General features: G+C 40.9%; 3 protein-coding genes across 6 annotated transcripts; 2 read left to right on the forward strand and 1 right to left on the reverse strand.

Moving 5' to 3' along the window:
• Nucleotides 1–18151: 18151 nt before the first annotated feature.
• WIF1 (WNT inhibitory factor 1) lies at nt 18152–55622 on the reverse strand. Its single transcript, XM_030238612.2, has 10 exons — nt 55464–55622; nt 55213–55352; nt 38156–38264; nt 32210–32350; nt 29018–29113; nt 27319–27414; nt 25894–25989; nt 21985–22080; nt 21275–21370; nt 18152–18987 (listed from the first exon to the last, which is right to left on the reverse strand). The coding sequence occupies exons 1-10, from the start codon at nt 55597–55599 to the stop codon at nt 18866–18868; spliced, it is 1128 nt and encodes a 375-aa protein (XP_030094472.2). The 5' UTR covers nt 55600–55622; the 3' UTR covers nt 18152–18865.
• A 17713-nt stretch (nt 55623–73335) lies between these two features.
• Nucleotides 73336–115053, forward strand: LEMD3 (LEM domain containing 3). Its single transcript, XM_018919589.3, has 13 exons — nt 73336–74904; nt 88805–88842; nt 91316–91382; nt 98496–98563; nt 100425–100504; nt 100585–100733; nt 101371–101472; nt 102487–102589; nt 102828–103006; nt 109611–109692; nt 112367–112472; nt 112559–112637; nt 112866–115053. The coding sequence occupies exons 1-13, from the start codon at nt 73392–73394 to the stop codon at nt 113027–113029; spliced, it is 2730 nt and encodes a 909-aa protein (XP_018775134.3). The 5' UTR covers nt 73336–73391; the 3' UTR covers nt 113030–115053.
• Nucleotides 115054–116008: 955 nt separating this feature from the next.
• Nucleotides 116009–197996, forward strand: MSRB3 (methionine sulfoxide reductase B3). 4 transcript variants are annotated; one of them, XM_030238535.2, is made up of 9 exons: nt 116194–116222; nt 133232–133306; nt 138634–138760; nt 142791–142862; nt 152106–152214; nt 154018–154095; nt 163304–163332; nt 190486–190583; nt 195557–197995. In XM_030238535.2, the coding sequence occupies exons 3-9, from the start codon at nt 138685–138687 to the stop codon at nt 195719–195721; spliced, it is 627 nt and encodes a 208-aa protein (XP_030094395.1). In that variant the 5' UTR covers nt 116194–116222; nt 133232–133306; nt 138634–138684; the 3' UTR covers nt 195722–197995. The 4 variants fall into 4 exon arrangements, with proteins under 4 accessions (XP_030094392.1, XP_030094394.1, XP_050825724.1 ...); XM_030238534.2 differs by lacking the exon at nt 133232–133306 and having other exon boundaries at nt 116133–116222; XM_030238532.2 differs by lacking the exons at nt 133232–133306; nt 142791–142862 and having other exon boundaries at nt 116009–116209; nt 195557–197996.
• Nucleotides 197997–288358: the final 90362 nt, after the last annotated feature.

Below are 288358 nucleotides of genomic sequence, written 5' to 3' on the forward strand. Positions count from 1 at the left end.
TTTCCATCCACACATTGATCTGGTGGCTGGACAGCCCAGAAGTGATCAGCAGGACCTGCTCAGCCCTTGGCCTTCTCACCATACAGCCAGTGCAGAAATCTAAGAGAGTGGAGACTAGCAGTGGACAATGGTGGCCTGAATGAAGTCACACTGTGGTGAGTGCTGCTGAACCAGACAAAATGTAAATCTGAAATGAGCAGGAGCTAAAGGCTGCCAAATGACACGCAACCATTTCTATTGCCAGTGAGCTCTTCTTATCCCTCTGGCAGCAGAGTGCAGTTTGCTTTCAGCTGTAGAGGTATAGAGTACACCTGGAATCGACAGCCCCAGGGTGGAAACACAGCCCTACCATTTGTAACTGGGTCTGTTCCAGGGTAAAGCAGCCACAAACAATTTGCATCAAGCTGCAGGAGCTCCTTTTGTTGGTTATTAGCTGTGCATTAGCCACAGCTGGGCCAGGTGGCCCTTTGCAAGGCAATGGTCAGGAAACAGCTGGCAGGGCCCATATTGAGCAGGAGTCAGGGACAATCAAGTAAAAGTTTTAGTATTTTCTGTGGCTGAATAATTTGTATAGATTGGAGGACGTAGGGGAGATATGGAATAAAAATAAAGCTTTCTTCACAGAGACAATCTTTTCACCCAGTTTTTTAGCAAAGCTGCATTTTGCATGATTTTCTACTGGATTTAAAAAGTTTAAAAAGGAGAGATAAAAATATTTTACTTTATGTTCTGTGACAAGATCACTGAAAAAGTGATTTAAGAGGGTATGATAAACATATGTTTATCATATGTACTTATGAGCAGAGGCGACTTCTCACCCTAGAGGAAGAACTAAATTACAGGAGAAATTCCCAGGGACCTGGAGGAAATTTGGAGCTCCAGCTCTTTTTTAAGCATTATTCTCAGGAGTCTCCAGACAGACAAAAAAAAGGGGTGGTAAAAGATGAATTATGTGCTGGAAAAATAGCTGGGTTTTAAAAGGAGTTTATGTGTGGCTCAGCAGGACTTTGGGTTAGATCATTCCCTGAGAACCTGCTGGGTGTTACAGTCTGGCACCAAGCAGTTCTGGTGTATGACTACAGCCATGAACAAAGCTTTGATCTAAACATCTAAGATGTCCAACACTCTCAGAAGAAGAGCTACAGTAGTTAGCATGCTGGCTAGCAAACATGAGACTCCTCACTACTTAGGGTTTGGAGATGTCATTTCATTTTATAGGGTAAAAAGCCATTTCTTTCAGATGAGATGCCAGATCTGCTTAACCCTGTGGTTTCCAAATAAATGCTTGCTGCTGTCTTTCCTCATTATTATAAAATGTGATGGTTAGAGATCTGCAAAGAGAGGTAATTTCAGTAATACCAGTAATTTCATGAAACAGTGCTATAGCAAAAATGTGTGTGGGCCTCACTGGGAGGAGACAGTCCCGGGGCTTGCTTACCTTTCCTAATCCAAGTTCTGTATTTTATGTGAAACATTCTTTGGATAGGAGTCCTCAGAAAAGACACAGGAAAAGGCATTCACAGGTGTCTGTGCTCAGCATTGAGCTGGAGATCAGCTGCCCCCCAGGAAGCATGAACACCCAGTGCTGCCTGCTGAACTCTGCAGCTGGGGTGGCTGCAAGCCTCAGAGCTCACTGCATGAAGGCAAAGTCCATTAAAACAATCCAATCATTTACCTGGGGTCCAGTAAAGCATCTCCCTTCATCTTTCTGATGTTCTGAGGTAATCAGTTTTAGGCTCAGGAGGGAATACATAAAGTTTCATGCATCACCTGAGTAAGGAATAGGCCAAGCACCTTGTCATTCTTGAGTGCCAAGCATCATTTTCACATCACAGATGATGTTATAATTCTGTCATTCATTTAACTTTTAGTGCCAAATTCAGGTGCTTGGTGAACTCCCTCCTAAGCAGCTGAAATGGAGAGTCTAGTCCCATAATCTCTGGTTTCAGGACTGTTTGTATGGCACTGAACAGCCATCAGCACCTGCTGCATGTGCTGCAGCACCCCTGCACTGCCTGGGCTCCCACCACCCTCCTCTGCCCCTTCTGGACTTTTTGTGCTTTGGCTGGACCTGACTGCTCTGTGCAGCTGCAAAGCTGCAGCTGCTGACAAGAGCTTGAGTGCTTTGCCAGTGCTGATGAGAGGGAATCTGCATGCTCCAGGAGGCTTACAGGCATAGGAATGAAGTGGCACACCAATCTGAGGCTGACAATGACTGTGTTTGTGCAGGCACTTAAAAAGACTACCCAAATAATTTGAGAGCTAAAAATGAATGTTTCTAAGCACTTTCATAGCCACAGAACAATTTTAGCATCTTGTTGATTGCATATTTTGCAGAAACATTTGCTTTTGGCTCAGGGAAATGCAACCACAGAATGCAGTGCTCATTATTGACATTACAGTCCTGCTGTCTTGGGTGCCTTATTTCAGGAGAGAGATGTTTCTCAAAACAGTTTTCAGGCAAACCCTGACCTTCCAGCTACCTAGTGTCTTCATGACTGTCTGCACACAGGATGTCACAGTCTTTGAAGATTTGCTCTTTCAAGAACTGAAAGGACAAATCTAAATAAATAGTTACATTTTACAAATGGAGATTTATTTCCTTGCCCAACCTCACCACCCCAGTTTTCATGACAGCAGAAAGCTCAGCCCAATGCTCTTCAGTTCAGTGCCATGATCACAGACATTCTGTTCTTATAAAAATTTCAGTGTGTGGCAAAGTCAATATGTTTATGATAATATTGCTTGATTTTGCTCTAATGGACTCAGTTCAGTGCATTATTATGGTGAATATTCCCTCATTTCAGGGAAAATTGAAGAAAGGGAAGGGGAGGGAGTTTAAGTTATATAGGTTAGACCCATCTGGCAAAGTTTGGTATACACACCTGTCTGTGAAGGATGCCTTGAAACTAGTTAATAAAAGCACAAATTGTGCTTATAAGGTGTCTTATAAGATTATTGCTTAAAGGTAGAAATTTCTTTGATCTTGGAAATTCTACATAAGTTTATGTAAGAACACTTTGACTGCAGAAATTCTGTCATTAAGATATTCCTAATATTTCCTGTTTGTTATTTTGGTTTGTTTGTGGGGTGGTTTTTTTACCAGTTATAGGAAAAGGATGTTTTGAGTGAGGACTGAAATAGGCACAAATCTTCCTTACTCCTCCAAAGCACTCAAAGGAGACAAATTATTGTATAGTCAGACCTGCTCTGTGAGCTTGACTTGACTGATTTAACTTGAAAACAATAATGCACACAAACAAGAATCTGAACTCCTTCCCTTAGGGTTTCCTGCCCTGATCTCTTGCTTGAAGAGACAATTCACATTTTTCATCTCTCTTAAAACAAATTAGACCCACATGCCAGCATGACTTAATGATTATGTAGTAATTATCATGGATATTTATGCAAGTATTCAATAGGTAGGCTTGGGATGAGTCATCAGAAGGATTTTATGCTCCTGTGAAGTTCTGTCCTCCTTCCTGCTTAAAAAAAATCATTTAGTTGCTACTGAAATGGTTTCTGCTCAGCTTGAATTTAATCAAGATTTTTGTGCTATCTGCAATTTTTTTCTTACTGCAAATGAGAATTTTAGGTGCCTTTTAATTAGTGTTTGACTAACTTATCTATTTGCATGGGTTAAAGCTGCATTTGGTTTGAAAGTTGCAGACTTTATCTTTGTGTGTCTAGATGTGGGTGTTAAGTCATAGAAATGATATTTGAATTAAAACAGAGAGTAAGTTAAAGCTTAATAGGAAGGTGCTGCTGCTGCAGCACTCTCCATTCTAAGATAAAAAGAATTTATCTACCTGTTTTGTTCATTTCAGTCTTTGTGACATAGTCAGTGTTTATTTTGCTGGTTTTGTTTGTTCATTTTTCTCTTTTTAAGAAGCAAGACCACTTTTTCATCTTCTAAATCCAGTTCTGGTGTCTCTTCAAATGAGCAAACTTTTTAAAAGGCTTCAGATCACTTTAGTTTTTTGGGGGTTTTTTTGCAATTAAATATCAGTTCTTGTTATCCAGCTCAGCTCTGCTTTGATATATCAACCAAAGTTCTGGGATTACCTATTTTCCTCACTGACAATAAAAACGAACTTTTTGTTTTGGCTTGGGATTCCCTTGTAACTTTGTAGTCTGTAGAAAAGCTTATCTCTGGTTTTGTGCAGTGGAGAAGTTCCTTTGGTATTTTTTACCTTTAACAGACTTTATCTGCTACATACCTGTTAATCACATGTGTATGTCTGTCTTGCTCTTTAGTGTTGTCACAGGGTACTGCTACATTACTGGCCTGCATTTCTTTTTTTCTCAAAGTGCCTTTTTTCAGTCAGGTTTTCATGACAGAGCTTACACACAAAGCATCCAGGACTAGGTGCCATGTGGCGAGCACTTTTTCTCCTAGCTCTGCTGGGGAGAACTCTGCATTGAATCCATGCCTGTAGCCATTTATTATGAGAAATGAAGATTTCACCTGCTTGATTGCAGCACAAGAAGCCTAAACTGACTCCTTCCAAAGGCTGAAAGCATGGGGTCCAGCTCTTGCCCTACTGAACTAGTCTGTGGCAAGTTTTCAAGAGAACTATCTTTGGTTAGTCCTTGTATCTTTTTTACTCATCTACCCTGCTTTCTTTCTCATTTTCCTTCATTTTCTCACATCTGTTTTTTACTTTTCCATGCTTGCTTTTTGTGTCCTCATATTCCTTTAACCTCTCTTATTTTCTCCTTTTCCTTTGTCCCATTCAATTATATTCTCTCTCCTCTATTTCATTCTTTCCTTCCTTGCTCCTTGCCACTCCCCCATATTATTCTGGTTTTCATACCCCCACACCTACTCCCTTCAGCCTGCTCTGATGCCATAGTTGGCAGTTGATCTCTGTCAGGCAGCCCAGCCAAAATTGAAGTTAAAATGGATTTTTTTTACTTGTGGGTTTTTTGTTTGTTTGTTTCTTCTTAATTTTTTTTCTTTTAAACCAGCTGGACTAGTAATAATTGCAGCTTGTCACACACTCTCAGTGGGAAATGTTTTGTGAGCAAATCTCGGTCAATCATAATCTGGCACTGTAATAAGGACCTTTTCTAGTCTAGGGGCACTAAATAAATTGGCCTTACATCTTTGCTTTCAAGCTGTATTTGAGCTGTGTTTTGCAATTGCCATTTACATGCCAGAGGCATTGCGTAGGGGTGCTACTCAGATCAAAGTTTCATTCATCTGGGCTTGGTGTATTAGCTGCAATTAGTAATGTAATTTTAGGAGACAATGCCACATTTGTGGGATGAAGTGAAACTAGAGAGGCACTTCAGCAAAAAACCCAATGTTGATGCAGTCTGTTTCTCTACCAGTAGCAGAGACTAATTGCAGTGGGAGGTAGTTATATTAGACACACAAAATCCCCTGACATATTTCCAAACTAGCATGAAATACTAACTGAAACTTCAGGTACTTCAGAGCTGTGCCTCTCACCAGATGGGAAGGAAGCACAGCAAGGAGAGGGCTTTTGCTTTGTGTGTTACTTGGGGGCATAAGAGATAAGTGGCCATGAGTCAGAGAGAGAGGCAGGAGGGTTTGGGTTGTATTTCAGGTTCCTGTCTGTTTTCTCATTAATTAGTTGCTGCTTTTCCCCTTCCAAGGACAATCCTGCTTGGACATTGTTTTTGATTCTGAGGAGAAAAAAACGACAAAACAGCAACCTTTCGTCTCACCTACTCTTTTAAAAAAATTAAATGTTATACATTTTGGTAGGTAATTGTTTTGGCTCTACTCTGTTATCTTTGTCTTGTCTCTATCCACTGTAATTCTTTCCTGCTCTGACCCTGTGTACAGCAGGGAAGCTGGTAACAGACTGTCGTGGTTTGAGAGGAAGTGAGTTTTTTGGGATACTGTGGTCAAACCAATAGGTGCTCAGATTTGAATATTGGCACCTGGTATGGCCACTGAGGACATGGATACCCCTCTGAGAACACAGGGGAGTTAAAAGCTGAGAACTTCCAGAGAGAAAGTCTCTTTTTTGCGTTCCATGTGTGAAGGACGAGCTGGGCGGGGGAGGGGAGCCACGACGCCTGACTGAGGTAGGCCGGGGCTGGGACAGAGAAGGGAGGTGGAGAAACCCTGAGAGGCTTCGGGCAGCCCCTCCCAGGAGAGAGAGAGAGGGAGACAGAGAGAAAGAGAGAGAGAGCGCTGGTGTCTGTGCTTATGCCACCTTGAAATTCGATAGCATGGCCAGCGTGAAGGAGAGGGGGGAGTTGTGGTGAGGTGCCTGGCTGGGCAGCCATGGGAGTTCCGGACAGGCAGAGCCTGGGACTTTTAACCCTTTTCTTAGATGCTGAAAACCTTGCAAATGCTCATTCCTCCTGGAGTTGAATGAGAAGAGAGACAGAGATGAGATAAGAGGAAATGGGCCACAAGAGAAGCTGAAAAGAATCTTAGGTGGGAGGAGGTGATGGAGTGGCCTTTGGCTGGACTTTTCTTGTATAGCCATGGACAGAGCCATTTTTTCTGTGACACGAAGACTGCATTTAGGGAGGAGGCAATGGCTTAGAGCCAAGAGAGTGCAGTGATGTGATGTGAAGGAGTGCGTGAGCAGACACGACGAGTGAGGAGGGTGGTGGTGGTGCCCTTTGTCATCAGGGAAGAAGAAGAAGATGATCTCTGTTCTCGAGACCCCTCAGCCCCAGGAGGTGAAATCTGGGGGGAACAGGTGTCCCAAAAGTGAGAGACTGTGCTCTTTTTGAAACTGGGCAAAGCACCCTTTAAAAAGGAAAACCCTAGAAGCAGCTCTGGTCCATGTGCAGTGGTGAGAGCACTGGGCGTAGAAGGAAGATGTCACGATGGCAAAATGATCTCCGGGCAGTGCCACGTGTGACATGGAAACACAAGAGGTTTAACTGTGTTTCCTGGGGAAGCCTATAGTACAAGAGGGGCTCCTCTCTCCTTGATGAACTGAGAATTGATAATCTGAAAGGTAGTGCTGGACTGAGAGTGGGTGATCTGAGAAGTGAGTATATTAGAAATTTAGTGGGGGGAGGAGAAATATTTTTAGAAGTTTTTCATCCTGAGTTCTGTGTGTTTTCTTTTATAGTTGTAAGTTAATAAAGTTTTTTCCCCTTTATTCCTCAGCTGGAGCCTGCTTTGCTCCATTTCTGATCACATCTCACAGCAGACACCAGGGAGAAAGCATTTTCAAGGAGGCACTGGCATTGCACCAGGCTCAAACCATGACACAGACCCTGAGGAAACTACAGATCTGATGGTTACAGCCTTTACAAAGCATGACTCTGGGTGAGGAAGGTCACTAATGAGGTTGCTAAAGGTGGGATTATGAGTATTACACAATGTGGCAATTGCAGTCAAATTGTGCCTTAAACTTGCAATACTCTTTATCAATGCAAAGGCATCCAATAAAGCTTAACTTTTGAATATGCACATTCAAGGGCCTACATTGTTTCAAATTCTAGACACCCTCATACTCTGCTATGGAAAAAAGCATTTTGGGCTGAGCACTGCAGGTTATACTTGTTCATCCCAAGAATTGAGATCAAGTGAGATTTATCTTTAAAAAACCAAAATGGATCCAAGGGAATTGTTCTTGTTGGACTTGTCTGGCACAGATGTTTTTTTCAGTTGTCCCAAACTCATCTCCATGTGGTATGTGGAACTAGCACATGGACATTAGATACCTATCTGTGGTCTTGTTACAGATCCCAGACATATGTATCTGTATGTGGCCTTCAAAGAAGGCCATTTCAGAATTATAATGCAGGCTGGGAGTCACCTCAGATTACCTGGTCCAAACCCCTGCTCAGAGCAGGGCCAGCTGGGAATTGCATCAGGCTACAGATGTTGTGCCTGGGCAAGTGTGAACACCTGCCAGGATCAAGACTCCATACCCTCGTTCAGCACTTGATACACTGTTCCACCACACCCATGATAAATCCCTTTTTCCTCTTCTTACTTTATTGGAATATCTCTTGTTGTGGTTTATGTCTGCTGCTTCTTTTGGTATTGCTGTGCACCTGATGGAAGAGTATGGTCCCTTCTTCTCTATACCTTCCATTTAGGTGCACCCATTGTAATGGTAGCAAAGAAGGACAAATAAAAGCAAGTAAGGAAGGGAAAAATCTGGGTGTTACCTAAACCTGGTAATAGACACACTGCTAAAGAAGGGACAGTACCAATGACAGACCAATGGATGGCTCCTCTCCTTCTAAAAGACCAGCATTAGAAGGCAATGGAAATTCCCAGTTTAAAGAGATATAACTGGGGTTAGAGAGGAAGAGGGAAAGGAAATCTTCACTGCAAACTACTTAAAACGGGTGGATTTGGTTAGTGTAAATATAAATAGTGCTTGTGGACTGGACTTCTGCTCACCTTTGAATGCACAAAACATAATGTAAAAGTGAAAATATATTGAACTGGTGCTCTTCCCTGCATCTGGAATAAAATATGGAAAGAAGAGGAACTAAGGAAAATGATTGTTACCAAAAAACAGGTTCCCTGAGCAGAAAAAGGTAGAATTTGTTATGTTTTGTACACAGAGGCATTACTCCTACAGTGTTAATTACAGTACTGTTTTAATCTACTATTGTTTTGGGATTTATATTTCCAGTTACAGGTTTTTAATTCAGAGATCTGACATTTCGCTTTTGAAAAATGTCTCTCATGACTGTCAATTACTACTCAATTATGAACTTTTCCTTCTGTGAAGGTCCATTGGTGGTAGAGGTATTTATGTAAGCCAGGCAATTTGGAACTAGCTCAGGGTCTGCAGTAAAATGCTCAGCCAAATGGTGTTGATTTGTAAATGGAATCTTCCTTTTTTTTTTTTTAATATATTTTTAAATGGGTAGATCACAATGGTGGCTGAGAAATCTTTGTTGTTCCCTTTTCTCCCATCAGCAGCACTCATATCCAGGCTGAATAAATCCTTTAATGGCATTCTTTGCTCGGGGTTGTTTGATGTGCTTCCAACAGCTTCAAACATAGGAGGCATCCAAACTGCTGGAAGTTGAAAAGGCTGAAACTCCACCATCGTGGGAGTCCAGAGTGGCAGTGGGGCAGCTTGGCAGTGCCTTGTAGTACCAAAGATGCACACACATACAGAGTCCTTCTGCTCTCCTTCTCTCCAACACTCTTGGAGCACCTTCCCTAAGGGTCTGGGCTGCTGGTGGCAGGGTGCAGTGAGCATTGGGAGCTCAATGGCACAGGGTACTACTGATTGTTGGGGGGCAGCTGCTGGGAGGAATGGCAGTGACACGTGTGCCCTGCTGTGCTGAAATGAGCGTTTCTGCGGCGCTGCAGTCCCTGCTCGCTCTGCTGCACTAACGAGCCCATCTGTGAGAAGGTGGAGAAGGAGAAGGTGACAGCCAAGGCTCAGGGAGCAGGGTCACATTGTCACTGTTGTGTTCACGAGATTCTTTCCTTAAGCGGTGTCTTGGGGATGTATGTTTCCTGTGGGTTTTGTTCTTTGAAGTTGGTTCCTAATGTCGCTAACCCCAGTGGTTTGGTAGCCTGCTGGCTGTGAATGGGCTTTGCCCCTTCAGAAGCTGCAGCCAAGGAATGGATGGACAATTGGAGCAGGAAAGGCTGGAGGAAAGGCAACCTGGTGATCATGAGCACCTTTCCTGGAGATAAAGTGATGTCTCTGCGTAGCACAGGTCATTTGTGAGTGCAGCATCTCCCCCTGCAGCAGGAGGTCCTGGGAAGTGCAGCTTGAGGGGCAAACAGGAGGCTGCATGCTCCAGCCTCAATCCATCACCTTTTTCCAAGACCTAGGCTGGCTGCAGCACACCGATATTTCCTCAAACCAAGGCTTTCTCTCTGATGGATGTACAAATGAAAAAGTTCATTTTAACAACACAATTCCCAAGTAAGAAACCTCAAATAATTAGAGGAAACCACCCCAGGGGTATACAATATCTGGTTAAAGACCTTGCTGAAAACTGAACAGATTATGCTCGTTACATGTGGTTAAACTGGGCCACTAATATTAAGACTGTTCAAAACACAAAATAAATTTTCTTCCGTCAGAGCTTGTGGTTCAGTGTTCACACATTCTAGGCTCTAGTTAAATGATTTACTGTACTGCTTAATGCCTTTCAGCTGTCACTTGCCCAAAACCATCCCTTGAATGATCTGCCAGCAAATAAAGGCAACGCTTGTCCAAGGTGGACTTGGGCCAGGACTACAAAACCCAATGTGCCAAGATAGACAGGAGCAATCACATTCGCCCCTGCGACCCACACTTGGTACTCAGAAAAGTGAAGGCATCACAGCTGTGGCTGTATCTGTGAAAACATCATTTGAAATGCACTGAGACCTTCGTTCTGCTGTTGGGCTTTCTTGAGTAGTTGCCTTTATGAAAGTTTTTATCACAAGCATACTGTAGTTCTGTGCCCTCATGAGCTCTTCGCTGTTCCTGTTCTTTAAATGGTGTGAATTTTTGAAGTGTTTCTCAAAACCCCTCCACAATAGCTTTTTAAATTTCTAATTCTCACATAGCAACAGGCTGAGGAGAAACAGTTGCCATGGGACAGTGAAAAATACACTTCAGGAGCAAGGAAGGAAATAAAGCCACTAGTCTTCTCTAATTATACATTTTAGGGTTTGACATGACCTTGGGTTCCTTGCTGTGTCCTTGACAAGCTGAAGTCATGGCACGTGACCAAATATCAGTGTTTGAACAGCACCTTGCTGTGACTTCAGTTATTACTCAGCTTCCTCCACCTCTGGAGTGAAACTGTAGATGCACTCAGAAATTAAATACCTGCACAAGGATTTGGCTTCAGCTTTGGGGCTATTCACCACTTTACGTGTTTAAGACCAGACCAAGCTATTAGACCAAATCTAGGGTGACCACAGTGTGGAAGGAACCAAAACCTTGTCTTGTGATTTCTACAGGAAGACTATAACTTATTTTTTAGCTGCTAATGTGTCTCTTAGAAGGTCCTGCTTTTAAGACCAGATGATGAAGAATCTGCTGCAGTCCCAGGTAAAACCTAACACTTACTTAATCACACTGTTAATAACAGTGGTGGGCCCTGGTTCCAGTCTGAACATTCCCTACATAGAATTTTTTCTGGCCCAGGAGACATTTTTATGAAAGGAAGTTGGTTTTGCAAGTAGCTGAAATACTGGGATACCTTTTCAAGATCTCATCCCTTTTGCTGATCTACCAGAGAGCTGGTCAAGCTCACTTATTCAGCAGAAAACTGCTTGTTTTTTCTGCTGAGGATAGTGTATGGGATGAAGGAAAAAAGCAGCAGGGAGTGTTTTGGGCAGCCCAACCACTCCTCCTGAAACGTCTGAAGTTTCTCATTGTGTCGCACACTATTCTATGATTCTGAATAGCTCTTGCAACTTTCTTCTGAATTCTCATTAATTTTCTGTGATCTCTTGAAATATGGATACTGCAGAAGCAGTATGAAGCAGACTGTTTTTTTCTGGAAACTAGCCCTACACACCTTTATTAAAAAGATCTTTTATTTTGTTACAGAAAATGACATAATCATCTCTTCCTCTTCTGCCTTTTCCTCTGAGCTATGATCCAGTACTGCTTGAAGAGAGCCACTGTCAGCTTTTGATTATTGCTCCCCTCTGTACTTTGATGGGTAACTCAGCTGGGAGAGCTCTGCTAAACTGGGAAAAGCTGGCAGGATCAAACTGCCTGAGATGGCTCTGAGTCTGGGACAGTCTCCAGAGCTTAGCTAACACCACTGGCCCAGAACATCCTGAAAGTCAAATAAACCTCCACATATTCAGCAGAAGTTACTTCTGGGCTCCAAATACATCCTGTAAGAGAGCCAAGCTACATTAGTGCCATGTAGCTGTGTTTTCAGATCCAAAGCAGTGGGGCAGCAACTTTATAGCTGCACTCCAGTTTCACAGCAATATCATTTGTCTCTAGTACCTTCACAGATATGAAACAGCAGTGCTGTATCACTGGCTGTTTATAAGATGAGGAAACCTGAGTGGAGTGTTACACAACAGGTAGAAAGGAGGCAGTAATAGTGAAGTTATATTAATTACTGTTAATTGCTTGCCAGTTTTGAAAAGAGTATACCCCTACACCCCTGCCAATTTCAAAGGGACATTCACTGTCTTGGCTTTTTAAGACCTTAATTGTTGTGCTGGGCATGACAGAAAAAACATAGCTCCCAGTTAGCCACTTTTTCCATGTATTTATTCCCTCTCTATTTTCCCGAATGCAGAAGGGAACACATACAAAAGGAATGTGTTTTGCTAGGAGAGGAAGCAGAATTAGAAAGAAACACAGGATTCGGCATTCCTCTTTTATCAAGATGTGTTCAACAGATCTTTTATTTTATCTTAAACTCTTCCAGAACAACCTTTGCTATGGACAATAGAGGTTTGCAGCACACTCAGAGCTGTTGCATGATGATATGTTGCATAATAAACTTAAAAAATGGACAGGAACTTAAATACCTAAATAACCTCATGGCACTTTTTGGGTACTTTCTTCACTTGACAGCTCACTTTTTTACCTAAGTGTTCATGTCACTCATCTGATTCAGAGAAGACTGCTGTGTCTCAAGCAGAATAGATTCATCCGAGTGACCCAAACTTATTTCAGTCAAATACTAACCATCAAGCTATTTTCTGATTGTCCTCTAAAAACCCAAGGAAATATCACATCCACGTCTTTCTGCGGGCCTCATTGTTGCAGCTCCTCTCCCTTGTGGATGGCCCACAAGGTGCTCAAAAACATTGTAGCACTATCATACTTCCAGGGACAAGTGCAGAGTTAAACGTGGTGTTACTGCAATATCAAATTGTTCTTCTAAAAACATCAGAAGAGGTGTATCCTAAACAAATTAAATTCTTGGGGATTTCAGCTACTTGGGATCTATTTAATTATTTGTTTGTTCATTTGTTTATTTGATGATATATCATCATCATTTGTTTATTTGTGTGTTTTAAGACAAACCAAAAAAGGAAGCATAGTAGAAAGGGAAAACCGAAATAAAATATTTGATTAAAGGCTGGAAAAGTTGGGGTTACTCAGCTTGGAGAAGACTCCAAGAAGACCTTATTGCAGCCTTTCCATATATAAAGGAGGCTTATAAGAAAGACAGAAATACTTTTTAACAAGTCCTGAAGTGACAGGGGTAATGCTTTTTAAATTAAAGAGGGTAAGTTTAGAGTGCACATAAGGAAGAAATTCTTGACTGTGTGGGTGGTGAGACACTGGAACAGGTTGCCCAGAGAAGTTGTAGATGCCCCATCCCTGGAAGTGCTTCAGGTCAGGTTGGATGGGGCTCTGAACAACCTGGTCTAGTGAAAGGGAGGAGTTGGAATTAGATGACATTTAAGGTCCTTTCCAACCCAAACCATTCTGTGGTTCTACACTTCTACTACTAAATCATGTATTGCAAAGATGTTCAGAAAAAAACTACCAAAACCCTCAGTGATCCCTCTTTCAGCTCCCTGGTGGCAATGAAGATGCACCTCCAGGGGGCCACTATGCATGCTTCACCTGCTGTTGCTGTCCTTTTTCAGACACCAGCTAGAGGGCTCCTCTGGTGTTGGGGGAGTTCCTATTCTCACTGATCACAAGGAATAGAAACTCCAAACTTACTTCTCCCTAGAAATCCTTTACATCTCGTTTTTAAATGGATTGCTGTAGTTGTAACATGTAAACCACTAGTTTGACCCCCTCAACTGTCAAACTAGCTTAATATTTTGGCTGCATTTCAAATACAGTTGGTTCCTTTTAGGAATAAGCCTTGGAGGTAGAACTATCACTGCTGAGTCAGTCTTACAAGGGATAAATACAGTGAAGCAGTACAGTCAATTCCTTTATTGTAGCTGTAGCTGTAAAGGGGGAGAAATCTTTATGCCTTTACACAAAAAGAGTGGTTTTAAAAGCACTGAGTGGATTGTGCTGAACATTGATTTAACTTTTTTAACAGTGGCACCATCTGGGAGATGTGTATACATTTGGCAGTCACTCTCCAGATAGACCAAGGGAGAGGTGATACCCACAGTGGCCACTGAAGGGTGGAATTGTGCATGCTGAGAACAACCATGACCTTAATTAAATGCTCAGACTTTCAGCTGGGTTACCCTAATTTAAAGAAAGCCAGAGTCCAGCACACAAGCAGCTCCCATAGCAGCCAAATTTGTCCAACAAATTCTGGCAATTTGTAGTAGGAGGACTGGGGAAAATTCCAGCCCAGGGTCATGACAGGCTCCATTTGGGCAAGGCTCCTGCAAGCTAGAGATGATGGATAGCACGGACGCTTGATGCACAAGGTATAAACACTGTGGGCCATCCTTTCCAAATACTGCCTGCTGGAGAATTTGGGGAATCTCACTGGTCCTTGCCTTGAGTGAGGCTCACTAGGATGTCTGGGCAGGAAGGATGCAGTACAAGTGCAGCATGCTGATTAGGAGATATATATATATGTATAATTAAGGGTCGTAAAGTCAAACACTCAGAGCAGCCAGAGCCAGTTAGCTCTATAAACCCTGTGCAGTGCCCCAGTGCCAGCTCCTCAGCTGTAAAATCCCCCAAGCATATGCCAGGAAACAAAGTGTTTGAAAGTGTTTGTGGGGATGTCCCTCATAAGCGTCTGAACTACTTTTGAGCTGTGGTTTGGCCAGACAGGGTATGTGTGTTAAATCCTCTGAAAAAAATCATATTTCCATGGAAAGATTCCTGCAATGAGGCTGCTCTGATGGGCTGTGTGGAAAGGGATTAAAATGCAATCTCTGTAACTAATATGGATAATAGAATATGGTGTTCTAAGAAAAAAAATATATAGAGTGGGGCTTTTTTTAACCTAAAATTGTGAGGGTTCATTTAAATTGAACTTCCTAAAGCCACAAAGATAAAGAAATACATCTTCTCAGATCTGCATGCATGCCTTTTCCAAACGTTGCTGTTCTCCTAACCCATTTGTCCTGTGCTCTGTTCAGCTTTGCACAGTTGCTGGGTGTGGGTGAGCTTGCATGGCTGCACTGGGCTGCTGCGCCCAGGCAGCACCCAGGAGTGAGCAGCCAGCCGTGCTCCAGCAGAAGCTGGGTGCTGGGAGCCACTCAGGGACTGGTCTGTGGCTCAGCAGCCCCCCTGCCAGAGAGGTGTAAGAAAAAATAGACAGCAACTGGGACACATTTCACTTGAGACTTTTTTTAACTCATTGCTTTTCTGTTTAAAGCGTCACGTGAGCAAATCTTTCTGGCACATTTTAGAGCTGGAGGGGCTGTCACTGCTTTAGTCGGAGTTTTAAGGTTTGGCTGTGCCCTGGTTAATTGTAGCAGCTCGTTCTCTCACTGAACACAAAGTCATATTCACACTGCAGGATTTGTGGGATTTAGTAGGATTTAATCCCTGTAATGGATGACAGCACTTTTGACTGATGCAGTTCCTCTAGGATAGAGTTGAAATGACTGCAAGACCTGGAGCTGCCATGAAGCCACGCCTCTGAGTGATGCCTCAACACCCACTCACACGTTCCTCCTGCCCCAGTGCCATGCTGTGGGCTGTGCAGGCACCAGGGGAATCCTGGCTCAACTCCAGGCTGTTTCAGGCAGCTCCCTCTCTGCTGCTGCCAGATCTCCCATCAGCATCTGCAAGTAGGAATTTTTTCCACAGTAGGCAATCCCAGTAGAACAGGTGATGTAGAGGAGTGAGAGGAAAGGAAAGGTAACAAATCTGTCCAGCAGAAACAAAGCTGACATTTTTGAATGAATACCAGAAAGTCTGGCCAATGCTTTAAGTCTGGCTTTTGGAGTTTGAATCTTACAGGCAGCAAGTCATCTGGAACAATTCTGATTTTTTTTCTTTATAACTTTTTTCCCTTAATATTTCTTGAAATGCAGCTGAAGCTGAAGAAGAACAGCTGGAGCATTCAGTCCCACCACATGGAGAAAGCGTGCTGGGTCCCAGCAGGGAGTGCTGCCTCCTGGCCAGAAAGACCCCGTGAGGAGCACCCGCTGTGTGCAGTGGTGCTGAGCCCTGCTGCTCCCTGGCACCTCTGCTCTGCAGGTGGTACCAACACAGGCTGCCAGGTCAAGCATAGCATGAACAAGGCCACAATTCTCTCCAGCTCCCCAACAGTCCGGGGAAGATGTGAAGAGGCACAGGTAGAGATATGTTTGAAATCCAGCAGCACAGACAGAGCCAACCTGAAATGCAAATTCCAAAAAAAAACCCAAAACCACCCAAACCAACCCCCAAAAGCATGTGCATCAGTTCAGCAATGGCAGCAGTACAAAAAAGGCTGTTTGCCCTTACGATGTCTGCTTCTGCTTTCTTGTGTATTTGTCCTTTGAAATGTTGTGCACACCTGGACAGAGCAGGATGCTAATACTAGATACCCAAATTAACAAGTACCATTAGAAGCCCTTTGTAAAGCTATCATTTTGTCAGTTGCTCAAATTGAGATTTCTTTGGTAGAGTTATAGTGATTTTAACATTTTATGTTGTTTTATTAATTTTCATCACCTCACAGCTGCTGCTCACAAGTGCAGTGTTTGGCATCTTGCTCTGGCTGACTACAACCTTTCCAAATGTCATTGAAAAGGCAGTTTCTGTCTGACCTATTGTAGTGGATTGGTATTTTGAATTTTTTATTGCTATTTTTAAATAATTTTCATCTCTGGCCCATCTTTTCTTCCTCATATATTTGTCCTGTCCAGTGACAGAATGTGATAAATTCTGTAGTTTATTTTCAAACGGCAAAATTGCTTCCAACTTCCAACTGGACTTTTTCTGGAAAATTCATGTCTTCTTTTAACATTACCAGTTATTGTAGACTTTTAACTCAAAATTTTGACATCAAGGACTGTCTCTTACACAGGAAACTTTACACTCAGACTGCAAAGCCATGGAGATTTTGTGTAGACAATTGATGTTATTCAAGAAACAGAGTTGTGGTACAGTGTGCACTTTGAGGACTATTTTTTTCTTTTGTAACCTTTCTGATGATATTCTTCTCATGATTAATGATATTTCCAAAAATCAGTGGTGAAACTCTGAAAACAAAACAGCAGCATAAGTGTCTTTAGGGCAAGTAGCAAAAAAATTTACTCTGTACAAAAGAATACACTTGCTATTTTTAAGGAAGCACTTTTTAAGAAATTGACAGGAGCAGAAAAAGTTCAGCCAAAATATCTGAGGAATTTTAAGTAAGAATTTTCTGTGCTTTTTACTGTATTGTGTGATTAACCACATAATTTTTGCTACAGAAAGAACAAAAAGCATGCAAATGTGACAATCATTCGTACACAGCTCCTGAGGCATCCCTGGACATACAAAGCAGCTGCACATTTAATCTCAACCTAATATTATCTCCTCCTTCCAACACTTTTAAGAAAAATATCAAAAAATGTTTGCTTCATGAACAGCTCCCCCCAGGTTTTCATCACCAAAGTGTTTGCTCCTCTACCTCAGGTTGCCTCTTTTCCATCTTTTTTTAATCTGAATAGGGGGCTTTTGGGACAGCATTGACTGTGGGCACAGGCTGAGCACCTTTTCTGCCCACATCTCCTCTTTCTGGCCTTGGTGGAGGGAAAAGCCCAGTTCTACTGCTTTCAACTTCATGTTATTTATTTTTTAATTTTTCTCCCAAATAATAAGGTTGCCAGAAATACACTACAGCAAGGGTCAGTAATAATTCATTGGATATTTACTGTTCTTCAGTGCAGACAGAAATCAAGTTTCCTGCTTCCAAGCCACATCAAATTACAAATCACACAGCCCTTGACTGTTGCAAGAAGCAGCACCCAAGCCTTCTACAGAGTGATCACAACACGACACGGGACCATCACCCTTGAGCAGGGAATGTGGCCAAGGCTGGACTATCACCTGCTGGGGCAGAAGCTGTAAGAGGAATATTCTGAGCACCTTAGGTGCCACAAACTGGGCACACCAACGTGGCTGGCTGGCAGTGCTGGGGGAAAGGAGGATGTGGTACAAGGAGGACAAGTACAGGGAGTGAAACATTGCAGGCTTCCATGTTCTCCCCTCCTTGGCCAAGGCACAAGAAGTTGTTCTGAAATATTTTGAAGAGCTGTGGGGCTAAAAGCAGACAGAGGGAGACCAACCCCACAGTGCCACTGTTTTATGAGGGTGCCCTAGAAAAGCCATGGTCCCAACCCAGCAGTGATGAGACCGCAGGAGGCCACACAGAGCAGTACTCAAAAAACTAAAGCAGCGTCTTTATTTTATACATAACAATAGTATAAAAAGTTTATTACATAAGAGCTGTTCTGTTTACAATATATTATATTGCTTCAAGCTGATGCAGAAACTTCATACATTATAGCTCTACTTTGTTTACAATATATTATGTCAGTTAAATGGTACCACTGCAGTTTCTTTTTAATACACAAAACTGTAAAGCCAAAAATAACATTGAATCGAGTTATTCAGTTTTTAAATTAGGCAACTTATTTATTTATGTATCTGTTTTTCATAGGGAAAAGTCTAAATACAAAATTTGTAAAAATTTGCAAAATGCACCTTTCTTTTGTCTAAGACAAATTGCATCTGTAGTCATTGAAATAATTCAGGGTTAGCATCTACAGGGTTTTCTGCTTGAATACTGTTACCTAATTTTTGGATAACATTTGCTATATAACCAAAAAAAGGGAAGTTTAGCTGTAACTGAAGTGTAGTACAAAACACCATCCAAAGCACTGAGAGAAGAAGCCTATATAATCATGCTACAGAAGTATTTATAAAACTTAAAAGGAGTAGTAAGTGTCAGCTCAGTGGTTTATAATGAAGCTAATAAAATTCCAGCCGGTAATCTTAACTGTAATGAACAGCATTTTAACATTCAATCCATGAGAGGTTAATGAAGGCTGTGAACTTTGTGTAACACGAACCATTTCAGATGTTGGAGCTCACCAGATATAATTGGATTCGGGTTGGACATGCTTCTCCTCGGCCCTTTTTGGAGAAGGCGTGTGCTGCCTGTGCTTGCTGCCTGCTGGCCTCAGGGCGCTCAGACCGCTGGCTCCATACCCTGCAAAATTATCCACTTCAATAAAAAAGAATCCACAGAAGTGGGCTCACAATCCACAGCTAATATTTCAAGTGGAAACTGTCTTACCCATTTGAACAAAGGATTTTGCTTTGCCTTACAAAAGTGCTCATGCATCTGTTACCCCTCAGGACGAACCAAGTCCTGCCGGACAGACAGATGCTTGGCCTGGCCAGGGAGCCCAGGGACCTCAGCACAACCAGGCTATCACTCAGCTTGGGGTTCACATCTGTAAACCCCACACCAGGTGGGTTACAATCATGGTGATCTGCCAGCTCTAGAATGGGGTGTAAGCAACCCCCTGGGGAGAATCTGCACCAGCTACCTGAGCTGGGCTTTGCTTTATAGCTGAATGCAAAGAAAAAGAACACCAGCGACCATAAATGCCTCGGGGGGGGGGGGGGGGGCGGGGCGGTGGGGAAGCCATCTGAAACAGGCCTGCTAGAGCTGCTTTGTTGTGGAAAATGAAAGTGAACAATAAAAATGGAATCCAAAGTATTATGTTGTAATTTTTTACAGGTTCATTTACTCATCTCATTACTTAAAGCTCATGGAAACGACTTGGAAAAACTGAGTCCTCTGTTTAATTTTTTAGCCACTTATTTTTTAAGAAAACAGCTGTACCAAAGAGCCTTTCATTTGATGGAATATGAAGCAAGTCTCTCAAGTTAACTATAAATCTCCTCTCAAGACCCAGTGACGTTTGGTTTCAGTTGAAAAGAGGGAACTGCAGTGCATGCACATTAATGGGGGTGAATTTTGCCCAAATGTCCATTTCACAGTTTCTTTGCTGAATACAGAGCGAGGTTTGCAGTACTAAACACAGCAGGACTGTACCCAAACTCCAGATAATGAAGGATGCAAAACCTTGGAGTTTACAATAATGTGAGACTATTGACTTCTTATCACAAGGCAGGTGTGAGCTTTGGTTTGGTTGTGCAGATAATTACTTCTTTGGTGATGGTCACCTAAAGTAGGTATTTGTTTTCATTTGCTATCTGAGTCCTTTATAGGAAGAGTATGACAGGAAGAAAAAGTTCATACCAAACATAAGAACTGTACTTTGTAGTGGTTCATTTCCTCATATCTTTTTTCTAACCATACCTTATACTAATGGTATTTCTCCTTCAGAGAGTAGCATGAATACTTAAACACAAATCCACTAGGTGACAACAGAAAAGAGGACTCCCAATTTTCACAGCAAACCTAATTTTCACAGCAAAATCCATCTTAGTTGGAAAATACTCAGTTTTTAATGAAAATACTGTATTAATTCTAATACATTTTGATGTGACAAAAACCACATGCATCGACAGGTTTTAATAAAAGTGAACATTCATTGCAGTTGATGTTGCAACATAAGGTTCACATTCCTTATGGCTGATTGGTTTTGTAGCTGCAAAATTTTTCAACTTTTTTTATTATTGACACATAAAACATGACACGTGAATTGGTAGCCAACAGTGATACACATAAGTATCTTTTGGGAGTATATAAAGATCACATATTGAAGATCTGCTGTTTCAGTATTGTTGCACATGAAACATAAAATTAAATATGAAGTTCTTACTGGATATATCCTATTGTATTTAAAGTAATTATATAGTACCATTTTAAGCCCAGTGAAATGATCAGTTGCTGCAATAGATAGTAAATGGACCAAAAAGCACAACAGAAATTTATTTCAAGAACTTTGCTTTGGGGCAATGTATTTTGTATGCTGTGGAACATGGGTGGGAAGAGGAAAATTAAAATGTGAAGTTGCTAAGAACAGATCTTGCATAATTCTTCAAGTTTTCCCCAAAATTTCTAAAGGACATTACATTTTTTCTAAGTTTCAATCAGTTTTAAAACCTGACAGAGTTTTACTTTTAAAAATACCTACCCAGCATTTCAAAGCTAGCTGATATTACTGAGGAGTATTGAAAGAATACCCTTCCATACTATGGTTGGAAGACATGCAAGGTCCTCCTCTGATTGATACCAGATTCTGGAATTTCTAATACAAAAATGGTCATGATAAAACACTTTCAAATTTTTATGAATTTTTTTTTAAGTAGGTAAAATTACAGAGTATTCAAAACCTTTGTTTATTGATTGGATTAAAGATTAGAGAAAAAGGAGTGTGGTATCATTAATGATGCTGGAAATGAGCATCATTAGTGGAAATGAGCAGCATTAATGATGCTGCTCTTGAGGCAGTCATTTCTGTATAGCACTGGGTGTGTAACACCTCAGATACAGCTCTCAGGGTTTGTTTCTCACTTACTTTTATTGCAGTGTCTCCCGTGCCAGCCTTCTTTGCACTGGCATTTGTTGGGCTCCACACAGGTGCCGTACAGGCCACAGCTGGGTTCACAGACAGCTGTAAAAAGTGAACACATACACCTGGGCTCTTGACATTTCATCCAGAGACAGTCACACATTTGCTCTCCCTGCTGTTTCACATGATGAGCTGGTCCTGGCACAGGCTGTGGCTCTCAAAGTAAACCTATGCCTTTGCACTCAGTGCAGTCAGAGCCCTGAAACAGTCCACGCTCATCTCTTTACCTGCAAGGTCTGGCTCAGCCCCTGGCAAGACAGTCAGGTTGTACAGCAGGGCTGAGCATCCATCAGAACAAGCCAGAGAAGGAGAGTAGTCCCCAGCACCCCACTCAGAAGTGTTCTCATTGTATTTCAACATGGCAAAGCACTGACATTTTATTAAGTATTTCTCTAGTACTAAACTGCTATTGCTGAGCTGACACATTGCTGTTTTATAGAACCCAAGAGTACAGAAGAGACTGTGAGGACACTTCTGTCAAAAAAAGTTTCTGGTTTCCTAATTTCCTTTATTCTGGTGTATGATGTATGTCCAGAAAGTAAAATAACTCGAATTACTTTGACAACAAACAACTAGCAGTGATGTTATGTAAAAAAGGTCCTGCACAGTGAGCTTGATGTTCCCACAAGGACTGATGGAGCAGCTTTGGTACTCACGCTTTGAACACAGGTCTCCCTGGTAGCCTTTGGAGCACTTGCATTTATTCCTACCAGTGCATTTGCCTCCATTTCGACAGGGTTGATGGCATTTACCTAGAAATTGAAAATGTGGAAACAGTGGTCTTAGTCCCCTGTGCCTACGGGAGACAAGTGTCGGACAAGCTTGCCTTGTACCTGAAAAACTCATCAGATGTTAGAGTGTGCATGAAAGACTCTCTTTCAAGTCTGTGCTTCCAACTTATAAGTGTTCTTGTCTTTTGAGAATATGACAATAATTTGGCATGGCCAAAGCCTGTGTGACCTTGCAGCTTTTGCCCAGGTCTGTGCCACTCTGCCTCTGTATCCCCCTCATGACTGCTCAGTACTGACTCCTGCTTTCCTCACCCTTTACAGGGGGGCAGCCCTGCCCAGACCATGCAGTTCCAAAGAGCAGAATCCAAACCTGAGGGGCCTCAGCAGAAAAAAATCTAGAGCCATCTGAGAGCAGTAAGATGCCCAGGAAATGACAGGTATGGCTGCTACTTGCAGACTGTAAATAGATAGGCTGGGCCCTTCAGCTTGTAGCACAGGCTGGGAACACCGTGGTGCTGTGAATGGTGCAGTGAGGGATGTTCCACATGGCAGCTCAGAAACTAAGGGCACATTAAAAATACATGCTCTTCTTTCCTGTTTGCAAAGAACAGAGCAACTTTGCTAACAGTAATCACAACTGGCAGACATTTTTCCAGGCTCTTGGTCTGGAAATTACTTTCCTTCACACACAGCCTTTGCCAAAGGCATAGGCTGGGTCAGGTGGTGTTGTTGTAGGAAGTCTTGTTTGGCCCTGATTGCCTGGGGCTGAGGAGACCGCCCTGGTGAGAACCACACTCAGTTTCTTTCTTTAATGCTGGGCTTGACCACCAGGGACCTTCCTCAAAGTTAAGGTCCAGTGTCCACCATCAGACTGCCTATACCTTGTTAGAATTCGTCTGCATTTCTGAACTAATTAAATCTTCACTCCTCTCTAGGAAGGAAGCACAGTGCCCATGAACTCAGTCACTCCCAGGCTGAGGGAGGCTCACTGTCACTTCCTGGGTGCTTGAGCCACCAGGAACTGCACCCTCATTTTCCTGCCACCTTGGTGCCCATATGTACCAGTGCAGCTTTTCTCATTGTGGTCCAAAAACATTTTTTATTTTTTCTAATGCCACTAGATTTCCTAGATTCTTCAGAAAAGAGAAAACAAAGGCACCCTTCCTAGATTTAACACTAATATTTACCTGTATCTGTGAGCAAATAAAACCTGGAACCTGGGGCAGCAAACTGATTCCCTTCCTTTCCTTTTCCCTTTCCCCCTTTTGCTTTCCCTTTCTCTCTTTTTTTTACTTTTTTTTTTTTTTTTTTAAGAAAGGTATTAACTGAGACCTGCACATCATAATTTCAGCATCAACACTAACTTGCTGTGCTGAAAACCTCATTTCATGATCACAGACTGTCCTCTTGGGAGCTCAACATCACAGGCAGCACCTGCTTAGCCCTCGACCCCTGCAGACCTCTGTGATATACATGTGTATTGCCAATATAGAGGAAATACTCATTCCTATTCTACCTAATTATTTTAATAACCCTGAAATAAGTTTCATGAGCAGCTGGTGGAACAAACTGTGCTGAGGAGAGTTTCTGTAAATGCATAATTCTTCTGCAGGAGCCTTTGGGGAGGGAAACTTTTGGCATTCTAATTTAGAAACATTTGCATCCCAAGTAATTTACAATTGGAAAGAGCAATGCTAAAGAAATCAATGAACTTCCCTATTTCTTTAAGTAAATCTGAAGAATATGGATTAAGAGACATGACACCAACTTCCAGCAAGTTGCAACAAGCAAGCATTTGGCTCAGCACAGCTCAATTAACTTTGGACTTAGATATTGTCACAGAATGAAGGCAAGAGTAAAAACTCTCTCTGTTATGGACTAAGAAATGGAAAAAGCAACAAGAGCTGGTGACAAGTAGGAGAGGAATCCAAAGCAAAATAAAACTCTGGATACAAAGTGAAACACTAATTTAAAAAAAAACCTGGAAGACTTTGAATGTTTGTTAGTTTCGTAGGCTGGGTCCAGTACACTTCCCAGGAGTCTTACAGAGGGATTCCATTATTAAACAAGCACTGAAAACCTATGCCCAATTCTAAAAAAAAACCCAAACAAACAACAAAACCTTGCAATTTTCAGAAGATGGCTTTCTGCCTACTGAAAAGTTTTTCCCCCTCATTATTTTAAGAAGCCCATGATTGCATGTAGCTGGCCCTGGATCTAAGAAAATGGACTGAGTTGTGTTTCTGCTCTGGTGTTTCTAAGCCTTGTCTAGATATCTTGCAATCTTCCACTGTTGTGCTGGTGCAGTGCCCAGGGGTGATGACAGCTGTCAATCTCAGTCCTGGCTTTACAAGAGCCAGAGGATGTGAATAGGTTTCCTTGCTCTCATTGACATTGTCCCAGTTTAGATCTCAGCATACCACAATCTGAATCTGCTCTTTTTTCTTTTGTACAGAAGCTAGTTTGCTGCCTGTATTTTAATTAATTTAATTTGAGTTTCACAAGTAAGCCTTTCCAGGAAGTCAAAACAGTTGCACTTATTCCAAGCAGCAGTAGACAAATACAAGCTCCAACTCCTCAGACAGATCAATTAAATGGACTGCCCTTAATTACACATGCTGCAAAGGGAGTTCTAAGAATTCTCCTTAAAAAAACACCACCAAACAAAAAATACATGCTTCTCTCTGAATCAAACTTTAATTTTCATCTGAAAAATGTCAACAAGGTTGACTTTTTGGGGACTGAGGAAAGAAATGGAGTTCTGCCAAATAGTCAAATTTGAGCTTGATGTAAGCAAAGGTAAATCCAGTGAAAACCCACACTGTTCTTGTTGTATATGATCTGAATTTATATCAATGGGCAGTCTTTATTTACTTAAAAACAATAAAGCTTTGGTGCTTCTTTTCCCTGAATTTTTAATGCTGTAAAAAGGAGTTGCAAAATGCCTTGTAATGCACAGAGACATGGTGAAACATTTACATACACCTATTGTTAATCTACACATAAAGACTGAGCAAAGTGTAGGTCTCACTGTATCTGTGTACTTTCTTTGCATAGTAATTCACTTGTTGTTGTATACTGGCTGATAGCAAGTTAAGAGTATATTTCCATGTGTTTTCAAAGTGATAAAAATTCCCTAATTGTGAGGAGAGCTTGTTTCTACTGATGTATATTAAAAAAATCATCATTTACATATCCTAGGCGAAACACTGCTGTCCATGCTCCTGTGAAGGTGCTGGGGAATATTGGTGGGATTATTTACAGCAGGGAAAGCTTTCCTGCACAGTGTCCTGTTGGAAGTTGTAAGTCCAGGAAGAATGAGGTCTGGTTGTACATCCTCAAGTCACCTTGTGAATGTCACTTTACACGTTACATGAAAGCTCTCAGCTCTTACAGTTTAGTTCTCCTGTTGCCCCAAATCTTTTCATTCCCAAATTATAGTAGCCCTTGCAGAGGTGACAGCTTAAACTCAATCTGCTGTGCCCAGGTGTGATTTGCCACAATGTTTGAAAATAGATGCACCCCACAGGCTTGGCATGGTAGAACATCTGTCTGCCACAGGGCATTGCTTGCATACTTATGGCTTGAGGATTCTTACCAAGCCTGGTTACTAGTGAAAACAGAACAGGGCAGGGGGTAAGATGGTCCAGCAATGAATCAAACTTCAGAGGAGGAAACTCATTTGGAAGCATGTGGCATCTGACTCCGAGAGTCCCAAACTGCTGTGTGAGACCCTTGCTTTGCACCCAGCAGAGGCAGCTCACATGTTACCATTCAGGCATTGACAATAGAAGGAGCTGTAAATGAAAGCAAGAACACAGAGATGCTACTCACTAATTTCACACTGGTCTCCCTCATAGCCTGAAGGACAAATGCATTTTCCCAGATAGAAACACGTCCCTCCATTGAAACAGGTTGTTGTACAGTTTGCTGAAACAAATAAAAGAGGAATGAACTAAGTCATTAATATGAACTAGGACCAATTTGTACTTAATATTCTCTGCTGTTCACCCTAAATAAACATTGAGTAGGTTGTAAAAGCAGGATTAACCTCTTTTCATCTGGTTTACAAAGACTGAAATGCAGTTATTCCTACATAATGCCTTACATGGGCACACACACAAAGCAATATAGAATGAGACAAGTGAACAATACAGCAGTGACCTCTCTGAGGACAGACTGTGTTACATCTTTATCAACCCTCACACATAAAGCTCATTGAAGGATTAAGGCACTATTGCTATTGAAACTGCCAGTGTCTGATAAAAGGAGCACAGCCTAGGACTGGAAGCTACTTCTACAAGAGGATACTTCACTACAGCTCTTAAGTAATCCTTTGACTGAAAAGAAACCTCTGTGAGTTTTTCTGTGTGGTGATATTGATGCAAATGCTCTGACTTTCAGCTGCCAAATAACTTTCATTGTGTTAGATGTGACTTTTCACCCAACAGCTGGGATTCACATTAATCCTTCAAGACATCAGGAGCATTTAATTAAAGTGCACATTTGAAGCATTTTCTAAATGTGAAAGTCTGTTCAAAGACTAGAGAGAAGACATGAGGGCATTGATACTAACAGTTTGTGTAAAGCAATAGGAAGGTTCCCACTGTTTTGCTGAAAAGGCCTCTAGGACCTTTTGCATTCAGTCTTTACTTCGTATAGACCTGCAATGACAAATGGAGCTCAACATTCTGCCATGAGCAGCTCAGTTACATTTCTGCAGGAAATTACTTGGTTCTTTCTACATGGTAGCTTAGACTGTTTCCAATTACTGCTCTGAACAACTGATTGTTGGTTTTCACCCTTCACAAGTCCCACTGCAGCAACAAAAAATGAATAGCTTGCATATTTTTTCATGTGTCCAGATGCAGCACATTAATGTACTAAATAATTAGTAAAATTAATTTTACTACAGGAAACTAGAGCTCAAATTGAGGGGGGTTTTTTTGTAATTTTTTTTTCTCTCCCCAGAAACAGAAGTGATTTTTGTGGTAAGATCCACAGTTTTCAGTGGATCAACTGAAGTGATTATCAACAACCCTTCACAGAGCTGGGGTGTATGGATACCTGCAATTTCCTATATTCTTCCAGCAGCTGCCAGGCTGTGCTACAGCATCTATTTTAAGAACCACAATATTTTACAAACTTATTTACTTATGGCTTGCCTGACTTTCCAAAATGCACTCCTAGAGGGAAGCTGCCAGAGGAGAGTAAGGAGAGGCTGCAGCGGGCAGAGCCGGGGCTGTGGTGGGCGTTTACCTTTGTCGCAGTTAATGCCGTAGAACCCCGGGGGGCAGATGCAGAGGCCGGGTGTGATGCAGAGCCCGCCGTTCATGCAGCGAGGAACACACAGTGCTGAGGAGTGGGGAAAGCACAAAAAGCATTGCTGTGGCAATGTCCAAATGTCAATACCGTCCTGGTATTTAAATACATGGCACATTGACTCCTTAAGCTACTTTTCCTTCTGCTTATTGTTCCAAGTCATCTTTGCAAAGTGCCTCTGGTAAGGGGTTAAATCCATTTTTTCAAATCCATTATATCTTTGGTTTGTATCTGGCAATTTCTGTATAGTGTTACTAAAAATTGTAGGCTAATTGAAGTTCAAATCTGACTCCATATGTAAGCAGAAATTGCCTCTTGTACAGTTTAATACCAAACAGGGGAGAGCAACGCACCTACACACTCTGGATATTTAAAATCCCCCCAGACAAGTGCTCTCTACAACTGTGTTCTGGTTCCTCAGCTGTGCAGGCAGGACTATCCCAGAGGGGTCAGTAACTCAGTGGGGTTCCCATGCAGGCTTTACAATGAACCTTCCCTATTCCTGCATAACTGAGCATAAGCATGGCTACCTAATTTTGGCTAGGAAAGGCTTGTGCACAGCCAAATGGTCCTGCATGCTCCCAGTGAATCTCCTCTGGAGCCCCTGTGCTCTTCCAAGACCTCTCTGCCTTGTGACTAACACAAAAGGCTCTTCAGGGAGGCATGTTAGGGGGCAATGCTTCACTTTGTGGTTACCCACAATTGGTACCAGCAGTGAGGTTGGGTCCATGCTGGTGAGTTAAACAGCACCCAGGCATGGGGCCAAATGGCCTGTGAAATCATTGTGTGAAATTGCTGGCGGCTCAGCTTTGTCCCAGCTGACCAGCAAATCCTCCTGGCCGTGGTCCTGGGATGAGTAGTGACCACAGGCTCCTCCCAGGAGTGAGTTTGTAATGGGTTTGTTGGGAGGTAAGAGTTTATTAAACATATGAATGTAAGCTGTGCCAGTTGCTCTCCAGGCCAGAGAATAGTCCTTGACCCTTTGTATTTAATATATTTGATGTAGCCAGTGTATCTGGGAGTGAATGATTGTATTAGAGTAGGATGCCCATGGGGATGGGTGTCTCCAGTCGCCCTGGGGAGGGACTGCCACTGGGAAAAGGAAGGGAGGGGTAGGAAGAAGATCCAGTTTCCCTGCCAAGTCACACCGATTTCCTGGCTCTTCACTCCTGGAAATGTTGTTTTGAGCTATTATCCACTCATGGAAGAGAAAGAGAATCTTCCCTTCATCTTCCCATCTTTGTTTTCAGCCTGCTTACAAATCTGATCTTATCTGCAAATAAACAAATGCAGAGCAACTAAAGCACTGTGCTTTGTTTCACAGCTAGTCCTCATTAGCCGAAGAAATTTATTTCATCTTCTTGCCAGAGAGATTCCCTGTGATTAGGGATCACTTAACTATTGTATCAGTCTTTGTTAAAAGTAATTTGTGAAAGAGAAAATATTTTTCATGTAAGAAATTCATATTTCCACTAGACTATGGATAATAATAACAATTCTCTTACATATTTGAACTCAAAATATACAAAATCTTCAGAATAGGCCATTCTTAATTTAGGAGAGCCTACAATGCAGGAGATACAGTTTTCTTGAGATTGTGGTAAAGAAGACAGTTGAGATTTTTTTATTAAATTACCTTTCTCACAATGAGGCCCGTAAAATCCATCAGGACATTCACAGACATGTCTTTCGTTGCAAACCCCTCCATTTCTGCATCCTCCTGGACATTCCACTTCAGAAAATATAACAACAATCTTAATTAAAATGTTATATACTTCAGCTGCCAGCCAGATCTCAGTGGGATTAATATATTTCTTTGACACAAGAGTTAAAATATTTGCTGGCAGACAAACACTGAAGAAATGGAAATTCAGCTAAGATTTCTTCAACATAAATTGGTTTCTCTTTTCGTAGTCTACAAACAGACGTTCCATCACATGTTCACATGGCTGATGCACTTGTTGTTGGACTCTGCATTGTTATTTCTCTGCTGCTCTATAAGTGCATGAGCTATGTGGATGCTCTGCTCTGCTCAATCCAGTACTTTATTTTCTGTGTGGAAATGAGCAGGCAACTTGGTGCAGAACTTGCATGGCTGGTTAGACCTACCCTTAGTGTGCAGGACCAGTTTGGATTTCTGCAGCCTGAAGTAGACTTCACTGCAACTTGCATTGCATTAATTACCACAGCTGTTACTACTGAGGTGACAATGATGAAATCTGTGTTCACATGAAAGAGTGAGCATCAAGGCTAAGTGGAAGAAGACCAGAAAGGAAGATGAAAGCACTCTTGCACAAGAGTTCTGCATCCTGGTCAGCTCTCATTCATATCTCAATTACTGATCAAATACGTAAAAGCATTTGGCAACACTGGCAGGATTATACAGGGATGAGAGATACTTCTGGATACCACCACTATCCTCAAAACAGAAGGCAAACTAAATCAAGCCCCATAGAACACCATCAAAAAGGGCTGCTGGGTAGAAAAACAGTTACTTAAAAATGCCTTCCCAGATCCCTCACAGAGAATAAGGCAGGCAGGAGAGACTGCCTATTCCCATTAGAAAAACTCAGCATCAGTAGGGATCAGTGGCAGGCACAACCTCCTCATCTTGATGCTCTGTTGTGTGACATTCCAAGTGAGAAGGTTCAAAACCTGTGAGGTAAAATGACATGCCTTAAAAGTTAAGCTGTTTGCAGCCATAGTAATTGTTGTAAAGGATTTTTGGTCCTCCTGTGTTCTAACACTGTATTCTAGGAGTTTTTCTGGAAATGCTTCTCTCTTTGTACTCAAATGCAGAGCTGCTATTCATTACCAAAAAAATGCACACTTAAATACATACAATTTCAAGCAGAAAAATAGGAAAACATATATTTTTTCTTTGTGACTACCTGTTAGCCACAACAAATCCTCTCTTGTCCACAAAATTGCTCCCTTGCTCCCCTCACTTCCTCTGATTTGGCCTTTTTGTATGGCCAAGAATAACTGGACACAGTGACTAGGGCCCTGACAGGAGCTCTTCACCATGTATGATACCTTTCAGAGGAAGGAAACTCACACATACTCTAACACCAGCCACTAAAGACATTCTTATCCTTCTCAGCATCTGTCCTAAAACGCTGCTGTTTCCACCTTACTAGACACAGGGCAGGAATGGAAGTTATTCCAGTATGGGCTGGAAGAGATGATGTGAGAAAACTCCTCCTTGGCATGTCTCTAAAGTTTGGGAAATCTTTCTTGTGTCTCTCAGCTGGCTCCATGAACAAAGAACTGGGACAATAATCAACCCCAGCTTTCCTGAGAGGTCATATGATGCAATACTGCTAAATTGTTGGATATTACAGCTCATAGAAAAATGGTAACAACAAATAATAACATAGAAATTATAACTTGGATGACTGCTATGACTACACTGAGTTTGGAGCCCTTCCTCTTTAAGCCACTATTTTCCAAAATACAGACCTGTAACTCTGCTCTCCCTATTAGAATACACCAATGTTATTTCCATTAGTTCAGTATCTTTGAGCTGAACTGAAAATAAAAAAAGCTAGGAAAAGTTTTATGCTGTATTTACACCAGACACACAACTTCATACATGAGATCTGATTGGTTTTGTGTATTTAAAGCCTCCATTTTTCTTCCTGTTTCTCTGCCCACTTCTTCTCCCCCTCCTCCACTTTCCCTGGGCTAATTGGCAGCAGCAAGGCTTCAAAGGGGACAAGCAGCCTTGCTATTTGTGCATAGTGAGGATTCAAAGAATAAACAGCTCTTGCTCCCACTGTTCACTCTTTGAAACCACACTACAGCCAATTATCTCAGAGAAAATAGTGCAGAGAAGAAAATGTGGGACTGTGAATGAAGATTTAATGGGGGAAGAAAAAAAATCTTGTTCTTTGTACATCAACCCTTCCACAGGTTAATTTGATACAATTGCACATGATATGGGATAATTATCTTATCTTGGACACTGATTTTTCAGTTTCCATAGCCTCATTTCCATAGCCTTAAAGTGATAATTATAGTTGGTGGTGTATCAAATTAATTCAGAAAGTCTTATTACATAGTGCATATGGTTTATAGATCAGTTGCTTGACCAAGTGCTCTCCTTTCCAAGCAAACACTGCAAAAACTTCGTGGCTTCTCTCCTAGCAGCGTGCCCTCTGTGCTTACTGCTTGATAACTGGAAGTACTGAACACAAACTTCCACCATTTTACCTGTATCAAAAGCCAAGAGGTTGCACCTGGGCTACAGAGAAGATAAAGCCAAGTTTTGCAAAAATTTCCTGAGTTAAGATTTTTGTATTCAGTTTGGATGCACAAGTTTGAGATTTAGAGAACTAACGACACCCAGCTGGAGCTGAGGCACTGCCAGCATTAACTGATACCAGTGTCCCCACTATAGTTCCCAGAAGGTCAGTTCCCCAGGTGTGCCATTTCTGGAAACCTTAACCTCAGCCTGCTTTCACAGAACTAGCCCTCCTCCAAGCACCTTGAATTGTTTGCTAATAGGGGCTTTTCATGTGATACATCTCTATCAATGTCCTTAATCGACATCCTACTGATGTTAATGTGATGAGCAGTGAACAGCAGGAGGAAGAAACATCACCAACCCAGTCTGCTAAAGGAGTTCCTTAAGAAAAGGCTCAGTAAACATGTAGCAAATGATCAGCAAATGCACACAGAACCAGAAAGCCTGGAATTCACCATGACTGCTTCACATTGTGTGACTGCTTTACTTCCATTCTCTCTAGCTCTTATCCTAAATGAAACATAAGACAGTCAGGTGACCTGGTCTAACAGCATTCCAGCATGTTTTCTTCAGTGTTACCTTGCTGACAGGTTTTAAAGAAGATGGCGTTCTGAGGGGTCTGGAGAATAATATTGCCTTCTGAATTCATTATGATCACGTTCACTTCAAATGCAGCAACCCCATCTTGTTTTCCAAGGCAAGGAAATCCAACCTGAACAACTAAAAGGATAATAATACCAATAACACTTATATTTACATACACATACATACAAAAGCATACATTGCAATACTGAAAAAAAAATTATAGATGTATCTAAGCTTTGGATGAATGCCATTGATGAAACAATGTAAGGCAGATCCCTTTATTCAGAGGTGGCTCTAGGGTTAGAAGTAAAGTAGGACAGGAGAGGAGCTTGTGCTCATTTGCTGAAACAACCCCAAGAGGCTATTGTGCAGACAGTGATCTTAACACAACCATGCTTTTCTTGCAGATGAGGCAATTACTAATGTGGAGGTATCTAAGGATATATCAAAACAAGCTGGAAGCCTACTTTTTATTTTCTGAGTTGAACTTCTCACTTCTGAGTCTAAATTTTCTAAATTTTCTATGCTGTCATATGACTTCTGTAAAAACATATATTTAGGGAAAAAGTTACTTTAGGTAAGTTTTTCTCATTTGGATATTGCCATTATTACCTAAATAAGATACTGATCTAACCAAAACTTACTCCATAAAGTGCTGACAAAATAGTACACTTGATAAGTATGATCATGGGTGCAGTTTTTAAAAAGAAGGTATAAACACCTCACTCTGACAGAGCTAGTTCAGAGTAGTGACATTTGCACATTGCCTTCCCAGGAAAAGTATTCAGACACTTTTGAAATACAAAGAGTTTAAGCAACTAATTAAGGCAAATAAATCTGGAGTATTTTAATGATGAAGTAAGCCCAATACCTCAGAACTATGGAATTCTCTGTTGTGATTGTCACAAGTGACTCAAATAATCTTCAGATGAAATTATTTTATCTCTTTTCTTCAAAATTGGCTCTTCTTAGCTGCCTGAAAAGTCAAATCCAACTAATAGAAATTGTTTATTCCCTTCTTCTGAAGCTGGTCTGAGATTTCCTAATAAAACACAGAGCTAAAAGCCCAACATTTGGGTTGGTTTAGATTGCTTGTTATAAAAATTTTGCAAGTCAGAATTTTGCCATTTTTGTTATTTGGTGCCTTGGTAAAATACAGAATAATTTATTGCTGAAACACATTCTGCCTCTGGTAAGTCCTACAAACAGAAATGTGCCTTGCAGTTGTCATTCTAAAGAATTACATAGTTGAAGGGCTTTTGCACCAACCTTTGCAAAACCCAAAACCATGTAACCAGGTGAGAAGAAGGAAACACAGTTGATTATTTAAAATATACATTTCAAATGCTGTAAACTTCTTAAACTGTAGTAACCTTCTTATAAGTGACCACTTACACTTCTTAGCATAAATGCAGGAAATCGGTGCTTGGATTAGGATGTGTTTTAGTTGAACAAATTGCAATGGGGAAGATGTGGCAGACTGTTAATGACTGTAATGTATCTAGATTTCATTGAATTGGTAGCAAGCCCTGAACTCCCCTGAGAACTGGCTGTGGTTTAAATGCCTAGGGAAAAACCCAGAAATGCATCCCTGGAGTCCAAAGCCACAGATCATAAACCTTTTATTCCAGCACTGCCCACTCTGGAATTTTTGGACTCCTCATGTGTGTGAACAGCTAGGCACACAGATATGCAGTAAAGGACCCTCCTGTGAGCAAAAACCACCTGGATCCTGGCTGAACTCTGTGGTGGTCCAGAGCTGGAGTAAAGCCCCTAAGCTCTTCCTGAATCTTTGCATTTTTTTGCCTGTTTGAAAAATGCTAAGCACCCACCAACAGCACCACAGTCAAACCAAAGCACAGAGGGAAGTCCCTTGCATCAAAAACCACGGCCATGAGCTCCTGTGGCCTATCACAGTGCTGAGCAGGGCCACAGTAGGGCAAACCTCAGCTCTGGTCCCTGCTTCCCTAATTCAGGATGCAGTCTACATATGTCCACCACTGCCTAGAAACAAGGAGAGGGAATCACAGATATGGACTTCTTTCTGTTAACCATTCTCCCACCACCAGGCCAGAAAACAGCCTCTCCTGCACATATATATTTCTGTATCCTCTGGAGCACTTCTATCCAGGGCTGCAGAGCATATGGCTCTAATAGGAACAAGGAAAGTTTAACAAATTTGAAAAGTAACCTGAGGAAACCTAGTGACTTAAACCAAATTTAATTTGAGGTAGTAATTAGAATGCTCTCCTAGGATGCAGAGGATGCAGGTTTAATACCTTTTGTCTGGGAGGTCACGCCTTTTGCCTTTTCCCTCTGCTTAGGAAACTAATGTTCTCTAAATTGTCTTCAGGAGAAGCAGGCTGAGAGTAACTCCTGGATGCCTGCAAGCCTTTCAAGTTTGCAAGCACTTGCCTTGCCCACAAAGCAAATGTGCCAAGGCCAACAACAAAAACCACCTTAAGGGACTCCTTCAGGGACATCTCTGAATGACCAATCTCAACAGGAGCAGGCATGAAAGGTCTGGAGAGGAGTGGGAGCCCATACACAGTCCTGCAGCCCACTGTCACTCTCTACCAGGATGGCAGAGAGAGCAGAGATGGTGTTCCACTCAGAGAAGACCCTGATTTCTGCTGCTGAGCTCAGAGAGATTTTCAGCATGTTTGGATGCTCAGCACCTATATTTTAATGTCTCAACACCAGCAGTGTTGAGGGAGAGAAGGTCTCCTGAGCCTGGCTGGTGGACTGTGGGGGCTGCAGGAAACGCTGTGCCAGCAGCCTGGTCACACCAGCCTGCACCAGCACTGCACTGCCTGGCTCAGGCAGGGACAGCAGGGCCAGCTCGGGCCACTCAGGGGGCCAGCTCTTTCACAGGCCACTCCCTTGCTCCTGGGGGCAAAGCTGTAGCTGTGTTTACCTCTCTGAGTGTGGTGTTCAAGATGTTAATCACTGCCACAAAAATGACTCACTTTGTTTTGAACTTGCTAGCCTCAGATTGAACCACTGGACCTTCATAGGCTTTTCCCCGCAGTCAGAAATGAACAGCCAGCTGCTTCTCACTGGGCAGGTATCCACACTCCTCCCAGATACCTTCTTTTGCACAAGCTGAGCCGTCTTAGCTCTTTAAGCTCCCATTGAAAAGCATCTCCAGCCTTCTTAACATCTTACCATGAGTTTAGGTGTAACAATATCATGTTGTGAGCACTGAGTCAGCTACCAATTCTTGGACTTGAGAATGGGTTTTCAGATAAGTCTAAGGAACATAGGTGATTTAAATCCCACTTAAATCCAAGGAGAATTTGGTACCTCATCTCAGGATATCCTGAATTAGAGAAAGCTAAGACAAGGACAAGGCTGCGTCCAATGAGAAGCTATTGAGTAGATTGTGACTCTTCAAAGTCTGGCAAAGAGAAAAAAAATCAGGGGATACATAATAGATTTGTACAAAATCATGGACAGGATGAACAGGATAGATTGACTATTGCCTCTACCAGTGCAAGGACAGTTGCCCATCAGATGAAGCTGTTGCAGCCAGACTTGAAACAACAGGAGGGGGATCTTCATGCAATGGATTGCAGTGAACTCCTTGCCAAGGTGATTGGAGATAACAGGAGATGATATGGACTCAAGGACAGCCTGGGGAAGTACTAGAAAGTGAGATCTATAACCCACGTGGGCTTACAAAGTAGACAAATCACTTAAGACATAGGAAATTAGGCTGAAGGTAGTAAAAGCTGAGAGGGTGAATGGAAGTATCACATGTGGTTGCCCTCCTTTTGCTCTTCCACAGGTTTTCTTATGGCCACCATTGGCCAAAGGACAAATACAGGCTATAGAGGCCCTACAGCAATAAAGCTGTTCATATGCCTTATTTGGAGACAAATATCCTCAAAGAAGTTTCAAGAGTCCACTGATTTTTATAAAACCACAGGGCTCAATTACCTCTGAAGGAGGTATCTGTTAACCCTCAGTCTTGTTTCCCACGCTCATGTTTACTATAGTTGTTTCTCCCCTTTTAGTTCTCCTTAACTGTCTGTAAGGGCAATTAATTTTCTTTGGAGTAAAACACTTTAAAAAAATACCATAATTGTTGATTTGGTACTAAATACCAGCTTGTGGTTGAATTTCTTATGGCATCTGTGTGTATAGAAAAATTCTTTGAGAACACAGTAGATCCAGGCAAACCAGACTAAATTTGTCAACTCTGTTTTGCCAACATTTTAATTACATCAATAATAAAAAGTAGTAAACTATCACTACTTTGGTAGCATGTATTAACTTAGGACTACTTAGTTAATTTTGGCCAGCTAACAGGGAATGTAAAAAACCCACCATCATAGTAGTGGCTCAAAATTAACAGTGTACATGCTTCAAATTCTGTGTGGGTACTGAGCACTGGAACACCAAACAGGACTTAAATACTGCTTATATATACACCCAGTGCAGTGGTGCCCTGCACATGATCCATATAAGGGAACACCATGGACAAGCCCCTATTAGTCCTGGAACTGAGGTACCAGTGCTGCCAACAGGATAAATCCTTTTTGACTTTAATAAGATCTCCCATCACGATGGTTAACAGACCTTCTGCTGCAGCTGTGAGCTCTCATCTCTGGCCTCCCTGCACTTTTAGATTAAGTTTTCCTAAACACAGTCAGAAATGAGTCATTTTGGTCTGTCCTTTCTGGACAGTTAAAAATTAAGGGAGAAACTAGGTTATATTAGAGAATGCTGAGTGCAGCAGAGAGTGCTTTTCACATATCTCACCTGCTTTATATGGAGATAGAAATAATGCTTAATGAGAACTTGGCCTCTATGACTTTTAGGTTGCTTTCAAGTATCTTTATTTGACTTCATTGGGCTTGGAACCAATTCAATTGCAGCAGCTGTGTACAAATATCATACCATCTTTCACTCAAATGTATTTTCAATACCACTCCTTCAATCTGCACTGAATGGAGAGACCAATCATTCGTGCTAAATTCCAGGTGTCATGGCAAAAAGCTGTATTGAAACATTACTTCAATGCCAATCTACCACAAGCTGAAAAAGGAGAATATTATACACAAACTTTCAGAAATTATCCACTGAAAAAGAGAGAAGGAATAAAGACTCATCAGAGATGAAAACTTGTATATCAGTGTTTCATTTGCAGTCCAATCCTCCTGTTTTATTACTCATCTCTTTCCCATATTTATCCCATAGGTTGGCTAAGGCAATTTAGGAAACGATGATTGCTAAGACACTGCTGTCGTCAAGAGACACATTTCTGCCTTCCTACCAGAGGCTACCACGTGTGAACCTGAAACAGATCACAAAACTGTTATTCATCCCCTCCAGAGCTAACTGGATTCAATAATCTTTCATGGAAAGCTTTTTTACTCAAATCAGCTCACGACACACCATGGTATTTCTAGAGCTTTTGCATTGGGGCGTGGGCTCAGCCTCTGCTGTGGGGCTGTAAATTCCAGTGAAGGATTAAGAATGCACAACCATGGGATAAGTGATAATTTATAATATCCTAAACTAGAACTTGTGTCTTTGAGCTGAATGCCTGATGACTCCAAATGAAAGCAGAATATCCACAAACTGCAAATTCTGAAAAACAGAATAATTTGTTAACTTTTCTGATAGTGATCAAAGAATTTGTTTTCTAAAAGTTGTACAACTAAGTAACAGCATTCGTGAATTTTATGCAACAATTTTGCACGAGTTTCTGCTGATTTATCCACACATAAAAGCTTCATGTGTCTTGACTCAGACAAAATATGCTGCCGTACTTAGGCAAGGCAATTGCAAACTGTTCAGTGCCAAGCACTGTGGCAAGCATTGCTTTAGGCAATAAACTTCAGAACTACAATTCATAATGACATATTTAGACTTTACTGGCTGTAGAATATATTTTAGAGAAACAAAACTTAGGCTATCAACAGTACAAACCTGATGGTTTATGAGGAACTGTTCCAAGCAGGGGGATATTTATAGTTGGATCAGCCATTATGCCTTTATCCAAAGAGTGCAAAGACAGGAATTCATAGTAGTACTCGGCCTACGACAAAATAAATGAAAAAATCTATATTTATTTTAATTGTATTCACAGAAGCAAACTATTGAGTACATAAACTATAGCAGAACTACTACACTTTTCATGATGCCATTCACTGGATTAGTTTCTATAATTTCCCTTCATCTAAACATCATTTTCAGACAATTTCCTCTTATTTCATAGATTGCGAGTGACCATACACAGTAATCAGCATGCAGCATATCAGCAATGAAAATGGCATGCATGTAATGGAGAAATGTTACACAGAGAAGATGTTTTATACAACCCACACTGTTCATCTGGCAGACAACAAAAATATCTGAACACTAAGCTCATTCTTAAAGCTGTTTTTTTGGGCAGAATCCTCCTGGAACTGACAGGTGAGCCTGGATAACCTGCCTGTGCCATGAGTGCAGTTTAAAGGGCAGAGGCACACACAAGTGAGGCAGGAGATCATCCGGGCTTGCTCTTGGCTGACCTGCACAGCGCATTGCCTTGGGCAAACAGGGCCAGGCAGTGAGTAGCCATGGTGCTGGGGCACCACAACAGGACACATACCTTGTTCACAACTCTGACACTGCCTTGTTCAACCCTGCTCCATTACATTTTTCCAAAGGTGGAGCTGAGAGCTCTCCTACCAAGCTGGCTTCATGTCACTCATTAACTGCAACACCAATGATTTGTTGTGGCGATCCCTAGAAAGTGTCAGCATGATTTAGAAACTGCTTTCCACTACCATAATCCTACCCCTGACAAGCACCTGCATTGTGGCACAGATTGCAGGTTCTGGTACTTTTGTCCACAGGAGCCTGGCCTCTCTGTTGGGTCATCTGTTCAAGATTTCTTCACATTTGATGCAAAGTGCCACCATGTGTCTGCAGCACACACACCTGAGATGTATGCACCTTAGCCAGTCACTAGAGGCTCCCACTTCTGTCAGTAGCACAACTGCTGGTGTGCAGAGCAAGCAGAAATGAAACTTTTACCTTAAATTGTGACATCTCATTTACCATGAAGCATACAAGGGATTACAGGTAATTCTATCTGCTGGTCTCAGGTAAGTGCTTGAGAGCTTAGCATGGGCACTGGCAAAAATGTGTTTCCATCTGCTCACTGACAGTAGATGGTACTGTTCTGTTTACCTTTTAGATAAAACAGTGCAGCAAAGAGATTAAAGCCAAAATTTGGGCTGATAAATGATAGCTTGTTTATGTCCATAAGATGTCTGTCCGTGTCCTTAACCAGAACAAGGTCCTTTTTCTCCTGTAATATCCTGGCTCCCCAGTACAAGAAGGACTGATGGCACCAGAAAAGCACTCATGACCTGGGTAGAATGGTTGTTATGAAATTCCTGATCAGCCCTGGCAGGACATTCACTTGATCTGTAGGGACAGTAAGAAGATCCTATAACAGAGAGGAAATGGCATGAGGGGCTACACTCCACATGGATAATCTTCAGAGGGTGTTGTGTAGGCACAGAGGACTTGCAAAACAATAGGGCAGGAAACAACGAAAGGTTTTAAGTAGGGGTTAAACACATGGAGTAAATGTGTGAGGGAGACAGGACATGGAGAGAAACAGTAAAACAAGAGATGAAAAATGAAGTCTGGGGTAATGTTCAAAATGCTGCTTTTGATTAAAACCTTTTTTTTTCCAATACAACATACCATGCCAAAATATGAAAAAAAGTCATAAAGTAAGATTGTGAACATTTTTGTTTTCAAATAAAACTTTAGTTCAGAAAAATAATTGTACGTCTCCACACATCTATAGAATAGTGCAGTGAGTGAGTCAAGGCTCCACTGTCTGTTTCTCATTGGTTAGCTTTGATGTTTAGTCGTATCTAAACCAGGTCATAATGAGTTATGACCTGGGATATTAAAACATTATGTTCTTACTATTCTAGTAAACAACAACTGGTAACTAGTCCAAATAGCTCCACTCCCCTATTTCCATTCCAGACACACTGTTGTAGAAGGTCAGCTTGTGAGCCAGATTCCCAATTTGTAGAAAAAGGACTGGAATCTCATTTTCTAGAGCCAATTTTCTAGTGCCTAAGGACAAAACAAAAAGAAAGCTCCCCATGGAAAAAGGGACCCATTGCTGCATGAGCCACAATACTCACTGCTGCTGAAGGAAGCAAGTCCACTAAGCAGGGCAGAGGCGTAGCAGTGGTTAGTGCCTGAGGCAGGAGTATGCTCTGATGGCACGTTCAAAAGATGGGAAGAGACATTGCACAAGCAACAGGCTGCTCAGAAGAAAAGCCACACATTGCACTGTGGAGAGATAACTGCTCTCACCATTTCTCTGCAAAAGTTTGTGCATCTGCTGAGTTGACAGGAACTGAACTTCTTGAAATGATAGTATCTAAGAGCTGAAACACCTCAGGTAGATCCAGCTAGCATAACTTCAAAGTCATGTGCTGCAGAGTGTGTTTGCAAATTGTGTGCTGAATTGAGTTGGTTAAACTTTGATATTAAAGTTATATACAAGAATCCCAGTCTACAGAGGCTGCACAGAGAAGCAGGGTAGTTTCACTTCTCAAATCTGTGAATCTAAAACATGATCTGACTGCCATAAATCCTATCTATTTGGAGAAAATCTGTCTTGACACTAACCCTACATCGTGTCTCCAATATTGTCCTGCTGTAATTGGAGTTGATTGCCAGCTCCAATTGCCAATTAACTTGCATTAATCATCATGACTGAAAAGCAAACAACATGCTTTCAGCAAATATTTACCATGCTCCAATCTACCATGACATTTAGTGATGATGGTTAATTGAAGATATAGGTTTGTGCAATTAAATATTGTCTAGTGACTACTGTAATTTATGCTGTAAGTGGTCATTGTGAGTGACCTGGCAGCGAGAACGAAGTTTGCTTGGATATTGTTGACGGTAAAGGGAAAAAATCATAATCTGTAATTCCCTTTTCCATTATAAAGGTACTCTTGTGGTTTTTTGCTGGGTTTTTTGTTGTTTTTTTTTAAAGCCAGCCTACAAACTCTCTGGTATGTGAAGATCTAAACTTGGTAGAGAAGCTGAATCTTAGACGAACAGTGCTGTCAAAGGTGGTGAAGAAAATGGGGTTTGCATTAAATTGCTGCTCACTGACAATTGCACACTTTGCATGGACAAAGGATTTTGGCTTGACTTCAGGAAGCACCCAAGGAGAAGTGTGCTTTACTTCTGTGGAAAATCTTTGTTTGAGATGCTCAGAACCTGAGGCAAGGACCCTTGCAGACCTTGTGTGGACAGTCTGGGGAGCTGGTGCTTTCAAGCAGCAGGTAGCCCCAAGCAGTTGCCCTTTAACAGTTCCCCATGTGGGTAAAGCAGAGAGAGGAAATTTCACTTTAGGCAAACAATTCCTTGGTCGGGATTAACTTTTATGGACTTTGAATGGCTGTTTTCTATAAATCAGAAGAATTTAAAAGGTTATAAAAATAATGAAGCCCTCTAACAAGTATTGTAGAGAACATGTGTTGGCAGTTTGGTTTTAAACGATACACAGTTAAAATTCCTACAGATCTCCCTCCCTTGGTTCAATATCTACTGCATTGAAGTTCTCTTATCATTCAGATGACATGTTGTTTCTTCCTGTTTTTTCTTTCATGTTTTATCAAAGAATTCACAATAATATGCTTTATGTTTTCTTCATTTTACATGACAGACATAGAATTGTAGTACCTAAAGCAAAGAAGAGTAGCTTGAACTGTTGTATGTTATGGTTCAATAACCTAATGAAATCTGCACCCTTTCTAATTGAGAAGCAAAAGTATGTTGGCTTTGCAAGTAGATGTAAGAAAATAACAATATTTTCTTCTCACTATTTTAAAGGGACCAGTGCTGAATGTTCTGTTATCAATTAAATGACATATATCTTAATGCCAATTTTCTATATTTAAAGGAAGAAACACATCAAAGAAGTTCCTTTTTATCCCAGATCCATGAATATTTCTGGCTATGCATACACTGGATGATTCTACCCTGCATTATCCATAGCAGCTGCTCCCAGCTGCATATGCCATAAATAAAGTCACGAAGTGAGACAATGTATGTGTTTGTTAGGTGTTTACAGCATGGACCATTGCTTCTCCAAGATATTAACTGCATTAGGTCAGAGAACTTGGTCAGTGTTCCAAGATGAAGCATGAAGCAAAGCGAGATGAATTCCAACAAAGATTATCTGCACCGTGCATGCCAGGCTATTGAAGGAGTCTGGCCAGAGCAGGAATATGTACATATGTGTGAGCATTTTGTTACTGTAGTGCAGTCTAGACACTGCTGTCATGAACAAAACAATGGGGCTTCCTTAGACAAGCAGATAATGAAGTGTCTGCCTACAGACTGCCCATTTCTGTGCTAGGGACAGAACCCATGAATTGGTCCTGTCACAGAGTGGGCAAACCATTTTTCACACCTCGGTGCAACACTCAGAAACTTGCTGTCAGCCTCAAGAGGTAGACCTAAAATGGGAGGCATGCCCAACACCATGAAGCAATACTGAGACTTGCTCTCAGAAAATCAGTGTACACAGAAGACAGGATAATCTGTCTGTTTCCCAGTATCAGCTGCCAAGGGTATGGGAATGGGCTGAAGCAGCAGGGTTAAAAAAACAGAGATGCACACAAAAGAAGGAATAGAGATATTTGCTGTTTCAAATAAATAAATAAAAAAGGACACAAATTAGAACTCAGAGAAATGGGCAACCTCAGAGAAAAATACATTATGGGACATTAGTAGTTAGACAATGCTGTGGTGAAATGCTCACAAATCTGTAGAGCCTCTTCTATGCCTGCTTTCTTCACATTAAGGAAATCATGGCAGATTGAAGAAAATCCATGCACAAGAGGGAAGACTTTTTTAACAATAGAGTGCATCCCTGCATGAAACTTTCAACAATAACTACTTGTGGTTTTCATGGTTTTAGAAGAATGGTATAAAACTCTGATTTTGCCAATGGAAGATGACTAACTGGTGCTTAATGTCTCCTGTGGCATTCAGTTGTGGATGGCAGATCAGGACCTCCAACAGAATGATTTATGAAATTGGGAAAGTGAAATTTATCATTTGCTTTTAAAAGAAGCCTCAGATTTTGAAAGGTGACATTACAGGCTTCCAACAATGCTTTGCACTGGTGAGATGGTCTGAAATCTTTGTAGAATGCATCAGCTTTCCCTCCAAATAATGAGAAAATAATTTCTATAAAGATAAGTAATATGAAAAAATCACTGTCAAAAAGCTTGGTGAGGTCACAACAGAATAGATTTAGATTATATTTGGTATTGTTTCTGGCAGTTGTCTGCTCTGTGGGAGACATGGGAAACAGAGATCCCACTCAGTCATTTTGAGCAAATATTTTCAGACCCTGAGCTCTGGAGGCACTCTAGCAGTTGAGGCAGTCATTTGAAAGCAATCTCAGACTGGAAGCTGAAGGGCTTGCTAGAAAGACTGGGGTTTGAGAGGAGCAGAGGTGAAAAAGAAAACTCCAAGTCTGTGAGCAGAGCATTAACTCTGAAAATCATCATCATGCCTAAAAAGCAGGCTCCTGAGACAGAGGTACAATAAAAGTCTCGTACGCCTTCCTGTCCATCATTAGCCTGCTAATGACAACACAGGTTTGGTTTAGATCAGAGGCAACCCCCTGATGCAGCAGGAACCTGCAGTGGGGCCAGTGGGGCTGTTCCACCAGGCTGGAGCCTTGGACAGCAGCATTGGTGCCAACAGATGCACAGCAGCCTCCAGTTGAGCACAAGCACGCGGAGACAAAGGCATGCAGCACGCATGGTTTTCTTAAAACAGTCACAAGTTCACATCCTCAGTGATGAAAGTCTGGGAGTTTCTCATTCCTCTCTCTTGCTTTATTTGGAAACAAAGAAAGCAAAATAGCCCAACTTCCCATATTTAGACCTTTTTTTGTTTAGCACATTTTCTGTAATGCATTTTAGTACAGCTTCACTAGAGTTACTTTTGAAAAAAAAATAAGCTGAAAGAAGACAAAATCACTAAGGTTTTGACAAATATACAGTTCATTATGTCTTGAAAATTTCTAGCAAGGAATGCTATTTCTCTGCATGAGCCAGGCCTGGTGCACAAGCTTCCTTTAAATTGTTTTCTCTTATAGCTTACATATGATAATTAGATAATTCTGCTTTGGGGAAGGGGAGAGAAGCAAACAGTACACCAGAAAGAGATATACCATTAAGAGTTTGGATTTAAAGTAAGTAAAACACACACAAGCCTTTGCTATCTTCAACAAAACATACTGCTCTGAAAATTAATAAAAGCTATTCTCCTGAAAAGTTCATTCTTGTTCCAGCACAGCATGGGCTAATTCATTCTTTGTTCACCCAGGAAAAGATTAGTGCTCTCTCTGGTGGACATTTAAGGATCACGGACATTCAAAACACCCGTCTCCAAAAGCAAATTAAAAAGGAGAAAATTATTATTGCTCTTAGAGAAAAAAATACAAAACACTGTCTCATCAGGTTACTTCCTAAGAAAACAAGTCTTTGCAGGCCTGCCACTGCCACCTGCAACACTTCTATGTGGCTCTATCTACACTGAGAAAAACCCACAGGGGTATTTTCTCCCCCTCACAGCTTGAAAAGTAAGTGAATAACTTGGTTGGCTGGTCCTGGGTGGGCATCTTTAGATTATAGTCTGTTTACAGTTTCAGGATTTGGATATATTTACTGATAATTAATATTTACACTGAAAATCCTTCACGGGGAATATAAAATAATTTGAATAAAACCTTACATTTAGGGAAATGATGGCACTAACAAGTATTTAGGTTAGTTATGATGGGGATCTGAACAGACACTATATTTAGCTAAGCAGAATAGTTCTAAGAGTGAAAATGTAAACCTTAGAGATGGTGGCTCATCTGATGTGATGAGGGAAAGCTCACAGACTAAGCTAATCCACCTCTTGAATGGTGGTAAACATGGATAATGCATACAGATTCATTTTGGCCACGCTTCAAACTTCCAACCCTTTGTTCTTAAGCCTCACAGAATAGCTTTGAAGTTGAGGATAAAGCTCCTCTAGCACACCATTACCAAAGAACAACCTTCTGATTATGATCTCATGAAAGTGTAATCAATTACTTACACAAGTTAAAAGCGTGGCAAACAGCAAAGGTCACATAATTGGCCTTTATTGAGTCCATGTGTTTCAATCTTGGCTTTAACTAGCACTTCTGTATAATAAATATAAATATCTCTCTTCAAAATGTAAGCAGTGAACTTTCTCAAAAGTTATGAAATCTCACAACAGCTTCTGTCAGACTGGAGTCCTGCAAGGGTTTCAGAGAGGGAGGCCTCCACTTTTGTGTACCCATGTGACAGAAAGTTTGCAGCACCTCTGACTGAGAGTTTATTTATTGCTCAGCAGATACTGGTCTTCAGCCTTATTTTACAGCAAGACTAGTGTTTAAAATTTGAAAAGATGCAAAAACTCAACTCTGTCCTGACTAGTCATTAGGATAGACTTTCTTAACACTGCTCTCTTTTAATGGATTTTCAAATACATTTTTTTTGTGAAATTAAGAGTAAATTTTTTCTTATTTCATAGGCTGTCATTGATCAAAGAAAATTCTAGATACTACTGTGAAAGAAGAACTAAATTCACTACTAAGAGCTTTCTAAGTGTATCTGAAAAGAAACTTGTGTGTTTGCTGTTGTACCTGAAATCACAGTGATTTTTCTACTGAATGAAGACTCTGCTAAGTGGATGTACATTGCTGTCAGATTTCCATGTACTATAGAGGCTGCCACCCAGCTCTGTCCTCCATAACTATACCCTGAATTGTTCAAAGCAAGGTGGACTCCTCTTCAGAGTAAGGTAAGGAAGAATAATCCTATCCCCAGTTTCTGATGGGAAACTGAACAGGTCCTACAAACAGCTTTTCTGCCCTTTGGACTGTTTCCAGAGGCAGGGTCAGCACAGCTCCATCCCTGGGTTACAGTGCCAGCCTCACAGGTCCAGCCTTCTGAGCTAAAGTCCAATGTATTTCCCAGCATCTAAATGAAGTATCTTGTTTGAAAGCAGCTCATCCTTGACTTCCTGTACACTCAAAGGACAAAGACCAGTACTTGCAGAAGAAAGTTCAGCCCAGCTAGAATTGATTTACCTGCTGTCTTGAACAACCTTTCTTTCCTCTCTGGGTACAGATGGACTCTATCTGCAGCACAGGCATCTTCACAAGGCCTGGACTCTGCTGCCTTGACAGAGGATCAAGCTGAGCTTCCAGGTAAATCTTTTAAACACACTTGCAGGAATAAGGCCCGTTAAGAAAGGCAGGAAGTTTATTTTGGGAAAGCTACATCCTTCTGTTGTGTTTTATTGAATTCTGGATAACGTGACCTATCCTGTGTCAGTCTAAATCCTGACAGGGAGGGCTGGCAGCTGAAAGTTCCCCAGAAGAATCTTTTGCAGAAACCCTAACCTCATTTTTATTTGAGAAAATGCAAGAGGAACAGCAGCCTCAGCAATGAGTGTGTGGACCTCCCCAAGGCCAAATGTACCTGTGATGAAAAACAAGCAGGAGTCTAATGACAGCAAAAGTCTGCACTGTGCTTTAAGACAACTGTCCCATTTGGGATTCAAGAGTTTTGCCAAGATCAGAGATGTAATTTATTCCTTGATGAATATCTGCAGTAAATCTGGTCTGCTGTTGCAGACTGGGACCAAATTGCTCTTTTTGCACTCAATACATTCCAGATATGTTGACAATCCCTAATTTCTGCTGGAGTCATAAGCTGCTGGAGATTCCCCAAATAGCCCAAATCAGCCTTTACTGATGAATGAAGTGAGTAGCACTGAGTTGCATGGGGTCCACAACACTTTAAGAAAGAAAAAAAATGCTGGAAGAGAACAATGTCCCACCCCTCAAACCTTGCTGAGCAGTCAGGTCTGCTCTCCACATCACTGCAGGGCACAGAAATGGCTGAAGAAGCTCAGTATGATCCATCACCTACTCTAAATCAGGACGGGAGAAAGACCTCACTGCCCTTACTTCAGTCTTTGCAATCAAGGACAGGAACACATACATAAACCTAGAGACAGAAGTTTCTGTTAGAGTTGCTGGGTTTGGGATGAGGTGGAAAAGCAAGAGATTCTACAAGAATTTGCAGAGATTGTGAGCTTCTTACCCCCAGGTCACTCTTCCTCCTGCCCAGAAACTCTCAGATACTTTGTCCTTTAAAGTATTTCCTAATTAACATAATTTAATAAATTTATACTGTTTGATTGTATTTTACAGGATGAGAAAGCCCTTACTTTTGGATGAATAATGGTATTATATAAATAGGATATGCCTGTCAAAATGTTTTACATCGAATTCTGATGTCAGGTGATTCATAGAATCACAGAATGAAAGTAACAGTGTCATCATGATACTATAAAAATTATGAAGTTTACTGTGAATATTTGGCAAGACACCTAAAAAGGGAATATTAACTAAGCAGGAAATTCACACAGATACAATTCAGATGTAAACGGTGTCAGTGGGCAGGATAAGGTGCAGACTTTGTCCCATCAAAGGAAAGTTACAGTTAGATCAAGCAAAAATGTGAAACCCATGGTTCTTGATGTGATGAAGACTTCTAATTTTTGCCCTTAAGGACCAGTACAAGCTGCTCCACCTTGAACCTAATACCAACATGTCACAGGTCTGATCAGAGGGAATCAACATGTTGGCTTACAAGCTTTCAGCTACCCTCCCTTGCCAATACAGAAATCAGATCAAGCCTATACAATAGAAATAGAGGTTCCTGTGCAAAACTGGAAGGAAGGAGATAAAAAAGCCAGCACAAAGCAATACAAAACAAAAATATCAATCAAGGTAACTTGATTCTCAGCTCTTAATATGTTATGCATTTCATCTGTTGCTCATGATTACAGACCCAGATAGCTGTATTTTGCCTCTTCTTCCTCTCTGAAGTGTGCTCTGCTGTGCAACCTGCCTGTTCTCCCTGACAGTGTCTGTGAGGAATATTGCAGCCACATAACTGCTTGCAGAGACTTTATGTATATGTGGCTTCACAACAGGAAAATAAATTTGTTTCAACCTGGTTACTCAAGTAGACTGTTTCAACAGCTCAATTTATTTCCCAAAACCTCTGCAAGAAAGAGAACTGGCTAAGGCTCAAACTTGGCAAAATGAGACCAGTGTTTGCTGCAGTTTAAAAGCAACAGGTTGAAGTTGGCACTTGTACTCCTGATTGAAGGTGTTCAGTGGACTTGATTATTTGCTTGTGAGGTTTTAAGTCTCAGATTCCCTTTGGCTGTATCGATATTCACACATTTGCAAGTTGAGGGCAAGAACAAAATATGGCAGGAAGAGCCTAACTTCTGCTCATCAACAAGTTGTGATTTGTCCATGTCTTCCACATGTTCTGAGAAAAATCAGGTTCATAATCACAGTACAGAAAGCTCTGTTCTCTGATGGTCAGGATGGCCCAAGAGCCTGCCCTCTGCTTCTCTGGACAGCTGTTATTGCAAAGGCTGGCTCTCTGGCTCTTGCTGCTGGTTTCTGTGCTTCAGTGTTCAGAGCTGGTGACAGATCTTCTCATTAGTGGGCTGCTGTTTGGGAGTTTATTTTGCCTGGTGATGGGCCAAAACCTGAGGCTGGGAGATTGCCAGGTTTGATGTCAGGCATATATATTTCCTTTAGGATCAGATGGGTTTAGCTAGCTTTTTATCCAGGCAAAGGGGCAATTTTAGAGGATTTGTGGGACCAGCTCTGAAAGCAGTGCTCGGTCTTCAAGTTATTCATTGCAGTATTTGGCACTGATGACAGCAAGTGCTGAAGCAGCTCAAAGGTATTTGCCCATTTTTCCTTGTATGGCCAAAAAAGATGGACTCCACCAGTTTGTTGGAAAACAAAGCAAACTTTTATTCTAGATGCAAAAAAAAAAAAAAAAAAAACCCACAAAAAAACCCAAAAAAACAGGGGTTTTCTTGTTGTATGGCTGGGGGAAAAAAAAAAATCCACCCCAAACCTTTGAAAGCCATTACTAAGGTGTTCTATGAACAGACTAAGGTTTCAGATACTGTGGTGGACTTCAGGTATCCCAGCTGGGTAAAGCCTCCTAGTGCCTCTGTACAAGAGCATCAGCGTCATTGCTTTCTTTATGTTACTTTTTTTGAGGCAGATTTTGGGTTGTTGCTTCACTGTGAGACCCAGGACTGACCTCTGAGACAGACCAGTAGCAACTGCTCTCCAGCTGGAGCAATGCACCTTGCTCATCTAAGTGCCACTTCTCACTTCTTCAGCTGGAGTGGGGTGGGAGGCAGAGCTGAAGGCTGGGCTGCATCAGGCACAGCCCTGCCAGCCAGTCAAGGTGGGTATTACATTTCCACCATGTCTGGGCTACAGTTCACTGATGCAGTGAAGAGCCTGGCCACAAACAAACTGTCAAAAAGCAAACAAAAACCTCCCAGCAGAATGAAAAAAATCCAACATGGTAAAAGAGACTAGAACAAGTAAAATAGAATCTTTCAAATGGTGGAATTTGTACAGAAAAAGGCAAATAAAAGTAAACTCTAACAAGCCAAATGTAAACTCAAAGGAAGGCAAAACAGAAGAGGTTTTGAGATGCATTTTCTTGAGAGATTTGAAAATAATAACCAGGAACTCGTTGTTCTAAGTTAAGGTATTCATCTCTTGAAATTCTGTTCAATCTGATGTAAATGTCTACTACATATCAGTTTTGAAAACTCTGGGGCATACCATATGCCTCACATATCTGCATGTCCTAGGAAGAGTGTGGTTCCTTACATTTGTTTTGTGTGTACATAAGCCATTCTTGGCTAGAATCCAGTCAGTAACAGCTGTAGCTACCCCAAAAAAACCTCTTTGGAAAGTGTGAAAGCAAGAGAAGACGTTAAATACCAGAAAAATTCTTTCAGTTAGTTCTCATTTTTGTTAGTTCTTTCTCTATAGCATTACTTGTTAATGGCATTGATTTTAGCCCACTAAGAACATACCTGTGAAACTGTCTGTAAAAAGAGGTGATGTTGCCAGAAAATATTTTTACTTCCACAGGAAAGCAAAACGGAGGAAGGCAACACAAGAGGAAAACTTGGATTTTCTATTACAGAAAAATTGTTAATAAGACAGGGAGTGAAATCTGTACAATTTCACAAAATATAGTCTTAAAGCTTGGGGTGTCCTTGTTAGTTCCAATACTTTTCAACAGTTAATTGCAGCTACTACTGCAAAAGTAGTGAAAATCATTTATGACTAGCTTTTTTTTTGTTAAAAATGGATTATTTATAGAAATAATAAACAATGAAAATCTTGAAGAACTGTTTACTTACCACAGGTTTACACTGCAGTGTAAAAAGAATAATTGTGTAGTTTACACACATGCCATGTAAATTACTATGGAAACCAGATGCAGCTTACACTACAAGGTGCCTTGTAACTCATCTCTGCTGAGCAATAAATCCCCCTTTTCTTCTTGGCAAAACGTTGAGAAACTTTACTGCTGTTTTCTATCAGCAGATAGAACAGATGGCTGGCACATGCCTGCTCTACTAAGAAAGTGGGATCTCTACAGTATTACTTTGATCCCTGGTGGCATGTCTACAACAAGAAGACGCAAAATACCACAGCTGAGTAGAATCTAAATATTAAAGGTTTTGAGCTGTGCTTTTGATTTGGGAACCCCCTGTCTAAAAATCATGCTCACGGTATGTAAACATCTTCACATTCCACATGGAAATTTTGGTACAGAGGTCAGAAAACAAAGTATTTCCCCGGTTTGGTGACATGAAAGTGCAGTGAAGGTACCACTCAAAAATCACAAGAGTGTGAGTTTACCCAATTACCTTGACCAAACTTCAAGAAGATCTTTACTTTTATTGGAAAATATCTCTTAAATTTTGCATATTAGACATTTTCTTAAGCTGAAAAGAATCACTGTAATGACTAGTTACAAATAAGATATTTACAAAAAAATTCAGCAGTTTCTTTGAAGAAAAGTTTCCTTTGAAGAATTAGGTTTTGAAATTGGATACTTTATATTTTCTTTTAGTTTATCAGGGAAATAGCCACGTTTGACTGGAGCACCTCATTGCATCACTAATGCTTTAAAATTGGTGGTCTATTAGCTTTCCTCTGAGCAAGGAAACGAATCTTCCCCTGGCATAGCTGGATATTCCATTTAATCTTTATGGCCAGGCTACATCTCAGCAAAATAGGACAATTCCAGACAACTCAGCTGAGCTATTCAGGGCTGATGGTCACATTGCTGAGATCAGAACCAGCCTCCAGGAGCTGTTAACTACACAGCATTCCTGACCTTCACTTTACAATATAGAAATGATGCTAGAAAATGCACTGAAGACTACATTCCCTCTTTCTCAGAGGTGGGCATCTTTTTGATTGACTCAAGGTTATCAATAACTCTTTGAGACTTATTTCAGATGCCATGTCATGCATTCAAGCATGCAACAGGAGAGGAGCTATGGGCTTCTCATAACAGTGGGGAGGGGAAGTGAGCTGCTGCAATAACTCATCTGACCACAAATACTTCTCCCATATCTGAAAGGAAGAAAACAGCCTGGGCAGGTTGTGGCCCAGATTGACTATATCTCTGGATCAGACCAGAGAATGCTACACAACAAAAATTCCAATTTGCCTTTCTTTTTTTTTTTTTTTTCACCTCCTGTCTATTAAATCAACCGAGCACTCTGTCACAGAGCACTTGCTGTCTGGGAAATAATCAACTTTTTAATATGGTTCTCTTCCACCAATATTCTCCAGGATGTGAATTTAATTTTACAGCTGTCAGAATTCCTAATGGAAGTTAAAAATACACGCTGGGTTTCATGGATTTGGAGATTAGATACTTGTCACAAATTCCTAAATGCTGTAGAGATTATGTTATCACTGAAATCTTTGGTAACTAGTGGACACAGTAAAACATGTTGCAGCATTAATCACTGTGATAGGGTCTCACTGGGAAGTTTTTTAGCTCAAACTTCCAAAGAGGATAAGACCCCTAAAAGAGCCATTGTATTTTTTTTTTGCAAAAACCATCCAGAATAAGAGCAAGAAGCACACCAGTGAGCTCTAGTGGTTACATGGATGCATACTATATACTACATGTTATCACTGATTTTTGCTTTTTTAAACCTTTCAATTCAAAGAGATTTGTAACTGTCAATTTATGCAGATTACATTTCTAAAGGGAACATAGTATCTGTAATGTTATGCTTTAGTTTATAGGTAGAAACATAAAGTGCATAAAAACATGACAATCCCATTTTGCAGTACTTTAACATTCTTGTCACCCCTGGCTCATCCTGATTTCACTAGCAAAAACCCTCAGCACGCTCAGACCCTTACATTTTGGGTTTCCCCTTATATTTCCTAACAACTAATTAGAAGTAATGGACTAGGAATTCAAAGAGACTAATGCTTTTCTTTCATTAATGCTTTCTAGTGAATATTATTTTGTTTGCTTATCAAACAGAATCTTTTTCACATAAAATGTATTCTGGACACACAGGCCACTGCACAGAAGTGTAACACCTAAATGTAGTGAGCTTCAAGCACTTCTGTTTATACAGAATACAAATGCAATCTAGTCCTTAAAATGTGCCTTTCAACAAGCCATTTTTGAGTTAGAATATTCAGCCATGCAGGACTGAGAAGCATTGCCACTCCCTGGGTTGAATTATTTACCTCAAACCTGGATCATAATTTATCCCAGGAGCAGGTAGATGGGATCTACCCACTGGATATTTATACATGCTAAGGTGCCCCACCGGGGATCCCAGGTGTGGTGGGTTGACTTTGGCTGCCAGACACCCACTCAGCTGCTCTCTCACTTCCCCATCTTGTTGATATCAGGACTAGGAACTGTGTAATGCCATAGACATCCTGCACTTACTCAGGAGAAGCCTTCTATCTGTAGACCCAAAAAGAGTCTAGCAATTCCTAGAGGTGGGGCTTGTACTACTGGGAGCCTCCAGACCTTGGGGTCCCAGAGAAACATCTTCAAATTTCAACTGGGATACAGGGTCAAGAGGTCCATAAGGCACAACACTCACAGAAGTATTATTTCAGTTTTACCAAGCAGGAGGCAACAGTATGCTAGTTAACAGCTATTTTGCAGAAAGCAGTCTAGCACTTCAGCATTTCAAATGCCTTTCTTCTTTCAAAAAGTACTATCTTCCATTTCTTTTCCTTCTTCCTTTCTTGCTTCTCTTTCCCCTTTCCCTTATTTTCTTTTCCTCTCCTCCTCCCTTTCACTTCTCCTTTTCCCTTCCCTGACTTAGGAAATTCCCAGGAAAGTACAGAATAAAGGTAGCAAGTTGTTAGCACTTCCCTGGATGTGTTAATGGAAACTTCTAAGAACATGTATACTTAAAACCAAAACAGAACACTGGAAAAAAAGTAAAAATGTACTCATTTCTTCCCCTCATAAAATACTGGAAATTTTGGAGAAACACTGAACTTTTTTAACCATTTAGGTATTTCACTTACTAATTATGCTTTGTCTAAGAGGAATTCTGTAATTCAGAAACTAGGAGGAGGACTAATGGGTTAAACATCTTTGCAGCTGCTTAGAAAAGATTTTGTCCTGCAAGTGGCATCAAGCAGAACATTTTCCTATACTGTCTTTAAGCCTGTGACTCTTCTCACTGAAATCAGTATTGGAACCACATTTTCCTAATGACCTACCTGGAGGCAGCAAAGGAGGGAGAGCTGAGCACAAGAAGGAAATCCAAGAGGACAGTGTTCAGTCTAACTTCTTGATCACCCATTCAAAAAAGAGCTAGCTTTATCATCAACAGCAACTGAAGCTGGCAGAGAAATGGAACAGAAAATACAGTCCCACTAATTATTTCTAGATACTTAAATGCCAGCCCTGAGCGTACAAAGTTGTTTTCTCTGTGAATCTTGATGGGAACGCCAAAGACCTAGAGCAAGTCAGCCTTTGTGAGTAAGTTTTGTCTCTCCACATTCACCTTCCTCTCTGGAGGAGAAGTGAAGCACTTCCTAAACCCAAAGGCTTTGTGAGGACAGCAAAAATTGCAAGGGCATCAGACAACACCTTGAAGCCAAACAAGTCCTGTAGATAGAGTACTTTCAAAACAACCAAAACCACAACAAAATTTGTGAGGCTGCAATTAGCTGGATTATACAATCAATGATCACAATTTAAATGGAAATATTTTTTCATCTCTACCAAGTTCTTTATTGCATAAAGTCAATGTCCAGCACTGTAAAAATGAAATAATTTTATCCAGGATTTTATGCCACCATGTTTTTTCTGTATCCATGATAATGTACACTAACAAGTTTCAGCTTTATGCAAATTCAACATATGTTGTCAGTGTGTCAAATCATACATATGTTTCTTCACAAAAATATGTCACAGATTCTTACATTTTCAACAAAAGAATCCAACAGGATTCAATAAACTGCAGATTTATGTGGTTTTGCAATTTAACTTGGTAAAATTAAGTCTACAGAAGAGAATTGTTATTTAGTGGAACTACAAATTAAGCCTGCACATTTAGTACATAGAGATCAATGAAGATGTCCATAAGCTAAAGAAAGTCGAAAGAAAACTGCATCCACGGGACTACCGTCTGCTACATAATGTTACGGCAAGTACAGGCGGCTGGGGTGTTCCTGGTGAGTTCTGTCTCACTCCTGACCAGCCTGCGGGTTCTCCGCCCGGCTGCCCGGCGCTCCCACGCACCTTCCAGCCCTTTCCCAGCGCGCTTTCCCAGCCGTCCCACCGCGCTGGCAGCAATCCCTGCTCCCCGAGCCCCCCGCCCGCCCATCGGACTCCCGCACCCAGGGCTGCCCCAGCACGCCTCGGAGAGGGTTTCCTCAACTGTTCCAAGGCCGAACCACCTGCCTGGGTTTACAGAGCCTCCCCCGCCCCTTGCCGCAGCCCCGTCTCGGCACCTACCCGTCCCGTTGCCTGCCAAGTGAAGTTCATGGCGTGGATGCCGACGGGGATGGCGGGCATCCTCTGCTGGGCTTTCCTAAAGTCGTGGGTGAACGGGGCCATCTTCCCCTCGGACACGATCAGAATATCCTCCTCGAAGCCTGCGGAGGGCAAAGGGGCGCAATGTGCGGCAGCCCCGCCGGGTAGGGTCGGGTCGAGCCGGGCTCGGCTCCGGGCTCCCGCCGGCCGCTCGGGTCAGCGGCCGCACTTACCGATGAGCACCCGCGCTTGCTGGGCGTCGATCCACAAGTAGAGGGTGTCGGGCTGGCGCGGCGCGGCCCGCAGGCTGCAGAGGCTGAGGGCACCGCAGAGCAGCGCGGCACAGCACAGCCGCGCCGCCGGGGCCATGCTCCCGCACCGCCCGCCCGGGGCTCTCCGGCTCCGCTGCCGCTCCTGCCGTGCCCGCCCGCCCTCCCTCCCTCTGCCGCGGGGCGGCCCCGGCGGGGCGGCGGCAGCGGCGGGGCGGGCACGGGGTGGGCGGCGGGCGGCGCCGCGGGCGGCCGGGAGCGCGGCGCTCGCACGGTCCTTCCCCCGCCGCGGAGGGCGGTCAGCGCTCCGCGCCCGGGGCTGCGGGTGGCCGCGCACTCCTGCAAGAGCAGAGCCGAGAGCCGGGACCGTGACCCACACCCGTTCTGTCAGAGGGGACCCGTGACACGGCAGGGTAGCGCCCTGCCGAGTGTCCCGCCCCCCTCCGTGCGTTCACCCTCCCCGCAGGGGCACCCTGGCACTCCGGCCGTCAAGGTGGCACCACCACGGTCGCAAATGAGTCGCTGGAGTCACTCGTGTCTGCGTGAAGAAACCAAGTTCGTGCGTAGCCGCCCCCCCGGCACACGTGGGGTTCGAGTCAGAGATGGGGGAGCATCACCCAAGGGGCAGGTGGGTGCGGTGCCGGGACTCGCGACACTGCACAGATCAGGCCCTAAAGCGAGCCATCGTCCGGGCAGTGGCACAGGGACACGCTTCCCAGCACCAGAGAACGACGAAGAAAATGAGGCGACTTGCTAAAGGAAGAAAAGGCTTTCACCTGGCTTTGTCCGAAGGTCTTGAGAACAGTGAAGACTGAAAAACAATCTTCACTGAAAAATATTGCCACTTACACAGAAACTGGAACTGCCTCAATGTAGAAACTTAGTAAAGCTTGAAAGAATTTTCTATTCAAAAAATTATTTAAACAGAATCACCCCTTCTAAAGGAATAAAAAAAATATTGTTTCTAAGTTTTCTGGATTTTTCCATTACAAAAAAAAAAAAAAAAAAAAAAAAAAAAAAAAAAAAAAAAAAAAAAAAACAAAAAAAAAACCCTTAAAAAAAAAAGACCCAAAATTCAAAACTTAGCAGGATAGATAAAGTTTGAGTAAAACCCCCAAGTTTCTGTCTGTAATGTTCTGGAATGAGTTGCAGGGTATTTTCTCTCTGTGATTACTGCTTTAGGTGCTGCTGGTGCTCCATCTCATGCTGTTAGTGTGACTGCTAAAGTTACCTCAGTACTACGGCCAGGACTGGAATTCTCTGTGTAATGGACAACAGCATTGAAGTTGGTCTTTCTTTTCCAGACAGATGTAAATGAGTGTAATTCCCTAGTAACTTGAGCAGGTGAAAAACCTTAGGTTCCAAAAACTGGAATCAGTGTATGTACTCTTACAGAAATGCCTCACCACTAAATGCTTGTTAGAAAGGGGTGATTATTTGCTATTTTATGGTTATTTAGTAGTGTGACAAGCAGGTCAAGGGAGGTGATTCTCCCTTTCTACTCTGCTCTTGTGAGACCCCACTTGGAGCACTGCATCCAGTTCTGAGGTCCCCAACAAAGGAAGGATGTAGACCTGCTGAATTGAGTCCAGGGCAGGACCATGAAGATGATGACATGTCTGGAGCACCTGTCTTATGAAGACAGGTTGAGAGAGTTGGAGTTGTTCATCCTGGTCAAGGCTCATGAGAAACCTTAGAGCATCTTTCCAGTACCTAGAGGCAGACTAGAAAAGAGCCAGAGAGGGAGTTGAACTAGAGAGGGAATTTCTACAGGGGCCTGTAGTGATATGACAAAGGGGAATGGCAAAGTGGGTAGAGAATGGCTTCAAAATGGAAGTGAGTAAGTTTAGATCAGAGAGGAATTCTTTACCGTGAGAGTGTTGAGGCCCTGGCACAGGTTACCCAGAGAAGTTGTGGATACCCCATTCCTGAAAGTGCTAGAGACCAGGATGGATGGGGCTTTGCACAACCTAGTCATAAGTGAGTTGAAACTTGAGATGATCATTAAAGTTTCCTTCCCGCCCAAACCATTCAGAGGTTCCGCGATTCTATGATTCTCATTTATTTTGTGTAAAATGCTGTTTTTATCTCGCCACTCCGCGGTCCGGCTGATGCGGTTGGACGGAGGGCTGTGGCTGCTGCGGCCCGGGCCGTGCCGCTCCCGCCGCTGGCAGCGCCCGGCCGCGGCTCGCCTGCGGAGCGGGGCCGCCCCCTGCCGGCCGCCGCCGCCGCTGCAGCCCCGGCCGCGGCTCCCGGCCCCGCCCGGCCCCGCCCGGCCCCGCCCGGCCCTGCCCAGCCCCGCCCGGCCCCGCCCGGCCCCGCCCGGCCCCGCCCTGCTCCCGCCGCGTCCCGCAGCATGCGCTGCCTGCGACCCACTCCCCCCCTTCCCCCCGAACAACCGCTTAAATATCTGATCCTAGAGATTCGCTTGCAAATGAGATTGAGTCTTCTCGGCTTGAAAATACACGAGAAATGTTAACTGTACTACAAAAGATAAATATAGTGGGGAAAAAATAATATCTGAAACGAAACTTGTAGGAACAGGTTAATACGGGACCTCAAGATAGGCAAGAATATTTAATATTCTAATGCAATGATTTACATTGTTGCTTATCATGTAAAGGGTCATTCTTAGGATCCAAGAAAGGAAGACAATGCAATTGCCAAGTAATGACACTGGATTTCCAAAACTGTGGTGGTACAATTTAAACACTCCTGAGTACAAAATGCAGTAGCAATCAGCTTACTTTCTGCAGAGATTAGCTGGTACCTGTGACTGAAGCACAGTTTGATGGGTAAGTGTTTGTACCAACAGACTACCCAAACCCAGAGACACGTCCGTAGTGTGTCCCTCCCCCAGCATCTGCCAAGGCTTAGGTGAATCCTGTGTTAGTGCTGAGACTGCCCTGTTGTGCTGCAGTGTATGTTCTCTCCAGTTTCTCTCAGCTGTAGTGTTGTAGCACAATGAGATTCACTGAGGTAGAGCTCTGCTAAACTTGTGCTCATACTGCCTGCTTGCATTTGATGCGGAGTTCTTTATTCCTTTTTTAAAGGGATCTCTCCTAAATTAAATGACATATTTCAGGGAAGAATAGTCTCTTCTTAAGTGAGTTGAGAGCATTATGGAGAGAGGATTGGTATATACTTGGGAAAACAAATATTTTGTGGTTCTTTCTTTAATGAAATGGAAAACATATATGAAAACAGAACTGTGCTGTGATTATGGCTTCAAGTTCCACTAATTTTCATAAGAATGCATATGTAGTGCATTTGTGGCCTGCTCTGACATTCATTGCAATTGACAGCATCCCCCTGATGACAGCCTTGGAATGAATAAATGAAAGGATGGTTTGAATGATGACATATCCAGGGAAGGATATGGAAGTCAGAGCCTGATGCCCTTTGATCATCAGCTATGAATAATATAAAAAGAGGGAGAAAAAGACATAAGTAATAACAGTACTGGGTGTAAGGATTGCCCAAGGCAATAATCTTCATTCCAAAGGTTATAGATGTTGCTTCACTGCAGACGCCAACGGGCCAACAGGGAAACAACAAGCAACCTTTCCCTGGAGGGGAAACCCCTCAAGTCATAACTACCGTTGTTAGGGTGAGGAAAAAGGCTTCTCCCAGCAAGCCTTGCTGTGTCATGCAGATTTAACATATCCCATTGGCCCTTCTCCCTCACTCCACCCCTCTGCCCTTATCCCATTGGGCCTGGTGTTCTGCCCCTGCCCCTTGAAATCCATCTATAAACCCCTGCTTTGCCTGCCTGAGTGGCTTTTTGTCTCTTGTCTTGAAATTGAAGGACAGAGTTGAACAAACAGTCCTGAAAAGAGACATGGGCAATTAAAAATGAAATTTAAAAATCAAAAAAATTTGAAATGGAGTGACTACAACCAGTTGTACCCAGATGAAATTGGGTGTAGGGAAAGAGACCAAAACTTGCTAAAATTATTCCCTTTGAAAACCCTAAAATTAGGGAAGAAAGGTAAACAAAGAGACTGAGCAGAAACGGAAGAATTGAAATTTCAAAAAGAAAAATAAAGAACCAGATAGGACTGTGGGAAATGGATTTGTAAAGAATTCTCAAAACCTAACTCAAAGCTCACACAGTCTTTTATGTCTGTATGCAAATGCTGAGATAAAGTGTACTGATTTAGGAAGGCCATGGAGTAGAGATGACATTGATGAGGGAGAGATTGAACTAGAAAAATGTTTCAACAAGTTTCAAAATACGGGCTTGCAAAACTACTAGATATTTTAGAGAATTAAAACTGAAAAATATACATTGTAGCAGGACCATGTAAGGAAAAAATATAGGTAATATATAGGTGATAATATAGGTTAGAAGTAATAGTAGCATTGTGTGGCCAAAGCTAATAGGCTGAAAACATTTATCAGGTGTTGTAGCCAAGAAATAGGTCACCTTCTGATGGAATAGTGTTGAGTTTTACATCTCTTGTGTCTCACTATTCATCAAGTCAGAATAAAATCTTTTACAATGCCTCTCAGTTACCCCATCTCTATAAAAACTAAGAAAACGAATGCTTACCTTCACACTCCCATCCCTTCCTCCCTTCCTCAACCCCTACTTACCTCCAGCCTCTTCTCTAAACCCTTTAGCCAAGCCTTCCACAGTCCCGCGGGACCCCAGCTGCTGAAGGGACAAGTCCAACAGATCCAAACAGAAAAAATCACGGACAGAATTAATAAATTCTTTGGACAGTGGGGACTCAAGGGTTGGGGGCTTGCTTTAGATAAAAATGTTTTGTAGATTTTTATTGTCATGTTTATTGTTTTGCTTATATTTTCATGTTTTTTACGTTGTCGTAAAAAAGCCATGGGAGAAGCCTTTTTAATAAATGAAGAATAAATAAATAAAGAAGCCTTAGTAAATGAAGAAGCCTTTCTAATAAATAAAGGGAGCACAGGCATGCCTGTGCCCCCAAGGTGTCTCTTTCAAGAAGCTTCTTTGGGAAGGTGGCCGCACTCTGAGCACTGCCCGCTGTGACACTTCACCTCAGGTGTACAGAAATAGCAAATACATATTTTATTGGTTGGTTTCTATGTGGTGAACACTGGTAGATAATAACTAATACCTGCACAATTCAAATAAACAAGGAGATGACAAGTTGCAGCAGGATTTTCAGAAGTTCTCAGCCTTCACTGCATGTATTCACTGAAGTGAATCACAGAATTCCTGCCAGTCTCTGCAGACACAAAGCTTATGCACTGGGAATTAGATCCTTTTCAATTCTTCCTGCTTAAGCCACAACAACTCTCATTAAGAGCTGTCAGGAGAAAATCCCATAGAACTAGTTTTATTAGAAAAATCATTTTCTATTAGAAAAAACATTTTTTCTGAAATTGAAATAAATTGAAGTTTCTGACATTCCAAATGGGAAATTAAAGACTCCAACTTCAATTATTCTGAATATAACATTCCAATTATTTATTTTTAATTATTAAAAATTATTTATTTTAAATTATTAATTATTTATTTTAATTATTAATTATTTTTTTAGAACATACTCTTTATTGAAGTTTAAAAAACTATGTCAAAGCAACACTGAAGGTTGTAACAACACACAATATTCTAGAGGCAGAAGTCTTCTATTTTATATCACTTATTATACAGTTCATTATCTCTTTCATTTCTTTCCTACAATAGTCCTGGGTCATCCACTGGAGAACATGAAGTTAGTCTGCTTTGAACCCAGTTGGGTACTGAAGAAGACAACTATTTTTACAGCCATTGTCCCATTCTTTACTGAAGCTGAAAAGTGTAGCAAATGAAAGCTTGCAGAAATAAAAATTATCAAATTGTTGGAGAAGTTAGAGAGAGATGTCCTTGCCCTTGCTTCTGTCATATTCTTGAGTGGCAATAAGCAAGTTATTTCATTCATTCATTCAATTGCCATGCAAGTATATTTTTAATTGTTTTTCTTGAATCTTGATTGTTGAATTTTTCATTGAAAAATATATTTGCAATGCAAATTGTGTCCTTAAAACACTGAAAACTATACTAAACAAAATACTTACATTAGTATTAACACAATTCATTGCATCTTCCCTATTTGTAAGATTTGCAATTGGATTTAAAATTTAATTTAGTCAAGTTTTCATGGAAGCATTTAGTTGTAAAACAGTCTCAGAAATAATTAAAATTAAATGTTTATACTGAAGTACGTATATACAACATTATTTCTACCATTTTTCTTCTTTTGTTTGCTTTCATGGAGCTTCTTTAGTGCTTTTTAGTGAATTAAGAGAATACTGCAGACTCACCAAGTTATTTTGTCCTGAGTTGTTTGAGTGAGGATGTAGCATTACACAGAAAAGGCAGCCTTAGGACCCTAAGACTGTGGGTCCAGCATCTCAGTGGGTTGAGAGAAAGAAGATTTTAGCAAAGTAAAAAATAAAATGGAAGGAGAGAAAAGTGGATGCAATTAGGTTTCTGCCTTAGAAATTACAGAGAACGTGAGTAACAGATCTGAGCAATTAATCCTTCACAATTTTTTTTAATATTGTACCAAATGAAGCAATCTCTTTTATCAGATTTATTTACCTGCAGAATCACTTCCAGTGGGTTTGATGTCGACATCTATTGGAGGAGATAATGGGCAGATTGTGTAAATGTTACTCACTGAAAAGGAATGAAATGTATGACAGCAGTATGATTTGTTGCTGAATGTGGCTGCCCACAAAGCCTTTGGTGCTTTTGTCATACAGTGGAGATTAAAAGCTCAAATTCTGCAACTATAGGATCATGCAAGTTTCTTTGATAACTGATCTAGTGGTCTCTGACTTGCCTAGCAAGAAAACCTCGGGCACTTCCAGAATCAAGGTAAAAATGAAAGATATCATTACAATTATCACACAAATAACAACAAAAAAGCACCTCAAAATCTCTTAGGAACATTCTTGGAAAACTATAGCCAGTGTCCAAAAAGACCATCAGAATGACAGTGTCTCAAAAGCAGAAAGACAAAATGTATATTGTCCTTTCTGTCCTAAGGAAAAATAGACATGGGAGAGATTATATATGCCATAGCATGAAATAATGCCTAACATATGGTAAAGAATATGGGAACTGCAAAGTGGAAAAGAATCACTTTGAGCCATATGTTCCTCTCTGGCATTAAACTCAAAGGAGAACAAAATAATCAAAAAATAATGTAATTTTTGAAGCACAGCCATTCAACTATGTTCTCCTTCTGCCTTTGTACACTAGCCTAGAGCAGGTATGAGAAGTTATAAAATACTTTGAACTGTGCGAAAGAAAGGGGTTCAAATATTCCCTGTGCTGGAATAGGCAAGGAGACAAAAGAGCAGGGATGGGCAGGGCACAGACCCTGATACTCAGTGCATGGTTTTGGTAGAACATGAGTCAGGCAAGCAGGATGCCATCCTAGCCTAAATAAAGGCAGAGACAAAATTGCCACTGACCTAATAGGGCCACAATTTCTGTCTCATTATGCATCCAAAAGTCCGCCATCCTCCTGGAACAACTGAGAAGCTGTTGCTGAAGTGCCACCCTGGGCTGGTAAAGGAATTGAGGAACTGAATGCCAAGGGCTGCAATCCCCAGCACTCAGGGAAGAAACCTAAGAGAAGAAATGCAGTAACAGCTGTAGAAAGATGGGGTGCTGGCAAAGTCAAAAACGATGAAAAGATCCAATCAGCAAAGGCATACAACATGTCTGGCATTAAACACAATCACTACAGGGCTTTGTAATTGCACTAAACATCTTTCATATTTATGTCATGACATGTTTAGAAATTAATATAGGATATTCTGAGAAAATAAGACTTCTGCATCTCTGCAGAAGGTTATTTCTGCTGTTTAACTGAAAGCAGTAGGCATTTCAGAGGGCTTGTGAGATTGTGTCTGTGGAAAATAGTGATGTACAAATGGACTATACTGCTTAGAGAGCTCACCACTGGGATTTCTCTTTGTCACATTAATTGCTGGAGATTAGGGTTTTCTCAATAGCCAGGTCCAGAAATATTTTCACACAAGTAATAGATTGGAGAGAACAAGGAAGAGCCTTTTTAGTTTCAAACTGCACAGGCAGCACCTGAAACAGAGTGAGAACAGCACCTCATTGCATAGTTATTAATAGGTTAAAGTACTCCTTCAAACACAGGATGTTCTTGAATTGAATAGTTCATGTAGAACTGAGTGCTCCACAATGAGTACCAACCAGGCAAAGCATGGTGGGTATGCTAATACAAACAAAATCGATAAAGAAACCCATGGAAGAAAGAGATTCACTGGAGGGAGTGATGGAGTAGCTGAATTTGTATGTATCCTCAGCAATTCATTATGTAAGTTACAGCACAACAGCATTACCAGTTGTCAAAAAGAGAAAAAATAATGTGAGATTATGGGAAAGCTGAAAGTAAAACATGAAATTTGAGAGCAACAGATGGATAATGAGAGTGCTAAAATGTATATATTATCTTAAAGATGTATTTAGAAAATTTTGCCTGGCATCAGTTCTTCAGAAAGTCCTAATGACAACTGCAGAGAGGTAGATTTTAAGAAGTCCTGACTTCCACAGTTCACAGAATGAATGAGGGAACTTGTACAGCCAACACAATGTCAAGATGAATGATGTAAAATATAAAAATTGCTGAACTGTGCATAGTAAAATGTTTCCTCAGGGAAGGAACAAGAAGTAATAGGTTCTAAAGCATGACTTCAGTAAATGATAATTGAAATAGGAAATGGTCCAAAGAGTTAGTAAAAAAGCCATGGAAAGCAAATAAATGTTATTAAAGAAAGCTGAAATTAAATTACAAGGCAGTGATACAAAATAAATGTCATAGCACCGTGCAAAATATACGGAAACAATTTGGGCAGTTAGTGTTTTTATAGAACAATTCAGCTTTGTACATGTCTTTATATCCTTTCATATGATAAAAATAGGTCCTGACACATCTAAGAATGGACATGTTGTTGTCCAAGAGCTGAGGATAAAGGAGCATGAAAAACTTGCCTGGGTAAGAGCATAAACAAAATTGTGTTTTAAGACCTACTGGACATTGGTTTTACTGAGATCAAACAATATTCTCCATGTCAAAGGGTTTAAAATATTTTATTAATAAAATCAAACCACAATTTCTATACTATGTACATTCAGTTGCATATGTAAAATGTAGATTAAAGCATTCATTTGAAGGTACCATCTTGGTCAATATAAGATACTACTGGTTTCTTCATATGGTTTATAACAAATGGCAGATGTACACAAGGTTGTAAATGTGCAAATGTATGATATTGAAAACTCTAATTCAAGTAAATAATAATAGCTATTAAAAATCTTAGCTGGCAATTTTTCCCTCCAATATTTTTCTAGATGGTTTTCCAATTAATTTCATTTAGATTTGTGAATAATTAACTTTACTAAAAGCTGGTCTTCTGTCCAACTCAATTTGGACACTTGGATGATAAGGAATACATTACAAAAGGCTCGTTTGAGGACTTTGGTTTACCTGTCTTTCCCATTTTACTTCTTGAAGCTTGTTGCAGGGTTAATTCAGTTTCCCTGGGTACCAACCACAAGGTAAGCCCTGTCCTTCTCTTGTGCCTTAACTGCTATGTGTTTTCCCTTTTTTGCTGTAAATAAGGTTGTTGACTTTAAAATTATAACCTTCCTTTTATGGTCTAACATATTTTCATTCATTTTTGTTATATCTGTGCCTCTTTCAGGACACATTGAAAGGTCTAATAATACATGGTCACCTTGTTTTTCTTATAGTTTGACAAATTTTAAAATTCCTTAGCCACGTACTGCTTTTTCCTCCAGACTGAGTACTGAACTGGCATTTCAGTTTTTGCTTGGCTGACTCTTCTACACAGATAACTTCCTTTTAGCACATCTTTTGTTTGTTATAGCACATAATAGAAGTCATCCAGCATTTAATTTTGCCTTTGCTATATAATTTTGCAGCTTTATTATCTCTAAAAAAATGCCATTCACAGTAACAAAGACATCACTCTTCAAAAAATCCAGCATTAGGACAAATGATAGCCTGGGGAGTGCACTGGAATGGAATTCCTACTTTGCTTTTCTATAACATTTTCCATCATCATTCCTGAAGTACTTCTACAAAGACGAATCATTATTTCAATTTGCCTATGGGAGAAACTGAGTCACCTGAAGAGGAAGTAATTTGCCATGCAGCAAGTTGGTGGCAGAGCCAAGGGCAAAGAACAAGGCTCCTCATTTCCTGCCTGGTGCCCTCATGACATTAACTCAGTTTACAGCTCTGCCACAGTCTTCTTTATGACCTTAGGTAAGACCTTTTGGGTCCTTTATTCTCCTAACACTGAAGTGCATGCTTAATTTTTTAATGATCACAACTGGATGACAACTCTCCACAAATACAGCAGATATACTACAGATACGGTTCATCCTTTCTCTCAAGTACTACGAAAGCGAGAATTTTTTGTTCAGCATACTGTTAAATTTCTTTTTCAAGCTGTATTATTATTTGCCCAGAAAGTTTTTACAAAGACTAATCCTACCCAGGGGAAACTTGTGTCTGTAGATGATAGAAAATGGTGAGTTAGACGAGCCTCTGTTCTGCTGATCAAAGGGTACAATACCTTTGTATTATGGGCCCCCAGTTCTTCAGATTTGCAAATACTATTTTCCTTTTTCGTAGACATCTGGAGAACAACTGTTTGCACTCCTGATGAACTCAGGGTGCAGATGAGAGGAGAATGCACTAGTGCTCCCTACACTGCGTGTATGAGTGAAAAATCCCACTTCTTCCCTTGCCCTACCCATTGCACATAGAGCTCCTCCAAACATTTCCTCTAGGTTTGCTTATAAAAGTACCTCTTTGCTGTCCTACAAAGTCTAATTGGGTACAAAGCAGGCATTTCAGTATCTGGCTTTTAATTTGTTCAGTATTACTACTTTCACTGTTCCCTCTTTCTTTTGTTCCCTTTAACTTTCTTACTTCTTCTTGATTCTCTTTCTGCTGTGTCTACTGTGTCTCTCTGTTTCATTTCTGTTTGTGTTTTTTCCCTTTTTATGCTTCTTTTCCATGAGAAAAGGGAGGTGTTCCACTCTAGGCCAACTCATCATAGAGGCATGGAGAGAACGGGCAGAAATCATTGCTCATGTCTGGCTATGCAGGGAGAGGACTAGGGTTTTGCTGCTGTGAGGATTTCTCAGAAGTGTTATTGGAGCTGTTCCAACAGTTTACAGTAAAAGGACTGCAGTTCTAATGCAAGTTCAGCAAGGTGAAGGCCATCTTTTTTCCAGGAACAACAACAAATGGTGTCAGATGTGTCTCTGGTCTGAGAAATTAAACCTTTGTACAGACTGCTACATGGCATGCTGGGGAGATAAAGGATCCAGCCTTCATAGAAAGTCTGATATTGAAGAGCAGAGAGAGATTTCTGGCCTGTAAGGACCATAAATAATTAAGTACAGAAGGAAACTGAATGCAATGATGACATTCACATGCGTTAAGAAAACCAGAGAGTGTGAGGTATGCTAGGGAAGATAGAAGATTCAGTTCAGACAGAACGAAGCTGCTTTCAGATTAAGATGTTTGTGTAGGCCAAAAATTGGTTGGTTTTAATGTTCCCTAAAAGTACTTGATTTTTACAAGAGAAAACGAAGTTCTAGAAATGCAGCATGTACTTTGAGAAGGAAATTGTTGTCTTAGGGCAAGTGGTACTTTTTTTCCCATTGTCTGTGAGTAGTTCTTATGGAAGTTCTTCCTTCCTCTTTGTGAGATATTTTCTATGTGAGTGAAGATATCAACAGTGGAAATAATGTAGCCTAAGGGAATCTTTAAAATGTGCCAGGATGACACCACTGCTTGCTAACAACAAAAGGATTGATTCAATACTCAATAAGAAGCTGAGAGTAGAAGAGATAGAGAGACTTGTGGCAGTCTGCACTGCTGAAATGTACAATTGCTTTCTCTAGAAACAGAGAATTTTCTAAGGGCTACTGGATTCCTGCTTATGTACTTTGCCTGGACTTCAAGTCAGAGGTAATGGAGGCAAGTGGGTATTCAAGGGGAAGGGAATATCTTTTCATGTGTTTGCACAGAGCAAGGTACAAAAGAGCGAGGAAAATGGGTCAGAGCTCCAAGTGCTAAAGAGGCATAGACAATACAAATAATTGCTTTGGAACATACTGAATTTAGTGCTTTGCAGCAGTCTAATGACATGGACAGAAAACAGAATGGTGGCCCTATTCTTACTTCTTGGATTTGGTTTTTTTTTCTCAGCTCTATGAATTTATATTTGCTTAGTTATTGAATGAACTGAAATTAGAAATTAGAAATTCTGTGGCACAGGACAATGCATCACACAATTACCCTAGTATAAAAATGTAAAACATCAACTTCATATTTTCTTTCTGCGCATGATGACTCTTCTTTTAAGCATTATTAAATGAATTAAATAATCCTAAGTTTTTAAGACATTAATTAGCCTTGGATCAAAGTCAAGGATGTAATTATAAACAGTGAGCTCTTTACAGCTCCATCTATGCTGCTCATCACTTTGGTGCCAAACACCTTTCAAGGTGTCAGGCTACAGTGCCACACTTATGGCCATGTTAAAGGTTGTTTAGGTCATGGCAAAAAAAATCTCATCAGGTGCAGTTAACATGTCTTCATCCTGTATGGTGTTAACAGGTATTTCCTTATGTGAGAAAGGTACAAGAATGTAGGGAATCAGGCATCTCCAGATTTTCAGGGTTCTGTTGATTTCAGAAAGACAGGATCCCTTCCCAGTATTCTTCTGTGGTTAAGCAAGCAACTCTAGTTCTTATGATTCCTTAGATCTTGGAAATACTGCAAGGGACCCCTAACCATAGGAAAGTAGATGCTCAAAAGCCAGAGTAGTATATTGCGGCAACTTTTGGCCACAACTGTGCTGGAAGGTCGTTATATATGTAGAAGTACTTCTGCCAATTCCACATGGCAAGAATGTGATTTACCCAGCCAGAGTTTCTGTATGTTAAGAGTAGTGAACCAATAATAAAGTACTCTGCCTGACCGCCAAGCTCAGCTTCACTTTTTCCTTTTCAAATTTAAACAAAAAAGCTCTGTTTGTAACTGCACAATGCTTTAGAGGACAAAACAGAACTGCTTTGCCACCTTGTTAGAAGTGTTGATTAAAACATGCAGTAGTCTTTAGTAACAATTCTCTGAGACATTAAACAGTAGGGCAAGAAGGTTTTAGGGACCAGCAGGTGGGTAAGCATTTTGATACTGTCCTACTAATGAGATTTTTCCATTCTCTCCGAGTAGCTTCAGGATGATCCCCTCAACCATTCATCTGCATTCATGATTTCATCCATCTGTCCCTCTGTAACAACATTTTTGCTTCCTGAAGAGGCTGGAAGGAGAAATTTGACTATCATAATAAACATCAGGTTTAGTCACTATTACTTCTTTGTTTTACTCCAAAAGCCCTTGTCTCTCTTGTTGGCATTTTCTTAAATTCTATCATTTCTTTGTCACAATTTGTTATGAAATCTCCCATTTTCTTATAGCTGACATTCTTCTTTAAGCTCAGTTCCAGAGGAATTGAATGCCTCAGATTCAGGTTTAAAATAAATATACCTACCTATTCCGGTCTCTGAGAAGAGAACTGAATACAGAAAGTGAATTTAAGTGAAAAGCTCATATGTAAATAAACTATCCTTTCAAAAATAAATACAGTTTTTCAAGCCAGTCTTTCAGATTTAGAGTTCTGCTTTGTGGATCATTTCTTCTCAACGTACAGAGTCAGCAGTAATGCCTCCAACAGTTTCATCAAAATGGCCAATGTCCAGGAAAACAGACATCATAAAGTGTGCAGAAATTCTATGACCTGATCAGGGATGACCACCCAATAGAGGATATGCTATGGATGAGTTTAAGTTATATAAATATTGACATATTAACTGCAGGAGGGCATTCTGTTACCTTTTTGAAGTCTCAGAGTCATGAACTAGGATTGTTCACTTTTAGCAGCAAGAACTGCACAGTCACAGCAGGTCATCACAAACTTTGTGGGAGTGGAACTAGAATGGGACACTTAGGAAAGAGCTGTAATCTGGCACCACATGGCCTCTTTGCAGGAGATGGGGGATCCAGCACACCTTGTTGATGCTGCTGCAATATGTGAGTGGTCCAGCACCATGTGGGAAGCTTGGGCAAGAGATGCTTTGCATGTGCCCTCACCTTGGCCACAAAAAAGTAGCAATGCAAAGGCAAGAGACAGCATAAGCCTTTTAAACATTAATAGGATGTCCATAGGAAAGAAAAATGCATACACAGGCACCCATGCTGAACAGCATGGTCAGTACATAAACAAATAGTATGTATTAGTACCATAACACCACTACTAACTTTAACAAAGATGGATTTGCTCTCATAAAAAAAAAAAAAAAACCTCATATGGGAGTTGTAAGGAGGAGAAATAAGAAATTAAAAGAAGGCAAGTGAGTCTGTTCACTTAGAAATATGGTAGCAACAGTAATATTTAAGATCAGTTTTCTTGGGCAAAAAGTCCATTCAGTTTTAAAAGGAAAAGGTTATTTCATGTTCTTCATGTAGTATTTGAAACAACTGGATAAACAAGAGTAAATAGACTTAAAAATAGGTTAGTACAGTTTGTTTTCAGAGTGGAGTGATTTCTTCCAAGGCATACTGTCATAATAATAAGAGTAATCCACTAGTTCCTGGAGGTCTCTGATTGTGTGACTATCTCCACTTTTATTAAAAAAGACAGGAAAGGCACATTCTTACTTTTTACTAATATTCATATTCATTACCATCACATTCCTAAGAGAATGTGATCTCAGCATACCTTAAGGCTCAAAAATCAAAAGGTAAATAGAAATACACAAGCATTTACAATATTGGGAGCTTAACAAGAGGATAATATTTCGCTTAGATGTGACTCATGATTTCTGCATGCTTCAGGTATGCAACAGTGATTTGCATAAGACTGTGTCAATTGAAGAGGAAGTTGCAGTGAGAGACTTGCTAACATTTGAAAGGCAGCTGTCATTCACACATTCTAAGAACTTTAATAAAGCATAAATATCACACAAATCTGGAATCAGGAAAGAAAAATAAGAGAGGTGTTAAAATACAACTTCAAGTACCAGTCTAATGAAGTCAACATAAGTTCGGTTGCTAACTTCCAGAACAGTTTTTCACCTAATGGAAGAACTGACAGTTTCTTTAGAACAGTCTTTTAAGGATGAGAGGGAAAATATAACCCAAAACATCTAATCCAAAAAACAACCATCATTTTTCTTCCTTATGAATAACAGTCTCCACACTGCACTCCTTGCACTCAAAAATTAGAAAAGTACTTTAGAAAAGTAACCACTTTCAGTATTGACTTAAAAATTGACTATGTGGAGATATTGATAAAAATAAGGGATTGATACTAATGTATTCTATGAAAGAAATGCAATTTTAGATTGGTAATGGAAGTATCCTAACTTCAGTACAACCAGAAGACATTTTTTTAAACATTTCAAAATATTTTGGCACACAGATTTTCTATCATGACTTGGAATGTGTACTTCTCAGTCCATGTATGTGTACTTCTCTGTTCCATGTATCTACATGCAGGAGATTATTCAATTTCTGAGATTATTCAAGTTTTGCAGGCAACTATTCAATTGTTATAGTATTTATAGTATTTACTGTACTCCTGCTGTTAAGTAAACAGTTTTATAAAATAACTCATGCCCTTGCTGTAATAAACAGAGAGAAGATAGGAATTGCGCTGGTAGGAGGACAGGATCCTCATTTTCTTGCAGGACCCTGTGCTAGTAGAAGGAAGGTGTCCAAGCTGGTGCTTTCCAGATTGGTGCCTGGGCTGGGACTGAGTGCTGTTCGTTTGGCCAGTGTCACAGGCAGCTGGAGAGAGGCACTGAATGTGGCCGGGCACGTTCGAACATGTATCCCGACTAGCTGCTGGAAAGTGTGGGTTGCTTCACTGATGAGAAGGAATGGAATGTCAGAAGCATCTCCCATGGCATTTATGATATCAGCTGGCTAGCATAGATTGGGAAATAGGACAGAACAGGTACATTTACATTACTGGTTTAACCTGTGATGGAGGTCATGTTGAGTGTAATCATCCTACAGCTGGAATTCCATGCATCCCTTCAATGCACTATAGTGCTGTATGTGAAACAGCTCCTGTCAGGGAAACGAGAGGCTGTGCACCGTGGTGCCACACAAAGCACAGCAGTCATAAAGACCCTTGGCCACTCCTCTGGCTCAGTAGACTTGGCTTGATCTTCTCACATAGCTGCCTTACAGCTACCTGAACTCTTTTTCTCTTTTTAACAAAACTAGCAACTTTGGTTTTGACACTAGCAGGGCACATCCACAATATTCTCACTGCAGCAGACTGTGAGGAAGAACACACAGTTGTTCATGAAGTTGTATCTTGCTCCTGGACCAATTTGCCAGTGGTGGTGGAAGGCCAGAGCTAGGTCAAAACTGGAGCTCAGCCTCCTGCTTTCAATGTGGTATGCAGAAACTGAGCCCATGGTTTTGTCAATCAGAGTGGATAGGTAGAGAGAGGCAGGCCAGGAGATTTTGAAGCCTCCATATGAGGTTCTGTGGCCAAAGCCCTATCCAGAAGGGTCAGCACACACAACACATGCTCTGAGAAATGCCAGGACAACATCTCTTAACATTGGCACAACCATTTGACATGTTTCTGTATACAGTTTGACAATTTAAACTGCAATACATATGAAGAAATATATTCTCCAAAAGAAAGAAGCAAAATACGTCAAAGTAATTCCAAAATTGATCACATGGAGAATCACACAGAATTTACTAAGTTGTAAAAGACCTCAGACCATCAAGTCCAACCTATGACTGAATAACACCGCGACAACTAGAACGCAGCACTAAGACTGGATGTGGCACTTTGTTTAAACATCTCCAGGCGTGTCTCTGCCACATCCACGGGCAGTCCATTACAATACCTAATCACCTTTTCTGCGAAGAAATTCTTCCTAAACCTCCCCTAACCCAGTTTAAGACTACGTCCTCTCGTATGTATGAGAAGTTGTATGTCTCCTCACAACCGAGGGGTCCTGATACTGGAGTTGCAACAGGGAAAGATTTGCTCCCACCAGGCACATTGGTGGAAAGGAGCCGCTGCCCGCCACCTCGGGAAGGGCCCGCCAAAAGGTGCACGCAGCCTCTTCGCATTTCTCCAGCCACCTTTAGGCTAAATTTGACACTCGGGAATGGCGTTAGCGGAGGTTCAGGGCTCGGTCTGACGCTGCTCACTGCAGCGCATTCCCGAGCCCTCCGACACTCCGCAGCAGCCGCGGTTTTGTCTGTTCACAAGCGTGCCTGATCCAGCGCGTTTCCAACCAGCGTGGCTGCTCCAGCTCCGATACCGCCGCTGTCTCCCGCCACCCCCGGAGTCGGCGCCCCCGGCCCCGCCACTTCCCCGCCGCCGCCGAAAGCGCCTCCCACAGGCCGCCCGCGCAGTTCGGCGGTGCCCTCCCTGCTCCCATCCGCCGCCCGCCACGGCGCGACTGCCGCCCGGGAACCCCTCTGCGAGCCCGGGGGCGGACGGGGCGATCTTCGGCCCCATCTCTCGCCGGGGCGGCGGGAGCGGCGCCAGCCCCGCGCGACAGCCGCGACCAAGCGGGGGTGGCCGGGAAGGGCCGCCGGCGCCGGGCGGCCACGCCCCGCTCATCCCCCCGCTCCCCCTCCCAGCCGGCCGCGTTCCCGGCGGGCGGCGCCGCGGGGTGACGGGCGGGTCTCGGCCACAGCCGAGTGCGGCGCGTCAGTTCCGGCGGGGAGCGCGGCGCGGCGCGTGGGTCGGAAGCGCCGCGGCGGCGGCGGCGGAGAGCGGAAAATGGCGACGGCCGCGCAGCTCACGGACGAGGAGCTCTTCTCGGAGCTGAGGCGCTTCGGCTTCTCCCCGGGGCCGGTCACCGAGAGCACCCGGCCCGTCTACCTGAAGAAGCTGAAGAAGCTGCGCGAGGATGAACGGGCCGGGGCCCGCGGCGGCGGCGCCAACAAGACCCGGAACAGCAACAACAATAACACGGGAGCCGGAGCGGCGCCGGGCGGAGGCGGCGGCCCCGGGCGGGCGGCCCCGGGAGCGCGGCTGGCCGGCGCCGAGCACCCCTTCCTCCCCGGGGCTGCCGCCGGAGGCGGCCGGAGCCGCGCCGCACCCCCCGCCGGGGGCGGCAAAGTGCTGCTGGGCTTCAGCTCGGACGAGTCGGACGTGGAGAGCAGCCCCCGGAGCCAGGCCGGCGGCAGGAGGGAGCGCGCTGCGCCCCTCTTCCGCGGCCTCAGGCCCGCCGCCCCCCACGGCGCCTGCGGCGTGAGCAGCAGCTCCCCCCCGGAGGAGGCGGCCCGGCGGAAGCCCAACGCCTGGTGGGGTGCGACGGCCAGGAGATCGACGGCGACTCAGGGTGTGAGGGAGCCCGGAGACGGCGAGGAGGACGAGGAGGAGGAGGAGGAGGAGGAGGAAAAGGAGAGCGAGAAGCAGCGGTGGAAGAACCGGACCGTGAACGGGAACCGGCTCCTCTCCTACGGAGGCAGCAGGGACAAGTACTCGGACTCGGAGGAGGAGGAGGAGGCGGCGGGGGCGAGGGCCAAACAGCAGGAGGAGTCTGCAGTTCGCCGGCCCAGACGGAGCCTCAGCAAGTCGCCTGCTCCATTCATAACAAGCAAATGCGCTGCAGCCGTCGCTGGCGTGATGGAGACGGGCCAAGAAAGGGCTGGCGGAGGCTGTGGTGCTGGTGTGCTTGTAACGAATGACAGGGCGGCGGGGGCGGCTGCTGCCGGCAGTCTAGACAGGGGCAGAAATGAGGAGGAGGAGGCGGCGGCGGTAGGGGGAAGAGGAGGAGGAGGATGTGAAAATCTGGACTCTAGTCCTCCTAGCCCCAGATACCGCATTGGCCTATCCAAGAAATCCCCATCAGTATTGTTGTTGCCACCACCGCTCACGGACGTGGACAGCGGCAAAATCACTGATCCTCCAGGCACCATTAGGAAAGCGACCAATAATCATGTTCTCAGTGGTGCTCCTGGTAGCTGTAATGTTGAATCCAGGATCTATTCATCTACTAATAGCCTTCCCCCGGGTGGAACCACCTCTTCCCTTAGACTCAACCACTCCAATCATACGGGTTCAAATCATACCTACCTGAAAAACACCTACAAGAAGAATCTCTCTGAGCCCGAGGAGGAGCTTCTCCAACAGTTCAAAAGAGAGGAGGTATCCACCACTGGAGGCTTCAGTGCACATTACCTGTCCATGTTCCTCTTAACTGCTGCATGCTTGTTCTTTCTGATACTGGGATTCACATACCTGAGAATGAGAGGTTCTGGAGTAGCTGAGGATGTGGGAGCCAACAGTAAGTATTAGGTGAAGGGTAAGAGCAGTTTCTGCAACTGGATGTAACAACTGTTAATACGCCTTTGCGTTCCCAGACATCCCTTACTAAACAGTTCTGGGTTCCTCTTTAGTGTAATCTCTCTTTAAAGGATGGTGCATAGAGAAATTGTCTTTCCTTATGTATGTGCTTTGAAAGCTGGTGTAATAAGCTTGCAAGATATTTGAGGATAAACTTAAATCCCAGCATTCCCTGCTGTAATCTGTTGATACCTTATTTTCTAGCAAGTTTTCTTCCCAAAGCAGTTCTGTGGGTTTTGTTCAATTTAGCAGGAGTATGGTTAATAGAGAATTGGTGAAGTAAGGCTTTATGTTAATCTCGCAGGAATAAGTGTGCACAGTTAGGTACCTGGCATTCCTGCAGGGCTAAGATTTGATTGTAGTTGTTTGGTAATAAAGCAGGTTGTTTTCATTCATGTGTGCTGAGGCTTGGAAAGGATCCTGGGTTGAGATGATGTTGCACACTGTGACAGACTTTATGCAGTGAATCCTTGATCTACTGTGTATTGTTTTCTAATAAATGATTCCTTCTAAATTTAGTTGGTAATAATGTTTATACATGAATTACTGCTGTGCTTTAGTCTGAAGCATTCTTTTTTTTTTTAATACTTAATTATTTGGGAACTTCTTTAACATGTGGAAGTAACTTGGAATGGATTTAAAACCTGCCATTTTCAAGTAATGAAGAATACAAAAATGGAAACATACCACCTGAGGGTGGTGATTCATGCTAATTCAGTTCTTGGCTGTTTTGAAATGGACAGTGGAGATTCTAACATCAGAAATCATGCTATTGCTGTCTTGATTTTTCATTGCTTCTGGTAAGAAATTATGCAAAAATCTGGTTTTGGGATGTAAGAGCATTAGAAGGTTCTTGGCAACTTGCACTTTTCTTGAAATGATTGAGGATGGTGTGTGGGGTGGATGCAAGTATGTACTTTTTTTTTTATAGAGAGTAGAGGAATTATGAACTCATTCGTGGACATGTATACAGTTCCTTGTAAGGAATGATCTGACTGTTACCTTGTGATCTGCTAGATGTCCCAGGGCAGCAGTGTGGGCTGGCTTTTCTTCTATTCCCTTTCGAACTTTCTTCATTACATTAGGGTGGCAGAATAATTTTTAATGTTGCTTTGTGCTCTTTGGGCGGGAGGGGGCGAGTAGAACATTTGGTGTTGAGGAAGGACAGACGCAGCAAGGACTTGGGGATTTGCAGCGGTTTCATTGCAATGGTCCACGTGGCTTTTAAGTCTTGTTCAGTCTTGTTTTTTGAGCTGGCTATGAACATACACACGTGAGCTATAATTAGACACAGTATATAGTGTGACTGTTGGGACTGCTCATACTCTGGTTAGCTTCTGGCCAGAACTGTTAGAGACATGCCTACATTTTCTTATGTACGGATAAGCTGTATTCTTGTACTAGCATGTATGATATGCTTCTTTTAGTCTGGAAATACGGTTTTAACCGGAGAAGATCTGTCAGCCTACTGGGGTAAACTGCCAAATTCAGTGGTTGAGTTAAAACTGGCTTGTTGTCCTGTTTGGTAAAAGCTGAGTGTTTCAGAAATGCAGATAGCAATAGTTCTTAAAATTCAGAGTGTGTTTTTTTTTTTTTAATTGAAAGAAAATTTGTTTTGGAACATTCCTATAGAGCATGTGGGATGACTATGTTGAGCATATTTTTCTTAAAAACTTAACCCAGCTGGAACTGTTCACACAGGAAAAATTGGGCTCTTCTTAGAGGAACTTGCTTAGGTTAGGCTGCCTAGTCAGTGCTCTGGTAGCCCAATGTTGCTTGGTAGTTCACGTATACCAGTTCTTGGCCTGTTCTTACTTGCTCTCTTTTCAGTGGAACTCTTGAAAGTGGATTTCCTGAAGAATTGTTCTGGCAATGGCACTTGTGTTTCATCTGTGCTGCTTCCTCACAGCCCCAGGCTTTACTGCAGCATAACAAATGGGAACGGGGAATAGTGTCCTTTGGCAGAAACAAACAGCAGGTTTTGTGGCTAGCTCCTTCGATAGGAAGAAGAGCAGACCACTTCTTTTAAGTAATGTGGGAATGAGCAGGGACTTACCTTGCCCATATGTTTAGCACGTGCTTACTAAATTCTTCTGAAATCAGCATATGGAACAAAAATATGGTGGGTCTGTAGAACAGAACAGACAAGACAGGCTAATAAAGACTGATGTTTACTGAAAAGGGGGAGAACCCTGTCTTCTGTTATATGCTTCCTAAGCTTAAACGTCATCTAAGAGAGTCCTTTGACTCTTATGTTTATATGGGTGTATTGTCTGTTTTTTTTAATAGAAGCAGAAATTATTCATACTTTAAAAATGGTAGTGTATCTCAAAACCAGCCTTATCATTTAGGTGATTGGATATTGAGATTTTTCTGTCTTTTAGGTGGTTGTAGGTTAGATTCTGTTGGGTGAGAGTGATTTGATAGTGGAAAAAAAATCAGCTATTTTAAGCTTCAGTCCGTGTCATAAAAACTTTTAGGGTTCAGCAGAGTTGCAATATATGCATCTAGTTATGCTTACTATTATAAAGCAGTATAGACAGTTATTTCTATATTTGGTGGCTTTTTATTTTGGATTTGCAGGGAATGATGCACAGTGAGCTTAATGTTGGTTTTCTTAATAGTTAATTGCCTAAAATTAAATGCAATCAAAGTAAGGTGATAGTATGTTTGTGGCGTTGAAAAATACTTATCACACTGAGTACACTCAATATCAGCCCTTAAATATTTGTCAATCTAAGAGGAGGTGTGTCTAATGAGAGGGAGGCTTAAAACCAGGTGTTGGAGTTGAATTTAGGCCAGGTAGAGTAGTATAAATGGGAAGGGGTGAGCAGAGTATTTCACAAGAGACTTGTCACACTGTGCATAGTGTTCAAATGATTTCTTATGCAGTGCTCTGAAATAGCTATGAAGTGCTTTAGTTTTTTCACATGTAGCATAAAATGTTCAAAGACAAATCAGAACTGGGCTAATTCTTCTGCATCTAAGCTATAAACATCACTTGAAGTAAGGTTTTTATGCATTTTGCTGTCTAAAAAACAGATGGGGTTTTTCTTAAACCTGCTAAAATGAACTGCTCTTCAAGCTCACATAAAAGACCCAACTAATGCTAGTGCCTGTTATGCTTGCTATCTCTGACAGTGCTACATTTGAAAAAGATCAGTTTGGGCTTGGTGGTGGTAACCTCATTAATTTTGCTCTGGCTGTAAACCATGTTTTGTTTGCACCTGCCTTCAAAATACCATGGGATTATATCAGCCTCTTACCAAGCCAGCATAGTATTTTGTCAGGAAGATAGTACATTTTTTTTTCTACTTCCTAGGTTCTTCAAACCCTTAAGAAGTGTGTGTGTATCTCTTTCAACTCCTGTGGTTTTGTGATGTTACTCTAAGCATCTCAAGTGGCTGTTCCTGGAAGTTAATTCTAAAGTTATTTTTAATGAAAAGTTGATAACTGTATCAGATGGATTGATGTTGCTTTCACTTTCTTTCTGGAAGATGTGGGCGCTAGTACAGATGCTGTTGTAGTCTGTAATCTGAAATAGGTTGTATGTAGGTTACTTCTACCATTTCTGCTCCAGTACTTTGTCTGGGAAGCAGTTGATGTGACAAAAGAAAAAAACAAAAGAGAACAAAACCATCACAACAAAAAAATGAATCTTGAAAGTTTCAGGTAGGTCTTGTTTAAAGTCTTATTTTCTTATAAGAAGCTTTTTAAAGTGGCATCTCTTGCTAGTAATTTTGGTCTTTCTATGATACTTGCTACAAAACAACTGCTAGGAGGATAATCCTTACTATATTTACTACAACTTGTGTTTTTGAAATGATAATTCAGGGAGACTTAGCAGTTGTGCATATTGCAAGTGTAAGCTTAGGCACATCACAATTTTAAGAGTTTCATTCAATTCCATTGATGTTTCTTTGTTCTTGACATCTAAATCTCTCAGGTGTTAAAACCTCTATGGAATTTTATGCGGGGAATTTAGTTGCTAAGAAGTTAGCTTGCTGTATAAAAGACAAGATGATGACTGTTAAGCTCACAGGCCTGCAAATTACTGTTGAAGTGTTGTGGTATTTCACAGGTAACTGTTACAAATTTACTTGCCTTTTGAGATCACACCTTCTCAGAAGAGTCAATGTATTCTGCACAGTGTTGGCTTTATTAGAAGAAAATTTACTGTGGATAGGAAGTATTTATGGAAGAGAACATAGTAAAGGGAGGGAGAAAAATAAAAATATTTGGAGCATTTCTGTGTTGTGTGCCTATTAATGTTGCTTGTGCTTTGCGAGGGATACCCTGACTTGTATTTGACAATGTAACAACTTCTGTTGGAATATTAGCATATTGCTGTTTGACTTTCTGTATATTGCTTTAAATCCTAGTTAGCAAGTATTTCTCAAATAGATGATATAAAAAAAAATCCTGCCATTTTTCTTAAAGACTAATCTCTGTTGTAGCAATCTCAGTTCTATGGTTTGATGAGTTTTGGATCAAGATTAGTAGATCAAACAAGAAAAATCCCTAGGCTGTCTTCATAAGGTAAAGCCAGGCAGAGTAGTTAGATTTCCTTAGGATTCTTGACAATTCTAAACTCTCATCTTCCTTATGCTATTATTATTCTTTAAAATGAGGAATAGTTTGGCCTTTTATCCAGGAAAGCTGAATAATTATTGTAGTGTCTTTCATCTAGGAAAGTCTAAGTAATTGCTATGTAGTACAAAATAGCTCAGGTGACAGCTTCAAGTCGTTCCTAAAGGATTATAAACATCTATTTACCTTTATAGATAGAGGTATAGATATAGAGTATAAAGTATATAGATATGGAGTATATGGATATGGAGTATAAAGTATAAATAAAAAAATTGCTCAGCAGTGTTTGAAACAAAAATGGTGGAAATTCAGAATTCCTATTTTTAGGGAGATAGTTGTAGTTGATACTTTGGTCAGAATATTTATGACTACTTTGCATTCATATGCTTAAGTGTGCTGCTGTTAGCAGATGTGCACAAAGCATTCCTTATGCCATTACTGTAGATTCTTATTATGACATTTTTTCAACGTTACTGTTGGAAGCCATGAGTTTTTCTGAAGTAAGTAATGGAAAGTCTGAACTGGAATCACTTGCCTGTGGAGCAGGGATGCAGAAGAGCTCTGACAGGAGTCAGTCTGTTTTCATTAGATATCAAAAGTAATCAAAGGTTTGCACTGCATTCTACAGTGCATAGTTTTCACAAAAAAAAATTCATTTCTGATGTGAGAAAGGTGATCCAGAATCTGAAAGCAGATCTGGTTGCAACTTTTACATTTTAAAAAGCACTAGAGACTAGAAAGGTGTGGGAAAGCAAAAAGCAGACTTTTTTCATTTGTTAAGAATCTCAGTCAGCTCTAATACTGTTCAAGTGCAATGTAGATCTTTTTGCTTAGAACAGATGCATAGAGTGATAATGGATGCAGTGGGAATATTTTAAAGAAGAGCCCATGATACCCAAGGACTTAAATTTTGTGTTGTATGAGCCCTACTTTGCACTGTTTTGTAGTCTATAATTATCCCAGTACAGGAGGGGAATCAGGCCTGCAGTCCTCCTATCTCTGGGATGCAATTGTGTTTCTAAAATTCATTTACATTTAAATCCTTTTGAGATCTGTGTTTCATCTGAGAGTAGTAGATTTCAAGCTTTAGCTTGACTGCTTACCCAGCTAAGCTGGCAGGAGTTTTAGAGTTGTACTGAACTGATCCCTGTCATGCTTCTAGACTTGTACTTCAGTAACAGTATGAACATTTGAACAGGCCAGAACTGCTGCTTGAGAAGGCTGCTTCTAAAAAGATTAGGCAAGTAAATTAAGCAAGTACAATGGTTTTTGGTTGATGAAGGTGCTACTCCAGTGTTGTGGAGAATCACGGAGTGTTGCTTCATGAGGCAATATATTCCTTTTGCCCATATAGCTCTTGTGAATGTATTCTCTGCTAAAATTAGTTGTCTGTTGTGGTTTGTGTTAGGTTGAGGGGAGTAAGTTTACTGGTCAGTGACTGTGAAATCAAGATATATTAAAAAGAAAAGGTTTTTTTTTTTAAGGAAGAATATTTTCATTAGTACTTTGTCTTGTCTGTCCTTGGCTCCTTCTGTTTTTCCTGGTAGATACAGATCTGTAGAAGAAGATAGCAGTGCCTTTGCTTTGATTATAATAAATAAGGACATGGTATAGCTCAGGTCTTCATCAAAAGTAACCTTGGTAGCTTCTGCCCACTGAGTCATTCTGATACAGAAAAACTTGTTGAAAGGGGCAGTGGTACTGATGGAAAGAAGCACACTTATCTGTGCAGGGATAGATTGAAGAACCTCTGCATATCTTAAAGTTGAGCTCATGTAGGTTCCTTCTTTGTTAGAAGGCTTCCTAGAGTTTATGATGTTCATTGTGGAGTCCTACTGTGCTGTACCTCCCACAATGTTATTTAGTGCTAGTTTTCTGTTCTGCTTGTGTTTACATTCTGCTGTGCAGTGTGAGAGTAGGTGTATGTTAACCGTGAAACAGGCAAATGTGGTGCCTTTTGGGCATAGCTTGCTGGAGGAGATGTGCTGTTATGGCTGGCATTTTGCAGAGGTGAATTCTTTTTGCAGAAGAAAAGATCAAGTTTTCTTATCTATAAGCGTGAGAAGTACTTATGCTTTTACATCTGCTTATGTAAAAGCAGGTGTGCATAAAAGTGTAAGGGACTATGGGAAATAGGGAATCTGAGCTGTGTTAAAGGATATGTTCATGTTTGTGTTTTGCATATGATAATAATGTATGTTCATTTTGATATAAACTCAGAAAAAAACTAAAAAGGGAGCATTGAGAACATCTAAGAGAGCTATACTGCTGTGCTGTTTGTACAGGGACCTTTGAACTAGGAGTAGAAATACCAGTCCTTTGAGTACTCCTGAGAGCTCCCTCATTCAGAATGGGCACGTACAAATGCACAGTTTGATTTGGTGATCCTGAGTGTGTTATGATCAATGCCTGTTAAGTTTTACTTCCACCAGGGAGGTGGTACTCCCTGCAGAAACACTGTAGACTATGTCATTTCACTTGTGTACATTGAGCATGGATGTGTCGGCATACTTTGGAATTGTGCAGTGTAGTGGCTTTTTATTTATAACTTTTAAACATTTTCTTTTCTTTTGACCTTCAGCTAAAGGTCCTGCTAATTGAACTAATAACAAAAATGTGCAGATTGAGTACAAATGCCCATGAAGTGGGAGAGAAGAAAAACCATGAGAAGTTAAATCCACTTGTTTTATTCTGCTGTGTAGGATGTGTTGCGTTAAAGTGATTCCTTTTGAGGGAGAGCAGACTGGAGGGAAATGACATGAAAGTAGTAGCCCTGGGAAGGAGCTGTCCTGGTAATTGAGGACCTAAGGTCAGATAGGGTCTGCCTATTCCTTCTGTAAGGAAATGAGTTAGCTTGTGATATCCTTTGTCATTCAGAAAATGGGAATGTACCAAGCTGCTTACACAAGCCTTGGGATCAGACTAGCTATATGGCCAGCTCCCTTAGGCACAAGATACATTTGAGGAAAGAGAGTTAGAATCATGTTCTGTAAACTTATTTTTCATAGTTCAAGCACTGAGTTTTATGCTACTACGTAGTGACCTACATACTACAGTGTTCTCGTATGCCAAAGGTGTGGTACAGTTTTATTGCCCCTAGTGTTTGAGATCTTGGTAAGACTCACTTGTATTTCCTTTCTGTCTTCTTTTTTTCCTGTTTCTGTATGGCAGGTGAGTTTCTTGCCAAGAAAGGTTTTGGTTTTTCTTGTTTTTTCCTCCTCTCTAGATCCACCAGGGTCAGAAGCGCGCACAGTACTGCTAGAAGGTTCATCACCTTAATCCACAAGCTGATGATGTAACCTTTTAACTAATAGGCATAACCTATTTAATTAATGAACAATGATGATAACATTAGTTCAAGTTCAGTCTTAGTTCAAGCAGACCCTTCATCTGAGTAAAGGATAATGATATGTTAGTCCAGTTGTTCCCTTTGGATAATTTTTATTTGAACCAGGTAGATTAATCAAACAAATCATCAAACAAAAGCAGTTGCTATGGTAGACAGCCTGTAAGGTTAGTCAGCTCTTCAGTCTTAGTCTGGTGGAGTAAAAATGGAAGTAACTAAATATTGCCTGGTGTCATGCATGTCCAGTCAAGTGTTGTGTATTACTGCTGAGCTCATCCTGATTTTGAGCCCTTCAAACTTCGACAGTATGTGGTGAGCAGTTTTCCTTCTTCTCTTAACTAGTATGGATACTTGACTGCTGCTTCCTGAGTGAATGCTCATCTTTGTCATGCCAAGAGACCTGCCAGCAACTACCTCTGTATGTCCTGCACAAAGCACCAGTTTTCAGTGTTCTGCTGTTGTGTTTAGGCTTTGTAAATGTATTGTTCAGCAGCTCTGTTGCTCTTAGTGCAGCAAGCACTGATATACCAATGTGTGCTGAATGATTAAAAGGACAGAGGTGCAACAGAACCCCAGTTTTAAAAATGAAAAATTCCTGTGATCTGTATCTTGATTTTGTGCTCATGATCAAATGTTACCTTTGGATGTTGTAAATTGTTCATACTATTACTAGTACTTTGTAACTGAAGCCTGTCTGGAAGAAGAGGTTATAACTGTGTTTTTATTTTGTAAACTGTTCAAGACAGAAATCCTTACTACTTGTACGAAATCACAGGATATCTGTATCAAGACTGGGCCCCTTGGCAGAGTGACAGTAGATTCAGTATTTAATTGCAGCTTCCCATTGACTCTTAAACCTTCTGTGTTTCAATAACACTTGCTTTATTAGTTTGCTTTCCACTTTGAAGTTTGGAGTCTGAGGAAAGCAGAATGCTTCCTAGTTTAACATAAAACATGTTGTGTTGCTATGCTTTCAAGATGGAGTTTCCCCTTTTTTTCTAAATTTGTGTTCATTTGCTGAAGTGGTGGGTATTTTTTTAACATTATAAACTGTAGGGAGCTAAAATTATTTGGGAGAGGTACTGAAGAACACAGAAGAGCTATTTCAGAAGCCTATTCTGATTCTCTACCCATAGTAAAATGCTGGTATGTGTCTGAAGTCTAACGTTTCTCCTGGTAATGTTTTGCAACTACTTGTAAGAGCAGTCTTAGTATGGTGGTTTTTTTTATTTCCTATGTATGCACACAAGTCTGTAGTTAATACTGTGTGTATGTGATTTTAATCTAATTTTTACAATGCCTGGCAAGTGCACTTTTGGGCCATTTTCCCTAATAGAACAGAGACAAATGTTTCTTCTGTGTTTTGTAATATGATGCAAAAGAGCATGTGTGCAAATACTGTTACTAAAAAATATTTCCTTAAATAGTCTTAAGAAATGACAGCTTTAATAATTTTTAGGTTTTTTGGTCACTAATATGAGTACTAGAATGAAACTAATATTATTATTCTAGTGAAATAGAATAATCTGATGAGAAGCTTTCCCAAAACACTTGTGTCTCTTCTTAAATATGAATTAGATTGGCATGACTCACAGGAGCATCTTTCAACATTCAGGTCTACTCTAACCAGCATTTAAATCTACCAGGAGTAGATTTGAACCTTTCTAGAAAGGGTGATACAGCTAAACAAAGGAGATGCTTATTTTTTGTAATTTGTTGGGGTTTTTATTTTTTTGTTTAAGTAGTGAAAACTCCAGAGAGAAATTCTGGTAGGTCATATTGTTTTACCTAAAATAATGATGACTCTTATTTTCAGAGCTGATAGAATATGTGTCTGAAGTATCTATCACAAATATGATTTTAAATTCTTTTGGAGGGGCCTTTGTTGGTAGAAGGGAACAACATGAAATTGTTGGTTCTGTTGTCAATCATTACATCACTTACAAAGAGAATTAATTAAAATTATATTGGCTGGAAAAATCATCACTAAAAAGCTTTAAATGGAGCCAGTTGAAAAAATGACTAGATAAGGAAAATGACTAGATAAGGAAAGGTTCAGTCATTTGTAAAGTTTGCTAATCCTTGTGGCACATTATGCTGCTCTTCAAAATTGACATGGCCAAGGGGTATTCAAACTGTAATGGGCTACTCATATAGAAATACAAAAACCATTTCCAGAGTGCACAAAGGTGATCTGTATAGAAGGAACTGCTGTATGATTTGATGTCTTAATATCAAAGCAGAGAGATTTAGCCTACTGGTTCAAAGTGGTTTCTACCTGAATTAGAGAAATATGGAGCTGGAAGGTAATGCAAAACTGCTTGTCTGTTTTGAGCGTTGAATAATTGCAGACAGGAAAATAAAGGCAGGATTATTTTATTTAAGAAGTTTGAAATATGGAGCTCTGGAATACATTTAATGCAATAACTTATTTGTTTGGTATTTTTCTGGCATTTTAAGGCTTAGGAATTCTGAGAGACAATGTTTTAGAATTATTCTTGATACATACACAGTATGTCACTGGATGAAGTCAGACCTTGATCCTAGACTTAAAAAAGAGTTACAGATCTGTTAGCTGACGTTGAAAATTCTTGAGTTGTAAAATTATTGAAAACTTGTTTCAAGATCATGTTTTCTGATAGCAGTGCTTCTACAATTGTTTCTTACTCTGGTAACAGTACATTATCCAGCTGATGTATTTGTTTTAAGAGGAGAAAAAAATCTGATGGAAAGCATTAGGTTATCCTCTTACAGAACACACCTGTGTAAAACAGATACTGGAAATGTTACTGCTTCTGTTTTGGGGTTAGTCTGCTTGTGGCTTGGTGAATGAAGAGGAGAAAAGTACTTTGCAGGGGTGAACTTTCTTGTTTCTGCAGAAGCTGCTAACTTGGAGGTATATGTCATAGTCCACAGCCTCTGAATCTTGTGGGTGAATGGTATTTGATGCTTTGTGTCATCACACTGAGAAACGAGCTGCTTACAGGTTAATTGGGATAATTCTTCGCTGCAGCTTTACAGCTCCTTAAAGTTGCATTGGAATTTTGCTATTTCATCTATAAAATCAAATTATCTGTACATTCAGGAATAGATTATGGCATTACAGTGGTTTTGTTAAAAATGTCACCTTAAAATGTTAGGAGGAACACAGAGCTGCAGAAGAGTTCAGAGGTGGCTTTTATAGCGAGGAGGAAGAGGACTCGCAAATGGGTATGAATGAAATGAAGGCATGAATGTTAGGGAAGGGCTGAATAGTATTTATTACTCTCTCACCTCTGGTACAATGATACATGGTTTAACTTTGTAGCATAAGTAGATGGTAAGTTGTTCTTTGAACTCCATTAGAATGTGAGCTTGATAGACTATTTTCAAGGCTGGCCAATTGTTGCATGGTAGAGGTTTCAAACCCGTTTTGAGGAGGAGCCTTGGGAAGTATATGTTCAGATAAAAAATCTTATGTTAATAATTAATTCTTAATTAATGTTTAGTTTTGTAGAATAAGAATTTGTCACTCTTACAAATATAGTTGCATATTCTAAGAACTGTCAAGAAAGCTTTCAAACCAAGAATGCTGATGTAATAAATTGAAATACCTTAGGCATGTTGGAGTATGTGAGAACTTTGCATCTGTGACTGAAGCATGTGGGAGGATTTGGTAAGAGATTAAGTTCTGGACAAAAGAAAGAAGGGTGTATTCAGAAGAGGAATTACTGAAGTTAAGGAGTGGCCTTATTAACTCAAGTGAATTGAGGTTATGTGGTAAATAAATGCAGATTGATTAACAGTTGTAATTGCATATGCACCTGATAAATTGCTGCAGTTGCATTTTGCATACTTGCCTCTTAAGGCACCAGTCATACTAAACTAAATACCGTTGTATATAAAATGTACTTCAGTTTATGGTTAACAATAACAATCACTAACTTGAGAGGGATTTCATGGAAATCCTATAGTATGAGTTAAAATAAGGAGTTTTAAAGAGTGCTAAATTTTTGTGACAAGTATTTTTGAAGAGATGGTTGATATTCTTGGTCATTGTAACCACTATGTGTTTGTGAAGGGGAGGCAAACATTGACATCTCATCTGGCTTGCTTAACAAATTCAAGGTGTAATTTATGTAAATATGAAGTTGCCCAAATGTGAGATTGATTTTACTGGGATTATGATGCTGGGAAAGTCTAACCACCACCATAGCCTCCACTTAATTGCTGGACTGCCCTAGCATGTCTAGAATTTCAGGTGACACTTTTCAGTTTGCATCTTTGCAGGCATGGAAATGTTGCATATGTGCCTGTTATGCCACTTTCATCAGTGCTAAAATATGTTAGTCATGTATACTGAAATCTACACACTTGTGTCTTGTGTTTGTACCCACCTTCCAATCTAAAACCACTACTCAATCAAGATTTCATGTATGCTGAATAGCATCGACCCTGGAGTCTGTAATTATCCTTGTCTGGATAACTAACAATCAAACTAGGCGTTTAATTCTATTTTAGACTGTTTAGATTAAATGTTTAGTGTGTTGGGCGTGTTTGTTTGAGTTAATGAATGAAATACATAAAACTTTTTAAAGTTGGTAGCTTGATAAACCAGTAAGAAATTGCTGTGAATTTGGACCTATAGAATGAAATAATGAAGTTCTGTAGGGCTTGGTATGCAAGAGTCTTCAACATCTGCTTCTATCAGCTTTAATTAATCTTATATCTAAATACAGTATTTGGATGTCTGTGAAAACCAGTCCCTGTGTTTGGGTGGTTTAGCTTTGGTTTAGCTTTCTTTTCTTTTTACTGTATCAGAGGAAGCCAGAGGGCATATTGGGTTGGTAACATCCTTAATTTTTTTCTGAGCTGAGGCACATGGACAAACTTGTTTGCAAAGTTGCAGAGAGTCAAGCCTTCTTCATTCAGAAAGTGTTTTCATTGTCCTGCTGTTTTATACGTCATTTGTTGGCTGTAAGTGTAGGAATGTGAATCTTACCATTGCCATGTGTAGGAGCAGAGAAAGGGTAATGGCTTCTACTTCAAACTTCCTTTCAAAACTAAGGTGAAACAGATCAACATTCATCTGCTGACAAGAGTGCTACTGCAGTTCATGCAGTTAATAAAAATCACATTCTTCTACAAATAATTAGGTTTTTTCTTAGAAAATTATTTTTTTGTTTCTTACCCATATTCACCAACACTTGACTTAGTTTGGGAACCCTGTTTTATAAGTTGATGTGTAGTTTCTTTTGTATCCTCCATTTCTCCTAAATGAGAAATCTAGCTATGAATTCGATCTAATATGTCAACCTTTATATTTCTCTTATATTTCCTGTTTATAACTAAACTATAAATATAACTCTAAGTGGTCAGTTTGAGCATGGTTGTGGATCAGGAGTCAAGATATTGTCAATCAATCTATTCTTGGATGGGCAACTCTTAATATTTTGTGGATACCCATATGCATGGGAGTGCATGAGCTTGCAGTGTGTCATCTCATTCTTGTTAAAAGAAAATGCTGAGTTGTAGAGCTTTGTTGTATGTATTAGTCATGAGTAAAAGAGGGGTTTTCCTTTTTTAAATTGTCCACTAAAATGTAAAACCTTCAAATTATTTCAAAGCAATTGAGTTATTAAAGCAAGAGTTCAGCAAATGGCAAGCACAGTTCTGTTAGTAAGGAAATAGCTGCGAAATTGGCTGACTTACAAAAATCTAGTTTAACCTAAGTGCTACTATACTGCGTCATCAAATGCAGGGTTAGGGCAAAGGTTAATAGATGTCTCTGTTATTTGTCTTATTATGGGCCTTGTTTTTATCTTAACTATTGCAGTGTTGTCATAATGCTACAATGTTGGTATACCTTTTTAGTGTTTTCAGACCCTAGAGTGAATTAATTTTTCTTCTTTTTTATTTTTGACAGTCAAGGATCCCTTTAGTGAAGAACTCAAAAAAATACAAGTAAGTGAAACCACTTAACATTGAGATTTTAATCTGTCACCTGATTGTATACAAACAATACAGATCTATTCAGAAGGATGCAGTTTTAGTATAATTTGCAGGAAGTAAATGCACTTCTTGTAACTGATGTTTTTATTTTTTTTCCATCTTTGGCAATATAAATAAGATTACAAGATTTGGCTGTGGCATGCTGGTTGCTTCATACACAGTGAAAATAGTACATAATTTGTGTTGTAAAAAGAAAAGAGTGTTGCAAATTTTGAGACTAAATTTAGAAGTTTTTCACTTACTGGTACCATTTGGCTTTCCAACCTTGAAAGCACAGCTGGTAAGAGATGATTGATGTGAAACCTGAGGATCTAATTTAGTGTTATAGAAGAGCAAGGGTTAAAGTCCTTCAAAATGGATTTTAAAATTTGTCTCTTTCACTTTGATTCCATTCTGTTACTTGTTCCTGTATGTACTTTTTTTGTCTGAAGTATCCGGTTAAAATTTTTGAGATGTCACCGTTGAAGCTATCTATATTATTCTTAGAGGTGCAGCATGCGTTCAGGTGGTTTTCTCTTCTGACTTGAATTGTGAACATAACGATCTGCTTTTGCTAGGCATATATAAGCAAGTATTGCAAGATAATTGTGGAGGCTTTGGGGGGAGGGCCTTTTTTTGGTTTACAGTCTGGGATTTGGTGTTTTGGTTTACTGGATGGGTGGATTTTTGTATCTAGGATTGAACTCTCCAAAAGTGAGTAATTGCTTATTAAGCAGGTGGCCTTGGCTGGCTTCTTGGATAGAAAATGTTTCTGAATCTCTTGAACAAATTAAATTTCTTGAGGCAGATTCTGGGGATTCTTTCAAAATGACTTTACTAGTGTGGATAGAATGCATTTTGTTCACTGGACTTGGCCTGAGAACCTGTTCTATATGTTACTCCTGTTTCTGCTGCACTGTTCCATAGTAATCCTATTGCATGCTTGATTGTTTGTTAGCTACAAAGGTTATACTGTTCAGTTGCTTGTTTTATGCGGTCCAGTGGTTGATTAGGAAAAAAAAATGGTCACAGTAATATTTCTCATGTTCATCTCACTCTAGCTATTAGTGAAGTCATGGGTGTATCTACTAGCAAATAAATGGAACTTGAAGTACTGCTGGTGGTTTGTGTGTGTGGTGGAGGACTGATTTTCCTCCTCTGCCATTCACAGTGTTTTCCGGCCAGGAAATGAGTTAATAAGATTGGTTAGTTTCCTGAGGAGTATCAACTACATCAGCTTAATCTCAGTGATGATTTTGTAGTACCAGAACAGGGAGAGGTGATGCTGATAATTGTTGATGGTGCTGTTGGGAAATAATTTGTCCATTGTTTGATCAATGAAAGAAACATTTTGCTTTTCTTGTAGCAATTTTCTTACAGGAAAAAAAAATTGGCTATTCACATTTTAAAATTATGTCAATAATGCTGGTGCATCAGGGAATAGCCTACTATAGTTACTTTTAGCCTACTATAGTTACTTTTATTTTTTCAAAATTAGTATAATCAACATTAAATTAATTTTTTTCAAAATTAGTATAATCAGCATATGCACAAACTGAAAAATTACTTTTTTGAGTATTTTTTTGAATGAAGGCTCTAGTCTTAGCCATTTGATAAACCTTCAACATTTCAGAATAGCCTTTAGAGTATGTAGTTGTTTGTGTATGTAATTGCATATTCTTTGTCTTTATGTTTTGAATAATTCCTTCTTAAATAAAATGGTCCCGGTTATATTTAAATAAAATTGCTTGATATCTTGATAAGTTTAACTCCCCTGTAAGTAGCAGTTATGTGACATTTCATATTCATGTTTGTTTTGGGAATTAGGCCTTTTGTATTATGGTGTATGCAGGAAGTATCAACAAGATAGTTCACAGCTTTCTGCTGTGCTTTGTTTTGGCTTTTTGTTTGGTGAGGGTAGTTTATTTGGTTGTTTGTTTTAAATTAAATTACTATAGTTTGAAGGTAGACTACAAAAATCTTCCTTTGCTCTGAATTTTATGCTGGAATGTGACCAGATGGTACTTTAGTGTGGCTTGTATAAAATGTCACAGGACATTTATAAAGAATAAAACTTTTATTTTTACACAGTAGCTATCAAAAAAACCACCCCAAACAAAAAGATTTCTTTAGAGTCATTTCACTACTCTCTCGGTAGTATCAAAATACTACTGAGAGCCTCTTGGTTTTAACTGGCAGATCCATCAGAGTCCAAGCTGCAGTCTAGTTCAGCTTCAGTCAAGATCTGAAAATTCAATGTGGTGTGTACTTGGATTCAAATCTATTGCCTGCATCATTGTTGGTGTGTGAGACATTACAGTTTCCTACTTGTATGTTTAAATCATGGGGCTTTTCCTCATGATGTATGGAGATTTTAGGGATAAAGGGAAAAAAGTACATCTGTACTACTGCTTGTTTTAACATAAATATGTTTTTCTCATTCTAGGAAGATGAAATAAGTCTCATGATGAAGAGCTTGTATGCACTTCATGATAAATTGGCACAAGTAGCAGGTAACACTTAAAAACTATTGTGATGTAACATTATGGCAACAGCTACAAAAAAGTCCTTGCTCAGATAGTGATTTGCAATAACTGGGTCCCTGATAGCCATTTAGAGCTCCATTTTGGGAAATCTGATATCCTGTTTCTAGTTCACTTATACTGTCTTTTTCCACCAGTGTTGCATCTTTTGCTGCAATGTTTGCAAATGATATAGGCTCTTGAAAATTGTGATCCTGTGTGGTTTTTGACCTGATGCCTTAATTACTTTAGTAATCTCATTTTGTTAAAAGTCTTAAATTAAATTTACTATGTTTAAGAGGATTGAGTGGGTTTCTTAAAGGTTGTTAATTCACAGTGGTGAAAATAAAATATTTTGCAACGGTGATAAAATGGTTACTAATAAAGTGAACAGTTGTGGTTGAACAAGATTGCCTTCTTCGATAAAATGTCCAACTTAACCATGTGCCTTATATAGTAATGAAAAGTGCTGCATATAGTAATGTGTCAGATTTGGTGTTCAGGGATAGTATTACTGAATATTCAAAGTAAAAAATAGGGTGGTTTTATCTAGAGTCATAATGAACGCAGCTTTAAACTGCACACATAGGAAGTGGTGAAGTTAAGGCTGTGATTATAACTTTGGCATCTGGTAAGTGAGAGTCACAGCTCAGTCTGTGTCATGACTATTAAGCCATTTTTATCATCCTTGCATATTTAACCATCATGGGTTCGGGAGCTCTTACTGGTCTTTGTGCTAACTGTTTGTTTGGCATCAGCAAGTTTTACCCAGAAGGCTTTTCCATTACCATCAGGTGCTACAGACATTCTGCAAACATGAAAAAATGTGGAAACAACTCTGTGTCAGATACAAAGCCGACAATAGAATATGTCAAGGCTCTATAGGAAATGTGTGAGAAGTTTTAGCAGCTCTGTAATACACTTTATATTACAATAGTAATCTATCTTCATGCAGAAACATTTTGTTTGCACAGCATTTACAATGTCTGCTGTGAATAAAATAGGTGTTTGGACAAACCCCACGTATTTTGGTTTGTTTACATCAGAGGACCCCAGAATGGGTCAAGCTGGGAGGAACCACAGTGGGTCATTTGTGCCAACCTCCTTGCTCAAGCAGGATCATCCCAGAGCACATGGAATAGGATTGCATCCAAATGGTTCTTGAACATCTCCAGCAAGGGAAGCATTCCACATGCTTTCTGGACATTCTGTTCCAGTGCTCAGTCACCCAGACAGTAAAGATTTCTTCCTCACGGTCAGGTGGAACTTCCTGTGCGTCAGTCTCTGCCCATTGTCTCTTGTTCTGTTGCTGGGTACCACCAAGAGGAGCCCAGCTCCATCCTCTTAACATCCTCCCTTCAGATAGCATTGGTGAGGCTCCTTCTCAGTTGTCTCTTCTCGTGGCTGAGCAGGTCCAGCTCTTTCAGTCTTCCTTGTAAGACTGATGCTCCAGTCTCTTGATCATCTTTGTCTTCTGACATAGGCTGTACTATAGCAGAGTGTTCAAGGTGATTGTTGCTTTTCCTTGCTTAGATCACTGTTATGCTGCTTCCCTCTCTTTTGAAGAGTCTAACAGCTTGCTGTTTGTTCGATGTGTCATCTGGCCCTCCAGGGGCCATACAGTAAACAATGTAGTTGCATGTGTAAAAAGGTTTGGCACATCATTTCTACAACCCGGAAAGAAAGGGGGTTTTCTTTATGAGCTGGGGCTTACTTCAGTGTACAAATCTTTACCTGTCTGCCTTATGAAGAAGAATTTGTATGCTCCAAGACAGCTGCTTGCTTCACCAGGTCTCAAAGATGCGTTTTTCTCTGCCAGTCTATTTCTGGCCAGAAGGATCTTCAAATGCTTCCTTTTGAAAAATAGAACTATCCTTTCTGGTTAGGTGATACTCCAGACTGGAGCTGTAATGTGAGATTACCTGGTTGCTCAGTAGAGTAGCTTTCATACAGTCTGAAGAAAGACCTAATCCATCTTTACTTGGACAGAAATTCTCCTCAATGCCAAGTTTCTTAAGATACGAGAGGAAGATGTCTGCCATCCAGTTTTGAATACTGTATTGATATAGACCTGGCAGACTATCTGGAAGCAGTTTGAAAGGCATAAAACAGAGAAAGCTGCAAGGGAGATGCAGGATTTAAGAGTGTTGATCTTGTGCACAGTGCACCACTTCAAAAGAGAAGTTAAAGAATACAGATTTACTCAAAGTGGTGCTTTTCAGGTCTCTCTGTCACATACTTGGAAAAGTTTCTCTCATTTCATACTTGGCTATGAATCATTTGTTCATGTTATAACTATTAATATTAAAAAGGCAGGCTGGAAACTTGAAGTAGTCTGTTCTGTTAAGCTTTATTCAACATCTTGACTACAATAAAGATGGTCCCCTCAAAGTCTGGTTTCTAGCTCTGTTTAATAAAACAGAGTTAGTATTTTTACTGATCTAGTTTCTTACCTTGTCAACTTCAAATGGAGAGCAAGTAATGGGGCTTTTATTTTAGAAGATAAAACATGAAGTTTTTTAAGGAAGAAAATGTTAGAGTTACAGTTCATTAATTTTGAGTTAATATACCATGTTCCAGCTGTAGATATCTATTCTGGACTGTGGTGCTCTATTATGTTGTAAAATTATTTCATTATCCAGTATAGAAATAGGTTGCCTTTAATGCATCACTGTTCTTAGAATTACTAGACTGCCAAACCTACAGTGAGTAATTTTTTGCCTCACAGGAAACTCAGAACCTGATGAGCAGATATTGCCTCTCCCTTGAATTGAAGTTCATGTTCCCATGTTCTTAACTTGAATGGTTTAGCCATTCTTCAAAACAGCAACTTCTTCTAAACAGTATATATTTCAGTACCGAACACTTTCTGCTTTTTAAAAATTACAGTTACTTCAGCATACATTAATTACTGGCTATCTTGCTCTTTCTTGGAGAGACTTCAATAGATCATACCCATTTTCAGTCAGACTTGCAAAATGAATAAATCTAACCACTATATTCACAAGAAGCAACCAGCTACCCATGAATATGACCCTTTCTTGTAGATAAAGGAGTTTTCAGGTAGCCATTTCTTTTGCCTGGCATTCTTCAGTGTGACAGTCTATCCGATTTAGACAGTTTCCTTCTTTTCACAGGTCCTTGAAGTTGCAGAGGTGAATTAGGCTTTCATATGTAATGAGGCTTCCTGATAAATCCATGGCTGGAGTGAAAACCTGACAAAGCACTAATGTTATTTAATATTAATTTCAAGTGTCAGCTATGTATCTGATGGCTGTCACAGGCTCTCTGTTCTGTCACTCTCCTTAATCTTTTGTTTTTCAGGTAATTGATACTGTGCTGTTTCCAACCAGTGATTAAACAGCTATTCAGCAAGTTCTGGTGTTCTGCAGCGTTATTGAGCTGTTAAATTTGCCTTTGGAAGATGGGCATTCTTACTTGCTCTTGGTCTGCTTCTTTTCTTGAGTTGCCCACTTTAGTGTTCTGCTGCAAGTAGCCTGAAAACATGAGACCTACTGAACAAATGTCTTGTATACTGCTTGCAGTTTGTATTGGTGGCCATATCACATCTGGCTATAAGCTAGAGACCTGTGCTAAATCCACGTCTTCCTTGAAATATTGGATTTCCACTGTGTTTTGCTACCAAGTGAGAAAATTATTTACAGTGTAAAGCAAATACTTCAAAATTTTGAATCTTTCTGTTGCCTGTATATACTGCAGCTCATAAGTTAAATGCCTAAATTAAAGTCAATTTCAAATATTCTAGCCTGCATGGAAAAGAAGATCTGACTTGGTTTCTTTATTAGAAGCAGTTGAGACATAATAAATACTTCTTTAGAATTAAAACTTCTAGTGGCTTTTTGGTAGTATTTCTAGAAGAATTTGACTTCCTAAGTGGCTTGCCCAAATACACTAACATAAGTTAAAGTGTAGTTTTATGATCCTTACTGGGATGTGCTACTTTCTGCCTCCCTTCAAAAGCAAAGGTTCTTTGTTCGCTCTTGAAGTCGGTGATCAGTACCCAAGGAAGGTTTAAGCTCCAAGATTCATGCTTTCTGAAGTAAGCTCACAGCAGACATAACAGAGGGACAGTTTTAAAAAGAACTAAGATGTCTCTTGCAGCAGACTTGTGTAAGGTTTTTTTTGCCTGTGCTTCAGTTTTATTCCTGAATATAGGGCCTCATATGGAACAGTGGGACACATTTTTGGCTCAGACTATGGAAAGTGGGTTTCCAGGCCAAGTGGTTAATGATTGCACCAAAGTTATTCAAAGTAAGCCTTCATTTGCAGAACTATTAGCTAACACAGTGACTGAAATGGCAAATAGGAATATCCTGCTGTTGCAGTAAAACAGAAGATTGTCTGGCTTGTGAAATGCCTAACTTTCTGCAAGCTTTCAAATTCATGAGTTTCTCAGAAGAAAGCTGTTAAATGGATCTCAGCAAAAGATGTGTTGGAATGAGAAACTGTCTCCACTAGCTTTTTGTACAAGATTGAAACTCCATAACTCTGATTAGCTGACTTTTTTTGAGTGGGAGACGAGATGAAAGTGATTTTTATTCTTCTCCCCCCTGCCCCAGTATTGCTTGAGGGAAATTTGAACTGATGTGCCTTAGACATTGTCAGAGCCCAGGCAGCAAAGGTTTTTTGTTAACTGTTAAACTTGTTCAGAGGAATACAGTTTGAAAAAAGTTTCAGCAGCAGGACTGAGAGGAAACTGTCTGCTGATTTCTGAAGATGAGACCGGAAGCTGTTAAGTCAGTGTGCTGGCTGGCTGCTGTGTAAACGTAATTCTTGGAAGAAGGCACATAAGATTAGCATTTAAAACTACTAAAGTAATTCAGTAGTCCCCTACAAAAGGGAGCTTTTGTTCTGTTGTAAAAGGTAATGCTGTGTTCTCAAAAGGTGGAAAATCCAACATGAACCCTGAAACTTCTTTTTAGAATTCATATTTTTCATAATCTGTCTCCTGTTTGTGTGTTTGGTTTGCTTTCTCATCTGTGTATTAGCCTCACCCTTTTTATTCTCTCCCATTTATTTCATAACAGGACTTTTCTGCTAATCTAGATAATTAAAACAACAACCAAAGAAAAGCTTCTTAGCAGAAGGGTCTCATCCCCCTTCTCTTACAAGCTGTTTTGTTCAAAGTATGACTGACATGCTTTATCTGTATTAAAAAGACCCCAGAACGACTTCAGGTCTTACCAAACGAGAGAAGGCTTAAATGTACCTGTCAGACTTGGCTCATATCATACAACTTAATATCAGGTGTAAATTGTACATATGGCTATTAGAGAGGTGGGGTTTGGGTTTCTTGTATTTATTCCATCAGTTCTAGATTTAAAACAAAATGTTTACACCAGAGAATGTATGAGTATGATGTATAGTTATTCCAAGTCTGCTAATCTTGAAACATGAAATCACTGATGATTATACATGTAAATTTACAGGCTGTACAGTTTAGGCTGTACAAAACCAAAGACTGCCTAAATTACATACAAGAGAAGCCCACAGCTCCAATTCAGGTGCTGAGTTCTAAAATTAGAGTGGGTTTTATGAAAGTGGTGTCAATTTTCAGCAGTGATCTGCCTAGTTTTGCTGTTACAGTAGACTCAGGCACTTTGAAAGTCTTAGATGTTGCATGCTAATTTTCAAGTGAAACAACTTGTAAAGTTTTCTGCTCAGCACTTGATTGAAAATACATGCATGCACATGGGCTTAGTTCCAGCAGCACTTCTAGGCCAGTTAGCATATGAGCACTCTTACAAACACTCTTCCCATTTCTCTATATCCCAGCAGTAAGAGCATCCCTGTTACGCCAATCTGCTTGCAAGGCCAAATTCTCTTAAATCTGTTGAAGTGTACTGAACAAAACTTCAGCAGTCTGAGAAGGACTTTGGCTTCTTAGAAATGTGTATTTCTTTGGAACTCCAGATGAGCGAGGCATGAGAGTGCTTCTCCAGAACTTGCTAACTCCAGTTCCCTAACTTTTGCTCACATTGTCTTGAACGTTCCTGTTTGTGTAGGGAACTAATACTTGAAATTGCTTTTTTTAAAGTATATTCCAATAGAAGTGAAGCTTTACATTTTACAGAAGCACAAGTATCTTAAATTTTCTTAGCCCTGCTGTAGCTTTGGGAATAGTACAACTTGGCATAGATTCAAGAAGGTAAGGCAAGCATAACACTGAGCCAGTGAAAGACTGGGTTGTTGTTTCCTATTTTATTGTTTTGGCCCAGTAAAGGTATAGTTACAGATGCCAAGATTTAGGGTTTTTTAAAGAAATATCAGGGGAAAAAAGTGACTTGCCACTGCTGACAGTTCTTCAGAAATGATGGCCTAGTGATAGATGGAAGACTGATGTTTGACCTTTTCCTTTTCTGTATGGCTTTGTGTTGATATGACTGTCACTATTTTCACTTCTTTTTTGTTCATTGCATTAACCACATACCTTTAGTTTAGCAGAGAAAACCAGGGAGATGATGGCACATCTGAGGACTGACTGTGCATATAACTACCTTATTTCCTGGCTACTTCTGCGCACATTCCGAAACCAATAGAAGATGTTAAAAATACCCGTTTCAACCTATAGTGGGATGTTGTGCATGTTCAGGAAAGCAATGAGTTACCAGAATAACTTAGGCCAATCTATCATGCAGTAACATCATAGTGCCTTGATGTATTTCAACTGGAATTTGGGCTTTATAAAAGATAATACAGGTTTTGGAGTTAAAGGAAAATATCTGGAGGCTGAGACAGGGTACAGTAACTTTTATGGTAATGTCCTTCTGACAGTTCTTCATGCTACCTATTGTTCTGCTTTTGGTGTAAACACCCAAACACACTTTCTGAGCAGCACATGAGATTGTATTGCTGTGATTTGTACATATTATTAGTTCTGAAAATCATCGGGGTTTTTAAACTTCTTTTGAAGGAGAAATTTGTGCAGAGGTTTTTTCCATATTTTTAGTGGAACCTTTGAGAATTACTGTACTACTATGGCTGCTTGCGTAAATGTTGTTAACCGTAAGCTGGTGTTCAGGTGATTTTACTTTATATAATGCAGTGATAAACAGATCAAAATAAAAGTTTTTATTTTACCAGGGGAACACGAATGTGGCAGCTCTATTCAAAGAAACCTTACCGTCCAGGAGGCAGCTGCATATTTAAAAGTAAGCAAATGAGTTATTTTTCATTGATTGATTGTATAGAAGATCTGTATAAGTTATAATTTGTAAGGCCTGTTTTCATATCTACTAATTGAAATTTTAGTCAATACAGTATTGAATATTATTTGGAAATTATCAGAACTGATTACTTGAGTGCATGCTACCTATGATTTTTATTTGGGGATGTAGTGAGCAGTTGGGGAGAGGGAGGGTAAAAGAAACTGACTTAATTGCAATGAAAGTGTAGCTAGTAGTGCTTCAGTGACACACAGGGCTTTTTTCCTCTTTCATTAGAACACCAGGAGATGATTTGGATTGATGGAAATAGTTGACCAACATGAAAATAATAAGTTTATCATACTCAATTATCTAGATTTTTCTCCAGAAATCACTGTATTGGTTTTTGAGACTTAGTAGAAAAGGATACTGTTTTCCATTCTTTGTGGAGAAAGGTTGCTGGGTAGATCTCTGCAAGCACCCTGACAGGCAGCAGCTGTTTGGAGAGGCTATTCATTGATTCTCTAAATAGAAATGGTCAAAAAAAGGCCTTTTTGTTAATTTGATCACTGTGCAGTATTACAAAAACCCACTCTCTGTTATTCCCCTGCCTCACTCCCCAAATAAAAGATGACTCTTGCCTTGTCTTGACAGCTGTAGGGTTTATTTTAGCCCACGTTGGTGTACTCTTCAGTGGAAAACTACTTGAAGCTTTTAAGAGGCAGAGAGTGTAAGATTTTTTTGATTGGATGGGGAGGAGTTAAACTGATGTATTTAAAATACAAATGTGCAGAAATTTTATATTTTGGCAAATGTGTATGTAATAGACAAAAAGGGGCAATGCTTTATAGCATCCCAAAGAAGCTGCTAACACTGGTTTATGGTTTGGCAATAATAGTCTGTATCTGTTAAAATCAGTCCATTGTGGAAAAAATTAAGGTGATGCCTTAGAGCTGATTGTCTTGCCTGTCTGTTATGCTGGAAGAATGACATAACTGTTCACTGTTACCATAACTGTTTTAGCTCTGCTAGGAGGCTCAAGTTTAATATTAAAAATTGTTGCTTTGTAGGAAGTCTTATTTAACCATACAGTTGTTTTGCAGAATTTGTGTGTTCAGTAATAAAATTTTCAATACTTTAATCTCAAAGATAAAACCATTACTGTCTTTTCTTAAGTACTTATGCTTGGATTCTCAGCCAATGTAAGGTTCAGAGGAAAGATGAAAATAAAACTTCTTGGGGACTACAATTTAAAATACAGCAATAATTTCCATTTTCACTTTTCTCTTTCTGCAAAAGAACATGAAAGATGATGTAGGGAGAAAGCCTTAGCTCAGATAGCAGTGAATGTTATCCTATTAGAATGAATAGAAAATAATTTTTTAAAAAGTCAGTGTAGTGATGTCAGTTCTTGATCTACAAATACTGTATTTTTTTTTCAAGATATCTGTAAAAACTATATTTACTCAAGCTTCTTAAAAAAGAATGGAGCATGGAACTGCTTTCCTAGGAGGCGTTTCCAGCGGAGTTCGGATCCAGTTGAAGTTTCACTCTCGGAGTAGGTTTCCAGTGATCGCCGCCTAGTGGCTGAATAGGTTTTTCTTACTCTAGGTTAGAGTCATGAATAAAGTGAGAAATGTGGCTTGGCTTTTCCAACAGTCCTTAGTCTGACGGATGCTGATGAGTCTGAGAACTGCTTGTAGCACAAATAGATTTACTTCATGCAGTGAACACCTACTGAAAATCTGAAGTATCAGGAATGAAACAATATAGTTTTGATTACTGATCTGTACAGCATCTCAGTTATACTGGCATGATAAGTCCCTGGTTATTTATGAAATTATTGATTAATATTGTATTTTGACAGAATTTAGATCCAGAATATGAAAGTGTACTTAACACATCATTACAATGGATCTTGAATAGTGGGGAAGATGTTGGCATAAAGTAAGTGGTGTTTATTTCTTAATTTAATTTCCACCAAGAAAATGTATTCTTTTTCATAAGCACTGTGTATTTTTGAATAGGTGTCTCAGCAATGACCCTAATGAGATGGATGTCACTAACGTGACAGATGTGAAGTATCTGGAATCCACTAGTCCAAAGATGTCTTTCAGGTGTCGTTTTCGCCGTGCATTTGTTAATGTAACTCACAGATTATCAATAGTGCTTTGGGGTAAGTTAATAAAACAGTCAACCTTCTTTTGTTGTAACTCATATTTATCTAAGTGCATGGGTAAAAGCAAGTTTAGAGAAAGTTTTTATTCAGCCATAAAACTTAGAGTTTCTTTTGGTATCTTGATTAAATTGGGGTTTGATATGCATTTTTGTTGCACCACTGTAGTTCCACACTGGTTGTTATTATCTGCTTCTCTAGTCAGCTGAACATATTCATTCTTTGGGAAATCGTTTTTCCTGCCAGAGCAATATCTTGTGGCTTTCAAAAGTTGCGTATTGAACTGATCAGAAAAAGCAAACTATTCAGTAAAAAGATGATAGCCTTAATTTTGAGGATATTTCACTCTTGTTCCAGGAAGTTTAAAAAGTAACTCCAGAAAAGATGATCTGGGATACTGAGCTGTTCTTAAAACAATTAAATGTTTTCCTAGAAGTAACTGCTCTTTCAAGTGGAAGAATTTGTGTTCCTGTGTAAGAGTATAAACTACAGACAGCAAGTACAGTGTATTTCACTAGCTTTGGAATGTACAGTGCTTGTTAGATAGTTCAGTCTACTTCTGAAGTATGCTCTGTAAACTCTGTTCAATATCCAATGCTCTAATACTGCTTAAAGTGTATTATGCATGTTAATGCAGGTATAGCAATGGTTTGGGGAGTCTTACACTACATGAAATACCGTTGGGCAAAAGAGGAAGAAGAAACAAAGCAGATGTACGATATGGTGGTGAAAATCATAGGTATGGCATGTTCAGTTGTGTCTGATATATCTTGTGTCTGATATATCCGTATCAGCTCTGTATAAGCTTTCAGAGTACTGTTAATTCAGTTATGTTTCTTCATGTTTACTAGTTGTCATGCTGTTAGAGTTCTTGGTCCAGTGTGATCCCTGTGTTTTGTTTCTCTTTTTTTTTTTTTTTTTTTATTGCCCATCCTTTAAACCTAATCAAAGCTTTTGACATAAAGCTTGTGATTTGTGAATTACATCAACATGTCTATAAAGTTGCCATTGACTTGGCAGTTTTTTGTCCTACTATTGAATACAAATATAAATGTGGTGTTTGTTTACTGAAGTATAGTGACATGTTGCTTTCTGTATCTGTTTTTTCAGCTAACTTCAGATAAAATATCCAATCCTAAAATGTGTGGTAGATCTCAATACCATCCTTAATGGTTTTTCATAGAAAAAGCAGCTTTTTAGTTAATTACTTTTATCATAAGTTATTTTGGCAAAATATCATGCATAACTGAGGTCTGAAATCCCCTCTTTCTACTTGAAGACACAGTGTTAGCAGTAGGTTCTGTTTGTAGTCTTGTAGCCCTACTTAGGTTGCTCTATTGTTTTCATTTATGGTCGTCATGATAAATACAGAGATGGTAGAGGAATCAGAACTGTTCTATTTTAACCATGTGCCTACCTTTTTTGTCTGCAAATCAAGTTTTGTTGAGGTGGAAGGAAAGCGCTTTATTTTCAAAGATGTCCATCTTTGCTAACACTTAAAAAGTACCAATCAAGAGTAACTGTAAGAACTATCTTCTTTTACTTCAAAGTTATTTGGGATACATAGATACCCTGGTTAATTTGCTTTAAGAATATTTTGGAGAAAACAATGTTTCAAAATGCCAGAAAAACCTAACTATTGAAATTGGGAGCGGCATTCAGAGTAGGTGTTTAATTGCCAGAAGTGATAGTTTTCTTAATGTTTGCCTGAGCTACATAGTTATCAGTTTGGGTTTTTTTTTTTTGTCCTCAGATGTTCTAAGAAGCCACAGTGAGGCATGTTCAGAAAATAAAGAGTTGCAGCCTTACATGCCAATTTTACATGTGCGTGATTCTCTAATACCCCCTCAGGACAGGTACGTTCTCACTAGAAGTACTGAAAGGGGAGGGGGGGGAAGCCAGTAAAAATAAATTGGTCAGCTAACTTAATTTAGGATAGAAATAACTTAATTTCTTAATAGATTGCACAGCATAGTATTTTGGAGTTTCCTGTTGACACAGATGGAAGGCAAAGCATTGGATTTCTCTTACATGGTGGATGTCAACTATGCAGGTTGCTATGCTAACTTTGTAATTCTTCGTTCAATTTTTAAGGAGGAAGATGAATAAAGTCTGGAACAGAGCAGTTGACTTTCTTGCAGCAAATGAATCTAGAGTTCGCACAGAAACACGAAGAGTAGGTGGTGCTGAGTTCTTGGTTTGGAAATGGATGCAACCTTCTGCAGCATGTGACAAAATTTTAGTAATACCATCGAAAGTATGGCAAGGCCAAGGTATTTGAGATATATTTTGCAGATATTATTGTCTTAATTTATGCATCTAACTTACAAATGGTACTCTGTTGTTTGAAAACAAGCATGAAAGGCTTGTTTTCTCTCTTGCATTTAAGGATCGTTATGAACTGTCAGTGGTATTTCTCTATTATCTTGTTGTATGGACTTCCTTTTGGTGCATTGTGTCTGCCTTGTTTTCAAGGGAAATGGGTTTTTTTGTTATAGCTACTGCAGAAATATGCAGTGGTTATTTAGCCAAAGTGAGTTACTTCTTCCTTTTTGTGAATTTAAAAAAAATGCTCTTTAGTTGGTCAAATTCTGACATGCCTTACACTTACTGTTAGTAGTGTAATTGGTTGTATATGACAGCAGGTAAATTGTATCTTGCAGACCTAATTTTCCTACTGTTAAGTTGCCAGTAAGCTGCCTAAAGACAAAGTTAGGAGGAAGAGATAATTATTTTAAAAGGGAAACTGCCCTTTTAGGCAAAAAGACTAAAAGGACTCAAAGGACTTTTGTCCTTTGAGGACAAAAGACTCCTCAATTAGGAAAATGTGCATTTGGAACATCTAATAGTGTTAAATGTTCTAGCTCTGTCATAAATGTTTTTCTACACTGCATTTGTTTTTCAGACTCTGTGGTGTAAAGCATTTGCTTTAATAGAGAAGGCAGTTTGTCATACATGGATTTTTCAGTGGTCTGTCACTTTTCAGTTTTATCATGAAACCAAACGGCAAGAATCCAGTACGTTTGCAATTGTATGTCTGCAGTGGTCATGTTTTCCTGGTTTGAAAAACCTTTCTTGGTTTTTCTTTCTGCTTTTCTTCATGTTAAGCTTCAGGTTTTGGTTTCCTCTTTTTTTTTTGGTCAATGACAGATTGAAACTGTAGGCCTTGAATTCTGGTTTGCAATTAAATAAGAATGGTCATTTCTATCTCTGCCTGAGTATGAAACTAAGTAATACCATTATATACTTCTAAAACTTATACTATTGGTTTTAGCATTACATTTCTCATTTTAAATAATTCATTGGAAATGAGGGCTGCTTTTTGAAAAGTTCCATGTGAATTCTACTGCAGGCTTGAGGTTCTGTTAGCAGTAGTAGTAATGTGGCATTCTGCTGTGACAACTGCGTTGCTTGATTTCTCAATTTCTCAAAGTTTTCATTAGTAAGATGTGTATGTGAACTTTATTCCAGGAGTTGTGGAACCTTTTCTTTCCAGGACATTGTACATTAGGGATATGCAAATGCTTTAGTTGCAGTACAGAAATGGTGGTTTTTGTCAACAGCTGCTTCTTTTCCATCTCTGTAGTACTGTCATGACTGAATACCAAGCACTTAAATGGAACACAGCTTCTACAACTATATATATATTATAAATCTGAATCTTCTACATAGTGTATTGTTCAATGCAAGCTGGGAAACATCATGCTCTGGTTTCATTTTGCTGCTCATTTGCTCTCAGTCCTGTTTGATTGCAGTATAAATCACTCAGTGACATTGTCCTGTATTAGAAATCGGATTGGATTCTCCTCACCTGGAGATGCCTCAGTGTGTGATAGCTCAGGTGGTGTTTTGCTACCTGTAATATACATTCAAAACCGTAAACTGAACAGTGGTCTCCAGAACTTCCTAGAAAGACTACTGTAGTAGCTACTGATATGTACCATCCCAGTTTGAGCATCTGATACCTACTTCAGCTTATTGCAAATATGGACAGAATAACTTGCTATCTCAGCTGTGGCTTTTATCTGTATGTTGCTTAGAGTATGTACTATGACTTCCTGTTTTCTATTGCATAGGATGTATCAAAATCCATTCTGTTTCAGTTCTTTTAATTGCAATTTTTCTGATTTTCTTGTTATGTTTGAAGTTAGCAAAGATCTTTGAAGAACTGAAATTATATACTTTGGCTCTAACCGAAGGCATGGAAGTGGGGTGGGTGAAATGACAGTGGGTTATTTGGGCTCACGACAGTCAGCAGGCAAAGGCAGTTTTCACATGCAAAGGCTCTTTCTATTTTGCACTCCTTGTGTTCAAAGGACTGTTGGAAATAAGTCTCGTGCTTTTTGCCCAGCTATTTCTTTCCTGATTTTAGGAATTCTACATGTATGTGTGGCTTTCTTCCTTTCTTGGAAGTATACATTAACTGGAATTTAAGTTTATATTCCAGTTCTGATGTTTGAATGTAGAAGTTTATAAATCTAGTTACTCTTCAAGACTGCTGTGCCCTGAACAAGTTCAGCCTATAGAAAATCATAGTGAATTCTTGGGTCTGAATCTTGTGAATAAATTTCAAGCTTGCAATTTGTTAGCCATCTGAGATGTGGTGGTGCTCTGTAGCAGAGAACAATACCTGAGCATGTGCAATTGAAGAAGAAAACCTTTCAGAAAGGCCTGTCAGCATATACAAGGATATCCATGAATGATAAGGTGCATTTTAACTGCGAGACCTGTAACTTGCCTGAGATCTAATGCCTGCTGTCTGTTAGCAGTGTGTTAAAGCATCACTGTGACATTTTGTCCAGTACTTCAGGATGCAGCCTGTGTTTTGACAGTTTGGTTTTGTTTTGATTTTTTTTTTCTGGATCAGAATAAATTCTGGTGCCATCCCTTTGAAATATTACCTACGGATACAGTAGTTGTATTTGTTGAAAAGAAAAGGGTAGGTAAGCCAATTGTAGGATGGACAAATGCAATGTTTTGTAAACAATGTACAAGAGAATAGTCAATTGAGAAACAATCTTGATCATGTCAAGTGATTTAATGAAATCTCACAGTGGAGAGAACCCCACAATTCTAGTATGTTCAGTTTGCTTTTGAAAGAACAGATACAATTGTCCTGTCACACCTTTGATAACTGGAGCTCTGAAGAAAGCTAAAGCTAGGTAGGCAGAGCTGCAGTGTAGCTAAGCTAACAGCACAAGCTAAAGTTCCTTGACGGCTCTGGAGATGAGATAAAGAGGTTCTCTGAAGTACCACATCTGGGGTGATATTTCATCCTGCAGCATGGAAGATAACCTGTTACCTTTTGTGAAAGACACCCCTCCTCCCAGCTTGTGAGAATATAATCCTTTCTCTGAACAAAAACAAACAAAAAAAACCCCAAACCACAATTATATGCTGAACTATTGCAAGAAAACTGGATTTCATGCTGCTTGTAAAATTCTGTATCCATCCTGTGTTTGTCTTCTATAGCTGAATTAACTATTAAACTTCAATTTAACCATACTCTTCTCTTTGGCAAGATATTAATTTCAGTATCTTCCAGTATGTGTATTAAAGAACCCCATGATATATGAAAGGGCATAATTTCAATATTTTCTGATAATTGTTTTCTTTTTTTTTTTTTTCTTGCCTTTGATAAGAAGGGTTAGTACTTAATAAATTGCAGTGATCCATGGCTTAACATTGAAAAACCTGGTTTTAAGAAACATGGCTACCTATATTTGATGCAAGTGTTCAGCCTTATCAGGTTCATCAATTTCACATGTAAAGATCTTTTGGGTTGTCTTGTAACCCATGGTGATGATACTTAGGAATTCCTTTAGTAATAATATATTAGTAATTCAAGGGGTATAGAAAGCTGTACTACAATCTCTTCAATGGTCACTTTAAAGCCAGTGCAAGAGACACTTGTTCCATCACAGACAGTGATAAATGAGTTGACAAAAGCTCGTGTGTTTAGCTGCTGCTGCTCTTCAAATCTGGAATGATACTGTGGTATTCAGTTTAAGGTATTAAAACAAAGTAAATTATGAATGAAATAAAAAGTAGCTTCCTTTTCTTGAAAGTGCTCAGTTATCTCCAAGTGGGATTTATGAAATTCCTGAAGTTTTTCCTACTAGTGATTTACTGTACCAAGTTGTGTCTCAGCTTTCCTATTTCATCTCTACCTTTTTATCTTTGTCTTGTAAGCATTACTCCTTAGACCTGTGTAGAAAAAGGTGTGAGATGCTTAGTTAACCAGTGTGTAGCTTATATTGTTGTCCTATGTTTGCTTATGCCCTTATCAGGAATATTTTGTATGCTCCACACTAGTGTAATTTTTTCAAGTAATCAGTACTGTATTCTGAACAGCTTTGTCACTGAAACAACTTCTTTTTTGGGAGAGGGAGAATCAGTTGCTGCAGATGTGAAATGAAGTTCAAGAGATATCACTTAACTATGCTATTTTCAGTTTTGCTGTGTAGGTACAGCATTAACTTGCCTGTGTCTTCTCTGCACTCTCTTTTTGGTGCCATTTCTGGTATATATATTAAGGGTTATTATTATTCTAGCATTAATTTCACACCTCACTGATTTCCATGGTAATTTTTTTCCCTTATACATGAAAAGCTTCATCTGAGTTGCAAAAATTACTTTTAATTTACCATGATTTTGAGAAGTTTTTTTGGGAAAAGGCAGAGTTCATCTTTATTTTCATAAGCTGCACTGCTCTGGGCACACTTCTCTACTGGTAGGATGTTACATTAAGTTAGAAGCAGTTTAGTCCTGTGCTGATGGTAGGCTCTGGCTGAAGTTATCTCAGTAAGCACCTGAGATCTTCCAGTCAAAAAGACATCAAAGTTATTAGAAACTGGAACAGGCAAAGCTTGGTTTATATAGATAACTACACTAAAATGAATTCCCCATTTAGTTACTTTTGGATAGCTCAGTGGTTTAGCTGCTTCCATAAATACCATATGGATTTTTTTTTCAGTTCATAAACAGCTTGCAGAAATGTTGATCCTCTGGGTCTAGGATCTCTGCAAATAACCTCACGATTCTTTATCCTTGGATTAAAACCATGTGCTGAATAAACCTAGTTATAAACAATCAGCACATAATTTCCTCAACCCCACACCTTTTCAGGTCCAGGTCCATGACTAGGCCACCCCAGATCACCTTCTCCAGTATGGTGTGGTGCCCCAGTGTACAATATGCTGGTGACATTTCACCCCACCCTTGATCTGCTGGAGCCAACCTCCATAAGTAAGGTAAGTCCATGTATTTTTCAATGTTGCTTAGTTCTGTAAAGTTTTTATTGTATACCCTATGTATAATTTTTAATAAGGGGCAAAAAACTTTACAAAACCATGTGCTATTGAAAAAGGACTTGTCCTTAAACTACAGGCAGCTTAGAGATTGATGCAGTGTCACCAGCATATTTAGAAATCTGTTCCCAAGACAAAAATAGACAGTTGTTACAGGTATTGGTGACTTGCACTCTGTGTGCATGTGTATTCTTAATAAGAACATTTCTAGTTATTTGGGGAACTTGCAGTAGTTTGGATATTAGAATTGGAGGCTGTCTTTTCTAATTTCTGATTGGTAATTGTATTTTATTTGTCTTGGGAATTTACATAAGAAGGTTTTCTATGCAGTATCTCCAGGCAGTGAATTTTCTCTTGGTTCGTGCTTGTCTTTCACAAGCAGTGTCTTCTCACATGACTTAATTTTGTCTGTGTGACATGGTTTTTGTTTGGGTGGCATACAGAAGAGCAGCAGTGTTCATGTATTTTGGATGTACTTTCAAGATTTTAAAAGATCAGCAGTAAGAAGCACAGACATCTACCCAAAACAGACACCTCTGACCCTTGGAATGTAACATCTTGAGTATGTCAAATTTTTCTAAAGTAGGATTGCAAAGGAGAAGTGTTAACTGCAGTTTTTTTGTTGAGATTTTAATCTTATGTTTAAACTCTTGAATCTACTTAATCTCAATCTTGAAAGCAAAATTTCCTTCAAGCCTTGAAAGCTGTTTTGCTAGGCTATCTCCTTTCATTTCTGCTGCTGATTTGTTGGCCCTTCTCAAGGCATGGAGCTGCCTTATCTGAATCTGAAGTGCTCCTTGATTCCTTTTCTCATGGTACAGTCTTCTCTTGTGACTCTCACAAGTGGAACTTGTGAACTTTAGAGAAGTTAATATTTATTTTAGGATTTCAGAATGTATTTTGTGGCACTGTTCAGCTTTGAGTTACTCTGTCATTTTTCATTTTCATTTATCTTCTTATATTTATTTTATCCACTGGTATGTTTCATTTCAGATTTTTAGAAGCTTCTGATCATGTGTGATCATTTAGGGCTATAAAAGCTCTGTCCTTCTAGAGCATCCTTGACATGTTACTGCACTACAAATGTAATGCAACATCCATCTTAAGGTCTCCTTATTTATTAGCCAGATGGGCAGCATATTGCCCCAAAAGTGGAAGAAATTAAAATTTCATCAGCCAGTTAGAACTGTATGGTTAACTTCCAGTTCCAAGAGTTTACTCCAGGTGTTGTGTATATCTGTCTTTTCATGGAAATGTAGGGCAAATCTTTTCTTTTCAAGAATATGGTATTTTTAAAAATATCCTGAATTCCTTCCATGTGGCCTGGATACAAGAGAGTGCCTTAAATGTAAAGGTTTTAAGTATAAAAAATTCAGCTAAATATGGTATGTTTTCTTCAGTGTGGTAGAAGACTTTGTGAAACTAATTTGTGTGAATTCTTTCATATATGAAATAAACTTTTTTTCTGAGTAAAACTAGAAAGGTATCAATGTATAAAGTTGACATTTCTTACGTCAATGGTATTGTGCCTGTAAATAATTAGTATTTAATTTATTTTTATTTCTAGCATTTCATCTAGATAGAAGAAATTCACCACCGAACAGCTTGACACCATGTCTAAAGATTCGCAATATGTTTGATCCTGTTATGTAAGTAAAACAGTTATCTGTCTGTGTTTCTGCATTCTTTTGGAAGAGTCCATTTCTTACCTCTGAGAGGGGTTTGGAAGAAGTGAAGAAACATGAATGTGTTGAAAAAAACAGGTTGTAAAAAAAATGTTTCTCTTAACATCTATGCGAAGGCATAAAAAAATCTTAACCGTCTGTCTTCTGTCCTTCGTTGTATTGCTCTGTGTCTTTCTTGAAGGATGTCACATATAGTCAAGCTATTTGGTGCAATAGCTGATCTTTATCCATTAATTCAATTTGTAAATGTTCAATTGTATCAACTGACAGAGGAGACTCATTTGGCCTGACAACAGATTGTAAGTTTTTTAAGTATTGTTCAATGTTCTGGAGTATTTGGATTGCTACAAAGCTTGCACAGTTTACATTTAAAAGGCTGAATTTAAATCACTTATTACTTTATGGAACTGTGACTGCCTGATTTTGAAGCAAATGGATTTTTGTAGTGGGAACAAATTAGTGCTGTGTACTGGCTTCTAATGCTCATGTAATTCTCATAATTCTGATGTACTGTGTATGAATAAGTAACAAGCCTTGTTTCATGTACCAAGGGCTAAGGAAAAATAATTAATTTTTTTGTAGTCTTTTAAATCTTCATCCACTTCACTATTCTGTTATATCCCCTTTGGCTCTGTACTAGATCATGGTAGGAGTTGGGAACTAACACATAGGTTATGCCAGATAATCCTGTCTAAGCATTGAAGTCTCTTTGTCCACTGTAAAGAGATACAGGGACTCCAATAACTTCTCTGGAGTAAATTTTGCCTTAATGTGATTGTACAAGGGAAAAATACAAATGCTGTGTCTTACAAGGGTACATGTGAGATGCTACCTCAATAATACAACTTATTGATTAGGACAGGATGTAGGGGAGGACATCAGAGTATGGAGACGAGTGATTGCAAAGGTTGGATGTATTTATTCAGCCTTTTTTTCTAGCCACACTTAATTACTTTAGTTCCTTGCCTTATTAACTGAAAAGCTGTTAGTTAATTTAGCTGAAGACAGTGTGTTACCCCTAGCATAGAGAAGTACTCCAAAACCCTTTTCTCAATGTCTTTAAGATTTAATGTCTGGTCAAAGATACCAGCTTCTGTGGCTTCTGTAATAATTTTCAGGTTGCAGTAGGGTGAGCAAGACTGAAATTTCAGGGGTTGTTCTTGAAGCAAATTGATCCTCCTGTAGGAGGATTAAAACATGAGATTTGCAGAGAATTTTAAGTGATATCAACATCCTTATTGTCTTTGCTTCAAAGGAGACTTTGTGAGCTGTATTGGTTAGTCTGAGTGGTACTGAAATAAGTCAATTCCTGAAGCTTCACTGTAATATTTATTGCTATGCCCTATTGGCTACTTTCCTGTTTCAGAATGTTAGCAGTTCAAAATGTCTGCTGTCAATGGAGCTGATTACTGAGGTGTTATTTTTGTCAGAACAGTCTCCCTTTTTAGCCTATATCTTTGTTGTAAGCTTCAGTGTTTTTCAGAACTGGCCCAGTCCATGCCCAACAGGTGCATTAAAAAGCCCCAACATTTATAGACTAGGAGTTGTGTTTTGACACTTGTCTTTGGTGCCTATTTCCAGTCAGCTATTTTGAACATTGCAACTTCTAATACATTGACTTTTTGTAGCCCTTTTCTTTTGGAAGTTGACCTAGCTCCATTACTAGACTGCTGGATTACATTCATAGTGGGATACTGCATCCACTTCCATATTGTACTCCTTAGTGCATTCTTCTTCTGTGAGCTGTCTTTCAGAGGTCTGTTGCTAATGGAAATAGTTCTTATCATACCCTTGGAGTTATCTTAAAGAAAACACAAACAGAAATCCAAAGCCCTCAGTGCAAGACAAACTGTATTATTAATCTGCTTGTGTCATTAGAGGAAGGAGGCTTATGCTCTTGTTCCAGACCTGAAAAGGATGAATACTTTCATCCACCTAAAACACAGAATGTACCAGTGTCTGTGATTAGATTGCCAAGTATTGTTTTGGTGTTTGCTGTGGGTGCAAGGTATGTTTAACAAAACTAGTTTTAGCTGCTCTTACAGTGACTGTATACTAACAATAATTACTGAATTCCTTTCAGTGATTACACCAGTAGCTGTTAGAAGCAGCCTCATGAAACAGGTCTTTTTTCTTGACTTGAGAATCCTCTGGGAATATACCAGTTAACTTGTTTTTATTAATGTTAGCACAGCAAATAATCATCTCTCTACCGCCAAAAGTCAGACAGGAATCATATCAAGGGAACAACTTGTCCAACTTGTTCACTTGTACATTATGAACCCTCACATCACAGCATCAGACTTTGTTGTGTGTTCTAGACATTTACTATGCAAGGCAGAAACATGTTTTTTTAACTATCAGTGTAAGCGCCAGTTGGATAAGCCCATTTTAGGACAACACCCCACTCCCCAAATAGAGGTTATTCCTTTTGATTTGTAGGGTTGAATTTTCTAAAGTGGACTATAGGAGCCAATTTACAGTGTGTTCAGTAGGAAAAGTACTTAAACTGTCCCAGAGGCATTTACTGGAAAATTATGTAAAGAGACAGAGAAACCAGACTCAGTAGGGAAGTATGAGAATGTTGTGAATGTTTTAAAAATTACGTAGTCCCTTAAATCTTCCATTGTTTTCCTAGGGAAATAGGTGATCACTGGCATCTAGCAATTCAAGAAGCAATCTTGGAGAAGTGCAGTGATAATGATGGAATTGTTCACATTGCTGTAGACAAAAATTCACGTGAGGTGAGTATCTTTCCAGTAGCATCTTAATACTTCATCCTTTTCAGCTGGACTTACAAAAAACCCAAATCCCTCTTTCTCTTACTTAGGGCTGTGTATATGTCAAGTGTCTCTCCCCGGAGTATGCTGGAAAGGCTTTCAAGGCATTACATGGCTCTTGGTTCGATGGTAAGGAATGGGAGTTTATAACAAAACATGGGTAGAAATTACCATGGGTGCAGAAGATGGGTGCAGTTGGAGTTCTTTTAAATGGTGAAATGTTTTGTATCTGAAGTATTGAGCAGTTAAAAAAAACCTAATTTTGATGTAATGAAATATTTGTGTTTTATGTCCTGAAGCAAAATGCAATAATACTGAACAAGAAGGTTTCTCTTTTCCTGTTTCTTTGCCTCATAGGAAAGCTGGTAACAGTAAAATACCTGCGACTAGATCGGTATCATCATCGTTTTCCCCAGGCTCTTACTTGTAACACTCCACTGAAGCCATCAAACAAACACATGAACTCTATGTCACATCTGCGTCTTCGGACAGGCACAACTAATTCTCAGGGAAGTTCCTGAGAAGACTTTCTACGACTGCTAGGACTGTTACGTGCCACAGGAATGTTCCTGTTTGGCCGCCGTCTTCCTTTTTTAGTGCTTTTTGTATGTAATACTTTAAAGATTAAATAAAAGTTTGAACGTTCCAGAAGTCTTGTTTCCAAAGGGACTTAGCAATGAGGCAGTAATACTGAGCTGACAAAAAAGGAAAAACCAGTTGTTTCACAAAGTTTTCTGGGGCTATAGTAAACCAATGCATTTAAGTTTTGCATGAGGAATACCGATTTCAATATACATTTGCAGATGTGGTGACGTATCTTTGCACCAAGAAGTGTTTTTGCTAATACAAAAGCATGGAGAAAAGAAGACTTCCTGTATTTCCATAGTTTCCTGTGAAATAATCTTGTGGGTATTTTGTAACAAGCAACCTACAGTTCCTGATGGTGAATAAGTTAAAAAAAAAAATTCAGTCAATATTAGATTTTTGTTGCTATATAAAAATCTTTTTCTGCAGCTGGGGTATGGGGAAAGTGAATTTGGCATTAGTGGTTGCATATCAATGTGAGGGAAGATAATCTGATTGCGGATGTACTGGGTTTTGTATATAATTGTAAATGCTGGTGGTGGCAAAAAGGGTTGTGTTCTGTGAGGATGTCTGCGTCGAAGCAGCAAATAAGCTTCCTATTTTATTCAAAACCTGTTGTTTTATATGGTTTTGGCTGTACCATGACAAGAGGCCAAATACTTAAAAATGTTGGATACAGGTTAAATATCTTTTATAGGTTTTATATAAAATACCTGACTGATTTTGTGTGAAAGGTCTGATACCAATTGTAATGAATTCAAATTTGTGAGCAATAAAGAAGCAATTGGCAGATACTGGAAAAATATTTTGTGAAAAGCTGTATTTATTATTACAAGTGTCAGGGCTGTGACAAAATACCATTGGATTAAATGACATTCCCAGTATTTATATTATAACATGTTTTAATTATCCATTTCTATGTTAAAATTTAAAAATTCCTTCCTTGCAACAATTTTGGCTCATGCAATCTAGTGCAGCTGACAGTAAATCTTGTGATTCCAAGCTTGTAAATTTACTAATGTTTACCTAGAAGTACAAAATTGTTGCTGAGAAGCTTAGTTGCAAATCTAAGATTACTGGCTTTACTAATCCCCACTCCTACAACCATTTTACTTAGTTATCCAGCTGAACATCCTGTAGGAGGTGAGACTGGAAGCACACCAGTCCCACAAATTTTACTGAAACTCACTTTACTTTGTAGATATGATGGATCTGCAGCATGAACTTGCACAAATAATGCACGTTTTTCTTACAGTTAAGTAAACATGATGCACACTATTCTGCAACAGGAAATCCTATTGTGCCTTACCTTTGTGCTTTTGTGGGCACCATGTTTATTATTGGAGAGTTTGTTAACTGAAAAATTTTAAATCCTCAGTTTTATGTCTCAGATGCTAATGAATGAGTATATATAATATATAATCAGCCATGCAGAATTCTGCTTACCAAGGACAAGTACATATTTTTGATGGGTAAGTGGATTGTGCCAGGTCTGGTAGATTTTTGATGAGTTTTATTATATACATATATGTATATGTATAATATACATGTATATGTATTATATATATGTATATAAACTAATTTTGTTGTATTTGATGTGCATCATAGTGATTTGTTAACCTGACCTTAGTGACCCCATCTTGTGACCTGTTGCAAGAGTGAATGTAAAAATAGCTGTGGCATTTTAAAAGGTTGCCTCGATGCAAATGCATCTATCTTGCTTCTAAGATATACTTCTTGTAAACACTGTACATTTTAATTGTAATATGTACTATTATGCAGCTTATTTTACCTTAAACTGTTAAGTTGACTGATATCCCTTCCTGCAAGACAGGGGAATATGTATAATATCTGAACATTTGAGAAAAATCAGATGTTTGTTGTAACTTGTCACCCTATCCTGTAAAAACAAACAAAAAACCAAACCAGACTCGAATTAAAGGTTTATTAGGGGTTTTTATATGTGTCTCACCTTCTAGATATTTGGGTGTCTCTGACTCAAATGCTTTTCTTATCTGGGGTGGAGGGGGAGATGGATTTGTTACATGTAATTAGATTTTAGTATTTATTAGGGTGTGAACAGGTGCTGCCATGAGCTGACACAGACAGCCGAGTTTTACTTAACTGTCAGGTTGACTTGTCCTGATTTTGTACACAGGGAGTGCAGGGACATTACATTGCTTCCTAAGTCGTGGACATGCCATGTCCCCCTGTTGTCTCCCCTGTTAAAAGGACAGGGGTGAAAAGCCTTAACCTTGTGCTTTCAGCTTCTCATATTTTGAGGTACTAGGAGTCATGAAAGGGATTTTGATAGAGTAACAGAAGAGGTTAGCTTTTTTCCTGTCATTATCTTATGCAGTTTGACAATTTAGTGACAGGTTGAAGGTTTGGGGGCTAGGAGGAACAAAGAAGGGTGTGTAAGTCCATCATTTACAATAATTTGTCCCCCATACATATCGGTGTCCCGTGAGGAAGGGGAGCAGGAGGAGGAAGAAGTTCGATGTCGTTCAGTTCCCTCTTTTTTAGAAGCTAGGCACGGTGGGCACTGAGCTGTCGTAGTTTCGGGGTCAGTGATAACGTGAGGAGCTGTCTCTGGGTGGGAGCCGTGGGCCGGAGCCGCTGCGGCGCTGGCAGCGCTGTCCCCGCTCCCGGCCGGCGCCGCGCGGGCAGCTGAGGGTCACGGCAGCGTCGGCTCCGCTCGGCCCGAGCGCTGCGGCCGCGGCTCTCTTGGAACTGCAGGAACGTTTCTTGAAAGGGACGAGGAGCCGCTTTCGTCGGCCTGCCCGAAGCGCACCCTTTAACCCTTTAGGACAGGGCACTTCGGCCGTGCCGCGGCGGCGGGACGGGGCAGAGTCCCGGCCGCCTCCCCGCACTGGCGGGTCGTGCCGGGCGTGCGGCGGGAGTCTCCCGGCTCCATGTTCATATTTGGCGTTGGCCGCCGGTGCCCAGGAATTTCCCGTCATGCTCCCCGGGCGGCGGGCCCGTCACTGCGCTCCCGCGGGGCGGGGGGGCCGGGGCCGCTCGCTCGCTCCCTCGGGCCGCTCCCATGCGCGCTGCGCCGCCGCCGCTGCTCCCCGCGCTCTGCCTGGCGCTGGCGGCCGCCGCAGGAGCCGCAGGTAGGAACCGAAGGTAGGAGCTGCGCCCGGGCCCCCGCCTCCACACCGGCCCCCGCTGCCGTGCCGCGGGGAGGGCGGGCCGGGGGCTGCGGCGGGGTCGAGGGGAGGAGTGGCCCCGGCGGCGCGAGGGGCCGGGCCGGGCCGGGCTGGGCCGCACCTGCCGGGGCTGCGGCGGGAGCGGAGGGGAGCGGGTCGGTGCTAAGGGGGATCCCGCGGCCCCTGCTGGCGGCCGAGAGGGGGGCTGGGGTCGGGAGTCGCTCTGTCGGTCCCCGTGCCACGGAGCGAACCCCTGAGAGCGCTCGTCGCCCCCGCATCCCGGCCGCATCCTGGCCGTTCCCGTGGCCGCCGCAGCGCCTGGACCGTGGCGCGGCGCAGCCCCGGGCTCCGGGTGTCCTGCGCGGTAGCTGGAGCTCCTGGCTCAAACGGGGTGCACAGCAGAATAGCTGGCTCGGGGAAGCAGCGTTTGACCAAGTGCGTAATGAGTTCAGTTTAGCCGCGATCCCCAGCTCGGTAAATTGTGCAGCGCTAGGTCAAAAAAGGATCTTAAACTTCTCAAATGAGCTCAGAATTTGGTTATGTTTTTCTGGGGAAGCTCAGTGTGTTCACTGACTAGGTTTGTTTGGTGTTATTCTTCTGACAGATAAAATCGATGCTAAGGATGAAGTAGAATTTAATTCTCACAGTCCCTTGCCCAAGTTGATGTAGCTGTACTTGGTGCATTATAATATTCCTGGAAACAGAAATGAGACTTAATTAAGCTTCCTGTAGTATTTGACAAATAAGCTGTAAACGCTGGCTTTCCTGCTTGAGCTGAATTTTCAGTCATCACCCTCTTAGCTCAAAGACTGTCTGAAGGCACAGTGATCTTAAACAAGCATAGCTGTGTATTAAAAATGCCGAATCTAACAGTAGTTATCTGCAGATAAGGCCGAATGTCAACTGTTACCTCATGATAAATGCTGTAAGGCAGTCACTGTAAGCGTTCTGACCCTGAACACAGCATTTCAGAAAGTACTGAGCCTTACATTATATATGTCATGCTTTTAGCTCTTTCTCTGTTGTTGCTATTAAATCTGTTCTGAAGATGCACTCTCTGGACAGATAGAAGTCAGAATGAGAAATCTGCAATAGCCAGATAGTTTGCCTTACTGATACAGCTTGCTTATGGCAAGTCACCTGTAAATGGAACATCGATCTCCACTCCCACTATATCACAGTGCCACTCATTTGAATACAGAATTTAATGCTTATAATTCGTCCTGCTTATGTTCTTGCCCTTGCTGAGTAGACACAAGTGCTTTCTGTCTTATTTGCTGATGATTCCCAACTTTTTGTTACGTTGCTGCGTGCCTTTGCAGTTCGTCATGATTCCTTGTCTGCCAAATTTGGTTGGTAACAGTGCCCTTTGAGTCTGATTCTGGGAGTAGTTTCCATGTGGCTTGTCATCTTAATCAGACGTTTGCTCATAGTTTCTAAAAGAATCTCCTGCCTCATTTTAGACATGGCTTATTTTAGAACGATATTTTTCAACTGTCTTTTAAAATTTATGTAGGGAAATAACTATGGTTAGCAGCTTAACCAAAGTTACTAAATAATCCTAGAATTTTGAGATTAAAAAGGATTTTTAAAAAATAAAGTTCTGCATTGCTTTGTTAAAACTGTTAAAATTAGTGGAGTTAAACAATATATAGTTCAGTCCAGAATGTGGTTGGTCAGTCAGTCCTTTTCCCATCTGATGTACCTTGGATCTTAATAATACACATTTGGAATAATCTTTGAGGAGGAAAAAAACAATTCTATTTTTCTTCCAAAAGCACAATCTTTAAAAATAGTGCCTTTGTAGATGGGGTAATGTTTCTATATTTGGTAGCAAAGCCATATAAAGTAGTTGATCCTAGACAAAAATAAAGTCTTTTGACTGATTGACCTTGATCATTTTTCCAAGTGGTAGCAGTTAGTTACCACTCTTACAGGGGTTAGTTAATTCAGATGTTTATGTCAGTACATACTGTAAGAATTCCTTATTTTTTGTTTGTACATACCATAATTCCTTACAGCTGTTTGGTAAGGGCCAGCTTGCACGTGAGGGAGGTATTTGGTCCTTTGCCCTGTTATTTATGAAGGTATGGGAGGATCTTGTTTACCTACTCGTGTTTTGTCAGCTTTGTAAGCTGATACTTGTTTCTGTATCATTGGAGATCCAGCCTATTTATTACATTAGAAATGCTAGAAAATAGAACTTCTCTACTAGGTGGATTGTTAACAGTTCTTTTGTTACTTATTTGAAAAGATGGGGTAATAAGAGTCAGTAGGGGAAGAGAAGAAAACACACTGTTAAGGATTTAATCTTCTCAGACAGAAGGTTAAGAAGTCTGCCTGTCTGCATCTGACTGGCATTGCTACAAGCCAGCAATGCAGTAAAGCCATCCAATTTGGAGATAGCTTTGTTGGGCTGCATAATTCAAGTGAGTGTGTCCTCATTACAGAGCAACTCTTAAGCTACATGCAGCATTATATCAGTCATAGGTAGGGAAAATGACCTTATTTTTCCCTTTCTATTATTTTTCTTTTTCATTAAAAGCTGCGGTTTGGGTAGCACCCAGACTATGTATGAACTTAAGCTATGGAGGCTTTAACTGATAGGAGAGTGAGATAAGCATTGGCCTAATTATAGCTCGTGTAGCTCTAGTTTAAGGGTTCCTTAGCCAAAAGACCCCCACATGGACCCTCAAATTTCTGGTGTGTTTATGACATTATAATTAGGAATTACTGTCAAATAAAGTCAGGTGTGGATTTATCTTTCCCTGAGTAACTCAGAAGTTGGTATGCTTATTTTGGAACAAACTACGAGACTAGACAGAAATAGGGTGTTTCTTGCTCGGGAGTAATCATGTCCATACATGGAGTTTTTTCAAGGTTACTTTCTCCAAACAAAACAGAGGTCTTTTAAACAGAACAACAAAAATCCTGAGAGCTTTTGGGGCTTCTTTTTTTCCTTCTTTTTTTTTTTTTTCTGGTGTGTCTCATAGAGTAAGAAGTGGTTACAGGCTAACTTTCCCTTCCCTTACTCACCTTGCTTTGGTAGGATTTATTGTTATCTTTTCAGAGGCTTCATTTCCCTCAAAGAATCTTTGGTTCTCAGTGAGCTATTAATATGTACTATTTAAAAAAAAAAAAAGCACAAACCCAAAGATTTAAGTCCTTCTCTGTGGTATTTTGTGAATGTATAACCAACTAGCAGTGTTTATAAAGTAATTTTCAACTAACCACTTAAGAAAAGGAAGGAAACACACAACGCATTATAAATTTCTACCAGAAGTTGAAGAATGTCATTGTGTATTTTAACAGGGATTTTTGTGTCTTTAGTCTGTAAAGATGCTGATCTGGTTTTTTTGTGTGAAAATAGGGTAGAAGAATTCTTTGGGAACCCCATTTATGGTGAGGTAATTGGAAATTATAATTTATCTGCTTAGCTCCAGCCTTCTGGTTCTCATTTAGCAACCTCAATTCAGCATTATCTGAAAACCACACAATCTAGCAACTGGAACTGGGAATAAAGAGGCTTTTTGCAATAAGGACTTTAGGATCTGAGGAATTGAACAATACTAGCCCAAAACAGGCAAGAACAATACTTACACTTATGAGGTGCTAACACAGTTTTGCTGTCCTCACAGACTTAAATTATAGTTTAGCATTGTTTTGTAAAATAATTAATAGCATAAATACTTCTTTATTTTCAGAAAATTTTGGATTTAAACATGATTCAGCTTAGACAAAGTCTAAGGACAGGACTTCTGCAGAGGTCCCCAGTTTTCTTTTTCCTTTCAGTAGAATCTGAACATCAGGATTGATGATTTCTTTGAACCGTGGGCAGCAGCTTAGCAAAATGTACATGGCGTACTAACACATTGTTTTGTTGGGAAGTGTTACCTCATCCAAGAAGTTTAAAGAGTAGTGTCATGCATGGCATTTGGAAGTATTTCCCCACGGGTCTCTTTAGCACTGTGTTCTTCCAGAAGGGGACAACGCCTTTGCATTTCACCTGATGGAAAACAAACCCCTACTACCAGGGAACAACAATAGTGCTGATGGAATGTAGCTGCCAAATGCCACCACTTTCACTCTCACCACACAATGAAAATGGAAAAAAAATTCAACACATGGAACCTTAGCAGCTTCCTGGGGAAGTGATCCATGCCAGTTGTCGCCAAAAGGAAACAGCCCACAAAGTGTTCCTTCTGGCTGAGGGATTGCCCTGTTCCTGTTCCTCTCCATTCCCCAGTGCACGGTTCTCAGGGAAATCTTCAGGCAAGGCTGTTCCAGATGCTTGCACAGAGAGTGTAGGACCTTGACGGTGGATCGGTGGGTGGGAGCCACATGCTCCTTCCAGGTCATGCAGCACAGTTAGTCTGGCCTTGGCTTTCCTGCAGCTGGTTCAAAGACAGCATTGATGTTGGTTTAGAAACACAGGTGTCTACTAAGGAAGGCAGGAGCCTCCCTGAAATGGAAAATGTAAACCCTCTCCCTCTGAATTGCTATAAGTTTTAAATTAAGGGGCTCTCAGGCAAAAATATGGGAGCAGGGAATAACAGTTCTTTATAAGGGAAGAAAATAAAAAGGTAAAATAAACAATGCAGTAAACCAAAACAACACTGACAGAGTCAGAATACCACCTGACACCCTGTTGGTCAGGGTGTTGGTAGCAGTCCAATTGGAATTGTGTGCAGTCCTCCTGGAGTGTCAGGTGGGGTTCTGTTGGAGCAGGGATCCTGCAGAAAGGGTGTAGTATTCCTCTGAATATCCTGTGGAAGAGACAGCTGTTTCTCTGGGAAATGCAGTGGAGAAGCCATGATGGTGTTCCAGAACCTCAAGATTATAGCCAGGTAGAAATGCTTGGCTCCTCCCTCTGGGTAAAGCATCTCCCAATGGGATGCTATAGTCCTTATCAGTCATCCAGTGACATGCAATAGCCTGTTATCAGCAGATGTCTCCCCTGAGAGGGGATTGGTTGTGGAAGAGATAAGGAAAACTGCTTGCTTAACAGAAGACAACTGCCACACAGATGGCAAATAGAATACCTCTTGCCTTGCAGTCTGGGACAATTGGCTTGGTATAAAGTTGCTCAGTTGGCTAAGAAAAATGGTTGAATATACAAGCAGGTGAATATACTTTGCCACCTGGGTCAGATTGTCACCATCCTGCTGCTGGGAGGAAGCTTGATATTCAAGATAAAACCAATGCAGATCCACCCTAATGTGTCCTGATGATGAGCAGACAGAGCCTACACTCTAGTTCAAGTCGAATTTGTGCTAATGGGTGATACCATAGTGCACTGATCTAATCTGCACAATGCTGAAACCAAGGCTTGCAGGTCAGATTGCTCTTTCACTCCTGCACACCAACAGCACTGTCAGTAGCCATAGCACAGGTGTGAGAGATATGGGAATAAGACAGGAGCAGATGCTTTGGCTGTCAGCTCAGGGACAGGTGGAAAAGTAGTGGTGAATCAGTCAACTGTGTGAAGTTACAGCCCTGAGATGCAAATTCAGGAACTCTGCAAATAAAATTATTTGGGTTTTCTATAGCATTATCACCTCTGCTTTTGAATGGCTGCAGAAAAGTAAAATCAGCCCTGTTGATCAAAGTCTTAATATTTAACAGCTATGTACTTTTAGACTGTATCTTCATTTTTTCTTTTTTTTTCAGAATTAAAATCAGTGCTTCATCAGATCTTGTGTGTACATGGTGGAAAAATACACTGTGTGGACAGCACATCTCTTAACATCTCTTTTCATTGAAGGAGAAACCAAATTGTCTTTGTACGCGCTCGTTCTGTGTATTCCTGCTTTTACTTAAAGGCAAGCTCATGAAAGGGACAAATCTTGTAGCAAATTAGTGGGCCACTGGGGAAAGGACCCACCATGTGCTCCTGGTATCCAAACTGCTACCTGGCATCCCTCATTCAAAAACACAAGGCAGCTTTGCTACTCACCCCTGAACTTGAGAGAGGTGCTGGTTTGTACCAATTTATTCTAGCAGTTGTTGAACCATGCTGGGAAGGATTACAATAGATATTTTGTAAGACTCTAGGCTCTTCTCATGAAGTCTTAAAATGTGAAATACGGTAGCTGTCTGGGGAAAAACAAGCCCTTTTTGTTGCTCAGTTACATATGAATTACAGACCAGTACATTTTGCTGTAATGACAGTCAAGTAATAACTGTGGCAGTAATAAAGACAATGTAATAGCTGAGTGATGTAATGCTATTTAAGACAAGAGGAAGATTTTCAGAGCATTATCCCATTTCCACAATCACTCTTGTAGACTAAACAAGCCAAGTGCTTAAAAGTTTTTGCAGGGATTTGGCTTTCTGAACCACTCTTTTTGTTTTTACTTCTCCTCTGGGCTTTCCTCAACTGTTTCTGCCCTACACCCCAAACCAGAAGCATATTCCAATTGATATTCATATTCACTGCTACTGAGCAGACCTGACTTCCTCCCCAGTCTCTCCTGTTATGTGTTTCTCTTTTTTAATAAACTCTAGATCGTTATCTGCCTTTTTTTTTTTTTTTAATAGTTTCAAACTGTTGGCTCAATTTATTGTCACTGTAGCTTTGACATCCTTTTCTGCTGTTCTGCTACTAGTCTGGCATTCTTACTTTTGATTATTTTGTGCATTTAAAGATTTCTTTTAAAGTCCAAATTGTACTTGGCTGTATTGAATTTTATCTTGCTGGTTTTTAACCATTTCTCCAATCTGTTAAGACCATCTTGAGTTCTGCTCAGCTCTTCAGGCTGTTTCACACTCCTTGCAGATTGGTGTCTCTGCAGTTTTAGTAGGACTGCTTGCTGGGTTTTGGCCCTGGTCTGTAGGAGAAGCGCTGAACGACTGTGTTTATTCAAGCAGCTCTGCACCTGTGATATAGGACCTTGATCCAAAAGAAAAGTGCTTTTCCAGTTTGCTTTGTCTAAAAGTATTTTACATTTGAGGTCTGTTTGATTTTCTGCTTTCCTTCTGCCTGCAGAGTACAAGGAAAAAAGAAAAGTATGTTAGTTATGGGGGTATATTTTGGCAAGCCCACCATGGTGGCTTACTGCTTTCTAATTTTCATTGCCTGTTTATAGTTTGTTTAGTATTTTGTTTCAAAAGCTTTCAGTGTGTAGAAGATAGATTTATGGCCATGTAATTCACTAGTCAGTCTTTTCTTCCTTTTTAAAAATTGATATTATCCTCTTCATCTTGAGATTTTGTAAAGATCCTCTGGGGTATGTGCTCTTTTCTGAACAATTTCCCCTCCTTGTTTCGGAAATGCTTAGGATAAATTTCTTAATCTGTCAGAAGAGGAAGACCAACCTCAGGAAAAAGTTTCAGGCACACAGGACCACTCCATCATCCTGGAATATAGTGATCAACATTAGTCTGCCTAATCTCTGATAGTCTCATATTTATGCAGCTAAAGTACCTAAGGTGCTGTTCCTAAGCATGAGATGGAAAGCTTGATAGACTTTGATAAAGATTTCTCTTAAAAAAAAAAAAAAAGAAAGAAAGAAAAAGAAAAAAAAGAAGTAGTTTTGGCAGCTCCAGTGACAGTTTTTGTGCAGAGCAAGGTCTGCACAACAGATATGAGGTTCCAAAGTAGTCACTGCAACTACTTCAGGCAATTGTCTCTGCTGTTTCTTAAACAGCCCTATTTCCAACCTGATAATCTGATGTGTTGGTTTTATTTTCTTTGTATTGGGTTACAGAGTGTGAAATTAGCAGATGGACTTAACTGATTATAGGTTATGGTTTATTAATTTGTTTTGCCGAGCAGCAACACAGAATTCAAACATATAGAGAACTGTATGAGAATGTGAATTTTTCTGTACATACATACCAAGACTATAAAAATAACATACTGAGCAAATGTATCAGAATTCTAATCAGTAATTATAATTTCAAAAATACTTCAGATGGACACAGAGCTGGCATGTCCTTTGTTGTTTTATCCTGATTGGGGATGCTGAAGGCTCTCACTGAGACATGCTGAAGTGAGCTACAGGAAAAAGGCCCTGTCCTGGGGTTGGAGGCTGAGTTGCTGAGGTTTCATGCCTCTGAGGTCTGGAGGCATGGTCAAGTTGCTGAGGATTTCTAATGTCTCAGAGTGATGTGAAATATCAATACCAAGATGGGAAACAGGGGCTCTGATGATTTCGGTGCAGGATTTTCTTTTTTTTGGAGCATGAGTCCAAGTAGGACAGAAACAAACTGCATTTTGGGGCAATGCTTAATGAAGTTCCTGACAGCTGGCTATGGCGGGGGGGCTGCCTGGAGGTGCCTGCTGCTGCCTCTGCTGAAGGAAGTGGAACAGATGTCACTTGTAGGGATAGATTATGCAAAGAAAACGTCAACATTTATCTTAGAATACTGATCCAGAGGAAAGCTAAATTACAAAGCCTTGAAAGTAGCCAAAGGTTGAGGGAAGAGGAGAACGGAGATGGTGGCTGCATTGTTGCCCTGTGACACCTCAGCTGCTCCAGCACTGCCTGGGGGGGCTCCACACATGCCTCTGTGGCTGCTGCCGGGCCTGGCACTGCTGTAAGTCTGCTTTAACAGAGCAGGAGAAAATATTTATGTTCTTTTTTTTCCCGAAGGTAAGTGCTTTTTGCTCTGCAGAAAAGGTTTTGCATGGTTATTGAAGTCCAGCGGGAGGGGTATAGGATGAGTATTTTTGCCTTTTGAACGCATTTAGGGCTGGGAAATGTGGATTGACAAAAATGTAAAGTTTAATAAATATTTTCAATCAATTAAAAGAGGTGGAAGAGACACCTTCATGTTTTAGACACTTCAAAGAGGATTGAAGAAAAGGGAAATCATTTAAGCAAGTTTTACTAGAATTAATACTTCTTTTGTTCCAGATTTGAAAAACAGCTTCAGGATGCCTGAAGGTGCAGATCCTTGTGCTGCACAGGCAGTGTAAATACATTTGGCTAATTAAAAAAATAAAATCCTGTGTTTGTGTATTTTTAAACTGTACTGGAATGAAAAACACAGTTCAGCTCACAGATTCCACGTAATATTTTTCATTGAAAAAGTTTGTCTTTGGAAGCTATTCAGAGGCTGGAGCACCTCGTCTATGAGGACAATCTGAGAGAGCTGGGTTTGTTCAGCTTTGAGAAGAAAAGGCTCTGGAGAGACCTTAGAGCCCCTTCCAGTACCTGATGGGCTATGAGAGAGCTGGAGAGGAACTTTTCACAAGGACCTGGAGTGACAGAACAAGGGGGAATGGCTTTAAACTGGCAATAGGTTTAGATTAGATATTAGAGAGAAATTCTTGGCTGTGAGGCTGGTGAGGGACTGGAACAGGTTGCCCAGAGAAGCTGTGGATGCCCTATCCCTGGAAGTATTGGAAGCCAGACTGGATGGGCTTTTGAGCAGCCTGGTCTAGTGGAAGGTGCCCCTGTCCATGGCAGAGGAGTTGGAACCAGATGATCCTAAAGTGCCTTCCAACCCAACCTTTTCTGTGATTCTATGGCTCTACGATATTTTCTTTTGTAAGAAGGAGAGTCTTGAATAAATGTTTTTATCCCTGCAATTACCTAAAATACAGGTAGACGTACATATAATCCCGGTTATTAAATGGCAGAAAATGTGGGTAGTGGCTTAAAATCAAGTGGTCTTTATATTTGAATCAAAATTTTTGCTGTTAGGACAGAAATAGTTTTCCTTGCTCTCTCACTTTTCGGTCATTGACACTCCGTATTCACTCCAAGCTTAAGTTATACTCTTTCCTTACTTGCTGTGGTGTCTTCTCAGTGCTATTCATAAAAATAAAAGTACAACCTTGACAAGTGAAGACTTAGGAGTTTCTGTTTACTTGATGGTATTTTATTTTGTTATGTATTGGATATTTGAGGTGTTTTTCAGCTGCATAAAAGTTCTTTGGATTTCGGATGAGAAATGTTCCTACTGCAGTGTGTAAGGCATTCTTTTTTTTTTTTTTGTTGTTGTTGTTGATATGTTTTTGTTTTTATTTGTGCAATGTCAGACCTTCTATATGCTATAATTTTTAAGAAATATTTTTGGATAAAAGGCTGAGTTTTTCTTGTATATTCATAAGGCTGCTCTGCATGCCATCGTGACACAGCCTGTGTGATCAAAGGTACATTTTTAAAGGATGCTTTTGTTCTGTCGACATATGCATAGACCTGTGTGTGCTGTTTGAAGGACAACTCACGGGGCTGTGCAGCGTGTGACTGTATCAAAGGGAGCTGGCACCGCTCGGTGGTGAGGAGCGGTATTGGTTTGTACTGAAAGCCACGTGGAAAATTTCCATGTAAGGGAGACTGCTGGGGAGAGATAGGCAGCGAAGATGAATTTAACTCGAAGTGCTGTTCTAGCAGCTGGGATGATAAAAAAAGAAACCACCACCTGAATTGCTTTGAGATTAAAAGCAGTTATACTATCTGATAGAGAAATCATAACTAAATTTTACAAACTCTTTACTTAAAATACTAGATACTCAAGTCTGGTTCAGAGTCTGATATAAAAATTGTATTTTCTGAAGTAGGAAGTAATACAAATACAGGGAAATAATTCAGCTTTCAAATGGCCTGTGCTAAAGAATGCAAAATGAATGAAATTACACAAACAAGACAAATGTGTCTTTTGCACTGAAACTTTATTTTTCTAGCAGAGTGCATGGCATCTATAAGCACATTATGTGCATATATGCACATGTAGACAGATATTAGCACTAACTACTTTTTCAGTTAAATGAGTTTTAAATATCTTAAACATCTGCTGGCAATAGTCCTACTGATTGTTGGTAATTTCCTATATACACTGTAATAACTCCATGGCATCCATTGAGAATGCCTTAGTTTCCTGCTGTGGCAGGGAGTGTTGGGAGTTTTTATTCCCTGGTACAGATTTTACTCTGAGAAATCATTAAACTGGAGGGCAAAGCCATGTCTGGAATCACAACTCTTCCGGCGCTGATGTGTTCCAGGACTTTGTCTCCTTCAGTGGACTAGCAAGTGTCATTTGTACATTCCCTTCCAGTGCCGCATAAAAGACAGTCACAAATGGACGTGGTCGGTGATGTTGGAGAATTCGGCTTCTCTGCGCAGCAGAAGTGGCAGCTCCCCTCCTGCCTCTGGCAGCCTGTGTGCGCCGTATGTGTCGGGAGCGCTCTCTCACCGGACAAACAAACCCCTGCAGGGCTGGTTTGCATGCATCTGACTGGGGAACGAGGGAGACCGTGCTCTTTTCAAAAGAGTCTACTGTTCTCTTGTGTTGGTCTGCAATCCGCTTAAGTCATACCAGCTAGCTGGAGGCTTTCTCTGTGCTTCATTTATGAGATATTCTACCTAAGAGAAACAGCTCATGTCATGTATCTATTGTGTATTGTTACCCAGGCAAATAATCTTTGTAAGGTGAAGAAAATGTCTGCTGAGTTAAAGAGTAATGTGTAACACAATTTAAAAGAACACCAATTCCAAATGTTGTATTTGTTTAGTCTTCAAAATTAGTCTTTTTTTAAATTGAAAAGTAAAAGCTAGTACAAAGGTGTGTCATGGTTTGATGCTGGCGCAATGCCAGTGCCCCTGTGAAAATACATTCTCCCTGCTGTCTGCTGTGAGATGTGACCAGGAATAGAGCAAAGCAGGCTCCAGCTTAGGAATAAAAGGAAAAAAAAAACTTTATTAACTTACAGTATATAAAAGAAACACACAGAACACAGGATGAAAACTTTCTAAACATTTCTCCCCCCCCCACTAAATTTCCAATACATCACAATAAGACAAAACCTTGTATTCTCAATTCAGTTACTACTCTTCAGATCACTAACTCTTCAGATAATCAATTCTCAGTTCATCAAGAAGAGAGGAGTCTCTCTTGTACTATAGGCTTTTCCTGGAAACACAGTTGAGAGTTCTTGTGTTTCTATGTGACACGTGGCACCGCCTGAAGAACATTTGCCGTCTTGACATCTTCCTTCTATGTACAGTGCTCTCACTACTGTGCATGGACCAGAGCTGCTTCTAGGGTTTTCTAAGTGCTTTGCTCAGTTCCAAAAAGAGCACAGTTTCTCACTTTCGGGACACGTGTCCCCCCCCAGATTTCACCCCTGGGGCTGAGGGGTCTCGAGAACAGAGGTCTTCTCTTTCACTGGAGATCGAGGGCATCACTACCCTCCTCACCTGTTGTCATCTCTGTTCACGCACTCTTTCACATCACATCACTGCACTGCACTCTCTTGGCTCTGAGCCATTGCCTCCTCTTAAATGCAGTCTCTGTGTCACAGGAAAAATGGTTCTGTCCATGGCTATATAAGAAAAGTCCAGCCAAAGGCCACTCCTTCATCTCCTCTTACCTAGGATTCTTCTCAGCTTCTCTCAGACACTTTTCACTTGCACAAACTTGCATCACACTTGTTCATTTCCTTATATTCCATCTCTGTCTCTCTCCTCATTCAGCTCCAGGAGGATCATCATTTGTAAGGTTTCTATCATCTAAGAAAAGGGTTAAAATATCAGGCTCTGCCTGTCCAGAACTTCCACGCTGCCCTGCCAGGCACCTTTTCGCCGCCCCCCCTTCTCCTTCCTGTGCTGCCCGTACATTATACCGAATTTCAAGGTGGCACAATCTCTCTCTCTTTCTCTCTCTCTCTGGGGAGCTGCCCAATGTTTCTCAGGGTTCCTCTACCCTTCCATCCTGCAGGGGCCTTCACCTCCCTTCTCTGTCCAAGGCCCCGGTCTTCCTCATCTGGCTGCATGGCTTCCCCTCCCATGCCCAGCCCGCAGCTGGGCAGGGGAGGTCTGACTTCTTTCACGGATGGAACCCAAGAGAGCTTCTTCCGGAGAGTTCTCTGCTTTTAATGTCTTTCTGTTCTCAGGGGCGTATCCATGTCCTCAGTGGCTACACCAGGTGTCAATATTCAAATCTGAGCACCTATTGGTTTGACCACAGTATCCCAAAAACTCACTTCCTCACAAACCAGGACAAGGTGTTTCAGAAAAGCAGAATAGAAATTTCTGTTGAAGGGCTTCTGTTCATTGCTATAAAAGGAAGTTGTATTTAACTGATGCATGGGATTTGTCCCAAATTAAAAATAGAATAGAAAGTTTGTTATCTCTGCTATATGAGTAAGCCTGACAATGCAGGAGAGGGAGATGTACCTAATCAAACCAACCTGATAACAAAAATGGATTTCATGTCTTCAAGTGCTAGGGTACCCCTTACATAGTTCTATTCACAGAAGTACCCAGAAGTTTTTAATATTTTTTTTTATTTTAGTATTGAGAATGAATCCTTTATTGGTGTGCAACACAAAATGCTTTCGGGTTTGCCAGTGAAATTGTTCAGTTAAAAGGTTCAATTTCCAGAACACTTGTATTTCATCATCTGAGGACCAGAAGCAATTGCATCTTTACCACTGTGCTGGAGAGGACTGCCTGGAATAGAAAAAATTAGAAATTTTTCAAGATACTGAAAGGATCATGATTCTCAGAAAAGACCCATTTAAGAATAGTTTACAACTGCTGTAGTTATAAACTCACTGCCATAAAAGGAATGTGCTGTATGTTGGCAGGCTACCAAGTCAGTGAAAATGAGTGTAGCTTAGCACTACTTTAGTGCATCAGATCTGGGAGGAGCAGGAGTGGAGGGGAATCCCAGTTGACCTGTATTTGCTTTCCTTTGGGAAGCATTGCCAGTCCCAACTATTGGGAAACAATCTGCAAATGACAGATGCATGAACACTTGCAAGACTGAGAGTTTCACTGGTTTCTGCCCTTAGCCAAGAATTCTCTTTCATTCCAGGCTTGGGGACTCCTTACTTGTCTTACTTTTTCCGTTCCTTGGGGTCGCTGCTTTTTTTGTGTCTCTTTGCAGTTTCACTTTTCCCATTTCATCTGTTGTTCACAAGGCCTGTGCTGTCTTGTCTCTACGTTAATGAAATCTCCTTCCATTTTACTGCCCTCCCTAAGGACCAAGAGAGTCCCTTGAGCAAGGACCTTCTTCTCTGTTACTTAAAGCAGAAACAATTGCCTCCCTCCTCCGCTTGTACTCAGTGTATCATGGATGTCCTCCACATCCCCACAGGCCACATCTTTTGGTTGTTTGGAGGGGATCAGTATCACTGCTCTGCTGTGTGTAAATGTTAGTAGCAAAATAAGGAGAAATCAAACCTGCAGTTTTCTTGTCCATGGGAGCCAGTTGCTGAACAGGGAGGCATTAATATGTCTTTCCCTTGTTGCTTTTTTGGAGGGTACAGCCTTCAAAAACTCATTTGTTTTGGTTATCTTCTCACTTCTCAGGCTCTTTAAATTTGGCCCCTGGACATATCCTAGGGCTTTAGTCACACCAGCCTCATTGTTGCTGAGCTGGTTTTTTGCTTGTGGGAGAGGGGAACAACGCAGTGGCCAGTTCAGCATACAGAAAGGGTTATTCCTGTGAGAGACAGTGAGCTTTCCATTTTAGGCAGCTATTGCTAGAGAGAGTGTTAGCTCAAGTTGGTAATTAGAGGAAAATTAAATATACGTCTTTGTTTTCCGCTCAGATGTAGTGTTTTTCTTTTATAAGTAATTTTTCTATTCTGGAGAACCATTCTAATACAAATGGAAACAGATACATGGTGCCCCCTCACATAGCATATCTTTTTGTCAGCAGTTGGAGTCAGTGAGATTATGCTGAATTGTGTGTAGAGATTTCAAAATCTAATTTGTTTTCCAAGATTTTTCATTATTTTTTTATTGGAAAGATAATAATTTTAGGCTGTATGATAATCTAAAATCTGTTGTGGGAATCTTACCTCTCTTACATAGAGGACTGAAGTCTGGGTAATAAAGCTCAGACTAAAGGCTGAACCCCTAAAAATATCTCTGATTCACCTCAGTAGGAACATTTATGCATCCTGAGGATAAAGTATGGAGGGCATTAGTCCATAAGTCAATGCCTGTCAATTGTGTATCACAGAGTGGGACTCAGTGTGAGCAGATGAGCATTTCTGCTCACTCTCTTTTTCTGCTTTCCTCTGTTTTTTGTCTGATCTCAACCTTTAGACTTTCCTTCTTCCTTCCCTACTCCCACCAATTAAGAGAAGCTGCTGAAGCTTCCCAGCTAGAACATGAAAAGGATACCTCAGGAACATCCATCGACTGGACTGTATAACCCCATTTCACAGGAGAAGGAGGACTGGCCGGTGGGCACCGTGAGGAAGCTGAGGAAGCCATGGGACTGGGGAGGGCCCTGTGCACGCCTCGAGCTTGAGCAGCCGTGGTGTGTGCCATGCTTATTGTGCCCAGGCAGGTACCTGCCACCTCCAGCCCTGCTGGCTCTGCAGGTGCAGAGACAACTGCTACAGTTCAGGTTATGAAACACTGAATAGCCTCCACAGTTAGTGACTTGTCTGGTTGCTTTGCAAATGAGCATTCCTAAAAGTAAGGGCCATTAAAACACCTGATGCTGATATCCTAAAGCATATGTGGGCCAGACTAGTACTTGAAAATGTCTTATGTGCATTTTGCAGGAATGTTTTTTAGGTTGGAGTTTCAGTTGCTCTGGGAAGGGTTTGAGAACAAAATCCAGTATAAGAGAATATGTAAAATTCAAGAAAACAAAAAGGTTTTGAACTTCACTGTTTAGGCTCCTTTCTAATGGCAGTACTAACTTAAAGTTTAAACCTTGACATTTCCTGGTGTTCCATTCAAATATTACAAGGTATGGCAGTAAGGATTGCCATTTGGTTTGTACATTCCAGCATAAGCAGCTAAGGGGAACATGCTTTAACTGAGAGTCTTAAAAGTGAATTGGGAATTCAGGTCTAATACTTCAGATTTCTGTGGCTGTAATTGAGAAGCTAATATTGTATAGGGGGGAAAAATATGCTGACAAGCATGCAAGTTATATGCTACAGTACTACTGTAGACCTGTAAGGTTAATGCAATTAATTTCATTTAGAATGCTTTATTCCTCTTCAATGAGTCTTTGAGAAGCTTAAATTTATAATTGTCTTTGTCATTATCCTAGCTGTTAATGATTAAAGTATTTTAATCTTATCAGACAGTGAGCTTTTGCAAGGTATTTTAATAGCAAATAGCAAATCACAAACTTTTGAAGACACCTAGTTTGCATTATCAATAGTTATACAAGCACATGAAAATCCAGAGCCTAAAATCTCTCTTTAAAGGTAAATTTCATAGAATCATAGAATGGTTAGGGTGGGAAGGGAGCTTAAAGATCATCTGGTTCCAAAACCCCTGCTGTGCACAGGGACACCTTCCACTAGACCAGGTTGTTCAGAGCCGTATTCAACCTGGCCTTGACACTTCTCTGGACAACCTGCTCCAGTGTCTCACTACTCTCACAGTGAATAATTTCTTCCTAAGATCTAATCTAAATTATCCTTTCCCAGGCTTTTGTCAATTACCTTTACTGCTTTTTCCAAATGCTTCAAATACAGTATGGTGCACTGAAACATGCAGTTGTCTGAAAATATATTATTAAAATATATTATAAAGCACAAATGCATATTCACAGGATGTGTGGTTTATTGAAGGCTGAAGGCTGCCTCCTCATGGTTCTCTCAGGCAGCTGGGAGGCTAGGTCAGCCCAGGTATATAAGCATGAAAATACTTTGTGCACTGCAAAGGGTGCTAGTTTCAAGGTTAGACATCTTGGACTGGAGTGGGAATTCTTCTCTCCTTCTTTCACTGATAAATAACCAGTAGTCATCAGGGCCCTGCTGAAAAGTTTTCCTTTACTCCAGTCTCTTGCCAGAGCTGGCAGCTTCACGATGGTTTCTTAAGCATCTCTTACAAGCTATTCAACATTGCCTTTGTCCACACCATAGCATATACCATATAAAACCTGCAAACAGGAAAGTCACTTAAAGGCACCAACTGCAGTGCAGAGAGCAGGAAAGGCCAAGGTCTTTGGTGTTAGCACAGAATGTGTAAAGGAAAAATGATTAGGGAGTAAATAATTGTTTAGACACATGATCTACTGAAACACTTGCTCATGTGGTTCTCTCTTTAGGCTGCACCTTTTGTTTCTGCTGTTCCTGAGGGTTGATTTGTCCTATCTGCTGACTCTGACTGGCAGCAGTTTTAGGTGAGCAAAAGCCAAATTTAAAAAAAGATGTTTAAACTGGATAAACATATATACAAAATAATCCACTAAGTTTTGTCAGGGAAACGTTTGGTTATAGTTTGCTTCGTGTCAAAATAAATAAGTAAACCCTTCACAAAACAACTGTTCAAAGCTATTGCTTTGAAAAAACTTTACAAAACAAATACTGATAAAAATTTAACTGTTAATTTAACACTTGAGTACAGTAGACTCCCAGGCCTTTACTTCTTTCTAACTTCTAGTTGTTTGGCTTTCTTCAGTGTGGCAATTTTTTTGCTCTTTGCTTTTTCCAGTGACATAGGAATTCCTGACAAGAGCCTGGGAGCCTGGCTGACTAGTGTGTGCCTATCTCTTAATTGTTTCCTGCCCTCCAATTGAGGCCAGAGACTTGGGGCTGGGGGAAGGGAAATTGGAAAAAAGCAGAAACCTCACAAGACTAAGGTCTTATTATTGGGGCAAGAAAAAAGCCCTGATCCTTCCCTTAAGAATTTGTGGGTGTTTTTTAAATTTACTTCTAAAGAGCTAAAACATCATGATTTTTCTTGTGAGAGCTGGGATTCTCATGTAATTTTAGGAATTCTGGACCTGAGTTTTCAGGAATAACACTGAATATGGAAAAATTTAAACCAGGAGTGTTACGAGCTCCCAAGACCCTTGATGTTTCCCCTACTGCTCTTGAAAAGAAGATGTGGTAATATCAGAATTTAACCTCTCAAGTTGTCCTTCACTGAAAGAAATTTTTCTAGTTGCAGAGGTTGAAAAAACATAATCTGAGGACATACAAAGTTCTTAATTTCTGAAGAACTAATTTGACAGACCACCTATGTTACTTTTTAACTAATAATTTCAGGGCAAAACTTATGTTTTCTGAATGTTCACAATGGACAATATAGAAGCTCTTGAAAGCTGGTAGTTCTTTAATATTTGCCAACATTAGGCTCCTAAGAGGAAGGTTTCCCTGGATTTAAAATGCATATCCGAGAAAACTGCTTCTGAAACCCAGCTAATGACATAGTTACTGCTGTATTTGTATTAATTGGTACTTACAAGATTTGCAAGTTATTGCTGAGCATGGTGTCCATCTTATGAGAGCCAAACAGATGGAAGATCCATGTTGTACTCTGTTAAAGAGTGAAGTGAAGGAGCTCCAAGGGGTCTGATGACACCCAGGGATAATTGTGGAAGAGCCAATGGTGTCCTGGGTGTTGCAGCAAACAGTTATATAAGAAAGCATCATCCCCTTCCCTGAATTGTGAGTTCTGCTCTGAACTCTTCATGTAGCATCTGTCCTTACAGGAAAGTGGCATATTGCAGTACTGCAATAAAGATGTGGGGTGTGGTGAGTCTGTGTGGTGCAAGTGCTGTGCTGCAGTACTCACTGTGGCTCAGGCATGTGACAGCTGTGTTAGCATTGCTGTCCCCAGGCCGCCTGGCCACTGGCAAGGTGGGGTGCTGTGCCAGTACAGATGGGGTCCCTTGGGGCTCAGGCAGATACCTCCAGCACCTGCACGAGTGTAGGTGAGACTGGGGGTAGCACGGTCAGGACGGATAGAGACGAGAGATCTCTGAAGCCAGGTCATGGAACTTGCGGTTTATTGCAAAGGGCGTGGGTACAGGGCCCTGCTGGGAGCTGCCAGCTGCGCTCGGAGCAGGCCCAAGAGAAGAGAGAGGATGAGAGGGTAATAACGTAAAAGGCAAGAGCTAAGAGCATAGAAAAGCAAGTAAGAGCAAGAGAGCAAGAGTAAGAGTAAGAGCGTAAGAGTGCAAGAGTAAAAGCAAGAGAACAAGAGAGCGAAGTTCCCGTTACAATATAATAAATCATCTTCTGTGTTGAATATTCTGATTCTCACTAACCAATCTAGTACAGCATACAAATCCTATAGCATTTACATACAGCCTATAAGAATCACTACATTACCATACTGTGTTATATTTTAAACCCTAAAAACTACTCTTCGGACCCCTTCTGCCAAGCTGGCAGGGTCTGCTCTGACCGTTGGACCTGCCTGCTTGCAGAGGGTATTGTTTCATCAAAAGGGGATTACCTTCAGCCAGCCACACCATTGTTTTCCTGTTGTTCAGTAACTAAGGGATCTCAAAGTTTGCTTTCATTTCAATCTCGCTTATAGTTTCTATATTTTCAAAATCTATTGCCAGGCAATCATATTTGTAAGGCTTTCCTGTTTCATCTTCCCCAACACACGAGGGCTTTGCTTAACCTATAGAGGGCTAGGCATATATAGCATGGGAATTTAAACCACCAGCCATCTATTCCCAGAATGGTGTTTTCAGAGAATCATTTAGGTTGGAAAAAACCTCTGAGATCATTGAGTCCAGCCTTTGGCCAAGTACCACCTTGTCAACTAGACCATGGCACGTCCTTGGGGAGCCCATTCCAATGGCTAATCACTTTTTCTGTGAAGAAAGTCTTCTTAATGCCCAACCTAAACCTCCCCTGATGTAACTTAAGACTATGTCCTGTCATCTTACTGTTGGTTGCCTGGGAGAAGAGGCTGACCCTCACCTGGCTACAACCTTCTTTCAGGTAGTTGAAGAGACTGATAACTTCACTCCTGAGCCTCATCTTCTCTGGGTTAACCAACCCCAGCTTCCTCAGCCACTCCTCATCAGACTTGTGCTCCAGAGGCTTCACTAATGACATTGCCCTTCTCTGGACTTCTTCCTATGTTTCTTGTCATGCTCTGGCTGTTCCTCTTAAGTAAATCAGAGACATAAATAGGGCACCTGAGCCTGCTAAAGGCTATGGCCAAGTTTGCATGTGCCACAGAAAGAGCAGAGGGAAGAAACCTGTCACAGCCTTACTGTCATTCTCCCTAAATCTCTTCTCTGTTTGTGTGGAATTGGCAGGCGGGGTGAAGCACCTCCAAACCAAACGTGTTAATTGCAATGACTTTTACTTTGCACTTCTCTTTACTGATTCTTCACAAGCCGTTCTTATGGGATCTGTAAGCTTCCTGCAGCAGGGTTTGTGTGCATACAGTACCTGGCACTAGGAGGTCTCCTCCAACTGGAACTACTGGGCATTGCTATAATGTAAGAGTAAATAGAAATAGCAATCAAAGCATCAACAATAAAAGAATAAATTAGATTAACTGCAATAAATTGATAGTTTATTGGGCTCTCAGGGCTTGCATATCCTCCATGTCTTTATGAATACGTGAGAGTGAATAATAACATTTTGGTGAACACTGACACACTTGACATTTTCAAAAGGCCAGGATCTATTTTATAATTCTCTAGAATTTCAAATAATTTCCTTTAAGCTGTTTACAGTTGAAGGAGGGGGGAGAAGGAGGAGGAGGGCAGGGAGGCAGTGTTGGTCTGGGCTGTCAGTGCAGCCCCTTGCAGGAGCACGCTGGGCAGCGGCCGCCATGCGTCGCCACCGGCGCGGGCCGCTGAAGTCTACCTGCCCACAAGGGGCGCTCGATACCGCTGCTGCCGGAGCGCGGCACCGGCGCGGGCCGCTGCGGAGCACTGCCGGCTGAGAGACAGCGCCTGCTGACGGACACTGCCAGCTGCGGGGCACTGCCGGCTGAGGGACAGCGCCGGCTGAGGGACAGCGCCGGCTGAGGGACAGTGCCGGCTGAGGGACAGCGCCGGCTGAGGGACAGCGCCGGCTGAGGGAGAGCGCTGGTTGAGGGACAGTGCCGGCTGCGGGGCTGAGGGGCAGTGCCGGCTGCGGGGCTGAGGGGCAGTGCCGGCTGCAGGGCAAGGGCGGAGTTTCGGCGTGGCTGCGCGCAGCCCTCTGGTCCCCTGGCGGTCTGCTCCGGAGGGGTCCGCGCTGGTTTTCACGCGGCCGCGCTACTGCTATGGCAGGGACGTGTTTGTGTGCGTGTGATAGCGCTCACGGGGCTGCCTGCACCGCAGTGCCCGCCCGGCCCCATACCCCTCCGCCGTCGGGCAGCACGAAAGTGTCGGGGGTCTCGCAGCGAGTTTCGTTGGGTACGACCGAGTTGAGGCGTGTGGATGCGGGCAGGTTTCTGCTAGATGCGCTCCAGACCGGTTTGGTAATGGGTACGGCTTGGGGCTAGGTCCTTGTTATAGTAATGGAATTATCACAGAACAGTTTGGCTAGGAAGAGACCTTTAAAGGCCCCCTAATCCAACCCCCAGCAATGGGCTGGGACAACTTCAACCTGATTGCTCAGAGTCCCGTCCAGCCTGGCACTGAATGCTGTCAGGGATGGGTGTCCGCACCTGTTTGGAGTGTTCTATAAGTGTCCTTCCTCTGAGAGTCTTGTTCCTCAGGATGAGACCATGGCCAGTTTGTCCCCCGCTGGCACAGCTGCTGCTATGGGCCATGGCTGGACTCACCCCTGCAGCTCCTGGGCTGCCGCAGACGAAAGAGTGAGACTGAGAGGAGGCTGGGAGACCTGCCCTGCTGTTCCACAACTTCTAGGGGCCTAATCCTCCTTCCTCAAGAGTCCCAGAGAGTTTCTGTACCGACTTTGGCTGGGGATTGGCTCCAGTCCTGCATCACATAGTCTTCTGAAGTGAGCTGTGGCTGTGCATGGCTGGGCTATAAGGCGTCTGCATTTCCTCTTCCCATTGTGGGGTGAATGGAACAATTAGTATTTGTGCATTAAACCCTTTTGAAAAAAAATCTCATGACTGCCATCTCTCTGTTTGCTATATTTGAACTGGCTGGAGGATTGTTTAAATATATCTCATGGACAGTTTACAACATGAATTATTTCCTGCCTTTGAAAAGCCATGGTCTTAAGATATCTGGCAAGTCTATTAAAATGAAATGTCACATTCCTCAAACAAGTCATCAAAATAACAATTTTTAGCAAAGACTGGTTTCCAGCATTCACCATTCAGAAATGTTGCCGAGTGTGATCTTGGTTTAAATAAAATAAATAGAAAAAGCCTGCATGTTTGATCTGCCCAGCATTCCTGGGTGTTCCAAGCAGGATTACTACTATCTAGCTGAGGTTCTAAGGGTTTTTTTTTCCTTAGTAACCCTGCACTTGTGACCAGGCTACTACCCCAAGTTGCTCTCAGTTGGGTATCTAAGGCAGCCGTTGTGAATAAAAACGACCAGTCCCTCTCACTTTGTAGCGTATAAAATGGTTTCACTGAATACTGTGTAATATGTATCAAAATGTTGGGGGGTGGCATAGCAAGAATGGGTTAAACACACTAAAAAAAGTACATTTAGAATTGTGGTCCCATGTGACGGTCTTATAAAATTTTAAGTATTGTTTTTTTTCTGTGAATGAAAACATTTTTGATGTTTTAATTTGTTCTCATCTTTTTTTTTCTTTTTTTTTCTTCCCTACTCAGCTCTTGCCCCTGTTCTTTGCCTCTGGTTTTGTTGGTGAGGATATCACAGTGATGTCTGCATTCAACCTGCTGCATTTGGTGACAAAGAGCCAGCCAGTGGCCCTGCGAGCCTGTGGGCTTCCCTCAGGTTGAATGGGTGCTGCTTGTTGTGTCATGCATAATAAAGGCCCTTGTAGGAAGGGGTGTCTCTGCTGCAGGAAACAATGTGCTATGGGTTGTTCTGTTTAAATTTTCCTTTGAAGCAGAAGTTTATTTGCACTTTTTTTTGCTGTTTTTTCTATTTTTGGTAAAAGTCACTGAGTTGAGTGAGCAATTTCATATCCAAGGTTTTAAAAATCTTAGAAATGTTGACTTCCTTGTCAAAATACAGTCTCTTAAGTTTTGTATTATTTTTCTCATTCTTGGCAAAATATGTGTCATTAAACTGAAAATATTTTATTAAATGCCATTCCTAATTTTAAAAGAGAATATCTAAAAGAATTTCACATGTTGATTGCTATTAAATCATAGGACTTAAAAATATTTTCCAAAATATTTAGCAGTATACTATAGTTATACTCCATGTGTTTGTTTTCACATTTTTATTATACATCAAGTATGTTATACTGAAAATCATGTACAAAAAATGTGCAGAATTTAAAAATTATTTATTTCATTCCTCTGACAGCATATTCCTTAGTTATGTGACACTTCTCTACATAACTAAGTGGAAACATACAATTTAATGCCCACATGCAGCTGCACTTTTCATGTAAGGCTCAGGTTTGTTCGTTAGGTCTGGGAAGGGTGCTATAAGACCCCATCTCCATTAATTGACTTTATCATGAAAACCTTGAACCTAAGTATTTTGTGTTTCACTTGAAAGGCACCAGTCTGTAATGTCAGCATAAAAATGTCAGTATACAGGGTTATGTGGGAGAAAATATAAGCTGTACTGAGTTAATTTTGAACACTACTAGAAATTTTCTTGATGCCTGAATAAAAAAGACACAGTCCTGGCTGATCTGTGTTAAGCCTCAAAAATGGGCCAGCTTGGGTGTTTGTGCTACACTCACAACTGGTTCATAAGAGTGCAGAATGTTACAAGCAGTTTCTCCCAGACCTGGACTTAGCAAGCATATGGAGATGATGTTTTAAAGATTTTTTTTCAGTGATAAGACATCAGTTTTCAGTTTGATGGATTTTCCTAAAGCTTATTAGACTTTATTTGAACTAAATCTGAGTCCAATTTTTGCAGCATTTACGTTCCATTTCCCCCACATGTGCACAAAACTCCCATTAACCTTGATAGGAACTGCAAACACATATTGAGGAAGAGAGAGAATAACCCACATTGTGTCAGCTTGACCTTGGTTTCCTGTTATATTTGCTGCTGAGCCAGATTTAAAATCCTAAAAATATAGGGTAAGCAAATTTCCTTAGCCCTCATTATGCACCTTTTGATGTATGTTCATATTGCTGTTGTCTACCTGAACGTGGGGACACTCAGTCTTCTGGCCATTTTGTTTCCACTTTGAAAAGGCTATCTGCAAGCTGATCAGCTAGAAACACCCAGATCCCACAGGAGGTTTTGCTGTTCTGTACCTGTTTTCAAAGCACTGCATTAGCTGTTTTATCAAGTTGTTTTTATAGCATAATCCAGTAGTCACTTTTGGAATAAAAAGTTAACACTACTGTTTATTCCCATCCCTTATATCCCTAACTGTGGGACCATTATTAGACTGAGTTCCACTGACTGACTACTTTATAGAGATATCTATAGAAAGATATTTATATATAATAAGCCCAAATTCATCTGCAGTGGAATAATATACAATCACATATCTCACATATTTTGACAGTAATCTAAATTCCCTAGATGCTTAAAAATTAACATAGTCTTGCTTTGCTTTTTGTTTGTTTTTTTTTTCCTCTGTGGTGCATTTAAGGGGTTGCAAGTAAATGGCATAGCATGTATTCAATAAAACATGGGAAGGAAATGTAGAACCAACATCTGCTTAAATGCCACAATGCCCTATGACTTTGGCTTCTGAATGCACAGAAAACACCCAAGTTCTCCTGAGTTTTTAAAACATAACACTTTGAGCTAGTACATTTCCCACCATCCAGTTTTGTGTGAATTGCAGTCCTGTAACCATACCACCATGCCTTGTGTCCACTAAGTCTTGGACCAAGTGTGGAGCTTGGCCACCTCCTCATTCATAGGCAAATTCAATATGGAATGAGACTTTTTAACCTTATGGAACCTATGCTCAGAGTAAGGAAGCAAAGTGCCATCAGAGCAGTAAACTGGGCTTTCAAACAATGTTTTAAACACTATGCAGTTAAATATTTGCTGGACAAGGGCTTGAATGAAAGTATTGTTTCAATTTCTATGCTTAGAATAGTACCTCTATCCTTCCTGTAAGGAACAAAGTAACACAAGGCTATATATAATTTATATTTAATATATAGCTGTATATCAGAAACAAGAGGGGCTTTTTTTCTCCTCCCCCTCCCCCCTCCCCATTAAATTAATTAAATACTATTGGGATGTATCTTAGAATAGAGATGACCTGTCCCTTCTTTGAACTACTATTTTGTAAGCACTTGTGAGTTTCACTTGTACTGGTGAAGTGTTTTTACTTGTTCTTTTTCTGTTTGTATATTAGCACCTGGAGTGCGGATCAGTTCTTCCAAATGATATTTTTAAAATATTTTTTTTTGTCTGAAGTTAAGACTAAACGTTTCAATGTGTGCACACCTAGTGCACTGTTTGCCCCTAACATTTTTTGTAGACAAGATGGCAAGTCTGAGCAAGAGCAGGAGCTCCCAGTAGATGGCACTAGGCATTTGCTCTTCTGCACACCCAGGACTATATAAAAGGCTTCCCGTCTAGGAGTCATTCATTCATAAAGTACACCCTGAGAACCTAGGAACAAGTATTTTAAGAAAAGCAAGAATACTGGGAAAAAAGCAAAATCTTTGCCCATATGCAGACTACCATCACATTGGTTCAAGGTTTCTTCATTGTCAGTGACTACAGCTCCATTGTATCTGTTGTGGGACACAGAAGTGCTGCTCCTTGAGCCTACTTATTAGAGTTGAATGTTCTGAATTTCTTTGGAAATGTAGGGTGCACTCAGCACATGCCAGGATTTAATTCACAGAAATTAAGCCTTTAAAAAAAACCCACTTCAAAATTACAACAATGCCCACCAAACTTTTAGTATAAGAACTACTTCATCTGCTTTATGCATATTAAGAAGCAACTGATATAAGTCATGATTATGCAGATTCCATGTACATATGTTTTCTGAAGCAGACCGCCAAGCTATAACCTAAAAGATAGCTTATATTGCTTTGCTGTGTCTTTTAATTATTATGGGTTCTTATTTCTTAAAAAGACCCTTTATTTCTTTAACACTTTGAATGTTGTGCTGCTTACATCACATTTTTTGCATGTGATAAATTGGATTTTCCTCTCCTGTAGATCAAAGAAAATTATGGTGCTTGTAAAATTAAGTAAAAGTAATGACGAAAAAATTATAGGGGTAGACTTAGGGTTGGGTTTTTTTTCCATGTAATAAAGTCCCAGGTAATATTAAATTGTTGTGTAGTGTTTAGTTACTAAAATAACTACTAGTAGGAAATTGTACTTTTCTAGCATTAGATTAAACTATAATGCATCTGTATGAAGATGGTGTTGGGCATATGGTGTAAGTCTTTATTAAGTAAATATCTATAGTATGGTTTCTCTTTCTTTTACTAAATCTTTGTTAATTCTAAGTTCTAACATAATGTCTTTTCACTAAATTGAAATTAATAGTGAACAAAAAATTACTGGGTCTCACAACTGCATTTTTAGCAGTACTCTGTCAACATAAAGAATTACTTTTATGAGAAGATCTTGAAAACATTTGCATACATGAATTATTTGTATCCATTTGTTCCTCTGAACTCTCAAACTGCTCACATCAATGAAATATCTGTGCATACTGCTTGCCAGATATGGCTTTAACAACTGAAAGCCTAGTAAAGACTTTAGTCTTGTGGGTTCAAAGTACAGAATTTGCCGTCAAACTTTGTGTGACTCGAATATGACTAAACATTTCATATTGTCTGTTTCTATGTTCAGAGATATAATTTCTATAATGTATACTATAACTTCCCCGTAGTTTTCCGTAATGTGTATCACCAGAGATGTACTACTCCAGAAGTCTGTTCACATGGTCCAAAAGAAAATAAAAGTAAGACTGATATTATATAGCATAAACCATCCATACAGCTATGGTTAAATGACTGTCAATGTTTTCATTATAAATTCATATTTTCTGGGGTTTACATCTTGAACATAAAAATTTGCTCTGGGTTTAAGTATGCTATAAAAGGTCTCAGATGAATGTATTTGTTCCTCAGAACTGGCTGGAGGACAAAAATTAAAATTCATTTGTATCCAGCTAAATTTAAAAAAATGTAAATATCAATTTGGATCAAAAATAGATTTCTAAATTTAGAACAAGGTCTTACAAATACCTAGTTTACTGCCTCCCAGCAGTTATGAGGAATACTGTTGAAAAGAGTGGAAAATATTCACTGTGTGATCACAACAGTAAATAGCATGTGAAACCATTCATGTATCATTACTATATAAATGTCTGTGTATATGTTTGCTTTTTAGTCATATGATAGTCTATTATCATAATAGAGCATAACATTAGCATATTTTTGGAATGTCTTTAAAATGAGTTTTAAAAATTACATATAACTGTCTTAATGGGAGTATATTTGATGTTGTACTGTGTTTACAAATGTTCCTTTTGTACAATAGTATTCAGTCTGGAATGCCTTTCGGAATACATTTTAAGATGAAATTTATTAGTAGATATCTCTTTGGATGTAATACTCTTAAAAATGCCTAATACTTGCCAAACCTGTGATCATAAAGTAGACAAGAAGCCTTCTGTTACGTTCCCTAGAGTTTGTACTCTTTTTTTCACTCTTTTTAAATCTTTATTCTGGTGGAGTTTTGTACTCTTCCTCATCTGCTCAGGAGACAGATGGTGCTTGTCTCTGGCCCACTTGGGTGGAGGTTCCTCAGTGATTCTTGCCCTGAGAAGCACTGGGATGATGAGACATTTCTTGTGCTCCCAGATCATGCACAAAGACAGTCCCTTAATGTGTACCCTCATGGATCTTTTAAGGTTGTTTTCATTCCATTCCTGCTCTCATAAAGGGTCCACTGCAAACTATTTCCACCCTTCTTGCAGGAATGTTTTAATTCTGGGAGTTCATAAATTTCCTGTCTTCCATTCCTGAGCCTTCTGGTGCTCAGGCTTAGTGTGTTGGGTACAGAAAAGATGAATTTTCAGCAGGGTGTTTCTGGGTTTAAAAGTTTCTCATGAAAAGTTTCTTTTTTTTTAGTTATTGGAGTGTCTAACAGGAGGACTAAGAAGTCCTTTAAGGACTGCCTTCACATTTTCCCCTTCAATTAAAAGAAACTCCTGGCTTTGTCTTTTCTCTGAGGAGTATGTGATGAAGGTTTCAGAGAAGAATATGATGTAAAGGAGGGATGACAGCACAGAGAAAGAAAGGAGATTTTCTATATTGCTGAGCTGAGGGAGGACAAGCAAGAAAAGGTGCAAGAAGTGAATGCGAGCTCTAAAGCCAGTAACAGTGTGTTGGGAAACAATGGAGGAGATGATCACTTAGGGAATTTATGAGCTTGGAATTCAATGGAACCTTGAATGGGTCTAGAGTGTCGACTGGGAATCAGGCACTAGAGGCTCCAACATTACCATAACTTAGCTGCTAGGTTAATCATAGGTTGCTACAGCACAGATCATGATCTAGGGGTAAATGAGTAGACAGGAGCTGTGTCCCAGAGAATGCTAAGAAGGGGAAATTGTTCTTAGTTACAAGCTAAACATGTATCTCAGTTTGTGATTTCCTTCAAAAGAAGCTGTGTTGTGTAGGAATGCATGGCTAGGGTACCAAAGGTGCCCTCTGCTCTGTCTGGAGAAGAGGTTCTAGTGGGACAGGTGGTGCTGGCAGCCCAGGTCTGGTGCTGGCAGCTTTGTGCACTGTGGGTAAGAACTCTCTCATCAATGCTCTGGCCCAGATCAGGGAGTCCCAAGGACAGCAGAGCAGGGAAAGGTTTCACCAAATCCTTTTAAAGACCTTTACAGGGCTTGACCTCATCTTCTTGACCCATAAGGCATGGCTGAATTTTAACTAAACATAAGGAATTCCAGAAGACCCATTAAGGAATGAAGTTGGCAGTTACAGCCCTTTTTGAGTGTTCCTCTACCTTTAGTCCTGAAGCAGATTGAGAGGATAGTGGGCTACTGTGTTTTCTGTGGTGGTCATAGCAGAGCATGAACTGGAGCAGAGTGTCCCAGGAGTTCCTGTCTTCATGCTAGGTATGTCCCTCAGTGCTTGGAGAAGTGGGATGAAAGGCCACAGAGCAGGCAGCGCTTTTGCAAAAGTGTTCCTTACCCTCCACAGCTGGAGACATCGATCAAGTTTTTCAGGGGGTTAGATCTGGGCTGTTATAGAGAATTGGAGAAGAGAAAAGACTTTCCCCCAGCTTTCTCCTTTCCTCCTCCCCCATCCCAAGTACAGATTGTGGCACCTTGAGTCTTGAAATCCAGTGCTCATTTCACAGGCCACACATCACTATTGTGGAGGAAGCAGCAGGAGGATTTAGCAATAGCCTGAATGCCAAAATAAGCTACACACCACTGCTGGAAAATGCTGACTTTTAATTGTTTCTGCTGCAGGGTTAAACCTTTATTAAAGCTGTATGAATAAACTTATTTTGATGACTTACTGAAATATTTTAAATGTAAAAGGCAGCATAAAGCACTCTTACTAAATTCACCTTGATCCCACTGTTAATAAAAAGCTTTTCCATATGTTTGGCACCCTTTTATTGATTCTGTCAGAAATCTACTGACCAGATAAAGAGTGCTCAGTGTCTCTGTCTTTCTTGTTTTTAATTTAAACAAATGTAGTGCCTATGAAAGGTGCTAGGATAATATCAGCAAAACAGAAGTCTCTTTATCTTTTGGGGGGAGAGGAAGAGAAATCCATCATTATAAATATTCCCCCCTCCACTGCTGTACCAATAGATCTTGAGCTTGTCTTGCCTGGTTTGCATCCAAGAGTAAGGCAAATAGGTCAGCTGCCCTGTGCACTCTGTCTTTGGCCATCTCAGCAGAAACGATAATAAATGTGGCAGTTTATAACATAATGAGCTTTTGCTCCACTTAATTGAAGGTTAGTCTATTCAGCAACCTCTGCTGAGCAGCCACATGCTGTTGTTGCTGCAACAGTAGTGAAGACGACAGCTCAAAAAGCTTCAGAGGAAGCTGCCTTCATCTCCACCAGCTAATGCAGGGTGGTGGTGGACTCCTCTCAGTCGTTATAATTTGGAAAGGTTGTGAGACCAAGATTGTGTCTGGTAGTGACATTTATTTCATGGATGTCAGACGTGGAAGTAAAGTAGACATGCCTGGAAAGGACAAAAGGAGCTGATTTTCTTTCACCCTTTCCCACTAAGCAAAACACTTCAGTCTTTTGTTAAATGTTTTTTACATTCACAGGGAGGACAGGCAGCTTCAGATTTCTTTTCCAGAGAATGACTCTTTGGCTTGCATGGCTGCCTTAGTGTAACTTGCTGCAAGCAGGTTTGCAGACCTGTGGAAACAACAGATGCTGCCTAAATGGGCCTGCCTGCTGGGATCCCAGTACCACTTTCTGTGGAGAGAAACAAGTGCATAGAGATGCATTAGCTGGCAGTTTGGGGGTTTTATTATATTTTTTATTTTTTTTTTTTTATTAGATAAGAGCTGTGCTGATGACTGAGTGGAAAAAAAAAATGTGACAGCTCTGTTACTTGATTGTATGGGAAGTTTGCAAATTTGCAGAGAAGGGGCTTGCCCTTCCCTTGTGACCATCTGACGCTCCTGGTGTTAAGCAAATAATTTTTTTTAAAGACAGTTAGGTTTTGGGTGGTGTTCTTTTAAGATAGAACTTGGAATTTGACCCAAAATTCAAACTGCTGTTCTGGTACCTGGCTTTTGGATTTTCAACGCACAATATAGTGGAAATGGTCTTCGCTCCATTACTTCTAATGCTTGCATGAAACTGCAAATGGTATTTCAACAGCAGGTGGGAGTTAGCTACCTACAGCAAGAAAGAAAAGGAACCACAGATCTGTTTTTCGATGTGTAAAACATTTAAAGGGTTTTTTTAATGATGAAGTTTGAATTTTACTTAAACCTGACCTCCAAACATTTCAGAGGCAGTTCTGAAACTGAAGTTTCAGTTTCTTTTTCAACATTTATCCTAGTCATCAGCAGGGTAAGGTAATTTGAAATGGCTCGTGAGGGAGTTATAAAAATAACTATCATGTCAAATACAGGTTTTATAAAACTGTGTTTTCCAAATACAAGCCAATAGAACTGTTTGCAATGTAACCGTTCTCAAGAGTTGTTATTTTTTAAACTAGATTGCAATTCCTGGCTTGTTTGCAGTGAGAGAACACTGCAGCATTCTCCCTGAAGACTAGAGTCTGCAGAGAAGAAATTAAACAGAAATTAAAATATGTGTGAGAGAGTTGTGAGTTTGCCTTTTCGTAATCAGACAGTGAGGTAAAACTGGCAACAAGAGGCATAAACTGTGAAATTAAATCTGAGGTAATAAGAAATAAGAGATTCCACTTTTAAAAATACTAAGTGTTAGCAATAGCATATGTAAGGATATTTATTTAAAGAAATGTATGCAAATATTTTTTAGCTTTGTGGAATTCCTCTTAATATCAGTTTGAGGTAATTTGCCATCAATCTACCAAGGTCTGACTCTCTTATAATGGGACAGACTTTGGGAAGCAAAAAGATGTATACTTAGAGCCAGATCCTGTAATCTCATGTAGTCATAGACACTTAAGTAGCTATGCATATTCTCAATGATCTGCCTATACAGGTCACATTGCAGGATTGGGGCTAGGTGGGATATGAAAAATAAAAGGTACTGTAAAGCCCCTAAAAAACTGCTTGATTATATTAAAAGAAATAGTACTGAAAACTAGAAGCCCGATTTATTACATGGCTGTGCTCTGCTGAAGCATTTGATCTTGCTGTATTTAGTTCAGGAAGTCTAAGTGGTATGTGCTCAGTGCATGACCATAATGTCCATTAATGCTAGTACAATATAAGCATAGATAGAAGAGGGAAAATAGATGTTGTGTCTTCCATGCAGTTGAAATATTGAGTTAATTTCAGTGATAGGAAGCAACAAAATGCAAAAGAAAATTGTTAGAATGGTTCAAAAGAGTGTTTGATATAGGAAAGCTATCAGGCAAAATTACACCATATTTCAGGGCATGTCAGACACTAATCACCAACCTCTGGTGTGTTGGAACAGGTGAGGGGCTGAGTTGAGGAGTAATGGTCTGCTAACTTGTGTCCGTCTGTCTGAACATATCTTATTGCTGGTTTTCTTGTGATTGCTTATAAGGAAGGAATGTTATGAACCACAGGTTTGAAAAGTCAGTTGGAACTTATATGTGAGGTGAGATGCTTAATGTCTTCATTATCAGGTCAACACCCAGAAAATACTTTCTGTTCACCTAATTTGTACAGCAGACTTGCAGAGCTGACCTCTGCAATGCCCATAGTCTGCAGGTGAATAGTCAATGGCAGCATGCCCTGCCTTGCTTTTCAGAAAAAAAACATTCCTAAACACAAGAATACTGTGAAGTCTCCAAGAAGGGTTTCTGTTGAACCCTTCTGTTTCACCCTCCTCAACTTTTTTTTTTTCTTTCCCATTTAGATTTGTGAGGCTGGTCTTTTCCTCACAAAGCCTTCTATCCTGCTCTAGGATCTTAAGTGCCTTTAGCACTGCTGTAGCTGTTGTTAGACAACTGAAGGAGCTGCCTGAACATTGCTCTTCTTAGGAGTGCCAGCCCCAAAGAAGGCACCATGGGGTGCTGATTGGAGAGATTTAATCTGGCCTCTGATCCTGCAGTGGATCAAAGGGGATTTTGTCTATCTTTGCAGGCAGTTCACCTCTTAACAGCTGCATCTAACTGGAGTTCAGAACATAGCTGTCCTGGGCTTTTCTAAAAGTCATTGCTAAGAGCACCATCTGCAAGGAACAGGAGTGCTAATATAGATCCTATGAATGCAGGCTCTCTTGTTCTCATACTGCATTTAATTTAGCCTCACCTTTAATCAGTAACCACACTGATATAATGCTGTTTGTAGAACTGATGACCTTTTCTCTCATTTGCCTCAAACTGTATGATTTGCCAGTAAACTCTGAGCCTGCCTTTATGGCTGAGCTGCTGAAGCATTTTGTTGCCTGTATGGACCCTTTCCAGAGCCCAACCCTCATCCCATCCATGGAGATCCATATGGAGGAAGGTGGTCAGCCTGCCCGTTTAGTTTAATAATTAGCTCAATAACAGCTCCATTACTAGTGGCAGTTTTTCTTATATTGGGAATCTTTGTGTACCTTTATGTTGTCCCATCCCAGGATACAAAGAGTTGTCTTGAATGTGACAGTCATCTCATGTCATAAAGGAACAGCTGCAAAACCAGAAGGAAACTCTTTTACCGAAAATTATGCACTTTTGTCCCTCTTCCACATAATTTTATTCCTAACTGAAGGAATGTATTCCTAGAATCTCATCTAGTAGTTTTTAGGATTGATTGCATTTTTATAGAAGCTTGTAGGCTATTCCCATTTCAGATAAAATACCCTTATATCCTCTGCAGTCAGGGATGAGTCTTGCTTTACCTTCTTGCCTTTTCGGCAATAGGGAAATAATGTGATCCATTCACTGAGCTATCTGTTTGTTGCCAGCAGTTAAATAGTAAGAACAATTAATTGGATAGGGCCATTCTTGAATGCTGAAGGCTGAACCAAGAGAGTTCCTTTATAATTTGTAGTGGAAGTGTTTGCTGATCAATACTCAAATTAAAAACTTGAAGAACCTTTATTGGGGTCAGTTGCATTTTACCCCAGTGTAGTTTGCCAAAATTCCCCTGCAGACATAAATAATTGTTTGAATTATAAAACATATGGTTAATTATTAAGAAAAGGCATACAAAAGATCTTTTCTTAATATGCTTCCTACTTTTGATCATTGTTGAGGGTCATATGGCATCTAGAAATTTTCTTATGCATATAGTGAACCTGTAGATTGGAGAGCATTAAATTTGAAAACAAAAAGAAAAATTATTTAAAGAATGTAAAGGGGGGAATACTGACCATTTAAAAAAACACTCAGTATTTTCACTTTTTTCAAAGTGAAGTTATGCTTAGTTTGCTTTTTTGCAGCAGCAGCAGCAAAGCAAAGTACCAAATAGAATTTATTTTTTAAATTATTGTAGATATTTTAAACATTGTTGGTTTGTAAGATTCTTTGTTGCTCTCGACTACTTTTTAAAACTGAAATTGTAGAGAAAAGACTGTCTCTCAAACAGTTTCTTTCTGAGCTGCGTAATGCAAGATAACAATAGCTATTTATATAATGCATATGCTTCCTTTCCCTGTTAGCTATACTTTGAAAGACTTATTAGTCCTAGAGTCCTGCACATTTGGAGAATAAAAACCTCCAGAGTTTGACATCCTTAAATAAGCAACCAAATGTTATAAAGAACAAACCTCACTTACAGTTAGAAAACAATATTTACATTTAAGGTTGAAAAGCCAGGATGTAGGAAAATTTTGCTAATTTGGAAGGTGACCTTTAAGTGCACCAAAACCAAATAATTTGTAAGCTATGGCACAGGGCACATTCTTGCAAAATTTGTGTGAATACTGCTTTAGTGGTTCTTGAAAGACAAACAAAGAGACCTGGAATGAAATCTTTATCCCTCTCCCAAATAAGATTGAAGCTAACAAAGGCATACAGCAGTGCTCTTTCAAAGCTTGCCATTAAAATGAAGACTCTGCAGCACAGCTAATGAGATGGGTCAGAGTGGAAAACAATCTGTTTTTAAGAATGTTTAGATCAAAAGTAATTTCTAATCTATGAAATAAAGTCGCTTTTCAATACTTTTCTTTCACTAGTAAAGCTTTTTATGTTTGCACTATTTACTTCAATCAGATGTTTTCAATTTTACTTTTTTCTTCCTGAAAATACTTCCTAGGGTTAGTCGGTAGAGACCAACAGCATTATTCTTTTTCTCCCTCCCCTATTCACCCACCCCCACACATTAAAAAATTGAGAAAAGAAGAGGGGGAGGAAGAAAGAAACATCTTTTCTTAAATGATTTGCAAGCATCTGTGCTCTAAGCTACTTTTTATGAACGCTCCTTAGTAATGACTCAAGGTAAAAAAGCAGAAAAGCATCCAATGTTAGGAAATTGCAATCCAGTACCATGTAATTTAAACCTGCCATTGCCTCTCCTGTACTAAATGACATACAGATGGGTAGCTCTGTTGCCTCTACTTTGGGAACACAATTGGTCTTTTTATGAGTGTGTATACATTTCTAGCAAAAAATATTTTTGTCAGATTGTTTATTTCTTATTGTACTATACTTTAATTACTGTCATAATTAGAGTGCTTTTTCCCTGCCATATTTTGTCAGCTAATTTTTGCCAATGCTTATCAAAGTTACCTGAATATTTTGCAATTTATGTTATTACTTTGGGAATTTTCATTCCCAAAAGGAACCTTATTGTTTTTTGCTTTCCCAGTGTGGATTTTTGCACTATACAAATGTCGATTTTTTACAGTAATCCTTATGTACTCCTTGGATTTTTTGTGTGAATTAAGCAAAGTGGTAGGATAAGATTTTCAGAGGAGGGTAATTTCAACAGCGACCCTCCATTGCAACAAATTTTACAACAAGTTTATTGTTGAACTTTGTACAGCTTTGTGCATAAAGAAATTATTTACTCCTTAGGACTCCTATTCTAGTGCTTCATCTGTGAAAAAAGAAAATGGCTACTGTTATAAATGATAAGGATGCAACTAGAAATTAAATCAACCTTACTGTAATTCTGAAGGTTAGAATTGTTTTTCAGCTACTTTTAAGGATACTGAAATTGCCAGATGTTGTGGCTAAACATCATATGCCCATTACCATAAGTCTCCAATATAGATGTCTTGTAAAGAATGTTTCAGCTATAGTTGGGATTTTTGCAGGGTTTTTTTTTAATGGTTGAAAAATGGTACTTTCTTGGGAATGATTTTATGCGCAACAATTTAGAGTATAACACACCAAAGGGCTTTGGCTGTAGCACATTGTCACTGCTCCAGTGGAATCACCTGGGTCTCTATAAAAATTCTTTTCTATACTTATATTTGAATAAATAATCAGCTGCAGTTCAGCTGAGCCATTCTTTGTGCATTAGGGACCAGCCTGGTCATTGACAAGTGAATGCAGAAGCTATACTGTGGCTGTCTGCCAAAGCAATTATTCAGGATTTAAGCTAAAAAGGCTCCTTCTCCCATATCCTCTCCTTTTGCAGGGTCATGTAGGGATAAAAAGGACTGTAAGGTGGTCTTTTCCCAGGAGGAGCTGAGGAAGCGGCTGACACCCCTGCAGTACCATGTCACTCAGGAGAAGGGGACTGAAAGGTAAAGCAAGATGAAGGAAACTCAGATCTAAAAACACAGGCATCTCTCATTTCCACCCTTCCTCTTACTAATGTTTCCTCACCTTCCATACCAAGTTTTGTTCGTTGTTTTCTTCTTCTTATAGGATTTCTGCACTTGTTTACTAACTCCTACAAATTAACACTACTGCAAAGACAAGCATCTGCAACAGGGGGGCCAGGGCCAAGGGTCTTGTGTGACTTTTAATGAACACTGCATGTCTTATAAAGTCACCAGGCTCATATTTAGAGTCTGTTTTTAGTTTACTACAAAACGTGTGGAAGTAATAGTGGTTTAGGTACACTTTTTTTGGAAGACATAGCAGTAAGGAGAACCACGAGGGAAATGGCCCTGTGCCAGGAGGCTGGAGTTTTGAAGGTGGCCATTGTAAGTATAGACGTTTTGGCTGCAGAAAGAAGGTAGCATAATTTAGTTCTTTTCCACCCCACTCCAATTTCTTTTTGAAGCACATGTGGAGAAGGTATTTATTGGCTCATTTGTGGTTGGAATGTCAAAAATTTTCAATAACTGCCCTCACATGGCTTTAGTCACTGGAACCCAGCCTTAAGTCCTGGAGGGGAAAAAAAAGGACAGACTTCCAAGATTGTTTTTAGTGAATAAAGTCTCTCAGCTGATTCAAGCCAAAGGTAACTTGCCAAGGCCCAGCCATTTTTTGTTGTCTAATGTATACCACTGAGCTTGGCACAAGGCCCTGGCTTTACCTCTGCTCTAAACGTACTAATGATGTAACTGCTTGTTTTCATTCATGAGCTGAAAGGACTCCCCGCTGCACGTGGGGTCCTGGTTAATAGGCAAACCTCTTCCTGACAGCGCTGAATTTGGTGGCTGAACGTGCCAGAGAGGCTGGTGGGGACAGTCCCCCTCTCCACCCCAGCCCTCTTCGTCCTGCCGCAGCCCTGGCAGGGCACAGGGACGATTGCCTTTGCTGGGAGACCTGCCTTGCCTTCCCCCCAGCCCTCCACACTCTTGTGTATGGGACCAACAACGTGATTTAATGCACACAAACAATTGGAGATTAGGTCATTCTTAAAAATCCTGTTTATAAAAAAAATTGGACCTCATAAAAAGGGTGAAAGGATAATAAAAACAAGCTGCTGAGCACATAGGCTTTTTGTTGGGCTAGTGCAGCTGATTCGTATTAGGTGAATGACCTCCTAGCCTTTTAGATTGTTAACTTAGAAAAATATTCCCTTAAAGCTGGAATATTGCTTTTCAACTGAAAATATAAGGCACGCACAGCTTGAAATCCTGGACCAATTATTTCATTTTCAGCTACAATGTCTCTGCTGCCTGGGCAGCCAGAGTTGGCCTGACCCAGCACCGCGGCTCTGCAGCACCCGGGCGGCCTCACACCTCGCTCCGCTGCAGCCGCCAAGCCCTGCACGCGGCCCAGACGTGGACACAGCGAGGTGCGGCAGGTTGAGCTACGTGCCAAGCAATCTGTGTTTACAAAAACTTACATTTCACTTGCCAGATAGGGGAAGACTTCTGTTTTATCCTTTTTGGTTTTGTTGTTGTTCCAGCCTTTGAACTGTGGGACAATTTGCTTCCTTTTGCATGATGCATAACATCTGAGGCACACTAACAAGGACATTCCCCTTTTCCTGTGCCTGCTTTATTTGCTACCTTTAATAAAAAACAGCTGGCAACTTAGAAATCGTGGGCTTCTCCTATAACATTTTTCTAAAGACTCAGCTACTTTAAAAATTAAAAAAAATGAATTCCTTTATTTAATTTTAAAATATAGTTTTGTTGTTTTCACAGTGCCTTTGAGGGGGAGTACACACACCATAAAGCTCAAGGAATATACAAATGTGTTGTTTGTGGAACTCCTTTATTCAAGTGAGTATGCTAAATATAGTTTTGAGATTTCTGCCTCTTATGTTATGTATAATCGTGAATATATTTCATACATAATTGTATAAGGTCATTTCATAGAATCACAGAATGGTGAAGTTATTCCACCTTTTAAGGAATACAAGAGAAGCAATGTAAATAATTGTAGTAAAATTAATCTTATAGCAAATATAAAAAATAGCATAAATAAGATAGGAAGATGACATTCACGTAAAAGAGAAAGTATGACATGAAAAAAATTAGTAATTTTATTTGTTTTCCTATATGGAGCTCAGCCAAGTAATTGTAACAGTCTTTCACTGTGTCAACTGATGCTGAGGTCTGACTGTTAAAATTACTTACAGGTAGCTTTAACAGATACCAGGTGGCAATGATGAATTTTACATACAGCATTTTAGCTGATGATGGAGAAAAAAGTAGATGCATTTTTCTTAGAATTCAAGCTAAGAAAACAAAACCGTGTAAAATTTAATTACTTACTGATTTTCCATTCATCCCAATTAGCACACATGGAGAGCTGGTTTAAAAATACTCTTTAGAAGTACTGTGTGAATTATAGCCCTAAATTTGATGCTAGAAGCAGTGCTGATTGAATTCCCTTGGTCACTGCATTGTTTTGCACAGATTCAGTTGTTTATATGCTTTTTCCTATTTCTGGCTGCTTGTGTTAACTTCTAATAAAGAATTTATTTTTTTTTCTTTTTTTTCCCCCTTAGTTCACCCTAACTTAGTCCCTTGCACTTAAAGAGGTACCTTTACAAGAGCATGAAGCAGGATGGGTAGGATAGCACAAATAATACAGAATATTGTGCCAGTAATAGGTTAAAGGAAAATATAATTAATGTAGTTCTAGAATCACCAGATGTGGTAGTGATAGTTATCCTCAGGAGACTGTAAAATGGAAGAAACACCTCATCTCTGCAATGTCAGAAGGATTACCTGCAGAAACTGGTAATAATGTGAATCTTTAGAGTTGAAAATCTGATGGTTACAGACAGAACCAAGACAATAGTCTCACATCATGTGTTACTATGGTCCTTGGCTTGCAGGTGCAAAGTGGAGATCCAAACTCTCCATAACATGTTTTTCTACTCTGCCTCTTAGACATTCAACGGCTTACTATAGCTAAATCTTTTGGGGGGAGATCCTGGCTCTGTTGAAGCAAATTCATATTTAGCAAATGACTACAATGGAGTCAGGATTTCACCTTCAACCTTCAAGACTGGCTTCCTTTCTATCATCTGATGGAGAAAGAGTAGGGGTTTTTTGCAGAGTGAGTTTTTGACAGCAGTAGTATACATAAATTAATGTGAACTAGTTTCCAGTTGCCTTCAAAATAGTTTTACAATGGGAAAAAACTGCAATATGAGACTTTTCTGTGAATATCTCAAGTGTACACTATGCTCTGGCATAGTCTTGAGTTGATGAGTTGGATTTCTCTTTATAAAATGAGCTATATGGAAATGTCTCTGTTTTCAGATTCTCTTTGAGACTCCTATGGATTTTATGGAAGAGAGAGAAAGAGGGAAGTTATTTTTTAATTTTTATAATTACCAGGCCAGTGGGCGCCTGAAGAAAACACCTGACCTATTGTGTCCTGAGATTAGACTGGCCTTATCTCAGTCCCCCCAAAGTCTTTGTGTTGCCTTATGAACTCTTGCTACCTCTGGCCTACATCTGATTCAGCCAGTTTTTCTGAAGTGGCTGACAACTTTGGGAAAAAATGCAGAAGCCAGTAGAGTCCATCCTCTTTGGTTTACTGACCTCAAAATATCAGTATATGATGTCTTCCTCAACGAGGGAAGATAGATTTCTGAATCTTGGTCAATGATTCAGCCCAGACAGCTAAAAAAAAAGTGAGAAGCAAACACAGATAAGAGAATGCAAAATATATGTTTTTTACATTTTTGCCACCAAATGTAAATTACAGAAATATTTCCTCAGGAGTAAGATGTGGTAGTACAAGACAAAGAAAGTCTATTTTGCCATTTAAAATGTGAGTAACTTTTGTGATGGAGTGGATTTTTTTTGGTGGTTTCTTCTTGTAATTTCCAAATAGTCATCTGAAACTTGCACTTACATTTGTTTCTCATTGATGTCCATTAATTTTTTTGTCTTTATGTCGTTTTAATTCTGTAAATATATATATTTGGACTATGGCCCTGTCAGTTTAACTAGGAAAGAGACTGGAGCTTCAGCAGTAACATTAACAAACTTCAACTTTTAACATTTCTGATTTACGTTGTTTCATTACCATGTGACACATGAGGTCAGGGAACATATGAATTTTACACTCCAGATGAAAGACCTGTTTTTTTGGTAAGTCTTTAAAATAGAACTCCGTCTCCATCGCAAGGGAGATAAAAGAAACAATTAGGAATGTCACATCTCTTCATCTACCTACTTGTGCTAGTGTTATGAGAAACATCCCAAGCTTTATGGAGGACATGCTTTAACTTTTTCCACAATCAAAGGTGCCTCACACATAAAATGCATAATCATGCTATCAAATCTTATTATTCCATCTCTGAACTTTCACGCCATGCACTCTCCTACATCCCAGTACAGCTGCCCAAAAAAGCAATAAATGAGAGAGCCAGTAAACTAATGTCAAGAAGGTTCTTTCCTGGAAGCCAGTCTTTGTGCAGTTTTGTGTTACACTTACTCCAATCTAGCTGAAGGCTCATACTAAAAGAAGGAGCCCTGCTGCCCCCACCTTTCTCTAGGATGTTTGTTTTTTCATGGCTTTCTCTTCACTGGACCTCACCTGGTGTGGCTGGAGTGTATCTTAGTGCAGAACCTGGATCTTATAGATAACTAAGAAGCCAAAGTAAAAGTCCTTATACTTATCAGCCATACCTGCTTGTGTTAATTTTCTACCAGCCACATATATCATGGCTGGACGATCTCCATGGCAAGGTTGTGTTTTTCTGTATCAGTTCACAAAGAGCCACCTTTGCCACCAAAATCCTCAGTGTTTTCTAAGGCCAACTGTATTTGCAAGGTTGTGCCTACTTTAATTTTTCAAGGCACTTTCTTATACGTTACTCAAAAATACCATTCTGTCCATAGCCATGGAAACAGGAGGTTAAAATTTAATATAAATAATATATTAATATAAATTTAATATATGCAGGACTGTGAGAAAGATGTGGTATAGATGGGAACTGGGAAGCCTGGGAGAATGATTTCCTTTTAAAAAAAGAAATATTATTGTTTTGTCAGTTTCCAATTTTTAGGGCCAAAGACTAAATTACCAAGTCTTCATAAAACACCCACTGCTGCCCTTATTGCTTCCTGGAAGGAATTCTTGGTAATGGTGTTGGCTCTTCTGAACACCATAGCAACAGCCTTATCCATGTATGTTTTAATTTGATTTTTGTTGAGCTGTGTCAGGTTTTCTCAACATCTCTCAGACATCCAATCAAGAGAAAATGAAAGAGTGGCTAGGCAATGTTATGTACCGTTAACATAGTACCACTCTTGCCTTCACAAAATAAGGAAGAATTTCAGTCACCAGGCTAGATCTCTACAAGGTATTTCCTTGCACCAGGGCTGTGTGCTTAATGAATGGTCTTTAAGCTTTCTTACTGATCTTCATATTCCTTGAGGAAGGCATATGAAAAATCAGCACTGGTTATCTGTCTAGGAGAGCCCATATGACATCAATGATATGGTTTCTCTAGTAAGATCCAAGAGCACTACCTGAGCAACTTCATCTGTCTTCACTGTCTCTTAGTTTCCTTGGAAGACTGTCAAACACAGCATTTTCTACTTAATGACATTTGTTTGAAGTAAGTTGGTTCTCACCACTGCAGGAATCAACAAACTGTCTAGGTTGGAAAAGACTTTTAAGATCATTGGGTCCAACTGTTCATCCAGCAGTGCCAAGCCCACCACTTGGAACCATGTTTCCAAGTGCCACATCTACATATCTTTTAAATACTTTCTGGCATGGCGACCCAAACACTTCCCTGGGCAGTCTGTTCCAGTTCTTGACAAAGCTTTCCATGAAGAAATTTTACTAATGTTCAATCTAAATCTCCTCTGGTACAACTTGAAGCCATTTCTTCTCATTCTCCTGCTTGTTACTTGGGAGAAGAGCTCAACACCCACCTGTCTACACACTTCTTTCAGGTAGTTTTAGAGTGATAGGGCCTTCCCTCAGCATCCTTTTTGTGCTCAAAATCATTTACCAGCATCCATATCCTTCTCTGGACACACTGCAGCACCTCAATGTTCTTCTTGTGGCGGGCCCAAAACTGAACAGGAGATACAGCCTCACCAGTGCTGAGTACAAGAGATGATCCTTGCATAGATCCTGATTCTACCATCCTTCTATGGACCCTGATTCTAGCGTGAATTTCATTGCTGTTTTCAGTGCAAAAGTACAATGTATTCTTTGTAAACTTCTCAGTCTGATATATTTTCCCCTTGTTTGAAATTTACTCAGCTTTGTATTGACTGTTCATCAGTCACTCTGCTTGGAAGAAGTAATTTTCAGCTGCTTTTAACCTACTTTATGCTTTACTATGTTCATGTATGTATCTCACATAAAAATCAGGTAGGGTAGATTGTTATGGATTATGACTGCAGAAGGTATATACTTCTGTGTTTATCTGTTTTTAGCTCTCACAATAAAGACATTCTGTCTCTCTGAACTGAACTTTATGTCTATACTTAAAACCAAAATGGACAAAAGTCTCTTCTCTGGCCCTAAAGGCAAGTGACAAGACATAGCTTGTGTTTTTGTCATCAATTCCTCTACTCTGAAACCGAGTGACCTGGTTCATTCTTCTTTTGGGGAATGGTCCCTGGCCTGAGCCTCCCCTGCAGTTTGCCTAGTTCCTGTCTAGGGTTCTTATCAGCATGAGAAGGGCCAATGCAGTGTCCAGGAATATGTTCACAACTGAGCATTCCTGTCCTGGCCTTCTTTAGCTCGCTAGCAATGCTGTAGAGGAGCACTGATACTGCAGCTAGGTATATTCTGTACCACTGGGAGGCAAACATGGGAGAGAGATGATTGGTTGTATTCTGATCAGTCACCTGAACCAGGACATGGGTTGGCTTGCGTTGCATCAGGAGCCTGCTAGACCATCATCTCTTCAGCAAACTGCCCATGCCAATATGGAATAAAATTCTTTGAAAATCAAATACCGAAGATGTGAGGAGAGAAGACAAAGGACTCTCGTGTGATGTACAGTATTCTCAGTCATGTTCATATTTCCTTTATGTATACATGGTACATTAATACTAACACTATTACAATCAACATGGTAAGTCTCTGGATTAGAATATTTTTAAAGTATTGGTTAGTTCATTTAGTACATGTCCATTTTCCTGTAAATATGATCCTACAATGATGCATCATCTTTATGACTGTAACAGATCTTCACTCTATCAAAGTCCTTTTCAGAGAGAACTAGTATATTGAATGTCTGCCCCTACCAATGTTCTGTTTAGCACACTTGAAGCACAGCCTTGCAAAGGGACAGCCTGGTATAAACTGCTAATGAAAAGGCCTAGTAAAGCCAAGAGGAATAAATTACTTCTTCCATGTTAAAATGCAAGGATCAGAACTACAGAGTACTTTCTGAGAGAGTTGTGGGTCTTCCAAAGGCTGTCCCCTATGCTCCCACAACAAAACCTATACAAACCTGGTAAATACTTCATCATGAAAGGTAAAAGTCTCTCTTTGACAAAGGCCTGCTTCCCTGGCAAGTAGCAGATCTGTGTTAACTTCAGCTCTAGTGTGTCTGTTGACACTGTAATTTGTGGCACTGAACAACTGCAGTTTAGTCATACTTAGTAAAGCAGTAGTTTAAAATTCAGACTATAGGAACACATGATGATTATGATTACTCCACTTCTCTCTCTTTCTTAGTACTTGGCAGTCTGAAGATCTGGTATATGATGTCTTTTAGAAGAAACAGGTAGAAACCCTGCACCTCTCTGCAGTACAGATAAAATGACCATCATATATTCTATTGTTTGTGTTTGACTTAATTATTCCTGGGATCTTTGCAGCAGCTTGTGCTTAGCTAAATCTTTCCAGTAGTTCACTATTTCCTTGCATATTGTGTGTTGGTAGCTGAGCTTACTTGACATTTGTATTGCCATGTGTTGTGTGTATTTGAGCCATATCAAAATTGGAAATGAAAAGCACTTTATAAATACCCTCTTATTCCTCTTTATGCATATCGACTCCTTTCCAGAGATATTTATGAGCAATTACCTGGTTTTCAGAATACTTCTTTATAGGAGACAGAAGTAGAGAAAATATGCAGAAGGCTATTTGTTCATTTGGGGGTGGGAGGGGGGTGTAGTGTTGGGGTGCTCCCCTCTGGTAGTGATAAATGATAAAAGACAATTTATCATTATGTAAATGGTTATGTAATGTGCATATTGCCCGGTAGGATGCTTAGGTTGGATATCAGAGTATGTACTATGATAACAAACAGTGTACTGAGGAGTTTTTTCCTTCTAGTTAATGTAGCTTTACAAGTATACTTTAAAGTAAAAAGAGTGAATTTTTCTGTGTAGCAGAACATGCCTTTGGAATGTACTTTCAGTATTTAATTTTATCTTATTTAATGACCATATTTTAGTTGAGCATTTTTAACACCTATGCACAATTAGTTTCTGACATTTTGTCTAACATGTTGTTGAGAAGCAGATATAAATTCTGGAAGAAGGGAAAAATGCTGCTTTCATTAATGGCTGTAAGCTTTGTCATTCCTTCAAGTAGCCAAGGTGACATTGTGTTCTTGCAGAGTGCTTCTCTCACATCTGCCACTTGTTGCTTATTTACAATGCCAAAGATGCTTCATTCTTTTCCTCCACTTTTTCTGTGCCTTACTAAGATTTCTAACAGTTTCTGTAATAGTGTGTCCTAAATTTTACATGGTTTTCCCAAGGGGAAATGGTGACCATAACGTCGGTGACCTTCCTGCTTTTGATGGCTCCAAGTACTACCTCCCATGTTGTGTTTTCTTTCATAACTATTCTGCTGTTGCCAGACAAAGTTAGATTCATTTATCACCCCCATATCAGTTTTCTGATGTGCTGTCCAGTAATTTATGACTCTTTGGAGCTTTGGTACTCGTTACAGTGCCCAGTGACCCTTGTGACCCTCCTCCCCATGCGCGCTCTGCCACCTTGGCCCTTGGGCCAGTTTGTTGAAGCCACAAATTGCAGTGCATATGTCCATAACAAGGCATTCAGGCTGAGAAGCAAGAGCTCTGTTTGACCCACTAATACGGAGTATCTATAGTTTAGGCAATGCGAAGTTGATTGTGCAGATAAACATGCTGAGGGTACAATTTGTACATTGTGTCCGACTGTGTAGGTAGTGAGGTCGTGCTGATACAGTGATGAGCAAGAGAGAAGAGTGTAGGCAGGTATACAGAGCCTGAGGAGAATATTGTAAATAAAACACTGACTAAATGGCTTTAATTCTAACTCAGTGGAATTTCCCCCAGGTTACCACATTTCACAGGGTGGGGACTTCATCCTGCTGGTGTAAATACCAATTGAATTATACTGCCAAACTGAGCACGGGCTGGTGCCCTGGGCAGTTACTGCTCCTGATATTTGTGAAGACATGTCAGCAACATGCTTTCTTTGTTCAGTGCTTTTGGTGGTACTAAAAATAATAATTATGAAGATAGGTCTTTTCTCTCTCGCCTTTCATCTCCTGAGAGTTATATTTAAGACAAAATATTGTGAGCACTGGAGGAAGGTGCAAAATGAGCAGGATGGGAGAAGAGAGTTTTTTCCTTTCTTATGACTTTATTAGTGTGAACCTGTTAATTTTTTTAATTATAAATAATTTTATATTTATTTGCTGTAGCATAGATATTTGGTATACAATTACAATGTGGGTTATATAAAAATGTAGAGTGCACGTAAAAGACATCTACATGTAACAGCATGTACTAGCTTGTAAAAATTAAAGTGGAAAATAAATCTGCGATTAGTTTTTGGGCTTCAGACATTTGTTTCTGAAAAAAGAACTGTAACTTCCCAAAATTACATCTCTTCCTTGATGGAATGTAGAAGGATCCAACATTGTACTTCCTTCTCAGAATTTCTGGGGAAAGGCATTTTGCTGCCAATATAACATGCTTTAACAGGTCTCCTGCTGGTCAGACCTTGTGTCCTGCTGTGACAGCCATGACTATGTGTGCAACTGATTGTTAGTGGGCGATATAAATCTGATTGGAACATGCCTGTTAATTGGTTTGAGAGCTCAATATAGACAATGCTGTCTTGTAGCAGATTGTGTAGATAGCCCTAGTCATAGGGTTAATTCTGCTTGACAGCACATCAGCAGCATCTTGAGTAATTACCCAACTTAAGTTTTCCCACAGTTGAATTGAGGCCTTCAAAGGCTTCTACATTTACAAGTATTATTAACCGATATCTGAAACATGATGTTCTCACAAGGGCTAATTTTTTCTTCCTTTTATTAAATATACAGGTTATAGGGTTCATTTGCTAAGTGCTAAGCCCTTAGAAGAAAACACTACTTGTTAGGGAGAAAAAAATCTGCAGTGCACGACCAAAGCTAATGGTGCATAATGCGCACATCATTGTCTTTTTGCAAAGACTTTAAAACAAGTTAAAATTTTGGTCTGGCTCCCTTCCTCTTTCTCACCCCCCACTTTCCACTTTTAAGAAAATCAAACCACTTACTCCTATGTGCAGAATGAGTAAATTGAAGACACACACAAACAAAAACCTCCTAGGATGTTGCACAATTAAGTACAGATCATCGGATACAATACATATGACATTAATGAAAATAGACTGGAAACATTCATGAATGAATTAAATCCTCCTAATGACTTTTCAAAAATGAAAATTAATGAAAACTATTTAATTCATACAAACAACTCTATGCTATGATTCATAGTATATAATTGAATCCTCGTTCAAATTTATATTTTATTTTCTTCATTTAGTGATTTGTCTTTTAAAATATCTTCTTTGTAACTACAGCATGGAAAACAGTAGAATATTAAAGATAATAGTCATTATTTGGGTTCATAGGCCTTTGAATGCATTAAATGTTAATATAGAGACTTAGTCTAGTTAAAGATCGTATTTGCTGGAGGGATTAGTTTGACAAATGGCTTTTGTGGCATAAAGCAGTTCTTGTAACTTACGATCTTTTTATTTTCTTTTTCAGGTCAGAAACAAAGTTTGACTCCAATTCAGGTATGTTTACATTTACAGTGTTTTACTGAATGTACACTATTCAGGTTAATCTCAAAAGAGTAGTTTATCAGTTCAAGTTCAGCTTAGTTTTAAACAAACTGGGGTAGGTCAGCCTTAAAAAGGATCTTCATTTCTCACCCTCTGAAAACAGCATTGTTACTGTGAAACATTTACTTTCATTCCTTTCATTAGTTCCGGTCTCTTTACATTTTCCCAAAAGATGATAGAGAAGATGTATCTTGCAACAGGTTTTAATTGATCCAGAAAAATTATAATACAAATAAATGATAATACAGACTAAAGCAAATGGAGGATTGAAGTTTGAAAAGGATCACTGCAATAGAGCAGAATGTTTTTCTTCCTGGTGGACAAAAACATTTCATGGGAATTTGAAGTCAGTGCAGCCTCTCTGTCAGGAAACAGATGATTTGTCATCAAATTTTCGTGACACATCCAGGTACACAATGCATGCCAGACCAGTCCGTAGAGCTCAACTGAGGAGGATTACCAAAAGGCAGTCTCTCCCAAGATGTCTTTTTAAAGAATTGTAATGTGTTGTAGGGAGGGAAGTGAAGGTCAGTCTAACAGGTTAATGTGTATCTAACAAGACAAAAAACACAGGACAGCAAACAGGGGAGCAGTTGGAGGCAAAACCACATATCCTAATACCAGACTGTTACTTATTCAGTTCACTATTCCTAGGTGTTCCTTAAAGTTAAACAATAATAAATTAAGAATAGGCTATTGTCCTGAAGCTAGGTGAAATGTCCATTGCCTGAAAAGGTAATTCAAAATACATTTTTTTTTAAGATGAAAAAGTCTGTTTTAAACAGGAAACCTGATATCATTATGGCAATTTTGGTTTTTAGGCCAATGTTATCTTCTATATAGTTTGCCTAATGCAGTGATTATAATTGCTTATAATGTTATGAATTTTACAATGTATATTAATCACGTTGCTTATGGAATAGCAAGTTTCCTTTTATCCCAGTTCCTTTATCCCAGTGGGCTTGAAATGTGAGGCGTTATGTTGCTTTTCCTTTCTACATTAGATTTTATCTTTGGAACTATATGGGTGTGAAATCCACAGCAGGAAGCATTTAAATAGCCAATGCCTACATCTTGTACACTTGTGTCATCTTGCTCCTATTATGATTTTAGTCTGTGAGTTGTGAGTTTGAGTCTGTGAGCTTACTTGCTTTAAATATTTCTTGAATAAACTCTATGATAAGATTGATTTTTGAATCTTGACAAAACAGAGGGTTTGCATGAGGGATAGCTTCACACGTTTTCTGCCATTACCCCTTTTATTTTAGTGTAGTCACGAAAACTAGGGTGTGGAGCAGAATGTCAAGTCTGCTTTTCTGCTGAAGGAAAAATACTCTCTGCAGAGCTTCAGTTTGCTTGGTGGCTTAAGCTACAAGTAGTTTTCTGACACTTTTGAAGCTGTTCTCCTGTCAGGAACACTCTTCTGCCTGCCGTTCCCCTGGAACGAAGGCAGCGAAGGCGTGGCTTTTCCCAGAGTAGTGGTAAAAGTTTGGCACTTTTGCAGCTGTGGTGTGGGCCTGCTCAGTACATGTCACCAGGTCTTTCTGCCCTGGGCTCCTGGTCCCATTCTAATCTTTGCCCCAAACCCTGTACTTGGAACGGAGATTACTAAGGTTTAACACCTCGGTCTCATCAGTGCTATGTCTCTTGGAACAGGTTTCAGCTAACAACCACGGGTAGATGTTAAAACCAAGGTACCAAACCAAGGCTCAAAACCCCCTTATCATTGAGAGAGGTACAGCTGCCTTCTCTTCACAGGGAGAGCACTCATTTCATCCAGCAAGAAGCTGTTCATGACAGTCAGATGGCACAAGGACTCTAAGTTTCTCTTTTGTTCCCAATATGTAGGAACAGAGGAGAACTGAAGATATTGGCAACATCTGGTTTTGTTTTCCTACCAAAGAATTTTCTATAACTTTCCCAAACCAGACAATAATTCCAGACCTCCTGCTGAGTGAATGCACCCTGTTCACTCAAGGTGCATGGGCGATGGCATCCTTGTAAAAAAAAAAACAAACCTTCTTTTGTGTGTGGGGGTGTAGTGCCCTGTGTAGCACCATGATCTGCATTACACAGGCCTTTGAAAAGTGTCAGTGTAGTGTTGGTTTAAAAAGGGCTGCTAGCATCTGAGTCTGCACTTATGCAACCTCAAGTTTCTTGGAGACACCTTAAGGTATTTTCACATCCCTCATTTCATTTTGAATTCCCTAGACTGAATTCCTAAGTAAAGTAATGATCCCACAAACTGGAACAAACATGCTTTGTTCTCATTTATCTTATGTTACTTAAAACAGTCCAAGTGTTGAACATGAGAATGAGGTAATTTTATTATAGAATAATTTTTTTTTCCCAGGGAGTTGTTCCACAACTATTGCTTGTTCTAAATTAACTGCAGTGTTAATTCCAGATAACTTGCAAGTCTAGATATGCCCTTAATAAACATTTATCAATGCTTATACTTGTCTTTCCTAGAAATATTTGTTCAGCATTGAAGAATTAAAAGAAGTCTTTCTGAAGCAAGTACAAAGTCAGAAAATACAGCATTTAAAGTACCCAGTACGTTCACTGCAAATGTAACCCTGGAAATGTTGTTCAACACTGAAATATTAGACAAACATTGTCAAAAGAAGATTAATTGGAATTTGAGCATTAACTTAAAAGAAGGCTGCAAAATTCCTACGGTGATGATCAGGATTTATCATGCAAATAACTATAACATCTGTAGGGGACACACATTCTTCATATCATGACTAACAGCTCCATCTGAGAAACTTCTTTTTCTCTGCTGACTCTTTATAAGTCTACAGCTGGCAGAATTTCTGTCTCAGAGACCATGGGGTTAGCTTCATGCTGTTACAAGATCTTATAAATGAAACAATTTTACTTTCCTGTCATAATATGATGAATTCTACTGGTACTGAAAATAGATTTTTTTTAACAAAGTACTTGAAAGCGAAAACGGTTGTAGGAAAAATATTTCTTTTTCCCCACAATTTGTTAGAGAGCAAAGTAAACCACAAAAAAACCACAGGTGAAACAATTTTGATCTGATTATCAGTACTGTGTTAGTGTCTAAAATGCTTATTGTGCTATGTGCTTGGTTAGAACATTTAAGAATTTAAGAATATAATAATTATATTGGAATAATTAATGTAATTAATTTAATAAATTACAAACAGATTTTTGCTTTTTTAAAATTTAGAGTAAAATAGGTCTTCAGGGTACTGTTCTGTAACAGGATGAAACTGTAGGTCTCAAAAGCTGTTGCTGAACACTTTAAATCCCACCTTAGTAATAGGAAAAATAATCCAAGAAAACTGTCTCAGCATGCCCACTAGTCACTAGGGAATGGTAATGGTGAATTTCCTACTGCCTGCTGGGAGGGCTGAGTTTTCTTGAGGCATCTCCTGTACTATTTGCTGCATCCTGCATGTCACTGTGGAGGTGAGATGTGATATTCAAGTTAGAGTGTTCGCAGTGAAATGAATGGGCAAAGAAAAAATCCATTTTGTTCTGTGTTAAAAAGAAAGGACAAAGTCATGGACAATATGCAAGGACTCCAGTAGAGTGTTTTTTGTGTATCTGTCACTCAGACCATGGAATGTAGAAAGTCAGAGAGCACAGGGTGCAAGAGGGACAGTCATGGAAGCACCATGCTATAGAAACATCTGTGCACTGAAGAAAATGTGCCCAAGGACACACAGAGCCTTCAGCTGTGTCCATCATCTGCTGCACCAGCTTCACACTTCTCTCAAAAAAGAGACATATCTCCAAAACCTGTTCTTCTCTCTCCCTGCTTCTACAGATCAAATGAAATGTAAAGATAACGTATGTGACTTATGCCACTGTTTGTGTCAATACTTTGGAAACATTCCAGTTAGTATCAGAAATTAAGATAGAATCGCTGCTCATGCACCTAGAGGCTGTCCTGAGGGACAGCTACACATGAGCTTTTGTTGGATTCCTGCTGCCCCAGCAGTCAAATACAAAGCAAGTCAAGGAGCCCCCAACAGTTCCTGGAATTTCTTTTGCCTGGCTTGTCCGGATTCACAGTGTCAGCCAGTGACTCTGAAGGTCATTTCTTCTCTCTGCACATTGCATTTTCCACCAGAATGAGTGTATCCCCACGTCTTCAGCACTGCACTATGCTGCCACCTCTATATACCCATCAAGGTTCCCATCCTTTCCTTTCTCACTGCTTGTGTTTACTGGCATCTTTCCTTTAATGTGGCCACTACAATGTAGTAACTTGCAAGGCTACATGATTCAGCACAGGTGCTGGAGAACAGATGAACAAAATTAAAAGGTTGGAGGTGATTAGATGTTTTCCTCTCACAAATTCCTCTTGGCTACATTTCCAGATGTTCTGCAACAGGCTTTCCAAACTCTCTGTATCAGCCCTGATTTCCCCTAGCCTGTCATCAGTCCCCTTGTATGAAAATCTTCATTACAGCTATTAAGAGTATAAGGAATCCTCTGCCCAAGTAAGAGAGAAATGGATACCAAAAGGCATTTTGAAAGTGAGTAACTCTCACTGACCTTTACGACCAGGGAAGCACAAAAGAAATGTAACTTGCCTGAAACCTTAGGTTGACAAAGCAGCAAGGTACCTAATAAAAACATGCATTGATCAAACTCATTGAAGATTTAAATACAGATTAAGAAATAAGTTCCTAAATTCTATTGATGTCAGCTTTTTCACCCAGGTTGTGTTAAAGTAGTTCTTAATTTCTTCTTAGGAAGGCTAAGTAGTTTCAGAAACAGGGAGCAGAAGTGATATTTGGTGTTCTTAACAAAATCATGTTGGCAAGTTCAACAGTCATCCTACAATCAAAGCATTTGATTCAAAAGTATTAAAAGATGTCTTGCAGAATCTGTAAAAAGTGGCAAAATAAACTGTGATACTGAAGAACAGGGATGCCCCCTTTTTGGATGAGGTAAATGACCTTTTCGGGTTCTCTTTCAACTAAGAGGAATTACTTCCTTCTCTCTAGCCACCGCCAGCTTGGATGCTTGAAAACGTGCATGAGCTGGCACAGAGAGATAGTGGGAGACAGTTACTGCAAAAACAGGAACAGCAGCTCAGATTATCTTGCTGTTACTTGCCAGTGCTATTTTGTTCTTGGCATTAACAACTATTCACACAGGTTGTTGGGGATGCCATGGCTGGGGAGCATGGCCATTGTTGTATTTGTTCAGCAGCAAGATGAGCATTTAGTCAGATGCAAACTGAACCATCGGCTGAATGTTTCAGGCCCATGCCCTGATGTGGATAATACTCCAGACTGGGAGCATTAGATGGCTGGGACATCTCAGTGGTACATCCCAGGAACTATGTGCTGATGTGTGATAACTGATTATCGCCTGTTCCTATATCACTTGTAAAGCTTGGCATCATTTCAGTTGTGACAATCTGGAGATGTTTGGCACTGCTGTGACCAGGACTGAGCTCAAAGTAAATCTAGAGCTGTGTGAAACCATTGGGACAAGCACCGCACTGCCGACCTCATCAGCCTCTGGAAAAGAGGAAGGGGCAAGACAAAGGCATTCAGTGGGTTCCCTGCTGGAACCCCCACACATTATGTGTCAGATGGCTCTTTGGACTTCAACAGCTTATGTATGGGATAGGCTGCAGCCACACAACAGGCAGAGGACTATGAGGGTGTTTTTTGCCTGTGCACCTTGATGAATTTAACAGGACAGGATCCTTATGGTCAATGTGTTCACTCTTGTTCTCATTATTTTCTCACTACACAAAGTGCATTTTCCTGTTTCAGATTTAGGCAATGTTTCATTAAGCACACTATCTTTTGTGGCTGCATGCATGTTGTCCAAAATAGCACATCTTCTGTTTTGGTTAGCATGATTTATGAGTATATGAATTTGAATGAGATGCAAGGTATTTTTATTTCTTCCCTCTGGATTTGTTAGAGGAAAAAGAAACTTAACGTCATGTTTGTACAAGATGATGAGAATGATATCATAAGATACTACTTGAAACTGGAATAAATTTGTTATTTAGAAAAAAAATGAGACTGTGCAAATTAGCTACGTGATAATTATTACTGACAGAAGATTCAATAAAGATTAAAATATTTAATGTTTTTCTTTCATTGATGTAGTGCTGTAAATTTATGGCCTTAAGAAACCATATAAAAGATCTGTTGGCTTTTGCTATTTCACATTTTAGTCTCTTATCAAAACTGCTTTCAGTTTTTGTAGTACTAATAGTAAAGGGAAAAATGCAAGCTGCTTTTAATCAAACTGGAATGTTCAGTGATCACCATCACAATCTTTGGTGTTGATCTGAGTATGAAGCAAAGAAGATTAACTTGTCTTTTGTTGACTTAATTTAGTGGCAACCACAGCCTTTAAGATGTAATGGCAGACAAGTTTGTGTCATACCAATGCAATTGCCACTGTACATGTGAGCAGCCATCTGTTTAGAATTAAGTCCTTAGTCAAAACACCAATGAGGTCTAATGCTGCCAGTTTAAGTTAGACACAATTTGCACAGAGTTTTATATGAGTAAGGGCATCACAATCAGGTCTAATGCCACACAACAGTGAATTTGGTAACAAGGCCTGAAAGCATTTTTGAAAGAAAAGATTTGTAGCCCTATGTGATTGGATCAGGAGTCCTATAATCTTGCTTTCCACTGGGGGTGAATTACCATTTATTGTTTTGTATATAGTTGTCTGGCCCACTTATTGTTCTTTACAACGTGGTCCCAACCTTTTAATCAGCCATGGTCCAGATGTCTGAACAATCTTAGACTGTATACTCCAATCCAAACACTGTGCCTATCGAAATCACAGAATCAATATTCACAGTGTTTGATTGCTGTGAATAAAACTGAAGCACCTAATTAAGCGCTAATATTTTCGTAACTAGCTGTAGCAATGGAGGTGCTTTCATTTTCTGCATAATATCCCTTTCAGGTTATCCCTGTGTCTGGCTTTCACACAATTCCTGTGTGTCCGTGGAGAAATGTTAGTGTTTCATTTGGAGGGATATTTTACGCTAGTTAGTACCATGGGGGACTGGGATCATCTTAGCTAACTGTGACTATCTACCTTAACATAGCCCTCTGAGCTTCATCTCAAGTCAGTTGGAAGAGATTAATATCCTCAAATGAGTTAATCTCTTCTGCTGGAGAAGTCTATTTCAGGGTACACTGAATCACCCTTTTGAGTGCCCATCAATTTTAGAGTTAGGCACGTAACTTTGGTGGTTAAAGTCATAATAGATTATCACTGGGATGAATGTACCCAGAGTTGGGGATGAGTGGATCGGATCCTCAAGTAATTTTCTATGTCTGATGCGGTGGAGGCTTAGTAGGATAAAAATCAGAAATTTAAGAGAACTACACAACTGCTCCCAAGTTCTTGTGCTGGGTGTCACTAAACCTCTTGTACACAGAGCTTTTGTGGAGTGTATTAATGAGAAAGATAAATTTAGCCTAGTGATTATTTTAGTTCTATTTTTCTTTGTATCCATTTTTATTTCCCTTTTTAAATCTTACCTTTCCTAAACAAACCCAAATCTGCTTATGTGTCTCCCAGAGACCCATAACACTCTGGTTATCCCAGAGAATTGCTGCATTTTTATCACTTTTTCTTAAATCATGAGTAAGAATTGTCAGATGTGAAAAAGCTGATAAAATATGTTTTGCAAATGGATCATTCACCAGTGTTCATCTGTCACAGGCAAGAAAAGAAATATGTAACTCAAAGAGATATGGCCTAAGGATAATAAGAGTGAATAAAAATGTATCATATTCAATCTAGCTTCAGTCAGGGCCAAAATATTAAACTGGTCTTTGGCATGTTTCAGAAAGCATGAGAAATTTTTGAAAAGCTTAGTGGGAAGAGATTTTGCTCTCTCTAAGTAATATTAAGTCACTACTGAGAAACTTTTAGAAAGTCAAAGTCTTTTACTCTGTTAACTGCTCTAACCAAGCTAAGGAAGGCTGACACAATAAATACAGACAGGAAAACTGAAGGGTGTATTTTTGAAAAATTAACATTTAAAACCAAAAGCATTCTGGTTTTGCCTCTTGCTTTTCAATGAGGTGGTCATGAGAACAGAATTTCCGTGTTTATATTCTCATTTTAAAAGTGTTTACCTTAAGATTTATGGATTTTGAAAGTACTCATATACTCACTTTCATACTGTTATCTCCCCTTCAGTCAGTGATTTTTTTTTCCTGTCACACACACTAGAAGGGATTTAAATGGAGTTCCAGGAATATTGAACCAAAGAGGAGTGGGATTTGAAATGTCAATGCTCAGCACTGATAGAATATCTGGAAACCAATTAAGACATATTTAGGTTGAAGAGTGGCAAAAAATGTTCTTGTGAATAAAAAAATCTGCTGCATAAATCACTAGGGTTCTTGAAACAACTTTAAAATGCAAGAAAGGAAGATACAGTGTTTCACTGGAATGAAAATACTCCCAGCTTTCAAGTATAGTTAAAAAAAACCTGAATGAAAGACTACTGTCAGAACTGTGCTTTAGGTCATGATGGTCTTTAGGTATCATGATGGTAAGACTGTGGCAAACTGAATTTACACTGGTTATAACTTACACTCTGAACTGGTAGAGAAGAGAATTACAGGAGCTCTCTTTTTCAATAATTCTATTTTCTTTACTATCAGCATGTGTGACTCTTCCCTGGCCCCAAAATGACAACATATCTCAGGCATACCTGTATCTGTATTATTGTGGCAGTATGATTAAACAAGGCAGCATTTTGCTGTTGAAGCTCAGCATAATGCTGAAATCGATGCCAGCAGCTGCTTTCACTCCTTTGGTTCTAGGCATCACAGTATAGACCATACAAAAAGTAAGCCTCACTCCTTAAAAAGCAAAGAAATATACACAGCAGAACTGTAATCTTAACTCCCTTGCTCTAGTTTTTGTAAAAGTAATTTATTTAATGATACTTTAAGGTAAGTTTTCATGTTCCCCTTGCTTTCTCACATCAGGAAGGTGTCTTCCCAAAGAATGTGCTCCTTGGCTAGGATGCCTAACACACCAGTTAGACTGCCTGGTGGGACATTCCCCTTCCTGGGCTCTGATTTCTGGGAGGAGGGAGGGGGTACCTGACCACCTTTACCTGACCACCTTCCCATCTCCTGTGAAGACTATACACGAGTCCAAGTTTGGGATCTATTTCATCACTTACTTGGGTGCCTTTTGGTACCCAGAGTGGCAAGGCAGTTGACTGTACTTGGGTGGCAGTGAGGACACAGACCTTCATCCAAATGCCCACAGTCCTAAGGTGATCAACACAGGGATGGACCATACAGAGACTCTGTCCATCCTGCACCCTCTACCCTCCTTCCCACAGCAAAAAGGGCTATTGGGAAACTTCAGAAGCTCAAATTCATGAGATTTCTCCTACCACTTTGCCTCTGGGAATGCTTCTATTTATCCACAAAATAACTGAGTTTTAATGAATTTCTCATAATTTGTACAAGCACTAACAGTATACTTCTTTCACTCCTCTGCCAATAGTTCCTGCATCTTTTTTAGTTTTCACCAACTGTCTTGTCCAGTGCCAGGGTTAAACCTCACACAGACGGAGGTGGACAGTAATACTAAAATGCCTAAGTAATCAAATGTGTTACAGCCTACAGTTCTGCTTTACCATTTGGATGGGACTGTGTTACTTCAAAAGAAGCTGAAAGAATAAGGCAGTGTTCACTGAATTCATGGAGATTAATAGATGTAGGGCATGCAGTGTCATCTTCACTGCAACATAAAGAATAAGATTATCTAAACTATGCAGACATTCTACCTTTCATTCAGGCTGTATTTACAGAAACTCACCACCCATATCTCATTAGTTCAATTATATGGTTTATTTGTGCAGGTCTGTTTTAGAACTAATGAATGATGGGAATTAGAGTTACAGCAGTGATAGTGGGTATTTAAAAAACATTCAAAGCAAGAGTGAAGAATGTCACCCTCACAGGAAACAAACTGATACTTACGAAAGCTTATGCTTCCGTAATATTTAAATGATCCAAGAAAGATCAATGATGAAAAAAATAACAAAAATATTTGCATGGAATGAGCACAGGAAAGCAGATCATTAAACACAGGGAAAGTAGAAAGCTATGCTAGTACAAAGCTACATATTAAATTATTGCTTGTCCTGCTCACCCAGTTTTCATATTCAGATGGATGCAAGCTCTTTGCTATATGTTCTTACTGTAGAAAGAGATTAAATGTTCAAACAGAGGATACTAAGGTTAGTCCCAGAGGGTGGGGTAGCAGCCAGAGCTAGAACTGTGAGATTTTTTTATTTGGGCACTAAACTTGCATATGCAAGCAAGGCTGGGGACTTGTGTATCCAGGCAAGTTTGTTTTAAGTTGGCAATCTGAAGGAAAATATTTTTGTTTTTTCCTATGTATTGAACTGGGGCAGGTTATGTGCCCCTCAGACTTTTTAACATATGTTGATATTGGAAAGGAAACATTACAAACAAAGACTTGTACTATATGCTTGCAAAATGAAGAGTGGAAAACAGTTGAGCTATTTGAATTTTATCCAAGTTCTCTAACTCCTCCAGTTTTTACGAAAATTAATTAAAAATTTTAAAATTAATTTTTGCAAAATTTAAGAATTTTTCAGAAAGTTTTCAAGACACCTAAAGGCTTAGGTTTAAGGCACTATTATTATTGTAGAAAGAAACTAAAACCAAATTCCCAAACCTGGCATCAACTTAAAACTCAGGCCCCATTTATTTGGATGTTTAATAACTGGCACCCACAGGTTGGTTTCCTAGATTGCACAATCATCCAGCTGTGATAGCCTTTCTTTTCTGTTCTGCCCTGGTACAATGCAATTGAACCCCTCTGTGACCCCTGGGAATGCCAACAATAGAGATGATTGGTCATTGCACAAACAGCTCTCCAAACGGTGATCACTTTGTTTCAGGCCTTTCTAGGAAACAATTCAGTTTTGCAAGTATTTTAGATTTAACATTTCTTGGGGTGTAGATTAAAAAATGTGTTAAGAGTAGCAGTGTGAAACAAATATTACACCTAGTGATAGTAGTGCTGAACAATGAAAAATAAAGGTTGAACATTGGAAATTTTGCTACTGAGGCTTCTTGCTTCTCCTCACTCCACCTCCTCCCTCAAATTCATGAGATTGAATGCACCAATGGGATGGTGCCTTGTGCAAATTAAGCACCATCTTGTTTCATGACAAAAAGTTTCAACGAGGGTGAAGGTGAGGCTCTAAAGCTGATGTCAGAAAAGGCCTGTGCAGGTCATTAAGCTGCCTGCAGGGGAGGGAAGTATGTTTAGGTCTGTTTCAGAACATGGGTCAGAGGTCCTCAGGTGCTCTAGTTCTTGCCCTAAAGCCAGAAGCTGCAAGGCTTGTTTGGGTTTTCAGTGAGGTGCTCTGTGGGCTGTTGTTTGTAGCATGGGAACCAAGTAATTTGTCAGCCACTGACAGTGCTGTTGGGTCTTTTCTCTTCCTGCAGTGGTTTGGACAATATTTTACTTCTTTAGTTTCTTTACAGGAAGGAATCCTATTGAGAACACCTGAAGTGATACAATTTCAGCATGAGCATTTAAAACCATGGGTATGCCTCAGTTTCCAGGGGAGCTGGGAAGAGGTTACAGTGCACCTAAAAAATTTTTGGTGTGACTGCAAACCAATCAGGGTACTAAAAACCTTTTACATTTCAGTGGAGGTTTGGGCTTAGAACAGTCCCTTCGAGGCAACTGAAAGCAGAGATTTTTTTCTAAGGCTAAGAGTGCCCTGCAGCCAGAATGTGTGTTTTTTTGGTTGCAATATCATGAAGATGTGAAAGTTGGAGGGAAGAGCCAGCAACTTCTGGCATCCCTGTCCCTGCAACTTACATTGTTGCAATGCTGCTAAATCCCCTTTGACCACTCAGTAGTTATGTAAACAGAGAGTGTACCTTGGGAAGTTATAAAGTATTTTAAATAAGTCTGAGTTTGTTGAATAGGGTTTGATCAGTACTGGAGTAGTTGGTGTCAAAGGTTAGACTTTGTTTTACCTAAGATAGGGTTGGAAACTGACATACTGCAGCTTTTGAGTTTTTCTTATCTGCTTTTTAAGAGCTCACACCATGCTCAGGAATGAAAAGAACGGTGTATTTCAGTCCCTTTCTAGAGAAGTGCATCCACTGCTACTGCTCACTTTGAAAAGATACAGGTAATTTAAGGTCTAAATTGACATACTTTGCCTTTTGTAATGCTGAGACAGAGGAGATCTTTGGAACTGAAGGATTACAGGCTTATTTGAATTATAAAGGCACTGACCTCAAGCAGCCTTCTAGTCAACTGTGTTGCTTGTGAGGTCAGCTCATAATCACGTTTCCGTGATACTAGTGCACAGATGTAGTGTCAAAGCTGAGTTCAGAGGTTTAGTTTATTCTAACAGTAGAATTTTTATCAGTCAGGGATATTACAGTTCGTCATCCTTGCACTCTTTGATCTGTTTTCTCATCTTCCACCTCATGTTGCCTCCAATGCTTGTTTAACCTCTTACTTAACTGATAGAGCTTGTTAGCCCCGAAAAAACGTTGAATAATTTTCTTCTGGTTTAGTGAATTAAACTTTCTCACCACAAATGGATAAGCACCTGAGCTGGTGAACAGTGAGGAAGCAGCAGGACTAAGACAACTGAGGGTTGGGGAAAGAGAAAGGAAAGAAACTGATAGATTGTTTCAGCCACCCTCTGACGCCTAAGTCTGTCCTGTAAAGCTTCTCCATTCTGGATACAGAATATTTGAAGTTTAGAAACGAAGCTTCCCATGCATCTCCATGGGACCTCCTGAGTAGCAGGTTACTGACTGTTCTTCACTGAGAGTGTCTTTGGTGAAAGACATCCCTATGAAAAAGTTTGCTGCCAGCAAGTAAGCGTTTCATGTTCCTTTTGTTTAAAAATCAGCGGTTTTAAATGGAAGATTTCCTACTGAGCCCTTGTTGAGATTTTCTATTTTGCCTTTTCTGGTGAGAGTGTTTGTAGAATTTTCCTTTAAGAAGGAACCACAAACTCATCTCTCAAACCTGAACAAACTCTCTGTACAGCTCCTTCCAAGAGCAAATCAAGGCTACAGCTCCTTGACTTCTCATTCCCAAGCACACACTGCCTAAGAGGAAGCTCAAACACCCAGTTTGCTGCCTTTTGAGTGAAAAAGGAAAGAAAGAAGTAGTGTAAGAAAAATCTAATGAATAGAAGAAACAAAGTGAAAGGGCTGACAATGAGAAATAGGGTTTAAAAAACATTAAATCAAGATAAAATCTCTACCTCCAGCCACTTTTTCAACTTAGGTATTTTTGCTTACTGTCTTGGTGTGGATGATGTTTCTGCTGCCTAGCTGCTGTTTCCAGTCAAGCTTGCCCTACATGTATCTCCTCTCTTGCTTCATAGCAGAGTTCTCCTGGCAGAAGTTTTGGTAGTAGGGAACCAAATAAACAACTGTGTGGATGAGGTGTTAATCGACTTCAATACCTTTAGAATACCTTGCAAACTCATTTGGCACCATTTAAGCAAGGTTTCAGCAGTTTACTTTTGGAGTAAATATTAAAGTGAAATGAGCTACAGCGCTCAAGTTTTGAATGTAGAGCATTATTTTACACCTCGTTAGGTCTGTTTTTCCTACTAATACAGCCGTGGCAATTGTATAGCGAAAGACTGATGGGATGAACAAAGGCAGTGTTCCTTTCCGTAGTACCAAATTCATCCTGTAAATGTGACATTAAAAAAAAAAAAAACCAAAAAAAAGGAGTACCCCAAACCACATGGCAGAAATCAGGCCTGAAAAACCAAGAAAACCTGCACTACAGCAGTTTGCACAAGCTCCTGCATGTCTTTACCAAATGTTTTCAGACACTAGAAGGATCATTTTTCTATGTGTAGCTAATTTGCTCTTTTACTTAGAAGGTTTTCTCAAGGATATATACAAAATAGTATAAATGTGGTCGGATGCTTTTCTGCTTTTGAAAATTTGAAAGGTTGAAAATAACATGATCTTGATACTTAGCTAGGCCTTTATTAAGCTCTCTTCAGTAACAACTCTTACCCTTGTTTCAGGATCTGCTGGTCCCAGCAAAAGCTTATGGTGCAACAGTAATGGTGGGAGAACTGTCCCAAGCACATCTGAGGTTCCCTCTCAGAATAAATTGTGCAGTGGCAGAAACTTATTCTTCCTCACAGCTTCACGCAGGCTGCTGACCCATGTCCAGAAGATTTAAGAGTCCTTTTTTAGGAGTATCACATAGTGAATAGTTCAAGTGGTATCTCCCATCACTGCCTGCATCATGTCTCTGACATCAGCAAGTGTGAGTAAACCAGCACAAGAAACAAGCCATAGTATGTGAACTGTTCCACACAAAAATGTGCACTCTTTCACAGATGAATCAATACTATTGTAGATTTAGTGATACTCTAGTTTGATGTAATAATGGCAATGTTATGGCTTTTGAATGCCCCTTGGTTTTTTGCCCTGTAGAATGTGCTTTGCAGTGCTACAACCCCTTCATACCCTGTTTTCTTTGCCTGCAAGACTAAGATGTAGCTGCTGATACAGGATTCTAAAAGGCTTGGGGGTAACTGAATGAATTAAACATTCCTCTTCCAGCTGCTGCTGTTCACAACACTTTTGACAGTTAAAATACATCACACATTCTCTTGTCTGTTTAATATAAACAATTAGTATTTTAAGGGGAGTCCAGAATCAACCCCAAATAGGAGGATCCAGACAGGCAGTTCAGAGAGAAAACTAAGAAGTGTTCTAAATTTATATAAAAGCAGTTTGCAATCAGTTCAGCCTATGCCTAATACATTGTCTACTGCAGCACATCAGACTGTGGAAGCTGAGAGACCAGTGGCTTGTCTTTTGAGCAAGAAGGTTTCATTTTTCATCTCAAAATTATTTAATCACAACTTTTTATCTGCAATTTTTAGTATAAAATATAAAATGAAAGGGGGAAATCAAAATTAAAATTTAGTATTTTTCTTTTCATATAATGAACTCTTTGTATAATGAAACATTTCAGTCAACCCAAGAGCTTTTGGAGGAAAACAAGCTTCTGGAGGAAAGCTTGTTTACAGAGAATTTTCCTTTTTGTCTCTTCTGGAAGAGAAGAGATTTGAAATCACAAACCTCATTAAATAAAGCAAAAAAATTCAGCTTCTCTGTACTTTACTTCCTTGATGCTGAGGCAAACCTGAGATAACAAAAGGGCTTTAATGCAAGCTCAACTTTAGTTGACATGATGACATAATGCAAGCTTAACTTTAGTTGACATTTCTCTCAACATGATGAGAACAGTGTCAATCTTTGTAATTTTAGGAATTCTAACATGATCTTTGCAAAGCACAATTTGCTAAAATTTATTTCATTTCCTAAATGAGAGATTTTTTAAATGAAAATGTTATAAATTTAAAAAGCTCCTCACTCCTGATAAAAGGCATTTGGGATGCAATACTATTCAATTGTAAACCCCTTCTTTTTTGAGTCTAGACAATGTATAGCTCCATAGCTATACACTGGGGGAGGTAACATTCTGTATGATACCACTTCACAGAGACAGTCTTAAAATTCCATTTACCTAAAGTTTAGGTCTTTGTAGGCATGAGGATCTCTCTGGAAACCTCTCTGTCAACTTTTCTATGTCAAAATCTAAGTATGCATCTCAATATGAACCTGGAGCAGATGTAGCTATCATTTTCGAATGAACACTCCAGTTACTAGCATAGGTAAAATATCTGATAGAAGCATTTAACTTCACTTCTGCTTGCCAAGGAAAAAGCTAAATGCTCAGTTATGAACTTTACATCAATGATTTTCCCTTAATTCCTTTGTCACGGTCAGTGGCCAATTGCACTTGGGCCGGAAGGGTCTACAATAGTGCAAATAATGAATCACAAATAAACAACTTACCACCTTTTCAAAAGGAAGCCAGGTAATTAATTTCTTTTAAATTGAAACTTCCTCTAAAATGAAAAAGTCCCCTCAGCTTCTGCAGCCATCAACTCAGCTTGCACCTTAAAAAAAAAATAGAAGCAGGGCACCGGGAGTAAAAATGAAAACAGCTTCAGGTTATTCAATTTCCTGTTTGTTTAAATTTGTCCTTCCTGACATGCAGATTCACCACAGTCCTTTCCTGATGACTACTTCATTAGATTAGTTTAGTTAGGTATTCAGAGGGATTTTTATCTTCTGACTCATAAAATTCTTGAATTGCCCCAAGAATTTCCTGTGTCTGACTGGAATTTTATGTCCTTGTAGTTTTAGCTGGACTCCTTGAAGAAGTTGCTGTCTAAATTGCTCTGCTTTTGAGGTCTTCAAACAGCAGATCAGGAGCCAGCTCCGAGCTCGGTTCCTGCTTTTCAAGAAAGCTGATCCTTGCCAGCACTTCACCTCTTAAAACTGTAGTCAGGAATTTTCTTAGTAGTTTTAAACTCTTCCTTTCCTGACAGTATTTCCCCTTGCTGCCCATGCCCTTCCCAGGAGTCCACTTCTGAATATTTGTCCAATTCCAAAAATGCACCCGGTGGCTCAAAGTGCAGCCTGCATGCTGTCCCATCAGGTTTTCATCACTCTTTTGCTATAAAGCAGAGAAGCGGAGGTTACGGGTATATCGGGCCATTTAGCAGTTGACGAGAAATGCCTTTGTATATCCCTTCCCTGTCTTTGTTTTAGTCTTTTCTGAGGAGGGTGAGAGCTAGGTTAGGCTGGAGCCCTGGTATGTGCTTCTTTTGAAGGGTTCAGCGAACTGAAGGTGATGCTTTTTGACATATGAGCTCCAGAAATGTTCCGAGTGATTGCAGCGCCAACTCGGCTGCCTGCACAGGGGCTTCGCCTGCCTTCGCCGCCCTGTCGGCGCGGAACGCCGGACCCTCCGTGCCCTGGGTCAGCGGGTTCGCGGTACCTAAGAACGGCTTGGACGAGGAGGGAACAGACGGCGGAATGGCACCCTGCCCCTCTTCCAAAGTCTGAGAGGGAAAGTGGAAAGAAACCTGGTTACCCCTTGCAGTGTCGGTGTCCTGTCTCCTCTACCGGGTCACGGTGACTGCACGCGAACAGCCCTGAAACACGGCTGTATGACCACCGACCCGGGTCTGTCTGTCTGTCTGTCTGTCTAGCCGTGAGGTTGCTTTCCCTCGAGTACATTCGCTTATGGGATCGGCAGGTGGAGACAAGAACAAGGCCATGCGCTGTGCCGAGCCTCCCGGGCTCCCCGAACCTGGAGGCGGCAGGCGCCTCTGAGGAGCGGCCGGGCGGCCCGGGGGCGGCCGCCTCCCGCAGCCCCGGGGCGGGCAGGGCCGGGCCTTCCCTGCGGGGAGCTTGCGCCCCGCCGTGCCTGTCCCAGCTCCGGTGCCCTTCTGGCTTCAGCGGGAAGGGGCAGCGGGCACGGGCACCGGCGGGAAGGGGTGCACGGCCTGGGAGATGGCCCGTGCGGAGCGGTGGCGTTGGGGCGCCGGCACCGCTGGGGCACTGGTACATCAGGATGGCCCAGAGGAGGAAGCCCAGGGAAACACAAATACTAATCAGCGTTAGAGAAAAGAGTATCCAAAGAGCATCCATAGCTGATGTTGTGGATGGCAGGCTACTACAGTTGGCCCGACGTTGTGGGAAGCACCATGTAATGGAGGCAAATCCCGCAGGAGTACTGAGTTTTCTCTGAGTTGCTTGAATGCCTCAATGAGAGGCACTACGCTGCATGTCCACTCCTTAGTACCTTCCTCTCCAGTTTTCTTTTGTATAAAGGGACATTTCCTTTTGCTGCTATTCTCTATGTCTTTTATTTCTCCTCTTGTTTATTGCAACAGATTTCTTTTCAAAGCAAATTACTCCTTTGTACATATTTCTTTACCTAGAATGTTGTAAAAGAAAACAAGACCCTGAAGTGAGTTTCATGTTTATAAACCAGTATTATTTGTCTGCGAAAACATGTAGTGAGTATAATTGCCTTCTGCTGTGAACATTTGCACTGTGCCTAATTACAAGTGTTCATAGCTTACCTTGGAAGTTGCTTTCATGTCTTGAACACTTAGTATATGGTACTTATGTTTTGGGATATGGTACTTATATGGTATATGGTCCTTTTGAGTAAAAGAATGCTAATGAAGAAGGAAAAGAAGACATAAAACACGTAGTCATGAAAGGAATAGCACAGAGAAGAATAAGAGACCTGTGCTGAGCTGACCTGTACAGCAGCCGTATTCATGTTAATGCTTGCTCAGTCTTTGGGATATTCTGGAGGCAAGCTGGGCTTCCCCCAGTAAAGCATTAAAGGAGAGCAGCTCCTCATAAGATTGGTCTTAACTGCATGGACTGTGTTACTGATGATATTGTATGGCTGTGAAAGAGTTTCCTTTCAAAATCTTGAAAGAAAATGTAGTGTTCAGGAGAAAGGGCATGCTTTGCCCTAGAAACTATAATAGAAAACAAAAGGTGAACATTACAATCAGAAATATTAACTTTTCCATTGCAATACTTAAAGGGTTTTTTTCAAAGTACAAAGTTTTCTGCAGAAAATTTAAAAGGAGCATGTGTGAGTGTGTGTGCATGTATATTGTTTTTGCCAGGGTTTTCTGTGAAGAAATGTCTTTATTTTCTAGAACGCGTTATTACCTACCTCTTTTTGTTTGCATAAGAGGTTGTTAAAAAGATTTAAACCTCCTTACAAACCAACTGCAACTCCAAACAAACTAACCCTGCAAATAATTCTTTTTTTTTCTTCTTTTAGGATTTTATGTAGTGCCTGTGGCTTTTGCATTCTTTTATGCATGCGGAATAGCGTTCAACTGTACATTGCACAGACAAAGTCTTAGGCAGAGGGTAATGCAAAGTTACCCTGAGGCCTAGGGTGGCAGAACTACCTCAGAAGTCTGCAGAAAACTGCATTGAGTAGATCTTGCACTCCCCATGAGAAGCACAGCTTCAAGGCTAGGTTCCTTGCAGGGCTTGATGGGCGTGTAGTTCATGGTGAAATATTCCTGCAGTGTGAAAAAAATCCTGGTCTAGAAATGTATTGATCTTAAGGACTAGCTCTGTAGATAAACTGTGATATTAGGCAAAGAGGAGGGTTTTGCTCTCTGCGGTGGCATGAGAAGGAGCCATGCTCCCCCTCTCCATATTTTCCTCCTGCAGAGTCTTGTCCTGTGGCCAAATGGCCCTTAGAGACCTGATGGTTTGAAGCTCTGTCTTCATGCTGCTTTAAATGCTCTATTCTGTCAGCCCTTTGGTATCAGACGTTACCATCAGCTAACTGCCTCAGGTTTTTGTCCCAATCCTGACAAAAGTTTTCCTTAATGGCCAAAAAAATTATGTCCATTTTTAGTTTGTGACCAAGTTTCCTCACCTAGACATCTCCTTTAATGAAGTAAAGTGAAGAAAGTGAATGCTTGTCTTTTTTATTGTTGGTTGGGGGTGGGGCGGTTGTTTGTTTTAATCAGTGTAGTAGCACTTTCCCCTGTTACAAGGGAAGATTATATTAAATTATAACTTTACAGTTGACATGAGAACCTGTTTGTCCAGCTGAAACGAGGAGGGTGCTTGTCTCTTAGAGCATTCAATACTAGAGGCACTAGTGGAGGAGGTACATAGAAGGAATATAGCTGTAAAAGGAAGGCAGTACAGGCTTTGGGTTTTTTTGGTATTAAAATTAATTCAGTAACCTCTGTGGTTTCAGTTTTAAGCATGCCGCTGAGTTCTGGCTGTTCTTTACAAACTTTATTTCCCAGACACGCATAACAATACTAAAAGGAAAATATTTCAACAAACAACTTGTGGATGTTCATTACTTGAAAGACACCATGACAAATTTTTCAAATATGTATTTCATCTGTGACTGCTGCTTATTTCAGTGCCAGATGTTGATTATTACAAGGTTGCATTTGCTTGGTTTTTTTAACTTTCTCTGTGAACATGTTGCATTAGAATTCAGATTTTATCAAATCACTTCCATCTAAGGCCTGCCAGCTCTACTGCTATCCTGATTTACTCATCTTATATGAAAACTTTAGCAATTTCAGTGAGTTGCACAGATAACTCATTGATATACAAATTTCAAGGTATTTTGCAATATATATATTTGTTTTACCAATACTGCTTTTGAAGGAAAAACAAAAACAAGTATTTGAAGTTGAATGCTTTGGACTGAGGTTATTAGGTCAACAGTAAATTTTAAAAACTATTTGAGAGATTTCGTGATGGCATTTTAAAATTATAGCTTAAGGTTACACTGCTTCACACAGTTCTGTTTGGCTCCTTTGATGCTGAAGATCTACAGCTGACTTATGTGTAAGATATATTTTTAAAAACATTAGCCATGATTTAAAGTAACAAGAGACACTATTCAGATGAGGGGAGAAACCCGTCCTTTGGGAGGAAGTGAGTTCGGTTCAGTAGTTTTGTTGAACCTGAACCAAGAAAGAAACCATTAGTAACTCAATCTTTGTAAGAAGACATAAGGAAGACCCGAGCTCCTGCCTACCTGGATATTTTAGCAGTGGCTTGTACATTCAAGATGTTGAATCTTACAGAGGAAGACTCTAAAAGAACCAGCTTGTATTAATCAGTATTTTAGACCACAGTGAAAGCACAAAGGAAGCAGCTAGGGCAAGAGCAGTATTGTGATAGAGTTATTAATTGCTAAAGAGAGTAGGCCCCATGCTTTTATTGCTCAAGAGACATCAGGGGCACTCTTGTTCTAAAAAATTCAGATGTCAAATGAAATTGTAGACGCTAAGTTTCAGATCTCCCTTAACAATCATTTTAAACAAATATAACCTCCTCCCACTAACAAGGAAATAAATCTGGATTGCATATGCTGTTTCATGGTAAGTTGTTTGGATGCTCAGAGTGCTGTAAAGGAAGAAAACAAATACCACCTTTATTCATGGCTTTCACTTTTTTTTTATTTCCCAAGTGAGAAACATAAAGGAAAAAACAGATGGCAATTGTCTCATAAAAGCTGCTATTAGAAGTTCAGTTGTTTTGAAAAATTCCCTTCCCACACTGTTCTGGCTGCACAGTATTTGCCTGCTGCAATAGCCCAACCTTGCTGTTACAGACAGGTAGTATTAGAGAGAAGCTCTCTCTTTAATTTTTCTTCCAAAATTAAGTTTTATTTTGTCTTTGTATTGTTCCCTTCAACCCCTGCCTGGCTACCACTCTGATCCTTTTTTGGCGTGATTTGTTGAAGAGCAGTACTGTGTTGTCCTTCTTGTATCTGATGGTGCTGGAAAGGAATGGCCATTTTTTTCCCCATTGGAATACATACTAATGTAAAGCTGTTTACTGGTGAACAAGAATGTTGCAGTGCCTGTGTTTCCAGCTACATTTGGATAAATTACATGAACCTCCACAGAAAGAAGTGTTACCTCACAATAAAATAATTGTAAGAAAGAATATTCATTATTCATTCATCATCATGGAGATATTAAGAAAAATAACCCAGGATGTTCTGTGCTAGCCAAAAAAAAGAAAGCCCTATATCTGTTCAGGCATCCTACATAATAGCAACATGTCACTTTGTAGTTCTACATTAAACTTTTATGTGAGAAGTTACAGCTGTGGATGCCTATGTCTTTCAGATTCTGTTTCAATAAACCTTTGAGAAAGAAAAAAGTGAAAGCCCTTCAGCTTTACAGCAATTTCAAAGCAGAAGCTTTATTACCTTTTTTTAATCCTAATACACTTTATGTTTTTACACAGACATGGTTTCTCAGTGAAGATAAATGATGAGACTCTACCTTAGAAAGCCTTTGGGTTTTCATTAATCCACATTAGGTTAAAAGGGAATCAGAATTCTAAAAATACAGCACATCAGAGAAACAAGGTATTTTTCGGGTCAAGGTCCTCTTTTACATCTGGTGCCATTTGGTAGTTCTAACATCTTCCATCTCCCCCTACTTCTCCATCTGTAAATAACTCACTGAAGTAAATGCTTGGAATAATTACAGCAAAGAATGATAAAATGCAGGTTGGATTTAATCTCCTAGGGATCTAAAATGAAAAACAACTATGGACATCACAGTTATTGAGAAACTGGAACTCTCCAGTCGGCAGGTGTATGAGATGGGAATTATGTCAGAGTATTACATGCTTTGGGATTGCAGTTTTGCTGCTCAAAAAAATGGCAAAAGGTGAATTAGTTAAGGATGGGGGGGAAAATAGCCTAGCAGGGCTGATTTTCAAAAGCAACCTGCCATTTTGCTTCTGCAAACAATTACAGAGGTACAAGTCTAACAGTTAGATGTGTAAGTGCTTGCATCCATCTACTAGGAAGTTGAAGATCTAACTACAGTAAAATGGGTACAAATTTGCAAAACTGGAAGGAGGTTTGAGATGCTTCTAATATTGATCAATCAATCAGAAGCTGGACTGCTTTACAAAAGTTTATGAGATCAAAATGTCTTTCTTTTTTTTGCATGAGGTCAGAATTGCCCCAAGAAAGAATCCTGGAGTAGCCCAAAAAATAAGGGTCTTTGGAGCTTCCGGGATTAATGTGAAAGAAACAATCTACTCCTGCTGGAGTTTCATATTTGTATCAGGAATGCAAAATGGGGGCTGGACTACTGGCACACTGTTTGTGTTTGCTGCCTTCCTCTGGCATTATAACTACTTCAGCATCTCAGTTTGACTGTTCAATTTGTCAGCTCTCTGGGACTGCTGCGTGCTTGCAGCTGTGTTTTCCTGGTACCCACCTTATGCCAGCTGCCTGTGTAGGTGCCCACCGTGAGTAGCTCATTAGAAATACACACTCAATCAGGTACCTGGAACAGGAGGTCTGGAAATGAGAAAGAAGATGGCCTCTTCTGAATGATTTTAAGCCCTCTGCCCAGAGTGGCAAAAGCAGCATCCAGTGTTGGTTACCAGGCTCAATGTTTCTGTTCCTCTCTGTCTTTCTGTGTCAGTGCCCAGGACAGTACCAGGCAAGAAAGCATTCTTTAACAAAGAGGCATAAACCACTGTCTCATCTTTTCCAGAACAGGGAAAGCATTATAAAACAGAAGATTCAGTTTTGGTGGTGACATGTAGAGTGAATTTTAGAAATGCTGCACAACTTTTACAAAATATTTGGGGGCTGTCCTTGAAAGAGAAAGAATAGGACATGACTCTATGTGTGACTCCCAGCAGTGTAAGATCCTCTCTGTTACTCATGCAGGATGGAGAGGAAAAGCTCTGTCAGTAATGTTCAGTTTACACATGCTTTTCACTTAAAGACTTGGCAGAAGAAAGTTTCATTGCTTTATTAAGTGTGTTTTAGATCTAAAAAATGATAATTGCTGTATATTTGAAAAACTAGTCATCTCTTGTGGCTTGCTTATTAACTTAGCAGAAACTGGCCCTTAGGACATAGTGGCCTGACTCCCATGCAAAGGGTTGTTGGAGTGAACACAAACACAACAGACTCCTGTTTTAAATCCTGTTCATATTGCCAGTGTGGTGCAAAGTGTCTGTGAATCTAAGAATGAACCCATATAAAATGTCTATAACGCAATAAAAATTGCTGGTGATTACTGTGTCCTACTGTCCCTCAAACTAAACTTTGCATTCAAGGATAAATGTATTCACAAATCATAGCTGCTGTTCACACACACAAAAGTGTGAATGCCATTTGAAGTTGTTCATTCATCTTCTCATGCCCACCCTCATCTTCTCTCTTGCAATTACCTTTTTCCCCTTTCGTCCAGAGGCTATTTCTTCCTAGCTAGTATGTTTAACCATCCTTCAAAAGGATGGCCTGACTCCTGCTGCCCGTCAGATGTGGGCTAGACTTGACAGAGGGCCATCACCCAAGGAGGGTTGAGTCTTGGAACCAGGATTTGCAAAAGGTCTCCACCAGTGCTCAGCCTTTGCAGTGATAAGGGTTACTGTTCCTCTCAGCTTAGCAGAGGCACAAGAGATCCAAAATGGTCATCTTCACCCCTATCCCTGCAGCAGCATGCCCTTAACAAGTAGCCAGGTAGCCTTCAAAGATGAGCTGAAGATTTAATGGACAGCTTAGACCAGCCTAAAATGTAAAGGTAGCACACCATTTTGCAGCCTTACAGCAGGAGTGGAGGGGCTGCAGCCAGGGGCCTGCAAAGTGGAGGCACTGCTGGGCCATTTACCTCTTGTATGGACAGAAGCTCCAAGGCTGACTTTCTACACCACTGGGAGGTGCCTGATATGCAGGCAAGCAGACTGCTGCTGCTATAGCTTGTTCCTGGCAGCTTTTGAAGCAGACAAAATGATGCAAGAAGGCTTAGCAAGCTATCAGATGGGTTTTCCACTCTACCTCAGGAGAGGAAATGAGACAGCAAAAGGGGATTGATTTTCTGGTCAGTCTGGCTCATCAACTCAATGAGCAATTCACTCATCTTCCTCTCAAGGTCAATAGAACGACAGTGTGTGTCACTGTGCCTTTCAGGACATTTTCTGTTCCAAGTTCTGCTCAGTTTTCAGTTAACCCTCACAGAGTTAGTAGTTTGTCCTGGGATTGCTGGTGCCTGCCCTGCCATGTAACTCGAGAAGAGACAAATTGGCAGGGAGTTAAAAACCCACACTGAGGAGATCTGTTTCCTAGTCCCTCTCTTGGGGACCATCTGTGGCAGTGGTGGATCCTTTGGAACATGTGTCACATGTAGCATGAATTGACAGTCTAATCTGAAGTCACTCCAGTTGGGTACAAAGACTTCTTTAGGAGAAGCTTGCCTGTTTATATAGGTTTCAGATGACTTCATTTTTAGAAGTGTATGGAGTGCATCCAAAGCAAATAATTTTTCTCTGGTGAATGGGAAGACCAAAAGGAGAAGCCCAGAGAAAGAAGGATGGATGATCTTTCTTAGTGTCAAAGCTGACATAAACACATCTCCTCCAAACCCTTCTCACAAGATAATTTTCTCAGCAAGACACAGATTGCTTCAATCTCTGTGTTGCAGTCTTTGAAGCTTCCCCCTCATTTCTATTAATGAAGGAGGCATGGTTTTCTTTGAGAATTTCTGCAGCCCTGAAGTTTGCCTTCTCTAAAGGCTTTCACATGATCAGATGGTTGTTCCAAAGAGCTCTCTCTTTGAAATTCCTCTACCATCACACAAGGGCAAACTGATATGTCTGCTTTGCAAAATTATTAAATTAAAAAACAACCAAACAAATAAGGTTCATTAAAAATATTCTGACTAGCTCAATTTTCATTGGACAGAGGCCCAGCTAAGATGACAAATGGTGTTGGAAAGGAGCCACCAATTAGGAAACATCAATTTTTCTGTCAACAGGGTAACCCCTTTTACAAAACTTGTCATGTGTTTACTCCTTTTCTGTTTGTGAAGGTAGTTGTTTGACAGCAACATTTTGCATGAGGGGAAGGATTTATAAATTGTTTTTTTACAGTTAGCATTGCTACATTGTTTTGAGTCCCTGTTTCCTGGGATATTTTCCCTGTTCAGGGTGCTTGCTCCTCAGTCTGCCTGCTGTCTGTAACTCTTTCATTTGTAGTAATTGGAGAGAGGGTGATGACTCTTCTTGTTTCTGCAGGAAGTTCTGGGGTTGAAACAATTGCGGTGGTAGGAGGCACCTTGTGAGCATAGGACTTAGGTAGCTTAGAAATGCTGCTATATGTGTGTTCCGAAAAGGAAGAGAAACACATTTCTGAGCATTTCTTTGTTTTAAAAAATATCCTTGTTATGCATTCATCCTAATAAATCTTCCATATTTTATAATCTAATAATACAACTGAAGGCATATGGGTCTTTCTCCAGTTTACACATTTTCTCTACCAGCATTCAGAAAAGTTGATAGTTTCCACTCTCTTTTTACTGTATAGAAATTTTTACTCACTTTTCTTATGGAAAGCTATATATATCCTTCATTCATCTGCATGCAGTGATTCAAAGCTGCTGCTGTGTTTCTTAATAGCTTATTGCAAGTAATTTTATGAAATCATCACTAGCAAATGCTCAACAAATATTAGGACAAGAAACTAGGAAATTCTTTATTCTTGGGCATATGGGTAATATGGGGAGAGAGCAAGAGCTGCCTGTGCATGTTATATTTGGCAAGAGACTGAATGAGAAGGACAGATAGCTGGTGAGATTTCAGATGGGCACTGGTAGATGCTGACATGACCTTAAAGCCTGTCAGTTGCTGATGTGGGAACCCTGCTTCAGGAAAAGGAGCATTATGATGGCTTTTGAGGAGTGGCTGGGAAGTTACTATGTAATGGGTGTCTTCTGGGTCACCACTGCCATGTTGTTTACCTGTGTTCTGGTGAGGGGGAGATTTTGTGTGGAATAGTTAAAGAGTAGAAGGTCATCATTTTGGTAAGTGGTCATTACTGATAGGTCAGGTACACATATCATCATCTGGTGTCTAGTCATGCAGCTCAGTGCTCAGCTATCAGCTGCTTTGAACATGTACATTGGTGAGTGCAGTTGTTTTATTCTGGATACAGACCACATGCAGATCCTCCACTAGTGTCTAACACAGGAATAGTTATGGTTCCATCTGTTCATGTCTGATCTGAAGCACTCATTACTGTTTTGATATGAGACACAATAATAATCATGTCACTGCCTCTAGTGTGTGATGGTTCAGTGTCTGAACACATCCTTTTGAGTTTGCCTCGGGGAAAGCAAAGGTTTAGGCATGTTTTGGGACTCTAAATTGCAATTTCTCAATTTTCTAAGTGTCTGTGTATTGCAAACGCAAAAGCATTTCTGTTCGATAAAGCCTTGCTGTTTATATTCAGGGTGGAATTTGTGGGTTTTTTCTTAACTTGCGGTTAATGCTGAATTGACTTACCTGGGACCTTTGTCCCCAAGCTAAACTGCTATCACTGTTTGTGGTGGAGTGCGGGAATCCCTGTGGAGGTGGAGGTTGGGCAGCTAAGGGCAGCTTAGTTCTTTTCTGTAAACATCTGTACTTGGAGGGGAAGTTTTCCTAAGTACCTAAGTGATTTCGGATTAAAAATCTCCATTTCATTATTTCCATGCTCTGGAGTCAGATGAACATTTTTCAAAGTGTGATTCGTGATTCTGTCCTGCTTTTTTCAATGCTATCTGCCAGAGAGACACCCTCTTTTTTTACCTATGTTGTTCCTGTTTTCCAGGTTGGCCTTCCTTTTATGATGTGATCAGTCCTGATGTGATTGCTTTCAACGATGATTTCTCCTACGGGATGCATCGGATTGAGATATCCTGCAGTCAGGTTAGCTTATAGCACACTCAGATCATTCCAGTGGCAAAGGCTGCAAAAGCCATTACAGTGTGCTGTACTTTCCTTGAGATTTGTAAGCCTTTCAGTTCTATTAAATAGTAATAATTGTGAGAGAGCACAATGGGTCGTAGGCATAAAAGCTGGGTGGAATGAGCTGAAGGCACAAAGGGATTGTTGGAATGCACATTGTTGTCTCATGTGAGATTTAACAGAGCAGATGTAAATGGTTGGATGCGGTGCTGAGCGTACAAAAATAGTTTTCCTGAAGAGGGTCCCTTCAAAGGAGCTCCTGAGCCTGAGCCTGTCCGACTGACTCCACATGTGAGCAGTTGAGAGAAGTCAAAAGCAGTGGAGCGACTGTCTGTGTGCTGATTCCATCACTCTACATTACTGTGCATCTATGCTAACTTGTTCCCAACACTCATTCCCAGCACAGTCCTAATGGCTGCCTCAAATAATCCCATCTGCCATAATAATGAACTCAGTAGTCATTCAAAACATGCCCAAATTTTCCGTTAATCTGTCTTGTTCTACTTTCTGTCATCCTTTGTGCTGCCCTCCTTTCTGTGAAGGGAATGGCATAATCATTACCTAGCAAAGGAAGAGGCTGCTGCATTGGTGTTCAGCAGCTGTAGCCAGCAGCTTGCAGTCCTCTAGCTCCACATTCTCAAACTCCTTCTGAGAGAAGCAGCAGCTTCATTTGGACAGTCATAATTTGCTGTTCTCCCAGCATTGTTGTGGGGGTTAAGTGATTTTATCCCTTACAATATGCTAGTCAGTCAGACCTCATTATATAAGGTTCGGAGTGTGTGAAGAAACTTCTCAAGAGTATCCATTAACTTCAGTCTGCATAGAGCATTTTGTCAATATGTTAATGACCAAATTAGGGTGTCTGCTACTTTGTCATGTATTCTATGAAATTCTGAATTTTTTACATGGATGATATGCTGTAGAAGATCCATTCAACACTTTGTGGGAATATCCACTTCCCTAAATGCGCTATCAAGGAAGCAATGAGACTGCAGATTGGGAAGCTCTTGCTTCAGCAATGGTTACTGGCATAATCAAAAATGCAGTCTAGTCTCTTTAGCTCTGCTTAGTAGGCCTGAACAGTGCTAAAATCTGCTTATTGCCAATCTGCTGAGCCTGTATCTGCTGACACACTTCAGGAGATGGCCGGAGCTCCTGGAGAAGCCCAAGGAAGCCTGTGGTCAGCCGAGGAATCTGGGAATGTCATTTACCTGTTACCAAACAAAGTAGTGTGGAAAGACCTGAGACCAGCAATATTAGCAGCAGTCACATGCAGACACCATAAAATCAAAGCAAAACTAAAATCTGAATTTGAAGAAAAATTATGACCAAAGTCATATTTTCTGTATAATCCAATAGCAACTTCCTACCAGCTATTCCAGCTTCCTGGGGCAATAACTCCGCAGATGATCAAGTCACACAGGAAAATAGCTTGAAGGGTGGTGAGAATCTCTGCATCCAATGCGTAGCACAGCTAATACTGCTTCATTGTGTATCTGCCCCTGGAATGTGAATCATATATGCAGTTGCAAAAAAAAAAAACAAAACAGTTTTATTCCAGCCTGCAAAGCAGTGGGGTTGGTATGACAGACCTTGGTAGAACCAAAGGGAAATAACCATCTCCCACACCCAAAACCTTATAAATCCTTTGCAGATGAAAAAGTAGTTGATTTTTTTTAAAGTCCTTCCCACCTGTCTGAGAAAATAAAAGAAATCTTTTTTAATGTTCTTCATTATAGAAAGCAAACACGGAAAAAATCACTGTAATATTAATCAAATACATCCATGGGATTATCCTAGAAATAGCTTTCACAGTTTTTGGAACACACCCTGGGTGTATTTAAAAGGTCAGTGATTAGTGACAGGTAGAAGTTAATACAAATGCAGTTGAGGAATACTGTAAAACTGGTTGCATCTCTTTTTTCCCTCTGTCCTGTTCAAGCATCCCTTTCCCTGTGGTCTCCCTACCTACTATTTTTCCTGTGCAAATCAATAAAACTCCGTAGTCACAAGAGTAGTGTTTGCACACCAATAGCTTGGATTCTCAACTGTGGCAGCTGACTGCAAGCTGCTTTCCATGCCTCCCAGCAGTATATTAGAACCAGGAGGCCTGGGAGATCCAAGCATACTGACAGTTAGCAGTAAACCCCCTTTTCCTGCTCCCAAGCACATACTTGGAATGCTTTAACCATTTCACTGTCCTGGTTCATTCTGCCCAATATATTTATGTACAAGGCTGCAACGGATAATTGTTTCTTTTCCAGAGGCTCTGCAGGCATGTATATATGTCGTAGAAAAATGGTTAGCACCTATTATGTGTGGGGAAGACAGTAAAGTCAATTCATCCTTTGTACTCTCAGCTGAGTGCCAGGTTTCTTATACTGTGATACAAAGGACTGAAATACATTTCTGTTTAGGGCAGATGAGTTAGAGAGTCCTCTATACGGAGAATCGCCACATAAATTTTTGGTGAGAGGTAATCTCAGAAGGTCACAGATTTTGCAGTAATTCAATCCTGGAGTGATTCTGCCATCACAAAAAGGTGTAATGAGACTGCCTTGGAGTCTCATACAGCTTCTCAGGTTTTGTGAGGAAAACCTGTTTGATAGATTGTCTTTGTAGTCTGTGTGAATATATTACTTCTATAGACCATTTCTCTCTGCAGTTTCTCTTGTTCTATTTCTGTCCAGTAGAGAGGGAGTGATTTATCTTTTGTTAAATGTTAGTCTGGAAAAGATCTGTTTAACACTTCCAGCCAGGAGGTTTTGAAGCACTCTTAGTTGAGACGAGATGATTTAATTAGGATGCTGAGCATTTAGAAAAATACTCTCCCTGGGACACTTAATTTTTTTTTTCACCCCAAAGGTATGCTTATAGTCAGGTGAAATACTTCATTGTTAGATACCCCACATTCAGAAACAGCTCAGGTTTTTTTGCACATGCTAATGTAAAAAAGGCCTTCAATATAAAGGAAAATGATAAAAAGGATAAGCAGTGGATAATGGAGGAAAAGATGGCCAGGCAGCAGTCTTTCAGGAAGAAAACTTGAAGCTTAGTTTTCTTTAGGTCCCATTCAACTTTGTTTTACTTACTTCCCTTGTTTTATCTTCCTTCCTTACAAAGCTGAGAACTGTTGCTTAACCCAGTCATGCATGCCATTTTCCATTGCCTTTGGGAGTTTGTTCTGCTGATACCACAGGATGGAAACCTTTGGTTGTTATTGGGATCCTTGCTGGACTGCCATGGCTGTCTCAATGACACTTCATCAGGAGCAGGGAGCCTGCTGTGGGATGTGGGATGTGTCTGCATGGGTGTAGCCAACAGGAGGGAGCACTGAAGCTTCACGTGTCTACCTGCCATGATCCTGAAGGCAGTGAAGATTATTGTTTCAGCTGTCATTAAATAAGCAGAGTTTCTTTCCCACCTAGCTGGTGTGAGAGCCTCCCCCTGCCTTTCAGTCTGTTGAGAAAGTTTAACCTGGAGGTGAAACTGTAGGTGCTTCTACAGACACCTTTCCTGCTGCTTTGGTGAATTAGAGGCCATAACAGCAGGAGAACATTAGCAACACATTAACTGCAGGGTAGAGATTTGCCATCACTAATTCATTCAGAGTTTGGAATAGTCACTATTGCCTCTATGTATTTGGAATACTATGAATTAATTAAATGTTAAGAATAATTTGCAGGCTTTAATTTTTGCTGTCTGACTGTGAGCCCATGAGCAGGTCTGTGATCTCAATTACATCATTCCACCTCTCACTGAGATCTGCTATTGACTTGAAAGGCCGAGGCCCTTTGGTAAAGCAGCATGACTTTCCTGTTCAAGATAAATATTTCTCCAGTGCAAGGTTTTATTTTTTTGTTTCTCGTGACATGCTGTAAAAATGAACTTGTGGAATTCAAGTGACTAATTACAAGAAGTTCTTATCCAGATAAATTGTCAGCCATTATGTGCAGTGATAGTAATCTTAATTTTTGAATAAGGATCCGCAGGGTTAGCTTCCTCAAAATACTGTATTTGTAAAGCAGTCCTTGTAAAGCAAAGGACTGTTACCTTCCTTACAGACAAGATCAGTAGTGCTCACTCTGAATAGCACTGCAAGTATTAGGGTCTGATTGATACAGAGCAAAAGTGGCAGCAGACCATTTGTACTTTCATATTCCATACAAAAAGCAAAATTCAGCACCATTTATAATTAATCCCAGACAAACATTATTAGTTAAGAAATATTTTACATATCCGCACTACAGGTCTTTTTCAGTCACCCACCTACCTGTCCCTATCTTTATGTACTATAGAAGTTATTTTGAGATGAGTGGGTTGAGCTCCATCCCCTCCAGGGGCAAGAAGTGTACCCAGAAGGACCTTGATGCTCAGAAGTGTGCCAGGCTATAGAAAGGGGGAAAAAAAAGAATTGTGAGAGCACACTCCAAAGAATATCTCTAGTGCTTTAGGTCCTTGCCAGGATCACCAAAGGGTTTATTTTTTTTTTTACCAAGAGTTGTAGCAGATGGTTGCAGGCTGAGGAGAGCCCAGAGCTGAGGCTGTCCCTTTCTTACACAGATATCCTTACAGCAATAAGTGAAACATGGGCAGTGCTGTCCTCACCACCATGTTTTTAGCTGTGCTCCTGCCATGCAATCATTACAGAAGCAGGCAGATCCTGAGAGATGGTGGTCCAACCAAGCATAGGCAGTGGTGTGACAGGAAACACCCTGGAAATTTGGGCTTGGAGTCTTTGGCGCCTGTGGTATCTCAGAAGATCATCTTCCTGGATCACTCATGTAGCCTGTAAATCCCACGTGAAAGGGCGATGCAGGCACCAGTGCACTTCCTTGGAAGCAGCTGCTAGTCATTGCTTAACCGCGCAGTGATGGCACCGAGCGAGCGAGCGGCACACAGACACAGTGATACTCTATTGTGTTTCGTTTCAGTGTGGTGCTCACCTGGGGCACATTTTTGATGATGGACCTCGCCCAACTGGCAAACGGTACTGCACAAACTCTGCTTCATTATCTTTCAAGCCAGCAGACAAGAGCAACGCTGGAGAAGGCAGTGTTAATGCCAGTCCTGCCCCAACAGGCAAAGCTGAGCTGTAGGATGAAGCAAAACCTGCAGAAAACTGCGTTGATCCCACACAGCTTACAAGGAATGTTTTCAAGTTGCCTGCTCTCTTATGTCCTAAGAATGTTCAAATGTATGAAAGCATTTTGCACCATCCTTCTTCTTCCTCACCTTTTCAGAACTGAGGCCTTTCCTGCCAGTGCATTTACTGTATAATTGGATTGAAAAAAGTATTGACTGAGTCCACAGGTTTTCTTTTTTCTTCTTTTCTTTGAGATTGCTTGGGGAATCTTTAAATTAAGAGGCTTTGACATCATTAGTTATTAGTTTCTTCTTGATACTGTGTTATTCTAGGTTTACACACTATTCCTTTTTGTGTGGGAAATGGGACTTACGTTTATCTCCAGTCCGTAGGAAACTTCTGGGCATAAGAAAATCCTGAATTCCTAGCACATCTCTGCTTTGTTCTGACTTGTGAGGCATGCAGCCTTTGGTCATATGTATCCAACCATCTCCCAGCATCAGCTGCACCTTGCAAAAACTTGTAGTTATGGCTGTTCCTTCTTAACTGAAAGAGATGTTAAAAGCATCCTTTGGCTAATTTACTGCCAAAATTTCAAAGGTGTGGTTGAGAGGATGTAAACATTGTCTCAGCATCTGTGTTTCCCCTTTGTTTGGTATTTAAATCAAGGTTTTAAGTAGTAAGGCTCACTTCTGCAGACTACTAATGAGGCTTTGTCTGTTCATGAGGCCTATTCAACAAGTGTAACGTAAATCTGAATTAAAGTTGAAATCTGCAGGGGGTAATTATATGGGCAAGTGCAGAGATAAACTTGCAAAGTGAAGTAGATGAAGGATGACACTAAGTTCTTTATCTTGTCGGTTGCTACAAGGATTCAGAAACATGACAGTTTCTGCTAAAAAGAAGTTTAGGAATGAATGCAGTAGAAAGAGAGAGACCCTCCTGACATATCCAGTTTTAAAGATTAATTTGCCTGGATGCATACTGCATACGAGATCCAGCCTTTAATTTGTGCAATGGCAGTCTAGTGGCATGAGTAACAGTGTTGGTGCAAGAAATTAATTCGAAAAAAGTCTGTCAGAGTTCCACAAATTTTCATGTAGCAAAATTCACTGTCCCATGAGATGTTTGTCACAGCTGCTTTTCGATTTTTTTAATAACACTTAGAATTGTGCATAATACCATTCTTTAAGCTATACTACACAGTATTTGCTACACTTTGCCTTTAAACACTGAGAGACTTAATGAATATGGTATTTACTTCTACTAGCAAACTTTGTGACTAACATGTTTGGATCCAATTTTATTTTTAGTAGGAACAAAGCAACCACTGATTTTTATGGAAGCAGGATTGAGGTTTTTATGTCAGTGATAATGAACATATTATCTAAAGTTCAAACACCTTCCAGTTAAAATATAGCTACTGTGAAAGCATATGGAATGGTCATAATTGCCTTTTTTTTAGCAACATTAGAAGGACATGAAAAAATATTAAAAAGGCAGCCTCTATAAAAATATCGTACATAAATGTGGTTTAATTCCAGATTGCTGTTCAATTTAAGTATTATCAAATTTCAGTATATTCCTGCCTTATGTTAAAGAAATATATTACTTAAGCTTCAGAACACAGTAATGTATGCTGTCCTACAGGAGATTTATTTTTGCAGGATATGGAATGCAATGAAATGAATCAATATGGTGAGGTGTATGTGATCTCTGGGAGTTAGATCATTTAATATAGGAAATGCATTGTTCTTGTGCACAAGCTATACCACAGCACAGTGCAAGGTAAGATAGATTTCCTTTTATTGCTCTTAGAAGATGCTTGTAAGGGCTAGTGTTGAACCCTCCAAGTTTCGTTCAGTCTGGTGATGATCATGACAGAGGAAACGTGGGAGCTGAGCACAATGTATAGAATAATAGAATATTTCTGTATGGTTAAATTTTGCACTCTCTAGATGCTTATAAAAACTGAATGCAAACTGTGTAGAAATAGCAAACTATATTTTCTAATATCTCTATTTTAAATATGATGTTTAAATAAAATACCTTAAAAATCATGTAAGTCACACGTTATTTATATATACTATATATATATATATAAAATTGCACATGTTTTTATATATATATGTACACACACATATATTATTTGAGTATAATTTTAGCCTTCTGTACCTTTATAATAACTAAAACCTTTCCATAAGAGGGTTCAATACTTTTAAGAAATCAAATATACATTTTTCAAATCAAATTTGTTTTCATATATTTGCTGTACACAAATATAAAATAAATTTCTTTATAAATAATTCTGTTCTGCTTCCTTATTTATCTTTTTTTGTCTCATTTGGTTTTATGTCTCATTTCCACATCCTTCACTGCAGGGTGTCTTAGGGAACTGGCTTTTTTTTTTTTTGCTTTCCCCTAACTTACTGTGAATATTATCCATCCAGTTATAATGTATGTATAATTTAATGTATGTATATATTTAATGCATGTATAATTCACATACAAATTATAATTTACACACATAATTTACATCTCCAGCAGGTTTCTGGCAGGGACACAGCACTGCAGGGTACCAGGTATCCTTGCACCTACCAGCTTTCAAGAGACTATCACAAACACCCAGGCCTTAGCAGAGCAAGGAAATGTATGGAGAAAGGCTCAACTTTAACTTAGCAGAAGTTTTAGCCTCTTCCGAAAGATTCAGTGTGGGATGTGGTAAGTTGCAGGCAAGCATGTCATAGAAGCCCTGTAGTGCCCAGGCTCCATCTGCAGTGGAGCAATGTAGCTGGTAAGTTGGTTTCTGCCAAAGTTTCATCTCCAAGGATGCAGGTTTGGAGTACTACTGCACAGGCAGCAGGTTATTGCCACTTGGTAAATCAGCCCTGCAGCAGGTTTTAAAAGATAGGTGTAAGGGAGGGGTAGGAGTTGCAGGCTGTGTTTAAGCTGGCTTCCATGTGTATGTTTGTGGGAACCAGAGAGTTACACTGAAATTAAATCCCCTGTTAATTGTCCTCAAGCATTGCCAAATGTCTAGATGACACACTGTGCACCTGTTTACAAGTCTAGAATGATGCCTCTCAGTCCAGAAATTAATCCCTTGGGACTCTGTGTCCCACCCATCCACTGTACTTCACTCTCAAAACTGTAGTAGTTTGTTATGTCTTAAATGAGGTACTACCTGGTACCCACTAAAAGGAGAGGCAGAGATGGATGCCCTGTGCTGGCTTTGCCATATGCTCCCAGCACAACCTGGCCAGTCTGTCAGCGCCCAGAGGTGCTGTGCTAAAATACATCTTCAGAGGCATTAATCCTTTTGCAGCAGACATGGGACGTGGCTCTGTGCTCCAATCTAGCTCAAGGCAGGCTGTGTCTTGCAGTGTATGGCATGCAGTTTTTCTTAACACACATGTGTACTCCAAAACTTCTATGGCACACTTCAAAACCAGAGAAATTTCTAGTAAGAGACACTCTCCCAGCTGTTCTGGTGTTCTCCAGGGTGCCTGAGCAGCCTGGGAGAAGCAGTAGTGGCAGGATCAGCTACACAAGGCCAGTTAACCATCTGCTTTGAGATTCTCTTATTGCTGTAGCTTTATGCCTTCCATGAATAAAAGGCACTTGAATCGTAGGCCTTTTTCACAAGCTCTATCATGTCTCATACACTAAAACAAAACCCCAATGTGTCCATATGAAGTACTCAAAACTGAGGACTTACCACAGTGACTAAGGCAGGAAAATAAGACAGCATCATCAGTCAGGGTTGCTGTTGGGGTAGCAGCAAAGAATGCATTGTCACAAACATGATGCCAAGTGTGGACGTGAATGTTGGTTCTCAATTGTACTGAATGGTCTCGGTCTTATTTCAGTTAACCTTGTTTTGTAGTCCATTTACCCAATCAAATTTTTGTTAGACCTTCTCTGACAGAATTTGGGATACCTATTCATTTTTTCTTACTGTTCATTCTGTTACAAAATGTCTGTGCTGATGTCACTGCATAGCCACCAGTCCTCTTGTCCTTAGCCCGTGGTCTGGGAGGGAACGGGAAATAAGGCTGAAAACAAAATAGATGTTTGCACTTTCTGCATTACAATCCATGACTTTATAAACATGCCCACTTTTTAACTGAATGAATGGCAGAGTATTCAATGGCACCAGAAGCAAATTTGTCAGCTTCCAAGTTCAGTATGACAAAATGTTGCTCAGCACTTGGGGAACTAGAGTAATATTTCTTGTTTTATTGGCTATTAAAATGAGGCCACCTACAGGTCCCACAATAAACCTGCAAAAATGTCTAATCCTGCATATGTGAAGACCTGCATTCCAGTGTGGCTTGCTCCCACTTTGTTGCAAAGAGAAGTCATGCACCACAGGGCCTGACTGGGCTTTTCAGATCAAAGCCATGACAGCAACCAACAGCCATCTTCCTTTTACAGTCACTTAAAAAACCACAAAGGTGAGGTAATACCTGCAGACATGCCCCAGTGAAATCACTGGAATAGCCAAACCACAAGCAGTGTAGGCAGGTGACACTCTGAAATCCCTATACACAGGCTACCAGTGTACTATTAAGTGCACTAAAAAAAAATATGTCCACTATGTCTACATATTTTTAGGATTGGAACCCACTTGAGCAGCCCAAATTAAGCAGGAAAAATACAGAAGCCTTCCCCTAAGACCTCCGAGGCATTGTGACCAGTCTGCTTGGACATCTTGCTTAGCCAATATAGCCAGCAGAAAAGAGAAACAGAGAAAAGAGAAAAGAAAAAGAGAAAAGAAAAGACAACAGACTTCCATTTTTAAAGTCCAACTGAAAGGAGTATCTGTTCCCCAAAATACAAACAATTGCCTGTTGGCAATATAAGAACCATGACAAGTTGTATGTGCCCACCTGCTGGGAAAAGTAGCAGTTCTTTGAAAAAGCAAATAAAATTCATCTTTGTTGGCTTCTTAAAGAGGACAAGTTGATTTTGTGTGTGGGCTGGTTAATGTTCATGTTTTTCCAGGCTGCCCTAAAGCCCTTGTTCTTACATTTCGAGTATTGTCTTGTCCAGTTTACAACTTTATTTTTATATGTTTCATAGAAACACAAACATCTGGAGAACATCCTCAGGTAAAACTGCTGGGCAGTGCAGAAAATATCTGGTGTGATCTGAAACAGCTTTTTCTTCCCATGAAAGTACACATCTGGGACTGGGAAATTTCAAAGCTCAGTAATGGTGTAGAGATCCTTTCACCTCCAGAACTCCACATTTGCCCTAGGTCTATAACAGCCAGCATCCCTAGTGATTTCTTAGCTGTTCACTGATTTTTTTTTGTGAAATTAGTTGGTGCTGGGACCAATTCACAAAAATCACTGTGGCAATGGTGCTACAGCTGGTGAGGAGATTGAATTCCTTGCTGTAAGAACAGTTGGCTTCCATCTAGAGATCAGTCAGGAGATGGAGGGGTACATGGAAGGTGGGAAAAAGGAAGGAAGAACTTTGATTTTGCCCAATGCTGTTTGCACCTCTGATTCACCTTAAACTGCATGGGTTTCTATTGTGGAAATGGAAATTTCCACCATTTAAGATCACATTTAACTCAGGACAATCAAAATAACACAGATTTGTGAAACCAATTCCTAATTCTTAACCTCATTCTGGTATGTGTCTAACTTCAGTTACTTTAGTGAAACAAAGCTCCTATAAATCTGAAGTGATGGAAAGAACTGCTGGGAAAGGTGTCTCAACATACTTGAGATAAAATATTTTCAAGAATCCTTAAAATCTTTGACAGGAAGACGAGGCCATTGGAAAATCCTACTCCCTGAAATAACTAGTTCAGAGAATATAAGTCCTAAAAGCCATGGACCATATTCTCAAAAGAGAGGTCTGTACCACCAAAGTCTGCACTGCTGACTCCTCAGTGGGCCAGAGCCCTGGCTGCATCTCTGCATACACCCCCAGTGCTGTGTTTTCATACCTTCCTTTACATGCTGCAGGAGGTAGTTGCAGTCACAGTATTTTCATACACTTTTGCTGCTTGAGCCATGTCATACTGGATTTGGAGAAAGGTGATCATTTTATCTTGTTCCTCGTTTGAGCAATTTCTAGGGGAAAAAATCCAAACAGCTTGTTTTCCCCCAAAAGCTGAGAAAAGTCCAAACAGTATCTGTAGTTTGTTGTCTTTATGTTGTCAGCTTCAGCTCTGTGGGCTACCACCAGTCCCAGCGGTCACCAGTGACCATGAATTCAGCATTCTCTGTTGATAAATTACAATTTTATCTTTGTTTGGCTAGGGCTTTTAGTAGCCTGCCAACTCAAAACCGTTGCCTAATATATCATTAGAGGGCAAATATGTTCCTGTGTATGTCTGTGGCGGACAAGCAGCTCCTACCACAGCCTGGACATTCCAGCATCCTGCTGAGGAAGGAAAGCAGTGCCTCAAATAATTTAGGCTGCAGATTTTTCTTTTCAAATAAAATATTTTTTTGTTTTGCAAGGTCAGACACTTGGGGCTGTTCAGGTCACAAGACGCCAGAGACTGTTTACTTTGGAAAACAAGGACATCCATGGTGGGAGGTGCTTTTAGCAACAACCAAATCTGGTGTTTTAAACCAAACAGAAGCCTGGGCAAAGGGCAGCTTCACTCATCCTTGCTGACACTATGACATCAAGGGAGAGCGTCCAAGAGCTGACTGATGCACATGCAGCAGGGATGATATTTGGTATTCTCACTTGTGAACTCAAGTACCTCAAAGCATGTGGAAGATCCTCAGAGGAGAGGAATAAATATTTTGTGTTGACTGCAGTCAGTGTTCACAGTGGAAAGTGATTTCTTGAAAGGTTAAGACAGTGCCCAGTAGTGGGTTTTATCTAAAAGCAGTTTTGGTCATAGTGGAGCAGCATTTTTCCTACACCCAGATGCAAAGTGAGATGGTAGGTTTTCCACTTTCCTTTGGTATTTTATTTCATCTTTCAGTTGATTAAACTGTTCAGGCTATGAAGATTTCTAAAAGTCAGATTTTCTTCTCAGTCACCAGTAGAAAAAGAGAATAAACTATTCTTTGATAAGTTGATATTAGGTGGCAAGAAAAAAAAATTATGCTAGGTTGCTGCTATTACTACAAATGGAGGCACTTTTAGCTACAGTTTTGCATCCCTTGTGAATGGCATTGCAGGGTTGCACAGCTTGGCTCCTCCTTGCTGACTGGCCAAGCCTGCTCTGTCTCAGGGTACAGGAATTGTCATATCTGTGGACAGCTTGGCTGAAAAGGCATGGTCTCCTATACCTTATCAAATCCACTCTGGAGAAAGCATCTGTCTCCAGGCATTTCCATCCGACTCTGGGTGGCCATGCACGAGTTCATATATTCTGTTTAAAAATGTATCCATCTTTCTGAATGTGGATTTTTTTTCCGTCCTGGCTTTTATGCCACAAACCACAATTGCCATAGATAACTACTTTACCTCTGTGAAGACATTTGTTTCCTGCTGATTTTTAATTAGTAGATACATTCCATCGGTCAAGTTAGAGGGCAAAAAATAAAAGTAAATTTTAGAGGATTCAGCCTATTCTTAACCAGAATGGTATTTAGAAATGTTAAACTGCAATAAAAATCCACATCTGTGTGAACTCGCCTAGAGTTTCACAACAGCAGTGAGAATAGGGCACAGGGCTTCCTATTTCAAATGTCTTCAAAACATCCCTTCAAAGAATCTCTATTAGGTGTTAGGAGTAGAACCTGGGGCATCCAGTTTCACAGTTTTGACCATTTAAGTGAGATGAATAGAATAGGGTCGGTTTCAGAAATGCACTGTGAATGGATTACTGTTTTAGCCCTGAAAATACACATTTCTTCCAGCAGTATAAAAGTGAGGGGAGTGTTTATGCCACCAGTGTAGGAAACACACATCTCTTTTCTCCAGTGACTAAAGTAGACTAATGAGAGCTATCAAACTTGCTAATGACTGAAGGAAAGTCGTTCAGTGCCTCACACTGGTAAAATGTAAGTGTTTTCTGCAGCTTTAGGTCAGATTGACACCAGTGTGGAAGAGAGACAAATAGCAGGCAGCATCAGTGTACCACAATAGTCCATGTGCTCTTTATGGCAGCGAGTGATAGTTGGAGAGGCAAGTGCTGCAACCCCAGGAGACAACTACATGAACCACCAAAGGCATACTCAGTTACCTTGAGCCTAATATAGCAGATATATTCAAATTAACTACATTTTAAACCACTGCTGTTCCAGACAGAAGAAGGAGTACGAACTCTGTAAGGAAGGAAAAATGGGCAAAATGGCAGAGCTGAGCCACTGGTCCAGGGACCAGTTCTATGAGGACAGGTTGAGAAATTGCTCATACAGGCAGATCCCAATGAGTCACTGACTTCTGCTTTCCAAATGCCTCCTGGCCAATGCATAATTTCAATGTGTTTGTCATTATATAGAGATAAATCTGAACTCCATTCCACTCGATCAAGCAGCTTGTCCTTATCAAGATCTGTGGGGTGGGCTGGGCAGTCAGCTGTTGGAGACCTGTAAAAGAGTAAGCCTGGGATTGTTCACAGGTCGGTACTTAGAGATGCCTTTGAATCACCTTGGGCAACAACTATTTTTAAAAAGACAGCCGTTACCTAAGAATATTTATATTTTTAGAGAAACCAGATAACAGGGGGCAAAATGCTCACCTTCAGCTCACAATGAGTTTTCATGCCTGAGATTGTATTACAGCTTCGAAAATTCACAGCAAAGGCTCCAAGTTTGTTTGAAGACATGCATGAAGAATTATATGGTGAAACGTTTCATTCTGGCTGTGAAAAAAGTTAATTCAAAACAACTAAAACATCAGCCATAAAGATGTAGAACATTTTTCAGGAAGCCCTGTCCACCTTGAACTAATGTTTTCTTTAAAAACAGCCTGCCTGTAATAATCACTGTTATTGAAAAGACATCCCAAGGTTGCTGTATGGAAATATGTTAAATACGTTCTGAAATCCAATCTAATATAATTTCAACATTAGAGCTCATTCATAATCCTGTATTAAAAGCCTATGCAATTTTCATGAAATATGTCTGTCTGTGTAATCATGAATGCTGAATATTGTCATGGCTTTCCAGGAATTTTCAGCTTCAATGCAGAGGAAAGAAAACTCTTCCAACTGGACTTCTACACCACTGAGAAGAAATAACAATAACAGCTCTAAATGTAAAATAAACATTTCTGGAAAAATACTATCTTTTCAAAGAAGCTGTAGTCTGAATTTCAAGCTACTGGTAATATGACACAGAGGCTTCAAATGTGCCTGTGGTTACAGCTCCTTGCTTTGTGTGGCACTGGGGACAAACAGTCCCAGTAGCAAGGAATCTGTTTACTCACGCCTAGATTTAGAAAGTGATTTTTCAGATGGAGTTGTCTTAAACCTGGTGAATATTCCTGCTTTGAATCACTAGTTTATGACTGGCTGCAGCTGTTACTGTGATCAAGTATTGCCAATTCTTTCTAATTGCACAGCACCTCAAATGCATGCGTGGAAAATTAAGAGAAATTTTCAGCATCATCAAATGTCTGACGTGAGTACACTAGCAGCTTCTCAGGAATTTCTCTGTGTTTATACTTTTACAAAGAATCAAGGCTTATAAAGTAGCACTTGGATATACAGAAGGGGTGAGGAGTGGGAAAATTCTTCTTTTCTCTCTAATGTTCCTATTCACTGATGGCTCTTTGATATTTTTCCTTTTTATGAGCAACCTTTTTTATTAGTGGAATGTTTCTGGTTCCGTGGCATAATTTTAAAATGATAGGAAAAATTATACAACTGGGATCTCAATTATTCAGCACAGCCATTTTAATCCTTCATGTTATTCGATCCAGTACAAGGTAATATACATCTTATTTCCAATTAGAATACAATTCTCACTATATTCATCATCTATTGATGTCTGCTTTTCCATTTGCCAGAGACATGAAACTCTGTGATTCAAAGGGTGCCATTCAGCCTACCCTACCTGAGGACAATTATGTAGTGTCAGCAAGGCTGCCTGTAGGTTTGATGCCTGTAGCTTAAGGCAGCTGGGAGCTGCTGTGCACTTTCTTTCCTGCAAAATTTCTCACCAGCTGACACAGCCTCTTGCAGAAATGGTTCCTCCATGCTTCCGCAGCCCATTGCCATTTGTATGAGCAATACTGCAGAGCACATTTGTTTGAGACTCCTCAGCTACATGTGGTAAAAAGATCACTTCTTGTGCCTGAGGGCCATATTTTGCAAACCCCTTCAGAGTGCTTCATGCTCCGTGACCCTACGCTTTGCTCTCCCTGCTGTCCTGGGACAAATTCTGCTTCAACTTCAGCAAACTCTTCAGAAGTGTGTCCCTCAGACTCAATAGGTGTGTATCCAGCTTTAATTGTCCAGGAAGCATGGAAAAGACTTTGTCCAAAGAGGCCTTTGTGATAACCACCTTGATGCACTGAAGAGATTTCATGCAGACTGTCAGTCTCTTAGATTTTAAGGTCCCTATCAAAGTAGGTTTGTCATTAGTGTTTTGGTGGCATTTAATAGGCTATAGAAAAAGATGAAAGAAGACAAAGACTGAAGCTCAGCAGCAGAATACTCAAAACTCAAAAAAACCTTTAAAAAATGGCCTGTATTGGAAGAGGAGAGGGACTATGGCCAGCATACCTGTGAACTCAAAGGTGAGGGCTGGAAAGCAGGTGACTTTTCAGCATCACTAAATAGTGACAAGGCTCCTGTGACACTTCCCTGGAATTAGAGGTCAGCCCACTCTCATTTCTCTGTTTTTTAGTGTGCTTAACTCCCAACATGATTCATGTAGACCTGAGCTGTGAACAAAGCTATAGTATTGAAACAGACTAGTGTTTTCTAGGTCAGGGTTAACTTGAGTTACAAAATCTTCCCAAAAACTACGCCAAAGCTGTTTAGATCTGGTGGAATGGTGACAAACATGTGACCTTGTGAGGGACCATGTCTAAGCTAAGAAGTCACACAAATGCCCCACTTCTCTGTATACAGCAGGCTTCATTCTCACACTTTCATATGAACTTTCAGGGCTGCTTCCCACTTATGCAGCTGTCAGAGTGAGATTTTAACTGTTTCTGACTCAAACCTTTCTTCTTTGTCTGTGTCCAAAGTATCCTGGCAGATGACCAGAATACTGTCAGATTATGTTGAGAAGATGGATAGGGAACTCTGTTTCTTGTGGCAGAAGAGCTAGAGGGATCCAATGAAATTTCCAAGCAGGAGGTTTTGGAGGAAGCAAGAGACAGAACCTTTCTGTACAACACTGAGTTACTCTGCTGGGTTCAGTACTGCAGAATGCTATGTTATACTGGTAAGCTCTGTGCAAGCCTTGCTTTGAACTGGCTTTTTTTCAATTCATATTTTTATTACAGGTGATATATGTCTGAATTAATCCAAATGCATGCTGTTCTGCAAAGTTATGGAAGAGCATGACCTCACAAGTTTGAATTTTTGTAATGATTTTCCACAGCCGTCTTTATAAACTGCCCCCTTGCTAATCTCAATAGACAGCAAGCTCTAAGATTTATGCTAACATTGGAAAAATTTTAATATCCTTAAAGACACCTCCTTGTAGGGGCTATTGCAAGCAGATCAAAAGGCAGATCTATATATTTTCACATAATTATTTTACAAGTGTTATGGGAAAAATACTCTTTTTTACTCTAGTGATGGTGAAAAGGGTCTTAATATCTGTAACATTACATAGCACTGATGTCCACATTTACACAGAGAACAGCTGAGATTTAACTTATGGTTGTACTGACCAGGAACAAGCAATTTCCCTATGATGTTGCAGCCAGACCATGTGCAGCCTCTAAAGCTCCAGAAAGCAGCCAGATCATATGAAAGGTGAATTAATGCATGCCTTAAAAGTGCACATCCTCCAAAAGCTTCTGCCCAGCAGAAGGCAAAAGCAGTGAGCTGCCATGTGCTGCTGTTTCTGCAGGGTGAGTAATCCCTGCTCCTCAAGGCATCCATTGCAAAGGCTGCCCTGGAACAGATGTTCCAGGAAGGGGTGCTGAGGATCAATATTTTTACAAAGGTGTTCAACATTTCACTTCTTGCAGAGAGCTTGGAGGCTGTCCTACAGATAAGCATTTCTTTGTAAGGACCAAAGGAAGGAGATTTCCTTGGTCTAGACAGAGAACAAGCATCAGTGGGGAGAGGACAGTGATCTCTTACAGCATTTGGTATACTTAAGTCGTGGGTCTGAACCTCATGCTAGGGTTTCACACTTCCATAAGATGTAGTGCATTGAGAAGCAGAACTTCTTCAAAACATGTTTAAAATTATTTCATTCAGAACTTTATACAAATACAGGTGCTCTTGGGCATTGAACTGAATCCATAGGAATGGGGGAAAAACACAGAAAGGAGAAAAAAAAAACCAGCAGGGAACAGATAGACTCATTTAATTTATGTAGGAGGCAACTAAGGCACAAAAGCACTTATGAGTGGTCTGAGGGCAGTCAGAGAGAGGGGAACCTTTAACTTGGTTTAGCCCCTAGACAAGCATGGCCACACAGGAGACCCTCAGTTCCTTGCTCTGGATGCTATCCTTGCTCCCCTGCTATTGGAAGCTGAGCAAGCAGATGCTACCTGGGCTTAGAGGAAGAAAGAGGAAGATTGTGGGTGGAGGGTGCGTGTCACAGGTGAACGTGATGGTGGGTGGTGGGGTGGCTTTGGGTTTGGAGGGTAAATACATCTATGCCAGGTATCAGAAGTTACCAGAGGGTAACTATTCCAGAGGGGACCTCCAAAGTGCTGCCATCATGGGCTGTGACTTAGTAGCAGTAAGAGTTTTACTTCTCACCCAGTAGCCCCAGAGAGGCATCCAAAGTGTTGTAATAGAGCAATATCTTGACTACTCCATGGAGGCCAAGACTTTCTACCTGCCTGGTTTGGGCCTTTTGCCTGCCAGGCATATATCCCTCTGCCTGTCCACTGCATTTGCACTCAGACATTGGCTGGGGGTGTTGGCTGGTGCGGGGTCACCATGCTGCAGAGAAACACACTCTGTCAGGTCTGGAGCAATGTGCTTGCTTTCATCACATGGATATGCGTCAACATGTCACTTTAAAGCAGTTCAAGTAAGAGATGTGGGAGAACAGATGAGGAGAAGGGAGGCAGGAAACATGTCATAAATCCACAGTGAGAGGGACTCTGAAGTAAGAGAATTAAAGACTCTGGAAAACACATAAAAATCTGCTGCAGAAAGGGCACTGTCAATGCATCCTGTCAGTGCAGTTTGGTTTTTATTTCCTAGTGTACAATATGATATAAAAAACGTTCACCTTTACTAGATGATCCATGGAAGCCCATATTTCACATGAGATTTATTTTTCATGTGAATAGGCTTGGTGTTTCCAGACACTGGTGGATATCAGTCGCTGTCCTATAAAACGAGGCCACCAGCACCTGTGGTCTCCCAGGGACTGTCTCTTCCAAGTGCTGCTCCTCACACAAGGGCCACTTCATTTTTTCTGTTTTGTGTTTAAGTAGAGCTGAACTGAGGAATGTAGAATTGAATAAAAATAATGGAAAAAGATCAGACTGAAATTATTGCTCTCCCCCCAAAAAAAATCCCACTTGTGCAATCATCAGATATGTGAGCTTTGTGCTTTCTCATATTGCTGTTGTAAAAATAGAAAAAACTTGAACCCACTCAAGTATTACAGAGGGTCTCAAATACTACGAAGAGTTTCTATAGACATATGTCCCACTGGAGGAATTTGAAATTCCCTCAGCACCCAGAATATTAAGCAATCTGGGGCCTGTACTTGTAGATCAAGATTTGTGAGAAAGGAACATCCTGGCTTGCCCAAAATGACCGATGAAAAGAAAAAATGCCAGTGCAGCAACCACCAGCCTCTCTGGCAGCCAGTTATTTTCATTCAGCCATCCCTACGACCTTCACAGGACATAAGATGTTCAACATGGGCAAAAGGCCTCCAGGCTCTGTCTGAAAGACTCAGTGATGCTAATGAACAATGAGGAGGAGACTTTACACTGTGCAAGCAACTTTAGGCATGATGAAAAATCATTTCTTTTCAAAAGTGTATGAATTGAGACATCCCAGACTGAGAGGAGGACTTCCTTCCCCACTTCCTTCCTTCGCCACTCTCTGTATCTCCTTTTCTTTTTTCTTGGCCACACTGCATAGTAGCAAGGACACATTCCAGTAATTTTCCTGGCACCTGATTGTGAAGGGTCTATTGCATGGCAATCCTCTATCTTCATTCCTACAGACTGAAGTGCTGTGCCATGGGGATGTAGATAAGGAAGAGACTATTGCACTTGGACTTCCCTGTGGGGACCCACGAGCCAGACAAGCACATTGCTCCCTTCACTCAGCCACCCATCTTACTTTAATTTTTTCCTTCCAGCACAGCTTGAGAGCTACTGCTGCTGAGACTGCATTTTCATTTCTTCTGTTTCATTGCTACTCTGTGCTTAATGTATTAGTGGTGTGAGGTAGAGAGGAAGGAAACAGAGGGGAAGCACAAGGAGCAAAGTAAACATCTTCAGGGAGGTAAAGACTGCGCAGAAAAACACTCACTCACCCTTTTTCGACAGGGATTTAACAAGCTTCAGCTTTGCATGACAGTTTTGTGTGTGGGGTTGCCCTTCCATACTGTGCCAGTAGCCACAGGGATTGCAGAGCCCTGAGTCAGGGTCCCACACACTCATCCTTTATCATGCCAGGCCGTGTGGGACCTGCTTTCAACTGTGAGGCATTTGAAAATTATGGGCACTCTGTCTTTTCCCCAGTGGTGGGAATTTTGGAGGCGCAGTTTTCTACATGCTATGGCTCAGATCCTGCCAGTAGGTAAGACTACTTTGGCTTACAGCCCTCTGGGTACAGAGGTAATGTCCATCCCACAAAATCCTAAGGTGCTGTGAGAGCAGGCAGGGCATAACAGACCCCGCTGTTATTTGCCAGACTCCCAAAGTCACACTGTCTGTGTGTGCAGAAGGACCCATGGAGTCTCTAGCCTCTGTTGTGATGAAGGGCAAGGTCAAGCTGAAGTTTCCTTTGGGAGAGCCAGTAACCCCATGAGCCCCAACCTGGCTGAGGGACATGTGGCACAACCTCACAAAGCCCTCTCACTGCTTGTCCAGGGAGTCTGTGGTCCTCTGCAGAACAGATGCATGACAACTGATGGAGAACAGTGATATCATTTATTTGCCTGTTAACCAGGGAAGTGAGTAACTTTAGTGACCATCAGCAGAATACCAGGTAGAGCATGGGTCACTGTTATGGAGCTGTGTGTCTGAGGCTTTACCCAGCTTCATTCTGCATTTCCTTCTCATTATTGTACAGCCACTCTGGGTGGGGACTCAAAGTGACTTACTCCTTTACTAAAACTAGAAGATCTTCAAGTGCTGCTCTGAACCCTCCTGCTTGCTGCCAGTGCCTGGGTAGTGCTGTGATGTTGAGAGAGCCCAGCTGGAAGCCCCACTAGCAGCATCAATACTTCTAAAATTTACCATCTGGAGACATAGGCCACCACTGGCTTATTTTATGGTTCCTCTAACCTCTGTATTTTGCAATGGCTACAGAAGTGTGTCTGCTTCAGTGTTTTCTGAACTAGCTGTGCTGCATCCAAGAGAGAGAAGCAGGAGATCTCGCATGCAGACGGGTTCTTTCCAGAATCTTAGCAGCTGCTCAGCCCGGACTTCACCCTGATTTTTTTTCTTCAGCTTTGATGATGTGACTGTCAAATAGCAGTGTGTTGTCGCTGCACCTGAGCACCCACTGAGTCTGGTGTAGGGAGGCCATGGGGGCTGCAATGGGCACGAGCAGCACCACCGGTGACTTGACATGGGCTGGCCCCTCACTGGTGCAACTTGGTCCAGCTGGCTGTGGTCTGGGAGGGCAGAAATCAGTCCTGTACATGGGGGTGCAAGCTGGCTGTGGGGCTGTGGATGGGGAGGCACAAGACAAAGAGCTGCGGTGGAAAGCACAGCCTCTGTGGGTGCACGTGGCTGAAAGATGAAGATGCCCAGTGAAACAGCCATGGGAATTTCATATGGAAAGAGGGGATGGTCTGGTGCAGGAACAACAGTACAGAGCCTTTGGGGACACAGGGACAGTGGCCAGCCCAAGGCACCCAGCTTAGTAGGCAGCCATGGCAAGTTCCTCATGTTGCCACTGGCCAAGTGACACAAGCCACATAAGAAAATAAAAATTCTTTGGAAGCAAGTACAGAAATAAGTCTTCCCACCACTGCCCCAATTGAGCTACCCCAGGGCACTATACAGCTTTTTGGTTAAAATGTGCACTAAACAGAATATGCCATTGTCCTCACATATGCATGCCCAGTCTGTGGCTCCAGCGCAAGAAGGGCTGTGGGAAGAACAGGAGGGGTTAAGCCATGCAGCTCCAAACACACTGCATCCTCAGAAACAGGCAGGAGGAGTGGGGGGGGACCTGTTCCCTTGTGAGGCTGGAGCAGCTGTAACTGAGGGTCCCACAAGGGTCCGTGGGACTGGGCGCTGTTGGCTGACTGCCGCCCCCAGCCCCTTGGCACGCAGCCCAGCCCCAAGACATATAAACCAAAGAAACATAAACAGATGATCACATGAAAAATATATCATGATTAGCCAGATAGATCCCAAATGTTTGTTCTATAAACTGCAGCAGGCAGCACAAGTGTTCACTGCAGCTGTAGTTTCTCATCTTATTTGTGTAAGTGTGCCATTAAGCTTAGACATGGGCAAAATAATCTTTCATTGATTCTCATTTAAGAAGCTGCTTTAAAGATATATTATATCAATGTTTGATTCAACCCTTTTGCAACTGGTATTATATCGTAAACTGCTTCTTGCTTAATAGGAAATCTTTGTGCATTTTTTCTCCTGGGTTACTTCCTTTTCTCTCTGAAGCCAGTAAAATGGTTTGTTTTGTGAATGAAAGCTGGATGCCTTTAGCAGGATGGTATTAACACTGACCTCTGCTCATGCATTGAATTCCTGCCCAGTGGGAGGTGAGTTGGAGGAAAGGGTTAGTTCATTGATGGTCAGAACCTGCTGAGAGCACGACTGTTAACCTGCCTGGAAAGGGAACTGCTTAGAGGGCTTTTCCCTTTCTTGGATTAGTCCAATGAAGCCACCCTTCTCTCCCTTTAGTTTTAACCATCTGCTGGAAAGATGGTTCTGATTCATCTCAGCTTGGTAGAGATTATTTTTGTATATATAAAATGGCAGTAAATTGGGGTGTGGGGGTGTGGAGGAGGTATACACTTTAATTTTCCTGTTGCTACTTCCTGTATCGGAGAAGGCTATCTGAATTTCACAGCATGAAATATTTAGCAAGGACAATGCAAAGAAATAAAAACTCCTTCAGGCATTTCCCAAGAAATTTAGCATGTTTTATGCCCCTTGGATCTTAAAATGCATCCTGTAAAAAGGGTAAGCAGGAAAAGAAAAATTTTGTGAAGCTGATTGCCAACAGCATCTTTTGACAACTAGTGTGTGAGAGTTGTTCCAAGGGAGACGGGTCTATAATTTATAATGAAAAAGTATTGTGTAAAAATTGCAACTTTTCATTTGGTAGTTTTATCTGCTGACTATGGTGATAAAACCTGTGCTCTGCTTTATTTAGAGCTGGAGAGCACACAGAGTGCAAGTCAAAACCCAGAAGGTTCACACAGCACAACTGTAAGTTTTTCTTTCCTTTTTGTCTTCTTTGTCCTTCAGAGCCAAGGGAACATTTGGAGAATCAGCTGCATCTGTGTTCCTTTTTGCACAATGAGCAAATTCATTAACTAATCCTTCATCTCTTTCCTGTCACTTTGACTACCAAATTGCTTTAGGTGTAGGTGGAAGAGTGACTGTCCTGAAAGAAGAGTGCATAGACCAAGTCAAAGTTTGGCCATAGCAATTAGAAACAGAACATCTTTCTTTAGCTCTCCCACCCATGTCAATCAAGAAGAAATCCATTGAAGCATCAAGAAGAAATTCATTAAAGTCAGTGGAATTACACTGGCACAGGGTTGCTTTCATTGAGATTAGGGTCTAACTTTGGTGTCTGTTTTATTTGTAAATTGAGCAGATAGAAGGCACTGGCAGATCGTTAAATCGGAACTCAGAAATTTTCATTTCCACTTGGTTTTTTTTTGAGTAAAACCATACTTTGTTATCCTTGCAGAGTCTACAAGGACTAGTTTGAACTACTCTCACCAGCTAAGACAACACTTCTTCTCTATAAGGTGAGCACGTTGAATAAAGCTTATCGATGTAGTTGTTTCTTTTTCTTTTAATTCACCTCCTGACCTTTTAAAATTACTTCACTCAACAAAGGACAATAGGGCCAATCCAACTCCCATTAAAGTCAGCAGGAGTCTTTTCATTAACTTCAGCTGAAGTTGGGCTGGGCCCAATAAGACTAACTTTAAGAGTAAAAAATAGCAACTCATATAGAGCTTTATCTTGCCCCCTGTGGCTTGATAACTGACCTCCCATCATGTTCCCTGGGACAGGATCAGGCTTATAAAGCCTAGTAAAACTAATACAGGCCTAATCCTGTAACCCAAAGATTATAAACTATTTGAATTTCCTCTTTTTAATCATGCTGGAATATTTGAGAACTATTCATGACTTTATGAATAGCGAGGAGCTTCCAGCTGAACAGATTGGATTTGTCTTTGGGTTGCTTTATGCCCTAGAGTCTTCTGTTTTTAAAAAGGAAGATGAGGGGGGTAAGGGGCTGAAAAGATAGCCTTATGTAACACTCCTACACTCTTTGAAGGAGTTAACTTCATCACCTTTTTTGCTCCATCTTCCTACACAAGCACTATTCTACTTTCTTGCCAGGTCATCCCAGCTCAAATCCTCTGCACCATTTGCTTCCCCAGAAGTGCCACTGGTCTTCTCTACCTGCTTGTCTAGATGGAGCAGAGCAGAATCCAGAGGGGTTAAGCTGGGGCAGGGTTGTGATGTGGATGCCTCTTGGTCTAATGGGAGCAGGCAGGCTGGATTTTGTTCTTTGTTACACCTTTGCCCCAAGACATTCAACACTTGTTTTCTAATTAATGCTTAGATATACTGCAACACAGGGAAAGTTCCAGCAACTCACAAACTCTCAGCCTATGATGTGGATTTTGCTCTGGACATGACACAAAGCTGATTTTTTTTTTCTCTTTAGTGGTTTTTCATTTTGCTCTTTCCCCCTCTCTTTCTAATTACCTTAAAATTAATCTACATGGAAAACTCTGTATCAAGGACACTTATTTGTTTCATCACCAGGAGAAGAAAGGTCATTTGGCAGCTCTTTGAACTGTTGTGAAAAGCGCACCTACTTGGTAGGTTCTTGTATGTTTTATTCTGGAGACTCTAGATCACAAATTTTGTTTTTGTTAAAAACGAATTTACTTACTGCCATCTGTGGGGAACGTGTTCTGAAGTCAGCAATGTACCCTGCCATCAGAATAATTTGTAGCAGCCACCCAGGGAAAGGTGGGCTTGGTGACACAGCCACACTGTGAGGCAGGACACAGAGCTGCAGCAAATGCTGTTCTACCCTCAGCCCTGTGTCACAAACCCTTCTCCTTTTCCACCAGAATATAAATTTACTCAGTCCTTTAAATACAGACACACAGGGTATTAGAAAGAGCTCTCAGATATCCTCAGCTTCTCCATGCACAAAGAGGAAGAACCCCCCTGACTCCTGACACCATCAGCCCTGGTATTCTCTGAGCTCACCCAAATGCATTGCAAGCATCAACATCAGTCACTTCAAAGAGCTCTTTCATGTACCACAAACTTTTTTATCCAGAAGGCCCAAGCAAAAGGCAGATCTGGCTGTGTCTGCCTTTATTTGGCTCGCCACTTGTGTGGCCCCTTGGAAAGGTCTCAGAAGAGTGAACAAACTTTCCATGCATTTTCAGCAGCAAGTACAAGATACAAAGCTGTTTCTGTCACTTGTTGTTAGCAGCACAAGGTAATTAATGGCTTTGTGTGGCTCTCGGGTGTTGATGCTGCTGAGGGAAGGATCCCTCCCCCACCTAGACTGCAAAGTCCTGTTCCCTCATTAGACAGTGCCTGGAGATGGGTAGATTCCATTCCTCTCTGCTGAGGCTCCTGCTCACGTCTCAGGAGGGAGCCTGCCGACCATACCAGATGAGGCTGCACTCATGGCACCCTCATGGCACTCAGCAAGCAGCTGGGACTATGCCCAATTTCACCATAGTGGGGTTGCTATGGTGGGAAGCCACCTGCAGAGAGGTCAGCTCTTTTGGGATCAATGTTTTGATGAGGACAGCACAATCCCATTTCAGGAGTGTCTGTGTAGGGAAGCCTGGTGAGATGTGCACATGTCCCACCAACTCACCCTTCCCAGGCTTGTGGGTGCTCATGAAGAGCTCTCCAACCCTTCTGATACCCTGTGCAGCAGCTGAAGGAGCTTACCCAGCAGTGCCCTTTTTGGGGAAAACTGTGATTTTGCACATCTCAGATGGAGCAGACTCACAGGAACCTGTCTGCACCACACAGAAAATCCTGTTGTCAGATCCTTACTGATGACAAATTGTGTTTGACAATGTTCAACATCGTAGGTCTTTTCTGCACAATTCTTACTAACTCTGTACAATAGGCACCTAACTTCAGGGCCTTAATCATTCCCTGTTAGCTCTTCTGTCATCTAGTTCACTATTGGAAGAAGCCCTTGCTCTCTGCTGAGAACAGATAAAACCCACCAGAAATAGACATCTGATTTGGAGAGTTAGGTGCCAAAAGTCAGTTGAGATAAACCATTTAAAAAAATCTCTCATTAGGCTTTTTCCCAGTCGTTTAGTCTCCTGTTAACAGGAGATCTGATTGAAGATAATAGCTCACTTTCTTAGGAATCTTCTGTTGAATTCATGAGAGCTGATGCCATTGCTTACCATTCAATTGGCACCTAAAGCAACAGTTGTTCATAGTGATTTATGTAGATGCAAATATTCTGGTAAATTCTCTGGAATCTCTGTGGGGGAGACAAGCCAGATTCTGCACTATCTTGTTAACTAGAAGCCTGTAGAGAGGGGAGTGCACATACCAGATTTGTTGCATATACCTTTGTTGGCCAAACAGGTCATACAGCCAACAGCCTGTTCCATGCATCATCCTGCTTTTGTAGCCAAATGAGAATGGCAAGGCATATAGCAGGAGATTCTATTTTACTTTCTTGATTCTTATTACAAGGTTTGAAGTGTTTTGTTTATATGCTCAGAGAACAGAGGCTGATTCTCTTCATGTTTGTAGTTACTTGGGTACAACTGGCAAGAAAGTTTGTTTTTCTCAACTAGAAAACATTTGTTTGTTGCCAGTCACATATAAAAGACTTCTGGTACAGTTGTATAAATTTTTCTGTTCTTTGAATATTAAGCAAAAAGTAGGACCTGATTTCCTAGAGGGTATCGTTCTCTCTGCTCCTGCAGACTGTTGCGTACTTACCAAATATATTGATTTTCTTTGGACCCAAAGATGTTGCCTTTTTTTTCTTTTTTTATGGATTGAATGTGATGGCATATTTCTAAAATTCACAAAGGTGGAACAACCACAAATGTATAATTAATGAATTATTCTAGCCATATTTACTACAGAAGTTACCAGGGCCTTGGGTAGAAAACATAAAAACATATCCCTCCTGGTTGGGCATGCCAACATGTAGTATATTTTCATTAAGTTACATGATATTAATGTTTTCAGGAATCATTTGTGTTCTTCCACTCTGCCTGCCAGAAGTGTTGCCCAAATCCATTCCCTATTTAATCGTGAAGGAATGCTGTTCAAAAGATTTGGGGTCAGAAGTGCTCAATAAATCAATCCAGATACACTCCTAATGAGTGGTGAATTAAACAGCATTTGCTTTAGGATCAGAGGTCCTCCTGGGAGATTACTTTCTATTGCTAGCAGGATTGTTCACTTGCAGGTATCAGGAAGTGAGTTAAGGTCTGCTGGGAAGGTCTACAAAAGATTCTGTGTCTTTACTGAATGCATGTGATTATGTCCAGACAACAATGATAAATAGGTGAGACTCATCCTCCAATGGAATACCCTGTTTCCTAAATTAAGGAGGAAGAAAAATTTTGTAACTTCAGGTGGGATAAAATTATTCTACATTTATATCTCCAGGTTCCTGTCTTGCAGACCACAACACAAGAACATAGAACAAGGAGTGTGAAGAAAACAGCTGAGGTGGAAAAGGGATATTTAGAGTCCACATTGGCCAGCAGGAAAGGCAGCTCACTGTAACTACTCCAAGGAGTCTCTGCAAGGCTGGGCAGGACATGTTTCCTGGGATGGAGAGCAAAAGCTAGAGATGCCAGAGCCTTTTGCCACCCTAAGGGACAATGTGCAAAATTGAAGGCAAAATATCTGAAATGGGAAGGATGTTTCTTAATGCAATGTTTAGTTTGTTTCTAGCCTTCTACACTTTTGAAAATTGGTGTTTTTTCAGAGCATTAGAAATTAATAATTCCAGATTTCTGTCGCTCTGTTCCCATCAACACCCTTCTCTGAGTAGGCCAAGAGGTTCACTTGTGCATGGAGGTAGCAAATGGATATAAAATGTCCCCATGCAGCCCAAGTGGCATCATCAGGAGCAAGTGAAAGTCCCTGAAAAAGCAGGACAGGATCAGGGAGCGACAATACCTAGGGAGCTACACTTCATGCTAGGAGAAATTAGGAAACACAAGTATCTAAGAGGACATGATCATCTATCATCATTCAATATTATCAGGAAAAGTGTAGCCAATTCCCTGTCATGTTCATGTTCTCTTGCATTTTTATGTTTTTATCACACATTGCTCACTTTGCATCATAATTTAATTTTATTCCTAGTTTAAACAGAGAGTCTGGCAATGCATTTTTGTGTACAGTACCAGATTTGGACACAAATCCCCCACAACACAGTAGTGTAATACACATTCATGGAGGGGAGATACATGGATGAGGTGACTTCCAGGTGAAGGATGTGGATAAAGAAATTTGAAATATCCTTATAAGAAACAAGGGCTTTGAAACCATGGTTTCCACAGAATATTTAGCAATTCATATTCTGGGACTCATATAAAAAGAGATTTTAAAAGAAAGTGTAGGTCAGAATTTGGCATGTTGTTTCTGTGGAAATACTGACCTTTCCAGACAGTTTCTTGTTCCGTTCCGGATTGGAACAAAGCCTAAAAATTCACCTTTCCAGTGGAAATGAAATTCTGAAAATATTTTGTTCTAGCAAGCTCAAAGCATTGTTTTTCACCTTTTCCAAACTCAGAGGCAGCAGATGTGCTCGTGGGGAGGAGGGGAATGGTCTTCTCAGGTAGCTGCTGTGTCTGGAGTGCAATGGTGTCAGGTGTGACTCCACAGCATTTCCTGGATGTTTCTGTGATGTGTGGAGTGTAGAAACTCCTCGGTCCCATTCTTTCTTGGGCCTCCAGACCGGCCATCAGCTCTGCTGTGCTGCAGGGCCTGGGGGCTGCAAACCCCTGAACTGGAGCTGGGCATCATCTGCTGCCAGAGAACACAACCTGCAAGACTGACAAGAAGACTCCAGCCTGGGTACAGCAAAAGTTTCCAGAATGAAAAATATTTCCATGAAATGCTTTGGCTTTGACATATGGCCATGAAGCAATAACCAGTTCCTGACTAGTTAGGAGCCATGTAGGTTTGGTGGGTAGTGAAGCACATCATGGGTCTTGGACAACACTCGTCACCAGTGGGAGAAGAGGGTTATATCAAAGAGATTAGCCTGTGCAGGAAGTAAGAATTATCTCCAAAAGTCCTGAGATGACCCTATGGATGTATACAAGCCCAGGGAATGTCACTGATGGAAGTATGAGTGTGCAACTCATGTGCAACAGGAGAAGGACTGAAGGGCTGAAACAGTACAGAGCAGCCACACTAGGGTTTGGGTTATTTATGTTGGTTAGTCATCTATGTCTTTTCACTGGTTTAGATCTCACCCCCTTTTGAAAATGGGTTTGGGACTCATAAGTTATCTGGGCCCTTTTAATAGTTTTATCTCAAATTAATAACCCTTCCAAGAGTAACTCCAGTATTTGCACATTCCCTATTTTATAGTAGATATTATTTATCCCCACATATGTCAGTTCAGAAGGACAGACCATTCAGGAAAAGATGTGGCTTATTATATAGCAGTGATGGATGATTTCTTTATAGAAACCACTTGCATGTGAGAGAACAACTGTTGTGTATTAAATACATTCCCTGTATTATGCATAGAGTTCATACCTGTCATTGAAGTAAAAATACAAAAGGGAGGGAAAGAGCAAGAAAGCTTATACAAGTACATTAAATATCCACATAAATATCAAACAGTACACCATGATTTTGTTATGACAATGAGCATCAATGGAAGCCATGATGATGCAGTGCTTGAGAAACTTGGCAAATGCACTGGAGTGCCTGGGACGTTTTGTTCCTGTACTGAAGAAGGATGAAAACAGCATATGGAAGAGTTAGTTACTCATAAAACATTAATAGCTGGAGATTTGCCAGATCATTATTATTTTTTCTGGGAATGGTATTAGGTATTATTCAAGGAGATAAGATTTTCTTTCCGTATGTCCATACCAGTTCAGTATTGGAAGGTGAAACACATACCTAGGGGATTACAGGCCCAGAAAACACCTTTTCCAGGAAAACAATCTGAGTGAATCACTTCAGACAAAAATGTGTTGAAATGTTAAACAAGCACTGTCTTGATTTAATGTTCTTGTTAATTATAAAAAAATAACCACCTCTATGAACATGCAGACAAGTTAAGACTGATATTGTTTGATAGAACTAAGGGAAACAATGAAACTGGGCACATAACCTCAAAACTATTCTGAAAACATATAAGGAAAAAAATGGTCCTGTGTTATTCTGAAGTATCAGAATTGTCTTAGCCTTGTGGTTTCTGCTACAGGCCAACTAACAAGGACACAGCTGAGACAATCTCCAGGTGCCAGAGCTGTTTTCAAACCTGGAGCAAGACAGAATTTCTTTGGACATGTCTTGAACCTCAGAGACAGCACAGCTTGGCCACACCCTCAAAATGAGACTCATCCCAATGTGGAGATTGCCCAAAGACACTAAGACATGTGAGCATGCAGTTTATAATGCAACTGGAACATTAACCCATCACACAGGCTCTCTGCATTCTTCCTCATTTAGTTGTTTAAAATTGATTTTAGGATCCTTCACATGGTGAACGTCTTCCCTGAATTCTTCCCTATATTCCTTGAACTTCTTCCACCCACAAAGTGAAAGGTAGTGGGAGGATTCTCTTGCCTTCCCTTCTTGAATGGGTTCCCTGCACACATATATGTGTGTGTGTATGTATATTTACATGCATATCCTCAAAACGGGGACTGGGAGATTTAAAAGGACAAAATCTCAACACTTGTTTTTGTTGACAGGACAGGGTAGCTGAGCTGTGAGAGCTTGAGACAGACCCCTGCCAGCAGCAGAGGAGCACAAGAAGCTGACTGCACCAGCTGGAATACCTTTGCCAGTTATAATTAAGTAAGGGAAATTTATTTGTTACCAAAATTTGCATTTAAAAGTTGAGAAAAATTGAGTTCTTGTGTCCCACATGAACCAGGGGCCAGTAGACATAGGAAGAAGAGTAAGGTCTGGGCTAAGATTTGAGTAAGAGAGCATGAGGAAAGGGGGAGGGTTTCTGGGAAGGAATATCTGACCAATCAGGTATGTCTCTAAGAGACACTGTCATGTTTCTTCTCCTTATTTAAAAAAGCTGGAATACTTTGGGGATGTTCTGGGCAGTGAGGTGTTGGTAGAGAAGAAGTGCTGAAAACAAAGGAGACTGACAGCAGCAAAGATCTGGCAAGATAGTGTTAGGCTGAATCTAATAAAAAGAGCATCATAGATGTCTTAAGCCTTTCTGCTAAGCCACAAAAGTGGTTACTTTTCTTGGAATATGCTAATCTTCCCTGAATCCACATGCATTTCATGTGCAGGACAGCAACTTTCTCCCTAGTTTTCTCTGAGTCTGGGAAGAGTCCAAGCTGATTTTCCAAACTGATACTTTATAGTTTTTCCCTTCTTTGTTTCACTTCTTCTAGTAAAGCTCATTTTTTTAAGCCCTGGTAAAGTCTGATAAGTAGAGAGGTTAGTCCTTCTTGCTGCTTGACATGAGACATTTAGTTCTTGGATCTCCAGACAGCAAGTTTAAGCTGGTGACACTAAATTTTCCCAACAAAAAATCAAACCCAGCCCAGACTGGTCAGACTGACAGTAAATAATTGCTAAAGGGTTGCATGAATAGTCAAGCATATATGGATATCTTTAGCATGTAATCCTTTAATCCAGGGAAATAAGCCAACAATATCACACGTACAGTACATTAATGAATATGTTTTGTTCTACATATGCTTGTAAGGTATGTACAGGCATGTATTTAGAGAGAGAAGGAGAGAGATGACAAGAGTAAACACACCTGTGAAAAGCCAAATAAGGCAAGATAGGAAATACAAAAGCCTGGTTACCCAGGCTCATGATGGCCGGTGGCACAGCAACTGCATTCCAGCCAAGGCTCCCAGGGGCTTGAAGCCAACTTCAGACTTCCATTAAAAGTCACTCACCCCAGAAGCACTGACATATAATGAAGTCATTGCTCCAGCAAAAACCACCCTTCCCTTGGCTGAGATGCAGAGCACTGATATTACGGGGCATCTTCTCAAGGAGCTGCAGATGGCGGCTGGCTGCTCCCAGCCCTCTTTCCCCTGCTCCACTTCCCTTAGGGATCACCTCTGCAGCCACTCAGTTGCCTGCAGGCAAACTTGGACAGCACAGACTTCAGCCACTCGGTTGGTCCCACGTGGCTCTGATTTCCAATTCTGCACAGGCAACAGCCACTAGGCCTGGAAGGCAATTACAAAGTCTGTCAAATGCTGCCAGTTACAAGGCAGTGTTCTGCTGAGAGTGTGGCCTGGTACTGATCACTACAGGCTCTAAGCCAAGCCTTTTTTTCTTTTGCTTCAATTACAGAGCCTTGAAAGCATCTTGTGTTTCCAGTTGCTATTGTCATCACACTTCAATGCAGCATGTGCCATGGCATGTGTGTGAGCACAGCTGGGTTTCTATACAAAACCAAAGATATTTTGCTCTACAGGCCTGTGCATACAGTCCCCACAATCTGCTAACAGCCAAATGTGTTGGGCTACCATTTCTAGTGGAGGATCAAAGAGTACATTTAAGTGTTTCTAATTTGACATCCAAGTGACTACAGAAAGTCACAGGCAGTGGGGGTGGCACGGGAGTGGAGGAAATGAGGTGTTAGAAGAGCATCTTCGCTGGGTGCACATGTGCAAATTTGGCTGCATGTGCTCTCTTGCTGGGTCTGGGACTCACTCTTTGGGTACTCCAGCCAGAGAGAGGGGTGTTCCTTCTGACCAGACTAACCCCCTATTCCTGCTAGGTTCCCTCGGCCTAACCACACACAGGAGAGCCCATGCTGCCTGGCTGGAGAGCAGCAGGGCTCCCAGGTGCCAGAGGCTGAAATGGTTAATAGCTTAAACATTGCTAAGACCACCAAAAGACTTTTGTCTGTAGCAAACTCCAAGAAACAGATGCTCATCTACCGAAGCTCACCCCTCCCTGAATATGCCTACTGATTTGGACTGCAAAAGGACCTTGAGATAAGGTGGTACTATTGTCTGGCTATCCAGGTCAAAGAGAATGCATCCAAAAGTGTAAGAGATTGAATTGCTAACATTTGAGCATGCAGTGACTGCCCAGGTGCCGCAAGAGATTGGTGCTCATAGCTCAGACTATCTGGGTGCTTTGCTCCTGATGCACAGAGTGGTCTCCCAGGTGCAGAAGGGCAGGCACACCTGAGGTTACAAACTGGGTTTCAAGATAAGGGAAGAGGATGGTAAGAGGCAGATCCTGCTAGGTGGGATAGTCCTTATCATTCCAGTGTCCTCCCTTACATAATGACTCAGCTGTGAAAACCCTCCTGGGAGCCCAAGGACATTCACACATAGCCTGAGCTATTCATCTCAGATGATGGACCATAGTGGGCCCATGATTGATTCAACTAGTGTGAGAGACAGCTGCAACATCTTAGAAGGTGTAAAGACTCATTAAATATTCCTGATCCAGTATTACATCACCCAGGGGAGGTTCCTGGGGGGGCATTTCCACCTAGCCGCAGAGCAATATAAGTCCTATGAAATGAGACTTTTGTGGATTCTTTTGTCCTAATGTGTACAGTCTGCAACCACTGAGAAGACCAATGGGATGCCATGAGAATCTATGGAGTGGTGATATGTATTTTCTACTTTCTCTGTCATTCTCTATCTCTCTTTGCCTTCCCCTTACCTTTCTCTACCACTCATTTACGTTTAAATAAAATCCATGCTATTGACTTCAGCATATGGTTTACATCTTAATTCAGTCAGAGTCATCTCACAATTTTAAAAAAATCCTATTGTAATACCAGGAAAGGGAAATTCCTCTCCAAAGGACATCATCTCCAAAGTCCATCTGCAGCACTCACATGCAGGCAGGGTGGGCAACCCCTGAACCTGCCATGCCTCTCCGTGCCCCCACACAAGCCTGGGCAGGGGACTGATTTGGGCCTAGGCAATGAAAGAGAAGAATATTTCTTATCCTAAGGTGGGAATAACCTCTCCTTCTTGCTACGTGGTTTCTCTCCATTCAATCCAAAAAGATTTGGCAGAAGCCAGAAAGGCTCAAGGCAAAGTAGCAGCCTGCCATTTAGAGAAGAGAGGCTGGAAGCTTTTTTCTGTTCATCTTTCAATCTTTCCTTTCATGGCTTTGTAGCAGAAGAAGGAAAATCTTCTCTTCAAGTAAACAACAACAGATAAACACCTAAAAACAATGACTGGAGCAGGTCAAAAAACAGTACATGGAACAGCCTGGAAGTAGCTCCATGTCTGTCCCTGCCCCAGCAAGTACGTTACACGGGGAGGTAATGATGCTGAACATTACCTGTTTGTTGTGTTATCCTTTCACTTCTACAGAACAAAGCATATGTAATGACTGACACCTTGACTGATGTGTTGATTTTTTTACAATACATCAAAGACTGTATTAAAATGACTGCATACCACAGCTAAATCTATGGTATGTATTTACTGGTATAACTTATCTAAAACCTAAAGATTAATCAAACTCCCCAAATTCTAGAGTATCAGAGTGGCACATTTCTGTGGTCCAGTGCTGACTGGTCCTGACTCCAGTTGAAGGTGTGTCCTGCAGAAGGGTATTTTGGCTCCTGAGTTATTGAGGTGTTTTGGTGCAGGTGCTGACCTGACACAAAACTGCTGCAGGCTGAGCACGGCCACCAAAGCTGGAACAGGCAGTCTGGTGTGGGGACACAGTGCAGGCTAGCTGTGGCTGGGTTTATCCTTGCTGTTATCCAGTATCAGCCCTTGATGGATGTGGCTACTCCTGAGCAGGGCTATGGTGTCCTTGAAAAGATTACATGTGCTATCCCTGGTTTAACTGAGCACACAGCACCTGCCTTAACTTGGATTTTACTTTGTTCATACTATGCCTGTGATGTTCTTTTAAAAAGTCTTCTTTTTTGATGCATGGGCACAATAGAAATTTGCCAGGTCAGAAGGATTTACTTTTGTCTTTCTTTAATGTCTTTTAGAAACAAAATGTATCTCTTCTCATCTAGGGTTAACCTTATCTTGTGTAATAGGCCTGTTTCCTGGTAGTGATGCAGAACAATGGAGACTAGGATGGAATAATTCTTTCCATTCAGGAGTTATAAGCTGATTTCATTGTTGGTAGAAGATACAGGACTGTAACAATTATCATAACTTTAACCACTTTTCCACAGTCTGTGGATTTTCTTCTGATCTAGGGTATGCCTAGCTGGAAAGTTACAGGTAGCTACCGTACCTGTCCAGCTGTATTCTAGCAAACAAGTAGTACCAGATTTATGGTGTCCTGGTAAATGATACTTTTTGCTCACAAAATAGGGCATTAACATCAGTCAAAAGCTCAAACTCACCCCTTTTTGTCCAGGTAGCAGAACTTGACCAGAAGCTAGAAAGAGAGTTTGAAGGTGGTCAGTCACTAAAATGTTGGAGCTTTCTCTCCTTAGCACACCACTAGGTGTAATATGTGGGTGATATCTTCTCATATTCATTCTGACTTACTTATAATTTGAATTAAATAATCAGAAATACATGAAATGGACACTGAAGAGCTGGTGGCTGTCTGTAGGTGTCGGTGAGCAGCTAGCTGTTTTGAAAGCAGTGTGTTTGTAACAGTGATACACCCTCTTTCCTCTGGGCTGTAGAAAGGAGCCTGGGGACCTGTGCTACCCACACAGGCAGAGGGGACTCTGCCCCACAGTTCTGCAGCCCTAGCATAAACTGCTGAAAAAATGGGAGGATAGCTTGTAGTCAGGATGGGATGAATCCAATTCAGGATAGTTGCCTGCTTAGCCGCACTGAAGCCAGTGTCCATTAAAATACAACCAAAACTTCTTCAGCCATCTGGACCTGAGGATCTGGACTCCTTCAGAAGTAGAACCACAGAATCATTTTGATTGGAAAAGATCACTAAGATCATTAAGGCCAACTCTTAGCCTAGCACTGCTAAGTCCTCACTAACCCATGTCCCAACATTTTAATACCTCCAGGGATGGTGACTCAAGAACTTCCCTGGACAGAGGGAAGCAGCTTTGTTCCTCTGCCTGGAGATGCCTGGCAGTGTAGCAGCCTCTCTTCCCTGCTGCACACAGACATTTAGGATCAGAAAAGCATGCCATTTCATAGAAATGGTAACAGGTAGTGCCCTGCCCTGCTTCATCTGTTGGTGAATGTGATGCTGTCCTGGACTGGACCAAGGGCTCCTCCTTCAGTTTCCCCACCCACTTGTAGTGGGGAAACTGCCCAACATCACACCTAGTTTCCTGATTTGTTTTGTTGTGACTGTTAAAGAAACAGAGAAATTAGCTGTGATTAAATAAAATTTTATCTTAGTGTCATGCATTAGCAGAGGTTGAATGATTAGAAAAAAGCCAATTTTCTTTGTCCCTCTGTGCTGAATGCTAATATGCCAAAGAGTATACAGGAGACATTTCATTTTCAGTTTTTCTCTTGGAGGTGTTGAAGAAAGGCCTGGTACCACACCAAGAAGAAGACTGGGAACAGATGTGCAAGGTGTGTTTGTGAACTTGTGAGGTGTGTGTGCGGGATGTGAGTGAGCACAATGTGGGTATGGGTGCAAGGCACGTACACCATGAGCAGGAACGATGCATTTCTCTGCAAAAGGATTTCAGTGCAGTGCAGTGCAGAGAGGAGGGCTGCAGTGGGGCAAGTGGCCACAGCCCAGGACTGTGACTGGGGGTGTGGGGAGGCCCTGCTTCCCCTTGGTGCAGGAGAAGCATTTCCCAGTGGCAGTGCTGCCATTTGTGCCCTCTCCTCCACATCCCACGGCTCCTCACGGCTCATTTTCATCTCACATTGTGCAGCTGGGCCCACAGGAGCCAGCTTTTTAAAGATGCACATTTACGAATCACCCAGTTAGGATAGGATCATAAGTACTAAATAAATGACTTCCCAGTCAGTTCTCTTAAAGCAAGTTAGTTAACCTAGGATATTTTAAACCAAGTATTTATTGGTTAATGACGAGGTTTGGGTTGCTCCAGGCACCACCAATTGCTGGAGTAGAAAAAAACCCCCAACAAACCTTCAAAGATATGAGTCATGAGAAGAGCTGGGATATATCAGTAACACATAGTTGACAATATTTCCTGCATCGGTTCACAAGCCGCCAGGATGTCCCTGGTGAACTATACACAGCCCATCGTGCTCTCGGGGGCACATGTGTGCTGTCAGTCATTGCAGCACAGCAGGGAAACCAACAATGAAATAAAAACCTCAGCACACCCAATGGAGGTTGCGGGAAAACTCCATGAACAGCTGAAATGCTGCCACTGAGAAGATGATCCAGAAATTAAATAAGAAACCAGGATGCAGAAGGCTGGCTGGTTTTTGTGTGAAATTCTGTGCTAGCCCCTAGAAAGACCCCTCCATGTCCTACAGAAAGGGGACTTTTGGTAAGAGAAAAAACTGTGGGGTTATATTGGCAGTTGAGATTTTAAACAGAGATTTGGGAGAGAAAAATTCAAACTCCACTTAAATGCATTAAACTAGAACATATTTCTGGAGAGAGAAAGAATAAGCAGGAAAGTTGAACTTTTTAATACAGTAACAGTGGAATGAACTCCACTTTAAAAAAACCCCACTATTTGCAAAGGTAAGGTTTTTTCCCTACAATGACATGCAGTGAACATATAATATTGCAGAGGTTACGTACTGACTGATATAACATAGATGTTATGTGCCATTGGAAAAAACATAGTTTTACTCTTTTTTTTGAAGCTTGCTTTTGATGAACAAAACCTGCAATGAGGAAAGTTTGAATTGGTTTATGGCAAACCACATACCAGTCCAAGAACATTAGCCCTGGTGCTTTGCAAGACTTTCTGTCCCACAGTCTCTAGAATTAACCATGGGTCACTCCTTGACCCAGCCACCTTGCAGGATACCCTTGGATCTCATGGTAGTGAACAGCTGTGCTGCACCATAGCAGCTATCCCCTCTGAGGAGACTTACTAGAGAGCAGATCCTTTTTTGGGATAACCCTTCTGTTAAAATAATCAGGATTGCACCTCCTGTGTAAAATGAAGAAATACTGTAGAAAGTTCCCCTGTTTTTCTTCTAGAAGACACAAGAAATGAGTTCACGAGGTTTAAAAATATTCATAACAATTATCCTTGATGGTTCCTTCAAGTTCCTTCAGTACAGCACATTAATATCAACACAAACAGACCATGGGATCTGTCTTCTTATTGGGGTTATATTGTGTCATTCCTCTCCAAGACTTGTCCTTCTCTTCAGTAATGTACCCACTTGTGTTTCTGCTGATGGGGAGCTTAAAACACTTCTCCTAAGCCCTCAAAACCTATAGACTGAACACAGCCACATCAGTACCAACAGTGCCCCACATGAAAGCCCACAATTTTTTTACTCCACTGCAAACAAAATCTTATTCACAGAAATATTAATGAGAAAGTGAGCAGAAAGGTTCATCTCCACCTTTTAAATTAAGACTGACAGCAGATATGAAAATGGCTTTTGTTTTCAATTTTATTCCATATGATTCTGGAGCGGTTGCAGGATCAAGCTATTTGTATCCAAAAGGGGATGTTCTTTCTGTAAATATGAAACATCCGAGTATTTGCAAAACTTAAATTGCAAGAGAAGGGAATAATTCTGGTTTTACTACCTTTTCAGCTGTCCTGGGAATGTAGACCAGCCTGCACTAATGAGTTCCATTTCAGGAGTCCTTCTTCTTTTGAAAAGCAGATGCAGAAATTCAGCCTATATCCTTTCCAGATAAGAGAAGGAAGCATGTTCTTATGCACATAAATATAACACTCAGTCAGTAATTTGCATATGGATACTTTACATGCACATTTTATGCCTGTGTCATCACTGGTGTATTTGATGTTGGATATTCAATACTTAGTTACCACTCAAAGGGCATTTATATTTGCCCTGTATCATTATTTTCAACCTCATTCTAATGGAAATTCTATGAATATGATTGTTAAAAATCTTTATTATATTAAACTCCAGAGGAAAATGCCATTGGCTCAGGTTTGAGACACTTGGTTCTGCAGAGATAATGAGAACAGTCCTATCTAAATTCAATTGGATTAAGGTAAAGATATATCAGTCAATTGAATCCAACATCTAAGACTGGACCTCTGACAAGAAAATGTATACAATTTTATGAAGTTGGCTATTTAATATAAAGGAAAAGCTATTCACAATTTAGCAGGAATGGGAAGAGCTCTTTAGGTCAGAGTCACACTCTGCCTAGATTATGCTTCCAGCCTCCAGATTCTCTCACCACGACAACTCCTCCCCCTCCCTTGCCCACCTTCCCCTCTTTCTCCACTGCTTCTCTAGCTGGGGCCAGAGGGAGCTTCCAAAGTTCCCCATCTCACCTGAAAGTTCATACTGAGGCTTTCTGTGATGGGAGAAGGAGAGGGAGAAACATGGGGGGTGAAGGGTGGTGGAGCCTGTCAACTATGGCCATGACTTAGGGGGCCTTGGGCACCCCGGGGAAGGAGCAGAATGAGGAGAAATGCACTGATGCAAGATACTTTGAAGCTGCCCCCGAGTCCTTGGGGAGACACAAAGAGGCTGTATGGGTGGGCCTGCTCAGGGTGAGAAGGCTGGGATATTCCTTGGTTATCCCATGCACTGGTACAATCTCTTTCTGCACAGAGAGTCAAGAAAGGAGTGAGGAAAACACAAGGTGATGACTGTCAACATGATGGAAGGAAGGTTGATGGAAGGATGCTACTGTGGCACTCCCCAGAACGAGCAGACTTGGAGAGTGAGTTTCTTGGCAGGAATGTTGGGTGTTGGAGCCAGCTGCAGCAGTACACTAGACTGATGAAGCAAGCAGGGAGTGGTACAGAAAGGAAAACACAGCAGTGCCAGAGGTTAGTGCCAGCTCCAGAAGGACCTTTCTGCTATTACCCTCAGTCAGGACTAACTGCACCACATGAAAATGTGGGATACTGTCTGCTCCTCTGTCTCTTGCCTAGGATCCAGCCAAGCTTCTGGGTGGCTGTAAGCAGCGACCCTGCAGAAGATGCAGACATCCCTGTCTCTGCAGTTTCTGAGTCTAGACCCACACCAGCCTCATTACCCTGGCTAAGTGCTGACCTCTGTGGAGTTGCATGCATCTTTCCCTAGAGAAGGTCCATCGACCAGTCCCAGTTCTTTGCTGAAGCAGATAATGGTGTCTGGAAAGACCTTCATTATCTCTTGTGCTGTCTGGAGGCTGGGGCTCCCTTCCTGCCTGGCCTCTGAACTGCACTTGGCACTGTCTGCTCACAGCCACATCTGCCATCCTCTGCCTCAAAAATCCCTCTCTCAAAATTATTGTTTGCTTGCTTTGTTTTTTTCTGTTCTTCTAAAAAGTGAGGTGACATAAATTGGTTTTCATAATATGCATCAGGTGAAGACTATCTGTGTTACAATGTGCTCCCTTCACATGAGAGGTGGGAATAGTTTTTATTTAAAATGAAACCCATGAGAGAGGGAGACCTGCATCCACCTTCCATCTCCCTTGTCACTGAAGGGCTGGCAGGCTCTAGAGCCAGGGGCTGGCTGAGGTGGACCCTGTGTACTTGAGCTCTGAGGACAATGAGGGGACATGTTTACTGGTGAGCAGACACACACATGCTGTGTCCAAAACCACTTTCATTTGGTAGGGTGTGTGCAACCCTGAGAAGAGTCTGGCAGCTACGGCCCTGCCTGCCACTGGCCCTGATCCTGGTGAAGGTGGTACGGGGCCCATCTCCTCTCTCTGCTGACACCAAACAGGTCTTGGGCAGTCAGACTCCTCTTCCCAGGACAAATCAAAGATGATTAAGGAACTGGAGCATCTCTTGTATGAGGACAGGCTGAGGGAACTGGGCCTGTTAATCCTTGAGAAGAGACAACTGAGAAGGGACTCATCAATGTCTATATCTGAAGGGAGGGTGTCAGTGGAGTGGACCTGGGCTCTTCTCAGTGGTTCCAAGCAATAGGACAAGGGCCAGTGGGCAGAAACTGATGCACAGGAAGTTCCACCTGAACATGAGGAAGGACTTCTTTACCTTGCTGATGACCAAGCACTGGAACAGGTTGCCCAGGGAAGTTGTGCAGTCTCCCTCACTGCAGATATTCAGGAACTGTCTGGATGCAGGCCTGTGTAATGTGCTCTGGGATGACCCTGCCTGAGCAGAGAGGTCAGATCAGGTCCCTTCCAACTTTACCCATTCTGTGATTCTGTGATTGTCTGTTCAGAGAGCATTGTCATTTGCACAGTTTGCTAATGCCTGCAGCCGCTATCAGCACCCCTTCCTTTCCATTATTTCTTGCTATGTTACTTTATTCCTGCAACGCTGCTCCACACTGAAATCTCCCTAATCCGTTTCAGGCGGGCGATGGGTACCGACACCCTCTCGCATTGCTTGGTTGTGCTAGTTCCTGAGGATTACAAATGAGGGCCATCTGTAGTCCCTACTATTTGTGGAGATGAAAAGGAGCTTAACTTAATGTATTTTGGCAGAGTAATAGGGAAACATCAATCACTGGGTGACATGTTAGTTCATATGCACCAATAGGCTCATGTTTGTAGCTCGACACATTAAGTGGATCTGTTTCTTTAAAGATGAGTCCATCACTTGCAGACAGACATTTGGAGCTCTAGCATACAGGACACTTTTAAGAGATACTTGATAAAGAGCTTGAAAATGTGAGTAGTGACACGAAGCTAAACTCTGTCTCATTTTCTTCAGATTCCCTATTAGTATGAGCCTCATAAAGTTGAAATTAGGGTCACTTGGACAGTTATTTTAGCTAAAACAGATGGAGTTGTGGTGGCTGCTCCTAAAGAAGCAACTTTTACCATAAGTTACCATACACTATCTCTGGGATAAATATATTTTCCTGTACTACATCATTCGGTACTGTGTGGTAATTACTGGACCAATGCTGATTTTTTTAATGGCAGCCGTGCTAGCAATTTCCTTTAAAGAAAAAAAAACAACTGTTCTGAGATAGTTCACAGCAGTGAAAAAACCAGTGTTTTCCTTGCAAATTCCAAAATCAAACAGTTTCTATTTTACTGCAGGAGAAATAAAATTGAGAATCCTCGGAATTACTATTTTCTCTATGTAACAAAATATTCTGCATGAAGAGGGATTATTAGACCCCCTGAACTTCCCTTGCAAGTAGAGCACAGCTGTGCGAACAATTCACAATGTATTATTTATTGGATGAAGTTCAGTACTTTTTTGCCTTGTGAACTCTTAAGGATCGGGTCAGGACTTTCTTGTCATTGATTCTTATGCAAAAATTTTCACTAATTTCTTCAGGAATTCCATCTTAAAATGGTTCATGAAAAATGTATTCCCATGACCTGAATTCCAAATTCATTTTGTATCAGTTCAGCAGCATAACACAGGTGAGGCGATTACTGTCCTTTGAGCTGACAACACACAACATCACGGATTAATTCCCATTTTCTGCTACTGGATATGCAATTTCTAAAGAAGCAAAGTACTCAAGACATGTAGGAACTGATTAGTCGAGGAGCAGAGCTGCTATTTGTTATCACTACTTTTATTCACGTTTATTAGCCTGCAGAGCAACCAGGCCTGGGGCCCCCATCCAGCAGATGCAGAAAGGAGGCGGAGGAAGTCCATTTCCCAAAGAGCTTAAGGCTGCAACCAGGACCACAGGTGAGGAGGTGAGGAAGGAATGATAGCAGGAAACATCATGTTAAGCTATTATGATTTTGAAAGGTGGTAACATAAGAGGGGGATAAGTTACAAAGGGAGAAAAATGGGAAGAAGAAAGGGTGCATCAGAGGCAGCGGCAGAGGGTAAGAGGACCAGATGTGCTGTGAAGCTCAGATAAAGAGGTCACGATGAAAAGGAATGGGCGATTTCTCTTCCCACATAAGCATCAGCCTTTACTTGCCAAAATCAAGCGTGCAATAGGAGCTGCCTCTTCAAAAGTCGTTTTCATCTGGAGATCTGGAAAGGGAAAACCCATCAGCTCCCAGTGCTGCCAGGAACAGCCCAGGCAGGTGCTGCGGGAAGTGCCCCACAGCTTCACTAATGCATCTCAGGCATGGCTCAAAAAGCCTCGGCCTTCATTACTCTTGCAGCTCCTTGAGCAAAGCATGCTATTTGTACTGAATAGTGCCAAGTCTTGCAATGAGAAAAAGATGTAGATTAGCCCAGAGAATTCAGGCTCACTTTGCTTTCAAGCAGAAAAGAAAGGAGCCACATTTGTGATTGAAACTCAGTCAGCTCTTGATCACCTGGGAACAGCGCATCCAGATTGGAGATTAGCTGTGCCCTGATGAAATATTCCCAGCCATCTCCCCACCCTCATCCCCCTTGATGTTCATTCCTCATCATAACTTCATTTTTCAAAGGTAAATATACTAAATATGTTCTTACAGTCCAATTTACATATGTTCTGTATTAGCCTATTGAGAATAACATCAAGAGTTGACTGGACATGGAAAAAATGCAGACAACTTCAGTGGACGGTACCAGTGACTTTTTTCCTCGGTGCATATGAAGGTGAAGGCTAGAAATAAACCACAACTGATTTTGATTAGCTGGCTGAAAAGCAGCATGAGCACTTATTAGCCTTCCACATGCCCAAATGTCAGCTAAGAAATCACTTCTCACAGGCTCACAGCACTGTGACTTCTGGGCCCACCATAGGAGGGTGATGGGATGCACTTACAGTTCATTTCTTTGTGGTTTTCTTCCATAAGTCCTTTTGCAATGGGCATGCAGTACAAAGCAGGCAACTGCTAACCTGCATCTGGTAAACCCCAGGGAGGTGATGCTGATGGTCTTTGAAGCAACCACAGGCAAATAACCACGGCGAGGAACCTCAGCAGCTGGGTGAGTAACAATGGTGGCAGTAATCACGTTGCTCTCCCCAGGATGCTGAGTCAGGACAAGGGGCACAGCAGGAATCAAAAAGACTTAAGCAGGTCTCTATCCTAACATCTGCACTCGTGGAGGCCTGGTAGGGTCTGAGGGTGAGTGGTGTGGGGTGGTCTGCTGAGAGCCAGCCTAGCAGTCAGCATAGGAAAGCTAGCCAAAACAAGCAAGCTGTGAATAGGAATTGGAAAAGGAGGTACATCTTTAACTGAAGGCCTGTTTTCAAGGCAAACTCAAACTGTTTTAAATCAGCTGAATCACGGTATTTTTTATGTGGGAATTTATAAGACACCAGATACGCAGCAAGAATACATTTTCGGGTGCAGTGATGTCAGGTCAATCAGAAATCTATCCAAAATGTCAAAGCTGATAATAGGAAGAAGCTGCTGTAGATCCTAGTAACATAGGTGAATGATAAAATTGTAGCAGTACAATGTGTCTTTTAATGGTCTGTCAAAGCATCAGCATTCCTGGCTTTTTAAAAATAGTGTTTTATTGGTTTTGGAGAAGATCTGGAAACACTCTCTGAGTTGGGCTGAGATTTAATAATGGAGTAACTGCTGCATGCTTGGGCTGTCATGGGACTGAAATGTCAAGGATTAAATGTGTCTGCTCCTTCTGCTCTCCTGTTGGGTTCCCCACACTGCACTGGGCATCCTTGGAGACACCGCATCCAGTGCAATGAAAAGCTGCTGGTTATGAAAGGACATCATCTGCATAAAACCATGTACAATATGCTTTCCAATTAGTTTAAAAATTTTTTTTTAAGTGTCCTGGTTTTGCCCTTTCACCAGTCTTGCAAGGCTATCCTTCATTAGCATGGCAGGAATTAATAATAAGATTGATATGGTTTGGCTTTCTGAGCAATGCTGTGAAACTCACTTTCTGCTGGCCAGTTCCTCTGGCTCCTCCTTGTGTGCTCAGCTCTCCAGCCAGGGCTGGGAAGGGCACCATGCTTTAACCTGTGGGCTGGCAGCTGAGGATCCCACTCCCCTACTTTCCCTCTTCTCTGACTGTGAGAGAAACTTTTCAGTGTTGGGCTGACACCCTCACCATTTTGCCAGATCCTGTACTAGCCCCAGGAGCTGCCTCATAAAATAGGAGTGTCTCCTGCCTTTTATGGACCATTAATTCTCATCAATTCTGCAAAAAACAAACCCAGAAAATGGAAGAAGATTTACAGAAGCTGGGGTGTCTGCTCTATTTTCTTCCAGAACAAGTCTAAGCCACACAACTGAATGACCATGCTTATGCTCCTGTCTCAAATATTAATTTTAATCCCTTCTGGTGTGTTTTGAAGTGACATGATTTACCTGACATGTGCCACAAGCTAAGGTCAGTTACCTGCAGTTCAGCAGATTTGTCTGAGTCACTTTCCTCCCAAAATCAAAACTCTGGAAGACTTTCAGTTTAGGGGAACATATCTGGTGCCTGATCCGCCAACAATTTTTTTAGACAAGCTGTCATGAATGAGATAACACTTTGTAAAGGAGAGACTAGAAATGAGAAAGGAAGGAGAATGGCAAAAGAGAGGAGAAACAAGAAACAAGAAAATATATTTAAGTCAAAGGGAAATTTTAGCACAATGACAAGTGGATGGGCCATGAAATCTGGAAACAGGAAGAAAGAAAATCAGAACAGCAGAGAGATGAGGTTCTGAATACTTTTAGTGTAGGAGTAACACCAACAATCAACCTTTCTCTTTTTTGGTTTTTTTTTGTTTTTTGGTTTTTTTTGAGTTTGTTATGTTTTGGTTTGGTTTTTTGGGGTGGTGTTTTTGGTGGTTTTTTCTTGTTTTGTTTTGGTGGTTTTGTTGTTGTTTTTTATGGTGGAGTTGTTGGGTTTTTTTTTAAGAGGGAGGAGAGTTTAAGAGAGAGTTTATAAAACTCCCTTCTCAGAAGTCTGATGCTCTAAGAATGGTGCTTAGCAGCAAGAAGAAAACAAGAGGACAGTCAGAAGTGGGAAATGGGTATTGTCCTCTTAAGTATGCAGAAAAAGCTTTGAGGGCTCTCTAGTGTTTCAAGCACAATTGATGTTAATGACTGATTCTTGTATATTTTAAAATGTATATTCTTTATCTGTGAGAGAATCTTCAGCCTCTAAAACCTCCTTTCCTTTTGAGCAGTAAATTATATGTTCCCAGAACAGTCTGTGTTAACAATCTGTGCTTGAAATGAGGAGGATCCAGCAGTTGCTTTCACTTTGGACAGAAACCTACTAACACAGGGATGTCCTATTTCTAATCTTAGATCAAGTCAGTATCACTTGCAGAGAAGAGAATCCAAGAAATGCCCAGTGCCTACAATCCAACTTGATATCAAAAAGTAAGGTTTCATGGGATGTGTTTATTGCTGTAAATTTGAGTGGACTTTGTACAGTTCAAAGAGGGAGAACCTACTTATTTTCTTTGACATTTTATTTCCTTTTTGCTACCAATGACAGTGAAAACTTCTTTTTTTTCTGTGATATAATCATGTGTTGGGTATTTGGCACTTCATGAGACCAGGTGCACGGCCATCCTGCATGATCATACCTTTGTCCCCTTCCCCAAGGCAGCTCTCCTCTTGTCTGTCCTCGGTCCCTGTCCCTAGGGCACAGTGGGAATGCAGCTTGCCTCTGAAGAAAGGGGTGATTTATTAAAAGATTACAGTGAAACCCACCCACAAAAAGGCCAAACCCAGGTGTGAGAGCAGCAGGGCATGGTAAGTGCCCTGTGCCAGGCTCCTAGGCTGCCCTGTCCTGAGGCTCTGCAGGCAAGGCTGGGCTGCAGCCTCCCCCCAAGCTGTGATCTGCCTGCCCCTCATGGCTTGTCCCAAGTGCAGTCAGAGCTTACTGGATATGGCCAGCAAAGACCCAGCAAGAGCTGTGGCACTGCATGGCAAGCAGTTGCCTTGGACACGATGCAGTTGCACTCAGCAGTGTGTGCAGAGAGGTCTGTGCCATCAAGGAGCCAGGTCATGCACTACATCATTCGTGTGCACAGGAAGACATGCAGACTGATGGACTAATCTCCCACATGCCCCTTCCCAATTTACTCATGCTTGAAGTGAAGGATGACCTCGGGGGTAGCCTGAAAAGCCCCTTAATGCATACACTAAGGACTTCAACACAAACCAGGTCACATTGCAACAGAGGTCCCACAGCGAGGTCCATGAGGAAGCTGTATGAGTCCCAGTTGTTGTTTCTCTGTGGAGGATCTGGGCCTCAGTTTGATCCACACAAATCTTAGGCTCCATCAGAAATACTTCTTATTATTTGGTTTCCAGCTTTCAAAATACACCATCTGATTACACAAAGTTGTCATCTGTGATGCTGTGTTTCTTCATTCTCATCCTTGTCTTCTTACTGTGCGTCCCCTTTCTCAACAGCAAAAGTTGTGCTTAAGAATCCAGGGGAATAAATGTCTCTAGATGAGAAGCTATTGAAATTGCTTGAAATTTATTTCTCATCATTTTTTTTCTTAAGGAAAAAAAGCACACAGCTTCCCCAAACACTGGGAAAAATCAGACTTGTCAGTTTAACTTCACTAAAGGGATAAGACTCTGAAACTCCATTAAGGAATCAAATAGGGAACACTTGGAAAAGCAGAGCTTGATTAAAGACAGCTAACATCAATTCAGGGAAAGGAGATCATGCCTAACTAATTTGTTGGAATTCTTTGAGGAAATTACTGCCCTGGTAAGAAAGGGGAAAGGATATTATAGACTCCGTTTTTCAGAAAGCATTTGACAACATTCTCCACTGTTGGTTAAAATGTCTAAGGTCTGAAGTCATGGAATAGAAGGACAATGAGCATATTGGACTGAAAACTGGCAAAAGAGAAGGAAAGAAAGGGTAACTATGAATGGGAGCCTTTCATTTTAAAGGAGGGGGATGTAAGGAGGATCAGAGAAGAAACCACATTTGGAATTTGAAAACAAGACTTCCTAAGGTTAATGAAGACACTCCTGAAGCTTGGGAAATACAATTAATAATGAGGAACTATGCAGACAGATTGAGAAAGAAATGGTTTGTTTTACCACAGTATGTTGGAGAGCAGGTAGAAAGTGGAAGACTTTCCTGACTGCTCTGCTGAAACTAATCTCACAGTGGTAATATTTGTTAAATTCCACAGACACAGGAAAAGACACAGAATTCCATACTGCAGATACTAAAGATGACCCACCTTTCCCTCCTTCATGGTAATGATTGCTCTCAGGCAGTTAAGTCTTGTGTTATTAAGAATGATCTTACCATGTGCAATTGCATGCAAATATTATATTTTACAGTCTTCTTGTAAGGCAAAGACTCCAGGTTCATCTTATCTCATTTAGCAGCATAGGAAAAATGATTCTGCTTTTGAGCCTTTCATCTGGGAAAAAAACAACTGCTGCTAACTACTGCTAAGGGCTTCTAAGTTATTATGGGCAGGAGCACTTCACTCTCCTGCATTGAGCTTGGACAGGAAGCAATAGCTGAAGTGTTGTGATTACAGAACTGCTTTTGATGGCTTTAATGTAGATGGGAGAATGTACAGTCTTCTATCTGTGAAAGCTTTAAGTTAGGAAGTTTTTGTCACACACAGAGAATTTATTTCATTAATAGAATCTTACATGCCTCCATTTTTCTACAGAAATTGATTTAGTGTGTGCCCTTGGAAGCAGCATTCTTTTCCTCTGTTTCCTCTCTTTCCACTTCGAAGTACAAAAGGCACTAGTGAATTTTGCTCTGTTTGGTTTGGTTTCTTGCATACTTATCTGACAAGAAGGAAGCAGGATATGCAGCAGTGGAACTACACCAGGAAAATACATAAATTCATCAGCATGTCTTACTGTTTGTCTTCTTGGGCAGATCTTCTTCCTCTTGTCTGCATCTGTCTGGGGATATTTATATATGTGTAGGATGGAGTTTGTCACCAAAATAAGTATTTCCCTGCTCTTCTCCTCCCTCCCTGGCTCCAATTCTCAATTGTTTGAAGCACTGAACTCTCCTGACTCCTGCCACTCTAGTGGCTGCATGATAATCTTTAGTACCTTTGTATTTTTTGTGTTTACTCATTTTCAGAAATAGTCCTTTCATTCTTCCCTCTGATTTGAAGCATAATTAACTTCCACAAACTCCAAGATGACCCTTCTGTCCTGCACACGAAAACAGTTTTCATCGTCACTCAGATCAGAAATAGCAGAAGCCAGAGGCATGACCCTTTTTGACACCAAAATATCACTCTTTTTTTTTTTTTTTTTTTTTGCAATATAATGGATTTCTGAGTGTTGGTTCCCTTATAAGCCAAAGAAAGTTCCACATGTAGGAAACAGTAGTATCAGAAAGTAGAAATAGAATACACATATTTTATTTTAACTCTGGACCTTTTGCTGACAGTACAAAAGCTGGCCTAGAGAAATTCTCAATATTAGGCCTGTAATCTTTGAAACACCATCTTGCCTCAGTCTTTCCTCTTGCATTAATTCTCTTCTGATGGTTTTTTGGCAGCCTTTGTAGTTCTTTCCCCTAATATGATACTGCAACTCTGAGCATCTTCTGGGGAGGGAGAAACCTTTTCAACAACAATTCTAATCTACTCTAAGCAGATCTCCCTAAGCTATTTCTTTCTAATTTCTGCTTTGTCAAAAGGTCTCTTCTCTGTGCCCTTGGGCTGATTATTAATAGACACGATAACAAATGTATAATCCTACTCTAATTATTTTTTATTTTCATGCAAGGGAGGGGGGAGAATTGTGTATTTTTGAACGTTAACTCTTGTCCCTCCTCTTATCTGGTTAATTGGACTGTGGCAATGTCTGACTGGATATCCTGCCCAGAGGTGATTTAAAAATGGCAAATGTCAAGAATATTTTTTTACTTAATGCTGGAATGTCAGCCTTCTCATATAAATTATGGTGGTTGTTCTTGTCTCAGTGACATAGGTATTTCTTTAGCATATGTTCTTAGATAAACACCTACACAGCTATAAAAACTAGAACTGTGTGATTTCACTACAACAAAGAAAACAATCTTCTACCAGCCTTATCGCTCTGGCCCTGTAAAAGCCCATTGGTAGCTGGCCAGTTTTGAAGATGTCACCATCATGCTTACTTCTTGCAATTAGCTCTGAAGAGCTCTGCCTGTCATGTTTTCACAACAAATCTTGGAAAGTGCACGGAGAAAGGCTTTCTTTCTGGAGCTCTCTAAGTCCTCCAAACTACACAGCTGCCAATTGCACCTACAGGGCTCTTGCACTTTTTCCCCCATTTTTCTCCCTCATTTTCAGCATCGTTTGTCCTAGCCTAGAAGCGCTCACCTCTGCCCATCCCAGCCTCAGCTGTGAGATGTGGGACAGGGAAGAGGCAATTTTGGGACAGGGGCTGGCATGGGGTGAGCAGTTGTTCCCTCTGCTCAGGGTGCTCTTCAAGGATCCATGCCTATGGTTTTGACAACCTGTAAAAGTCAAAGTTCTTGGGCTGAGCAAACTAATAAGCAGTGAACATGGAAAGACAAAACAAGAAAGAAGGAGTTGTGATTAAAGAGGTGGCAAGGCCACTTTTGTAATGAGGGTGTCATCAGTCAGGAAAGTTTTTCATTGTGGGAGAGGCCATTTCTTGGCTCTCTGGCGGTCAGATAGCAAAAGAAAGATCTATTCTTTCAGGGCAGTGGCCTTGGAAGGGATTCCTGTATGATGAGGACCAAGGGCAGTGGATAAGAGCAAGTACTAACAGCCTTAGGAGTGGCTGTTTCTTGAACTCAGAAACACTTCAGCTCTGCTGACACAGGCAGAGGGCAGGAACCAGGGCTCTGCAGGTCTGACAGCAGACAGACAACTGACATTGAAACAGTAATTGTGGCGGGAGTCTAAGACACAGATTTGATTTCTCCTGTCAGAGGTCATTGGTAAATAATTTGGCAGCTTTTGGTTTAATTGCACCAAGAAGTATTTTTTGCAATACTCTGGTATCTTTTGTGACACTAGAGGTAGTTTGTTGCTGTCAGGGTACCTCTTCTTCAGCAAAGGAGGTCCATATCTCTTGTTTCAGGTTTGTATGGTTTCTCGGTTTTGTATCAAACTCAACAAGGAGAAAAACCTTGCAGTGACTTAAAGGAGATCACACAGGTAGATTTAGCTTGGAGTGGAGAAGGTGACTGCATTGTGCTTGGTCAAGCAGGACAGTTTTTGGCACTGCCAGAGTACCTCATGTTATCCCAGCTCTTGTGGATGAGGTTGATTTATTATTTTGCCTGTATTCAATAAACTTCTGTTAATCCTGTCCAAAAAAATTCAGAGAGCTTTGAGTGCAATGTAATATTAGATAGATACAGAGCATTCCCTTTTTCATCAGGGAATCTGAGAACTCTTTGTTATGATTTCAGAGAATTAAAGCTTCACAGTATTTCCAAATTATACCTGGAGGAATTATTTCCCTTAAACTGAGTGAGCAAAAAGATGGATGTCCCTTCCTCATGCTAGGCTTGGGATAATGGACCCAGTGACTTGGCAGCTGGGGCTTCAATAAGAGTCTCCTTGTTCTCGTGTCCACTAGCTCTCCTGTGGCAACTGGCCCTGGGCACCCTCTGATGTGCCCTGAGAGATGCAGAGTGTACTTGAGAGCACCAGTCAAAACCTGGAAAAGGGATCTGGAAAGAACTAGGCGACACTAACAAAATGGTAGGAGCTGCTGTATTTTGTGAGTTGTTTTAAATAAAGAATCCATTTTAATCCTACTGGCTTCTTGCCTGCTTGCTTCATTCAAAATAAAACACACACTCCAGAAAATGATTTTACACAGCCCGGCCAAGTTTCTGGTAAAGGCTCCAGACATCCATAATTCATGAGCAAGGAAGGGTGTGGATATTTTGTGGGAACCAGATCCTCTGTGAACAAGATAATTTTCATTTGCTGATTATGTTGTGTAAACAATATGCTTTTAGGATTCAGAGGTACGGAACTGTGCATCTAGCAAAGTCAAATTGTTGATTCATATGCTGAAAACAAAATAATTAACCCGAAGCTTCTGAGTTACCAACAAATATTAAAAGGAGGAGTATGTTGTCCTTCAAAGGTTACTTCACCAAGTTTTAATTTCTGCTACGAATCTTTTAGCTGTTGAACAATCCAGATGCTGTTCAGCTTGCAAAGTGCTCGCACTTTTCATTACTGTGGGTGCTATGGCAAGGTTTGAGTGTTTTAAATCATTCAGAATGTTTATAGCTGAGAAATGGCAGTAAATAAATTGAAATGTCTGACCAATTTATGCTTGACAGAATGGTATTGTGAAAAAGTCACAGTGGATAGCCACAGGTTTGCCTCATGTTCATGGGTTTTCATTCCATATGCTAAAACCTTATCCCAAAGTGATAAGTGATCACATAAGTGATACATAAAATCCCTATAATCTGTAGAATATGATAGATCTTTTTATTGTATGTAACTGGTTCTCAAGAGCAAAACTAATTGCCAAGCATGGCTGTCAAGTGTGCTGCATTTATACTTTCAAAGCTCTACATGTTGGATCCACAAAAGCACTTGAATACAATTTTTTTGCCCTGACTCTGCTAGACATTTAAATATCAAAACATGCTTCCCAAAGCTTATTTCCCAGCTCTCATCTAAACATAAAGATGTCAGGATCTGTGACCACTTAAACTGCCCTTCATGTCTCTTCTGCCATTCTCAGAGGATACCTCCAACATGCATAACTGAAGGTCCTTCTCCACAAAGCTGCTTCCCGTCAGGTCAGACCCCAGCCTGTGCTGATGCAGGGGTTTATTCTTTTCCAGGTGTAGGATCTGCATTTGCCTTTGATGAATTTCAGATGGTTCTTCTCTGCCCATCTCTCCAGCCTGTCAAGATCCTTCAGAGGGCTCACAGCACTCTGGGGTATTGGCCAGTCCTCCCAGCTCTCTGTTGTCCGTGAACTTGCTGCTGAGGAGGTCTCTGCTCCTTCATCCAAGTCATTAATGAATAAATTAAACAGCACTGGGCCCCATACTGAACCTTGGGGGACACCACTTGTGACTGGCCTCCAACCAGACCCTGTGCCACTGACTGCCACCATCTGGCACCTGCTGTTCAGCCAGTTCTCAGTCCACCTCACTGTCCACTCATCCTGCCCACACTTCCTGAGTTTGCCTATAAGGATACTTTGAGAGAGGCTGTCAAAAGCCTTGCTGAAGTCCAGGTAGACAGCACTCACTGCTCTCCCCTCATCCATTCAGGAGCTGTTTCATTGTAAAAGTCACCAGGCTGGTCAAACATGGTTTGCCTGAGTGAATCCGTGCTGACAGCTCCTGATCAACTTAAGGAACAACTTTTCTATAGCATGAGCAATACAGTGGGCTCATAGAAAGGCTTTCTTTAAAGATGCAGTAAGAAGAAGGCAATAATTGTGGGCCAGGATTTTGTTTGGTGGTGAGGTGATGGCATACTCCATGCTTGTATATATAATGGCATGAACAGTCTATATAGCTTACCAGCTCTACAGCCCCCTGTGCATTGTGCTCTTCCCCATGTGTGCCATAGATCTGCAATAGTGTTAAATAGGAGATGGAAATGTATGGAGAATGGATCCGAGTACTTGACATAAAATGAGCCAATCATCCCAAAATTTACATAGGATCTGTGAATGAACTCTCCTTGCACTGAATGTAGCACTAGCTGGAATCACTGATATTTCTGTACATGAATGCTTAATTTGGAAACACTTCTTTTTGTTTTAAGGTCCTTTGAGCTCACCAGATAAGTAAACCTCATGCATGTGCAATAGTGCAAGTTGCCTGTGAATATCTGAGTTTTAGGTAATCCCCTACATGTGCAAGATGTATTATTCATCTTTGTAAAGGCACACATTGCTATTGTTCCCTTTTGCATTGCTGGGATCAGGATGTTCAGGCTGACTGCAAGTTAATCCGTATGAAGCAAAGGGGAAAAGGTGATACAAAGTTCTTGAGAAACTCCTCTTTCCTTCATGACTCCAAACCAAAATATTGCAGGCACATTTGCCTTTCAGATGTTATTATCAGGTTTTGCTTTTTAGAAAAACTACAGGAGAGGTTCTTGGAGATGAAATTTATATAGGGAGGCTAGTTTCCTGGTTTGCAGCTACATCAATGTTTCAAGCTGGATCTAGATACTACTTCTGAAGTGAATCTCTTAAGCACCACAGTTTGCACACTTTGTATTGCCCTCAGAGTGTGCACACTGAATTCCTTTTGGATGAAACTAAGCCAGGAAATGATCTCCAGAGGACCATCAAATGTGCTCCAACAGCTGATGGGCATTCAGTCCAGAGGAGTAGACTAGAGTTAGTCCAAAATAAAAGATGGGGATGTCAGCCCTGTGCACACATCGCTTTGTATTACAGAGCTGCTCCTACTGGTCCATGTGATGTCTGATGCAGACATAGAATCATAGAAGAATTGAGTTGGAAGGGACCCATCAGGATCATCAAGTCCAACTCCTGGCCCTGTGCAGGAAACCCCAAGAATCACATCATGTCCCTGAGAGCATTGCCCAAACATTTCTTGAACTCTGTCAGGCTTGGGGCTGTGACCACTTCTCTGAGAAGCCTGTTCCAGTCCCCAACCACCCTCTGGGTGAAACACCTTTTCCTGATACCCAGCCTAAACCTCCCCTGACTCAGCTTCATACAGTTTTCTTGAATTTTGTCCCTGGTCACAAGAGTGAAGAGATTGGTACCTGCCCCTCTGCTTTTCCTCATCAGGGAGTTCAAGACCACAGAGAGATCTCCCCTCAGTATCCTCTCCTCCAGGATGAACAGACCAAGTGACCTCAGTGGCTCATCATACAGCTTCTCCTTCAGACCCTTCATCATCCTTGTGGCCATCCTTTGGACACTCTAAAATATCTTAATGTCTTTTATTTTGTGTCTCCCAAAACTGCACACAGCACTCAAGGTGGGGCCACACCAATGCAGAGCAGAGTGGGACAATCCCTCCCCTCACCCCAGCTGGTGATGCTGTTCCTGATGCTCCCCAGGCCAGGGTGGCCCTCCTGGCTGCCAGGGCACTGCTGACTCGTGTTCAACCTGCCACCAACAGGACCCCCAGGTCCCTTTCCTGCTGCTCTCCAGCATCTCCCTACCACTTGACAGTAATCAGGCAAGATGAATAAAATGCATCACCCATGTCTCCTCCTTCCAGCTGTGATGCTGATGCCTAGAGAGCCTACCTGGAACAGAGGCTATACAGTGTTAAAGGAATAAAGTAGGCATTTATTGAAATACCTTTAAAGGATACACCCTGGGCAGTACAAGAGCCCAGTGTGGCTCTACCCAAGATGGACCCTGGATGGATACATGATGAATGACCGATCACGAGTTTTTACACTTTTATAAGTTTTGGTCCATTTACATATTAGGCTTAATTGTCCAATTACAGCTTCAGGTTATGATGTCCCATCCTCCTGGATTGCTGTCCTCAATTCCCTGTTGTTTACACCTTTTGGGTCTGATGCTTTGTTCTTGTTCTGTCTAACTAAACTGTGAAGAGAACTTGCTAACCCTTTATATGAAGCTCAGAGTCGCACATTAAAGCAGTACAGAATCTGAAAAATATGAAAGCTAAAATTTAAGGCATCAGTGCCAAAGGGAATCTCCATGAAGCTGTTAAAGAGGTAGCAATATAATGTGCATAGGTTTTCCCCTTTCCATTGCAGAACTTAAGCTAATTAAGAGGATGCTTTACAGTATCTTTCCTTCAGGGCTCTTTGACAAATACATTAATTAGTGTGTGAAATGTAAGTGCATGGTATCAACTGCAATGGTTTCTACAACATCCTTGTTGTCCATGGATTATCTGAACCACAGCGGTGGCATGTGTCCTGTACTTTCAGCCATTTCCAGTTGTTGCAGATGATGGTATGATTATTTGATTCTACTAAAATAAATTTTCCAATGGAAGATTTGCCTTTCCTCATAAAAGTTTGTATCAGCTTTTTATTTTGTACTTTTCCATAATCTTTCTCTCTCTGTGTTTACTGCTGAGGTATTTTATCTCCTTAAGAAATACATATCCCATTTTTCTGGGGTAACAGCTGAAATGCTACAGTTTCCAAGATGATACTGCAGAATCCATAGCAATGGCAGTATTTTTGAAGAGGACAGCCTTCCCTATGGGCATTTGAATATGTGTTTCTGGTGTCCCTCTGTATATCTCTGGAACAACAAATCAGTCTGAATTTTCCCCTGTTTACTTATACAGATGTTGGCTCCATCTGATCTAACCTTCTCCTTGCCTCCCTCAAGGGTCAGCCAGAGTTGTGAACAAATTAGTGCTCTCCTGGGTATCTTGGGTGCTATGGTCACTCAGCACTGAAGCTGCCAGCTCAGCTCAGCTTCTGACAGCTATGAGTACAAAGGGAAAAGAAAGGAAGGATTCTGTTCATTCTGTGCAACAGCTGGTTAAAGCAGGAGTGTGCAGAGGATGCAACTGGGAGACCTGCTGGAGAGGTTCCTCACTTTTGTTAAGGAGTGGAAACATGTACAGGTTAAGCCCAGAGAGATGCATCTGAGGGTAGAACATGATTGGAAGGAGTGACTGTAGTTTTTATTGATAATACATGTTTTAGTTTCCCTGCCCTTAGAATAGAAATAATGCCTCATCTGCAGGAATAATCCACTCGTTTTGCTGAGATAAATGACTCAGACTTCTTCCTCATGGTTCATTCCATTGTAAATACAATTAATGACTCAGATGCAGAATGTTTCATTTCCTGCAAATACAATTATTGCCTTGTAAAACAGGGTATCTCCTCCCATTATCCCTTTAGTGACAGAATAACAATCACTGCAAGTACAGAAAACTCATCTTAGTCCAGCTGAGTTCAGTTGGAGAACAACTGGTTTAGATCTGCTCCTGCTATTAAGGGAGGAATGTCTTTATTTGTATTACACATGATGATTACTTCTGATTATCTCTGCAGAGCTTTAAATAAACAGGGAATTTAGTGCCTGATTAAAGAAATAATGAGTTCTGAATTATTTCCTCCATGTGAGTGGAATTTAGGGAGATTCCTGATATGAACCAAGCCCCAAGAAGGCAAGGGTATCCCCCTTTAGAAGGCACGTATGCAGTTTCTCCAGGACCTACCTTCTCTTTCTCAGATGGTGTAAACCAACACTGCTTTTGTTGGAGCAGGGACAGTTTTCACCAAATGAGCCTCTGGCTCTGTTTTTTCTGCCTTCCTACAAGAATTCTGTTTGCAAATTGATGCTGCCTTGAATGTGCTACCCAAAAAGGACACAGCAATGCACCCACACGCATTTTGCTTCTACTCTGTGAAGTCTTTTACCATCCTGAAGAAAAATCTTTATGCAGAAGCTTCACTTCTATGATACTGAAGGGATGTTTTCACACCAGTCCTACCTCTTACTGTCAGATGGCTTCCCCTGCAGTAAACATGAGACATGCATACACAGGTACTCAAGGCCAAGCTTCAACCCCATAAAGAATCAACAGCAGTATTTTATGGACACTTCCAAACTCTTTGTATGAGCAGCAGCAGTTAGAGATTTCCTCTACTGCTGACAGTCTGCAACAGAAAGAAAGTTTTGGGGAAGTTTTGAAAGATGTTACCCCAGCAAAGGAGTAGCAGCACTATGCTTGCAATCTAGATGGATTTAACAGTAAGACTCAGGTTGTGGTGTTGACTGCCAGACAGACTAAACTACAGCACAAGGAACAGAAAAAGTATCAAAGGTATTTCCCTAAAGATTAGCTACCCATGTTGCCATTGCAAGGGAGGGAAGGAAACTTCAGTCTCTCTGACAAATCCTGAAATAGGTCACCAGAAGCAAGCAAACCTCGGAAAGCCTGACCTGCCTGAGACTCCAAGAATTTCCGTGTGCAAGACAATAATGCATTAAGGGAATTCACCAATATTACTTCAAATTTCTTCGGAAATTCCTCAGGAAAATGGAGCCTCAGTACATAACTAAAAGGAGATAGTAAATCTCACATGAAATATCCACTAGGGAGAAATGTGGAAGGAAGCTAGCACATTAGCACATGGCCAAGAGGTAGGGGAGGGAGACAAAATCCAGCCCCTCAGTTTGACTGTGCTGAGGTGGTCTGGGTCAGCATACCATTCTCTCATTGAAAGAGGATCTTTGTCCTGTTCTGGAGGTTCCCCAGAATTGTAAAGGAGCTGAGAAAGGAGAAACTCTCCAGAGTCTTCTTTCCTGAGCTGTATCTTACAGCTGCTCTACAGGAGTTTGAAATTTGCCCAGCATAGCCAGTAGATGAAATTCACCAGAGCTGCTTTGGTTACTGAGGAGAGGGTCTGGCTCAATGTGCCATCACAGAGGCATGAGCTAGATGAGGTTTGCATAAGAGCAGCTGAACTTCAATCTTAGTCTCAAGGATGTTCAAATGTCTCACTGTAAATCAGAGGAACTCAGCTGCCAAGTCACTTTGAAAAACCAGAGTTCACCTTTTTTCTCATGTAGAAACCTTCCAAATGTTTATTCACACTCAATCTTTAAAGTGCATACAAATATCACATTTGCTAGGCCTTTTGTATAACAGAGAAATTATAGTAACAGTTGGGGATTTTAACATCTATTTTTGTCATTTTGGTGGGATGTGCATTTTTGAGAAGATGTAGCTGGTAAATTCTTCTATTCCAGCAGGTGAAAAAGCTCTATTCTTGCAGGACCTGAAGTAAAAAAACATCACATCAGCAGTGATGGAAAATCACCCTATGCTGTGCAGGGGATTGCCCCCATATGCTGCTGACTTTAGTGTAGAAAAAGCTCTGTGACTTCCTCCTACATTTAATTTGCAAAATTAGAATTCACAGACCCAGTAGCCTTTTAGGAGAGGAGCAAATTTTTCCACCATTCATGCAGTTGTCCCTTTTCCCACATCACGCTCAGTATCAGTGATTTGCAGTTAAAGATTACAGACTTCAACACAACCTTTGCCCTCTGTTAATGAAAGACAACAGCAATCTGTTAGTTCTGCCTGTTAAATGATGGAATGACTGAATGCACTTTGTACAGCAGCATAAACATGCCTCTTCTGAGATGCATTGTGGCTATACACTGAAAACTTACACACTGCTCACATGAGCTGGAGCCTAGAAATCTACGCTCGTCTAAGAAGTCTGGGCAGGGGCACAGGTCCTTTTTTCTCATTTTTTCCAATAGAGCATAATGGTTTTTGGCATTCACAATGTGGACTTTGAAAGATCAATAAAAAGCCACAGTTGGGCATTGGCTTTCTCTTACCTTCCCAGGAGTAGATATTTGCTGCAGAGTTGACACCACTCTTCTGAGTAGTGATGGGGAGGACAGCATTAGATGACCCTTCCTTTCCCTCCCTAACCTGTAGCTAAAGTTTGGCAGTCCTCCTGCCCACAGGTTTGGAGAAAACCTCTGGTACCTGGGTGCAAGTATCCACACAATTTTGGACACTGGCTGACTGAGGAATGTGTCAGAGCAGGAGCCAGGACGTCTTCCCCATGCCTCCCTACTTCACTGAGAAGGAAGCATGAGGCTGGATAGGGCTGAGAGACTGAAGTGAGGAACAGGAAGATGGGGAGGGGGAAAGGGGCTGACAGAAGGAGTGGGGTGAAGAACAGACAGAAACCAGAAAAAGGAAGGATTTTCATGTCTCCCTTTGACGCACCAGCACAATTCATGAGAAAGGCAAGCTTTTGATAAGTAAAATGTTTTATTCTCCTTGTTGGCTTAAATATTTGCAGAGCCCTGAGATCAGAGAAACACTTTGGATGCCATTACGCACACAGACAGCCATCACATTAAAGGCAGGAATAAACACAGCAATATTACTCCAGTATTATTTCAGTCATGAACGAATCTGAACGCTGCAGTGAGGGCTGGAGGGTTACAGATGGGATCAAGAGGTGGCTCATAACACAATCTTGACCTTAGGAGCGGTTTCACACCCTGTGAGAGCTTGTGTGCATCTGTGGGAAAGCAGCCCCGCAGACCTCGCTGCTATACCTCCACCAGATGTGAGGGCCCACGGGCAGCATCTGGTGCTGCACAACTCCAAACTGAGTGCACCAATGTTATATGAAAATCCACATCACACACCACACACAATAAGTGAAAGCAGAGTGCTGCAGGGTAGATGCAACATCAAAAACTAGGCTGCCAAAAAAGCGTAATCTTCCTCCAGGAAATTTATTGCTTGGAGGACTCTGTGCTATTCCCACAGGAAGATATTGGTTGCTGGTGGAGCCATGGCCTGCCCCAGCTGCTCCTGCATGCAGCATGCAGGTCAGGGTGCCAGGGCACCCCACAAGTGAGCAGGGGCAAAGCTGTGCTTCTGCTCTGCAGATCACAAGTGACTGCCCACCTGCACGTGCAGACACCCCACTGACACTGTGCTGCTACTCCCACCACCCTGGTCATCATTTTCTTGCTTTGGCTTATTTTTAAGGACTCAGTGGATATATTTCCACGCTGGGCCACCCCTGTGAAGTGGTACATGAACTTGTCCTTTGTGCCCGTGAAGAGAAGAGGGGAGCAACTGGGGTACTGATGGGACAAGCCCTCTGTCCATGATCCAATCCCACTAAACAAAGGGTGCTTGTCCAAGGAAAAGGAAAATCAGCCTCTCCACCCAGCTGGGGACCAGCTCCAGGTGGCTCAGAAGTGCAAACAGCATATACCCTTGCTTCTGTCTTTCTCATTTCTGTTTCTACTGATCTTACACACACACACACACACACACAGAGAGAGGCTATTTTTAACCTCCAAAAATAAGTTAGTAGGATTTTTTTTTCCTATTGGCTACGCACTATGGTGAAATGACTTCATATATTGACTAGATTTTGTCTCCAAACATGTTGAAATATTTGTGTGAGGGTTGTGTGTTGGGACCCATCAGAGTGCTGTACAGGTTGATGCAAGTGATGCACTGCTTGCCGCGATACTGAGAATGCTGGCATCCGTCGGCTGGCCCAAGCACAGCTCAATGCACAAAGCACTTCTTACAGCCAGCCCCGAGCAGCCCAGCCTCATGCTAACAAAGGCTGGGAGTTCATTTAGCTCATTGCAATCTGCAGATTCATTCACAAATGTTTTCCAGCAGACGTGCAAGCCGCTTTAGAAATGGCGCCTGTGTAGGTGGCTGCATCGCGAATGAACACGTTTTGCTTCATCACTTTTAACATACTGCTTAGAAACCCTTGGCTCTCAGGCTTAAAAAACACAGATTTCAGTTCCATGCAGAATTTCAGCTTATAAATGACTCCTCTTTGCCTCAATGGCCATGCTCCTCCTGAGGAAATGTGGCTTAAACTCAGACATAAGAGACTTTCCTTGTTTCTCTTTCAGTTTCACTTGACAGGGGATATGACTGCTGTGCCACAGGGCCTGCCATGGGGGTTTTAAGCCTTTATAACATCTAGGTGGTTGGTACTGACAGAGCCAGCTTTGGCTGTGACAGATGGCTGGCAGGCACTGTGGAGCTGGACCATCAGTCTCCAGTAGCCATAGGGTGATACCCTGTGTCATTCTCAATGTTTGAAGGCTGTGACATGTACATGGTGCCACAAGGCAGGGAAACATCAGGAAGCAGCTTTGGGAAGGTGGCTGCCTCCAGAGCCACCCCCTTTCTATAGTGATGGAGAGGATTGGTTTCAGACAGATGGACCTTGACACCACGTCTGTGTCAATCATCTTGGCCAAAGCGCCGAGGATGCTGGCTTCAGGGTAGTCTGTGTGTCTGTGCTCACAATGACATGGAGGCTGCTGGCAGGACCAGTCTCCTTGTAGGAGTGTGGGTCCAAGGCTGGGAGTAACCATGAATGATCCTTTTGTCCCCTTTCCCCCCTCCCCTTCCTCACACCAGCACATATATATCCTCAGGTGGCCAAGGACCAGGGTATAAATTTGACTTCTCCTTAGTCAAAACTTCCACTAATTTGATCATGGTTTTGCCAAGGAAGGAATAAATATGGAGCAGGGACTTTGGGGATTTGTGCTATAAAAGCAAGAGCTGGAGAAACCGAGACTGAAGCAAATATTTGAAGCAAGCAGTCACATCCAGGCATCCTGGCTCCCTTCTACATGTAATTCTGGCCAAGCCTCTACCCCAGCCTCAACACCTGCCCCCATGTAGGGCACAGATTATCAGTTGCCAGTGGGAGACCTCTGACAACTGATAACAACAGCCTGAGTTTCATGAGGGTCAAGTCAGCTCTAGGTCAGGCCAAGCCACAAGGGTTGAGAGCCAGCTTTCTACTTCTGACCCTGTACACTGGTGCTGTGCACAGCTCTTTGTCCCAAACCTCTGCAACACACTTATCAAGCATACTCATATAAAGGCAAGATGGAAATTTCTGAATGCAAATAGATCATTCCATACAATTTTCCCATTTGTGCAGGTGTATTTCACATTGGTGCCAGCATATACATATTTCCAGGTACAGCACATATCCCTATCTTGTGAAAATTTAGACACTTCTTGTCTGCTGCCTGAAAATTTGAGATTTGTCTTTTCCTTAAAAGCTCTAATGTCCAGTCTAGGTGCAGTTTAAATACCCAAAGGACTGGGGTTTAAAGCAGCTGAATGATCCCTAATGCAGTCTTAAAAATGAATTTCCTGTTCCCTCAGGTGTGGGTAAGTCCTTTGCTTGCAGCTGGGCCAATGAATTGGGCACCTTATTTCTTTCATTTTCCCATTAGCCAGTCTGTAATAAAGCACCACAGACATCAAGCGTGATTTAAATCTCTACTTCTACTTCTGCTCAATATGCATGTCTGTGTAAGGTATAGGATTTTTTCCCTTGGCCTCTTTTCTGTTTCAATTTATCTCCCTCACTCAGGAGTTTGCTGGTGAATACAATGGCTTCAGACTGGAGAGAGCTGCAGCTAATTTTCTTATTCTGTTTGAATAAATGGCTGTTGACTCTTACAGAAGTTAGGTTAGTCTTGTCATGTGGTTCTAATATCCCTGAGTCCCAGCCACAGAGCTCCTAATGCTGGTAGTATAAAAAGTACACCTTTTATACATGGCTGTATTTGTCCTTGTTTAATACTTTTTCTGCATGTCCAGCTCTAAAAATGCTGACCTTGGAAAGGTTCCATTATAAATGTGTTTTTCTGAACACTCTAGTCCTTGCTCAGGTAGCTTTTACTGCTTGTGCTACCATGAAAGAGGAAGGGAAGCCTCCACACCATGGGAAAAGTATAAATCTTTTGCTGTAAGGTGCAGGGTCCTTGTAGGCATAAATGCACCTTGCCACACGCCCTTCATTGGCCAAGGAAGCCACTGCACAGTGAGATCCCAGTTTGACGCTACCCTCCTCTGGAGCTCAGATGTCATCTCCCACTGCCTCACTCTTCCTGCTTTCCTTTGGTTTCTTAAGATTGCAGTCAAGGAGTGCTGCTGTAATCTCCCCAATATCCCCAAGGACAAAAGTGTAGAGCTCCAGCAAAACTGGCAGCCTGTCATGGTGTCTTTCACCACAGCAAGCTATGCACTGTGGTTATTCACACTAAACCAGGTGGCACCCAAATAACTTTTGCCCTCTGTCATGGTTAGTCTCTATAAAGGCCCAGGAATTAATCAATTGCCCCATTTCATACATTTCCATAAGGAGTGGAGTGGCCTCTGTCTGGATACAGTTTCTAAAAGAAAAGATATTGAGGTCTAAGGACAGAGGTTCACAGTCTTCTTAAACCACCACAAGGTGATGACTTGCCCCTGGTCAAGGAGGATTGGCTTAGGGAACACCCAGGCAAGCCCAATATCCACAGGCCCTGACAGGATATATCCATGAGCTGAAAAGAGCTGGAGAACACCATAGTGAGACCACTCACAATGTCTTTAGAATCAGGAGAGGTCGTGGAGATCAGAAGAGGTGCCTGAGAACTGGAAGAAAGCAAATGTCACCCTGGTCTTCAAAAGGGGCAAGAAGGAAGACTCAGGGAACTGACAGCCAGTCAGCTTCACCTCAGTCCCTGGAAAGGTTATGGAAAGGCTATAGTGTGCTTCATTCTGGAAACCATCTCAATCCACAGGGGTGACAAGAAGGTATCAGGAGCTGTCAGCATGGATTCACTCAGGTAAACCATGTTTGACCAGCCTGGTGACTTTTACAATGAAACAGCTCCTGAATGGATGAGGGGAGAGCAGTGAGTGCTGTCTACCTGGACTTCAGCAAGGCCTTTGACAGCCTCTCTCAAAGTCCTTATAGGCAAACTCAGGAAGTGTGGGCAGGATGAGTGGACAGTGAGGTGGACTGAGAACTGGCTGAACAGCAGGTGCCAGATGGTGGCAGTCAGTGGCACAGGGTCTGGTTGGAGGCCAGTCACAAGTGGTGTCCCCCAAGGTTCAGTATGGGGCCCAGTGCTGTTTAATTTATTCATTAATGACTTGGATGAAGGAGCAGAGGCCTCCTCAGCAGCAAGTTTACCGACAACAGAGATCTGGGAGGACTGGCCAATACCCCAGAGTGCTGTGAGCCCTCTGAAGGATCTTGGCAGCTGCAGACACACCGTGTGTAGGGATGAACTGCAGGCAATGCTCCTCCCTGCTGAGGTGACTCCTGGCAGCCACCTCTCTGACTTTTTAACCTCTATTCTTTTAAATGGCAGTCCTGAGGGTAGTACAAGAGGCGTTTCAGGTGTGCAGCCTTCCAGAGCACAAGGGCTCCCTGTTCCTTCCACAAGAGAAGGATTTGTGAAGAATGGTATGTAGGGGGCCTCAGAAAATTTTCTTTCCTTTAGGACCTCCCTCTGCTTGCAGGTTTTTTTCAGGGTTAGGGTACTCCCCATCCCATTTGACCATCCCTTGAAGCAAAGCTGAGCACCTGCTATGTCCATTAACTTCAGAGGGAGTTGCAGGTACTCAACACTTCTCAATGGTGACTCATGGATATCCACGGGCACTCTGGGCACTTAGCACCTCACAGCTGGTTTGTTGGGGAGCTGGCCCTCAGAGAGGCTCCAGGAAAGTCCATGACAAACCGTAGGACACATGTGCTTCTGTTAGAGAAACTAAAATTGGGCTTTTCCAAAAAATACATACCCAACCAAGACTCGAGGGATGTTGAAGTACTAAGGAGCTTGTAGTACTTTCTTGAAATTCACACTATTCTGTTGACATAAAAAAGGTCTCCTGTGTACAAATTTTAAGAGACTTGACTGTGCTCTTCAGAAGAAGAAAATACACAATACCATAAGTAAACATATAAATCAGTCAGAGAACCTAGAGATTAAGGACTGGGTTCATAAAGCTTTATGTCCCATATATGGAAAGTGCCAAAAGTTGTTCTTAATGACTTTGGAAAAGGTATGTGCCTTCTCTGTAGTACTGGTTCTTTTTCCTCTGGTTAGCAAAAGGTTTCATTCTGCACTTGAAAAACTCACATGCCAGGAAAGTGAGAAAAAAAGAAGGGTGGAATTTAACCAAAAAATAATAAAAATCATTCGTGGTTCAAGTGCTCAGCCTAAGCTATATTTATTCAGTTGACATTTTTTCCAAAAAGACCAATGTGTAAATTAATGCACACATAGGCAGGTCTGAATTATACCCTGGTCATTAATAATATGCAAGGTTTTATGTGACTTTTTACTCCCTTGTTCAGTAAAACAATAAGCAGTTATGCAGCAGCCAGAGTAGCCAGTGATTCACTGACTTCTACAGGATGCCAAGAACCTTCTTAAGGGAGAACACTCACCAATCCGTAATGAAAGCCTTTTGTACTTTCTGTGGTGCTTCAAGGCTTAACAGAATTTCCAGTGACAAAAGATGAATGAGATATGGCAGCAAGCACCACAGAGGCCAGGTTTAGCCTGGAGGTGACCACATGCAGCACAACTTCTCTGAAGCTTCACAGCAAGCATGCTTTGCCCACACTGTGGTAAATAGAGCCCAATGCCGCTTGGCTGCCAGATTTGTTCAAATCTGCTCCTTTGGCTGATTTTGTTAATTTCACAGAAACCATAAAGAAAAAGCTTGCAAATTAACTCCGTAAAGTGTGCTCCGTGTGCTTGCCTTCCTCTGAGACAGACACAAAGTTTCTCACCATGTGTGTTTTAATGGATGGTAAAAAAGGAAAATCCTAAAACCTGGAGAGTGGGAAATGACAATTTGCTTCTCGCCACATTCAAAAAACAAGAGGCCTTCAATGAACTGTCTGGACAGAACAAGAATTAAACCAAACAGGTCTCTCCACCCAAGTGCAGTGTGCTGACACAAGGATGTCATGGTGACTTAATGGATATGTAGGTTCAAACCAAGGTTAGAACAAATCCATGGAAGTCTGTTGATGGCTACTCCATGATGACTGTCCAGATGGACATTCCAGGTCAGGTTGAATGGGGCCCTGTGCAACCTGGTCTAGCTGAAGATGCCACTGCTCATAGCAAGGTGGTTGGACCAGATGACCCGTAAAGGTCCTTTCCAATCCAAAATATTTTTTGGTTCTGTGAAACCTGCAGATAAAGGTGTTCCTCAAACACTGCCTGGAATTGCAGAGATTTCTTTTCTTATGATGCCACAAAGTATCCTTTGCTGGCCTTTTCCAGGGGAGCTAATCAGCAGTGTGATGCCCTGCAGCAGTTAGCTTAGTCTTAAGCAACAAATTCAGGGCAGGTGTGAAGGAATTGTCATGGCTTAAAATTCTGTCTTTAGTTTATGGCAGCAGTGTCAAAACTGATACCAGTCAGACACTAAAATCTTCATAATTCAATAAAGAATTAATTTCAAGTACTGGAAAATGCTAGATTTTCTTCCACATAGATACCCAAACACTATCCAGTAGACAGTGTGAACTTTTGGACATTGCTGCAGAGTTTTCTCTGATTAATCACAGGTCTTGACTGTAGCCAAAGACACTGAGAGCAGGATGTACTGAAGAAAGATGCTGTCATTAGCACTATAACAAACAAAAACCTGAACTCCATGTATTTAGGGAGACTAAAGAGAAGATGAAAACAGATAGGTGTAAAGATACTACGAGATACTACCTGCTCACCCTAAAGACCAAGAAAAGCAGCCTCCAGCCACTTACTCTTCTGTGTGTCTGTGAGGGTCTACAATTGTTTGTACTGATGTCTAATCCTGTATGCAGGACAGGATGGCTTTCCAGTCTCCTGTTTGCTTGCATTCTTTTAGAAGTGCACATTCCTAGGGGAATGAACCCAGACTAAGGAATTCTTTAATATTTTTGGACTCCACATATTTCCAAATGGACCTGGAAAATAAACCAACCTTTGGGTGATAAATCAAAGATTAATTTATGTAAGAAAACCAAAAAAATCTCCTCCGATCATACATGCAAACAGTAACTTATCACACATTAAATTCTAGATGTCAGAAAGTAGCCGTCGCAACCCAAGCATGCTGCAACTCCCTTGGAGAGCTGAGTGATAAATCTGTATCTTTTGCATGAGATGAAGCATTATCATGCCCTGGAGATTGACTGGCTCTGTATTCATGAAAGGCAAATAAGGAGGCAGTGACCCTGGAAAAATCTCGTACTGGTCATTAACAAACAGCCGGTAACATACCTGTAAGTCTTGTTTAATGCTTACTGATAAATGCTAATATATATTGCTAGCAAATTCTCTGAAAGGGATCCAGACCTTGAATGGACTATTTCCTGTAGAGACAGTCTGACTGGGATTTTCATTCATAGGCCTTTGAGGTTATTCCAATACGTCTGACAGTGCTATACACACCAGAGCTTCATTCTTCTCTCTCCTGCACCATGTATATCAGAAATAACTTCCAGACACAAAGAATTCTCACTAAGGAAGTGTTGAGATGTTGGTATGAAAAAGTGTATTTTGTCAAAATATTTTTTTTCTCAGGGTTTTCACTTGTTTCATATTATTTTTAATAGAAAGTGCATTTGTTTAAAAATGTTCCTGCTTTTCAAGCTTATGGTAAAATATTTTGAAATTAGAATTTTGTCTATAAGCCAAAAAAAATTAAAGAAAAATCTGTTTAAGAAACTGAGCAATGTTCTGGGTTCTTTCCTAAACTTTTGGCAAGGAATCTTGAAATCAATTAAATATTTTCTTGTTGTTTCAACTGACTTTTCAAATTGTCTCATAAAATCTTTAGGCTTGCTGAAATGAAAACCAATCTTAATGGTACCACATAAATAACACTGCAGGTACCTGCATATTTTTGGATTTGCATATGACTCATCTCCTACCTCTCAACATCATAGCAATTCCCCATTGTCCCCACTGGTGATTTTGCAGTTTCACAGAGAATGGGAGAGGCAAGTGGACTCATGGCATTAGAGGTCTTGGCCTTCAAGGCAAGCAGTGTTTGGCCTTTTTTTTTTTTTTTTTTTTTGTGATGGAGGATAGACCCAAAGTGACAATTTAACCTTTTAAACTATATTTCATGCAGTCTCTGTACCCATCTTATTAGATAGCATTTGTTGGACTGTCCATCAGGCTTTGGCCCATGGTCACCTATTCCAGCCTCCTGCTCAAACCTGGGTCAACAGAGAGTTCGTACCTGGATGTTCAGGGGTTTGTCCTGCTAGGTATTGAAAACTTCCAGCTACAGAGATTTTGAGGCTTCTCTGGGCAGAATCTTCCAGTGCTTGACTCTACTGACAAATGGATGTAACTTACTCATCTATCCAGGAATGGACTTATCATAAACTGATCCATTATTAAGGGAAATATTTGATTTATAATGCTATACCATACCCTGTAGCCTCTCAGTTTCTGGAAAACCATTGATGCTCAAGGGAGATGTGGAACATTTGCATTACATTCTGCAGAGGAAATGGCTGAAAAGCATCTTGGAATTTGATCATTTGCTAGACTTCACAAGTATCTGGAGTGTGAAGCAGGGGATATGACTGAAGCTGGGACATAAAAGTGGCTGTAGCATTGCTTACTTTTTTGGGGGGGAGTGCTTGACAGCTGCAGCCCTTCTAATAAGCCTCCAGTTCAGGAAATACAGTGATTCTTCCACTTCAAGGGACAGTGATTCAGATGCTGTTACATCATTTAGTCTTTCTTTGGGGTCAATATCTTCATCAGAAGCTGTAAATTGTTTCCTGATAATGTAAGATAAAAATCTTCAAGCTACCTGGCTTGTGTTGGACTTCTTGGCTGCTAGTGATGTTCCTGATAGTGGATAGTTGCTTCATCAGCCATGAATATTGCTGTTTTAATTGAAGCAGCTCTCTGGTTGTTCCTTTCAGAGTACAGGAATATGCTCCTGGTGATGGCTGCTTGGTCTCCTCACTGAGGACTCTGAAATATGGGTCATCTTTGCTGTTTGTGTTCTTCACAGTGTAACCAGATGGGGGAACATTGCACAATATAAGGCAGAGTATGTTTGTATTTCATGGGGACACTGTAAATTCAGTCTAAGCTATGGAATAATGTCTGAATGTTACTTCATTTTGGCTGCATTAGGTATGTCTTGTCCTCAGCTTTGGAAAGACAGAAATACTGATGCTGGATATACTGTCTTCTTGGCTAGAAGGGGCTTATCTGGAGACTGTGAATCAGCTTAATAATACTGGCATCATTTTAAATATCTCCATGCACTTGGAAAGCCTTGAGTTAGCTATAGAGCCAAAACATGATTTCCAGCTCTGTGCTTTGCATAAGTCCCCCATTTACCACATGACAGTGACCCCAGGCTTACAACTTACTAACAGTATTCATGGCTTTCTGTCCTATAACAATACTCAGTCTAATTGTGTCTTTTAAAAATATATATTGGGTACCTTTAAAGACACACGTCAAACTTACGTGAGCCTTTATACTGTGTGAATTTACAGCCTAAAAGTAGCCTGGTTATATTCAGGCATATGAATCCATTTGTCCATTTAGTACGTTTTTCAGTCACAAGCCCTTTGGCAGGTCTGTAATATTCCAAGAGCCCAAAACTGTGTGATTTCCTCTTTCTGAAATCTAGCTTGATTTTTTTTTCCTGCTCACATCAAGAAAGGCTTAAAATGTGAGGTTTTTCTTCTTTTCCAGTGATGAAATTGTAACAACCACTATTGCAGTTCAATAACTTATTTTTATTGGTTTTATTTATATTCTGCTTTGGCTTCTTTTGTGGGGGGAGAGGGCAGGGATCGGAGTGTCCCTTAATTGCAACAAAATTGGTGTGGGAACCAGTACCGAGAGCTCTTCTAGGTTTTGGAGGTGCTAAGTTTGCAGCACTTTTTAATACTGTTACTTTAATTCTGTATTTGTTTAACATTCACTCATAAGTATTAAGTCTGGCTTTGTTTTGCACCGTGGGCGGGGCAAGAGAGGGAGCTCTACATACTCTGGTGATTTCTCAGGGTACACTTGTTCTAGCCGGACTGAAACTTGTGAGTTTTCCTATAATGGTATTTATTGCACCTTCTTTTCTCTCTTTCATGGAACCTTTTTCCTAGAGCAGTTTTTGTTGTTTATTTTTTTTCAAATCATTCAGTGACACCTGCATCATCTCCTGAAAAAGGCATATTGCCATTATTACCTCTTTACCAGCCTGAGCAAAGCCTACCTGCTATTCCCTGATAGATCATGACCCCTGACCTTTTTATCAACTGTGTTTCTGGATTTTAGGTGGCCCTGGTTTATCACTACCTCTTCTGAATCAAGGAGCCCAGAACATAACAGACTCCATAAGTTATGGGCTTGGAGTCAGTGGGACTGCTGGTATGACTAAGTGCTCACCAACATGAGCCAGGATCTCATGCCTGAGTTCTGAGTTGTGAAAAGGGGAATGCTTTATGTCACTGATTTACTCAGGTTCCCTTGGAACATGTCCAAACATAGCAATTTGCTTTTTTGCACAAAGCATCCTGTCATGCACTCATGATTAATTTATATACCGTCACTGCCTGGTCTCTTTGTTACTGCTCTCTAGCTGGGGTTCCCTCATCGGGTACAGTGTTTCTGCAGGTATTATTTCCCCCTAGTCTCCTGTCAACCAGTGTAATAACTACAAATAAGTAATATTGCCCATATTGGCAATCCTGAAAGAAAACTTGGTTTTGTTTTTCCTTGGAACCCTTCTCAGCATGCAGAGGTCAACTTTATGTGTTCAAACACATTTAATGGGGAAGGCAGTGGAGCACAGCATGGAGTGGTGGCAGCAGGGGAATTGCTCCCAGGTACTTAGGAAGGTGAATATTGATTCCTCTGCTGAAAACTACCCCCTTTACCACCCAGTGTTTCACTAGGGCTCTGCCATGATAACGCACAGGCTTACAACTTGCAAAAACACTGCTGACATCAGGCCAAAACAGCCCACTGGGAAGGAGCAGTCAGAGTTTTGTTGGTGACTTCAACATGAATGGGAGCAGGTCTTTCTCTACACAAGTGATTTTCTTCTCTGAGTGACATATTCCCCGTATGCTACTTTGCTTTAAATATAATAAAATGCTCCCAGTTGCTACAAGTAGCACCACTCTGAATGGAAAGTGCTGTTAGTCTTGTTTATTTTGGCCACAATGGTTGTGCTCCGTTGTACGACTGCTCTCCAGGACTTGTGTATGTATTATTCCTTGACTCATTATGTGCAAGCACCAGGCGAGGTGTAGGGGCCAAATGTGATCCACAGATGTCCAGGATTTCCCCAGTGCCTGCCCTCTGCTCCACCACTGGCCCACAGAGCTGGCTGAGGAAAGCCACCCTGGTCCCTTGGGCTGCTGCCATCCTCCGCACCGGCGGCGGGCGGCCGCGCGCCGTGCCGTTGTATGCAGAGCAGAAGTGGCCATCAGCTGCCTGGCAGGTCGCCAACACCCTGCTTGGCTGAGCAATATTTGGGAGCTCTTGTATGTTGTTTATTGCAATTACCACTGGGCAAGCCCTGCGGAGTTTGGTTTGTTTGAGCGACTACAATCAAAGCTGTGGGGTTCAATTTTCAGAAGTTAGCGCTTGAGCAACCTCTCTACATTTACTTGAAGGTTCAGGATCTATTAAAAGGAACCATTCTGCTCTTTTGTCTCCTCTAAGATGTATCACATTTGGCAGGAGTGAAAGTACAATGGTTTCTTTGTATGTAATAGATTGCCTAAAAAAAGGTATGCAATTGGAATGAGAGAGGTGCTGGCTGTCGTTACTGCCTAACTGGAGTGGGATGTATTTTCTCTCATGTAGAACCACTGTGCAATCTGAAGAAATGGTACAAATCAATTGACACATTGCACATAAAAATAAATTTTGTACGCACAATTCTTTGCTTACATGACAGATAGCAACCTGGTAAAAAGAAAGGGCTCAAATCCAGTGTCCATGTCATTATCTAATGTGATTGTCTTTCTAATTTTTTTTTCTATCACATTTCTTCTTATATTCTGGATACTGAAAATCAAAATCAAAACCTGACTTTTTACAAATAGCCTTGTGAGAGGTACTAGTCCTTTGGGCTGAGAAGACCATACCCATTTTCTTCCAAATTATTTTTTTAATTAATCTTTATCACCAAGAAACAATTGACTTCAAAACTTTATAACATTGTTTCTCATGAAATGCACATTCCACAACATGCCCCAAAAATTTTGACTGAGAAGGTCAGTTGAGGAAATTTTTCCTTTTCTTTAGTTTCATGTTGCATTTTCATACACTATCGTAGGACACAGGATACTGAGACTGAGAAAATATACTTAGTGTCATCTTCAATATTTAGGGATTTTACTAATAAAGTAAAGATGGAGTATGGGACCGAACTATATTACCTAACCTTGTTGAAACTGAACATTACTCATATTAAAAACAACCATTTGAAACACTACTCTTTTTAGTATATAAATTCCTGTCAATTTTAAATGCAAAAAAAATCTTATACATGATTGATTTCATAATTTCTTGAAAACAATTCTTCTAGAGAAGCTGTAAGCTGTAGGTCACCAGTTTTGTCAAGGTAGACTTCAAAAATTCTGCAGTAGTTGAGTCATGACCGTCCTACTCAAAACTGAAACCATCTTTTCCTTTCATGCTGAGAACAAGAATAGTATTTCTCAACATGGATCCCGCTAAAATAATTTTTATCAACTACACCAATTTAGAAAACAGATAGTATGCATTATGACAAAAGATAGAACTTATATATATATATATATATATATATATAATAAATTACAATAATCAGAGGTACAATCTCTTCTAAATAATATAGTCAAGGCAGGGATTTTATGTAATCTGTGTATTAAGCTTTAGCTTATCTTTATTTCACCCAGCTTCTTCTGCCTAGAATTTAGTATCTCAAGACCACAAACTTTGAACTGTATCTGTAATATCCCTATTTGTCTTCTGGACAATTTCTAGCCATTTTGCAAGAGAGGAAGCAAAAATATAAATTAATTTCATGGAAATAAGGGGCATGTCTCATTGAACACATTTCTTTTACAGTTTATTTTGGGAACCTCAACATTTCACATAATGACATAAGCTTTATGATCATATCTCAGGTGCATATTGATTATAATTTGTTATTTCAGAGTTGATGAGGCCACCAATTTTCTTTTCTCAATGTGCACGTTTGGGTTCCTCTTTCACCTTTGATATCTTCCTGGAAACTTCATTCACCTTTAAAATTCAATTATTTCACTCCCAAGTTTCTCAAGGATTTGTTCCTAGAATAACTTGTGTCTGATCTGATGCATGGACTGAAATAAAATTTTCCAGGTAACAGAACTTCGGTGACCGTAACATATGATCCATGCATTTTCTTCTCAATAATTAAGACTTTCTAAATTCTATCAGTATCAGTTTCTTCATATTTTCCCATCTGTGTTGCCATATCACCCCTCACTGAGCTCTGGTTTCATTACATTGCATTGCATACTTTATGGTCGGCAAGGTCGCAGCTTGCCTGTGACAGCATGTATTCAAGGGCTGTGGTTCTTTTTAATGTTTTCAGGTTGCCAAACAAAAAGAGCATAGAGTGATCCATTATAGCAGTCAATATTCAGTTCGGCAGATGACTCTGACTGCAGATATAATCATCTCTGACAGTCTATATGCTATCTTCCAGCAAAACCTTCATAAGCATTGTGTCACCTATGTACTGCAAATATAAATATACCTGCCCTTCATTGGGTAAGTTAGGTTTTTATATACCCCAACAACTGGCCACTTTCCTAGAAACTTACTGGAAATACCCTTTACTACTAGGCTTTCTTTTTGTTTGTTGATTTTGAGTAAGAGACTGGAGTTAACCAAAACATACACATACACACACACACCCCCTTTTTTCTTTCATGTATATGTACATATATATAGCTATATATAACAAGGTGTGTCTTTTCCTTTTTATACTGAGTATTACAACAGGAACAGTTTTCTAATAGTTCACTGTTAGTTTTCCTCATTGGATACATTAACATGCCCTTCCAATGGTCCTGCCTGTCTGGTTGCTACCTAGTTTTTGTTAGTCAGTTGCATTCAGCATCTCTTCATATGATGAACACCGACTCCTTTATTCTTTAGGGAAAAAAATGCCTCCACAAGCAGGAACTCCCTAACTGTGAAAACAAGCTCCATGTGCTGGTGTGAGGCTAAGGTCCTGCTGCTTCTCCAGCAGGAGAAGCTGCTGGCTGGCTGTTCCTCAACACTTGGTTTTCAAGACACCAGGCATCTTTCTTGCCTGCTGCTCAAGGACTTCTCATCCCTTCCTTCTGTGTTTGTGAGTATGGTGCCTGTGGAGACATGCCTTGAGCTCCTATAGGGAGGATGGGCAGAGATGGACAAGTACAGTTCCAGCCTGATCTTGCCCGCTCCATGTCCACAGACCCCCATTCCCTTCCAAGCACATTGTGCAGCTGACATTAGGCAGACCAGAGAGACCAAGCTCCTCCCTAGTATGGTCTTGGCATTGCTGGCCAAAGGGAGCTGCTGTCTCAGGGAGCTCGGGCTGCTCCATGCCTTGTGGATAAGTTCCTGCATGTGGCAGAGGAGCAACCAGACCTTGCTGAGCACCTGGGATGGGTGCAGGTCCCAGCTGCCCATACTTTGGAATGGCTTCTTGAGTTAGTCTGTGGTTCTGCTCCTCTCTCTGACCTGTGGGTTTTCCATGAGCTCCTTATGCAAAAGGAGGGGAAAGGCCAGAGAACCTGGAGTTTCTGACCCCAGTGCAATTACCCCTGGGGGCCAAGGGGCAGCCAGCTGGCATCTTACTTGTCTCGTCCTTGTCAGAATCCTTGGCTGAGGCAGGAAAGCAGGGGTTATATAAACAAAGTGTAAAAGCAATTGTTTTCTGGGCAATGAACAGATCAGGTGAAGGCTGTTTCCTTTCTCCCATCTGCTGCATTGCAGACCCCTTCAGACAGAACAAGTGGCTGCACAAAAGCCAGGGGCCAGCTACATATTTTAGTATTGTGTGGATCTAATTCTTTAATCCTGTGCCATTCCAATTCAAGTGATCACTGACTGACTGAAAGGAAAAATCCTAAAGTATAGATTTTTAAAGTGCAGAAATGCAATCACTTGAACCATGCCTGATTAAAAAGGAGACCAGACATTCAACAACAAGTGGATCAAATTTAGCTGGTTGTAGGATTGACATGTCTCCGGTGTAGTCTGCAACAAGAACCAAATGCTAATTGCCTGACACTATTAAACACCTCATCAAGTGTGACTTAGGGCTCTCCCTGTGCATGACTTCAGAAAAACAAGCCTGTCTTTATGCTTATCCCAGTTTTGTGATTTTCAGCGGACCTATTTTTCTGATGCTAATGGGGGTAATGTACTTTGCTGCTACCGTTTTGCAAACTGCTTTTGATGAAGCACACAGAGGAAGCTTTCACACAGTTTGGATTCACTAATTGGAAAAAGACTTGAGACAAATCTGAATGGCACCATGTTTCCCCATGTCATCACAGAGCCGTTGATATGCTTCAAAAGACCACAAGGAATGGTGGTGACATACTTCGTTTCAGAACTTTCAGAAGATGGGAGAAAATGGGAAGATTCTAATAAAAATGCTAAGTACAATATATTATGTTGCCAACAAGAACTTGCCCTGTGAAGCCATTATTCAGAACCAGATGAAAATATGTAAAATTTGACTGCAGTTTTTTCAACCTTTTTTTTTCCTGAAGTGGGAATATTATCCCAAGATTTTTAAATGGTTGGGAATCAAGTCAAATTCACAGATTCGTGAATCTGATGAATTTGACTTTGATACATTACATTCGTGATGTACTGCTTGATTCTTCTATTAGAAGAATCAAGATAAGGATAAGATAAGGACTTGAGTAAACTGCACAGCAAGTCCCTTCGCATTTTTGTGCTTATTTTTTTCCATAGCCTTTGACTTATTGGTAGAACACAAGTTTTTGCCAGCAGTGGCTCTGTGCTCCCACTACATTTACAATTCCGAGTGATCTTACTCACATTTCATGATGCCAAGCAATTTTACCCACTGTAGCTCAGCAGGGTGTCTGTTCACAAGCATTTGTGTAGTTCACACAGGTAGAACTTTGACACATAAAAGAAGCTAAGGATGAGATTACATCTTAGTGCAAAAATGAAAAATTCAGTTCCATTCCAATCCCTTAGTACAAAAGGTTGCACTTAAAGCAAAGGGGAGCCCACTGCTTTGGGAAAGATTCATCTGGGTCATGAAACACAGCAGCACCCCTGCGGAACCATCAGTACCAAGGACTCATTAGAGATAGAGGAGGTGATGGAGTGCTATAAAGGATAGCACAACTGCAAGGATTTCAGCAGCTTCTCAACACCTTGCACCAGGTGCCATGGAAATTATGCCAGATTACCTCTACCATCCACAGAACAGTCCAGCAGTGAAAGTGTACAGAAAAAGTAGGTCAAAAAAGCTTTTGTCAGCTGTGCATTGTGCTGCTTAGATGATGGGTCTTACTATCCAAGCAATATTCAAAAAATAATCTAAGGAAGCAATAAATTTTCAATATCCCCCAAAAGCCTAAGATTTAACAAATGTATGGTCTAGTTCTCCTCTTTTAATGCTTCCTGTGTGGCTGCAGTGAGGCTCTTGGAGTTTCTCCCAAGCCCAGCCTGCATCAGGTAGACATCAAATACAAAACAATATAAAAGACAAAGCCATTACATAGTTGAAAACGCCCTTGAACTTACTCTGCTGGCACAGAAAGCCACCTGCTTTCTCACTTACATTGTTGCGCACATGTTATGGGAGGACTTTCAACTCATGTAGAGTCTGATCCTGAAATCCTATACAGGAAGCTCAGCTGCTCAGCCCTGTCCAGTAATGCATGCAGAGAGCTGACATCTGGGAGCCTCTTATACAAAATGCTAGCATGTGCTCTGGGGGACAGTGTGCCTCAGGACAGCTTTTAGTTTCAGTCACCCCTGTCACACTGAGATGGGTTTGAAGTACAGCCTTTGTCTGAGAAGTGACAAAAATAACACTTCTTAGGAAAAACAACATTTCTTTCCCCAGGAAGTCTGCTCCCTATTAGGCACTACTTTAGGAATTGGGCTGAATCTCATTGCAATATTGCCTTCTCAGAAAGTTGTGGGAAATCATTTGGGTCCTTTACATATTCAGCTGACTGAAGGTATAGGAGCTGCTCTGCAATTGAGGCACAAGTCCAAGTACAAAGAATGCCCACAGTCTGAGCCCTGTAACCCAGAAGAAAACCCCAGGCATCGGGAGAGGAAACACAAGGTCTAAGGCCTTTCCAAAGCTGGTGGTTGGAAAATCATAGAATAGCTTGCTTTAAGGTTGAAAGGAACCTTAAAGATCATCAAGTTCCAACCACCCTGCCATAAGCAGCAATGCCACACACTAGACCAGGTTGCTCAGAGCCCCATGCAGCCTTACCCTGAACACTTCCAGGGATGGAGCATCCACAGCTTCTCTGGGCAACCTGTTCCTGTGCCTCACCACCTTTACCATGAAGAATTATTCCTAAGCACATGCACCAGGGCCTAGCTGCAGCCATTGCATATTCAAGCAGACCTTCCACTTTGTATGAGCAAGGCTACCTGCATGGTGCCTAAATCCATCCACAAATCCCTGCAGGGTTCACCTGGTGTAGCAGCTGAGGTGACCAGGAGGTAACACTGCAAGGTGGGATCTGTCACGTGCAGGCACTGCCTCCCATGCTGTGGGGCAGAGGAGAGGCGGCTGGAACTCATCCTGTGCGCAGGTCCCTGTGCAGTGCTGGCCTTGTGGCATGGCTCTGCAGCCACGGGGACAATTCCATGGGACATTTGTGTAACCCCATGAAACACACTGGAGTTTTCATAGGTGTAACTGAGGCACAGCTTGGCCCTCATAATCTTTATTACTGATGATGACGGTGATGATGATGTGTGAGAAGGAAATAGCACAAACTTGACCTTCACAGCCCAGGGGGAATTTGCAGAGCTGGCAGACATAAAACCCCTCAGCTTTTCACTTGTGAACTGAGAAAATTTGTTCTGGGAATCATTAATAAATAATGCCATTTTGAAGCCAGTGTTTGGAGTAGAATTGCACATTTGATTATCCAAATCTTTCTGTCATCCCCACAGAACTCTGTAACAGGGCTGGGACTTAAGAAAGTCAGCTGTACTTCAGAAATTACAGGCAGTCAGCTTGAAGTATCTGCAATTAGGTGTTTTCAAGTCATAATGTGATTCCACTCTCCTAGAATTCATTAGGTAACCTAGATCCTGAGATCCCATTCCTGAGTTCATTCGTTCTGAATGTTTCCTGGAAGTGCTGCAAGCTTTTGACTCCATCTAATGGGACCTGAAAAAGGTCAGCATTGGCCCACAGCTGTCCCTTACATCTCTTCTAAACATTATGAGTCTGTTCTCTTTCCTTGAAGGGATGTAATGACAGCCCTAATGATTCTAAAGGAAAAGTGAAAATACCAGACCTGAAGTTAAAACTGAATGAATTCACGATCACTTTCACAAGCCTGCAGTTAACTTATGCTCCAAGTAAGTGTTGGACATGAATTGGCAAAAGACTGTAATCTCAGCCAGGTGTAACAATTTAGAGACCGATCACAAGGCTTTTACTGATGTGCCTAATCTTAGCACATCTTTACTGGTGAAGCTTTTTCCATCCCCTTCTGTCATAAGTTCTTCCCAGATGAAGACCTTATAGCAGATAGGAGAGGACAGCAACTCATCCAAATACATCATTCAGCTTGGAATTTCACACAGCTTTTGCATTTTTTGCACATGAGCTCTACAAGCACTGAAGGGCTTTGATGTGCTTGGAGTGCAAGCTCTCAGTTCTTGTGCTTACTCTCCTTCATTATAGCTCTGCAGACACATCCGCTGGGCTCACGGAAAGGAAATCACCTGACACTTTAATTTACCGAGGTTTTTGTACTCACTCCATACTCAGTTTAATATTAAATAGAGGGAAAAAGCCTGGGCTGATACTTTGCTACACATGAATGGTTAAAATGTTGGGAAATGCCAAAGTAAGGTTCTAACTGCAAATTGTAATTTAGATGCACATCCTCTGTATTTTGGAGTCTGAATTGAACCCAAATGTAAAATACTAATACTTTTGGCATTTAAATAATGAAAACAGGAATGGAAATCTGTCCCTGTGTGGCTGACCTAATACTCTCCTTGACAGTGCAAAGCCATTGAGAGTGCATGAGTTCTGCCAGTGCTGCCTGCACTTCAGCTCCCTTGCAGCTGGGAAGCAAAGACTGCCAGAGACCCAGTGCCTGTTCACCATGTAGAGCATGGCACTTCATTTTACTCTGCTGTTTTCAGGTGGGACCTTGCCTTGGTCACTATGGGTTTGCCCTTTAATTACACCCTATTTTTGAAGAGTGTGTCTCTCCTCAAGCCCATGAACAGTCCTGCAGGACTCCCCTGTTGCTGAATCATAACTTTCATACAAGTGAGAGATCACATCTATCAGCACCATGCACCTGGATGCTGCCACTTTTTCTAATTGTATGATTTGATATAGAAAAATGTTTTATAAAGAAACTAATTTCAGTCAGCTCACAGAAAGAAGTTAAAAATTAATATTTCAGCTGGTTTTGCTGTAGCAGTGCTCAGAAAATCACTTATCGTGGGAAAGTGGTGCTTCTTTTTCTCTACTGTTCCTATAAGTAAAAAAAATCTGAACAGATAATTACTCTATTTTAAAACTAATTGCAGGGACTGAGAATGGACAGTTTCAGCCCCAAATGGGTTTTTCAGAAGTGTATAAGACTGTGAAACAATGGAGCTATGATGGAAAATGTTTATGAATTTCAACTGAAGAGTCCACTGCTATAACACTTTGTAAGGCATTATACTTTGAAAGATCAAAGAGCAAAACTGAACTGAAAATATATTACTGTCTTGTAAAATGGGCTTGTAAGTCTTAAACATGAACACTTAATGTTGGTCTCTGGGAAAAGAAAGAAAGAAAAAAAGGCAACACAAAAAGTATAATTAGGATAATAAATGAAAGGCCTTTCTTTTAATCGTTTCTATAACTACCTTAAATATCTGCTGGAAATGATTATATCAGCAGAGGCTGGACTATATTAAAATAATGAAGAGTGAAGTTTTCACTGTGTTCCCATTTAATCATCACCTCACAACTTCACATTTTAATGTCTGACCTTAGGATATCCTCTTCCACTATCACATTAAGAATGTTGAAAGGAAACAGGAAGGGCCACAAGGGCTGTAGTTTCCTCAGAAGAACAGTGGCTATCAGCCTAATGGATTCTGAGTTTCTCAGACAAAGAGCAGTAGCAACTCAGCCCACAGTCATAGTTATCAAATGTTCACAGAATATAAGCCTTTCCTCTAACTTAGAGTTGCTTTCAGTGAGGGTGTTACCTTTTCTTGCATTAGGAATTTTCTCAAAGGAATAAAATTCAGCTGCAAGGTGGGACACAGTATAAAAATAACCTGATTAAATGCAAAAGACATCACCACACAAAACAATAAGAAAGTAGGAAAGAAGACCTGACAGAACATCAGGAATTGTGTTTGGTACAGTGTGTCTCCTCTGTAATTCAAATTCTAGAATTAAGTAAACTCCTGAAGTCATTAGGAATGTATATGGCAGGTTTCTGGATATCATTTTTGTAGGGAGAAGCTCAACATTGCTAACTCAAGTACAGGGGAAAAGTCAAACACCAGCTGCTCTTCCCTAAAGGAATTTGTATCATTTCAAGTGGGGCAGGGGAAAAGAATTATAATGAAGAAGAAAAGGAGGTATTAATCATAGCATCCCTTCAGCAAGCACACTGACATGAAAACTGCATGTTCATGTAGCGGGTGGAAAGGGAGAGGAGGGAGGACTGTCCATCTTTATACACATCATATAGGGCCAAATGGCTGCAAATTCTTTGATATTGTCTTAAAGCAGTTCCAAATGTGAGAACTGTGTCTATTTCATGCGATCCTAAATGGATCCCACTTTCTAATATTACCTACAGGAAATCAGTTTAACGTGGTTTTCTCAATGAGAAATAGACAAGGATCTATCTAGGGAAAAGAATATTCAAGGACTAATTTTGCTTTCAACAGCCTCTAAGTCTGGCTCCTTGCGGAAAGTGCAGGGCAAATGAACCTGGAGGGATGCACATTTTGCAAACAGGAGGAGCTACAGTGTGAACTGGGGGTAGCAGTTCTCAAGTCCTGTCATTTTTTAATGGATTTTTCTTTGGTAATATCAGGATGTTGTACTGCATTCATGGAACTCCCTCTGGTGTATAACTTAACACATGAAATTTCTTGCCTTACTCTTTTCCAAAGATCCCAGTGCATGGAGAGGCTGCTTTCATGACAGTGCTGAAGATGTTTCTACTAGAAATAGAAAGAATGACCTCTTGTCAGATCATGGCCACAGTAGGGCTGGTAACTAGGGAAAGCCACATCTGTATAATGTGTGTCCATTAGTCCAAAGTAGCAAAGGTCACTTCAGGGTTGGCTCTGTGGCCTCACCAGCAAAGATGTCAAGCATCCCTAGTTCCTCTTCTTTAAACAGAACCCTTCTCTGAAAAAGCCACCAAAATTTAGCCTTGAAACCAGGATATTAAGGAACTAACTGGTTTTTTATTCCTTATCTTTTCTTCACAAAATTTTTCTCTCTGTCCATCTTATACTCAGTTCCCTAAAAAAAAAAGGGAAAACACCATAAAAACCTCAATCTTGTTCATCCCCAATCATGAAGGACGAAAATCATATGGAAAGAAAATGTGTGTTGAGGGTGAGAGCTGGAAAACACATGGCCTTGCAATAAAATGCTTTGTTGTGATAGGGTAAAGAGAGGGATGGATGGATGGATGGATGGATGGATGGATGGATGGATGGATGGATGGATGGATGGATGGATGGATGGATGGATGGATGGATGGATGGATGGATGGATGGATGGATGGATGGATGGATGGATGGATGGATGGATGGATGGATGGATGGGCAGACAGCTGGCTTTTGTTGTTTCTTGATAGGCAGGTAACTCGATATCCAGTTGTTAATTTTCTTTTCTTTGTTCTTTTCCCTTCCTTCTTCCAATCCTTCTTTTCCCTCCTGGTTTTTTCCCTACTTTTTTTTCTTTTCTTTTCTTTTCTGGGAGTGTGTGATATGGTTTTTCTTAGGTGCACATTAGAAGATTAACTGAGCAAGGGATTAATTTATTTCCCAGATAACAGTTTTCAGTGCTCCAGTCCACACAATTTTCATGCTCAGTATGGCAAGTTCCCCTAAAAAATGTCTGGAAACAAGTACCAGGCAGAAAGCCTCCTTTTGGCACTCTCTCCTTTGATACTACCTTTCACCCAGCCATTTTCTTTGCATACCATACAGAAGGAGGGGAGGAGGGAAAGTAGAGGGTTTTTTTAAGAGCACCCACTAATTAGAACTGAGAGTCCATTTTCTTCTGCTTACTCGGGCAGTTGACTGTAAATAAACGAACAGCAGAGCAACTACCGGATTGAAATTTCCCTTCAGTTCACATGCTGACATGAAATATCAGAAAACTGATATTATTTATATACTGTATTGTGTAAAAGAGTGACCTTGCTTTCCCTCCTTCCATATTACATATTGCAGATGTCCAGGACAAAGGATATGTTGCAGGGACTGAAGGATGTGTGAAGAAATTAGGTTTATTTTTGTTTTGCTAATAAGCCTTTGGTATTAAGGCAGCTTTTATCTCAGCAGTTTTAGCTGACTAAAAGCTAGGTCTTCTGCTCTCTGTTTCATCAAGGGTACCTCTAAGGAGTGATTAATCTCCTCTACCTTAGTAATACTGCTTTCTGATGGGCCTTCCTTTAGCAGTGCCCTGTCTCTTGCCTTTGATCGTATATGGTCTGAACTTGGGTACCTAGGTTTTTTGATGGCTAAAGTGAAATGAGTCTTAATCCTCTGAGTCTTTCTCAGTTTCAATGTCTAAACCATAAAAACCCCTTTTTCCTACATCAATAGTCCATTATATTACAACATATGCTATGCACCCTCAAAGTCATTGGACTGAACTATGCCAGCTCAAAATTGATCTTCTCAGAGGACTTAAACTACAACCTGAGAACCCCAGCCTCAAAAGGGATCTGGGTACCTGGCTCCCACAGAGGATGACATCTGAGTCCTACCACTCAGGGCAAATTAGAAGTTCTATTTCCTAAGAGGCAACTGTTCTCAATTTTAAAAAATCAAACCAACTAGTTTTTATAGTGTCTGGAACACAACTATTTCACTCTAAATTTTCTCAAAAGGCCTATCCAATTTGCTTAAAGTAGTTCAATCCAACACTGGAAACATGCATTCCAAAAAGGTGATGTTTTAACATAGTTCTAAATATCTGAAAATGAGCTTTGAGGATGAAAGCATACGTGTAACTTCATCTGGGGGAACCAGCATGGAGTCTCATAGAAAAAACAAACTGTATGATATTTTATGTTAGACTTTTAATGGCTCTGTATGCATTCCCAGCTGCCTGATATTAATGCAGCACAAATACCATACACTTCACATTTAGCTGTTAGAGATAACCATGAAGGGAGAGCTCATTCATAATTTCACTTTATTTTAGTACTTCCGAAGTTTGAAATCATTCTCAATTCATTAAAAGGAAAACATTCACTTTCAGATTTATGATCCCCATGCCCTTTCTCTCATTCACAGAAGTATTCACATTAAAATCATGTGCACCCTGTCGTTACATGACTGACATTCTTTTAACAGGGTGGTAATGTCCTGGTGAGGCCAGCTGCTGAACATAATGGCAAAATTTTCAGACAGGGCACGAGGATAGCTCTGTTAAAGAGAGGCGATGCTGCCAAGAAAGGATGAGTGCCCAGAGTCTCAGCAAAGAATCTTTTTAATTCCACTCTGAACTTCAGCCACTGTGTACCTTGGTGATCACCTTGGCCGTGTAATTTAATTTCTAAAATATTGTTGGTTATTTTGACCAGTTTCTTTTGGTAACATGGGGTCTAGCGATATAATGACATTAATGGTATTTTCACCACTAATTTTGATTTTCCATGTTGTTTTTTTTCACAGACATCAAGTGTTTAGTTCCACTGAGTAAGCTGTGGTCCCTGCCTTGTGCACCAACAGGCTGCTGCTACATAAAGGCATTACATGTAGTAATGTACATACATTACATACAGTAATTGCAGCACTAGTGGGGCTCCAACAGCTCTTATCACTGACAGGACTGGAGCTATTTGCAAGGGTATGAAATCATTGCAAATGTTCCTACTTTAACCAACAAAACTCTGTTTTGGCTCCTATAAAACAATGCTCACCCTTTCACAGAGGCATTTGGAGGATTAGTTGGTGTGTCTCTGTTCTTCACTGCAAATGTAACACACTATGTAAGTGTTATTATTGGGAGCTGACATCTGTGAACTACATATATTTTGAATTCTATTATTAAACCAAGGAAAATCAAGTAAGCAAGAACTGACCATGTGTTAAAAACACTTGAAGACCTCTTTCTTGTAACTGTTTATCTAAATTTTTAAAACCCTGTTTACATTGTAGTAACAGCTGTGTTTAAAGGGGACATGACAGAGCAGACTAATTTGTAAAGCTAAACTTGATTTTGAAGTAAAAAAAAGCTAATGTTTGAAAAAACACTTCAAAAGAAGACAAAAATGATTAAAATAGACATAACCATTTGTTTAAACTATGACTTTCTCAAGAAAAACCAGGCTAATGTAAACTGGCCTATGCATAGTCCAAGCAGCTGTTCTGTGTAGCTGTTAGACAAAACCCCTGCTGTTGGAGGGAGGGGATAAAATTAAGACAAAACAGGTCATTCTCAAATGAAGGATCCAAACTAAGGCTGGATTACAAGCCAAATGCAACTACACTGGTGAGACTTGCCCCAACCTGTCAGAATAAAGCAAGCCAACTTCTTCTTGACCTACTTCCTTCAACTGTGTTTTAGCCATGTATATCATGTTTAATTTGTTTGGGTTTGTCCACACCTTCAGCAAACCCAGAGCCAGCACTGGCTGAGTTTAAATCAAATTGCTCAATTTCCTATTGTAGGCAAAGGATTTCTTAAGGGTTTTATAGAATTTCTTTATGGGATGCTCAAATGCTACTGAGGTAAATGAGAGCTTTATATATCATGGGAACTACTAGGGAGAGATTTTCTGTGTAGTTTAGGCAGTGGGAAACATTTTAATCACCTGTATTGTAATCATGCTATCTCTAAGAAAAAAGCACTTTGTAAAGAGGAAGCTGTCACATGCCCAAGCACTAGTCATACATCATTAAATCTATCTTTAAAATCTCATTAGATTTTCAAAAATTGTTTTCTGTATGCTTGATTCATCCAAATTTTTGTAAGCTGTATTATCTTTGTGGAACACAGCTGAACTGAGTGAGTCAGTGTGGCAATGTGGTAGTGAGATGACTCAGAGAGGTCCTAAGTCAACCTAAGAGTCATCTAAAAATCAGAAGTAAAAGCTGGAAACAGAGAACCAACTGCACAACCAATCAGTGAAGGAATAGAGAGCAGAAATAGAGGGTTCATGGTAACCTGCTCCACTGAGGAGAACAGGTTAATTTGCTTCTGGATCCAAACACAGACAGTAACTGCAATAACCCAGCCTGGATAGGATGGACACAGACATTCAAGTGCTCAGTCTCACTCTGCTCACCAAGTTTTTGGTCTTCTTCATGGGTTTTTGTCAGATCCCATTTAAGAGGAACTGATGTCTCCCAAATGAGGCTCCCTTGTCATGGGTCTAAGACAGCATTTACCCTGGACAGCAGTTGGCAGATTCCATGCAGACTTCTGACCTTCACATTTATCAAAGCCAGAAGACAGGGAAGTGCAAACAAAGTTCAGATAACCGTGTTCAAGGTGCTTGTGGCAGGACAAGTGATGACATCCTTCACAGCCACAGTGGTTGACGGCTGATGATCAGTTCTTGCCACTGCAGAACTCTCAGCAGAGAGTTCTGTGCTGACAGAGACTCACTGTGCTGACCAGTGACCATAGATGTCTATGATGCAATTGCATTGCCAGTTTGCCCTCTATCCCTGGCAGCCTTCCCTAGCAGGAGCTGTTATTGACTTGCTAGAGAGGTTTTAAAATGGTTTTAAGAATTCAAACCCAAACACAATGGGAATGAGAAGAAAGTTGAGTTTTCATTCACTTCAGTTTCCAAATACTCTCATTTCCTGAGTTTTAATCTTAGTAACAAAGGAATCAACACTGAGATGTCAGTGCTTGCCTTAAAATTCTTTCATTGGAGCTCTCTGCTCATGTTGTCTGCATGTTTAATGGTTCCTAGACCTTCTCTATCATGGCACTCCAGCTACACTGTGTGGCATTACTTTTCATCGTGAACAGAATTTGCTGAATGGAAGCATGGTTCCTTTGGTAATGCAGGTGATAAATACTCTGGCAGGAACAAAGGCATGCAAAAGGTATGATCTAGTAGTGTCCTCTAACCATTTGGATGCAAAACCAAGCCTGGCTGGCTGCTCCACTTTCCCATCTTTGGTGGCACATGATGATTAAAAGGCACATTTTAGTTTTTCACCAATGAAAACCATGGAAAATTATAGCATTGCAATGTATTGGAAAATGGCAACTGAAAGATATTTGCATTGTCTAAGCAGTGCAGAGGAGCACAGTGGAAACACGAAGTTTATATCTGCAGGAGGTACTATTTTCTCATGACATCTTTCCACAACATTTACCAGAATGAGCTCCACTCCTCTGGGTATCTGGGAAATCCCAGTGTAAATAATGCTAACAGGCTATGGGCACACGGAAATGAGAAACATTTTCCCCATCATAGAGTGTGATGTGGCTCAGTGTAATCTGCTTCTCAGGGAGAGTGTGGCTATTTTTAAGGCAAAATGGTGTTTTTCTTGGTCTTGTGTTCCAGCTAAAGACAGTGTAATGGAAAGGTGATAGATTATATACTCAGTTACTGGACACCCACTGCAAAGCTCACAGCAGGTTCAATCTTTATACATAATACCAAGGGAAATGTTTTCTAACATTTGAATTTATTTCCCATTGTGTTTATTTACTGCTAGGTTAAGAAAAGAATTGTGTTATTAACTAGTCCTCTGGATTCTCATTTTCTTTCTCACAGAATGAAAATGACACATTTCATTTTAAAGTTTTAAAGTTTACTTTAAATTTAAAATAATTTATAAAGATGAACCTGCAGTTTGAGGATATACATATCAATTCATCATGTCAGTGCAACACTTGAGTGGGCAAGTGCTAAAAGAATACTATATATACATATATAAACATACATATATACATACACACACACCCCCACACCCCCAAACAGATAACTGACTATAACTCACTAATTTCAGTATACTAAGGACAGTTTTCATCTATAGTGACAAAATCTCCTTCCAGCTGCACTAATCAATTGATACTTATGTCACTGGCTAACTGAGTTTGTATATATAAATATATATATACAAAATGTAACATATTTTTCTTTGGGTTAAGTGAACATATATGAATTCCTGACTTGCAATATTTCAATATTTCATTATTTCATTATTACATTAATTTCTAAGACTAAAATGAGTCTTCTCAGCACGAGAAGTGATGTCATTTGACTTTAGAACTGACCCCAAATAGGAAATTGAGTACTTGTGGCCTGATACTTAATGCAGTGTGTCTCATTTTCCAGGTGCATACATCTGGTCTTTAATGGCCATATTATCAGGACTGCATCATTTCATCTCAGTCCTTTCACCACAAATATTTGATTGTAATAAGATCTGACTGTGGGATGTGTCATCTGCAGCATTGAATATATAGAACTGCTTGGGTTTACTATTTCTATCTGCATCCATGTGCTGTTAGGGGTGACAATTTTTTCATGGCAAAACATTACTGACAAGATATTGTGCAATGAGATTTGCATGACCAAATATCCTGTGAGTAGTGCAGTGGTTAGGGTAGGAAACAGAGAGTCAGGATAGCCTGGCTCTGTTCCCACTTTACATACTGACTCACTTTGTGACCCTGGGGCAAATCGCTTAGGCTGGAATTTACAAGGGGGCTGAGATGCACTGCTCCCAGGGAAAGCCAAGCAGAGCCGGGTGCCTGACTCCTTTGTCATTTAGAAAACCTCATGTCTCAGCTGTGTGGCATCTCAGTTTGTCCACATTAATACAGGGACAGGGTTTATAACGATATTTAGGTCCTCTGGAAGAAATTGTTTATTAAGGAAATCATAATCACGGCACAAATATGCAGTCTTTACCAACACATCCTATTTGGTAGGTAAAAGCAGATAAACAAGTAATTTCCTTTGGTCCTTGAGATGAGTAATGTAGATTGTTTCTTTTCTCTTAAGACAATGAGTTTAAAAGACTTACAGATTAACATTTTTCCAAAAGCATCTGGCCTACAAACCAGCAACTGCAGGGCCTTCATAATAGCAGAGCAGCAGCTCTTGGTCCTCTGGCAGCTTGTCCATGCAGGCTCAAGGAGGCATGACTTTATTCTGTCACTAGACTCAGTCTAGGATCCAAAGCTGTTTTTCTCCACCTTATTAAAACATGACCAAAACTTACCCAGGCCCTCACACCCTGCACTGTCCTCCCTAGAAGCCATGGGAACACCTAGAGGTACTCTTGCTGTTCACCCCATCAGACATTTTAGTCTGCATCTTTCCATCACCTCCCACTTTGCACTCTTATTGCCCTGCCCTGCTTTTATGTTCTATGAGGAGATTTAGGTGCTGGCTCTGGTGGGGCTTTTACAGCAGCCACTAAGGCAATAACGTATTCCTGATCTGCTTCTGGATGCACAATCAGAGTGTGAATGCACTCATGTCAGACTGCATATTACAAAAATTGTATCAACCTACACTGCTGGAAGGAGTCTGCAGACCTCGCTCTAAAGCAGCTTGCACATCATCAGGAAACCATGATGTGAGAAGGCCTTGGTCAGCCACTGGGTTTGAGTGGGCACACTTCTACATAATTTTTTTCCCCTCTTAGGAGAAAACAAAAATGCAGTATTATGGGACATTTTCACACACAGGGTGAATTTCAATCAATGTTTTTATTTGGAAATAGTGAGAAAGAAAAGGGATCATTTCAAAGCAATGCAAAACATTGTGGTTTAAAATTTCCCTTCATAGAGAAGTCCAGGGTTTGAGATAGTCTCATTTTTTTTATACTGGGGATATTTCTAAATTTCTGTTGGAAAATGTGAAAATGCTCTCAAGAATGGCCATCTTCTAATTGGAAATTGTGACTGTAATGAAACCTTTACATAGTTGGCCAGCTTCAGTTGAAAATGTATGGTGGACTCAGTTTAGCACTGAGCTTGTCTAACTTCAGGATATCATTTCTGAAAAAGAACAAAACTTATTGAGGCACAAGTCTTCTGTGAAGGCAATGAGTTACCTTAGTTTACATCAACAAAGGGGTAAACAGACAAGCTGTGAGTTTGCCTACCTACAGCATCTGGTGCGTGTTTAGGTATGGAAGATGTCTCCTCTAGTCTTAAGCTATGATTCTGGAAAGAGACAGGTCCCCTTTAAGCCTTCTGTCATAGCTGCCACAGTCCTATGCTGATGTATGGGGACCATGGTGGGTGTAAGAGGGCACTGGACACCATGTTTATGGCCAGAGCCACTTGGTCCTCTGTCCTGGAGTCTTGCCTGTCTTGGGAGCAAGGTAAAATGGTGTTGAGTCCTGCTCAGCAGTGGCTGGGAGATCAAGTGTTTATGCATGCATGGCATTGCTCAGCCTTGGGAGAGATGCAAAGAGAAAGGAAAACATTAAGGTGAACAGCAAAGAAAAAAATGGAAACAAGGAAGTTTGGCTCAGCACTGAAAGCCCTTCACATGAAGCCAGCCAGGAGTGCAGAAGGGGAGAGATAATGAGGTGCAGGAGGTGGAATTTGGCACTGAAATAACTTTTAACTCACATAGAGTGAATTTCCTTTTATCACTAGTAGCCTGGGTCATGAAGACTCAGAGGAAACTATCCCATTCCAAATGTTTGATACTGAATGTTTTTGGCTGCCTGCTACTTCCCCATGTGAGGGAATCCAGTCTGTATATTTGTCTAATAACACGATTTGGCCCTGCTCTTCGCTCTCACGCTGAAACCTGGAGTACAACCCAAGCACACCTTTCTGTCACTCCAGCTGCTGACCTACACACTGCTGAACAGTCTTCTGGCACACGCTGCAGCAGTTTAGAGGCTGCTGTCATTTGTGCCAGCCTTTGCTATTTCCAAGGGGCTGCTACTGCACTGGAGTCATGCAGGTACCAAAGTGCTTTCAGACTCACCCTTACCATGACATTTGCACTGAGATGGCAGCAACAAACATCACTCTGCCTCCCAGCACCACTCAGGGAACTCCTCCACTCAGTCTCCCGCTGCCAGCTAGGTCTGTTTTACTGCAAGCTTAGAGAAACAGAGCCATACAGATTCGCCTTACATCAAAGATGATCTGGCCTCATCTCAAAGGTCATTTTTTATAATCTCTGCTTTCTCTGGTTACCCTGCCCATCAGCATTACTAGGCTCATGAACTCAAGACCAAAGAGAAGCTGAAGCTCACTCTCAGCCCCCCTCGTTTGCATGCTGCTTGTATCGCACCCCATCCAACAGCTCACTCCTTTGGCTTTGAAGAAGACTCAGATCAAGTAGTATGAGGGAGGCAACCGGGACGATAAATTATTAGCACTGCAGCTGTGAGGCAAAAAAGCTGAGAAAACAGTTGTGAGTACAAAGAAAGAAGGGGGTGACTGTGTGTATTCTACAGATAAGATTAATCCAGAATGCTACAAATTCTACAAATCTCTTGGTACAGTGAACTCATCTTCTCTGGCAAAGATTTGATGGAAAGGGAAGCATTCTTTCTACTGAAACATACATATATATGTATACATACATCTATATCTATATCTATATCTATATCTATATCTATATCTATATCTATCTATATCTATATCTATATCTATATCTATATCTATATCTATATCTATATCTATATCTATATCTACAACTTTATTTTATTTGGTATACATACACATCTGTTTGCTGCTTCGATATTTTCTTGCTTGCAAATCACAGTGGGCTTCTCCCGAAATATTTTTTGGTGTCTACAAGTAAAAATGTTTAAAAAATGAAAAAAGTTATCATGATTTATGTCTTTGGAGAACAGCATTAAGACAGCATTTTTCTGGCAAGGATAACAAGCAGCAAATTAAGAAATAGGAAAACCTTATTAAATTCAAAACTTAGCAAAACCTCTAGTGCGCATTAGGAATTTGTGTTGCTGTTGACAACTGTCACAAATTCTTTTCCCTCAAAATTTTATTTTGTATTTTATAGGCCTCTCAGTTTGTGTATTTGTTTAAACCTGGTGTGTTTATTACAGCAAAAGGATAGGTTTGTTTGCTTTTTAATACTGGTAATGTAGTTACAAGACAAGAAGCTCAGTAAGGCTGGTTCTCTCCATACACCCTTTTGTGTGTATGTGAATTTATTCTGTTTCTTTCTATACAGAGACAATCCCTATGTTGCCCAGAGCAGCTGTGGATGTCTCTGAATGTGTTCAAAGCTGGGCTGGATGGAGCTCTGAGCAACCCGGTCTCGTGAAGGGTGTCCCTGCCCATGGCAGTGGGATTGGAACTAGATTATCTTTAAGGCCCTTATCAACCCAAAACACCTCCGAGAATCTGTGTCACAGCCATGCCCTGCCCATGCCCACCCAAACACGCGGAATGCAATGCGGGCACGTACATCCGCACAGTCCCACTCTCCGGAGCACACATTCCTACCAAGCCGCTCCCGCCTCACTGCAGTCCTAAACAAAGCCTGGAGCGCAGTGGGCAAGACCCGCAGGTCCCAGCCCGTGGTGGCGGGTGAATTTGGAAGGCGGTTCGTACAGGCCCGAGTGTGTAGGGCAGCCTTGGCCGCCAGGGGGCCTCGGGCCGTGCGGCGGCGCGGGGCAGCGGCCGTTCCTGCCGGGGGGCGCCGTGAGGGCAGCGCCCTCAGCGCCGCGGCCCCGCCGGCCGGGCCGCCCGCAGCCCCCGCCGGGCCGCCAGCGCCGCGCCCGCAACCTGCACCTTGTTCCCCAGGTGACCCCGGCTGCCGCTGCGGAGCTCGGCACCCAGCCCCGGGGTTGCGGTGCGGGGTCCTGCGGAGGCTCCCGAGATACAGTCAAGAGCCCGAGGAGGGGCGCGCTGAGCGCCCGCCCGCGCCACGGCCCCGGCTCGAGCCGAGCTCCCGGCACCCCGGCCCCAGCCCCGAGGGCGAGCTCTGGCTACCAATCGGTCAGATTGAAAGACAATGTTTCTCCCAGCTAAAATAAAGCACCAGCTACCTCTTCCCCAGGAAAAGTATTTTTATTGAGTCCTATTCCACATTAGTATGAAGACACTGGCAGCTCTGTACAAAGAAGTTCCTATATATCAGCCCGTCAAGTAGTCTAAACAACTACACTCGAAGTTTTCCAGCTTTGCCCAGTCGATGACCACACACCTGGAAAGCAATAATCAGCGGGGGCAGCACTGTAATCCCGCCTCCTTGCTCTTCTCTTCCTCGGAGCTCTGTTGGGGGACATGTTCATGTTGGTGGCCTTGTGACAGGCGCTGCTGGGAGGTTAAGTGTGTGTTTAACATGTGGTTATCGCGCCCGGAGAACCCATGACATAGGGCAGAGGATCGGGTTTTATGGCTTCAAAGTGTCACAACTATGTCACAGTCACAGAAAATTTCTGCAACTCTTCAGAAATCACATTCAGTTGATTATTCAGTATGAAGTTTACAAGTAATAAAGGGCATAATATTAATATGTAACCTACGTAATAAAATTTCTCCATGTGTGTCTTTTTCATGGGAACCTTAGGACTTTGTTAGATTGTAAGTGAATTACAACAGCAAAGACCTAAGCCTGTGTCTCAGTTTCCTTATTGATACACACAAGATTGATAATCTACAAGACTTATCTTCCAAAATGATTTATGCGGAGACAAAATGTATGAATTTGGAAAATGCACTTGTATTTTCAGAAAGTGGTAAAAAAGCATGATGTAATGTATTTTTAAAAAATCCTCTATAAAAAAATACTTGATAAATGTCACCTAATTAAAGCTGACAAGTTTTGCATGTGTCAACATATTTAATCAGTGGGTATCAACTATCCCACTGTAAAACCAGCATAAACAGCATAAACATAAAGTTGCATAAACCGTGACTTTTTCCTAAGTGGTATCATACAGATACTGGTTGTAATAATACAATTAGATTCATTGGCTTTACAAGGTATTTAGTGGTGATAAAAACAAAGAAACAGTAAAGTTTTGGGATGGAGGTATAAAGTGGCCGCTGGATCTGTTCATAGCAAACTTTCCATTTTGGAAGCTATCTTGCATATACATTATAACCCTAATGATTATTTGTGTCCAGGTATTCAGACTTGAAAATGACAGGTAACAGTGTCTAATGGGTTTGGAGTTTTCTGCAGGACAAATGGGGATGTGTTTGAAAGTGTGTGTGCAGGTGCACACATGTGTACATGCATGTGAGCCAGTAACACTAAATGGTTCCTGAAGTTTCTAATGAAGACAAATTCAACAAATGGGTTTTTCATTTAGCTATGATTGTCACGTGGGCTCTAATCTTTCTTAGGCAGAAGAAATTCTTTGGCCTGGGCTATGTCTAGTTCCCAAGAAAATCAGACCTTTCATGTACACCTTCTGGCTTCTGCTCACACATTTTTGAATTAATTCTTCCCCTCAGAAATGCTGAGAATCATATGAATGCATCAAAAAGCTGGAGGTACCCCTCATTTGGAAAAATACTGAACCATACAATAGTTTGGGTTGGAAAGGACCTTCAATGTCCAGCCCTCTGGAATGAGCAGGGACAGTTTCAACTAGATCAGGTTGCTCAGAGCCCTATCCAGTCTGACCTTGAATATTTCCAGGGATGTGGCATCCACTGTGTCTCTGGGCAAACTGTGCCAGTTTTTCACCACCCACACTGTAGAAAATATCCTTCTTATATCTAGTCTGAATCTACTCTTTTAGTTTAGAACAACCAGCCCTTGTCCTATTGCAACAGGCCCTACTTAAAAAATTTTTCCCCATCTGTCTTGTAAGCCCCTTTAGATACAAAAGCTGGAAAGCTGCTCTAAGGTCTCCCCAGAGCTTTCTCTTCCTCAGTCTGAGCAATCTCAACTCTCTCAGGCTTTGTTCATAGGAGAGGTGTTCCAGCCCTCTGATCATTTTTGGGGCCCTGTGTGTAGATGATAGTCTTGATTTTGGCACCCTTTTTTTTTTTTTTTTTTTTTTTTTAATGATACATAGCTCTATATCAGAATGCTATCTACTGTAATTCAAAATTCTTAACCTGCAGCAGACTTACTTCATCCAATATGAAGTAAAGATAACAGAGACCTCCCTGTTTCCTACTGCTTGGCTGCAGATATTGTATCCATTATTTCTCTACCCTCTCTAGACTGTATGTCTAGACGTACACAGCAGAAAATCCCTTTTTGAATGTATTGGACATTTGAATGTATTTGGTGTGGCTTCTGCAAAATGAAATTTGGCCAAAATTGTTCAGTGTAATCAATATCTTGACACTTCACTGGGATTGTCACAAAGCCTCTGATTTCATCACCCCCACAATGAATGTGGTTGCAGCAAGTTTTCTTAATACCCAATAAAATTCTTTTACAGACATGAAAAAGCTGTCTTCCCTCTGGCCAATACCAGGAATTTGTGGGTAGGGCTTTGCAGACTTGCAGTATAAAAATGAAGCTTATAGACAAAACAACAAGATATGTTAAAAACTTCTAATAACATGGTCAAAAACCACATAGCTCCACTGAAAGGCAATTGTGGAATTTAAACAGCAAAGTGCTTGTGCAGGAAGGTACTTGATTAAATGTGGAGTTATAGGGAGATACCTTATTTTGTATAATTACTTGTAGCACACCTGAATACTTCTAGCACAATATCACATTTTTAAATAGTTGCATTTCTCCAAACAGCAGCATAGATTAGCAAACAGATTAGTATATTTATTCAGCTTTACCACAGTGTTCTCTGAAGTCAGTGGACTTGCTTTCCATGCCATCCTGTTTTTCATGAAATTATAGGAATGTGATCCAGAGCAGCATAGTTTTACCTGAATGAAAACATCAGTATATGGACTTTTTTTTAAACCGTGTTTTTAATGTTTGCCCTTTTGTTTTTCTTTCTTTGTGAGCATCTTTTCTTACATCATTTCTTGGTGAAGCAGTTGCTAAAATCCTAAATGACCCTAATAAAACTGAACCTAGGTTCACATCTTTCCTAACAGACTAATTCCAGTTAGTGACTTCATGTCAATTTGTCAGGAGCTGTGGCACAACAGATAGGAACCCTCCTCCATGCACGTACTCACACCAGTCTGCCTGTGAACCTGGGAGCAAAGCTGCCTGCTCTGCCTGCTCCTTCCCAGTGAGCCCAAATCTCTGTCCTTCCAATGTCCTGCTCAGTTGTTGTGGCTTTAAGCCCAACTGGAGATAAACCACTGCATAGCTGCTTGCTCAACCTCCCTCTCTTCCCCCCTCCACTCTGCTGGAATGGGGAGGAGAAATGAATCAGTAAAATGCACTTTACAATTATACAATTTTTACCTTTGCCTTAGAGGATGTGGACTAGCAGCCACAGGTATCCAGGCAAAATCCATGAAAAGGTGTACACTAGAAGTCAAAAAAATTGTCTTCAGGAAAATATTATTTATTTTCCTTCTGATGACTTCTGCAAACCAGAAAAGGGTTCTCCAGCTGAGTCTCTGTTGGAGCTTTGCTGTTATGGCTCTACTGGGAAGTCTCTATAGCCAGGTCTAGTCCTAGTTTAACACTCCACTAATCTAAAGGGCTTCCCAGCAATTCATCCTCCTGATGCTCTGGAGACACAGGGAGTTCAGCAGCATTACTCATGCAGTGCAATCTGAGACACGGAGGAGAAGGAGGATAAGCTAACCAAGACCCACAGACAGCCCATGGCAAAGCCCAAAGTAGATCTGCTCCCAGTTTCTGCTTGTTCTTTTAGACCTTTCTTTTCTTTGGCAAGCCCGCAAACTCATCTTGTGGTTTGTGAACCTTAACAAGCCTTTCAATAAAGCTTGTCTGGGTTTTGGATTGGTAAAGAAATTTGAAACCAAGGCAAGGCTTTGTATTGGTGTGTGCTGTGCTGTGAAAATTTCACATGGCTGATTTTCACCCAACTTGTTCAGCCATAATAGCACGGCACAGTGGGCCAGAAAACTACACGTCTTACTGAACAGCCCAGTTTATATGAAGAAGGTGGTGCAAGTGGCGGGTATGGAAAATGGGTTTTCAAGAGTTTATGGAAGTTACCAGTTCCTTTGGGAATACACATTCCTCACAAAATCTATTCCTCTTCCCAGCCATACATACCCTTTGTTTTTACTGCAGTGGTCCTGTGTACCCAATAATTTGGCACTGGGTATTTGTTAACAGACTCTTCCTGCACAGTTTGAATTACTCATAAAGTCCTGCTTTCCACAACCTATATGGAGAAATACAGGGTAACTAGGTTAACTGAATTCAAGGGAAGGCAATTTTAAGTCTTTCATAAAATTTTAAACAAGAAAGGATAAAGGGCTCAAACAACAATGGTTTTAATATGTCTCTGCTACTGCACTCTTGAAACCAGTTTGCAAGTCAGTTGTGAAAATGTCTGAGACACGTTTGCTACTTGCATGGAGACAACTATCTTGTTAATTTTCATCCCAAATGTCAACATATATTGCAAAAAGTGCACAGGCTTTGCAAACTCTTGTTCAGCACAGTAGTCACTATTTATTCCCTTGGGGTTTTTACTGCTACCACTAAAGTCTATGGATTATTAGATTAGTGGGAGCAGAGTTAAGACTTATACATGAGACCAGGACCTATGCTGCTGTTCTGGAGGAACCACAGCTTCACAGACTATTTGTGTTGTGTTTTAAGAAACAAAACCCAGTGTCAAACTGCCATTTAAAATTTTATTGTGACTACCCAAGCTGTTCTAAAATGGAAGGTAAGTCATCTCCCTCAGTCACAGAGTTGCTGCAGTTTTAATTTTCTCAGTGCAGTGAAGGTGGTTGGCAGACATCTGCTTTCAGATATAATTGTGCTGACCAAAGAATCCACCATCTCTGCCAGCTTCACACTTTCCCCCATCTGGTTAGCACTCACTAGTTCTACCAGTGGAAGGGCTCGGAGGAGAGTTTAGGCAACCCACTGCAGACAACAGCTGCTGGGAGTGCCCAATCCATTTTCACCAGCCATCTTACTTGAAGAAGACTCTTTGAATCCCACTGCTGTTCTCTTTTGCCTAGCTACTTTAGTCTTATAAAAAACAAAAACAATCACCCCACTTCATGCTTTAGAGCATTCCTTATCTTCTTATTCGTGGCTACAAAAATGTTTTACACAGGTGAGTGGGCCGGTAAGCAGAAAGACAGATAGATAAATAGATAGACAGATAGATAGACAGACAGACAGATAGATAGATACATACATACATACATACATACATACATACATACATACATACATACACAAATACACAAATATATACATACTTTTTTTGTTGTTCTTTAAAGACACAGACATAAACCAAAAGCTACTGCACACTTACACAAGAAATCCCATTTTGTCACATTGTTGACTTTTCTCTTGATCTGCATCTAAACATCCCAGAAGAGGTTGGGACAGACAGACTT

This window comes from Serinus canaria, chromosome 1A, assembly GCF_022539315.1.
Source record: "Serinus canaria isolate serCan28SL12 chromosome 1A, serCan2020, whole genome shotgun sequence".
Taxonomy (NCBI): Eukaryota; Metazoa; Chordata; class Aves; order Passeriformes; family Fringillidae; genus Serinus; species Serinus canaria.

Excerpts from the sequence above, each read along its gene's own strand:
- WIF1 (XM_030238612.2), bottom strand. The coding sequence starts at position 55,599 with ATGGCCCCGGCGGCGCGGCTGTGCTGTGCCGCGCTGCTCTGCGGTGCC. Across the intron at positions 55,353-55,463 it reads GCAAGCGCGGGTGCTCATCG|GCTTCGAGGAGGATATTCTG; the intron begins GTAAGTGCGGCC and ends TGCCCTCCGCAG. Across the intron at positions 25,990-27,318 it reads CGGCATTAACTGCGACAAAG|CAAACTGTACAACAACCTGT; the intron begins GTAAACGCCCAC and ends TATTTGTTTCAG.
- LEMD3 (XM_018919589.3), top strand. The coding sequence starts at position 73,392 with ATGGCGACGGCCGCGCAGCTCACGGACGAGGAGCTCTTCTCGGAGCTG. Across the intron at positions 74,905-88,804 it reads TGAGGATGTGGGAGCCAACA|TCAAGGATCCCTTTAGTGAA; the intron begins GTAAGTATTAGG and ends TATTTTTGACAG. Across the intron at positions 112,473-112,558 it reads TAGACAAAAATTCACGTGAG|GGCTGTGTATATGTCAAGTG; the intron begins GTGAGTATCTTT and ends TCTCTTACTTAG.
- MSRB3 (XM_030238532.2), top strand. The coding sequence starts at position 116,009 with ATGTTCATATTTGGCGTTGGCCGCCGGTGCCCAGGAATTTCCCGTCAT. Across the intron at positions 152,215-154,017 it reads CAGGAGAAGGGGACTGAAAG|TGCCTTTGAGGGGGAGTACA; the intron begins GTAAAGCAAGAT and ends TTGTTTTCACAG. Across the intron at positions 190,584-195,556 it reads TTGAGATATCCTGCAGTCAG|TGTGGTGCTCACCTGGGGCA; the intron begins GTTAGCTTATAG and ends GTTTCGTTTCAG.